The 243793-nt window shown below is 41.4% G+C and overlaps 2 protein-coding genes across 2 annotated transcripts; one reads left to right on the top strand and one right to left on the bottom strand.

Annotated features, from left to right (window-relative positions):
- The first annotated feature begins 3267 nt into the window (after nucleotides 1-3267).
- Nucleotides 3268-174555, top strand: CDYL2 (chromodomain Y like 2). The gene is made up of 7 exons (XM_081031344.1): nucleotides 3268-3595; nucleotides 116708-117296; nucleotides 144308-144525; nucleotides 152046-152218; nucleotides 158642-158852; nucleotides 161657-161800; nucleotides 167864-174555. The coding sequence occupies exons 1-7, from the start codon at nucleotides 3572-3574 to the stop codon at nucleotides 168020-168022; spliced, it is 1518 nt and encodes a 505-aa protein (XP_080887470.1). The 5' UTR covers nucleotides 3268-3571; the 3' UTR covers nucleotides 168023-174555.
- Nucleotides 174556-205146: 30591 nt separating this feature from the next.
- Nucleotides 205147-216312, bottom strand: DYNLRB2 (dynein light chain roadblock-type 2). Its single transcript, XM_081031454.1, has 4 exons — nucleotides 216216-216312; nucleotides 214049-214124; nucleotides 208346-208513; nucleotides 205147-207472 (listed from the first exon to the last, which is right to left on the bottom strand). The coding sequence occupies exons 1-4, from the start codon at nucleotides 216216-216218 to the stop codon at nucleotides 207429-207431; spliced, it is 291 nt and encodes a 96-aa protein (XP_080887580.1). The 5' UTR covers nucleotides 216219-216312; the 3' UTR covers nucleotides 205147-207428.
- Nucleotides 216313-243793: the final 27481 nt, after the last annotated feature.

The following is a 243793-nucleotide window of genomic DNA, read 5'->3' as shown; positions in this document are numbered from 1 at the left end:
TAGTCATCACTGTATCCTTTCTTTCCTTAGTTGCTAACCCCTTCCCCCAATTCTCAACACACACACACACACACACACACACACACACACACACACATCCTGTTAGTCATCAGGTCCTGTTGATTTGGATCATTTGAATCAAATGCTTTATGGAAATAGGTGGAGTAACCATAATGAAAGTTGATGGCCGGCGGGTTCTTCCTTCTGAACATCTTGCAAATCCAGTTTTTCTTCTTCATTTCTACTGCCACTAACGTGGACCACTGCTATTGGTTTCCCTGCCTCTAACCTCACCTTCAGCAATCCATTTCTCATATTTCTAATATAATTATTTTTTTCTAACACAGACTTTTGATTGTCACATGCTTTTGATGGATTCAAAAGTCTTCACCAGTTTTCCACTGCTGACGTGCTAAATTGTAAACTTCATAGCTTGGTGTTTAAGACTTTTCAGTGGCTATCCACTGTCCTGTGACTTCCACAAATCAATCTTCTAGTCTCCTTACAGCCCTCCCACTACAGCACTGCCTACCATCTACCCTCACCTCTTTCCTCAAATTAAAACACTGTCCCTCTTTTTCTATTGGTCTTCAAGATCCATTTCAATCCCACTTCCTCCGTAGAATACTTCCTGACCATGCCAATCCACAGTGAATATCCCCTCCTGTGAACTCTGTAAACAATTGTTGTCTAGACTAGGGTTTTTCAAACTGTGCTTACATTCCCAGGGAGTATTTGGCCAGCACAAGTCAAGCTTTTGGTGTTTTTGTAAAGCTACTGATTATATATTCAAATTTGGCTGAGCATATTATTTCCAAACCCAGTTTCTTTCTTGTCTTCTACTTCCAAATTACATCCTCATGCTATGGTGGTGCATTTATTCTCAAGTACAAATTAAGGCTCATTAAAATTTGTTTTGTGATGTACAGATAGAGATTGCTTGTTATTAATGTTATTATTTAAAACTATGAGTATTGGGAAAATAGTATGAAAAGAGAACTGCTATAACAATTTCCACAGCTTCTAAACCAAATACCCTTTGTTATTTATTTCCCACATCCTCACCCTTTTCCCCCCCATCTCACCATTTTAATATGGGATTTTAAACTACATATTGGTGTAAAATTTGTTGTGTTGGAATAGTCTGACAAACATTCATTATGTACCTACTTTCTGGAAGGAATAGTGATACAAAAATCAACAAGCCCCTGCCAGAGCAATAGATTTCCAGATGGATTCAATGTGTAAGGACATTCTAGGTAGAGGGAAAAGCATGTGCAAACTCATGTGTCCTAGAATGAGCCAGATATGAAAACTTTGTGGTCCAGATTCTGTGGAAATTTTTTAAATTGAAAAAATTTGGTGACTTTTAAAAGTTTGACATCCTCTGGATTAAACCCTTTGTCACACATTCTCTTTTGCCATCCTCTTTTGCTTTCCATAAGGGCAGTTCAGGGTCTAGATTCAGACACAAATAACTGCTGGTTTAGGTCATTTCATATATATGAGGTGTGATTAAAAAAAAAAAAGTGGTGAATGCTACTGCCCAGTGCTATCCAATGGTAAGGAAGAGATCATCAGTACAGGAAGCAGCGCGTCGAACCTTAGGAACAGTATGTGACAAGTTTCAACTTGTTTGGTGCAGTCATTTGGGTGTGAGCTACGGTTGAGAGAAGGGGTGTTTTAAAGTGTGCCGTCAATCATCCTCCATCATGATAACGCTCTGTTTCACACATCGCTTCTGGTACAGCAATTTCTGTCAAATAAAAACATTATGGTGTGTCCTCATCCATCATATTCACTGGATCTGGCACCATGCGACTTCTGGCTCTTCTCCAAAGTCAAAATGACCATGAAAGGTAAACGTTTTGAATCAATTCAAGACATAGAGGCAGCCACGACCGTGCAATTGAAGACACTCAGGAAAGAGGACTTCCAGAACTGCTTCAGAAAGGTCAAGAACAATGGGATAAGTGTGTTTGAAGCGAGGGAGAATATTTTGAGGGGGATTAATGGCAACATGTCTTTCACTGTAATAATTTTTTTATTTAAACAATCACTGTATGTTTTGATCACACCTCGTACATAGGTCCTCACGCCATCTTAGGTGTTTATCACCACCTCCGATTTAGAGATGAGGAAAGCAAGGCTCAGATGGGTAAAATGACTTGTCCAAAGTGTTACAAATAGGAAATGGGGGAATGATGTGTATTACATCCATGTCACATCTGGAGAAAGTAACCAGCTAGGTATTTTTGGGGCTGGGATGAGGAAGACCTTTTTTCTACTTCCGAACAGCTTGCCTTCCTGGGTTCTGAGTGAACTATATCTTTTACAGAGCGAAGCATTTAAAGAGAAGGGTGACCATTTATACATGGTGTTAGTATGAAGAGGTGACTTAAGGAGTTTGGATTTTAGGGCGTTTCTCCAGTCCCTCCAGCTCTGGAGCTGGCACATAGTAGGAATTATTTTTTGTTGAAAGACTGAATCCCCCTCATGTGCCGGTGGGTTGTCTCCTCTTGGATTCAAAGTCCCTTATGGGCAGGGTCCCTGTTGTGTCTCTCCAGGAACACTGTGCAGTTGTTGAATAATGGGTGAGTGAATGAATTTTGGGGTGCGATGGTTGTTGAGGGAAGGCCAAGACTGGCTCTAAAGACTGTCTTTATGGGGTGCTGTCTTGGCTCGCTCAGGCTTCTCTGGATGGGCTATTTCTTTCCTTTTCCTCGTGGCTTCCACATCTTACAAACCAGTCTGGAGGGAGGGTTTATACAACCAGGGAGGAGCCCTGCAGCCCCCAGGGGCCAGGTCTCTAAGGGCGGCGCCCTTCCCAACCTGGCGTGGGGGGAAGAGGTGAAGACCTCAGGTCAGCCTAGCCCAGCTGGCGCTCCTGCCCTGTGACCTGCCACCGCAGCCTTCTACCTGTCTCCCCGGCCGCCCCTTCGCAGCCTGCGGCCGGGTGCGCCGGGCGGGCACCTGGCCCGCCACCCCCGGGGGCCCCGCCGGCCGCCTCCAGAGCCGGCCCCGGAGTGGCAGGGCGGGCCTGAGCGCTCCCCTACTCTGGGACCGGTCCCCCGGGGCGCGGCCGGGCAATCGCCCCCGCCCCCCCGCCCCGGGGGCCGGGCCGGGCTCCCGGGGGGCGGGGACTCGCCCAGTGGCAGCAGCGTCCGGGCCGGCGGCGGGCGCGGGGCGGCTTCCTGCAGGCGGCGCCGGGGCGAGCCGTTGCCCGCTGCAGCCACCGCCGCCGGGTCGCCGGGTCGCGGGGGCCGTGGCGCTCGGGCCGCGTCGGTGCCATCCGGGCGCGCTGCGCGGCCGTCGCTACTGCCCGCGCTCGTGCCGCCGCCGCCGCCGCTGCCGGTTACGCCAGCCCCGCCGCCGCCCGCTCTGATTCTGCGCATAGGCAGCCCCCAAGCCTGTCATTCTGCAAAAACACAGTTTACTCAACACACCACACACACACTCACACACACACGCGCGCACACACACACGCGCACCCTGGCCCCCTCGCGCACACGCACGGAGGGCGCGAGCGAGCAGACGCGCACACCCGGCGAGCCAAGTTCCGCAGCCTGGCATGGCTTCTGGGGACCTTTACGAGGTACGGGGACGCTGGGGCTCGGGCCGGCCCCAGCCCGCGGGCGGCGGGCGGCGGGCGGCGGGGACCGGGCCGGGGCCGGGGCCGGGCGCGAGCCGGAGTTGCCGAGCCCGTGGCGGCGGCGGCAGCGGCGGCGGCCAGAGGGCGGCGGGGGCCGGGCGCGCCTCCCTCCCGCCCGCCCTCCCGCGGCGCCCGCGCCCGCTCCCTCTTTCTCTTTCTCTCGCACACACACTCTCTTACTCCATCTACTTTGCGGCCTTGGAGGGGAAGGAGGAAGCCGGGCGGAGCCGGGGCGGGGGAGGTAGCGGTCCCGGGGAGGTGTTTGTCGCCCGACGAGCCGCCTGAGTGCAGAAAGTACAGGTAAAAGTCGGCGCCGGACGTGCCGGGAATGCGGGGGGCCGCGTGGCGGCCGGCGGGGGTGCGGGGCAGGGGGTGCGCGGCCCGGGTTGGGCCGGGGGCGCGGGAGCGGAGGGGGGCGGGAGATGGGAACGGAGCCCAGTCCGGGCGAGGCGGGGTCCTGGGGGCGCTGCGAAGGGGGCGACAGGGTAGGGGTCCGGGAGACGTCCGTCACACCGCTCCCCGGGGCCGCCAGGCCACCGCCCCCTTCCCCCCACCTGCTGCCCCCGGCACCGGCTCGGAAGCCCTCCAGGCCGGGGCGTGGGGGCGGTCCTTGCTGGTGTAGTGCTCCCTGGGGGCGAGAGGGGGCGCTGCAGAGGGTCCCCGGTGGAAGGAAGAGGACATGGAAGTCGGAGTTGGGTGGTAACACGTTCCTAGAGGACTTGGGATGTGAGCCCTGCTCCTAACACGCTATGTCACCCTCGATGGATACCTATCTCCAGGTCCACACAGGTGTGGTCCGCATCGGATACTTTGAAAGTGTCTCAAAAGTGGTCACGGAAGACATTAATTTGGCATCTTTGAAACAATGGAGAAATAGCTGTGGCCTCTGAGGAGCTAGGTTTTTGCTAGCTCTGGACACAATTGTTTCTGCGTTTGGATTCCCCACAAGTGGACAAAACAAGAAACAACCCCCACTCCCTGGGGAGAATACCTCCACTGAGGTGTTGGCCCCCCAGAGAAGGTTCAGGATAAGGAACCTAAGAGACCAGCTACCTTCAGCTAGAAGGCCTGCTGATCCTCCAAGAAACCAGCGTCATTGATCAGCCTGGACCTGGACTCCCTGAACATAAATCCGTTAACACTAGCCCTGGTTCTCAAGGCTTTGGGCAAAATTAAGATGAGCACCCAAAGGGTGGATTGAATTAACCTTCTGGGTAGGAGACTGCAGTGGTGATTCACCCCCAAGAGACTTTTGTAGGGGTGACTCACCCACGATGAAGTTTTCCTCCGGTCCCTCTGGGAAGCTGAAGCTTTTTCAGATGGTGGATTTGCTGCTTGTTGTGAGAGAAGAATGGAGAACACGCAAGTTAGCATCTCAGCTTCCTGTGCAACCATAGTTTTTTAGATGATTCTGGAATTGGTGAGGCCCAGTCATGGTCCACTAGCCAGTGGGCTCAGGTGGCATGATGTGTGATCTTAGCACTCCTTGAAAGAATGATGCAAGTTGGCTTCGTCTCTACGCTACTGCCTTCCTCTTCCCTATGCTTATCCCTAAGATGAAGTTGGGTAGAAACCCGGTGAAGAACTCTGGTAGATTGTGGCCAATGGGTCACCCAAGAATCAGGTTGGTCTGTTTCAAGATGGCGGAACAACTTCTTTAACCCAAAAGTTGAAGCACAGTAAAATGGAAGGTTTGGTTGAGCTTTCCCGAGTAGAACTAGCGCTATTAGGGCATTGGCCAAAAGTAGATGTTGTTCAGGGTCAAAGCTCATCTCGTTGGGAGCATGGATTATTCTACTCATCGATACTGAGTCAGAGCTGCTGACTTTGCCTGGGTGAAAAGTTGCATCGTGAAGGTGTTAAGAGGACATATTAGAGGCTGTTGGTATTTTTCCATTTAAAGTTTGGAACTTATGAACCTTCAGGGGATAATTTCTTGTTTAATGTTCATCTGAAACTGCCCTTCTTAACATTGGTAATTATAGTTGCCAGATGAGTCTGTTAAGAGGGGAGTTTTCACACCAGCCTTGGAACTATCTTAGCACCTCAAGAGTTCTTATTGAAGTTCAATAAGCAGGACAATAATACTAATTACTTATGTGATAGTAGGTAATTGTACTAGATGTAATATAATTTTCCCATGGCTGATTATTTGCATAGTCATTACTTAAAGGGCTAAATTGCATTATGAGAATATAACCAATGTCAACATTTTTATAGCCTGTGCCTACAGTGTATAACATATACTGAAGAATTTAAATTGTCCAAATTTAGCTTTAAAAACAATTAAGTGCTAATTGTACATTAGCATATATAGGTCTAACTAAAATTATTGTGTGTGTAAAAAAAAATAGGATGTTGATTGAAGGACAATTCTTAGACTATCCAGTACATCGATTGACCTTCAAAGAAAAAAACACTTATCTAATTCTCAATAGTGGTATTACATTAATTAAATATTATATTTGAGTGTATATAAAATGGCTTCTTGTAACCTCTAACCAAGAAATCACATTTTGAGTGGGCGAAGAACATTTGTAATTGATATGTGTTTATTGACATTATTACTTGACCCTTTCTGGTGAAGATGTGATTTGGATTATAGAGATTCTTCCTCTTCTCTTTGGTACTTCAGACAATTAAGTTGTAAAGAGTAAACCTTCCCCAAATAATAGTTTTTAGAAATAGGTGTGATTATAATGATGCCAGAAAATGAAAACTTGTTTGTGTAATGGCACTCTTCAATCATAATGAAGAAATACAGAATCAAGCTCAGTTTCCAAAATTTTGGATCTTGACAGATTGTTCTGCCTTTTTCTCCTATAGCAGAGTTCTTTTCATTTGGTATATTACAGCCATCACCTGTAGGAAAGTGATCTTAAATATTGGTTGGTTTGTCTGGATACAAAATGAAATTCTTTATTCAAATGCTCTTGTCTACATTCTGCTAAACCTTAGGGTCATAAAGTGGCAGTCTGTGAGCCAGATCTAGGCTATCTATGTATTTTGCCTTACCTTCAAGGTAGATAAGAAAAAAGGGTTTGAGTACCTTTAGATGGAGCATTTGACCCCTAGTTTGTCATTGTCCCGGTGCTTCATGTTACTATGTACCCATTCTGCTTCACTCTGACTTTGCTTATCTGGATTCAGTAGGCATTAGTGTTTGCAACCCTAGGATTCTAGTCAATCATTTGCTAAGATGTTTGGGTATCAGGAAGACATAATCAGGGGAATAAGGAGCCCTGTTCTCTTGTCTTAGTCATCTCTGTATCCCTAGCTTCTTGCACATCAAGTACTTGTTGACTGAATCTGTGAACAGAAGATTGAGTTAAGTATATATAAAGCACATTGGGTGACCTTTGTTATCTTTGTATTGTTACCCTAGGTTCTCTTTTCTTCCCTGTCTCATGGTCTTTGGTGGTGCTAACACCATGTGTAGGGGTGGCTCTTAGTTCCCTTCGATGGGAAGTGAATGAGTCCAGAGAACCACACTGTTATTCATCAAAAGGACTGAACACATTTAACCTTCAACCATGTGGCTTTCCCTGAGGCTGTTGGGTGCTTTTTTAATCCTGCTCTCTTTTGGTTAGCAGACATTGTGGAGGTCTCTATTTCATTGGCAAAAATGTTTAACGAGAATGCTATATGGCTATAGAGAAAATCAGCAGTGGCCAAGTTGACATTTATTGAGATGGACTTGACAGTGATAGTTCCTTGTGTGTTTGTCAACGTTCAGTTTATTTATACTTGCTAAAATCTATCCCAAAAGGATGAAATGTGCCATATGTCTTTTTCTGGGACTGATGCATGCATCCATAGCTACTTAATATATACGCGTGTGTGCAATTATGTGTATGTGTGTCTATGTGTAAATATATATATACATATATATATATGTATGAAAATACTGCTTTCATTTTATTCCAAATAAAACAAATAAGAATGATAATAGGATAATTTTAGTTTTTTTGAAAGAAATGTACTTTGGTTAAAAATTGACTCTGTTATTGTGATGAACACAGGCATTTCCATAATAGCACTACACATGTACCTTGTGTTCCGCAAAATCACACACTAAAACCTAAAATGGCTTATGCAGAAAACAGGATTGAGACAGACTGCTGAAAACATATGGAATTTTGTAACCAGAATCGAAAACAAAAACAAATCTAATAAAAATAGTTTGGTTAAATCTCCACCTGGTTAGTGTTTGCCCTTAATAGGTCAGTCCATTTTTTACAGCTTCAAATTGGACTTGTACTTCCTTCTTCTCTCTGTAGATCGCAGATGGTATTTCCTTCTAATAGAGAACCATCATCAAAATTAAATCTGGTCCAAGGCATAGTCCTCTTCATTCGTCCGTATAGGGAGAAATACTTTTGTAGCTTCTTCTTAAAAAAATTTATTTTTCAATTACAGTTGACATACAATATTATATTCATTCCAGGTGTACAACATAGTCATTAGACATTTATATACTTTACAAAGTGATCACCCATAATATTGTTTTCATAGCTTCTTTATCTGTAACTTGCAGCTTTGCCAGGCAGGTTAACATAGTGGAAAGCATAGTGGTTCTTAAAGCCACGATCAGCCACTACTCACGTTACAAGAAGGCACTTGAGTGCATTTCCAGCTTTGTTCTAAGGTCTTCATACATCGTTAAGTCTTTTTCTTTCCTTGTTAGAGCGCTTTCCTATGATTCTTAAAAATGTCGACAAACTGGAAAAAAATCACATAAGAATCAACACAAGTTACTTGTTATGCTGACATCATTCCCCTATTTACCAATCATATCTGGGTAATTCCTGTCAAAAGAAACACGTGTTGTAGCGGAACAGATGGGTCAGTGATGTAACTGCTTGAATCTCTGTATCAGTTTTTGAAGAGGCAAACATCTCCAAAGAAAATATATCGATTGAGTTGAATCGATTCCTTGGCACCTAGTAGGCACCTGATGAAAATTGAATGGATGTATGATTCTCCCATCTTTTGAAAGTTATTTTCAATTATTCACTCTGGGTAGACATCAGCTTATTTCCACGTAGACTTTTATGTCAAGTCATTCCTCATTGCATGAGACCATTCCTTCAGAGGCTTAAACTGTCCTTGAAAGGAGTTTGTATAACTCCTTGCAGCCTGACCAACTGCTAAAGAATGGTTCAGGTGTTGTAATTATCAAAGATCTTAAGTATTGGAGACATACATTTAGATTCCAAACATATGCATTGTTCTGCATCTCTTGGATGGTGAGGAAAGGTGTAGTTGTGGCTGAATTCATTGCACAGTCATTCATTTCACATTAATAGAACACCAAATAGATACCAAGCACTAGAGAAATTGTGACATGGTGCTCTCAGTGACTGTCTGGTCTAGTCAGAGATATAGTTAAGAAAACAGGCAGTTTACGAATACAGTGCAGTGGGAAAAGTGTCAGTATAAGGGATGATGGAGATTTCTGGAATGGGGGGATCCAGTCTTCGGGGAATGAGAGAAGGCTTCTTTGAGGAGGTGCTGGCTATTGAGGAGTTTAAATTAGGAAATGAACATAAGATTTGCAAAACTTACTGAGAATATTTATTATAGTTTATGTTTTTGAAAGCAATGTAGTGTTACATCTCTAAAAAAATAGAAAGCATAAGGAAAAAAATGAAAATTGTAAAACCTGAGATAATTATTGTTATGCATTAAGTACATACTTGATGTCAATAAATACTAATGTGATATCTGAATTAATTAAAATGTTAGCTTTTTTGTTATCATAGAAAGGCAACAGTGAAATTGTTTCCTACAGATATTTATGTAATTTGAAAAACCAATTTGGAATGTAGGGAACATACTGTTGTATAACCCATTTTTCCATAAATAAATAAATAAAATGAACATTTTCTTATATCCTAAAATATTATTCTATATCATGATTTTTGATGCCAGATTAATTTTCACTTGAATAGATGCACTATGTTGTCTATAATTCCCTGTTGTTGGACATCTAGATTGTTTCCATTTGTAAATCATTATGAATATTGCTGTTACTAACTTCCATGAACATAATTATTTGTATGAATATCTTATTATTTTCTTCAAGATAAATTCTGAGAAGTGTAACTACTAGCTTGAATAATGTGAACATTTTTAATACTATATTGATGCACAATCTCAGATTGCCCTTCAAAAATGGACAGTGGATTAGATTGGAGGAAGACTGGAAGCAGGTTGACAAGTTACTATGCTTTTTTCAGTAATTGAACCAAGCAAGGTTGGTGGCTTGAACTAAAGGAGTGATAGTGGAGATGGAGAGACATATGTGAAATTGAAAGATTTAAAAAGAATGAACACAATTTGGTATATCAGTCAGTATTATGTTTGGCTCTATATAATAGAAAATATACTAATTTTCTTAACTGTACCATTTTAAGGTTATTTTCTAACATGAAATGAGCTTGGAGTTAAGCAGTCCAAGGGTAGTATGATGCACTGTGAAGTTCTCAGAGTACCAGGCTCCTTCTGTCTCTTTCATCTTCAGTTGTGGCTTCTGTCCTCAAAGTCACTGCTTGGTCCAAAGTGGCCATGGAGCCCTAGGCATCTTTTTTTTGTAAGACAGAGGAAGAAACAGGAAGGAGGGAAGAGCAAAAGTTGAGTATCCTCTTTAAATAGCTGTTTGGAAGTTACGTACAAGTTTGCTTTTATTTCATTGTCCTGAACATAATTACATGGTCATACCTAGCTGCAAAGGAGGCTGGAAAATGTGATTTTTCAGGTGCCCTCTACCCTTTCCTCTTCAAATAAAACCTGATTGACAGTATGTCGGGATTGAGGGTAAAGCAGGAGTTGAGGGATAACTTCTTGGTTTCTGTTTTAGTCCATTAGGTGTATGGTGGGACCGGTCATGGAGATAGAGAACCCAGGAAGAAGCATTGGTTGATGGTAGTGGGGGCAGTGGGAAGGACAATGAGTTTAGAGTGTTTGTGGGACATCCAGGTATAAATGTCCATAGTGGTAAGTCATGTGATGTCAGAAGCAGTATTTGGCATGGAGATAGAGATTGGGAATCTTATTCATGTGTAGATTATAATTAAAGCCAAAGGACAGTGTGTAAACATGAGGAAGGTTCAATGACAGTACTGGAGAAAATGGACATTTAAGGGATAGAAGAGGAGAAAGATCAGATTTACAAGGACTAGCAAGAGAAGTAGAAGGAAAACGAAGCTTTGCTGTTACGGAAGGCAGTGGGAAATTGCATTTCAAGAAAGAAGGTATGGTCAAATAACCAGTGTCCTTTGGATTTCACAACCAGTAAGGCATTGGTAACCTGGGGGAGCATCTATTCCATAGAGTGTGTTGGTGGATGGGGGAGGGCTTGATTGCAGTGTGATGATGAGTGGGGGATGTGGGAATGTGGATGTAGAGACTTCTTACGCGGGTGACACTTAAGAATCTTGGGTGTGATAGCGAAGAAAGAGTGAATGGGATATCCAGGGGTGGGGTGGGAAAATGGATCAGCCATCTCCATTCCCCTTGTTCTATACATGCTCTGCTACTTTGGATGATTTGGATAATAAAATATTATGGTATAGACTTTGGGTTATTGGACCTACATTCTTAGAAGTGATTTTCCATAAACCCTACAAATTCCTCTCTTGCTGACCCATGACAATGGGGTCCAGTGTCTTCAGTGCTTTTTGCTGGAGAAAAAAGTAGAACATGTATATTGTAGTCATATAGAACCTTTTCTAAATAAAATTCGTTCATGGACAAGATCTTGTTAGGTTGAGGACAAGGAGATAAAGTTCTTCATTAAGGTTTTGCCACACCAGCATTCCTCTGGGAGGAGAAGGAGGATGGACAGAATACTAGTGTTACTGATAAATGAAAATGATGGTCATTTTTATGTGTGAACTTGGCTGGCTACAGTCCCAGGCTATTCAATCAAACACTAAGTTGTTGTTGTAAAGGTATTGTGCCATTTGTGACAACATGGATGGATCTTGAGATTATCATGCTAAGTGAAATAAGTCAGACAGAAAAAGTCGAGAACCACATGACTTCATTCATATGTAGGATATAAAACTGAAAGCAACAAACAAACAGGACAAACAAACAAGCAAAAACTCATAGACACAGACAACAGTTTAGTGGTTACTAGAGGATAAGGAAGGAAGGAGGTTGAGTATATAGTAATGGAAGGAGGCTTGACTTTGGATGGTGAACACATGATGCAATATATAGGTAGTGTATTATAGAATTGTATACTTGAAACCTATATAATTTTATTAACCAATATCATGTTACCAACATTGGGTTAAATTTATTAACCCAATAAATTTAATAAAAGAATAAAGGTATTGTGTAGATGTGATTAAAGTCCATAATCAGTTGACTTTAAGTAAAGGACAGTATCCAAAATAATCTTGGTGGGCCTGATTCAAACAGTGGAAAGGCCTTAAGAATAGAACTGAGGCTTCCCTGAAGAAGAAATTCCATCTGGGGACAGCAACTTCAGCCTGGAAGAGTTCCAGCTTGCCCTTCCTAATGGCTTGCCCTATGAACTTCGGACTTGCCTAGCCAACCGCACAACCATGTAAGCCAATTCCTTGAAATAAATCACTTAATGTATATATTCTAGTAGTTCTGTGTCTGTGGATGAATGCTGATTGAAACAGGGTTCTTGTCCACACCACCATTTGATAACACTGTGTGGCTAGACAATTCTTTTAATCCTTTTGGACCTTCGTGGCCTCTGTTGTAAAATGAGATCTCTTCTGTTTTGGAAAACTCTCTTTGTGATTGAGTCTGTTACTTCTTCAATAAACGCCTTACTTATTAGTAGCTGTCATCATCATGTTTGTATGTATGTGTGAAGAAGGGCCAGCCTAGAACTCCAAGAACCCTACCACAGTTTGGTGTCACACTGGAGTTGTTTCAGTGAAGCCAAGCTGCAGATGGCAAGCACAGGTGGTGCTGGACCTCTAGGGCAGGCCTCTCCTGGGTCCCAAATTCACCCTTGCCTTCTGTCAGTCTTCGGCTCTGGTAGTTGACTGAATGATGAAGAGTAGCTCCTCTTGGTCCTGATCCACTCCTTCTTGTTTCTTCTTTCAGCTCATTTGTCTTTTGACATTTCCCAGGTAGCCTTAGCCAGTGGATAGAAGCTGCTGCTTCCAAAGGTCACATCACTCCAGTGAAAGGCCCACTAGTTGACCAGGCCTTGTAAAGTGATAGGTGCCTGCGAAGCCTTGGAGGACCATTCATTTGTCATTGTATGCCCTGCTATTTCTTATTATTAAGAGCACTGCTCCCAATTATTCTTTCTTGACTCAGGTCACCCATCTCTTCCAGAATCCCCCAGGGTTGATCCATCACATCGCTTTATAAATGACTTAGAGAAGTATCAGCATGGAGACTTTAGAGACACATCTATGGGACTGGGGCTCTGGGCCACACTCTGCCACGCCAGGAATTCCCCTATCAAGGGTCACCACCCTATTCTTAGACTCTTGATGAGGGAATTTTCCTCTTTGATTTTCATTTCTTTGTCTTCTAGTCCAGAATTTTAAAAATTATGTCTCAAGGGGTCTTACTAACAAATCATGGATCTTATACAAATGCTGGATTTGATTTTATTTAAAAACAGTAATTTGTTCAATAATCCATCAATCAAATATTTATTGTAGTCAACTCTGTGCCTTGAACTATGCTTGGTGCCGGGGCTGCAGTTATAAATGTCTTTTAAACTGTCATTCAGAATGTGATAGTTAAAAAACCTCACACCTACCTATGGTTATATATCACATTTTAAACACATTGGAGTGTTAAGTATGTTAAAATGGGCAGTCCACGTCAACCCTTTTTTTATGAGCAGACCCCAGAATGCAGCTTTTCCTGCCATCTCTAGACATATATTTGAACTTCTGGCATATGCATTGTTTTAGCAGTGTTGTAGTTCTTCACTGTTCTTAAAAAAAAATCAGGCCTATTCATATCTCTTCACATAAAAGTGTACAGGCAAACACACTTTATAGCACAGCGCACCCCACTCTAATTAAATACCACTCAAAGTTCAGGTGGTGGTGGTTGGTGAATGTTCTAGACATGGTATAATAAGCAGTATGTGATAACTGAATATCTAACACTTTGTCTCCTCATATGGTATTAAAGGTAGTGTTGGGGTTTATTGAGAGTTCTAGGTCCTTCTGCTCTCTGACTTTTAAATTTGAGAGAAGGAATGTGAGAGTTGTTACAGACATTTCCTTCATCTCTTCTTTCAGACTTCAGGGTCAGTTAGATTGATGGGAGACCCTGACATTGCAAGAAAAGTTGATCAGACCAAACCAAACCTGATAACCATTTCCAACCACTTTTTGTAGCAAATCAAAGATCATCTTACTCTTTGCAAACAAACCAAATGCAGATATAAGTTGCTGAGGCTGGTATAAGAAGATTACTAACATCCTCAGACCTCATTTAAAAATTTTGCTGTTAATCAAAATAGGTTTATGGAGTTCACGAGTTAACTCGGTGATAGGAAAGTGTCTTAAGTGAAATTTTCAAAAGACATCTGCACTAAGAAATGATCACAGACATCTGATTTTATGTGCTATGTTTCCTGGAAACATTTTGATTGGAGAAAGGCTTTCATTGCTGAATTCCAGCATTTTCTGCTAGACTGTAAGGTCTGTGAGGGCAGGGACCATGTCTACATTATTCACAGTGGTATTCCTAAACTGTGGCACTTGGCTGGGCATGTAGTAGCCTTTCAATAAAGATTTGTTGGGTGAATCATTGAAAATGTTCAAACCCATGTTCCAGGCCATTTGGCCTTCTCTTGAGTGAGCTTCCTTTGCCTCTTCCTGTTTGGTGTTACTTTCTTCCTTTTCTAAGAAGATTCCTTCAGATTATCCTTGAAATTCAAGTTTTCATTTTGCCTTCTACCAGATCTTGTGCAAATTTATTAGGTAACAAAAGCCCCTTAAAGCAAATTGAAACATTCAGGCCATTGTCCCTCATTATGGGTGATGACTAGATTGAGAGTAGCCAATCTCTGTGAAGTCCTGCAGGTGACAGAACTCCTCTCACACTGACACACACAAAAACTGCCATGTGACTTACAAATGCCTCTGCCATTGGCAGCTCTGCCTCTTTACTGTAGCCTCAGTGGCTTGGCCCAGTTTGATGTACACCATCCATTTTAGGTTGGGCTGCCTAGATACAGACTCTGAAATGGAGAATTGTATCCAGGGGGTTTACCCAAGGATGCTCTTGGGAGATAACTTGTAAGGAAGTGAGGAAGGCAGGAGTGAACAGATGGTGAAGCTGATCTGCCATGAGGTTACAACTGAGGCCTCAGCTGATCTTATGGGCAGCTCTGAAGCTGGGATGGCCCTTCAGAAATGTCCCAGGTTGAGGAGGGAACTGGGCCCTCCTGTCCCTGCATCAGCCAGTCATTGCTGGTAGGCAGCCCATGGGAGGGAGTGTGTTCTTGGGCAGGGCAGGTCCCTGTGGCAGAAGGCAGTTCACTTTGAGGGACACATCTGTGAGCCTTAAGCAGCAGTGATATTCCTAGAAGCTGAGGGGATGGGCACATCAACCCTGAAAAGGGGACCTGGGTGGAGTATCACATCTGTACCATCAATTTTTGCTGTTCACTGATTGGTGACTCTCTCTGCTCTGGATCCCCCAGAATACACATCTGTCACCTTGGTTATATTTTAGGTTATCGGTCCCTCCCTTGAAAACAACATTTGTCATTTTGGTAGCTTCTTGGGTCAACTTGGATCTTGAGTACTGACAGACTGGCCACGTGTTAGGATCATGCTTATGATTCCTTTGTTTCCTCATATAGCATATAGCACAGGACCACCTGCAGAGAAATATTTCAGAGGCTGTCATTTCTGTTGGTTCCCCATCCCTTATTTTTTTTTTTAATTTATTTTTCAATTACAGTTGGCATTCAATAGTATGTTAGTTTCAAGTAAACAGCATAGTGCCTGTTCCTTAAACTTTGGAGCTTCTTACGGTTTTGACCCAGGGTTCTTCTGTTCTTCCCTTGTGCTACAGTGAATGGACGATTTCCAGGTCTCTGACACTTGTCTGAATTTTTCTCCTGAGCTCCAGAGCTATCCATCTAACTGCACTTGGGCTCTTTAAACTCAAAATGTCCAGAGTTAACCTTGGGATCTTCCTGTGTAAAACTTGCTTTTCCTTCTGGGTTCCTAGCTCAATCATATCTCCATCCACCTGTTCCTTAGCTAGAAATATGGCCTCCTTCATTTTGCCCAAACACCATGTATGTTCTGTTGAACCAGTGTCCTTCATATTTCTTACATCTGTCATTTTCTCTTCATATTCACCTTCACCACTTTAAGAAGACAACCACTTCAGAAGACAACTCCCGTTGTTTGGGTCCTCCGACACCTCACAGCTGATATCTCTGCATCTAGTCCAATTTTTCTCCATACTGTACTCACAAGGATCTTTTCAACCCCCTCTTCCCCCCAGTTTATCATGTCTCTCTCCTGATGAAATACCTTTAAGTGATGTATAAGCTTTTGGTGATTTGACCCCTTCTCACCTTCTACTAGTTCTCCACTTACAGTATATAGTCTGTCCAGAGACACCTGCTCTCTCTTTGGTGTGTTCCATGTGCTCTCGTTTACTCACTCTTCCAAATGACTGGAACACTCTCCCCTACCCACCCCCGCCACAATTTTTTGCTTGCTTAATTTCTACTCATCCTTTGGGTCTCAGCTTTGATGTTGCTCTTGGCAAAACTTCCCTGACTTATCAAGGGTTTTCTCTGGGCTCCTACAGAACCTGTTCTCTCATTATAGCACTCACATATGTTGTAATTCATTATCTTATTTTTTTTTTCATTATCTTATTTTCTTAATCTCCCACTAGATTGCAAGTTTTGTGAGGGCAGTGATTCTGTCTTATTCTATCTTTAGCACCTAGCACAGTGTGTGATTCAAAAAATAACAAAACAAAACAAAAAAACCCAAAACCAGTCTGTTTAATGAAAGAACCAGTACATTCAGGTTGAAATAGTCTCAGATAACTCTGTAAAACTGTTGTGTATGAAGTTTGAAGGCATTTTTCAATCTTTCAGTTTTCCTAAAGGCATATAACTCTTTGGTTCTACTTTCTATGTCTTTATTGACGAATTAATCAGTGGACATTGGTTTCTTAGAAGCAAAACTCACTGAAAGTGTCTAGCTTTGTAGCATCAATAAAGCTAATGCAGTCTTGTATTCACAAAGTTGCTGAAGCTTGGAGTTGGGAGTTTTGAAGTCATTTGGTTCACTAACATCTCCAACTAGTGATCAAAAGTGTGAACATCTTTTTCTCTATTCAAGGATACAAATGCTTGATATGCTACAAGTAGTTATTTGCCTTCACTGCAATCTGAGTGTGTCATACATGAGACAGCGGTAGTATCTTCCTGGACTCTTCTGTAGAGTCGCCTTGAAAATCTGGGTGTCATTATTGCTTTCTTCTGCAAGACTTAGTGAAAGAGGCCAGTGAGGCTCAGCACAGCCTTGAGTCTTGTTTAATTCTCTTGCTGATGTGATGAACCATGAGGTCAGGACCTGCCTCAACCGACTGACATCACAGGCCTTGACATTATTGGGAACACTCGAAATCTAAACTTGTCCTGGAAATCCAAACTCATTTATGAACTGTTGGAAGTCAGAGGAAGTCATGGAATCCAAAGCACGTGTTGCAGTAAAAAATGAAGGTGTAAACATTTTTGTGTCTTGATATTTACATTGCTCCATTTGCTTGTCTGTGTTGCCACCTAAAACCACATTCACTTTGAAGAATACGGTACATGCAGGGAACTGTGAAACAGACTTTGCTAAGAGTCTTCTAGTGAAGAGAAAGAGAAAGGGAACCACGCAATGGCTGCCTTTGGGAGGCAGAAGCGTGCGCACTTTCTTCAAACCGTAGACCTAATTTTCTCTCTGAATTGATGTATGTTTTGGTACTACGTAGAAAGGCATAGATGGCTTTCTTGGTTATCAAACATGGCAAAAATAGCAAAATGTTTGCTATACTGAGGCACTTCTATGTTTTATTATCTCCCACTGCCCAATCTTGTGTGGTCATGTCTATGGTATTGACTTTTTGGGAAGCTGATGCAAATCCCATTAGTTTTTGACTTAATGAATTGGCATATCTTTGGAAGAAATCTAATCTCTGATCCTGGATGATGCATAAAGAGACTATTGAAGTACAACTTCCTATGATTCTTGTATAAAATAAACTTAGTAATAATAGTAAAAACAGTAACGATAACACTTAATGAGTGTTTACTGTGTGCCGGAAACTGTATAAATTCTTCGTGTCTCAATTTAGTCCTTCCTTTGGGATGGGTACTAATATTATCTCCATTGTATTCAAACGGAGGCTCAGAGCCACCAGGTGGAAGAGCCAAGATTTAAACTAGGCCATCTGAGGTACTCCTCCTCATCTCTTGATAAATTATAAAATGCCCACAGTTTTCCTTCTAACTTGCCTCCTTTTGTTACTAGTTGATCCTAGTAACAAAACAAGAAAAGCTTCCTCCTTCTCCATGCTTATAGCATGAAAACACAGTTGTGTACGTCGTATCGTTCTAGAGAGGGATTACATAGGCCATCCTGCGTGTTGGTATGTGAAGGCGTGCCTGTGAAATTAGTTAATTGGGTTGGGAAATCCTCCCTTTGAGCCTGTTTGAGTAGATGTTTGTCAACACTACCTTAAGCCATGCTGTTTCAGAAATAATGATGGCGCCACCCATATAGCAATTGCCATGGAGGAATCAGTTCCAGTGGTGTTGCTGTTGGTTGACCTTTACTCAGTCTTCAGTATTCATGAGAAGACTGGTTTTGAGGGCAGTTGGTAACATTGCTTGGTCAGTTTTATCTCATCCTTTTGGCAGATTTCTGAGCCTCAGTCCATTTTTCCACATGCTTTTTCCCCTTTGTTTGGCATAGTGTTTGCATTTCTTCATGGTTAGAATTGGCAGGATAGTGTTTTTGAAACTCCTTCTTTACTACCATAAACTATACTTACAGTTTGGTGCCTGATGGACAATGGTGCCTTACATGGATTTGGGTTCAAAACAGCGAGGCTTTCCATTGGTGACGCATGTAATTCCAGACTCTATCAAATGGGTCTGCTCACTTGGCTTTCAAAAATATATTGGCAGAGCATACACATTACTAATCTTTACTAAAATTAAGATAATATGTACAAATGAGTAGAAGTATTTGTACCAATACTTAAAGAAATAGAAAGAACCAGAAAGAGACATGTAATACTATTTATTCACCATCTACATGAGAAGTTGTAAAATGCTGATGGTAATTTATCAGTGTACTTTCTGCAAGAAACTCAGCTTGAATAGAGGGGAAAACTGATATATGAGATAATATATACATACACAAACACCCATGATTTATTTCCCTCCTAGGTATGTTTTAAATTGAGTTGTCCACATGGCCTGACATTTACATTGATTTAGCAAAGAGTCTTAAAGGTTGCAATATCTTAGATGTCATCTATTCTCATTCCTCACCCGGTGCATACATCCTTCACATATGATCACCCAAGTTCCTCCTAGGAAACTTTCCAAGGAAATAGGGCGCTCTGTCTTGAAGGGCAGCCTCTTCCATTTGGCATAGGGTGTTAGCTGCTGGAAAATACTTTCTGTAGTGAGCCCAAGTCTGCCTTCTTGGGAAATTTCTACTGTTGGTAAGAGCAATGAATTCAGTCACCAAGAACTGTCAGTTTCATTTCCTAGGTAGTACCATTTCCCTTGCTGCCGCCCGAGTCCATGTTATTCCTTTCTCCCTTCTGGAAGAAACAATAGCCTCTTAACTGGAATCCCAACATTTCCTCTTTGCCACCCTCTGTTCTCATACTGTATCCAAAGTAATTCTGAACATGTCGCTGTCTTCCCAAAGAGTTCACTGGCCTCCGATTGCTCTTGGGCAAATGTCCCAAATACTTCACATGATGCCTGCCTTTTTCAGGCTCAGCTAGGACCACTCTCCCTTTTCTCCTCTATGTACCACACTCATTGCCTCTTTTTAGTTTGTGCTTAGCCCTAGGACCTTTAGTCATGCTGTTTCTTGTGCCCGAATGCCCCTGGCCCTGCCTAGTCTTCTCTTCCCTCACTTTTCAGCTCTAGAGTTGACTCACCAAAGATGCCTTCCCTCACCCTCAGACCAGGGTAAACCTTCAGGGTTACTTATTCCCTGAGCTCCCTATGCGTTTCCTCAAGCATTGGTCCTTGTAATTAGTCAGTTATTTTTGTGCTTATTTAAGGACTGTCTTCTTGAAGGCAGGGTCACATCTTGTTCAGTGGTGTATCTCCAGCACCGAGAGCATTATAGGTGCTTGTGGAAGCCTTTCAAGTGTTTCAGAAAGTTCTGGCCTACTAGAAATTATGACTATTTTCTCCTTTAGAGTATAAGCATCATGATATTTTATTTCTGCTGTTATCAGATATGTTTCCCAATGATTGTTCTCTCATGGATATCTCTGGTCTATATAGCACCATACTTTAAATATTTTACCTAGAATATTGGTTTCATCAGCAAAGGTGTTCTGGCTTCATCGGTAAAGGTCACTTCTTGTAATTTGGATACTGGACATTTTATTAACTTAGTCTCAGGAAAAACCAGAACCTGAATTGCAGAGTAAATATTTTTAAAAATAACATGAATGAAAAAAGTAATCTTAGAACTTTTGGGCAATGGATAAAGTAGTGTGTAGAGGAACATTGTAACCTTAAACACATATTAAAAACAAACAAAAACGTACATTAAGCATTCATCTCAAGTTACAGAAACCCCAATAAAATGAATGAAAGGAAGCATAAAGAAGGAATAAATGTAAGTAAAAGCAAATATATTAATAAAGTAGAAAAGAAAAATAGTAGAATCAATATATTAAAAATTGATTAGCTTTTTTATGTCAAAGTTTTACATATATACACACTAATTTTTATTGTGGTAAAATATATATAATATAAAGTTTTCCATTTTAACCATTTTAAAATATATGGTTTAGTGGCATTTAGTATTTTCACAATATTGTGCAGCCATCACCACCATCTTGTTCCAGAACATTAAGTTTTATTTTATTTTATTTTTTAAAAAGATTTTTATTAAAAATATAGCTAACATACAATATATATGAGTTTCAGGGGTACAACATAGTTGTTCAACATTTATAGACCTAAAGAAGTGATCACCATGATAAGTCTAGCAACAATCTGACACCGTAGTATGCTGTCACAATATGATTGACTATATTCCCCGTGCTGTACATTACATCCCCGTGACTTATTTGTTTTATATCTGGAAATTTGGACTACTTATTGCCCTTTACATTTCCCCCCTTTTTAAATTTTCAATTACAGTTGACATTCAGTATTATTTTATATTAATTTCAGGGGTATAGCATAGTCGTTAGACATTTATATAATTTAAGAAGTGATCCACTAACTAGTCTAGTACCCACCTGGCACTATGCATAGTTATTACCATATTATTGGCTATATTCCCTGTGCATTAATTCATCCCCATGGCTATTTTGTGATTACTGATTTGTAATTTTTAATGCCTTCACCTTGTCCCCCAACTCCCGTCCCATCTGTCACCCCGATAAATCTAGTACCCATCTGACACCACACATGGTTATTAAAATATTATTGACTATATTCCTTATGCTATACCCTACAACCCCATGACTACTTTGTAACAACCAATTTGTACTTTTTAATCCTTTCCTCTTTTATCACCCATACTCCCATCCTCCCCTCCCATCTGGCAACCATCAAAATATTCTCTGGATCTATGAGTATATTTCTGATCTGTTTGTTAATTTTGTTCTTTGGATTCCACATATAAGCAAAACCACACTGCATCTGTTTTTCTGTGTCTGACACAGTGTACTCACCACAATACCCTCCAGGTCCATCCTCGCTGCCACAGATGACAAGAACCCATTCTCTTCCATTGGCTGAGCAATATTCCATTGTATATATGTACCTCCTACTCTTTATCTACTCGTCCATTGGCAGACACCCAGGCTGCCTCCACATCTCGGTCATTGTAAACAAGGCTGCAATGGACATATGAATGCACATGTCCCCTTGAAGTAGCATTCTGGGATTCTTCAGATAAATACCCAGAAGTGGGATTACTGGATCCTTCTTTTTCTCTTGTTATAACTTTTGTTTTAAAGTCTATTTTGGCTGGTATAAGTATGCCTACCCCAGCTTTTTTGTTTTTCGTTTTTATTTTCATGAAATATCTTTTTCCATCTCTTTACTTTCCGTCTGTGTGTGTCTTTCAATTTGAAGTGATTCTCTTGTAGGCAGCGTATGTAAGAGTTTTGTTTTCTTATCCATTCAGCCCTCCTGTGTCTTTTGATTTGAGCATTTAACCATTTACATTGAAAGTAGTTGTTGATAGGTATGTAGCTATTGCCATTTTATTATTCATAATTTGACAGCCCCCCACCCCTCCACCCATCTTAAAGAAGTCTCTCTAACATTCCTTGTAATACTGGTTTGGTGGTGAAGAACTTCTTTATCTTTTTATTGTCTTGGAAGCTCTTTACATCTCCTTCAATTTTAAATGATAGCCTTGCTGGGTAGAGTAGTCTTGGTTGTAGATCTTTGCTTTTCATCACTTTTAATATTTCCAGCCAATCCCTTCTGGCCTGCACAGGTTCTGTTGAAAAATCAGCTGACAATCTTATAGGAGGTCCCTTATAAGTTAGTAGTTGCTTTTTTTTTTTTTTTTAAAGAATTCTCTCTTTGTCTTTAACTTTTGCCATTTTAATTATAATGTGTCTTGATGTGGGCCTGTTTGGGTTCATCTTGTTTGGGACTCTCTGTGCTTCCTGGGCTTGTGTGTCTATTTCCTTTGCCAGGTTAGGAAAGTTTTCAGTCATTATTTCTTCAAATAGGTTCTCAGTCCCTTGCTTTCTCTCTTCTTCTTCTGGTACCCCTATGATGCGCATGTTGTTATGCTTGATGTTTCCCAGAGGTCTCTTAAACTATCGTCTTTTTTTTTGGCGGGGGGGGGGGAGATTCTTTTTTCTTTTTGCTGCTCCAATTGGGTGTTTTTTTCTGTCTTGTCTTCCAAATCGCTCATTCGATCCTCTGCTTCATCTAGACTGCTGGTGATTCCTTCTAGTGCATTCTTCATTTTAGTTATTGTATTCTTCGGACTGGTTCTTGGTTCTTTCTTATGGTTTTTTTGTCCTTTTTAATGCTTGCTGTCTCTTTGTTGAAGTTCTCACTGAGTTCCTTGAGCATCCTTATAACCACTGTTTTGAACTCTGTCTCTGGTAGGTTGCTTGCCTCCATTTCATTTAGTTCTATTTCTGACGTTTTCTTCTGTTCTTTTTTTGGGGGGAACGTATCTCTCTGTTTCCTCATTTTGGCTGCCTCCCTCTGTTTGTTTCTATGCATAAGGTAGGTCTGTTGTCTCCCAGTCTTGGCTGGGTGGACTTATGTAGCAGGTGCCCTGTAGGGCCCTGGCACAATCTTCCTGGTCTCCTGCTTAGTGCTCCAGGAATATCCCTTGTGTGGGTTGTGTGTGCCCTTCTGTTATAGCTGATCCTTGATTGCTGTTGGCACATCATTGGGTGGGATTGACCCTCAGACTGATTGGTTCTGGGGTTTGGCCATGTCCAGAGCTTACAGGCTGCTGTGTAGGGGGCTTACCCCAGTGAGTGGGATCCGCCCCAGTGGGCTCTCATGCTTGTTGAGACTGCCCTTTGTGTAAGCCACTTGTGGGGCTAATTGGGTGGTACTCTGCTGTGGTCTGAAGCCAACCTTCGAATATGTTGGTTCTGGGGCCTCTTGGGAGGGGCTCCTGTGCAGGCCCAGGTCAGCCACTGCCTGTGACCAACTGGGGCCTACATGGTAGGAGCTGCAAAGTGATCCATGGTTTCTCACTATCTGTGCTGAGGAACTTGGGAGAGACCATGCTGTGAACCAAAGATAGCTGCCACCAGTACAAGGCCTGGGGTAGCTCCACAAAAAGCCAGGATACCCCAATGCCTGCTGCCACATGCCAGCTCCCTTAAAGTGCTGACAAAGCCTCATGTGATATGTGAGTTGGGTAAGGTACAGTCTCAGGGAGTCACTAGAGTGGGAAGAGTTGTGTTCACTAGTTTAATGTAGATTCTGGTTTGGTGCCACAGTTGAGCCTGGAGCTACTCAGGAAGTCTCAGAGCACACCGAGGCCAGTTGCTGCCTTCATGGGGCCTGTGGCCTCTGATAGTTTTCCAAGGAAGAGTGCAATGCAGACTGGGCTTGTTGCTCTCTGAAATTTGTATTTTCTTGAATGACTAATGATGTTGATCATCTGTCTTTTCATGTGCTTATTGGTATTTGTACATCTTCCTTGAAGAAATGTCTATTTATATCCTTTGCTCATTTTTTAAAAATTGGATTGTCTTTTTGTTGTTGAGTTGTAGTTCTTTATATATTGTGGATATTAAGCCCTTCTCAGATACATCATTTGAAAATATTTTCTCACCTTCTATGTTAGTCTTTTCACTCTGTTGACAGTGTCCTTTGATTCACAGAAGTCGTAATTTTAATGAAACGTCTATTTTTTCTTTTGTTGCTTGTGTTTTTGGTGTCAAAATTAGGGTACAGCTATCAGTACTATGTTGAATAGAAGTGGAGAAAGTAGGCATTATAGTCTTGTTCCTGATCTTAGGAGAAAAGATTTTACTCTTTCACCATTGAATATGATGTTGGCTGCAGATTTTTCATAAATGCTCTTTATCATGTTGAGAAAGTTTCCTTCTGTACCTGGTTTTCATCATGTTTTTATTATAAAAGGGTGTTGGATTTTGTCAAATGCTTTTGCGTCAGTTAAATGATCATGTGTTTTTTCCATCATTCTATTAATGTAGTATATTACATTTATTGATTTTTATGCATCGAATCACCCTTACATTCCTGGAATAAATCCCACTTGGTCATGGTGTGTAATCCTTTTACTATGCTTCGGGATTTTTTGCCAATACTTTGTTGAGCATTTTTGCATCTGTATTCATAAGAGATATTGGCTTATAGTTTTCTTCTACTTAGGTGGTTTTGGTATCAGGGTAATGTTGGCATCATGGAATGAATTAGGAAGTATTCCCTCCTCTTAAAATTTTTGGAAGAATTTGAGAAGGATTGGTGTTAATTCTTCTTTAAATTTTAGGTAGAATTCACCAATGAACCCATTGGGCCTGGCCTTTTCTTTGAAGTTTTTGATTACTGATTCAATCTCCTTACTTGCTTAGGTCTATTCAGATTTTCTGTTTGTTTTTGAGTCAGTTTTGGTAGTTTATGTGTTTCTAGGAATTTTCCCGTTTTATGCAGGTTATTCAGTTTGTCATGTAGTTATCCAATAAATTGAACCGTGATCTTTGTTCTTTTATAATTGTTTTTATTTCTGTACAGTCAGTAGTAATGTCCTTTCTTTAATCTCTGATTTTAACAATTTGAGTCTTCTCTCTGTTTTTCTTAGTCCAGCTAAAGGATTGGCAATTTTGTTGATCTTTTCATAGAACCAACTTTTGGTTTTGTTGATTTACTCTAATTTTTTATTTTCTACTTTGTTTATCTCAACTCTCATCTTTATTATTATAGTTTCTTCCTTCTGCTAGCTTTGGATTTAGTTTTCTCTTATTTTTCTAGTTCCTTAAGCTACATAGTTAGGTTAAGATTTTCAATCTTTATTGTTTTTTAATGCAGGTGTTTATAGCTATAATCTCTCTCTGAGCACTATTTTTATTGCATCATAAATTTTGATTTTTGTTTTTGTTTTCATTTGTCTTAAAATATTTTCTAATTTTTGCTGTGATTTTTTTTGACCAATTGGTTTAAGAGAGTGCTGTTTACTTTTCGTGTATTTGTAAATTTTCCAGTTTTCCTCCTATTTTAATTTCTAACTTTATTCCGTTGTGATCAGAAAAGGTACTTTGTTTTATTTCAGTCTTTTAACATTTACTAAAACTTGTTTTGTGGCCTAGCATGTGGTCTTTCCTGGATAGTGTACCATGTGCACTTGAGAAGAATGTATATTTTGCTGTTGTTGAACATTCTGTATATGTATGTTTGGTATAATTGGTTTATAATGTTCTTCAAGTCATCTGTTCTTTTATTGATCTGTCTCGTACTATTTATTATTAAATGCCTCCGACTATTATAGAATAGTATATTTCTCCCTTTCATTCTGTCGATTTGCTTCATATATTTTGCGGCTATGTTGTTAGGTGCACATATGCTTACAATCATTATATCTTTTTTGATGGATTGAACAACACTAGCATTTTTAAAAAACTATTTTATTATTTGGTTGGATGATATGAATCTTGAAGTCAATTAAAACCTCCTTTTCACACAAACAGTTCCCAGTAATGGATCTAGAGCCTGTTCTAGCACATTCTTTCTTTTTTTGGTTTTCTAACCTTACTATGTGTATTACAGTTGTTTCTGTTAAGTTTGCACCTTGCTACTTGAAATTCTTTTGAAAATCTTTACCAACAATTGTCACCCCCATAAACTTTAATTAAAAAAAAAAGAAAATGGAAAATCTGATTACATTTTATCTCCAGTTTGTGTGAATTTTTTATTTCTAGGCTTTAACATAGGTGAAATAGAGAAGTGTTTTGTGTGAGTACTAGGCATAAAATAGGGCAAGTTAAAACATCACAGAGCTCGCTGCTCTTACTGAGATTCAGATTTTTTTTTTTGAATAAATGTTTCCCTGATTACTATTGCAAGCCTTTGGTTAATTTCCAGAGTTCCGAAAAAAGTTGGTTCTGATCATTTTTGCCAGTTTTCTTATTGCTTTTATGGAGGAGAGGATTTTTGGAGGTCCTTAGTTCACTATTTTTTTTTAATGACACTATCCTTGTGATACTGACATTTACAGTCTTATTCTAAATGATACAGAAAATATGCCAAATGCTTTGTTGTTTTTAAGATATTATACATCTATATCATTTTCCTTATGTACAACCATGTGAATCCTATTAAAGAAGGATATGAGATTGGTGTGATGGACTTGCTTATTATAGTGTTTCCATATTGTTAATGATGGATCACTCCATTATTTCATAGAGACCCATAAACTGACCTTTAAAAAGTCATGTGAGGAGTTTTACCAAGAATTCACAGAAAGCTCTTTAGTTAGCAGTTTGTAGAACAGGAAAAGCAGGGTATGTGTTTCTGTTCTGCATGCAATTCTTATTTTTCAGGATTAAAAACAATTTCCCATCATAGTTGTATAACTTTCTTTACAATATTGTTTTCAGGTCCTTGAAAGTTTGGGTTTGTAGGTTTTAAATCAGATTCTTCTCAACTATCTCAACTAACTCAGTTTCTTCTCCCCATTATGTGTTTTCTCAATAAATACATTTAAGAATTAGATTATAAAGCAAATATGTATTCCCTGTCAAAATTTTTAAAAACAGAGAAAAAAAACAAAATTTAATTCATAATTTTTTATTTAGCAGTGTCCACTGTTAACACAGATGTATATCCTTCGAGTCTCTTTTTCTACTTACTTAAGGGATATTTAAATGAATATGTAATATTAATAATAGTACAAAATTTTGGCCATACTATACAAAACATTTTGCAACTCTTTTTAATGATATTTTATGTTTTCCTTACTTTATTTATTGCCCTATGATATAATTTGAATATGCTATACCATATAATTTATCACCTTGTAGTATATTAGGTTCTTTACTTAGCTTGTTTTGAAATTTTCAGTATTTTAAATAGTGGTATAAAAGCTTTCTTTAGAAATCTTTGTATATGTTGCTGGTTATTTCCTTATGATACGTTTCTAGGTGTGGAAGGTCAATAGGTGTAGACTTACAAAGACTTTTGCTAATAATGCCAAATTACTCTCCAGAAAGGATTTGCTTGCCATTCAGAAAAGATATTGTCAGCAGTGACTGGCATGTTTATTTCCTTAGGATCTCAGCACTACCGGTATTATTGTTAAAATAACGTTATTTGGGAGATGTTTTCATTTCTTACTGATAAAGATTTAAAAAAAACTATTAATGAGTTTAATCCTCATCTATAGCATACATTAACAAAAATGTTTATTTTTCCTTCTGTTAGTTGTTAATTTTGTCTATTGTGTTTTTTTTTAAATAAGGAGAGTAACTTAAACTTTTATACCAGATTAAATATATACCTATTTATGATTCCTTCTCATCTATCCTTCCTACTTCCCTCCTTCCTCCTTTTCTTCCAACTTTTTTTCCTTGGGGTGGTGAGAAAGCCTTTCTTGTGCCAATGTATATAACCATTGATCTTTAGTCTCTTTTATGACATAATTTTTGCACAATTAAGCGTACATTTAATATAGCTGTAATTTGTTTTGCTACATGGTGTGAAGTAGGGATTATGGTCATTACCATTGTTAATCTGCTGTTTCAACACTGCTTATTGAATAATTCATTATCTTCCCTCTGAAATATCAGATTTATCATTTATGAAATTATTACATATAGTAGTATGAATTTGTTTGTGGATCTTCTACTCTTTTCCACAGTTTTAATTATTGTCCTTTTAGATAACATTTTATTCTTTGGTAATTCAAATCCACTTTCATAATTCTTTTCTCAAAGTGTTTTTGATTTCTGTTGATAAAGTTTCAAAATAAAATCAAGAAGAGATTTTTCTTTTAATTGCACTAGATTTACAGATCACTTTGGGGACAGTTGACATCTTTGGGATTTTGAGCGTTCTCATTTAAGAACATATGCACATTTCTCTCCATTTATCAAAATTTTCTTTTCTGTGTGTTGGGAAAGTTTTCTGGTATTCTTGATACAGATCCTAAGCTTATTACGAGATAGTTTTAAAATTTGTTGCTGTTACGAATAGGATTTTATGTATAATTCATTATTGTTTTTATAGTAGTTCCCCCTTATCTGCAGGGTATGCGAGTACATTCCAAGATCCCCAGTGGATGCCTGAAACCACAGATAGTACCAAATCTTGTGTATACTATGTTGTTTTCCCTAGACATACCTGTGATTAAGTTTAATTTATAAATTAGTCACAGTAAGAGATTAACAACAATAACTAATAATGGAACAATGATAATAATATACTATAATAAAAGATGTGAATATGATACTTATCAAAATATCGTATTGTACTGTACTCATCCTTCTTGTGAGATGTGAGATGATACAGTGCCTACATGATGAGAAGAAGTGAGATGGAATTTTCCATTTAATGTTTTTGGATCTTAATTGACCGTGGGTAACTGAAATGGCAGAAAGCAAAATCTTAGATACGGGGACTGCTGTATATTAGAAGAGTAATTTTTTTTTGATATTTGGTTTTAACTATTCACTTTGTGAATCCTTATCAATCTAATATATTTTGTTTACTTCCTTTTGGAATTTTGGGTGGCCACATCATCCTCATATTCTCTTAACCGTCCTGGTAGCTATACACCTGTATGTTTTCTACTCTTATTTTATTAGCCGTAACTTTCAGAAAACACTAAATAATAGTGTGATAGCCAGCATTTATGTCTTATATCTTATTTCTGATTTAACAAAACTGCCCTTTGTTTCACCATTAATTAAGGCAGCTATTGATAAAAGGTAGATATATTTTCTGTTAAAGTTCCTATACATTGTTTACTGTTTTTCTTTTTAACAAAGAATGGCTGTTACATTTTATTAGGTGCTTCTTCCATACTTACTGAGGTGATCATATAATCTTTCTCCTTATTTGGTATGATTTAGTAACTGATTTCCTAAGGCTAACTTTCCATATTTTAAAATAAGAACACTTGATTACGACACAGTTTTTATTTTAATATCTTGCTAAGTTCAGCCAGCTGCTATGTGAATTTTAGTATCGATATTCATAAATGTGGCTGGTCTTTGGTTTTCTTTTTGTGTATGTGCTAATTTAGTCCATTTTTAAATGTCAGGGTAATGCTAGTTTCATGAAAGTAATTGATTAACCTTTTATTTTTTTTCTGTTTTCAGAAATAGTTTATACAACATGTCAATTAAGCTTTCTTTTGAATGTTTTTTGAGAGAAATAGTTGGTTATGATATTTTCTATGTCTAAATTATTTTTGAGACAATTTTTGATAGCATTTCAATGGCTGTTGATTTTTGCATATTTTCTCTTTTTGAGTAATTTTTGGTAATTTGTATTTAGTAGTAACACCATATCCCTATTTTAACACTTATTGGAAGAGGTTTTCTCTTATATTTTCAAAATATCTTTCACATATTTGGTGATGCTCTTCTCTTCCTAGGGTGGTAGCTTTGTGCTTTCCCTACTTTTTACTATTTTTCAGGTTGTCAGCAGTTTGTCTCTTACATTGAATTTTTTTCAAATATCAACTCTCAGTTTTATTTTCCCATTTCACTGTTTTCTGCGTTATATTAGTCAGTTTCTGATTTATCACTGTGCATTCTTTCATCTATTTACTTTTTCTACTTTTAATCATGATATACAATATGCAAACAAATGTACATAATGGAATTTAATAATAATATTAATGAGTGTACTAACCATGTAATTAAAAAAATAGAACATCTTTTTGCCTTCTTTGTGTTCCTTTCTCAGTGTTTGCCCATTTCGCTTTCCAAGGGATAACTATTCTATTGAATTTCCAGTTCATTGTTTTCTTCACTCTCTCTATAGTTTTATAACATATTTATGCATCCCTAAAATTTATGTTGCTTGATTTTCCCTGGTTTTGAACTCTATAGAATTGGAATCAATTGTATGAATTCTTCTACGTCTTGCTTTTTGCTCAGCATTATGCTTTTGAAATTTATCCATGGTATTGTAGTTCATTTTGATTGGAGTGTAATTTTTTGTTACAAGAACATGTGAATATACATAAATATATAAAAGTGTTCAAAATACAATATATAGTATGTAATATACAAATATAAGATATGCAAATATAGGGAATTTACTCTATTGTGGATGGACATTTGGAATTATTTCAGTTTCTTGTTTTGTGTTCATACTTTGCTATTACAATGTTGCTATGAATATTTTTTGTAGCTATTTCCTGGTACATCCATGCTAAATATTAACCATGATACTTAAATGTGGAATTCCTGGGTCCTAGTATACTCATGTATTTAACTTTACTACATCATACCAAATTCATCAAATTATTTCCAAAATATTTATATTTTCATTATCCTTAATTCTCATTTTTCTAGCTACTTAAGTTGAAATCTTAACTTATTTATTTTCACTTTTGATATTTGAAAATAAAAAATAAAAACATTTCTTAGCTATGATACTGTTTTTTAGAATACTGTTTTAAACTACAGAAGTTTTATTACGTAGTTTTCTAATTGATATTTTATTTCTAAATAGAATGTATTTTCAGTGGCTGTTTGCTATTTTACCCAAGTTATTTAGGGAAGTGTTTTTAAATTTCCATATAATCAAGTTAATGTTATTATTATTTTTAAAATTAAGTTTATTGGGGTAACATGGGTTAATAGCATTATATAAATTTCAGGTATACAACATTACATAATTCAACATCTACGTACTCCAACATCTACATACTCCATTGCATGCTCACCACTGGAAGTCTACTTTCCTTCCATTACCATATATTTGACCCCTTTTACCCAATTCGTTCTCCCTCCTCCCCCTTCTCTGGTACTCACTGTTCTGTTGTCTGTGCCTATGAGTTTGTTTTTATTTGTTTTGTTTTGTTTATTCAGTACTTTTTGTTTCACATTTCACATATGAGCAAATATATTAATTTTTAATTCTTTTTTTGTTTTTAACTTGAAGTTTGTATGCATTATAGTCAGAGATCAAGACATATTAAACTCCTTTTTGCAGTGCTTTTGAAATTTTTGTGACTTCATCTGTGATCAATATTTTATTGATATTTGAAAAATGCAGTTTTTGGAGAGCACATAACTTGATATCTATATTATATGAATAAATATATATTGATAATTAAGATACATTTTATTCAATAAAGCCGATTAATTATATCAAGTAAATTCCTTAGATCCTTATTAGTTTTTTCATGAGATGAGAGGTAGGTTGAAGTCTCAAGGTTTTGTGAATGCTGATATGATTGAAATTGTTTATGACATAGTATTTTATATTTTCTGTTTATCATGTTTTCTTGTTGTTCTTCTTTTGCTTTTCTTGGGATTGGTTATTTTGTGACATTTCTTTTTTCTTTTAGTATTTTGTTAGTTATATATATTCTTATTTTTATAATGGTTGTAGTTAAATTCTTAAACATATTTGAAGCTATTTTTCTTTTCCCTGATGTCTAGAGTTAAACAGTTGTTATAGCGTCTCTTTTGAACAAGGTGAGCAAGTTAGCCATTCGTTTATTTTCTCTCTACTGGCCCCCTCTCTGGTCTTTTAATCACTTGACTTTTATGAACAGATTTTTGGGTGCTATTGTGTTTTAAATTACACCTACTTTCTAAGCCGTTACATTTTTAATATAGTAGTTAAATTATCAATAATTGTTCAGATTTAAATATAAATTGTTATATCCTTACTTGTTACACTTTTATATATTCCATAATTTTCTGTTTTTTTGGACTGTATTTCATGATGCTGGAGTATTTCCTCAGGTGGCTCTTTCATATGGGGACTATGCATGGGAAATATTCTGATTCTTTGAATATGTTATAATTCAGTAATTTGGAAAATACATCTTTCTTTTGAAATAAATTTTTCTCTTTTGATCATGTGGTACAATTTTGCAACAAGTTTCTTAATGCCAACCCTCCATATTTTAGAATAAATCCTACTGTGTAATGATTTTTTTTTGTGTGTGCATTGCCCAAGTATATCAATTAAAATTACAGATTTTACTTAAGCATTGCTTTAGTCATATCCCACAGATTTTATATAATCTTTTCATTACTGAATTCATGACATTTTCAAATTTCCATTTTGACTTAGAGGTGTATTTCTTAATATCCAGACATCAAGATTTTTCTAGTTATCTTTATCTTATTGAATTTTAGATTAATTGTATTGTTAGAGAACATACTGACATTTTAAAATGTATTGAGACTTGCTTTATCACCTATTCTGTGGATACTTTGTTTTTTTGTGTGTGTTCAAATAGTTGTATTCTGCAGTTGTTGAGTACAGCATACTATATATGTCCTTTATGTCATGATTACTAATTATGTATTAAAATATTTAGCCTTTCTGATTTTTGTGCTTGTTCTATCAGTCATTGAGAGGAGTGTATGAAAACCTCTGTTCTATTACGGATATGTCTATTTCTCCTTGTAATTTTCCCATTTTTATATTTTTATTATGTGTTTTGAGTTTATGTATATGTGCATGCAGATTTATCATTGTTATATATTCCTGGGAAATTGATCCTTTTTACCATTTTAAAAGAATCCCCCTTACTAATTCTTATAAAGCTTTTTACTTATATTAGTAGAGACATATATTCTTTCAATGTTTGCATGGTATTTATTTTTCCATCATTTTACTTTCAACTTTTCTCTATTTATATGATTCAGACATGTTTTTGTATATGGCATGTAGTTAGATTTATTAAAAATATTTAATTTGAAAAAAATCCAATCTGGTAGCCATTATGTTTTAATTTCAATATTAGACGATTTATGTTATGCATATTTGGGTTTAGAACTATCATTTATTATATTTTTTCTTTTTGTCCTATGTATTCTACATTCCTCTTTATCTTATTTTTTTGCCATTAAGAAAATTTTGTTAACTCATTTTTCCTCTATTATTTTTCTTCTTCTTTTAGTGGTTACTCTAGAGATTACAACATACATAGTTGACTTAATTCTGTTAATCAGTATTTTACATTCTACCCAGACAATGCAGAGGCATTAGAAATCTTTATGCTCCAGTTTATACTTTTTTTTTGTCTTAGATGCTATTGTTTTTGAGTGTTCTTTTCCTGTATATTTTAAACTCCACAGGACATTTTTATTATTCTTTTGACTCTTTCTTATCTTCTATTTTTGTGGCCTTTATTTCTTCTTCCATTTCCAGCCTTCCATCTGAAATTATTTTCTGAAGAGCGTTCTGTTTTATTAAGGTTTTTATTAAAACATAACTAACATACAGTATTATATTAGTTTCAGGTGTATACAATAGTTATTCAACATTCATATACGTAAAGAAAAGATCACCATGATAAGTGCAGCAAGCATATGACACCATACTATGCTATCACAGTATTATTGACTATATTCCTTGTGTTGCACATTATATCCCCATGACGTATTTGTTTTATACCTAGAAATTTGAACTTCTTATTCCCCTTCACCTTTTTTCACCCTTTTAAAAATTTTCAGTTACAGTTGACATTCATTATTATTTTATATTAATTTCAGCTGTATAGCATAGTGGTTAGACATTTATACAACTTAAGAAGTGACCCACCTGACTAGTCTAGTACCTACCTGGCACTATATATCCATGCCATCTCAGATGGCAATAACTCATTCCCTTCCCTGGCAGAGCAATGCTCCATTGTACATATGTACCACCTACTCTTTATCCACTCACCCCCTGACGGACACCTAGGCTGCCTCCACATCTTCAGTCTGTGTGTCTTTTGATCTGAAGTGAATCTCTTATAGGCAGCATATGTATGGGTCTTGTTTTCTTATCCATTCAGCCACTGTATCTTTTGATTGGAGTGCTTAGTTCATTGTTATTGAAAATAGTTGTTGACAGATATGTAATTAATGCCATTTTATTATTCATATTTTTTATTTTTAATTTGTTTTACTTAAGCCCCTCTAAGATTCCTTGTAATTCTGGTTTGGTGGTGAGAAACTCCTTTAGCTTTTTTTTTGTCTGGGGAGCTCTTTATCTGTACTTTGATTCTAAATGATAGTTTTGCTGGCTATAGTAATCTTGGTTGTAATTCTTGTCTTTTCATCACTTTGAATAATTCCTGCCAATCCCTTCTGGCTTTGAAAATTTCTGTTGAGAAGTCAGCTGACAGTCTTATGGGAGCTCCCTTGTAGGTAACTAATTGCTTTTCTCTTGCTGCTTTTAAGGTTCTTTCTTGGTCTTTAACCTTTGGTATTTTAATTATGACGTATCTTGGTGTGATCCTCCTTGGGTTCATCTTGTTTGGGACTCTCTGCACTTCCTGGGCTTGTATATTTATTTCCTTCATCAGGTTACAGAAATTTTCCATCATTATTTCTTTAAATAGGTTTTGAATTCCTTGCTCTCTCTCTTCTTCTTCTGGTACCCTTATGATGTGAATGTTGGTATGCTTGATGTTGTCCCAGAGGCTCCTTAAACTATCCTCATTTTTTTGGATTCTTTTTTCTGTTCTGATTGGGTGTTTTCTGCTACTTTATCTTCTAAATTGCTGATTCAGTCCTCTGCTTCTTCTAATCTACTGTTGATTCCCTTTAATGTATTCTTTATTTCAGTTATTGTATTCTTGATTTCTGAGTGGTTCTTTTTTATGTTTTCTATCTCCATTTTTATGTTTACTATCTCTTTGTTGAAGTTCTCCCTGAGATTACTAAGCATCCTTATAACCAATATTTTGAACTCTGTGTCTGGTAGATTCCTTAGTTCTCTTGTTTAGTTCTTTTTCTGGAGCTTTGCTCTGTTTTTTTATTTGAGAAATATTTCCTTGTCTCCCCATTTTGGCTACCTCCCTGTGTTTGTTTCTATATATTAGGTAGCACTACTATGTTTCCTGTTCTTAGTAGAGTGGCCTTATGTAGTAGTTGTCTGGTAGGGCCCAGTGGCACAGTCTTCCTGGTCAGCTGAGCTGGGTGTTGTAGGTATGTTTCTTGTGTGGGTTGTGTGTTTCCTTCTGTTGTAGTTGAGCCTTGGTTGCTGTTTGCACATCAGCAGGAGGGATTGATCCTTTGGCTGATTGGTTTTGAGGACTGACTGTGAATACAGTGGAGGAGCTGTTGTTCAGGGGCTAATCCTGTGGAGCAATTTGCTTTAGCAGGGCTCTAGTGCCTGCCCAGTGTGCTCTTTGGGTGTCTTATGCCCAGAGGTTGCCAGCTGGTGCTCCAGTTTAGTCTGAAGCTGGCCACTGGGCATGCCATTACCCGGGCCTCTTGGGAAGGGACCCACTGCAGGCCAAGTTCAGTCACAACCTGCACTGTGCCTGAGGCCACCTGGCATGAACCACAAAGCACTCCAGATGGCTGTTGCTCGTGTTGTGCTTGGAGGTACCTTGAAAAGCCAAGTTGCAAACCGAGGTCGGCAGTTGACACGGCAGTTGCTAGTGTCAGGCTTAGGCCTGCTCAGCCAGAGGTTCGGGACATGCCATAGCCAGAAACTTCTTGTCTGAGTTTTGTGAACCTTGGAGAGATTTTTAGGAAAGTCTGCAGTGTGAGCCAAGGCAGGCCATTTATACGGAAAAGTCTCTGGAAGTGGCTTTGGTGGGGCAGGGTGTCATGTGGGGCATCTGGCGGGGTCTCAGCTCCTGCTCCCCAGGTAAGAACGCAGGATGTGGCTAGGCCAAAAAGGAACACCCACGGAGCCATTGGTAGGGAAGTCATACCACTGTGGTCTCAATGGAGGCTGGGTTCACACGACGTGTGACCTGCTGTCCGCTTTGCTGCCAACCGACCGACTCTCCTTGACTCTCCTTTAGTCTCCTCCTTCACTCTCCTCGGGAGTCCAACTCCTGAGAACAGTGGCCACCGGACACCACACACTGTGTGGGGGCCACACATCCTCCTGCCCAGAGTCACACTCCGTTCCTACCTGGTCGGAATCTTGCTCACCGTGCCAGGTGTCTGAGTGGGTGGAGTCCTCCACGGAAGATGTCCACAATCCTCGGAGCTTAAGGCTGCAGCAGATCACCAAAATGAAGGCAACGCCGTTCATGGCCAAGAGGGAGGTGTGCCAGCCGGAGGCTCGAGTCTCCCAGGCAGACCGTGCCTCCCGTTCCTGGCGTCGCTCCTCATGGGCCTCCCGAAGCTGAACTTTTGTACGCATAAACTGCTCAACCATCCCTCGGAGAGCTTTGACTGGCACCGTATCCTGCCGACTACGCCATGTGTCGCGCAGGAGACCCTGCACGACACAGGGTCTCAGGGAATCAGTGTGAATGAATGGTGTTAGCCATGTAGATGGAGACTCAGATAGGGCAGCTGCCTGTGTCTGCATGCCAGGAGGTAGGAGGACTCAACAAAGAAACAGTGCTTTCTGCCAGCTCCTCCATCCTGGAGAAAGCAGCCCCTTCAGCCCTTGCCCTGAAGCCAGACAACTTGGTTCCTCACTGTATGTCCCTGGAGCCTCTTGAGCTGCTGCCTTAGCACTGGAGCTCAGAGTGAGTGAGTCTGTCAGTGAGTAAGTCTGTGCATACGCCATTTAAGTGGAGCACCTGGAGTTGCAGGTGCCCCTAGTCTCACTCAGCCACAATCTTCTCTGGTTTTCCCAGCTAGAAGTTATGGGGACATCTCTCCCCAGCACTAGAACCCTGGGTTGGGGAGTCTGGTGTGGGGCTAAAAACCCTTGCTCCTCCAGGGGGACCTCTGCTGCTGAGATATCCCTCCTGATTTTTAATGGTCATACATGGGTGTGGGACCATCCCATTCTGCATCTCTGCCACTCCTACCAGTCTTGAGGTGGCGTCTTCTTGTATGTCCTTATTTGTATGTTCTTATTTGTAGGGCTTCAGTTCTATTAGACTTCAGGCGATTCTCAATGATGATTGTTCTGTAGTTTAGTTGTAATTTTGATGTGGTCATGACAGGAGGTAAGCACAGAGTTTACTTACTCCTGAAGGTAAAGAATGTTCTTCAGGAGATCCATCTTAACCAAATCTCCTGAAGAAGATTCTTTATTTTTTATTATTTTCTTTAGTAGGTGGCTGGTTATAGCAAATTCTCCTCGTATTTATTTAAGTATTTGTTATTTCACAGTTAGTTTTGAAGGATAATTTTCACTGAGTAAAGAATTCTCAGGGGCGGCTGGATGGCTCAGTTGGTTAGAGCGCGAGCTCTGAGCAACAGGGTTGCCAGTTAGATTTCCAAATGGGCCAGTGAGCTGCGCCCTCCACAACTAGGTTGAAGGACAACGACTTGGAGATGATGGGCCCTGGAGAAACACACTGTACCCCAATATTCCCCAATAAAAATTAAATTAAAAAAACTTGAAAAGAAAAGAATTATCAGGTTGTAATTATTTCCTTCCATGGATAAAAGATTCCATTCCATTGTCTTTTGGCAAGTCTGGTGTTTATTGGGCTACTTGAATTTATGGAGTTGATATTAATATTTTTTATCAGGTTAGGGGAATGCTCAGCCCTTCTCTTTCCCTCCCGGTTCTTCTCTCTTCTGGCATTCCATTTAAATGCATGTTAAACTCCTTCCCTGTATCCTATTTGTCTTTTACTTCTTGTTAACTTTCTGTTCACCTTCCAATTCACTAATTATTTTATCATCTGTATCTAGTTAGTCTTAAAAGTCTTCCTCTGATGGTTTAGTTTTGGATATTGTATTTTTTAGTTCTAGAAGTCTGTTTAATTTTTCAGTTTCCGTTTTTTTTCCAATGTTGTCGTTAGCTCCTTGAACAGACTAAGCATAGTTATTTTAAAGCTTTGTCAGACATTTCAACATCCGGAGCCCCTGTAGTCCTGTTTGTTCTGTCTGGTATTTCTGCGAGTTCTCATTAACGTCTTCTCTTCTCTTGTGTCTGTTTATCTTTGATTGTGTTCTCAGAATTACACTTGGAAAAAATCTTTGTAGAACTAACTTGAGACCTTGAATGATTTTATTTTCTCGTGATCATATTTTCATCTGCTTTTGTCAGATACTCAGGAAATATAGGATCATCTTGAACCACTTACAGGGATGGAGATTTTCTGGGCCATCCAGATGAATCAGTGCTTGGCAATGTTCTTCATGAGGCTAGTTTACTTACTATTTACCCTTACTCCTAGAGTGCAGCCCTTCACGGTCCCAATATAAATACCCAGCAGCTCCAGCTTTGTCATACTCTCAGTTGACTTCTTCTAGTTCAGGAAATACCCTACCATGGCTCCAATTTTGGATTCATTCCCTGGCTTTCAATTTTCTCCCAGTTTACTGCCTGAGTAATTGGCTAATACCTTCTAAATTCTCCTGTTCCTCTATTTTTCTTTGTTAAGAATGAAACAGAATTTTTAGTGGTTGTCTTATGTATGACCATTTCCCTAATTTTTGTTGGAATAACTGAGGATTTTATATTTGTTTATATAAAATTTAAAAATATATCTTATTTAAAGGAAGACTAAAATTTAGCTTTTATATAGCTACGTTGACAAGAATTAGGCATGAAGTCTAATTTCTACTTTATTTTGTCTATCATGAAGTATTTAATGGCACACCTATTCCGTTTTTTAATTTAGTATTTTGATTCACATTTTGGTCAGTGGTATAATTTTTTCCCCCCTCAGGAAGAATATATGTATGGGTGATGTACTTTCTGGGCTTTTGCAGATCTGAAAATGGAAAATGTAGTTTTTATTTTGTCACCTGGACAGTAATTATCTTGGCTGATTGTGAACATCTAATTTCACATTCGTTTCTCTGAAAACCATGTTGTGGAGGAGAAGTCTGATGCTTACATGATTAAAAAAATTAATAATCTTTCTTTATGGTTCCTGTATGATTTGTTCTTTATCTTTTAAATTAGGAAATTTCAAAAGTACACATTTAGTGTGCCGTTTTCATTAATACAGGTTGGTACCTAGGCTTTTGATTTGTAGTGAAGTCCTTCAAAATTGTCATTTGTTATGACTTTCTTCCTTACATCATGTTACAGCTGTTAAGATATTGTAGTTTTTCTCGATGTACCCTCAATATTTCTGTCATTTTGCTCATTTTTCTTCCTCTTTGATTTTCAGATAATTTTTTAGCTAGTCTTCTAATGAACTAACTCAGTTTTGTGCAGTGGCCATTGCTGACTCCATGTATTTTGCAAAATAGTCTTATTGTTTTTATAAAGCCTGGTACCATATAATATAAACAGTATAGAAACATCCATTTTGTTTAATGCTTTTGCAATTATATTACTCCTAAACCCTTCTTTCCTTTTCATGGGTATGTTATTTTCAATATCGTTGAGTCTCAATATCGTTGAGACTACAATATCGTTGAGACTACAAATTATTGTATAATTTATAAAGTCTGATAAAAATTTTTTAGTGGTGTTTTACTGGTAAATTAGTAATCTGATTCCTAAATTCAGTGTTCTTAATTTCTTCTATGCAAATATGTCTGATTATATATTTTTCACTGTCTTTACATAAAGACATGCTTATTTTTCCAATGTTAGGAATTGAGCTAAGATTCTACCAGTCAAAGTATTGGTACCTGTTCAGAGCTTTCTGGTTGAGGTGAAGGGAGTTAATTCCTACAGTTTTGCTTTGCCATGTTAGCAGAAGGAACTGCTGTCAGAAGTGTTGACATGACTGGAAGCTCCCCATGTTGGCTAAGGATTCCCTTCTATGTTCATGGTGACATGATCTTACAGAACTGATAGGAAGACTAAATGAGTTAATTCATGTAACGTGCTTGGCGCTCACAAAGCCCTGGATATGGACTGGCTGCTCTAGAGAAGGGAGCCATTCTCACTGATATTTACAGTATGAGAAGTTGGAGCAGGGTGGGGAGGGCCAACCAGTGATGCTTCATAGTGGACAAGGTGGCATTTATTCCACTGTAGCTCCTTTTCCTGCCTTTTAGTGAAAGCTTGCAGTCCTTTAGTGCCTGGCACATAGCAGGCACTCAGTAACTATTGTTAGAACAAATTCTTTGGCATCAACTGGCATCTGGTTCTCTAGCCTCCTGTGACTGTATAGACGTGAGCTTTTACAGAGTGTAGGAGAGTAGCCTCAGCCTCTTCCACTGTCTTATCAACTATGCTCATCATTTGAAAAGTTCGTGAGGAATGCCTTGGGCATGGAAGAAATGATTAGAAACCAAATTATCTTCCACTAGGTGTTCATATTTTATAATTACCTGATGGTCTTTTAGTTGAGACCGTTTTCTGTAAAAAATGCAGCTGAATGGTGGAGTCTATATGCAATGAAAGCCCCATCCCAGAATAAATGGCTGCAGGTATTCTCCCTATGGCATTAGACATCTGCTAAAAGTAACAAGTGAAGCTCTCCTTCCTTGAGCAACACAGCTTAATATATTTAGTCTGTCCAAAGTAAAATACACTCAGAATTCTTTGAAAAGTGCTGTGCAAAAAACATCCTTGGGGGTATTCTTTGATATGGTTTGGTAATTGGGGAAGGAAAAGAGAAATCCATCTGTGTATTTGTTGTTTAGCAGAGTAAAAGTTCTACTGTGTTGGCAGCTGATTGTCTTCTATCTCTGCCTTTGGGAAAGTATGAGAGGCAGTAGTGTGTGTGTGGGGGGGTAATGTGCAAGTTCTGGGGCCACACATACAGGTTCACAACCCAGCCCTGCCATGAAATATCTCTGTTACCATTGGCAAGTTTTCTAAACTGTTCTGTGCCTTAATTTACTCATCTGCAAAATGGGCACAATAATAGCACCTGCTTCACAGAGTTGTGAGAATTAAATGTAAAAAACAGTCTATGTAAAAAAAAACAGTGCTGGTGTATAATAAGTACCTACTGAACATTTTTTTGTGTGATTTATACCTGTAGAGATCGTGTGGCTGGTACTTCATCTTTTATTCACTATTCAGATTTTAAATAACTGTTTTGTGATGTTGCTTTTTATACTTTATAGTTCCCTCTGTAGAGGCAGTTTTGCCTCGTGTTCTAGAGCTCAAGATCTGCAGTCAGATATATGATGTATCTGGCGTCCGCTCCATGAGTTACTAATTGTGTTGTCTTGGACAATTTCTGCACCTCTTGGCACCCCAGTTTTCCCCTTTCTAAAGGGGTTAAATAAGAGTAGTACCTACCTCACTGGGTTATGTTGAGATTGGGTTATTTTTAAAAGTTTTTAATACTTATTATTATCCTTTTTTCCCCTAGAAAGTAATTAATAATGTTGACTCTCATTACCAACCTTGGAGAATGCTAATTTCATTAAGCATTGATTATTACTTTTAAGTTTTGTGTGGATGTAGGTTTTCATTTCTCTCCGGTATATACCTTGGAGTGGAATTGTGGGTCACATGGTAACTTTATAGTTAACTTTTTGAGGAACTGCCAGACTGTTTTCCACAGCATGCCTATTATTTTTAAATAGGGATTCTTTTCTTATATAGTCTTGTTTCTTTTTGTGTTAGGGATTTCAGATCTTTGTCAGAGTTGTTGAAAACATTTAATCTGTTTGTTTTTTAATAATTGTTTTACAACTTTTATGTAGTTAAATCTGTTACTTGTGTCTTGTGTCGTTTCTTCCGTTACTTTTAAACTTAGAATCCTGCCACCCGGATGAAATGAACGTTAGTTGCATGCAGAGTGTGACATGGACAGCTTATAGAGACTTCACCCGGCCCACCTTACAGTGAGCTTCTGTACTGAGAGCTCTTGACACCAGATCAATAAAACGGCCAAGAGGCCTATTTATTAGGCTCTATGAAAAGATGTAAAAGGGATGCTATCCACTGCCAATTCCTCTCCTTCCCCCACCCTCCACCTCCAAGGCCAACAGCTCCCAGGCCAGGTGCTCCCTCAGGATGGCAGTAACTGGGGATAGGCCTTGCCCCTGGACCCCTTTTTAAATTGTTTGTATTGTTTTGATGGAAGAAGTCAGTTAAATTGGTCCCCAGAGCATTCATAAAACAAGGTGCGTGCTAACACCACCCTAGTTCCTGGTACGGCCTCAGTTTTCTTAAGAGTCCCCCGAACTTAAGAGTTCCTGCTGTCCCCACCCCCTCATGTCCTCTCCCCCAGAAAGAGTCTGGAATCTGCCCCAGCCTTTTCCCCCTGAGCCCAGGGCTGGCTTGTTGTGGCCTCAGTCTCAACATCTAGTTGAACAGAGGTCTACATGGGATGTTGGTCCCACTACTGTATTTTGTTCAGGAGGATCAAAATAGTTTTCTGACCATGACAAAATGATCTCTGCTTCATTGGACATTTAAATGAAAATGTACCATCAGACCCTAAAGCAGAGGTGTCCAAACTTTTTTCAATGCTTTTTACCAAGGGCCATATGCGGTAAAATACACAAACAGCTGGGCCACTCACTCGAGGCGAAGTAGTATTGCCTCATCTGGTTTATTTAAGTAAACTAAATATATTTTTGGAATTTGCTGCGGGCCAATTAAAAATGGATTGCCGGCCGCAGTTGGCCCGCGGGCCACAGTTTGGACACCCCTGCCCTAAAGATTGATGGCATACCTTTTTTTTTTTTTTAATTCTTCTGTTTCTGAAGGGAACTAACCATAACAGTGGTTTGTGGACGATTCCTTATTACCAGACTGTCACATTGCCCTTTTTCTCATCCTTTGGAGGGAGAGAAAAACCAGGAGAACATAAAGGAATCATGTATGCAATATATTCACTTAGTGTTTCTTGGTGTACAATTGGCATGGGATTAATTCCGCCAAATTGTGTGAGGAGCTAAATTGGTCCTATTCCATGCTATTAACCAGTTGACCCAGCTCCATTTATTTACTAAACTTCTTTCCCACTTATGACTCCTGTATATATCAAAGACCATTTATGCTGGTATCTCACTACAGAACAGAAGTGTATATTAGCAAGCTTTAAATCTCTGTATTTTCCATAGCTCTGTCTGTTTGCACCCCATCAAAATACCCTTTTAGTCATTTCAGTATTGATAATGCTTGTCTCTTTTAATTAATCTCATAGTAAAAGATTTCATTTCCTGTTCTCCCATTGGGATAAGGATTGGAATTGCATCATTGTTAAAATTTAATTTGGGAAGATTTTGATCCTTTTTTCCTCTTGCGTCTTCCTCTCTGGAATAGGAGGCCTAGCTCCATTGTTCCAAAGCTCTTTTTATATCTCTCAGAACAGATTTGCAGTTGTCTTTATATAGGTCATGGATATTTCTTGTTAAGGCTGTTCTTAGGTATGATAAGGCTTTTGAGGCCACAGTGCAAAGAATGTTTTAAAATCATGTTTTATAGTGGCTATTGCTGGAAAATAGGAAAGTAAGTGATTTTTATATACAGCGGGTCCTCGAATAAGATTTTGTTCAACATCGTTTTGCTATAATGTTGATGAGATGCCATGATCAACTTAACTTCTGTTTATATCAATTATGGTGAAATTGGTTTCTTTATACACCGTTTTACTTAAACTTGCAGAACCTATTGACTATGTTAAGTGAGGACTTACTGTATTATATACAATAAATGCTTCTTTTTATTAAATGCTTGTATTTCACACAATTTTTTTTAACATTTTAAATCACACCATAAGTAAAGACTATTTGTTTTTGTCTTGTCACTTTCAATATTTACAATTTGGTTTTTTTTATACCTCTTATGTCTTCATGCTTTTCCTGAGTACTGTATTTCATTTTCAACCCTCCCCTCTCACTTGATAACCCCTTCTCTATTTTGTCTTTTTCCCTAGTTTTTAACACTCTTTGACATACTATGTATTATATTTCATTTTTTTTTTTTAGAAAAAAATTACCCTTATTTTAAACTTAAATAATTTTTTTTTTTAAACAGTGGAATGTAAGCTCTCCGAGGGGAGGGATTTTTGTTAATCTTCACCACTTTATTCCTAGATATGGCACCCGGCTTTATGTTTCACTAAATGTTTATTTAATGAATGAATCTGCATTATTTTGAACTCCAGATTGTAATTAATCTGAGGTCAGAGGTCTGAAACTTTTAAAGTGGCTTGGTGTCCCCTTACTCTTACTTTGTCTCACTCTTTTCTATTAGAAGATCCTAGTGTTTGTTGAATATGCTGGAAGCAAATTAAGTTTTGAGTGGCTATAGTTGATTCTTGTTATTTGCAGTGCTCGGTAGTCACGGGTAGTTAGGTTTTGTTGAAGAAAGAACATGGAATTAGCCAATACTGAACCATTTCCTAGGGGAAACGTAGGGTTTTATTCTTGTGAGCCAATGGTCATATTTTTGTCCACCGCTCAATATATAACCTCATTTTATGTGTGTTTCTCTGTATAAGGACACTGTATTTAATACGTATTGTTGATTCATTGACATTGAACTCATGCCTGAAGAAAGCTCATCTAACACACGTGTTTTCTCCATAAAGCACATCACAGCCTTCTCGCTCTTGGGGACATTAGGTAGCACTTAAGCACTGTGCCTGGAGGCTTTTGCAAACAGTGAAACACCAACAAAAAGCACAAAAATGTGAAAAACATGGCAATAAATAGACCTCAAGAAGGATGTATGTTACAGTATGAAAGCTGAAACAAGAAGGCAGATGTCTCTTTGTTCAATGTCAGCTGGGAACACATGCTTGTTGGATGACTCAAACTTTTTCCTGCTCTTTGCATGTTCTCCATTGATTACAAAATCCCCTGGGTATTGATTTTGGGGGTTAGAAATAAATTTTAGCAAGTAAGCAAATTTGCAAATACAGAATCCGCGAATAGTGAAGATCGAATGTAGTTTCATGTGGCATGATTATAGCCTATTTTCCAAGTGGTGGAGTGGCTTTCCCTGTGGTCAGAAATGACTGGATACTAACAGCTCTGTACTCGTGAGCTTCTTTTGGGTCTTAGCATTGCCCATTGTTTTTGACTGTAGTTTTATTATGCTCCTTCTGCCTTTGGTTCATGTCTCTTTAGAGCCCAGGTGTGGGGACAGAGTCCCAGAGAGCAGTTTCCAGGCTCTCGGCCTCATGTGGAAAGGTGTTGGCTTGGTTATTAGATGGCCATCAGCTGTAATCACATGGCCATCCCCTGTGGCTGGGTGGCCATCAGCTGTAACCAGTTAGCTCTTAGCCATTAATATAACTGCCATCTATGCTAGGGGATGGGTTGGTTGTTTGGTTGGCAGGCAGGCAGAGAAGCGGAAGGCAGATCATGGTTAGCAAGTGTGGTTAGCAAGCGGATGGAGGATTGCGGATCGTGTGGATCCTACTTCCTGTGTCTTGCCCGGCCACCAGCGAGACAGGGATGTAGGAAGACCCCTCGTTGGGGTACTGGTGGACATTTGCTGTTGTGTCTCGGCCAGCTGCCATCGAGAATATAGTGATATGACTCCCCTATCTATGTGTCCATCGGTGTTCCTTTTGGGCCTCACCATATCCTGCCTTCTTGTGCGGGGAGCGGGAGCTGAGACCCCACATGACACCAAGCTCAGCACCTTGCACAATTGCATTCTTCCTCAGGTGTTCTTGTGTTTTTTTCCCCCCTCTCTCTTGGGATTGTCTGCATTTGCATAGTCAGAAATTTGCTCTGCAGTATCTTCTGAAGTTCATTTGAAACATCTTAGCATCCCTGGACAATAGACATAACCTTTGAATCTCAAAATATTTTGAGTCTGCTTTCCTAAAGTCGGGTTCTCAAGCACACATCTAAATCACCTGTGGGGTTTAAAAACTAACGTTGCCCAGTGTTCGCCCAAGACCAACTCTGTCAACAATCACAAAGGGTGTAGTCTATGTACAGACATGTTTTAAAAGTTCCACAAGTGATTCTGATCTGTGGTGGGGCGGCATTTGAGAGCCAGTTGTATTGAGAGCTATGGTAGTGATAACAATAATTAAAAATAATAACCATCAAAACTACCACCATCAACATTTATGATACATTTACTAGGTGTCAGGCTCCTTATTAAGCTATTTGTGTGCTTTATTCTTACAACCCTTGGACATAGATATTTTGATAAGCCCAAATGTACAGGTGAGAAAACAAAGTTCACAGTGGTTAAGTAACTTTTCCAAAGTCACATAATTCCTAGGCAAAGGATGAATTATGATTTCTACGATTTCCTATTCTGTGATTTCGAGAATACACCCTGGATAACTGGTCACCTCCAAATCTTGCTCTCATTTGATTCTTCCTGCATTCTAGATGAAATACCCAGTGTTGTAGTTAGTAACCTATTTAGTTTATAAGATTTTTATCCTCCCACCAGTAACAGAAGCCTAGGTGAGAAGATGCTTGAAAGGAATTCAACTCTTTTGGCACTGTTTCTAACATACCAGAGACAATGCACTTTCTTGAGTATGTAGCAGGATGCCTTTTTAGAGGCAGTTGATATTGATATTAAGTTCTTGACTAGCTCAGGTGTGCCTTGCCTGTACAATAGATGGATGCATTACCAAGTTGGATAATATTGTAATTGCACGAGGGCCGCATGCTGTTTTTAATGGAGTCCTATAATAAACCATCTTTGTAAATTGAATAGTGACACTCAATTTATAACTCTGGATTTTCACCTTTTCCTTAAAATGAAATATGGTTTCAGGTTGGACCATTAATCTCTAAACAGAGTCTTTGTGCCTCTACAGTTAATTTACTCGGAGGCAGTAATTTCTAAGAATTCTAATAACTCTAGTAATTTCAAAATAATCTGAGTCAAATTTTTTTTTTTTTTTTTAGAATTTAGGACAGGACCTCAAAGGAAATGATATAGCGCAAGGTTTTTCCACATGTTTCAGGGAATCTTAGAATTCCCCCATTAGTTTCCTGGTCTTAGGGAATCTTTTGCAAGTGTGGTTAGACTTGAAGGGGTTTGTGCAATCCCTGACTTTGTTATTCTTATAAATTTCTTTGTTTATTTTTTCTCAATGCAGTTCTTCTTATGCAACTGTGTCTTTATATTCTGCATTTGCTTCCAAGTCCCGTCTCACTCTCCTGAGTGTGGTCTGTTTTGCTTCCCTGCAGGGGAGGGTAGGTTGCAACTCCCTCTTATCCACATAAGCAGCAAATACTATCCAAAACCAAAAAAGAATAATTTGATTGCTGTGCTCATAACCACCATCACAAAATTACTCTAGGATTTATAATGATTATAATTCATTATTTTCCTGGTCATTCTTTTAGCATGTTATTTTAAAATGAGATAATATTCAAATGGTACATAGGTTATGGATCTAATCAACAGTTAAAATCATTCAGTTACCTAAGAGTACACATTAGAAGCCAACTCATGTTGAAGGGCTTATCCACCCCCATCCCCGCCAAAAAAAAAAAAAAAATCACACTATTTAGGACTAAACTTTCTATTGAACATATATAATAGTTTTTAAAACCCTCCTTTTATTCTTATACTTCAAAATTTTATTGCCAAGTTATTTTCCATATGAATTTATGGCATCAGTTTTCAAGTAATATAAAATCTGAGTAGCTGGGATTGGAATGATATTTAATTGATTATTAAACTTGGGGAAGAACTGACCTATTTATAATAGACCAGTTGGCTTTTCTCTTTAATTTCCTCAGGTCTCAGTCATATCCTTCAGTGATTTTTTTTGTTTTCTTTTGTTTTGTTTTCTTCATGTGGCCTTTACAAATTTTTATTGCATTTTCCCCCTAGGTGTATTGTTCTTTTCATTGTTTGTTATTGAGAATATGTCTTTCTGTATGATACTTACTAATTTTATAGGGTAAATTATCGGTTATTGAATCCTTATAACCTGCCATGTTGTCGACTCTCTTATTATTATTATAGTCTTCTGCTTATTTAATTCTCTTATGTTTTTTAACTTTAATTTTATCTTAAGCAAATAATGGTCAATTTCTATGTCTTTCCTGATAATGGAAACTCTTCAGTTTTTCACTTGCTTTGTTTACCAGTGTTAAATACTTTTAAATTTCTTTAGCAGTGTTCAGTACTAGCTGTGATAGGTTCCTGACCCATGATTTTAATGGAATTGCCTGTATTCCATCACCTTCAGTTTGATGTTGTCTGGTAGTGTAAGGGTAGGAATGTTCTTCTGGTCCTACTTTGCTATTTTTTTTTAAAAAATGGAATGTTACCAGATGCCTTTTAAAAATTATTGAGGTCATGTGATTTTTCCCCACTAATGGATATGATTATATTAATTTATTAATTTTTTTCTTGGACAAATCCTTGCTGATCGAAGTATATTTTCTTTTATTCTAGTGAATTTCAAAATATTTTAGAGTTTTTTTCATGTATTTTTTTAAGTGATGTTGGGATGTAGTTTGTGTGTGTGTGTGTGTGTGTGTGTGTGTTTGAGAGAGAGAGATTTTCTGTCATGGTCACTAAATGTCATACAACAAGTGGGTAAATATTCCTTTTTTACTGTGTCTGGAACATTTTATAAAGCTTCAGAGAGCATTGTTTATCAACCTTTTCAAATTCATTTATAGCTTTAGCTTAATTTGATGTTCTTAGTCCTTATTAAGTCAATTGTGTTCATTTGTATTTATTCAGGAAATTCTGTATTTTATTGAGAATTTTCAAATTTATGAAGTTTTAAATAATTTCCCCTCATTTTTGATTGCTGCCATATTTTTTGTTAAATACTCTTTTTTTTCCATCCTTTACTGTGTCTGTGTTTTTTCATTATTTTCTTTAATTAGTCTAGATAGAGGTGTGCCTATTGGTGATAGTTTTGTGTATAGCAGTGTGTTTTCAGAGAACCAGCTCTTGTATTCTACTTCTGCTTAGTTTTTAATGAATTCGTTTCTGCTTTTAACCTTATTAATGTCTTGATTATATTTTTCTTATAATTTATTTTATTATCTTTATAATTTCTTGAATTGGATTGTTGCTGCATTTAGTTTTATATTTTCTTATTTAATAATACAATCATTTAATAATTTTCTTATGATTATAGTTTTGGCCATATCTCTATTCTAAATTAACATATGTCATATTATCATTATTGCTATTTTCTAACTAATTTGTAATTTCATTTCTTTACCCATTGACCCAATAATGATTTAAGAGAGTCTTTCCTAAATGGCTGAGGTTTTGTTTATATGTTTGTAATTTCTTTGCAACTCTGTGATGAATATTTTGCATTTTTCTGTATCTAAAATTATTCTCTTAGGCTAGGTTTCTAGGAAGCAGGATTAGCAGGTCAAAGAGTAAGAATATTTTCCAGGCTTTTGATAGCTGTGGTCAGATTCTTTATTGGCCCTTTTGATCATCGAGGACAGCTATGCCTTTTCTTGACTGTAGGTGTTAAAAGGCATTCCTCACAGATGCCAGTGCTCTGTAGACAAACAGTGCAGTGCTGTGTATGGGCTCTGGTTCCCCACTGCTTTCCCCTCTTCTTGAGGATGACTCTGGGATGCGGGGGGCTGGGAAACCCTTCCTTTTCATCCTCGTATAGACCTGAGACTCCTTGCCAGACTCCGTGCCAGACTCCTTGGTAGATTATGTGGAAGAATTCAGTTACGTTTGCTCTGCAAATGCACGCAGTTTTCACACATCCCTACTCACACAAGTGTACTGACACTTGCTGAGCAACCAGGATATCTCAATATCTCAAAATATGTATTTTGCTATTTTAAAATACATCTCTGCATTCCATAGACTGTGGATGAGGAAACTGAGACTCTGAGGAGGAAGTGAGGACTGAAGCCTGAGGTTGGCAAGCCAGTGAGAGCTTGAGCCCCTTACCCACCAGACTCGTGTCTCACTCAGTGAAAGTGCAGGTTGTGTTGGTGGGCCCCTGCCCAAGTTCAGGAGTGAAGTTCTAAGAAGTCACATGGGCTTCTCACCCAACCAGCCGTGTCCACCTTTCCATCTGAGACCCTGCACTTCCCTGCTGGAGGAGGGTCCTGGGTGCCCATCGATTCCCCAGTTCCTTAATAGTTGGGAGGAAAGAGGCCAAACACCACCACACTCCCAAATGAGCTTTAAAACGTCAGCATAGTAATTTATTGAGCTCCTACCCTGTGCCCGGTCTCCATGTGGATTCCCTTGCTGAGTCCTGCCGGATAGAGGGCTGTGATCATCTCCATCATACGGGTAAGGGAAGTAAGGCTGAGAATGATAATTGCCTTCGCCAGAGTTACATCACAGACAAGCCCTGGAGACACCTGGGTTGACACTGACTGCCCTTTACTACATACAGTGTTACTCTTGGCCACATGAGGCCACTCTTTATGGATTATGATGGATGTGGCAGCTCTCAGATTCTGGCATATTTTCCAAATTACACAACATTTCTGTGTTAAAAATACTCTTCTCTAATGGCAGCATCTCCTAACTTCTGATATTGGGGTGTCCTTTGTCTTGAATCCCAGACTCTTGTCCATGTAGCCCTCAGAAAGGCATATAGTCTAAATATTTCACCTTGGGCTCTGCCCTCGTGTTGCAGCCCCTCTTCCCAAGTGGACCTGTGATATAGTCACCTCCTTGCTGGTGCAGCACAGATTGGCAAGGATGACCAAGGATGATGCACTTTGTGTCTAACCAAGCATCTCGGTGGAGATGGCTCTACGTTGCATGTTGGAGACTAGGATTGTGCCAAGCCTGAAAAATAGGGATTAAAAACTGCACTTGCCTCAAAGGATTATTGCGAAGATGAGATGTGAGGAATATTTTCATCATCATTATCCCATGATAATCCACTCTCCCAGTGTCTCCTACATCTGTTATTCTCAGAAATGTGGTTATTTACTGTGGCTTTTGACAAAGTGAATCATATATATTGGAAACAAATCCTTTGTCAGAAATATGTATTCTATGTATCTTCTCATGATCTATGGATTACCTTTTTATTTTCTTAATTGTTGTCTTTTGATAAGCAGAAGTTCTTGATTTTAATGGAGTCCAGTTTATCAGTCTTTTCATTTTATTTTTTTATTTTAACTTTTTTTGTAACAACCTTTTATTTTAATTACATCTATTCATTTTTTATTAGTTTCAGGTGTACAAAACAATGTAATAGTTAGACATTTACACCCCTCACAAAGTGATAATTCCCCTCCCGCAATCTACTACCCCTCTGATAGCGTGTATAGCTGTTGTTACAATTCCATTGACTCTTTCCCTGTGCTGTACTCCACATCCTGTGACTTTATGTATATTATAGTTGACATTCATTGTTATTCAGCTTCAGATGTACAGCACAGTGGTCAGGCACAGTCTTTTCATTTTATATTCTTCCTTTATGTGTTTTGGGTCCTAGTTTAAGAAATTTTTGTACCTAAAGGTCATGAATATATACTACATTATGTTCTAGAAGATTCATTGTTTTACCTATTGCATTTAGATAGATGTTGGGTCTGGAATTTATTATTTTGTATATGGTATATTTTTTTAAAAGTTGGGAATCCACTATTTCTTTTTTCACTTTTAAAAAAATTTATTGGGGTGACAATTGTTAGTAAAATTACATAGATTTCAGGTGTACAATTCTGTATTACATCATCTATAAATCCCATTGTGTGTTCACCACCCAGAGTCAGTTCTCCTTCCATCACCATATATTTGATCCCCCTTACCCTCATCTCCCATCCCCCCCCTTACCCTCTGGTAACCACTAAACTATTGTCTGTGTCTATGAGTTCTTATTTTTTTAATTTTTATTAAATTTAATGGGGTGACACTGGTTAGTAAAATCATATAGGTTTCAAGTGTACAGTTCTATAACACATCATCTACATATTGCATCGTGTGTTCACCACCAAAATCAATTCTCCTTCCATCACCATATATTTGACCCCCTGTAGTCTCTTCTACCACACCCTTCCCCCCTTACTCTCCAGTAACCATTAAACTATTGTCTATGACTTTTTGTTTGTTTGTCTTGTTTGTTTGTTGCTTTGTTTTATATCCCACATATGAGTGAAATCATATTGTTCTCAGCTTTTTCTGTTCTTAAGTCTTTTTCTGATTTATTTCACTTAGCATCATATCTCAAGATCCATCCATGTTGTCACAAAAGGCAATACTTCACCTTTTCTTATGGCTAAGTAATCCTTTGTATATATGTACCACGTCTTCTTTATGCAATTATCCATTGAAAGACACTTTTATTTCCATGTCTTAGCCACCGTGAATAATGCTGCAGTGAACATAGGGGTACGTACATACATATATATTTACCACCCTGAACGTGCCCTATCTCATCTGTTCTCAGAAGCTGAGCAAGGTCAAGTCTGGTTTGTACTTGCATGGGAATCCACTATTTCTTGAAAAGACCATTCTTTCCTTATTGCAGTGTTCCCTTTATAATAAATCGATTAACGATATGTGTGTGGTACTGTTTCTTTGACTTATCAAAGACTAATTTAACTGAGAATTTTACCACTACCCAGAACTTAGAAAACATTGACTCTCTACTCTTCTTCTTGTTTTTTGTTAATGTCATGCTTTTTCATTCTACATTTATTTCAAAGACCACATGCTATTATTGTTGTTTTGTACAATGAATATTAATTTACATTTACTCACAAAGTTATTGTTTCTGTTAATTTCCATTATTTCTTGCATTTCTAAATTCCAGTATGGAAGAAGTTTTCTTCTTCCCAAATAATTTCTTTTCTTTAATTTTGTTGGTAACTATGGTGTGCTCCTGAGGGCTGATTATGCACATCTTTTTCTAACTCTACATTCAATGATGTCACATTGGTAGCTTAAAATCAGCCATAGTGGGAGTATTTATCACAGAAACTGGAAACTACAAATCAGAACTTTTTTTTTAAAGCGAGTTGTTAAACACTACTAGCACGTCACTGGCCAGTGGCAGATTCAGTTGTGCATCTTAAAGTGTCTTTACTTTGTTTTAGAAGGATATTTCTATAAGATAAGGCATTGTAAATGGTATTTATTTTCTCTCAGCTCTTCTATTGTTTTTGTTGAGAACTCAGCTCTTAGTTTTATTACTGCCTTTGTTTTTAAAAAAAGATAATGTAACTTTTCCCCCCATTGGAGAATTTGTCTTTGGTTTTCTGAAATTTTATTATGGTATCTCTAGGTATCACTTTATTTTTCTTTAATCTGCTTGGAATCTTTGTGACTTGATGTTCTTTTTATTTTTAGAAGGTTCTTGGTGATCAGCTCATGTAATGATTCTACTCGATGCTTTCTCATTTCCTCTTCTGGGGCTCTTATCACACGTATTTAGACTTTGCCAACCTATTGCCCAAGCCTACTATGTTCTTTTTGTGTATTACTAGCTGTTTTTTCTCCTTGTTTCTATCTGGATATTTTCTTCTAACTTACCTTTCACTTTCCTAATTCTGTGTTTTATATGCTGTGAAACTCATTGAGTTCTTCATTTCAGTTATTCTGTTTTTCAGTTTTAGGTTAATTCTGCTCCGGTTAAATCTTCCATGGTTATCTATTTTGCAAGTATTTTAAAGGCTGTGTTTGAAAACTCCAGTATTTATATCCCCTGTGGGTCTTACTTCTTGATGTTCCTGGTAATTTTTGATTTAATGCTGGACATTATTCAGGTCATGGATGGTGTTCCCTTCTTGCAGAGAGGATTCACCGTATCTCATGAGAGGATTTACCCTATCCTTCATCAGGCAGTGAAGCGGCAGATCACCTCAATTTGATCAGAAACTGAGGCTGTTTTGCAGCCTTTATGAGGCTTGGCTGCTTCTGGTTATCTATCTCTCCCTGAGAGCTTTGGTGTTTATTTTTGCCTTGGTAGATCCTGAATTCCAAAAATGGTTTCCCCAGCACCACAAGCCTCCTGAAAGTTAAGCTCAGCTTTTCATCCTCTTTTTGTTCAGCACAGTAGTCTCTCATTTTCTTTGTTTAAGAATTATCAAATAAATAGAGGGGAAAGCAGGTACAGGGTATAGGCATGCTTCTTTCTGCCTTACTTCTATCCCAGGTTTGGAACCTCAAGTCTTGATTGGAACCTCAAGCCCATGATAGGTGCTAACCACAATTTTCTTCTTCCCAGCCCTGTAAGACTGTAGAAAGCTCTCCTTAGCTTCATGTGTTGTTCTGCTTTTTGTGTTTCTGCTAAGCTTTTCAGCATCTAACCCCACTCATTAAAGAGCTGGTGAATAACCTAAGGCAGAGACTGGAATGCAGAATGTCAGGCATACCTCCGTGAATTTTTTTCTCTGAGATTTTGGTGCTTCAGATCATGGCTGCCTAGGTAGGTCTTGAATGTCTCAGAACAGGTCATGTTCCTTAGCAGCTTTCCTAATTGTTCTTGGCAGGGACATTGGTTTCCTAAAAGTTGTGCAGTGTTGGCTGGAATAGACGTCTAAATTTTTTGTTTTGGGTTTTGTTTTTCTTGCATTGTCTGTCTTGGTTTTGGAACTGGAGTTGTGTTTGCTACAAAACAGACTGGGAGATTCCCGTATTTTTCTATAATCTAAACTCTATTGACTAGCTTTTATATCATCCTTTTAAAGTTTGAAAGAATTTATTAATAACTTTATTTGGGCCTGGCATATTCTCCCTCCTCGCTAGTTGTTCATTGGCAGCTTTTCCTAATTTCTTTTCTGGTTGTTAGTTTAGTCAGGTCTTTTGAAAATTGATTTTTTTTGTTTGTTTTCATACAATCATTAGTTTCTTCTGTAGTAGTTTATTGGCTGCAGAGGAAATATACTAGTTTAAGGTCTCTTGATTCTTATAGCCTCTTTTTCTTAGACAGTGTTTTAGGTTTTGAGTTCTCTCTCTCGTTTGGTTTGTTAGAGGTTTATCTTTTAATCAGTCTTTTTTTAAAAGAACTGATTGTTAGATTTTTTTGACCCGTTCTACCCTATTTACTTTTTATTTCTTTTATTTTGTGCTTAAAAATTTATCCTTTTCTCTTGCATTGATTAAGAAAATTTTTGTTTGTTTTTTCCTTCAGCTCTTTGTACTGAGTACTTAACATATTTTCATTCTTTCTTACTTTATTTTTAAAAAGTCATGTCAGGCTAATCTTTCCCCTCTGAGTTCAGCTTTGGCTGAGTCCTATAAATTTTGATATGTACTGGAGCTGTTATCATTATTTTATATGTAGCTCATAATTTGGATTACTTTTCTTAGCTAAGACTTAGTTATTGGGGTGTTGTAACATTTTGTTTATTTTTTAGCTATTGATTTTGCATTGTATTGCCTCGTGGACAGAGGTTAATTTCTGGATTTTGGTATTTATTGAGTATTTCTGGTGGACTAGTATTTGTTCAAATTTTTTGTAAATGTTCTATGGATATTTAAAAAGACTGAGTTTTGAATTTATTATTGTGAAAGACCCAAGACTACTATAGGTCAATCACCAATTGCTTTAAATATTTTCAATAATTTATTTATACTTTAAACAATTACTAATTGATAACTGCATTAAATAAGATACTGCTCGGTATTTAATAGTTTTAATTTTTAAATCATAAAATAAAATATGATTACTGGACAAAATTTGGAAAATAAAAGTATAAATAATAAATACAAGTGACCCATAATCATTCTCCATTTTAACATTTTGTTCAAATTTATTTGAATCTATTTTGCTGTATGTATTTTATTTAGACACAATTGGAACCACATTGTACATACAGTTTTATATCTACTTTATAGCTTAAGGCTATATTCGTATATCTTAAATTCTCTTTATGTACAGAGAGAATATACAATTAGCTCTCTTCTGTGACACTCCCCTCTTTGATGGATTTCTTTATGTCAGAGCGGGTTAATTTCGAACCCATGACCACCTTGTGTTTCTTAGAGCTCTCAGTGCAGAGTTAGGAATTAGGAGAATGAGAGACAGGGGACAGTTCAAGTTCAGGGGTCACAAGTGAAGTTGGGGATGGGGAAAGGGAAGGGTTTGTTGTAGGTGCTGGTTGTGGTCTTGGATCTGATGGTGGTTGGGGGTTGCTGATAATAATACATTGTGTTATTTTGCTAATGTTATCTATTCTTCACAAGGATACTTCATGGTACATCTTGTTAACCCCGTCTTCCATTGGTGCAAACCAAGGCTCTGAGGATTAAGTACACTGGCTCTTGCGTTTAAATGGCAGAGCCAGGGTACAGCTCTGGCCTCCACACCTGCATCTTTCCTTTATACTCTGTTGTCTTCCCACAATCACCTGCTGGTGTGAACAGCTCCATGGTTGACCTTGGGTGCCGTGTACACTCTGTGCTGTGCACTGGGCTGGGGCGAGGGTCACAGAGCTAGCTGACTGTGTCCTACTTCCAAAGGGCTCATGGTGTAGTCGGGAAGATGAACAAACATAGAATGTGACTTGGGATTCAGGAATCTTGCCTGAGAATTCAGAAAAGGCTTTTAGGGGCCTGTGTCTGGTCAGTCTTCAAAAGTGAGTACGGGCCCGCCAGGTGGGCAGAGTTGGGAAGGGTGTCCTATTCAGAGGGTGCAGGAGAAGCCAGATAAAAGGTGTGCAAGCAGCAAATAGAGATGAGGGGTGTATAAGGATGCCCGGCAAAGAAACTGGGCACTTGCTCAGTGGTTCTAGAGCAGTCTATCTGGACAGCTTTTGGGTGTGGCCATGACTTTTGAGTGGCACGTGCTTCTCTGGCCTCGGAAGTTGGGAGGGGAACAAAGCCCATTCCTGATGGAAGAAGGAACTCCACAGGGAAGACTTCTGCCTGTTCCCACCAGCTGCCACTGCCACCAATATTGCTGCTTCTGACGACGTTGATAACACTGACTGGTAACACTTATTGAACACTTACATGCTCCCAGACCTGGTACCTAGCACTTCGTGTGCAGTATCTGTTAAAATCCTTTCCCCAACCCCATGAAGCCTACATACTTTGATAATGAGGCATCTGAGGCTTGGAGAGGTTAAGCACATGCCCATGGTCCCACAGCTAAGAAGTTGCCAAGCCAGGATTGGAACCTGACACTAGATGCTGTACTCTTCCCCAGGGGGTCCAGGCTGGTAATGCAAATGAGGAAAATGATGTGTGGTGGAGCTTCTTCCCAATTTTCTTGAAACGTGGACTTTTTGTCTACCTTTTGTTTTACTTTTATATTTACTTTTTGTTCCTTTTGAGTACAGAGAAATATTTCAATGCCATAAAAACAATGGACAGCACACGCGATGTTAAGTGGCAACTGAACATCAGCTTTGGGACACAATAGGCAGTAGGGGGGATTGTGACAAAGCCAGAAGGGCTAGTGGTTGTTAAAATCTAGTTGGTTGTTGGAATGTAGACCCAGGGCTGCCAATTCTTTTTTTTTCTTGATTGATTGATTGATTTTTAAAGAGAAGCTGGGAATCTGGGTTTTAAATGAAGTTTATCAGTTTTTAAAAGCTCAGTTTTGAAATGACCCTGAGTCAACAGTGCTAGAGTTGTGAGGAAAGCATAGTCCCCTAGTGAGTGGTCTCTATGCTCTACCCTCCTGCCAGAGACCCTGGGGAGGGGGCCAGCTGACCTACATGCTATAATTCTTTCCTGGCAGGTCTGGTGGCCGCGTGAAGAGCCTTCCTGGGCTATCTGAGCCAGGAATAGTTCTCAGTCTGTCTTGAGCACTTGACTTCCCTGTGCTCTACATTCTTGGGGTTACTTTTCCTGTCTTCAGTACGGATTCAGAACAGTCAGAAGATTCCAGAACACTTGAGAGGATGCAAGGAAAATTGCTTAGAATCTGCACTTGAAAAATCTGGCTGTAAGAAGAAAACAAGAGGTCACTACTGGAGTCTGTGCCAAATGGAACATTTCAGACACATTTCAAGAAACCCTTTTCTTCCCGTAGCATAATTCACTACTGAATTCATAGCGCTTAGGATTATAAAAGTCAGATTTGCCCTGGTCAGTGGGTAGTGTAATTTTGTGTCAATTTATTACACACTCAGTCCATGTTTGCCCTCAGACAGACGGGGTGGAATTTCTGCCTCCCATCATTTGCAGATCTTCGTGGGGGTGGGGGCTAATTGCCCTTTATTTTCATCCAGGTACAGCCTAACACCCTCATGGTACCCAGTGGAGAGGTGCCTCATCCCGAGAGCCAAGGGTAGAAGGAAGGTCGTGGGAACAGGTCTAGTCTTGTGACTTTCGTTCCCTTTCCACTTCACTCTTCAAATTCCAAGGGATTGGGTGAGGATAACTCGGTGGCTCAGTGGCAGGCATACTGATCAGCAACAGGAAGGGGGGTCCTAACACCCACAGGGCTGTTTAATCAGGTGGAGGCAACTTGCTACTTGTTCTGGGTAAACCAGTGGTGTCATTGGTCCGCCCCGCCTTCCCGCGTCCTCTGAGGCGAGAGGGGCGACATGAATGTAAGGTGAACGCAGAAACCCTTCCAAGCAAATGACACCTCGGTGTTTGGTGTGAAAACCCTGGTCACATGTAGCGTTGATTTCAGATTCCCCACAGGCATCACTAAGTGATGTTACAATTGTGTTTTGTTCTTGAAAGCCAAATCTACAGCAAAACCACTTCCCGTTGCAAGCTGATAACGTATGCACTGTCATCTCTCTGTCATAATAGTAATAAAAATCGTCATCATCATCGCTAACATGTATTGGTTTATTGAAGGCTTACAGTAACAGACATTTGAGTGTTTTATAGGTATTAGCTCACTTAATCTTCATATCAACTCTGATAGGTGGTTGCTGTTATTATCTTCCTTTCATGAGTGAGAAACTCAGAGCACAGAGTGGTGAGGTAACTTGCCCAAGGTCACACAGCTAGTTAGTGGTTGGGCTGGTATTATACACCGCAGGTGTTCTTGATTCCACTCTGCTGATCGCCTTTTGCTCTGGGGCTTTTGAGTATTTGTGGCAGGGTTTCATGTGACTCCTGGTTTTCAGAGTCACAAAGGTCATAGGGAGTGGATATCTGGCTTTCCAGCTGCTCAGTTCACATAAAAGGGGTTCCCTGGTGTCATGCACAGATCAGGGGATTTAGAATCAGAGGGTCTCGGTTAAACACAGACCCCCTCATTGCAGCCATGGGACCCTCAGCTAAGTTGCTCGAACTTCTTACCTTGATTGTTTTGTTGAATGGGCAGGATGCTGGCAACACCTGGCTCTTGGAGGTGCTTGTGCAGGTGAAGGGAAGCAAGTATTGTGAAAGCACTTCGTCAGCCGGAGGGCCTCTTCCAATGGTGCTTTCATTTATTATTCCATGTCTGTCACTCACCCTGTAGGTCAGGGTTTTGCATGTCTGTGACAGCAGAAGGGCCTCAGGGGTACCTGTCTGCTGATAAATGGATGGATGGATGAGATGAGAGGAGACAGGTAGCTCAGTGCCACTGGCTCCTTCTGCTAGGCTTGTGTTACCAGGAGGGTTGGTGGTCCAAGATTGTCACCTTTCTGGTCACAGGTAGTGTGCTGCCAGTGATCAGAGGGATAAAGTCCCTGTCTCGCTATGCTGTCAACTGGGAAGAGAGCTGCCAGAGCTCACTTAACTAGAATGTCCCCTTCCTGTGTTGACATATGCTGTCCAAACCTTAGTTTGGTCGAGACCCCCATGTACCCTTTCCCTGTAGGTCTTGGTGAGCTGGTGTGACACCTATCATTTGGGCAAGTAGCTTAACCCTCCAAAGCCTCAGTTTCTTCACCTGTGAATTGGGGATCATGCCATTTTCTTGGAAAGTTTTTGGGAGGATTAAATAAAATGATGGACACAAAATACCTAGTATAGGGAGCTCCTACATATTAATTTCTTTTTTTCTTTTTGGTCATCAATCACCATGTTGCCCTCTGAGGTCAGAATTACAGAACAGGGCTTCTTGCAGGAAGGAGACCTTCGTGATGTCCAATGTGGAGCGGGTATTAAAGGATTCAACACGGAAAGGAGGAGAAGAACCTCCAGCAACTTTCTGGAGCTCTTCTATGGTTTAGAGTTGCTCAGGAAATGGGGATGTGGGGAAATAAAAGCAGGGAAAGGAAGGCAGAGAGGACAGGGTAACACCTGCTCACATGTGCTGGCCCCTTCCTGTAGTGAGTTTCCCAGGACACCCACCTTTTATGTGTCTCTCTGGACTTAGAAGCACACTGATTTGGTTTGAATCTCTTGCTGCTTTAAATGTGTGGCTTTGATGAGTTGCGTGAACTCTTCTGTGCCTCAGTTTCTTTATTTTTCAACTGGGAATAATAATACCTAATTCCCAGGGGTTCGCAGGTATTAAATGAGAGAATAAATGAGTCAGTGTGTGTGAAAGTTATATGACACACACATATAGAATATTCCCTGCAGACTGGTGCAGCCGCTACGGAAGGCAGTGTGGAGGTTCCTCAAGAAATTACGAATAGAATTACCGTATGACCCAGCAATCGCTCTCCTGGGTATCTACCCAAAAATATAAAAGCATTTCTCTATAGAGACACGTGTTCTCCAATGTTCATTGCAGCTTTGTTTACGGTGGCCAAGACATGGAAACAACCAAAATGTCCTTCGATAGATGAATGGATAAAGAAGTTGTAGTATATATACACAATGGAATACTATTCGGCGTTAAGGAAAGATGATATAGGAGCATTTGTGACAACATGGATGGATCTCGAGAGAATAATGCTAAGTGAAATAAGTCAGACAGAAAAAGCAGAGAACCCTATGATTTCACTGATATGTGGTATATAAACCAAAAAGAACAAGACAAACAAATGAGAAACAAAAACTCATAGACACAGACAATAATTTAGTGGTTACCAGAGGGTAAGGGGGTGGGGGGAGGGAGATGAGGGTAAAGGGGATCAAATATATGGTGATGGAAGGAGAACTGACTCTGGGTGGTGAACACACAATGGGATTTATAGACGATGTAATACAGAATTGTACACCTGAAATCTATGTAAATTTACTAACAATTGTCACCCCAATAAAATTAATTAAAAAAAAAAAAAAGAATATTCCCTTTTCACTTAGGGGTGTCAGCAAAGCCAGTAGGAATCGTATAATCCCACCACCACTCCCACCCCTAACCCTGATTTCTTGAGCACTTAGTAGGTGCCACTCCTGTGTGGAGGCATTTTCTTTCTTTTGGTTTCTTCCAGACACCAGGATGTTGTCTTCGGTTGTCCATTGCCTTTATACTTAATTGTATTTGAAGGGGTTAAGTGTTTAACAAGTTTTCAAACTAATATAATATTTATTATAGGAAATAATCTTCCCTGGATTAGGATAACAACAGGTAACAAACATAGAGCTCACAATGTCATTTGGTTTTGGGGGTTAATGCCGGTCTCTTCTCACCAGGACGTAGGTGAGACCCGGATGAGACCAGAATGTAGGGTACATCTCTCCTGGCTTGTTCTGAATCTTCTTATCTTGTCCTCACCTTTACACCCTCCTCAGTAATCGTCTGTATCCCGTACACTCCACTCCACCGGGGCTGCTGCCTCCTATCAGAGTTACTCTATCGATGCAGACAATTGTTGGGATTTTTATCTGATTTTTTGTGACCCAGACTTTAAATAAAGACTTTCATACTTTGTGACTTATTTTGAACTATCTCTATTTCATGAAATAAAGAGGTTTTAAGAACTTTGGGAAGAGAACACCTTCTGGTTGGAGGTTTACCTCACAATGTCTGTGCTCACCGTTTATTCCTGGGAGCAGAAACCTTGGGTTTTGCTGTTTAATTGTTCTTGCCTGTGTTGACTGGGACTAAATTGGTACCTGAAAATTTGCCTGCCATGAAATTAATGTTCAGTACACGTGAGTGGAAACAAAAATGAGGACAGATTCCCAAACAAATGTTTTGATTTGAGCCACCCATCCACCCATCTAGCTATCCATCCATCCATCCATCCATCCATCCATCCATCCATCCATTTATCATCCGTCCATCGATCCATCCATCCATCCATCCATCCATTTATCATCCATCCATCCATCCATCCATCCATCCATCCATCCATCCATCCATTTATCATCCATCCATCCATCCATTTATCATCCATCCATCCATCCATCCATTTATCATCCATCCATCCATCCATCCATCCATCCATCCATCCATCCATCCATCCATCCATTCATTAATTCTACTATGTGCACATGCCAGAAAGTACTTAATCAATTCCTTGTTGTTGTCATTGGACATTAGGCAGTTTACAGTTTTGCTATTGGTATTGTTGCTTCCCTAGTGGCATCTTAGTGTTTAAGAGTCGGCCTAGGCAGTCACACTGCCTGGGTTTGAATCCCGGCTCCACCACATATTAGTTGTATGACCTTGGAAGATTTTATTGAACTCTCTATGCTTCAGTTTTCTCATCTGTAAAAATGGAGATCGTATCAGGTTCAGTGTTATTTTTTTAAGGATTAAATTACACAATCCATTTAAAGCATAGAACTGTGCCTAATAAGTAAGTGCACATGGTGCCTATGACATGTGATGATGGTGTTGAAACTTTGCACATAGTTCTGTTACTTCCTTGGGCTATTTTCTAAAAGTGGAATTACTGATCAAAAGATGTGACTATTTCAAAGGTTTTTCAGGGGCATTGCCAAATTGCCCTTCAGGAGTGCTGTAAATTAGTTTCCTCAGCAGTTTGTAAGAGTGTCCATTTACTTAAATATCAGCCAATGCCGGTCAGTTATTTTAACTTCTGCCAATTTTGCAAAAAATGCCAATTCATTGTTTTATTTTTCAAACATTTTTTACTGGTGGGTTTAAATATCTTTATTGTTTCTTGGTTATTTCACATTTCTTTTTCCTCCCACGCTTTTTTTTCCTGGCCTTTTCGATTGATGTGTTCATCTCTTTCTTACTGAAGCATAAGATTTGTTTCAATATGAAAAATAAATGTTTATAATTTATGTTACGAGTCTCTCCATGATTTTTAAAAATTTAAAAAGATTTTGACACTTTGATATACAGAAATTTAAATTATTTATGTAATAAAAGCTTTTAAATTTTCCTGTAAGTTTAGGAAAACCTTTCTCTTCCATATGTATATGTGAATTTATTAATTTTTACATTTAATTCTTGAATTAAACTGAATTTATGTTGGTTGATGATATGAGCTAGGCGTTTCACAATTTCTTTTAAATATTTAACCAATTATCCAAACCCACTTTCTTTACTGAATCTAGAATCTAAAATGCCATTTTTGTCATACTTAAAATTCTGATATATATAATGTATACACCAGTTTGTTTCTAGGCTTTTTATGTAATTTCATTTTTTGTCTGTGCTTACACCTATTACTATTTTATTGTAGGTTTGTATTTTAATAAATAGTAGTGCAAGTTCTGAATTCATTTTTTTATTTCAAAAATTTCTGATCTATTCCTGCTTCTTATTTACTTAAAATAAATCTGTCAGGTTAAAAAAGTCCAGATGGGATTCTGATTGAAATTGCTTTAATTTTAAAGTTAATTTTGAGAAAATTCGTCATGAAACTTACCATCCACAAATATAGAAGTGTCTCCATTTGGTAAAGTGATTTCTTTATGTGTTTTGTGGATTTCTTCATTTAATCTTGTACATTTTTTGCTAAATTTATTTCTTGGTATTTTATGTTTTTGTTGCCTCTATAAATAGGATTTTTTGCCTACTATATTTGCTAACCAGTTATTGCTGAATGTTGATTAGATCTTTATTTTGCAGATAGACATCTTTCTGAATTTTCTGATGCATTTAAAATTCTTTCAATTCATCTTTCAATAGGATAAATCTAAATTCATCCTATTTAGATTTATGATGATGTATGCAGATAATATTTTTTAGATTATTTTCTATGAATTGCCTCTGTATTTTTGTTTCCTGCCTTATTGCATTGGCTAGAATTCTAAAACAATATTTAAAATAAGGGCTTTGTTTTTAATGGTGGAATTTTACACGTTATAGAACATGAAAGGGCGGTATCACAGTTGTTCCTATGGATGTTGCCTTCTAAGTACTTCCCAGGGACCTATGTCCATGCTCACGCCTAGCTGTTTGTTTATTCCCTTCTCTCCTCCCTCAACCTCTACCACTTTAGAAGCGAAAGGTAAAGAATAAGAACGTATCTGTAGGATGTTGGGTCTCTAAATGATTGGGGTTTCAGTAGGGAACACAGGTGGCAAATTTCAGGCATCCTGGTTTTTTCTGCATCTTCCTGGACATGCTTATTCCACATGGGCTGCACCCAGGTTGACGAGGGACACTGAAGGGACAAAGTTGTCCTGTGGATGCCAGCCCTGTCTAATTTAGTCTTTTATTTTCTGAGTTAGGGACCTATAAGCAGCTCTCCTGTCTTTTGTAATTTCTCCTCAGCACCCCTTTTTGTCTCCTGTACCCACCACCTGCACAGCCATATGGGGGGAAACCTAACAAAGGAAAAACGTGAGATCACTCCAAAGTCTTATATTCCTGCACATTAGTGTCTCAACTTCACTCTCAGCAGACTTGAGGTATTCTGTTGGGATAATTCTGATCAACATTTCTGGGTTATTGGACTGTAGGGAGATCTCAGGAGCTTCTGTTTCTGGGGAGTTTCCTTGACTGGAAGGGAGGAGACTGTCAGTCTGAAAGCAGATCTCCCATGACTCATTCCTGCTCTCAGGCCCCCAAGCTCCGAGCTGGCACTTTGTGCTCCATGCTCTGTGACCCGGTGCTGGGTGGCAGAGTGATTAGCAGAGTGGGAGGAAGCCAGAGCCCTCCAGCACCGGGGTCTGTCTGGTGTGCTGGCTTCTGTCCTGGCACTGCTGGCACTGATGTACTCCATCAGTCTGCTCTGCTTTTTTGTCCTAGGGTGCTTTCTCCAACTTTCTCCCTCCTTCCCGCAGTGTTCCTTTCTCTAGATCTTATATCACCCCACTTTTAAAGTGTTGTTGTTGTTGTTATTGTGGTAAAATACACATAATATGAAATTTACCATCTTACCCATTTTTAAGTGTACAGTTCCGTGGCAGTAAGTACACTTGCATGGTTGCGTGACTATCACCACCATTCATCTCCAGAACTCTTTTCATCTTGCAAAATTAAATTGCTCTCGTTAAATACTAACTTCCCATTTTCCCTCCCCCAGCCTTTGGTAACCACCTTCTATTTTCTCTCTGTGAATTTGATTACTTGAGGCACCTCCTATAAGTGGAATCATACAATATTTGTCCTTTTGTGACCAGCTTGTTTCACTGAGCATAATGTCCTCAAGGGTCTTCCCTGCTGTATGTAGCATATAATAGGATTTTCTCCCTTTTTAAGACTGAATAACATTTGATTGTCTGTATATACCTTGCTTTGTTTATCCATTCATCCCAGGATGGACACTTGGGTTGCTTGCACCTTTTGCCTATTATAAATGATCCCCTGATCTTTTATAGCTGATAATAATAGTGGTCAAAGCTGCAAGTGCTTTTTACAGAATTATCCTTCTGAATGTTCACAATAATTTAAAATTTGCCGCTACATTGTCTCCACTTTTTTTTCTTTTTGATGAAGAAACTGAAGTAGGAAAAGTTAATAATTTGCCCAAAGTTACTTTATTTTAAAAAGATCTTTATTGAGATATAATCCACTTACCATATAATTCATCCATTTAAAGTATGCAAGTCAGTTGTTTTTAGGACATTCACAGATATGCACAATCATCATCACAGTTGATTTTAGAACATTTTGGTCACCTCAAAAAGCAACCCATAGGAGACGAGGGTAAGGGGGATCAAATATATGGTGATGGAAAGAGAACTGACTCTGGGTGGTGAACACACAGTGGGATTTATAGATGATGTAATACAGAATTGTACACCTGAAATCTATGTACATTTACTAACAATTGTCACCCCAATACATTTAATAAAAAAACAAAAACAAAAAAAAGCAACCCATACTCATTAGCAATCACTCCCCCTTTCCCTCTTAATCCTAGCCCCTGACAACAACTGCAAGTCTACTTTCTGTCTTTAGGAATTTGCCTATTCTGGACTTTCCCTAGAGATGGAATCCTATCTGTGACCTTGTGTGACTGTCTTCTTTCACTTGGTGTAATGTTTTTAAGGTTCATCCAGTTGTAGCATGTGTTAGTACTTCATTCCTTTTTAGGCCCAAAGTGACTTCTTGAACCCATGAAGTCTGAATCCAGAGTCCCAGTGTTCAACTACATTGCTGTGCTGCCCCCCTCAACACGTGGACGGGCTCACATGGACTAGCTGTGTCTTCCCAGCTCCTCATCACAGCGTGAGAGGGGGAGTCAGCCTTGTACATCTGTTGCCCACTGATGTGGCACACAGTAAGGGCTTATAGTAAATTAAAAAATAAGCACCAAGTTTGTTGAAGATTGTGTTTTGGACAGTTTGCAAACTAAACTCACACAAGGGATTATTCATAGTAGTAGTTTTCTGTGCATGACGGTTCTGTATCACGTTTTGCCATTAGAAATGAGAAGACACAAATGAGGAAATGTTCATCAAAGGACTCTGAAGTCATGCGAATTATAAGTGTATTGACGGTGGGGATGTATCACCGTTTGCAGTGAGATTTAGGAGCTGATGAACAGCCCTCAAGATGGAGGTTTGCACACATTGCCCGTGGCCCTGCGGCCAGCTGTCACAGCTGGGTGTTCCACAGTCTCAAGGTCACTGGCCGACACCATGAAGGGCTGGTTACTGAGGGCAAGTTGGGAAGGTGACCTTTAGTCCAGAGGCCGGAGCTGGCTGAGGTTGCGAGTGGTTATTGATCTGCTCAAAGCCCCTGAGCTAGTAAGTGCAGACCTCGGCTTGGTGATTCCTAAGTCCCTGCTTTTTCATTAATCTCCCTTGCCTTTGTTAAGGACAGGGAAGTGTTGGAGGCTGGTGAGAGACAAATATCTGGTCCACGGGTAGGAGCTGATGCTCTCTGACTGGCTTAGATTTCTTTTGGAGATGTAAATGGAAGGTGTGGTCTGAAAACAGTGCTGTGGCTTGCAGAGCACTTCGTAGACAGTCCAGTGATTACTTCTGTGAGGTCCCTGCGAAAAATGATTTCTATGAGGTCTGTGAGCAGAAATTCTGGTGCTCTTCTAGACCAAATTCCCAGAGCTCTAGTTGGAATCTGGGGCAATCCTCTGGGGGTCTGTGCTGCCTCTGAAAATTCCCTCCCCACCCCCAGCTGGCCCACTGGAACCTTATCATATTGGGCATGGTGATAATGGTAACACTCCCATTCAGTGAGTTCATATGCTGTGCTGGGCACGGAGCTAAGCGCTTACATGAATTAGGCCATTTAGTTCTGCCAATAAGGTGGTTGTTATGAACCCCATTATACAGGTGAGGAAACTGATGCATAGTGGGGGAAACTTGCTAACGTCTGTAGGGTTGTGATCGGACTATGCTTTGCTTACTGTCGTGTTGCTCTACGTGGCGCTGTTTCATCTCAAATTTATTTTATGATCTATGTACAGACCCACTATGGTACAGAAGAATGCAATGAATATAAAATTTCTTTGCAGCTTATTGGTAAGTTCAGTAGCTTGGGCACCATTTGTCTTCTTGGCTGCTGGGTTCTAGCACGTCCCTCACTTTTGAGGTACATCTCAGCCTGTTTACTCCATGAGGGCCTGTATTTGTGCTATTTCATATTCTTTTGAAGAGTTCCTGCTCTTGATGGCAGAGAGAAAGTGAGCAAGTGGCATGGCTAGAAGAACCAACCAAGTACCGAGAAAGGATCGAGCTGGGTGACAAATGCCAGTTTTGTGGTGGTCTGAGGCAGGGGCACCTTCGCGGGATGGGCGAAGGAGACAGGATGAGCTCAGCAGTCGGGGATTGCTGGAAAGCTTTTGAATGGAGTGACATCAACAGTATCAGGATAGCTTTGGAGGTCCAATGATTGTCAGTAGTTGGAACACATTGTGGTGGGAGATCCATCATGACTTCCTGAGCCTTAAAATTGAAGAAATCGTTGCACTGGGTTACAAAATTGGAGACCAGCTCTCGAGGAAATGTGGCAGTGAGTCATTCAGTATCTCAATTTCCTGGAATACATCCTTAAACGTAAGGGGGTGTGTCTATACCACCAAGGCCCAGCACTTTCACATAGTGAATGCTAATGCAATAAACCTCATTGAATGAATGAGTTCAAACCCCACCCCTCTAATTGTCAAATAGATTGACTTCGTGTGAAAAGAACTTCCTCTTATCCCCATTCCCAAGCCTACTTCCCTTTCACAGTTTCTGTCTAGTTCCTTTCTATTTCATTGTCCCATCTGCTCGGCTATGGCTAGGTCTATAGTAAGTCTGGTTTCCAGCTGTGCCTTCACCCCCAGTGCACTTCTAGCCATTCTCTTGTTTTCATGGCCCATATTCCAACCACCTTAACCTTATGCCTAGGGAAAATGCCCTTCAAAATCTCGATGGTACAAACACGTAAGTGGTCACAACTACAAAGTTCTACTCTGTGTAGCCTGGCTACAGTGGTTCTAACTTGAAAGCTCCTCTCACCTCCCAATAGTAGATTTAGCAAGATTTACACATTGGTCACATAAAGTCTCAAAGTAACAATTTTGAAATACCAACCTTTGAAGCTTTGGATGATGGCATTTCCTAACAGTCTATGAGAAGATAACTGTTGTGAAATGTCCACTCAGGTATCTAAATGAGTTATGGTGGTTTGGTATTAAGTTAATTGAATATAACTTTTTAATATACAAAGGGTGCCAAAAATTGTATACACATTTTAAGAAAGGAAAACTGTATTAAAATTGCAATACTCCGTATATACCGATAACAAAAGATGAATACAAGTCACGTTTGACTTCTGCAATTATAAGACATGCTCAAAGTGGTTACCATCAGCGTCCAGACACTTCTGATTACAGCAAACTACTGCTTGAGCAACGTGGACTAATGTATCCACTTCTTTACATTTGTTTGACACCCTGGTATATACTAATTTATCTGATACCTTTATTCGTGGCCATAATTATTTGGCAAAGCCAGTCTCCCATTCAGAATAATTCTGGGAGACCTTGTATGTCTTGCCATTGGAAATGGATTGAATCCTGTTGGGGACCCATTACAGAGTTGTAAGAGGGAGATAAGAGAGTACAATTCATATATAAATATAAAGCCGAGCCTGGTATCTAAGTGGGGATGAGATTAGAGGAAGGAGACTGAAGGTCGATTAGTTAGGAGCCATTGCAATAGTTCTGATCAAAGATAATCATTGTGTTTGTGGTCTGTTACGAGAGTGTCTAAAATCCTTGACAATATCACTGCTGCATTACTTTATCCGCAGGATAATTGTGTGTGTGTGTGTGTGTGTGTGTGTGTGTGTGTGTGTGATGATAACTGCTTTCCTTGATGTATTGACAAAGCACTTGGGAAGAGGCACGTCCAACACACTCCATTGCCTCTTGCTCAGACAGGCATTTCTTCATCTTAGCAAAGCAGTGATGTCCCCAGAGAGATGGGAGTTTAGAAACTGCCATGTCCTACTGTTTATGAAGAGAGGTCACAAATGCCTTCCAGGAAGCTGCCATAAACCTGTCCAGGGAGCCTTGGAGATTGTTCAGAATTTTCATCATTTTCACAATGTTGGAATAGGGCAGGGCCATTGCTTAGCCAAACTGGCATTATGAAACTTCAGAGTGCTTCCAGCACATATAGAAATTGGCCTCCTACTCATTCCATCCCTGACCCCTCTCCAACCAGGCTGCTACCATGGCCCCTGTGAGGTTCTCAGGATAACTTAAACTCCTATATGCAGCACACATTCTGGAATAATAATTAAGAACTTTTTTTTTGACAACTAAGTTTATGAATCCAGCCTCCTCAGTTTCCTCCTAACTCTATACTCCTCCCAATAAACTGTCTTAACTGCTCCCACAAGAGACGCCAGTGCTGTGGGGGTGAGCTGGAAATGGCTGTGGGCAGAACATTATTCAGAGAGGAGGGGCATTGGCGTGTTGCTATTGGCGTTTACCCTTTTCCACGGATGTCTCCCAGTCTGTTTTGGTCAGTGGACTTTTCATATCTTTTGAGAGGCTGGATAGGTCATGACACTTTGAGACAGGCAATAGAAGTAAAATATGTGTGTGTTTACCCCTTCCTCAGTGTTCCCACCTTGACTCTTCTGTAGGGAGGGCTATGACTAATCCAAAGAAAGCGAGTGGAGCTTCGGAGAGGTTGATTCAGGTTTTTGAGAACAAATGGAACAAAAGGAAGTCCTTATGCCACTGTCTGGCAATTCAGAGTCGTCTTTATCACAGCTAATACCCAGTTTCTTAGACTTCCTTCTAAGTATTTTTATACCTTCACTTACTCAGTTATTTTACATTTTTATTCTTTTTTTTTTAATGGATAAAGCGTGCTCATGGTACAAAATTCGAAAGGAGCAAAAAGGTAAATAGGAAGTTTTCCTCAAACATCTCCCAGACATGACTACGATGAGTTACCAGCTTCGTGTAAAACTTCTGTGCATATTCAAGCTTGTATGTTTATAGAGGACACTGTTTCTTGTATGGGGAAATTGGTGTTTTCCGCAGTATTGCAGCCTATGGAAAGCAGAAGGTTTTTGCCAAGATTTTGACTAGAAGGGGTCTCAGACTAAAGTGTCGCCACTCTTATAGGGAACATACCATCTTTCATTGAATCTAAAATGCTTTCAATGAGAAGATACACCACTGACAGAAAACATGCAGCTAATTAAACTATGATACTCCCTCCACTGTGCAATATATCTTGATTTCAGAAATGTTAAAATGTGAAAAAAGTGGTCTCAGCATCAGTGAAATATAGTACGTTATCTTCTCCTCATTCAGTCCCATTGATACATTGTCATCGTCATGGAGTTCCTCAATAAAAGTGATCACTCTAGTGACTTACTTGCTTTATGCCCGTGTATTCTGGAGACAAAGTTGCTCTGAATACAGAGCCTTGCACTATCATCGGCCAAAAATAATGTCACACCTGCTCCAGTCTGGACTGATTTCCCTCAAGCTGTCACCCTAGAGTCCCTTGGCTATTTGTCAGCTTAGGGAATCCCTAACTATTATTTTTTTTAAACTGTGCTGCCTTTCGTATGTATTCTCTTTGTTGATTCACACCCTAGTTATGATGGAGCATATTCTCAAGTAGATTCTTGAAAAAGGTGGATGGGAAGTTAATTTTTTGAGATTGTCTGCTTATAAATAAATATCTTTATTCTCCCACTTGATTGCTGATTTGGCTCAGTATAGAATTTTAGGTTTGAAATCATTTTCCTTAAGATTTTAAAGGAATTTTAGGACTGTTCGATTGCTTCTGGTATTCATGGTTGCTTTTGAGAAATCTGAAGCCATTCTGGTTTCTGTCCTTTGAATGGAAAACTTTATTTGTAAAATCTTTGAAAGATTTCAGAATCTTGTCTGTGAAATCTAGTTCTGAATTTCCATGGGATGTGCCTTTGGTTAGTCTGTTTTTGGTCATTTATGGGATACCTAGTGGGCTTTGTGAGGCTGGAAACTTATTTGTTGTGGGAATTTTCCAGGATGATCTTACTGATTTTCTCCCTTTTAATTTCTGTTTTTACCTTCTTTAATTCCTGTTATTCAAATGGTGGATTTTTTGGTTCTCTAAGTTTCTTGTATTACCTCTCTTATATTTCTTCTGATTATATGGTTGTATATTTCTTATTTCCTCAACTTTGTCTTCTAACCCTTCTATTTCTGCTCTAGTGGTTTTAGTTTTCAAGAACTTTCTCTTTTGAATATTCCTTTTTATAGCATCCTATTCATATTTTTCATGTGAATTATTTTATCTTATTTCTTGGAGAATATTTAATGGCCTTGTTGAGAAATAATTGACAGTAAATTATACATATTTAAAATATAAAATTTGATAAGTTTTGACATATGTATACCTGTGAAACCATCACCTGGGTCAATCTAATGAACATATCTAGTACTTCCAGATGTTTCCTCTTGCCTCCCTGTAATCCACCAACCCCTTCCATTGCCTCCCAGCCCAATTAATCACTGATCTATTTCCTGTCACTACAGAGTACTTTGCATTCCACAGTTTTATGTAAATGGATTCATACAGTATGTACTCTGTTCTGTCCAGCTGTTTTCACTCAGGGTAATTATTTTGAGATTCATCCATGTTATTGCATGTGTCAATAGTTTATTTCTTTTATTCCTAAGCAATATGACAATGAATAGATACATTACAATTTGTGTATCCATTCACTTGTTGCGGGACATGTGTGTTGCTTTCAGGTTTTGGCAATTACAGATAAAGCTTCTGTGGACATTTATGCACAAGACTTTGTCAGGATGTATGCTTTTATTTCTTTTGATTAGATGCATAGGAGTGGAATGGAGGGAATATGCACAATAGATGTATGTTTAAGTTGTTAGGAAACTATTTTCCAAAGCGGTTGTACCATTTTACATTTCTACCATCAATGTATGAGAGTTCTGGTTTCTCCACATCTAATATTTGGTATGGTCACTATACATTTTAGCCATTTTTATAGGTATATGTAGCATCTCATTGTGGTTTTAATTTGCATTTCCTTAATGACTAATGATGTTGAGAATCTTCTCATGTGCTTCTTTGCCCTCTGCAGTACCTTCTTTGGTGAAGTATCTGTGCAAATCTTTTGCCCATTTAAAAAACTTATTATTATTATTAGTAGTAGTATTGAGTTTTTGAGTTCATTATTCTGGATACAAATCTTTTATCAGATACATTTTTGAAAATATTTTCTCTCAGTTCATGGCTTATCTTTTCAATCTCTTAATGGTCTCTTTCGAAGAGCAGAAGTTTTAACTTTGATAAAGTCAAATTTTTCATCTTGTTCATTTATGGGCTATGCTTTTAGTGTCCTAACTAAGAAACCTTTGTCTAATCTAAAGTTACAAAAATTTTTCTTCTATATTTTCTTTGTGAAGTTTTATAATTTTAGGTTTTACAAATCCATGTTCTAGTTTGAGTTAATTTTTGTCTATAGTGTGAGGTATGGATTGAAGTTTTATTTTGCATATGGATGTCTAATTGTTTCAGCATCATTTGTTGACAAGACTATTTATTCAATTGCTTTAACTCCTTTGTCAAAAATCAATTGTTGATATATGTGTGTGGGTCTATTTCTGGACTCTTTATGCTACTTGTCCATTTATCTTTATATCAGTATTGTTTCAAATATTGCACCTTTATAATAAATTTTAAAATCAGTGTTAGCAGTCCAACTTTGATTTAGATTCTTTTCATTTCCATGTGCATTTTGGAATCAGCTTGTCATTTTTATTTAAAAAAAGCCTGTTTTGATTTTAATTGGAATTGTATTAATTCTATAGACCACTTTGGAGAATTGACATCATAACACTATTGAGTTTATGATCTGTGAACATGATCTTTGTATTTATCGAGGTCTTCTCAAATTTTTCTGCACAGCGTTTTGTAGTTTCCAGTCTATAAGTTTTGCACATCTGTTATCAGACTTACCCTGAATATTTCATGTATTTTGATGTTACTGTAAATGACATATAAAAAATTTTTCAATCTCTGATTGTTCATTGCTAGCATGTAGAAATAGATATGATTGATGTTTTTATATTCATCTTGTATCATGCAGCCTTGCTAAACATACTTATTAATTCTAGTAGCTTTTTTTAAAAGACTTAATTTGATTATTATGTTTTCTGGGAATGAAACCAGTTTTGCTTTGTTTCCAACATGGATGTCATTTATTTCTTTTTCTTGCCTGATTGCTCTAGATAGAACCTCCAATAAATATTGACCAGAAGTGGTGAGAGACATCATTGTTTTGTTCAGGGGGAAGTATTCAATCTTTCGCCATTAGTTGTGATGGTAACTAGATGTAGGTTTTTTTGTAGATGTACTTCATTAAGTTGAGAAAAATCTCATTCTGTCCCTAATTTGCTGAAATTTTAAAGTCAAGAATGGATTTTGGATTTTGTCAATTTTTTTCCTGTATCTGAGTTGTTTGTATGGTTTTTATTGTGTTGTTTATCAATATGATGAATTAACATTGATTTTTTTGAATGTTAAATCAACCTTACGTTCTGGGGAAAAAATTCCACTTGGTTGTGACTTATAGTCCTTTTTATGTATTGTTGGATTGTATTTGCTAAAATTGTCTGTAGAACTGCATTATGTGCGTGGTAGGTATTGATTTGTAGTTTGTTTTCTTGTAATATCTATGTGCTTTTGGTGACAGGATATGTTGCTTTGATTGAATGAGTTGGGTAGTATTCTCTTCAATTTTCTAGAAGGGTTTGTGTTTAATTGGATTTATTGTTTTTATTATTATTATTAGTAGTAGTAGTAGTGGTAGTAGTAGTAGTATAATAGTAGTGGTAGTCATAGTCGAGTAGTAATAAATGTTTGTTAAAAGTGGAGTTTCTATGTGAAAATATTTTAAACTACAAAATGAATGTATTTAGTATATATAGGGCTATTCAAGTTATCTCTCTCCTTTTGAGTTTAAGAGTGTTGTCTTTGTGTCTTTCCAGGAATTTTTTCATTTCATATCAGTTGTCAGATTTATTGGAAAAAAGTTAAAAGGATAACATTCCCTGTTTATCCTTTTAATATTTGTAGAATCTGTAGTGAAGTAACTGCCCTCATTACTGATATTATTAATTTATATTTTCTCTTTTGTTCTGATCAGTATGGGTAGAGGTTTATCAATTTTATTGATTTTTCTCATTGAACCAGTTTTAGGTTTCATTGATTTTTCTCTATAATTTTTCTGTTTTTCATCTCATTATGTTTTTCCTCTTATCTTCGTTAATTCCTTTATTTTGCTTCTTTGGGTTCCAGTTCTTTTTTTTTTCGAGTTTCTAAAGGTAGAATCTGAGGTAATTGACTTGAGACCTTATTTCTTTACTAGTACAGGCTTTAGCAGTATACCACAAACATGATGGGCTCTATTTTTATTTTTATTTAGTTTAAAATACTTTCTAATTTTATTTTCATTTTTTTCTTTGATCTATGGATTATTTAGAAGTGTATTGCTTAATTTCAAAATATTTAGGGATTTTTCAGCTATCCTTGTTATTAATTTCTAATTGAATTCTACTTTGGTTCCAGAACAAAGTGTGTATGACTTCAGTTCTCTTAACTTTTTTGAGACTTGTTTTATAACTCCGTCTGTGAGCTATATTGACAAATATGCTATATTCATTTGGAAGGAATGTTTATTCTACTGTTATTGGGTAATGTGTGCAAGTCAACCTGGAGTGACTAGTAATAATGCAGTGCCAACTAGGTCAAGTTGGGTTGGTAGTAGTTCAGTTTTTTTCTATATTCTGATTTTCTGTATGTACTGACTTTCTGTGTACTTGTTCTATTCATTTTTGAGAGGTATATTTAAGCTTCTGGCAATAATTGTCTCCTTCCACTTCTATCAGTTTTTGTTTTTCGTATTTTGAAGCTCTCTTGTTAGATACATAAATACTAAGTTTATTTCCTCATGATGAATTGACCATTTTATCATTATTCAATGACTTTCCTTTTGTTTCGTCATATGCTTTACTGTGAAATCTACCTCGATGTTAATATGAACACTCTGGCTTTCTTTTGAGTGTTAGCATGATATATCTTTTCCCATCTTTTTACATTTGACCAATTTATGTATATGTATTTAAAATGTTCCATGTAGCCAGCATATAGTTGGTTCTTGCTTTTTTATCCAATTTGAAAATCTCTTTTAATTGGGGCGTTTAGACCATTTACATTTAAAGTTGTTGTTGATATGGTTAGGCTTACTTCTATGATCCTAATGTTTGTTTTCTGTTTGTTCTATATGTACATTATTCCTTTCACTCCCTTTTCTACCTTCTTTTGTATTAATTGAATAATTTAAAAACATTTAGCTATCTATTGTTGGAGTATCTTTGTTTTGTTATTTTATTTAGCTTTACAACAAATACTTTGGTTTTGTTTATCTTGTAATATCTTTATTCTGCCTTAATTTTTGAAAGTTATCTGTGCTGCATATTGGACTCTCGGTTGACAATTTTTTTCTTTTGGCACTTTCAATATGTTGCCCCACTGCCCTCTGGTCTCCAGTGTTCCTGATGAGAAGTTAGCTGTTAATCTTCTTGTAGTTCCCCTGTATGTGACAAGTCATTTTTCTCTTACTGCTTTAAAGACTTTTCCTTATCTTTGCCTTTCAACATTTGACTTTAATGTGTCTAGGTGTGATATCTTTATGTTTATTCTACTCAAGTTCATTGAGCTTCTTGAATATGTAGATTAGCTTTTCTCATCAAATTTAAGATGTATTTAGCCATTATTTCTTTTAATATTTTCTCTTCCTTTCCTAGTGGTACTTCTATTATGTATATGTTCGTGTGTTTAATGGTGTCTCTCATTTCTCTAAGGCTCTGTTCATTTTTCTTTATTCTTTTTTTTCCTGTTCTTCAGATTGTATAATCTCTACTGATTTATCTTCAAGTTCACTGATTCTGTACCAACCCAACTCTCTTGTTGAGTCTTGCTAATGATATCTTCATTTTGGTTATTGTACTTTTCAACTTCAGGATTTCTATTTTTTTTTAAGTAATTTCCATCTTTTTTATTGATATTTTCTATTTGCTGATTCATAATCATCATACTTTCCTTTAATTCTTTAAACATGGTTTCCTTTAGTTCTTTGAACATCTTTATAACAGCTATTTCAAAGTGTTTGTCTCCTATGTCAACCATCTGGGCCCCCTCAAAGGCATTTCTATTGTCTGCCTTTTATCACCTATGTATTCATCACACCTTCATGTTTCTTCACGTCTCACAATTTTTTTGTTAAAAACTGGGCATTTTAGATAATATATTATAGCAAATATGGATACTGATTCTCTCCACCCCCATCCAGGGCTGTTGTTTATGTTTGGTCATTTATTTATGTGTTTAATGACTAGGCTGAACTAATTCTATAAAGTCTATTTTCTTTGCAGTGTACAGGTTCTTATGTTCCTGCTCAGCTTTTCCCTCTTGTTTTTATCCTTTAGCCTGGCTTCTAGGCATTCCCCCTTGACCAACATAAGCCACTTATTGTCAAAAGTTGTGCTTATGACCCTTCAACCCGTTGGATTTTCATTTTTTACTGTTGGATCTGTGTGTGGCCTGGAAACTATTTTTACAGCTCAGAGGGCTTATAATTTTGCCCTGTGCTTAGGACTGGCACCTAGGATGTTCCCTCTCTGCACCCTCTCTGAGACGGTGCAGCCTTGAGCATGTGTACAGTCTTCCAGACAAGTAGGGATGAGTATGATGTTAGGCCTTGCATCCCAAGGTCATTGTAGTTTATTGTTAATGTTTGGACTGAGGTTATGCTTAAACCCCTAGAACCAATAAGGCTCTTTGCTGATGGGTCCATGTCGGGGAATCCAGCTCTGATTGCTCCCTGTGGGTGTTAACGTAATGCATGTGCCAGGCTTTTGGATTCCCAGGGATGAATGTGATTCCATGAGGGCTGTTCTTGATTGTCCCTTTCCCTGATTTTCTCTATTGAACTTATGACTGGTTGGCCATTTTGTATGTTGTTGCTACCAGTTTCATGAAACTACTAGTCCCCCCTTACTGCTTGCCACCAAAGTCTTCATTCTTTTCAACAATGTCGTTAGGAGTGGTCTTCTCCATATCCTATTCCAGATAACATCAGCTCCCTGAGGCATAGCTTTCAGCTTGTCAGTTTTCTCTCTTGGCAAAACCTCTCCATCACTGCACCAAAGCTGGAAGTGGGGACAGAAGTTCACATCTCCCAGAGTGCCCCTGCCACTCTATGCATGGGTACTGGGGAATGGATGATAGGCCCTGGTCTTCTCAGCTCGTCGCTCCATGCATGCAGCCCCCATCATATAAGTAATCTGGGTTGGGGGGAGGTGACTGAAGCCCCAGTATTTTTGGTCCCTACCTTGTGGAGAGCCCTCATCTTATAAATGAGGCCTGTGTTTGGGAAGGAGTTCCTAGTCCCTCACCTGTATCTGAGCTTCTCAACATGGAGCTGGTGGAGGAGTGGGGTGGGAATGGCGGATGAAAATACTGGGGCTTGCCATCTTAGAGTAGAATTGCAGCTTTAGACTAGGAGCTGGGGCGGGGGGAGCTTCCTTTTTCTTATCTGTGCCACCTGGTGTACAGCTTCTGTAACTTAGAGCTTGGCAGGGGGATGGGGACAGGTCATGGATGAAATGCCACAAACTCTCACTATTATTATTGAGATTTAGTAGATACTGTTTTATAAATGTTTCTCTATTTTCTGTGTGTACTTAGGACAATCCAGATATGTTAAATGTTATTTTTCTTTTACTATTTTCACCAGTTAAGTGATGGTTTTGTTGGGTGAGAGGATTTTCTGAGCTGCCCACACAGCTATCTCAGAAGTCCTGCCTCTCCTTCTTTATTAATCATTCTTTAGATTGAAATCAACTTTTCATTTGAGAGTGTTTCAGATTCATGGAAAATCTGCAAAGATACTACAGAGGGTGTCTGCATACTCCTCACCCAGTTTTCTCTATTGCTAACATCTTTGGTTACCATGGTACATTGGTCACAACTAAGGCTCCACTATTGGTAAATTACTGTTAAATTCTAAGCTTCATTCAGACTTCATTGGATTTTCCCTAGCGATTCTCTTTGTAGGAAGCTTGAGGGATTTTGGGGGCTGGTCAAGGAAAAAGACATGACAGTGAGGTGACAGTAGCACAGAAGCCTGCTTTGACAGGTTAGCGTGTGGGTGAGGCACCTCACAGCATGAGACCATCCAGAAGCTATAGTACAAGGTCACTACTCAGAAATGAAGGGGAGGGCAAAGGGAATTCCAGGGGAAACGAGGACCTTCGTGTCTAGGTAATGAAAGTCTCCGAGGCAGAGAGCTCTGAAGGGCAGCTGGGGTTTGTGGTCTTTATAGTTACAGAGTTTATCTAATCTATGACTAGCAGATGTTGGGAGCAGTTTTGTGGGGTATGCAAAGCAAGTAGGCTCTAAATGGCTAAAAATCTGCTCATTTGGGCTGTGTTTAAACTAATCGGATGTGTAAAATTTTGAATTTTGTGCTGGCGAGCTTCACAACCCGTTACAAAGAAGTAAACAACCTGGAGGCCAATCTACGGAGGGCATCTGTGGTTCATTTCTAGAACACAGGATCCCATCCAGGATAACCTATTACATTGAGTCGTCATGTCTTCTTGGCTTCTTCTGATCTGTGACAGTTTCTCAGACTCTCAAGCCACTACCCTTAACGAGTACCAGGAAGATACTTTGAAGAGTGTCCCTCAGTTTGGGTTTGTTTGATGTTTTTCCCTTGATGAGTTTAGGGTATAGGTTTTCACAAGGAAGACCCCAGAGGTAAAGTGCCATTCTCAGCACATAAAAGGGTACACGCTATCACTATGACTTGTCACTGCTGATATCCCCCTTGATTACCTAGCTAAGGTCATGTCTGTCCAGTTTCTCCACTGTAAAGGTTCTCCCCCTCCTTTTTTTATACTCTGTTCTTTGGAAGCAAGTCACTAAGCTCAGCCCATACTCTTCTTGGCGGGGGACATATCTACATTATTTGGAATTATTATTTGGAAATTATGTCCCTTTAACATACCTGCATTTACGAAAAATTATTTGAATGTCACTTTCGTACTTTCTCGTACTACAGGATGTTCCAGCTCATTTTGTATATTCTCTGCCCCAGCCTTAGAATTAGCCATTTCTCCAAGGAGCCCTTATTCCTTTTATTGGAGAATGATATCAGAACCAAGATATGAACCTCAAGCATTATTAATCTTTTTTTTTTCTTTTTGCTTAGGCTAAAAATAGTTGCAGTTTAATTGGGAGAGATGCCTCAGCTGGTCTTTCATTCAATAAATACTTATTGAGTGCCAAGCTCTGTACTTGGGGTCATGTTTTTAGTTATTTAAAACTTGCTCTAAATAGCATTTTACTTTTTTATATGCATAGTAATTAGAAATTCGTTCACTATTTAATGTTATTTCAGTAATGGGTTATAATTAAATTGGAGATAGGGTTGTTTGCTGTGCTAAAATCAGTCTCTTTATTTTACATGCCCTTTTATTTTATTGCTGATTTTACTAACAAATGCTTATTCTTGGGAGGAAACATATGGATGAAGATTGATTTGAGTCACTAAATGCTCATCAAATAATTTTTCAGTGTTCATGTGGAACATTTCAAACATCCACAAAAACAGAGAGAATATTATATGAAACATCCAAGGACCTGTTAGCCACCTTCAGCAGTTTGAAGTCATGACCCATCTTAATTCATCGGAACCTGACATTATTTTCTGGATTGGCAAATCATTTTTGAACTTGAAGTAGGTACCACTCATTTTTTCGTGACTCACACACACACAATGGAAGAAGCTTAAATCAATGCAAAAAAAACCAACATTTCACAGTTGGCCCTTTTAAGAGCCAATGAGTGACTAATTGTCATCCTATTAAAGAAGATGACAAATTCATGCTCCAGCATATTAGGAGCTTGTGGGTAGAATGCCACCAAGAATGCTGGTGACAAGTGAGGATTTGCAATGAGGGATTCTCTCATCCGGGCTATGGAACGCAGATCCCACTCTTCTTGAAGAGCAGGGTGCATACTCCCCACAAAGCACGTCACTCACACTGGGGTTGGGCAGGCTTTCAGGAGCCAAATATGCCAAGGATTTTCCCACTCAGTCTGGGTTCAGGTTTCTCAGGTCAGTCAAACACATTCACTGCCAGAATGTCTTGTGGACTGCTGGAACTTGCACACCTGGTTTAGGCTACAGTGACGGAGTGCCGTTCTGAGATGTGAAAAGGGGAATTTGAAATGTGTGGACTGAGATTTGCAGACTGTTGGATGAGATTTGTAGACTCATCCTGTGAATGTTTCTTGAGCACCTCCTGTGGGCCCGGGGTTTGCTGGGGACACTGTGGTGAGCAGGATACACGGGGAGAGTCACCGTGAATCACACAATCACTAATTACAGTTGCGCTAAGTGCTGTAAGGGATAGAAAAGGTTGCTAAAAATGATAGGGGTCCCTGATGTGTCTAGGGTGTCAGGGAAGATACTCTGAAGACATGACATTAAAGGAGATCTTAAAGGATGACTTGGAGTTGATGAGGCAAGGTGTGCATGTGTGTGTGCGTGTGTGTGCGTGTGTGTGCGCGTGTGGGTGTGTGGTGTGTTGGGGGATGGTGTGTGGCATGTATGGGAATTGGGAATATACAAGCCCAATGTATCATCAGCATATTAACTTAATATGTTTAACTTAATATAACATATTCACTTAATATAATAACTTAAGCCCAATTCAACCCCAGTATTGAAATGGGTGATATCCACAAATGCTCTGTAATGGGAAAGAACTGAAAATATCTGAGGCAGTGAACTGGAATGTGGTCCAGGAGTGGGGCAGGTAGGCAGACTCCAGACCATGGTCAAGTCTATAGGCTGTACTAAGAAGCCTGGGTTGTATTCCTAAAATGGGAGGAGCCACCAAATGCTTTCAGGATAGGGCTTTTCCGAGTTGGCCACCATGTGCAAATGCATTGGTAGGGGGTCTAGGTGGAAGCAGGAAGACCAGGTAGGGGACCCTAGCAAAGGTCCTGGTGAGAGGTTTTGTGACTGCGTGATGCAGATAAGTGGGTAGAGTTGAGATCGAAATCAGTGGCCGTCAGGCTTTTTTGCCTGTGACCCACCCAAAGAAATAACGTTTTGCATTATGGCTCAGTACACAAATATATGTGTATGTATACGTGTGTGAAACAAACACTTCACAAAATGAGGCAAGGCACACTGACCTATTTCATGCCATGTTATATTATGCCACGTGTGCTTGTCATGTGTTTGAGGTAGGCAGAGGGTGTTGTGGGATTTTATGAACCATGCTAAGCAATTGGGGTTTTTGTCCTGCGTGAAGGGGGGGGGGGGGGTCTCTCCAAAGTTTTAAAGCAGATTTGTTCTTTGAGAGGAATAACCCCAATAGCATAGAAAAAAAAAGAGGTGTGTGACAGGGATACTAAGACATAAATAATTTTTCTAGGTCTTTTTTTTCTCCTTTTCTCTGTTTTTGGCAGGGATTGGCAAACTTTTTAATGGAACTCTGTATTTAATCTTTATTTTTCCTTGCATATAGTAAAACAGATACTTATTAAGCTAAATGTCTTAGAAATATGAAACAAAGGATGTGAAAGTGCCCAATATTTCAACTCTCACTACAGTCGGTTAACAACTGGAACAGTGCTAAATTTATTAACGTGCTGAAAACTTTAATGATGCTTACCTGTTCTCAGCACATATGTGTTTAGTAAGATGGGCAATAAAAGTACTCATAAAATTCTCTTGTAAATTCTTTAGAGGAGATTAAAATAAGTTATCTAATTCGAATCTCAGATTTTTTTTGTTTATTCAAAAGGTTATGTACCTATTTATTATTACTTTCCTGGTAAAACAGATTGACTGTCAATTACATTAAATATTCAAAAGAGACATTTATGTTATCCTGGTTCAACTTGTTTTTATGTTTATAAATCTGAGTATGTCTTCCCTTGCCTTTTAACCTATGTCTACACCTCACTTTTATTACTATCCCAGGAGTGTAACAGTTATTATGGGCTCATTTATGCTGTGGTTCACAACTTCAACTCCCAGTGGGTTTAACTAAACAAAGGTCAATTTCTCATTCACTCTGTATGTCCAGCACCAGGTTCGTTCAGGGGCATTGTTTCTTGTGGCCACACTCAGGGACCTACGCTAATATGATACACCATATCAACCTAGGCTTTAAGGTGTTGGGCAAACTTATGTAAAAGGCCAGAGAGTAAATATTTTCGGGTTTCTGGGCCATTCAGCCTGTTTCCACTACTTAATTCTGCCATGTAACAGGAAAGTAGCCTCATATAGACAATAGGTACACAAATGGGCGTGGATGTGTTATCAATAAAACTTTATTTACAAAAACAGTCAGATTTGCAGGCTGTGGTTTGCCAACCCCTGTCCTGAGGAACGGAGGGGAATAACCCGCGGGATTGATAAGAAAGGAGGAGGACTTGTTGAGATAAAGTCAGTGTGCTGGGAGGATGGTGTTTGTCCCATCCCTGCCCCCTCCCAGTGGGATCACTGCACTGGAGTGTTGTGGCGCTTCCCAAGGAAGATCCAGTGAGACCAAGGTGCATTCTGACACTTAGAGGGTTTGCGTTTGGGGAGTCTGGAGTACAGAAACAGTTGGAGTTAAGGTCCTCACTTAGAGACGGCCCATCTCCCAGTCTCACATTCAGCCACAGACAGAATGCAAACTGTAAGTTGGATGCACGGCTCAGTTCCTCAGGGCTGTGAGGCTGGAGCTGCACTTGATACCAGGCCAGGGATTAATTAATACAACCCTCTGGGCAAAGCTCCCTGCTGTTGGGGCCACACATCAGGGAATGCAGCTTTTGTGCCTGGAGAAACAGCTCCTAAGAGGAGAAGGTGTGAGATGGCTCCCTGGGGCTGCTTTTCCTCTCTTCAGGAATTCCTAGACCTACACCACACACCTAAATGCACTTAGAGGCAAACGCTAGGTGCCTGAAATGAGTACTGTGATACGCGGGGGCCGTAGAGGATGGACATGCAGCACTGCTGCTGCCTTGGGCAGGTGCGAGGCCTGTGCCCTGCAGCGGGATGGGTCATGGCATTGGGCCCTCTGTGCCTTTGCCCTCTCCTTGGCTCTGCTAAGAAATCCTCCCGACCCTACAAGGGTCAAGTGGAGACTGACTCCTCCAGTCAAGAATATTTTGCACTACCTCAGCCCTTTGTACCTTGCAGAGTTCAGTGTCTTGTGTGACAATGACTAGGGTACAAGTCTGCCTCCTGGAGTTCTTAGAACGCATAACCTGTGCTATATCTATCCTTAGATTCTAGCTCTTAGTGCTGTCCAGAGAGGGAACACAATATACTGGAGAGCCAGCATGGTGTTTTACAAGGGGTGTAAGTTTTGGAGGTCTGCCAATGACTTCCTCTGTAACCTCTGGCAAGTTTCTGCACTTATTTGAGCCTCAGTTCCATCACCTGTAAAATGGGCCTAATAAAACCAGTGCTGCTGAGAATTGCAGATAAAATAGACCTGAAGCTTGTATACCCACGCTAGTTTTGACGGCTTTGCCGTTGTTGACTTGATAAAGTATTTCATCGAAAGGAGCTGGGAAGTGTTTTGGACATCTGGTTGAGTTCACAGGACGTATTCTGAAGGTTCGGCACTGCATTGGCTTTCATTGAAGACCTGAGACACCACTGATTATAAGGTTCTCTGTTATTTTGCGTACCTCTTAGCATTGGATTCTCATGGGGAACTTTCACATCTCTCCATGGCCAGGACGTACCCCAGACCAATTACATCAGTAATTTGGGATTCAAGAATGAGTTTTACTCTTTCATTCATATCCTTCCTTCCTTCCTTCTCTCCTTCCCTCCCTTCCTCCCTCTTTCCCTCCCTCCCTCCGTCCCTCCCTCCCTCCCTTTCTTCCTTCTATATTTTAAAAAAACTCCCCAGGTGATGCCCATGTGCAGCTAAGATTGAGAACCACTGCACTAAAAGTAATACTGCTGTCCATTATATGACGGCTCAATGCTTCCTTATCACTTGGAATTTTTGTTTTCTTTTGTTTACAGAGCCCCTTTAGGAGTTCCCCAAGCACCTTTTCATCAAGAAGGGTTTCTACAGGAACACTGGTGCAGTCGGCAGGTACCAGACCTGGGCAGTGGCCAGGATTTCTCCCTTGCCCTGCCTGGTGCACAGTCCCCGAGTGGGCAGTCCCAGGGCCCCTGGACTCTGGTTCAATGTCGGGAAGGGGCATCACAGCTGAGTGTTCTCTGGGGGTGCTGCTCAGCTCAGTCCTGGAGAAGCAGAAGGGCTGCCTTGATTTCAGTCCTGATTATACTGATGATCAAATGAAAAATTGTGTGCTTTTTAGAATCACTGAAATATGGCAAATTACATGCTAGATGATAAATCTGCTTAGAAGGAAGTGGTCACCAGTGTCTTAGCTCCTCGTTGGCTGCCCGGCCTGTGTATTTGACCCCAGCTGACAAGGAAGAACTGGGCGGCTCTAGGAGCAGTTTGGACATTCATCGTCACACTCTCCCCAGTAGTTTCTCCCACTGGAAACACTTCCCGGGGGGCAGTGTTTCTCTGCTCAGACTTGCTTGCCCCTTGAGAAACAGCTCCGGCTTCAGAGTCAGTTATGACTTTGAATCCAGGCTCCAGCGTGTGTTAGCTATATGTCTTTAGGAAGGCTCCTTAATTTTTCGGAGCCTCAGTGTGCTCACCTGTCAAATGGGAATGATAGCATTAGGTACCCCTGAGGGATTGCTGTGAGGAATCAGTAAGTTACTGCATAGGAAGTGTTTCGCAGGAGCCGGGCATGTGAGAACAGCCAGCCAATAGCAGCGACTGCTTTCCTCAGCGCTCTTGTCCTGCGGGGGTTGTACTCATTGTGATGTATGGTACTCCTTGTTTGGGCCAGGCATTGGGGACACTGAGGAGGAAGCCCCTAACTGCCTGGGAGGAGGTGACATTTTCTTGGGGTCTTAGTGGGAATGTGTTCACTGTGTTTGAGTCTCTTCAGGATGAGCACATCATCTTTCTATAGCCACTTCCTTATAGTGATATGATGTGGGTTCTCTCTGGTTATTTTAGTCTGTTCTCTTACTTAAGAAAAGTTCTCCACTGATGACTCTAAAGAAAGCCTTTCGGCAACCACACATGCTCCATCTCTGAAGCGGTTAGGCTCTCAGGGTTTAATTTTAAACCAGAAACAATATTTCAAGTTGGATTCCCAGGCCAGCCCACAGAAGCCTTCCTTTGCTAATGCTGTGGAAGAAAGAATAGTGCTAATCAGAGTGGCGTCTTGGCTGTAGCCTGCCCTCATGTGTTTGTTGGTCCAAGAGGAAAAGGCACCCTGAGTGCCATGTAGAAATGCAGCGACCTGCGTCCAGAGCAGCCACTCCTTCAGAGGCCACGTGGAAGGGATCGGTAGCTAGTATCCAGCTAGTGCCCTCAACATTCGAAGACGCCAGCCAGAGCACCATGTTTCTTGCTCTGGAAGAAGAGCGCACACTCATTGCAGGAGTGTTTCCTATTGGGTCAAATGACAGTGACAACAGGGTTGGTTCATCGGAGGCATTTATAAATGTACTTGGGTTGTGTTGGCACTGCCTGGTCCGGAGACACTAAATGGTGACTGTTCACAAATGCGGCAGGAATTAGCATCACATCTGCATGGGCGAATTTGGTCCCTGGCTTTTGTCTCTGTGCTTCATTGGTTTTCTGGCATTTAGAGGTCAGGTGACCATCACTGGTTTCCAGGTGCCAGCATTGGAATCCGGTATGTCCACAGGGTGGGGAGCAGTTAAGTGGAGGGGCGTTCCCTGAACTAGCCAAGTAGGTTCACGCCCTTAGTTTGTGACGACCTTACACAGTTTCAGGGCTGTGGAGAAGCCTGGATTTTCTCCCACCCTCATTCGTGATCTGCCCCTTTCTGCCTAAATGTCGTTTTGCTCTATAATGAAAGGCCAGTAGCTGTACAGTGTTGAGGTGTGGGAGACAGGGCCATTGTTGGGAAATGATCCAGCACCGGTAATAGGGATGATGCTTTCGAAATGCCTCCTGAATTAAAGGGGCTGAGATGCAGCGATGCCAGGAGAGGGCTGGGGTGGGGGAAGGAGACGAAGACACCTTGGCTTTAGCCCCCTCTTGATTTCTCTTTGGGAGGACTCTGTTGTCAGAATCTCCGCACAGACAGCCACGAGCTGTGAGCAAGGTGCTTCCTGTCTTCCATGACTGCACAGCGTGAAACTCATCTGGGACGGCCTCCTCGTTTCCTGTCGCTATATCTAGGCTCGTCGGAGACACTGGCAGCATGCAAGAGTTCTGAACTGGGGTCCCAGGTGACCTTGTTTTCTTCTAGGCAGCCTGGGGTACGGATGATTGTTTGTCTCAATTTTGAGTTGTTGGCTGGTCCCCATGTTGGAAAAGCAGGAAGTGCCTGCAGAGCTAAAAAACAATGTAGTGATTCTCAAAATTTAGTGCATAGCAATCACTAACGGTCTTGTTCTCCTAGACTCTATGCCTAGGTGAGAGTGATGCAGACAATGAAAATGAAGGTCGTGATGATCTTGGCTTGACTCAAATCCCCACTATGTGCTGAGTATAGTCATTTAATACAGCAACCCATGAGCCAGTCCTGTTCCTAGTCCTGTTTACTAATGGGTAAACTGAGGCTCTGAGAAGTCCAATGACTTGCCCCAGGCTACACAGGCTCCCATTCTTAACTTCCTTCAGCGGGTCTAGGACAGGGCTCAGGAATTTTTATCAATACCCCCGGAGGTCCTCCAACTCTGGCTTGAGAAGCATTCTTCTGGACTTCAAGCTCGTGGGGGCAGGCACGTGTCTTCTTGTTCAAGACCCTATCTCTGAGGTCTAGCCTGGGCCAGGGACATAACAGGTGCCCAATTAATATTTGCTGGAGGAAAAAGAGTATTGTTCTCTTCAAAATAGCCCCTTAGGAGTCCCAGGGACTCCCGGCCCGTTCCCTGAGAGCATTAAGGCATCAAGCATAGAACTTGTGCCCTGACAACTTTGGTCTCATTGCCAGGAACAATTCCCCCTGGCTTCCTGGTTCTGCTTCTGAAACCCTGCATTGTTCCCTAGACTCCTGTGTACCCTCCCTGTTTCTCTAGATCCCAGGGCCTCGCTTGAGCTGGTTAGTACTTTTCTTAGGGATCATGCTTCCATCTCCAACAAAGTTGAGGCTGCTAGGACCCTCTTGCCTAGGCAGGCTTCCCTGATGCCGCCTGAAGGCCCACTGCTCTGGGTTTGCCATCCTGCGACCCAACACCTACCATCTGTTGCTGGGGCTTCGGGTATCAGGTTACACTCGTGAGGCTGGATGTCCAGCTGCATCTTTCCCTTGTGGTGGCCAGTTCTACTCCTGAGCCTGGCCACCATCCCAGCCTGCCTTGCCTTGAAGCAGTAAGTCGGCACTGTTCAAATGATCAGGTGATACAGATCTCAGGTCCCGGAGTGTGTAGGCTTGGGTTCAACTCCTGGCCCTGAAGGAAGCACTTTAACTCTCAGAGCCTCCGTCTCCACATCTGTCAACCTGTTATGATGGTGAGGTGATGTGAGGATTAAATGGAATTGTGCATATAAGGTGCTCAGTGTCAGGGTGGCTGTGAGGTTATCACCGTTTTATCTGCTATGTGACAGTTTGCCATCCATCTGCAGACAAGTCGTGAGTTTCACTTGCAGATTATCTTGACAATGAGTATTGTGCACTAACGTTATTATTATTATTTTATTTTTTAATTTTTTTAAGGAGGGCGCAGCTCACAATAGCCCATGTGGGGATCGAACCAGTAACGTTGGTGTTATTAGCACCCCTCTCTAACCAACTGAGCTAACCGGCCTTCACATATTATTATTTTAAATGAGGTCCCTCAATTTTGTGCAAAGGCAAAACAAAACCCGCTTCTCACTCCCCTTGGGGCAGTAAGAGCAGGGTCTTAGGAGGTAGTGTTGGCTTTCACACCTGGCTCAGCCGTGTGATCGACTCATTTAACTCCTCCAAGCCTCAGTTGCTACATCTTTAAAGTGACCATAATTGTCTTTCCTGAGTTTGTCAGACTGACTTAGTACCCGTGCTTCGGGAAGCCGCCAACATGAGCCTGACAGCAGAGGCACGTTGCATGTGCAGGGGTGGCTGGGCACCTTTTACACCTCTCTTCCAGCACCTCACAGCACCGCTTGGTCTTTCAAGTGAGAAACTTATTAGCAACAGACCTGCTCAATGCATCCTTGGTTTGCCTCCACAAAACCACGCAGGAAAATTGTTTTAAGAGCAGTGTCAAATTTTACATGCCAGAGAGTTTCTAGTATATAATGGAGATCTCCCCTCCTGCCCCCCATATTTACTTGCATGCTCTGTACTTTGCACAATTGCAATTAATTAATCATTTATATTTTAATTATTTATTTCCTATCTGTCTTCTCCATATCCCAGCTAACCCTCAAGGTCAGAGGCCTCATCTGTCCACTTCACTCATCCCCAGCGGGTCTCATGAATACTTGTGTCCCTCACGGTGGAGGAGACCTGGGAAGGGATCTGGTTCCGTCTCCAGTTGGCCACAAGGCTTTTCTCTTCATGGCTCCCAAGGAGATCAGTCAGCCTCCTTAGATGCCAGCCGGGTAGAATCTTGGAAAGAGGGCTGGGGGCTTGTGAACACCCCATCTCAGGTTACCTTTGTCTTTAGCTGACCGTCCTTTGCAGCAGTGGTGTGCTCAGTGCATTGTCATTGGGCTGTCTTGCTTTAGTGCTCTAGGAAATCCAGCCCTCTCCAGTCCCATCGCTGTTTTGTTTTTTTTTTGTAAGATGGAACCCACCGAAAATACTGAGATGAGAAAGAGAACTGGTGAGGCTCAAGATATCATAGAAGACACACAGGCCGTCCAGGACTAGGGATAGCTCCTGAAGGCAAAACCGCTGAGAATAGCCTTGAGTAGTGAGAGTGGCTAGCCTCTGCACTCTGCGTCATCTGGGCTGTCTTCAGCCATCATCACTGCATCCATCTATCCCTGTAGCCATCCACCCATCCATCCATCCACTCATCCACCCATCCATCCATCCATCCATCCATCCATCCATCCATCCATCCATCCATCCATCCACCCATCCACCCATCCATCCATCCACCCATCCATCCGTCCATCCACCCATCCACCCATCCATCCATCCACCCATCCACCCATCCATCCACTCATCCACCCATCCATCCACCCACCCATCCATCCACCCATCCACCCATCCATCCATCCATCCATCCACCCATCCATCCATCCATCCATCCATCCATCCATCCATCCATCCATCCATTTATCTACCCTTTTATCCATCCATCTGTTCATGCAAACATCTGTCTACTCATCCACCCATTCATGGGGTTTTAGTTTGAGTGTCTCCTTTGTGCCAGGAGCCATGCTAAGTACTGGCATGTAATGTGAGCAAAACCAGACACATACCCTGCTCTTGTGACCAGTAGGTGGGACATACACTGATCAAACAGTCCCATTAAAAGACGTATAATTACAAGGCAATAAATGCGTTGAAGAAAAGCATTTAATGAAGAAATCTTAATGTGGGGAGCCACAGCGAGGCTTCTCTCTGTGGAAGTCATATTTCAGCTGGAATCACAATAAGGAGCTAAGTACTTTTGATGTTACTAAGTACTTTTGGTGTGCTAGGCCAGTTACAATCATTTTAACCTAATTTATCTATGTTAATTCTTTAGCCTCACAGTGACCCCATGAAGCAGGAATAATTATTCATCCTCATGAGGAACTGAGACGCATAGAGTTTTAGCCCTCTGTCCAAGGGCATAACAGATCAGTGGCAGGGCTGGAATTTGAACCCAGAAAGTCTGACTCAGAACCCACTGCTTGTAGCTAAGGAGTTAATTAGGGGAAGAAGGGTGGGAAATGAAAGCTCCCTCCAGGGCACCAGGGCAGGCCCTGAGATGAGAGTGGTGGGCATAGATGGTTCCAAAAAGTCGCTGAAGTGTAGAGAGTGAGGAGGTGGGAGGGTGACAGAGCCAGAGGTATAGGTAGATGTCAGATTGTGCAGTGCCTTATAGACCTTTTCAAGGATTTTACACTTTCTCCTTGGAGCAGCAAGATGCCATGGAAGAGTTTTAAGAAGGGATAGGGGGTGCGTGACATGATTATATTTTCATTATGAAAAAAATCTTGCTGGAGGCAAATGTGGAGAATGGAGGGAGGGGGGCCAGGTGGCTCAGTCTTTCATTTGGTGGCTTCTGTGACTGGAACCCTGTGGCGGTGCCAGTGGAGAGCTGTGAGTGTCTTGGGTGGAAATTTAGGAGCTAAAATAGCTGGTCTGGGATATGGAAGATAAGGATGAAAACCCTCTGGTGGTCACAATAACTGCTCCTCTGGGATGACTGGCTTAGTCGGGGTGCTGGGGGTGCTTATGTTCTTCCAAAGCCATCGGTCACCGTTGATTATGGAGGGTCATGACTTGGGGTCCCACAAGGTTTCCGGTATCCTCAGGCCATTGCAAAGATACAGGAGTGTAGTGTGTGTTCTCCAGTCCCCCCTCCTTTGGTGCCTGAGCCACACACAACATTTCTTTCCGTCGTTGCTGCTTTGGTTCTTGTAGCCGCAGTTGGTTCATAGCTCAGAGAAAGGTCCCAGGTATGTTTGTGCATCACGCTTCAGTTACACTCTCTTGGATCTCATCTCATTTGCTCCTCCGGGTGCGTAAGACGTATCCACTCATTTGCATAAATTAATCAGCCCTTCTGTGTCTACTGATGCTCCCATCTGGGGATTCTGTCTGATCTTGAGGGGCTCTGAGTAGGCTTTGAGGCTCTGGCTACCTCCCACTTGGTGGGAAGGACTGAAACACCATATGGATGCAGCTCTGTGGAATCTGCCTGCCCACCAAAGGAGCTCTATAAATGCTTACCTTTCGTTAGCTCTCTAAAAATGGAGCTTTTGATCAAATGCAGACGGTAACCTATTTTTGCACTAATTTACCTTTCCCTGCCAGCCTCAGGTGAGCCTTAAAGTTCGTTGGATTGAGTGTGGAATGCAGAGATGGTATTTCTTCTCAGGGTTCCCAGGTTGGCATCTGTGTGAAATATGCTGGGGTTTTATGGACCAGAACAGTTGGAGAAGCAGAGAGAGCTGCGGTCAGGGCTAAGGTAACTGACTTGATTGAAGTGGCCAGAACTTGTAGCAAATCTGAGGAAGTCTGGTCTAATGCATGCGACACAGGGACAGATGTAGAAATGATGGGCAGCAAACCAGGTGACCAGCAGCCTCTTGATTTATTTACTTTATTGGCATTAGGTAGTAAGATCTTCCAAAGTGACTAAGGTCGTAGGAGGAAAGGGCCACCTCTGCAATTTTAGGGCCAACAGGATGGAGGCTCAGTGTCAAGGATCAAACTAAGTGGTGTGGATTTTGGGACAGTGTTTCAGTGTTTCAATTAACATGGCTGAGAAACAAAACATCTCATAGATTAATGGTGTAAAACATTTTTTTTTTAATGCTTGTGGATTCTGTGGGTGAGGGATTCAGACAGGGAATGTGGGAATGACTTGTCTCTGCTCCACGGTGTCTGGGGCCTCCACTGGGAAGACCTGAGGCTGAGGGCTGGAATCATCTTTATTTGCATGTCTGGTGGTTGACGCTGGCTGTTGGCTGCGACCTGGGCTGCGCTGTCAGCTGGAACTCCTACCTGTGGTCTCCCCACGTGGTTTCAGTTGGGCTTCTTCACAGCATTGCCGTTGGGTTCCAAGAATGAGTGTCCCAAGAGATCATGGTGAAAATAAATGGGACTTTAGGATCTAGCTACAGAAGTCACACAGTTTCACTTCCATAAAAACGTGTTGATAGAGGCAAGATGGTGGAGCAGATGTCAAGGTCTTGGTCATCCCTCCATGACTGTTCGATCTCTGATTGAAGCTAATCAAAAGTTCAAAGGGATATTTAGAACTCTGGGTTAAACATCAATATTTAAGTGGAACCTCTTGAATAGTAACCGATGGCTTTTGCTACAGTGCATCTGAATGGCCATTTGATTTAATTAAACATGCTGCCAATCTTCTGAAGGTTTGTCTACAAATAGCAAATGGCAATCTGATTGTCACCTGATTGAGTTCAGAATTTCCCCTTCAATGCACTGTCGTCACAGCCCCTCTTAGCTTGTCTCAAAACTCTGTCCAGCTCCCCACACATCCATGTACATCCACACTTCTGCCTAGCAATTAAGTGCCTACAGTGTGCCAGGCGTTGCACGGGGCAGTATGAGAAGTAGGAAGAGGAGTAGAAGACAGACCTCAGTAGATCATGAGCCATACCCTCAAAGAACTCACTGTCTTGAAGAGATCTTTTGCACAAGTAAGTAAGGTTGCTAGGGGCCACAGAGAGGCTCGTGTCTGCAATAAATGCTTTATTAATGAAGCCATACCCACTGAACCAGGGTGACATTGGCTTCCAAAATGCATGTTGCCTCCTCTTCTTGACCTTCTTTGTTAGATATAGGCAGAGAGCCCGCATTTGCTACCAAGGAGGCCAGTGCCCCTTTGGGCTGGGTGTTACTGACCTTGTGACACCTAGTGGGTACCAAACAGACGGAGCCAGCTGTACTTCCTACATAAATCAAATGAAGGGAAACAGATGTGTCTGGTGGCAATTGCATTTTCTTTTAGCCACCCATTTCCTTTTCATCCCAGAGCTTTGTGCTGCAGCTCAGGGCTGTGTTACCAGATGCGCAGTCGGGGGTGGGGGGTATTATGATTTTCCTTTCCAAGCACCCTGCTCAGGCCTACCGAGTCCTCCTTCTGGCATCCCGCCTTTTCCCACGCAGTGGAGCGGGGGTGCTGCCCGGGATGGGATCCTGTCTGCAAGTATTCAGTTTCTTGCCGCTGCGGTGAGGCAACAGGGAGACAGACATGAGGCGCTAGCTGCCCTGTAGAGGAGCCGGCAACCGCATCGTGGTGATGCAGTCGAATGAATCAGAGAGAATTTCAGAAGCAGACGAAGGGTACCAGGCAGTGATCATTTTTACCGGCGGTCTCATGCACAGACTCCGGGTGATCAAGTGGTTACTTTTGAGCGATTTTTTTGGACATTAGTGTAAAACAGACACCAAATTAATTGCATTCGGTTGAATCACAATGAGCAGTGGTTTGGATTTTTTCTGTTTTTAAGTGTGGAGAACAATTCTGAGGGCTCGGTTTCCCCTTGCCACCCCACCTCATCGTCCCCGCACTTATGGCTTAGCGATCAGCGTGGGTGAAGCTTTCGGCCGAGTCCAGTGTTGCTTGGAGTCCTGTTGGAGTCTCTGTGCCTCGGTGCCACATTGAGTGTGGTCAGCCAGGGCATTATTCTTTCTGGGGACATGAGGCATGGATGGGGGTCAAGCGTGGGAGTAGAGGCAATAGCATGTCTCCGAATATTAGACTTGAAATTGAATGAGTAATTAATTATGAAGCCCCTCTTAGTGCCAGGATTATTGCTTTTTAAAACAATCTTCAGAACAACTATTTGAGAGATACTGTTAGCCCTGCATTTCTGAAGAGACAAGGGAGGTTCAGAGAGGTAAAGTAATTGGCTGAGGGTCACACAGCAAGGAGCTTGAATTAAATTCCAGGGCTATTAAGATCTAAAGCTTGAGCAATCTCGGCCACTTTGCATCCCAGGTGTTCAGAGAGAGCTTTTTGGTATGGGAAAGCCAACGCATGAAATGTTAACAAAAACAGGGCCTCTATACCCTCCTAGGTGTGCACGCAGGTGGGTCTGCCCTCCGCCAGTCCGCACACGCACTGCCGACATCTGGTTCCCTGCTGCTTGAGAGTTTGCGCTGATTCAGAGACTCTGACAATAATGGTTCAAGATACGGACTTTACATTTTTCACAGAACCCATTGGGTGGTTCCTTCTGTGCTAAACATGAAAATGCCCCACTTTCTGTTGACCATCTGGTTTATCCGGAAAGTTGTCTTCCTGGTAATAGCCCTGCTTGCATCAGACCCTCCCACCTCCTTTTCTCCCATTAACATATTCCATGTGCAATTTGCCTGTTGTTCAACAAAACCTTTCCTTTCTGTTGGTATGTTTTGCCCTGTGTGTTTGCATGTTGCAAAAGGACTATTGTTTCCCTATTTACAGCAAGCAGCAGGGCTGCAAATTAGTTTTAGTGACAAACTGAAGATAACCAGCTGTAGTTCAGGATCCTGATTTGTACTGTTACAAAAATATGTGTTTATGAAACTAAAATTTCAAATCATTTCCTTCACATCTTGAAATAAGTAGTGTGCTGGGTATGTGATCTGCAGTGAAGAACTATTTCTGATTTTAAAAAAACCCTGAAAATTAGCATATTCAAAACCCGTCTTGGCGACTTAGCTTTTTAAAAATTTAAAAACTACAACTGTGTGCCTATGTCCGTGTGTATATAAAAACAAATATTGTTTTCTTCTCAGTCTTTGTTTTCATACTGTTAATCAATTTATGTACTTTGTTTTTCCTTTTCACCTAACAAACAATATAGCCATTTACTATTTGGTTCCATAGTCTTTGTAATTATGATGTTTGATGGCTTTTCTACAGACACACATACACACACACACACACACACACACACACGTCAGTGTCACAATGAACATCTTAATGCACACATCTTGTTTCCTTTTTCCTGTTGAATCGGGATTACGTTTATAATCCCTGTTGTATATTGGCTTTTGTTTCCTAGAATGGGATTACTTGGTCAAAAGATAGGGATATAACTTGGTAAATATTATCATCTGACTGCTAGAAGGGTTGTACCCATTTATAATGCTGTGTATCTCCTGTAAAATTTAATCAACTGTGGAAGAACATTTTTTTTCACATACAGTAAATTCTGCTACGATGTGACTTAAGTATTCCTAAAAATCACCGTGCTATCTAGAATCAGGCAATTAAAAAACCCACAAGGCATATGGGAGAAGTGGGGTTAGGGCACAAAACTCAAAAACTTGGTCAGTGACATAGTGAGAGGAAAAGAAAAAGAAGAAGAAAGTAGCACTGTTTTGCACATGTTAAGTGGTTAAGAAACACATACTCATACCTGCTACAATAAATGTGACCGGAAGTTGGCCTGTGGAAGTGAGTGTAAGAAGGACTACAACTTCTAAGTGACTGTCTAGTGGTGGGAGAAGGGTTATCTGAGTCGAGGCAAGTTGTGGGTAGATGTGGCAGCTGGCAGACATGTGAGTTGTATGTGTGCACATTTTGTGTATCCTGCGTGACTCTGTATCGCTGGGTGCAGGTTTCTGCATTCACCTAGTGTTACTAGTGAATGAAAATCATGCACAAGCAAACACAAAATCTGTGTTATGCTCAAATTGTTCCCTCCTATCAAGTGCATTGGAACAAACTGGTGTTTTCAAAACAAGTTATAGCAGAACTCACTGTGCTTTCTATTTGTATTTCCCTCTTGTTGGGTGTCTTACAATTCTATTCAGTTTGCAAACAAACAGGAGCTATATTGTGAGAAGAACATTTTTATCTTCTTGTTTAAAACTCAGAATGTAGATAGGTAATGGTGCTTTATTATAAAGCCTCATGGTGCTTTATAATAAATAAGGATTGCATCGGTTTTCCTTTATAATAAAGATTCCATCATTACCAGATTCCTGTGTGCTCTGTCTTCATACTTGGGAACTGAGAACAATTTGAACTACAAAATGGGCTTCTAGTACTTTCCGTTTATAAGTTTAAAAAACCCATTCATTCATTCATTCATTCATTCAAAACCAGAAGTCTGACTACCAGCTAATATTCATTGATTGCTTCTTGTATAAAGTGATGCCCTTTGCAGTCTCATGAGACAAGTTGAATTTTCTCCTTGATGGAAATCCTCTCTGAACCTCATCCCTAAAACAGGATGGTGTTGGCATCCTTGTAAGGGATACTGAGGAAGTGCTGAGATAATGGATATGACTTCTTTAATTCTGTTGAGTAAATGAGAGTTTCCTTCTATTCTTCCATCCCACTCTGGTTTTTCTGTTGATCTAACATGCTCCACAGCCTTCCCATGGGACAAGGAGGGAAGGGTACCATCTTTGCTTCAGCATGAGAGGTTTGGTCCTCTGAGCCCTTTCTACTGATAGAAGAATGATTCTGCTTTGAGCTCTGCTTTGATTTCTGATGATTTCTGGATCATCATTCAGATCATCTAGCCTTTCTCAGTATCCCAACACCCTACTGGGGAGAAAGCATTTGTGGTCTGAGACATCAGTGGTCTCTTACTGGAATCTTCCCAGTGAATGATGATGAAACAATTGTGCCTGGTATCACAGCCCCTTGAAGTGCCAACCCCTGACCTGTGCCAGGCTTCAGATAAGCTACATTCCCCTGACTTTAGGGGGCTGCCTCTCTGGAGAGCTGGATTTGGCTATGCTTTTACAAACCAGGATTTTTTTTTTTTGTACAAACATGAATTCTGTTAAAAACTAGGAAAGGATTATGACTTCATTGTTGGGTATGGACATCAGAATGATGCCTCTGGAGTGTCTGGAGTTTGGGGGAAGCCAACCAGAAGAATCTTTGTGTGTCCTGGCCTCTTTGAGGTGGTTTCCCCTAACAGGGCATTTAAAATTATAGAACTGGAAGGAAATTTCTGGAAGCCTCCTTGAACAATGATCATTTTGTTCAAGGGTTGTCACATTTTTTAATTGTCTAAAAATGTTCTTTTTAGCACACAATGCAACACGAGACAGATTCCTGCTATCTAGACCCAAGCAGATTGGCTGACTCTGGGTGAATGGAGCTGAAAAAGGAAAATTCAGTGGCTCTCGCTGTTCTGAGGTGACTTCCCGTGACACCTCCATCCATTTGTAGGACTTTTCAGAACACACGTGGAAAAGCTCTGACTGCTGCAGGTCAGACCTTCACTTCATCAAATAAGAGACGAGTCTGAAGGTGTGATTCATCTGAGTCCCTCGGCCAGGTAGTCGAAGAACCAGTTCTTCCAACCCACCTCGGCTCCCATAAATCAGAGCTCGGATTCAGGCTCAGGTCCATCTTGTTCTGAGCTGGAGCCCTTCACCAGCAGCCTTGAGCGGATGTGTCCGGCTGCGCTGTCTTATTTATGAGCTCATGCTCTTGTAACACGGTGGAGGGGAACTCATTTTCCACAAACCTTTTGCAAGTTCTTGGGAGGTTACTAGGTCTGTGACTCAGGGGCAACTCGTAGGAGCAACTGAGTTACGTTTCTTAAAATGTCGTGCTGAGTTTCTATTAGCTTTTGATATGGGCATTTGATCACATGGTAGCTGAGGGTTGTGTGTTATCCTGGGGGATAGATACAGAGTAGAGAAGAATGAGCACTTTTCCGTGAAGCTGGCAAGAAAGCACCTAACTAGAGTACAAGCATGTCAGGCCTGGGCTGGGCGAAATGTCACCTCACCTTCCTCAGCTCCTTTATCTGCTACACCCTTGAGTGGCTTCTCTAACTCTTAGGATAACAATGAAGTGGGAGTTCTTAACATGCCCTCAAGGACCTGGCAGGGTCTGTCTCCTGCCTACCTCTCAGTCTCATCTCGCAACCTGCTGCCCTCCCTCTCCTCACTCAGCCACACTGCCTGTCTCTCTAGTCCTCAGGTAGGCCATACTCCTTTCTGGCTCAGAGCCTTTGCACATTCTGTTCCCTCTGACTAGACTGCTCTCCCCTTGTGCTCCCCACCTCCCTCTTTCAGCGAATGATAACTCTTCCTCCCATTCTCAGCGACAGTGTCACTTCTTTAGGGGAGTCTTTCCTGACTGCCAACACCAGGTCCGCGGCCAGTGAGCATCATGCCTTTTGTTTAGTGCACTTGTCTCAGTTGGTCATTATTGATCGATTGGTGACATTATTGGTTGGTATCTGCCTCACCCCACAGACTTGATGCTCCATGAGAGTAAGGACCACACATGTTGTTACTCACCGTTGCGCCTCGGGTGTCTACCACAGTGTTTAGCATGTGGTAAGCCCTCAATAAGTATTTGTTGAATGAATTACTGAGTTCCATCTTTCATATCAGCTCTGAGCGAGTAGCTGTGGCTGTGTAGAGTGTTATGTTGAAAAAAATAATTTACCAAGTTCTTCTGTGTATTCAGTCCGACGCTGAGCATCTTGGGTCAGTGTGGACTGATTAGGGCAGGTGCTGTGATTGACAAGTGATGTCTCGTTTGGATGAGAGAAGGGTAAGAAAGGAAAGAAGGAAGTTGGTGAATATTCAGAGAATGCCCCCTGATGCATTTCATTGATCCCTAGGACAAACATTTTGTTCAACTCAGGTATTTGAGTTTTCACTGCCCAGTCCCCTGACCACGTGCACATATCTGCCATCTTTAGTAGTTCAAAGCATCACCCAGTGTGAGCTTTGGAATTGAGTATGAGGCATGACAGTGAGCACGCAGTGTGAGCTGGGAAAAAGGTGGGAGTGGGCCTCTCTGCTTACCTGAACACAAGGTTTGATTCCAACATGTTGGTTCCACAGGTGAGTCTTATTATGCAAGGTAGGCAAGGCCAGGGGGATTCCGGAAACAGAGGTCTGAGAGGGGAATGGGGGAGTCCCCATCAGGGAGGCAGGACTCAGGGAAGCCCAAGCCAGGAACCAGGAATGGAGGAGACTGGCTGCAAGGTTCTAGTTCTGGGAGAAGGGCTGGTCACTCCTCCCTCTTCTTGAGCCAGGGGATGATGCAGGGTGATTACTCATAGAACAGTTCCTAGAGGGCCTGACAGGAAGGCCCTATGGCCTGAACCAGCACAGGGTGACCAGGAGAACTGCCATAGCACAAATTGGATGAGTGGCCATTGACCCATGAGCACTCAGTCTGGTCCAGGGGCCATTAGGGGCAATCCACGGAGCAATGAGGAGAATGGGAGCTGCCGCCCAGTCCTGAATCTGGGGAGGTAACAAGGCTAAAGCTCTCCAGGCTCTTTCATTTATCAAATATTTATTGTGTACTTACTGTGTGACAAACCTTGGGGTTCACAGGTGAAAGACACAATCTCTACTATTAAGGAGTTCACAGTATATTTGGGGAGATAAATTAATTTTTAAAACATAATATTACATACATATATTTTTCTATGAATAAAAGGAAACTTTGTAACTACTACTATAAGAGTATAAAGAAGATATTTAACTCTAATCCTACTCCCTGGAAATAGTATTCCTATTATCATTTCTTCCTCTCTTTGCCCAGGGGTGTGTGTGTGTGTGTGTGTGTGTGTGTGTGTGTGTGTGTGTGTGTGTATTCTACATGATTGAGCTAATTCTATAATAAAATTTTATAGTGTATCAATTATAGACTTATGGTCGAAAATGACAACAGTTTATTATTTCTCATGATTCAATATGTGGTCTGGGTGCTACTCTGTTGGTCTCACTTGGGCTCACTTATGTAGCTGGAATGGAAGATCCAAGAGGGCCTCACCTTTCCGGCATGCTAGGTGGCTGGATACTTCATGTTCTCTCATCTTCTGGTAGCCTAGACCAGCTTCTTTATATGGTGGTCTCAGGACAGTGAACCACAACGGCGAGAGTCACTTAGGGCTTATTTAGCATTTGGAGTTGAATGAAGTGACTTTTACCACATTCTGTTGGTTAAAACAAGTCACAAGGGTAGTCCAGATTCAAGAATTGGAAAATACCCTCCACCCCTTGATGGGAAGAGAGGCAAAGTTGCATTGCAAAAGGACATGGGTGCAAAAAGATGTGCTTTATTGAGAGCTACTACTGGAACAATCCCTTGAAACTATGAAAATCATTCTTTCATTTTATATTTCATCACTTTCCACACCATTAAAACCTATTTGTAGATACAATTTTTAGAGCATGCATTTTTGCTTTTAACCTGTTTGTTAGAGATTTGGGATTTAGCCTTTTCCCATGCAATGCTGCAGTAAACATGCATGATGATGCCTGGCCAAGTTTTTGGAGCCCTTGAGGAGACGTTACTAGGTCAAAGTGAAGTGTATGGACAGTTTAAGGCTCTTAATACGTGTGGTAAAAGTCCCTTCTGAAAATTGTGCCACTTCACAAAGGTTCATCAACAGCGTCCATCTCACCATCCCCTTGTCAGCAGGGAGCATTATTGATTTTTAAAAATACCTCTGTCAACTTAGTGGATAAAAGCCAGAACCTCATTCTTGTTTACATTTTTTACTCACGCATGAGATAGAGTGTTTTTACATATTTAATGGCCATTTGTATATTCCATCTGTGAGTAGTTTCTTCATGTCCTTTGCTCATTTATGTATTTTTCTTAATGCTGTTCCTGAGATTTTCATGTTAATTATTTAAGCTTTTGTCTGACATGCGTCTTGAGTTTTTCCATTTTACTATGTGCCATTTGATTTTGTTTCTATTTTTATATGCATTTTTTCTTAGTGAAAAAGTATTCTGTTTTGCTTTTTTCATCTGACTTTTTTTGCTTTTTTTAATCTGACTTTTTTTTCTTAACATGATATGAACTCACTCATATATGGGATATAAAATAGAAAGCAACAAATGAACAAAGAAGACAAAAACTCATAGACACAGACAATAGTATGGTGGTTACCAGAGGGAAAGCGGGGAGTAGGGGAGGTAGAAAACGGGAAAGAGCGTCAAATATATGGTGACAGAAGGAGACTTTACTTTGGGTAGTGAACACACAATGTATTATACAGATGATGTACACTTGAAACCTATATAATCTTATTAACCAGTGTCACCACAATAAATTTAATAAAATTTAAAAAGTATTCTTTTTAAGTATAGGATATCTTTCAACTAAAAATCAGATGGCTACTTTCCTCTGTTCTCTTGTTTTCTTCTGGGTTTTCCTAGTTTTGTGGTGTGTGTGTGTGTGTGTGAGTGTGTGTGTGTGTGTGTGTGTGTGTATTTCAGCTTTCTGACTTTTGGAACCACCTGGAATTAATTTTTAAAACAAACCCAAAACTCTGGTTCCTCTATTGTGAAGTGAGGATCTCTTTCCCACCCCATTCCTATTTCATTGTCCCAGTGCAGTGCCACTTATCTAAGAATTCTTCCATTTGGCACTGATTTTTCATGCTATTTGATTTTTCTTTTTTCTTTTTTTTTTTTTTTTTTTACAAATTTTGTTTCTTAATATACAAGGGGATATTTCTAAGCTTTCCCTATTTTCCAGTTGATTTTTTTTTCCTGCCCCAATACTGCACTCACAGTGATTGTGGCTTTATATTGTTTTATTATGTAATTGTGGAAGTGCCTCCTCATTCTTCTTCTTTCTAAAAATCCTTGGATTATTTTTAATTCTCCCAGAGGTATATGAGAATCATTTCGTGAAGTTCTAAAAATTGATCCATTGGGATTTTGATTGTAACTGCATTATTTTTATTGATCAGTTTGTTGCAATCTGGCATCTTTAATATATTAAGACATCCCATCCAGAAACATTGCACATATAGCTCCATTTATTTGAGCCCTTTAAAATACCTCAGTAGAATTTTGTGGTTTTTCTTCTTATAGTTTTTCAATATTTCTTTTTCAAGTTAACCTTTGCTATTTAATCTTTTTGGTTGCTTTTTGGAATGTGCTCAGTTTTCCCATTATATCTCCTAAGTGGTCGTTTAAGTTGAATTGGAAATGCATTAATTTAAAAAATATTTTTATTGATTTGAAAATGGCACAGACACTATATAAATAGCTGCATTGAGAAAAGGTCAACAATACAGAAGAATATTGAATAAAAATGAAAGACCTAAGTGCCTCTTCCTCATCCCACTGCCTGCCTGACAGCCAACCATTGTTAAAAATTAGTTATAGACAATGAATAGTGAATTATTCTAGACCTTTATTCATTTGCATGTGCATATTTTAATATAAATAGGCTCATATTATATAAAGGCATGTAGCTCTATTTTAATTTTTTTAACCATTTTTGATTACCTGCAATATACCTTTATTTATTTTTTCCACAAGGAACAGTTGTGCAGACAGGATGGATACCCAGAAACCAAATTGCTAGGTCAAGAGTTTGTACAGTTTTATTCCAAGTTGTTTAATATAACAAAGGTATATTTCTCACTTATGCTACATGGGTAGGTGGGGGATTCGGTTCCACCCAGTCCCTCGGGCCCTGGTTGATGATGGAGGCTTAACTGTTCTGTTGCTGAATCAAAAGTAACTCATGGCTTCCCTGGTTATTAGCATGGAAGAGAGAGAGCAGGAAATTAAATGTTTTTGTTCAGAGGGGACATACATTTCTTCTGCTCATTGTCTCTTGGCCTGCCCTAGTATGATGTGACTCTAAATACTGTGTGTATGTCTGTGTGTGTGTGTGTGTGTGTGTGTGTGTGTGTGTGTGTGTACATTGAAATTTTTAAAAGATATCTGTTATCTGTTCATTTAAAATTTTTATAGGTATCTGTTAAATTACACTCCCTTATGGGTATACTGGTTTACACTCTGACCAAGGGCATGTGTGGCCATTCATTTCCTTACATACTGGCCAACATATAATATCAACCTTATGTTTGCCTGCCTTTCTCTGGTTTTTTCACTTTTCGTAATTAGTGATGAGCTTGAGCCCACCTTTTATGTTATGTCTCTTTTTACTTCTTTGAATTTTTAATTCTGGTTCTTTGGCCATTTTGTCATTTTTTTTCTTTTTTATTGATGTCAAAATTTTTTATATAGTCTGTATATTAACGTTTTGTTATAAATGTCACTGTTTCATCAGTCTGTCATTTGTCTAATTATTATTATTATTATTATTTTATTTTTATTATTATTATTATTGATGAACCTACATGGACACATCATTATCACCCAAAGTCCATAGTTTACATTAGGGTTCATTCTTGGTGTTGTACATTCTATGGGTTTGAACACATGTACAATGATATGTATCCATCAATATAATGTACAAAGCAGTTTTACTACCCTAAAAATCCTGTGTGCTACCTATTTGTCTCCCCCCCACCCCCAATTTATGGCAACCTAAGTCATAGACCTAAATGTATATCTGTGGGACTCTGGGGTAGCCACTCTTTCATTCCTATTATAGGTAATTTGTGTTATCTCTTTTTTATGCTTAGCCTGGCTAGAGGTTTATCAATTTTATAATTCTTTCAATGAACCAGCTTTTGACTTTATTGATAATTTATATAATTTTACTGTTTTTAATTTCATTTATATCTGTTCCTGTCTTTATTATTATTTTCTTCCTTCTGCCAGCTCTGAGTTTAATTTGCTCTTCTTTCTAGTTTCTTAAGGTGTTAGCTTAGATTATTTGTTTTACACCTTTCTTCTTATATAAGCATATAATGCTATACATTTCCTTGTGAGCAGTTTTACCTCCCTTCCACAAATTTTGATATGTTGTATTCATTTCATTTTCATTTAGTTTAAGACAAATTGCCAGTTATCAAATCAGTTATGGGGATGTAAAGTACAGCACAGGGAATATAGTCAATAGTATTTTAATAACTATGTATGGTGTCAGGTGGGTCCTAGACTTACTAGGGTGATCACTTCATAAGTTAAATAAATGTCTGATCATTATGTTGTATTCCTGAAACTAATATTATATGTCAGCTGTAATTTAAAAAGTGTCTTTTTTGGGTGATAGGTAAATGATTGGATAAAGAAAATGTGGTACGTATACACAATGGTATACTACTCTGCCATAAGAAAAGATGAAATACTGCCAGTTTTGACCACATGGATGGATCTTGAGATTATTATGGTAGGCGAAATAAGTCAGACAGGAAAAGTCGACAAAAAGTCAAAAAGATATGACTTCATTCATATGTGGGATATAAAACTGAGAGCAGCAAAGGAATAAGACATACAAATAAAGAAACAAAAACTCATTGACACAGACAACAGTTTAGTGGTTACCAGAGGGTAAGGGGGGAGGAAAGGTGATAGAAGAAGGCAAAGGGGGGCAAGTATATGGTGATGGAAGGAGAACTGACTCTGGGTAGTGAGCACACATGTGATATATAGCTTATGCATTACAGAATTACACACTTGAAACCTATGTAATTTTACTAGCCATTGTCACCCCAATAAATTTAATTTTTTAAAACATTTAAAAAAGAAAGATATTTTTAAATTCCCCTTGAGACTTTTTTGTTTGATCCATGGGTTAATTTAGAAGTATGTGGTTTACTGTCCAAATATTAGGGGTGAGATTTCCAGATATATTTTTGTTCATTTTTGGTTTAATTTTTTTATGGTCAGAAAATATAGTTTGTATGATTGAATTTTTGAGGTTTGTTTTATGGCCCAGAGTATGATAAGCGTACCATGTGCCCTTGAAAGGAATGTATGTTCGGCTGTTTTTATGTGAAGTCAATTTGATTCATAGTATTTTTAAGGTTTTTTTATATCCTTATTGATTTTATATTTTCTTGTTTTATTACTGAGAGTAATGTTGACATCTTCAACTATAACTGTGTATATGTCTAATTCTTTTTTCTTCAGTTCACTCAGTTTTTGCTTCATATATTTGTTGTTCATATATCTGTTGTTAAGTGCATACACATTTTTGTATTGTTATATATTCTTAGAGAACTGACTCTTTTATTGTTATGTGATGTTCCTGTTTGTCTTTAGTAATAGTCTTTGTTTTAAGCCCCACTTTGATACTAATACAACCACTTAAGATTTCTTTTTATTATTATTTCACAGTTTATTTTCCCATTATTTTGCTTGTAACCTATGTCTTTAGATATTAAAAGTAGATTACTTAGAAACAACACATAGTGGAGTATTTCTTTTTTATCCAGTTTGACAGTGTTAGTCTCTTAGTTTGATGTTTGTCATTTACATTAATGTAATTATTTATATAATTGTATTAAACTATTTCATCTTGCTAGCTGTTTTCTATTTGCTCCATCGGTGTTTTTTTTTGTTGTTTCATTTTCCTACCTTCCTTTTAGTTAAAATTTTCAAAAAAGTTCAGCATTTCTCGTGATTCTTTTTTTATCTCTGCCATTATTTATCTCTTGTTTATTTTTAAAAGTAATTGTCCTTAAGTTTACATTACATATCCTTACTCAGTTTACCTTCATATAACTTCTACTGTTTTTACTAATTTAGCAACCTTACAACAGTGTAGTCTCATTTCCCTTCTGCCTTTGTCCTATTGTTGTCATGCATAATACTTTGACATATGTTAAAAACACACAGTACATTCCTGCTCTTTTTACTTAAGATAGTCATTTAACTTTAGAGCAATTAAAGGTAAGTAAAAAGAGTTATTTAACTTTAGGGCAATTAAAGGTAAGAAAAAAAGAGTTTACTTTTACCTTCATTTATCCCAACTTCGGTGCTGTTTATTTCTTTGTGTAGATCCAAGTTTCTGTCTGGAATCATGTTCCTTCTGTCTGAAGAACTTCCTTTAACATTGTGTGTAAAGTAGGTCTGCTGGAGATTAATTTCCTTAGTGTTTGTCTGAGGAATTCTTCCTTTTTCAGTTTTAAAATATATTTTTGCGAGATATCAAGTTGTTTATTGAGAATTTTTTCTTTCATCACTTTTAATTGATTTCTGATGCAGATACGTGCAATATTTACCAGATTAATCATCATATTTATATATTTCAGATTCTTTATATCCGTATTTTCTATCTGCTTGATCTGTCTCAGTCTGAAAGTACTGAGTTTAAATCTTCAGTTCAAATTGCTTCTCTCAATGTTCTGCTGAATTTTTTAAAGTTATTTTTTGATCTGTTATTTGTTGCTGAAAAGTTCATGACTATTATGTATTTAGTGAGTACTTTTAATTAATAAAATCTTTCTTTCTGATTTAATGCATTTTGCTCCTCAATTTTACTTTGATATTCTTCACAAAATTTGATCCTGTCTGGATATTTGTTTGCTCATTCTTTTAACTCTTATTACTAAGCGAATAAGTATATATTTAGTACTTACATTTGTTAGTTTTATGATTGTTGTTACTATTATTCAGATGCTTTAAAAAAAAGTTTTAGTACAATCCACAATTGTACTTTTTAAAACACTTTTGAAATGATTATGGATTTTCAGAAAAGTTATATAGTACACAAAGTTCCCATATATCCCTTAACCAGTTTTCACGATTGTTTCCATCTTATACCATTTATTACAATGAAGAAATTAACATTGGTGCTGCATTGTGAACTAAACTACAGACTTTATTAGGATATCACCAGTATTTCCATGAATATCCTTTTCTGTTTCAGGATCCAGTCCAGCATACCACATTGCATTTAATTATTATTTTTCTTTAGTCACCTCCAGTCTAAAGCAGTATCTTGTTTCCTTACATTTCATGACGTTGAAACTTTTCAAGAGTACTGGTCATGTGAACTCATATGGTTCTTGACTTTTTCTGCTTGACTTATTTTGCTTAGCACGATAATCTCAAAATCCATCCATGTTGTCACAAATGGCAGTATTTCATCTTTTCTTATGGCTGAGTGATATTCCGTTGTATATGAGTATATGTACCACATCTTGTTTATCCAGTCATCTTTAGAAGGACACGTAGGTTGTTTCCATGTCTTAGCCATCGTGAATAATGCTGCAATGAACATAGGGGTACATATATCTTTACAGATAAGTGTTTTCAGATTTTTGGAGTAGATACCCAGAAACAGAATTGCTGGGTCATATGGTAATTCTATTCTTAATTTTTTAAGGAACCTCCATGCTGTTTTCCACAGTGACTGTGTCAATTTACATTCCCATCAGCAATGTATGAGGTTTTCTTTTTCTCCACAGCCTCTTCAAACTTGTTATTACTTGTCTTGTTGATAATAGCCACTCTAACAGGTGAGTGGTGGTATCTCACTGTGGTTTTGATTTGCATTTCCCTAATAGCAAGTGCAGTTGAACATTTTTTCATATATCTGTTGGCTGTTTGTTTGTCTTCTTGGGAGAAATATCTGTTCAGGTCCCATGCCCATTTTTTAATTGGATTGTTTGTTTGTTTATTGTTGTTGAGTTGTACAAGTTCTTTATATATTTTGCATATTAGACCCTTATCAGAGGTGTTGTTTGCAAATACCTTTTCCCATTCGGTTGGTTGCCTCTTTGTTTTGTTGATGGTTTTTTTTTGCGGTGCAAAAGCTTTTTAGTTTGATATAATCCCATTCATTTATTTTTGCTTTTACTTCCCTTGGCTTTGAGGGCAAATTCATAAAATCCTCTAAACCCAATGTCCATAAGTTTAGTATCTATGCTTTCTTCTGTGCTGTTTATTGTGGCATATAAAACTGAAATAAATAAATGAAAAAGACAAACAAAACTCATAGACACAGACAATAGTTTAGTGGTTACCAGAGGGTAAGGGGGGAGAAGGGATGGTAGAAAAGGATAAAGGGGGTCAAATATATGGTGATGGAAGGAGAATTGACTGTAGTGAACATACAGTGCAATATATAGATGATGTGTTACAGAATTGTACACTTGAAACCTATATAATTGTACGAACCAATGTCACCCTAATAAATTCAGTAAAGGTAAAGAAAGAGTACTGGTCAAATGTTTTGTAGACTGTCCCTCAATTTGGGTTTGTCTAATGTTTTCTCATGAGGTTATGGATTTGGGTGATTATATCATTGAGGTGAAGTGCCCTTCTCAGTGAATCATAACAGTATACATGACACCAACATGATTTATCACAGGTGATGTAACCTTGATCACTGGTGTTTGCCAGGTTTCTCCACTGTACAGTTACTATTTTCCCTTTTGCATACTGTTTTTTTTTATTAAATTTATTGGGGTGACAATTGTTAGTAAATTTACATAGATTTCCGGTGTACAATTCTGTATTACATCGTCTATAAATCCCATTGTGTGTTCACCACCCAGAGTCAGTTCTCCTTCCATCACCATATATTTGATCCCCCTTACCCTCATCACCCACCCCCTTACCCTCTGGTAACCACTAAATTATTGCATACTGTTTTTGTTAGAAAGGAGTCATTAAGTCACTCGGGGAGAGAAGTTAAGTTCTACCTCTTAAAGGGAGGGGAACCACTTGGCGGGGTTTGTGAAAACTATCATGGTGGTTAACAAATATGTCACGGGAGATACTGTGAGGCTATGCAAATATCCTGTTTCTCTTTAAACTTTTACCCACTGATTTTAGCATTCTCCTGTGGCCCTTACCTGTAGCCATTATTACTGTGGCGTTCTAATGGTGATTTTTCTATTTCCCTTATTTTTTTTACATTTATTATTTGGAGTTCTTCCATAAAGACGATTTGCCATTCTCCCCATTTGTTTATTTATTCCAAAGTTAGCAAACTTTTTCTATAATGGGCCAGAGAGCAAATTTTGGGCTTTCTGGGTCATACAGTCTCTGTCACATGATTGACTCTCCTCTTGTAGTGTGAAACTGCCACAGATAATAAAACATACATGGATGGGCATGGGTGTGTCCCAATAAATCCTTATTTTTAAAAAAAGACATCAGGCCAGATTTGGCCTGCAAGCCAACTTCTGATAATTCATTCATTTATTTACATCAGATGAACTCATGGGTATTTATCTTATTCTTTGGGCTATTAATGTAGTACTATCACTATTTATTTTGTTATTCAAATGGTTCCAGCTTTGGCCATTGGGAGCTCTTTCGTTCAGCTCCTCTCATTCGAGGTTTATTTATTTACTTTTTTAGAACGCTTTCTTATTTTCTGGCATGACAAGATCCTCCAGGCTCATTTTTTAAATGGGTGATTTATATTTTTGTCCCCTAACACAGGAAATGTCTTCCTCCTTCCTTCTCATCTGAAAGTCCACTTGACTGGTTTTTTGAATTAAATTTACTATATTTATTTTTCAACTTGTGATCTGGCATTTAATGTTCTCCGAAGTCTGCCTGATATTTTCCCTATCATTTTGGATGGGGGAGGATTCCAGTGTGAGGGTGGGGAGTTAAATTTTTTGAAATTAAGAAGTTTTGCAAGAACAAAAATAAAGTTTATTTATGTTCAACCTCTGTTTCCCTCATCACTGAGATCTTTTTTTTTTTTCACCTTCAGACTCAAGATATAGAGATCTTCTCTAATGTATTATTAGTGTTCTTGTCCCATTTTGATTTTTCCCCTCTGCCAGACTTAAATTGGTTGGGTCTCTGTCAACTCTCTTGGATATCTATTCTCATTTTCTTTTGTGTTTTCTTTAAAAACCTCTGTGTCCTTTTCTTCTGCATTCTTGAGGGCTTTTCAAGTACATTGTCTACATCACTGATTTGATTTTCTTCAGGTTGAGTCTGTCCTTTCCTGGATCCAATGGGAATTTTATTTCTTTGCTTGCATTGTTACTTTGGTTTCCTTACATCTTTTTTTTATGTAAATGAGTCTTCTTTCATTTCAGAGTCCTTCTCAACCTGTTGGTTTCATTTCATTACTTATCTGTTTTTCCTCTCTCTTAAAAATGGGTCATATTTTCTGCAGTCTGTGCAAAAAACTACACAAGTGCTATCAATAAATGTGCAGAGGTACTTTTCGTAGGTGTTATTGAGAATTTTTGTTAGGACCATGCTCTGATACGCTTCAGAAGTTTTTATAAATATGCCCTGTGATGGTGTTACTGTTACCAGTTTTTGTCTGTGTGTTCTTGGTCAAAGAGAGAGGTCTTTCTGGTTTTGTGTTTTTGAGTCGAGTGGGCTTGGGAATTAATTCCTCTGTCCCCTCATCGCTTGGATGCTACTGAGCTCCCCCTTCAGACACTCCTCGGACGGCTAGATGGAATTACATGGCTCTGAGCTGAATTTCTTGGTCTGTTTCCCTAGTGAAGTTTTGCTGGACTGAGCAGGACACAACACCTGTTCGTACTGCCTTCTCTGACTAGATGATCCGAAGTAGTCAGTCTTCTAGACCTGAAACAGCCCACACCTAGTTGCTCCTAGAAATCATCCTCATACCCCAGTTGTAACATGGGGTCGCTGTGCCTTTCCACCCCCAAGGGAGTTGTCCCAGGATGTTGGAAGGGTGCAGAAATAGAGATCCTTATGGATTTGTGTCTTGAGGTCTGGAATAAGACAGTATCTAGGATGGCTGCTGTGGTGTATGTATGGGCAGGCAACAGGAATGGACGTCTTTATTATTTCTTGGCCTTGATCTTTGCTTTCAGAGGTTAAGACATGTAACCCAGAGTTTCTCAACCCAACACCATGCGGTATGGGGGCATTCCTTCAAGCGTCTGGAAAATCTTTGATGGGTAATCCTGGGTCCCTGAGTTATTATAATTCTATATGCTATTTTCTACTTGGTGGAAAGCTGGGGTAGGGAATATGATTGATGATTTGTCTGTTTCTATTTGAGCCAGTGGAGAATTGGAGCAGAAGGGGAGGGAGGCCTCATGGCATGTGAGGGGACCCCAGGAGAGTCACGCTTAGGAGGCTACTCCTAAGCCATGGGAAGGGGCTGTAGATTTTCTGTGACCTTGGCAGGAATTGAGGGCAAGCGCCTGAAGTGGCAGATTCACTGTCAGCCTCAGTCAGGTGGGGCCCACTTGATAAAAGTGGGAGGTAGATATAGTGTAGTTAGTGACAGCATGGGGTCTGGAGCCAAGACACGTTGGACCAAGTCTTAGCTCTCTGCTGCTTGTCACAGGCGGAACCTTGGTTAAGGCCCTTAGCTTCTGGGTGCCACCATTTTATCCTATAGAAACAAAGAAAATTACCCACCTCGTTGGGGTATTTTGAAGATTACACGAGTTAGTATATGTAATATATAGTTCACATATAGGGATCACACATAACTGTGGTGACAATCATTGCTGAATAAATGTCAGGTGGTGGTGTGATTTGGTTAGCCTGCCACTGAAAAGCTGAGGAGGAAGGTGGGGGCTGACCTCTCTCTGCTTGGTAAGGCCTCTCACGGGTCCACATGTTGTCCACCTCTGAAGGCCCAGTGTGGTCTCAGCTTCAATTGCTCTTTCTTGGAGGAACCTTCCTGCCCATCCCATCTGAAGAAGCCCGGTCCCCAATACCATTCTTTCCCACAGCACCTTTCTCGTCCCCATCAGCGCACTTTCCATCCTTTGTTACTACATGTTACTTTGTACTCCCTCATTTAAGGAGTGTGTTCCCCACTCGCCTGGTGGTTTCCCACTGGTGAGATGTGGCTGGGTGGCTGAGAACTCAGGCTGAGGAGTCAGATGAACTAGGGTTCCAATCTTGGCCAACCACCTACTGACTGTATGATCCAGGGAAAGTTACCTACCTTCTCCAAGCCTCAATTTCCTCACCTGTCAAATGGGGTTAGAATAATAACTCCCGATAAAAGCCTGGGTGCGAAGGTGAAATTTAGCACCTTGTAAGTGCTCAGCACAGTTGCTGGAACTTCTCGTGTACCAATAATGGTGATTGTCATCATTATTATCCCTCATGAGACAGCCATCCAATTGTCATCGTGGCACTGCGAATAATTACATCAGAATTTTCCTGCCCCCACCTGCAGTTAGGATGGCATCTCCTATTAGCTGGGATCACAGAGAGTAAATGTTAATTAACGATTTGGTTGAATTCGAAAGAATAGTTCAGGGTCTCAGATTGCTTATCTTTGAAAAAAGAAGCTGGTAGGTATATGTGAGCACATGACGTTTAAATATCATCCATGTGGTAGTACGTCCATGGACCAGGGAAGGGAATTGATGATTGTCTCCATTCGGAAGGAATGAGCTTCAGGCGTTGTAGGGGCCTGCTCAGGTAGGGAGCAGAGCTGCCGGCAGTTGGAGGCCTGCGTCTCTGTGTTCAGCATTGTGTGAGGAGTTAGGAGGTAGTGGAGGAGGTTTGGGGAGCTGAAGGGAAAGAAAGGATTTCACAGACAGAGAATGTTGCGATCTTACTCAAGATCAAGCCCTGAATAGCGTGGGCTTTTTGTTATCAACAAAACAAATTAGAATTCTGGTTCTGTTTGAGATGCTTCTGAGAAGAAGAGGGTCAGAAAACGTAGACAGGGATGTGAAGGAGGAGATTAGGTCCCAGGAGATGGCACATTCAAAGTACGATGGGTCTTTGGGAGTCAGCTTTCCTCTGAGCTCCTGTGGGTATTTTGGTCTTTCAGAAAAAGCAACTGTTTATCTAACCCAGAGAAAACCCATTTTTCTTCTAAATGTTTAACCTGTGGAGGAAATAATGTATGTAAAAGCACTTTTGTCAACTGAAGTTTCCTACGTATTAGAGCAATTCCACTCATCTCCATATAGTGCTTTGTGATGTTAAAGACACTTTACTTTCCCTGGGTCTTATTTCTTTCAGTTCTTTCAACAGCCTTGCAGGTAGCTGCTGCTATTATTATGATTATTATGATTACTATTTTTATTGCTACTACTACTACTATTACTATTTCTAATTTACAGATGGGGACACTGAGAGCCAGAGAGATTGGGCGACATGCCCAGGGTCATGTGGATAGAAAGTGGCAGAGCCAACAGTTTTTCCCCTGCACATCAGGCTATGACAGAGAATCCTGTCAATGGATTAACTGTTCATTATTAGTATTGGGTTAATTTAAATAGAAATGGCTGTCAAGCTACCCAGTAGATTTGTGGATGGGACCAGAGGTAGAAGCAGTGGCCTTTCTGTCCCCCATAAAGCCATTTGTGGCCCTGTGATTCAGTCCTCTAGGAATTAGGAGGGTAAAACCAAGACCCCACACTGGGTGGCTCCAAACAGGGGCGTAGACATTGTGTAGCCTTTCTGACCTCCCCAGGCTTCTCAAGCAGCCCTGCCCTGCGTAGCCATATCCCACACTTGGAAGGACTTATCGAAGTAGTGGACTCTTCCGTCTTCCCAGGGAGGAATTGATTATTCTCCTTGGGGGTGATATTCTGCAAGGTAGGGAAACATTCTGTCTTTAGATACCACTAAGGTTTGTATTCAATGGAGGATTTGCAAGATTAAGTGACCTTTTACTATGGAATGCAGAACTGTTTATTTGTGTATTCTCCACAACCACCCTATGAGGTACATGCTGTTATTTCCTTCTTGTTAGATGAGTCATCTGAGGCCCAAAGAGGTTTAGTAACTTGCTCGAAAACACATGATAAAAGGCTTAGCAGGAGATTTAAACCAGATAGTCTTGCTCCATAGCCTGTTTTCTTAAACACTATGCTAAGCTCATTTTGATGAGTGAGTGCCATCCATCCATCCATTCATCCATTCCAGAACTTACCTCTCTACCCATCACCTATCCATCTAGTCATCTGTCCCTTTATCCATCCTTCCATACATCTGCTGATCCCACTATCCTCCCATCTGTTCATCTATCCACCAACTATCCATTCATCCATCCATCCATCATCCATCCATCATCCATCCATCCATCCATCCATCCATCATCCATCCATCCATCATCCATCCATCCATCCATCCATCCATCCATCATCCATCCATCCATCATCCATCCATCCATCCATCCATCCATCCATCATCCATCCATCCATCCATCCATCCATCCATCCATCCATCATCCATCCATCCATCCATCCATCCATCCACCATCCATCCATCCATCATCCATGCATCCATCCATGCATCCATCCATCCATCCATCCATCCATCCATCCATCCATCCATCCATCCAGCCATCCAGCCATCCATCCCTCTATCTAGTCATCTGTTCATCCATCCACTCAAACAACTATTTTCTCTCCATCCACCCACCCACACACGCACCTATCCATTCTGTTTGCTGTTTGTCCAGCCTGGTTTTCTGCTTCATCCTGGGGAAAAAGTTTCTTCATCCTCGGAGCCAAGCATATGCTTTCTGAAGCTGGAGACCTCCATGCCAACACAGATTCCTTAGTTCCCCCCCCAAAATATCTGGATTTGCTTCTGACTCTCCTAGGTTAGTATTCTTGGGAATTCTGCTGTTGCAGGCAGGACCAGGTTGCTTGTTCACTTTCCCTCCTCTGTAAACCCATGGAGAGTTCCCTCCTTCAGGATCTTTCAAATGTGCAAAGCCACACGCTCTTCCAGAAATACTCTTGAATTTCTGAAGCATTATCACAAATGAATACTCAGCTAGTCCCATTCCTTGACCCAGACACTGGAAGCTGGATTAGTTTGGTATGATTTTACCTTTTGAAACTGTTAACAGAGTTTGTATGATACATCTAAAAATTATGTGATAAATCTAAAACAGATGTTCACAGAACATTTTATAAGGAAAGAAATTTTAACAGAAATAGGCCAATTTGATTTGAGATAAATCAATTAAGGAAACAAATTGTCTATAAAGAATCATTATATTATAAAGAGGCAGTATGGCTTGGCTATTTACATAGTTATTAAATGCAAAGCAGTGAATGTCATTTAATTATTTTGTATAGCCTCTGTCGTGGGAGACAATTGTAATTTTCAAAATTTCCTTACTTTTTATTATGGGAAATTTTAAACATATAAAAATTCAAACATGTAAACATAAAAAGTCATATAATGAATCTCCATACACCCATTACCCATTTTCAACAATTATCAGCTATAACTGTACCCACTTCTCCTTTCTCATATTATTTTTTTCCTTTTATATGTTTTAAGGGTATATTCCTCAGTTATAACTTAATTTCATTAGGTAAAAATTCCATTCTAGAAAAGTATGTTGTTTTGACATTGAAATGTAATAAACTTTTGAATATAATTATTTACTTTTTCATTGAAATGTTGCTGTTTTTGGTAGAACATTGGAATTTTCTGTCATTTTCTTTTTTTAATAAGAAAAAGATTGAAATCTATAGCAAAGTGAAAGAAGAATAAATGAGCCCTCCCATACCTTTCACCTAAATATACTGTTCTTAGCATTAGGACTGGCATTTTCCTAAGTGTGTTTTTCCATGGGATTACTTGAAGACGGGGGAGATTTTCCTACATTTGAAGGTATGGAGACAGTAGTACATGGCTTTAGAACCACACAGATTCGGGGTCAGATCTCTCCCCCCACCTCTTTGTCCTGCGTGGTAGGCAAATAGCCCCACCTTCAGTCTTTTTGTCTATCAAATGGGAGTAAGAATGGTGTGCGCCCAGGGGGTTATGCAAGGCACATAATAGGCTCTCAATAAATGTGAGTGATCATCTTGACTGGCAGTTGTATCCCCCGTGTTGCAGCTTGGGGGTGCTTTGTCGATTCAAACCATTTTTGGTCAATATGGAAGATTTTGTAGTTGAGAGTTGGTGTAGCCTAGTAATTAAGAAAATCTAGGGCGAGAGTGGTTCAAATCCCAGCTCTGCCCTTACCAGCTTAGAACTTGGTGGAGTGACTTAATCTCTCTGATCCCAAGTGTCCTTATTGTAAAATGGGGATAGAAAGAATACCTACCACACTGGGTTATTGTCAGGAGGAAATGAAATGGGGGCATCCATGGCCAGCATTCAGTATAATGTCCACCTCATATGTGCCCGATCAGTGTTACTAATCATTAGTATTATTACAAGGCAGGATATATCAGCACAGTGCCTACCATATAAATACTCAATAAATGTTGTTATTATTATAAGTAGGGGTGAGAAACCAACACCGAGTGGGTCTTTAAAAGTCTGATTCTACTTTGGTGCAGTGAAAAGAATAAAGATCTTGAATGAAAACTTGCAATGTGACTTCAAGCAAGTGTCAGCCTGGGTTGGACAGGTGGATGCCACCAGCCAGTCGTGGCATCCCTGAGTCCTCAAGGAAAATGACCATGCACCGTTGGTTCCATTCAGTGATGTCCTGACGTGATGTCCGGACATAAAGCAGCCATCTTGAACACTCCTGGAAGTGTCAACTTTCGGCATTGAAGGCTAGGGCAGAAGCCTCTATCCTGAGGGCTTTGTGGTGTTCTTTTTGTCTGGGACTGATCTTTTTTTCCCTTTCTCTCTTTTCTGACTCTCATCTTGTGTCCCAGGTCGAAAGGATTGTAGACAAGAGGAAGAACAAGAAAGGAAAATGGGAATATCTTATCCGATGGAAAGGCTACGGGAGCACGGAGGACACGTGGGAGCCAGAGCACCATCTGCTGCACTGTGAGGAGTTCATCGACGAGTTCAACGGGCTGCACGTGGCCAAGGACAAGAGGATCAAGGCAGGGAAGCAGGCCAGCGCCTCCAAGCTCCTGCGTGACGGCCGAGGCACGTCGGTGGAGAAACTCTCCCACAGACCTTCAGAGTCTGGAAAGAGCAAAGGGACTTCCCATAAACGGAAGCGAATCAACCCCTCCCTGTCCAAGCCGAAGAAAGGGTATCCAGCCAAGCCCCCTGCGGGAGGTGACAGGGCTGCCAAGACGGTGTCTTACAGGACTACCCCCAGTGGTTTGCAAATAATGCCTCTGAAAAAGGCTCAAAATGGGATGGAAAATGGGGACACCGGCTCCGAGAAGGATGAGAGACACTTTGGAAACGGGTCCCACCAGCCTGGCTTAGATTTGAATGACGTCGGAGAGCAAGACATGGGCGAGTGTGACGTCAACCATGCGGCAGTGGCAGAGAATGGGCTAGGTATGTGGCTTGTCTTTCTCTTGCGTTTGGCTCTGGCCATGGTGGACGGGGGCTGCATGCAGCCTAGGGAGATAAAGAAGACCCCCATCCCATCCTTGATGCTTAGCTAGGCAGTAATTCTCCCTTGGTCTCTCTCACCTAGGGCCATGTGGACTTGGTCGTGTGCCCACACTGGTTACAGACACCTATGCATGTGTGTGTGGGGGGGGGGGACGGGGGGTGGGGGGGGTGAAGCAGTGATGCTCCAGCCAGGTCCTGAAATGGGGTGAAAATTCCCCACTGCACTTGAAGATGCCCAAGGCCATGGTAACCACTCTAGAACTTCTCCTGTTAGGGCAGCTCAAAGTCCTCACCCTCCAGAACCCAAGACTCATGTCCCCAGAGGACCAGTGCTTTTCTGGGGCAGCATGTACCTTGCAGAGCCCTTGCTTTCAATCGCTTTAGGCCTTCAGCAGTATAGCCCGGAGAAGTGGGGTCTGCTCCTCCTCAGACCCAGTCTGGACTTGAATTCTCCAAACCCATCTGTAAGCTGGAGGCCCTTGCCCCTCATCTATCGCTAACACGCGTGATCTGGTTCCATTTCTGTATTAGATCCTAAATGCTGCCCTGTCCCCAACCTGTGTTAATTCTTTTGGTTTGCACCTACCTTCTTATTCCATCCTGGAAGTAACACAGCAAAGATGATAGAATTCCTCCCCCTTATTAAGTCCCAAAGACAAAATCAAGGCTAGAGGAGGCAGTGACCCAGGTAGGTAATTCAAGCTCCCAAACCTGACATTTCTCCAATAGTCAGATTGCTCCCTGACTGAATCCTTCATGGCCGAGTCGGGTCTTCCAGGTGAAATGTCCATACACATAGGTGCACTTCCTCATTTCTCGGAAACCTGTGTGTCTACGCGGTGACATTTTCTCTTTAGCTGCTAGAACACCAAGCCTTGGGATGTCAGGAAATCCTGCATGGGTGGAAAACCTGTGCCCAACAAAGTAGGGTCATCCGATGCCCTGGATGGAACCAGAGTGTGTGTGGGAATAGGGGTGCTGGGACGGGCTGGAAGAGACCCAGAGGGATGAGGTGACATAGGCAACTGCACATTAGAGCGATGGTGCTGTCTGAGATCCGCGTGCTCCGAGCATGCCCCGCTGGGGAGAGCGTCATGTCTTTAGGGACGCTTCCCGGAGAATCTGAGCAATCTGCTTTGAGGTTCCTCTTTCTCCAGAGAGGAATTTCACCCAGACAGGATTTATTTAGCAGTCTTTGCCCCAGATTGATTCACGTTTCTGTCTGGGGATCCCTGATGCTGACACAACTCTGCCTGCTACCATGTAAACACTTTGTTTTAAAAATTCATCTCTCCAGGAGGAGTGGGCTTGTATAAATGAGGCTTGGCACAAACATTCATGTTTGACTTTCCTGTGACAGCTGCTGGTAGTAGAGGAATTCCCTGTCTTGGGAAGGGTGGCTGGTGAGGGGAGCTCCTGAGGCTCCTCTCAGGAGGGCCGGAGGAGGGAACCTGGGCATGATTCCTGGCTGGTAGCGGCCCCCTGCCCTGCTTAAATTGTGGCCACCTCAAGAGGGAGAGGAAAAGCATAAGGGAGATGGTTTGCTGACTTGAGCTGCACCGTGAAGGAGAGAAGCCAGACTTGTGGAGAAGTCTAGATGAGGGTACATCCCTCATTCCATGCAACTTTCCAAAGTGGGGCGTAGCTGCTAGCCTGTTGCTCTCCATTCTTGAGCCTTGTCGATGCCCTGTGGTTCATGGTCTGATGATGGGCGTGCTACCCCACATCAGGGAAAATAGTCAAGACAGAGCCTGCTGGGATCAGTGGTGACCTTGCCAACTTCCAGCTTAGCTCCAGAGTGCTTCTCCAGACCGTTCTCATCTCTGATCTCTTGTTGGCCTCGTTTTCTCCCGTGTTGATGTCCTGTACTCCACTTGGGCCCCTGCCTGGATAGAGAGGAGGAAGCTACCCACCTCTCTGGTGTTCTGTTTTGGGTGTGCCCAAAGGGCCCTTTGCTTAATCATACCCCATAGTATTGGTGTGCTTGAGATTCCCCTGTAAGGTTAAGTCAGTGGTTCTCGGATTGTACATGTGTAAGATTACCTGGCGCCTTGTTAAAAATGCAGGTCCCATAGAGTCCGATTTACTACGTCTGGGGTGGAGTCCAGAAGACGAGTTTTTAACAAGCACCCCGGGTGACCCTAATGCATTTGGAGACATGCATGGTGGCAATATGGGGTGGCAATTAAGGTTCACATCAGGTGTTTTAAATTAATTCAATACTTACATATTTTTGGGGCATTTTCTAAGGTTAGTCGCCATGCTAGCTGCTGGGAGTAGAGTAATAAAAAGATAGGTAAGGACTTATCATTCTGAAACTTATAATCTATGTTCCAGTAAGTTCAGAGTGGAGGTCTATAGGTCGGCGTTGAGAAAATGAGGCCAGCTCATTGGAAGAAGTAACACATATGTGATGTACATGGTATGCCTTTGCCATACCTGCATTGACCTCTTCTGGGGGTCAGTGATCAATGGGGTGACCAATGCCCCACCCATTGCCAGCCTTTAACACTCTAGTTAGAACTAGCTTACTATTCAGGTCTTGGGGCAGCTGCGGAGAGGAAAAGACTGGGAATCCTTGCCAAAGAGAGAGAGAGAGAGAGAGAGAGAGAGAAGAAAGAAAGTGGTTTGGAGTTTTTTGACAAGACCCAAGACAGAGGGCATTTTGTGGTTCCAGAACTTTCCAGCAAGGGGTCAGAGGTGTAGTCAAGCAAAACATGGCTCCACTTATGTTTTCAACCAGAGGGAAGTCTTGACGAGGCCAGTGTCCATGCCCATGTGGAACCCTGAATGTTCCCCTCTTCTCCCTCTCCTTAAGCCCCCTTCCCTGATCACATCCACCAAAGGATCCAGTTTCCAGTGGCACAAGAGTGAGCGGGCAAGGGTTTCAGCACGGAAGAAGGATCATTTTTTGCCTGGCAGAAGGTGGATGGGGAGATCCTGGCTATGCTTCCTCAGCATTTGTTTTGGGGGTGGGCTGTTGCTTTTTATATGATTTTAGCTTCTCTTTGGTGGATTAAATTTCTGCATACAGAAAAGCAACTTATGTAACATGTTACTCATTTACTGCTGATTTCCCTGATGTGTGCTGTGGGAACTAGTGCTAAATCAGGGCTCCGGCGGGTGGTGTTTTGGTTTCAGGACTCTATCTCCACCAGCAATGTTTGTGAAGTGTATGCGGCGACTCAGTACGTGCTCTTGATTCCGACTATTCTTCCTTCCGTAATGACAAATGGCTCTGTGCTCCGGGACCATCTGCCTCAGTATCCCTTAGGGAGCTTGTTAAAAATGGGCTCCACCCCAGTCAAATGAGTGAGGATCTCAGGGGATAGGGTGTAGGTTATGCGTTTTAAATGCTGAATTTTAATGGCCATGGGTGTGTATGTCCAGTATTTCCCATGGAAGTGTTTGGTTGTACGCATTGGTTCATATATCCATTTGTGACAGATCCAAAGTTACTCCTTGGATTTTAAGGGGTTGTGTGATTTGGTCCTTCAAAGGTTTAAAATCTGACAACATCTCCTCCTTGCTGATACGCTTTCTTCCGTACCAGGTCTCTCTCTCTCTCTCTCTCTCTCTCTCTCTCTCTCTCTCTCTCTCTCTCTCTCTCTCTCTCTCTCTCTTTCTCTCTCTCTCTGTCTCTCAAACAGACTGCTCTCTCTCAAACAGACTGGTTTCATCTGTGCAGAAAAGCTGTTGCCTCTCATGGTCTGGCCCAGGAGAACTGGTTAGTGGTCTCGTCTAAATAGGCCAAAGCATCAACACATTACAGACTCAGATGAGCCCTGACCCTGTGGAAACGTGCCAGCGTATCACGCTGAGCCCCAGCACAACATATAGATGCCCAGCAGTCTCCGAATTTCCATGAAGCCAGCGAGTTTCCACTGTTGATGCTGACCTTGTGGCCCCGTGTTCACATTTCTTTGCATTTTGAGATCATTTTCCTTGCGTCCTGATGACTTGGCTGTGTGTCGCCCAGGCTCTGCAGCTCAGATACTGCTTGATTCAGTGTTTTCGGAATTGTTCCTATCATCGCATGAGTCATTTTCACACAAACATGCAACATTTGCTGTTTGCTCTCCATTGATCTTTTAAAATCCTCTCAGCTTTCACTTCTATAATGTTTGTTTATCTCTTTCTACTCACTGTTTCAACATGATTATCGTTTTTCCCCCCTTATTGGACAGAATGGAGTAACCATGTTTTAAAACCACTTTAGAACTGAGCACAGGCACGGGAAATGCCTGTGACTTTCAAGAACCGAGGTCTCTCACACATGAAGCCAGTATCAGAATCCCCTGGAGGGCGGGTTCAAAACATAGATTGCTAAAATTGAAAACAAATAAACACATAAACAACAACAACAACAAACAACCCCACACAGATTGCTGCGCCAACCCCCAGAGTTGCTGATTCAGTAAGTGTGGAGGAGAGTCCGAGAATCTGCATTTCTAGCAAGTTCCCAGATGCTGCGACTGGTCCAGAGACCTAACTTTCAGAACCACTGCTCTAGACAAATAAGTACCAAGACGGCTGAGACAAAAATGACAGATGGTGATTGAGAATTCCAGTTGATGGTATTAGGGGAGATTTGAAGCACCTTCAGTCTGGACCTTGAGTTTGCCTTCACGAGAATTTATAAGTTGAAAGTTTGTGAAATGAAAATTTGTAAGTTGAAAGTTTGAGATGATCGGAACTTCCCAGCGATGAGGCCTTAGAGTTTCCGCAGTACTTTTTGGGATCCTCATAGCAGTCCTGAATGGTAGCTGGGTGAGATGCTCCTTTTATAGAGGAAAAGACGGAGGCTATAAGTGCCCAGCGTGGGACCAGGAGAGACATCCAGGCAATTGGACTCCAGAGCCGGCCCCTAGATCACTGCCCAGCTGGTTCCAGACAGTACAGGGCAGTGCTTAACCCCTGATCCCTGACACACATATGCCCTGAGTGGGGGCTGAGAAGAGCTGGTGGGGCAGGAGCCACTTCTTGGACCCTTTTTCTTATTCATGGAAGGATATACTCCTTCCAAGCCCGAGATACAATAACTAATTCTGTGCCATTCAGTTTGAAAACCTGGATAAAATGGTCAATCTCCTAGAAAAATATCACTTAACAGACTCAAGGATGACTAGAAAACCTGAATAGAATAATAATCATTAACAAAAATCATTAAATCAGCTGTTACAAACCTCTCAGAGACAGCAGGGGAAGAAGGCACACAAGGCCTGGATGCTTTTATCGTCAAATCTACCATATATTCTAGAACAGATAATCCCTCTCTTATCCAAATGGTTGCAGAGAACAGAAAAAGAGAAAACACTCCCAGCTCCTTTGGTGAGGCCAGTATAACCTGGATTTCCAAACCAAACAGGAGAGGAGAAGCAAGGAAAATTACAGGTCAGTTTCACTTAAGGATAGAGTCATTAAAGGCCTGACTAACCCTCCTGGGCTTGTTACAGTTCCCTCAATACTCCCTGAGAATTGTGATTGTGCCAGCAACTTCTCACTCTGTGCCCCGAATGTGACGCCAGTTCATGACCTTTAGAATCACTACTGCTTCTGGAGATGCCCAGCTTGTCCCCAGAAGAGGCCTAGGGGAAATGGGCTCAGGACAGCCCACGTGTCTTTGGTGTCATGGGCAGCTGCCCCAAGCCACCTAGTAAAACACCGAAAGTCCATGGAGGGTATCCACTCTGCGGCCTCTTGTTATGCAGGTATCCGGTTCCCTAGTTAGAGCTGTTCTTTTCACACATTTCACGCACCCACTCCCAAGCCAACAGACTTTGACCAACCATTTTGTCTTTCAAAAGGGGTTCATTTTCCAAACCAATAACAACAACAAAAACCTCAGTAAGGGCTTCTTATGTTTTGTCTTTAAAACGAGGCAAGTAAGTGACTTGTGCTAATGAATGAACTTAAAACCCTTTTATGTGGTAAGGTGAAGACTGGTCCAACTTGGCCACTACCTCTGAGTGGAAAGTGACAGTAAACTTGATGGAAAAACTGTGATGGAAAATCTGACTGTAAACTTGACCCATGGCAAATCCAAGGGGGAAATTGACTCTCCTTGTTGGGTCCCCGATCCGGGATTTGATTTTGGCACCCGGAAGAGGCTGATGGAATCTCCACCGCGGTCAAGATTCGGAAGTGTACTAATGACTTTCCCTGTCTGCTCAGAAATTGTTTTCCTCTCTCTCTACCTCAAAAAAGGCCTTAGAAACTGTTTCAAACTTGCTATTTATCAGTGGTGAACTAAAAGTGGGGAGGGGAGTGGAAGGCCTCCCTCCCCACAAACAGTAAGGAGGTGCATTGTCTGCAGAGGTCTCCAAACAATAAAATCAGTTTGCTCACGTTGGTGAACCCCTCACTGGGGAAAACCCCCAGGCCCACAGCGTGGCCCGCATGAATTAAGGCCAGTCTTAATTCATGATGATGATCATGGTGGTGCTGAGCCCCTTCTGGAGGCAACGCCTCGCTCTTTGTGCCTGACTTCCTGGATATCACTTAATCCCCTCAGTAGTTCTCAGACTTAGCAACTTAACAACATAGCAACACAACAAGGTTAGCTATAAATGGCCTTGCTTCCAGGTGGGGAAACTGAGACTCAGAGAGGCAGACACGGAGTGCCTCTGGGAGGAGTTGGGGCATGGTGCCAGGTCAGGTGATGCTTAAGTTGTCAGAGGTCTTGTTTCCTTTTCCTAAAGGAAAAAAAGGCACTTCCAGGATTTAGGCAAACCAGCAAACCTTTCCCTGGGTCCTGAGAAAGTTCTGGCCAGCACCCCTGGGCTTTTCTTTCAAACATCTTCAGTGGTTTCAAAGATTCTGACTTGGTATTCCAGGAAGGTGGACCCGCTGGTCCTGAGTGATTTTCCTCTGGTCCTTGGATGAAACACACACGCAAGCGCGCGCGCGCACACACACGAATCCCAGGCCTCAACTGAGAAGGTGGCATCTGAATAGACACTGGAGGTTGTGAGAACATCTTGTTTTAAACTTAAAAATCTGTCTATGTCAGTCGTGTGGATCTGCTTCCCCCTTTCAGCGGCCCAGGTTTTGTGTGTGCGCAGATAAACGGTCATCTCTCTGATAGACATTTAGGCTGCTTCCAAAGATACACACTCTTGCAAGCACTGGCTATGGCCAGTCGTCGTCATGCGTTCCCAACCTCTGTTGTTTCGATTTTAGTTTACAGCCGGGGGTGAGCATTATCTTATGTTCCTTCCACTTGCGTGTCTTTCCCTGGGAGTGGCCCAAGCACAGTCATGCCAACTGTAGCAGGAGTTGACACTCAGTATGGTGGGTGGACAAGGGCACTCGGCCACATCGCTTCAGGCAAATTGCTTAGCCTCTCTGAGCCAAATTCTTCATTCATAATATGCAGCTATAATCATACCTCATGGGGTTAGGGAAAAGAATAAGTGAATTCATTCATAGGAAGCCCTTAGAATATTACCTGGCATGCGGTAAACATTTGATAAATACTAGCTGTTGTTATTTCAGTCCTTTACCCATTTTTCTAATGGGGTCTTTGTATGTTCCTATTTGTTTTTTAGAGCAGTTGACATATTGTACACATTAACTTTTTGTTATATACGTGAACTCAACCAGTACTCATCGAGTGACTGAATGGTTAGGCAAATCATTGTGATACCTTATACCAGGATGGAGATACACAGGAGGTCCTGAGGGAGCTATAGGCAGAGGCCCCTAAGCCAGCTTGGGAAGGGAGTTCGGAGAGGGCTTCCTGGAGGAGGTGATATGCAAGCAGAGTCAGATAGCATGAGCCAGGATGAATGGGGTGGTGGGAAGCGACGACAGCATGCACCGGGGCAGAGAGCCACGGTCAGCGTGTGGGTGCATGATACCACATCACAAAGAATATGGGAGCCCAACCCATGCAGCTCCAACTGCAGGGGAAGCCAAAGCTCTAGGGAATTCCCTGTGCCCTCAGCACTAGCTTAAGAACCAGATAGATGGAGCCTGAAGTAGGAGGGTGTTTTGGGATTCTTTCTGGAAGGGGTGAGGAAGTCCTTATGCAGTCCACACTTTCCAGGCCTGCAAAACCTCCCTGCTCTGGCCTGCCTCACACTCTTCCCCACACCATCTCTCGGTGTTCTGCATGTGTTTTCGCCTTCAAGTGAGTAGTTACTCTCTCCTCATCCTTCATGGCTCGCTTCAGCAGCAAGTGCCCCATGGAAACCTTCCCCTTATAGGTCAGCTGCCAGTCTGGTTTGCACATGAAGCACCGTGTTTCTTCACTGACAGAACTCACCTCAGTTTGTAGTGATCACAACCTGATTACTTGAATAATGTCTGCCTTCTTCACTAGATTGCAAACTCCACGAGGGAAGAGATGGTCTCTGTCTGCTCACAGTTGTATCTCCAACATCTAATAATGCCGGGCATCTAGTAGGTGCTTAAGAAGTAGCTGCCGAAGGAGGGAGTGAATGAATGAGTGGGCAGAAGAGAGGGCAAGGAGCTTTTCCTGCCTGAAGATGTGGGCCCTGAGGCCCCACTGGGAATCCTCCTCACGTTTGTCCAATCCTCCCATCGCTCTCGTCTCAGCATCACCCTCCCACCTCGGGTTGTCTTGTATTCTCACGTTGCGCTCCCTGCTCTGGGTAGCATGTCATGGAGAGCTAATGTTTTGTCAGGGCTCTTAATAGCAGCTGAAGGATTCCCTTTCTCTTGTCTTGTCTGACAGTTGTTTTCACCATCTGCCATGATTGCCCGACTTGCTAGGCTTCTCCTCCCTTAATATTCACACAGTTTCCCCGGCTCTTAATTAAATGCCTGGGCTCATCCTTCCACCCCGCCCTCCATCAAGGGTATTGTGGATCCTTTTCAGCCGAAGGCGGTTCATTTTGAGTGGCATTTTCTGTAGTCCTTCGCTATGGAAGAGGAAATGCATTGGACTCCTGAATAGTCCCAGTTACAGGGAGGATTTTGAGATTTCTCCTTTAAACTTGCTGTAAACTTTGGAGGCAGCATGGTGAGGAAGAAACTGGCAAGAGCAAGTGTGGGTTTTGGAGACATAGCCTGAGTTCAGGTGCACACTCCGCCTCTTGCTGAGTTGGTGACTCTAGGAGTCTCACCCCCTTTGGAGCCCTGGTTTTCACCTGTGTCCCAAGGGAATAACAGTACTTACCACACAGGATTAAATGATGGCTCCCGACTCAGAGCCAGTGCTGAGTGAATGTTCATTTCTCTTCTTCCCCTTTCTTAGACCCTCTTGCTTTACTAAAAGGCATGATTTCTTACCCTGCCACCATACTCCCTGTTGCTTTCTCATCGACTGACTCTAGGATATTAATTTTCATTCTGCTTGTGTAAGCCAGCAAGGTGAATTCAGGAGGCCTCCTTTCCAGGCAGCAGATTGGCTGACCCTGTCACTTCCATCCTCAATAGAAGTCAGTCTTGAGTCTTCTGCTCACCATCTTGATGACAGTGACATTGAGTAGCAGGTTCCCATCTCCAAGCTTGTTCTTTCTTTCTGCCTGGTGGCTTTTCTCACCTTTGCCCCCTCCCGCCCCCCGTTCTCGGTTCTCTCCCACTTCTCCACATTGGGAATAGTGGCTCTGTGCTGAGTTCCTGGGGTTTAGATAAGACGTCCCCTTGCTGGCCTGGCTTGCCACCACTGACCCCTCATATCACTTGGTGGTGAAAGAGAAACAAATTGCCACAGGTTTACTGAGCACCGGTGTGTGCCAGGCATGGTGTTTGGTGCTGAGGCTACCATGTGGAAGTGATGGTTGCTGTCCTCGCCCAGCTCACACTCTTGTGGGAAAACCAGGAAGGAGCCAAATGTCACAGCCCACCATGATGTGGGAGTGCCCTACAGAAGAGTGGAACCCACTGGAATTAGGAGGTTAGAGAGAGGACTCCCAGGTGGAAGTGGCATCTCGTCTGAGACCTGAAGGATACACAGAGTTTCCTCAGGCAAAGAAGAAAAGGAACAATGTTCTAGACAGTAGGAAGTGTACTTTATTAAGAAGATTCATAGAAAATATATAACATCTACCTCAAACATCTTCAATAAACTACGCTTATGATTTCTTCATCAAACATTTAGTGACTGCTATAAGCCAGCTATGTACCTAGGAGTGGGTCACTATGTGCTTTATCCTGGAAATATATTGATGAATAAGACAAGATGCTTACAATTTAGGGAAAAAAGAAAAAAAATAGGGAGAAGACAAATCAGCAATTTCCATATCATGTCAAAATAGCTGACATTTATTGTTTTAGCTCATGCTATGAGCATACCCTGTTCTAAGCATGGTAACTCAGTTAATCCTAGGAGGTAGGGTCTCTTTCTCTCCCCATTTTACAGACAAGGAAGCTAAGGTATACGGAGGCAAATGACCTGCCTATGCAGTGGGTGATTATTCGAGGATTCAGATCTAGTGGTTCTAGCTCCAGGCCCATATTCTTAACAAGGGCTGTCAACTGGGTATGCAGAAGAGAGCTTCCTCCTAGTTAGAACCTGCTTTTTTCCCTTAGCTTTTTGAGATCATTATTTTCCTACAATTTAGTGACAGATTTTCCTTTGTACCCACTGTGTGCTGGGAACCGAGAATATAGAGATGACTAGTTTCCTCTTTCAAAGAACTTGAAGCTAATTAAACTAATTAGGGGATCAGGTGGTCCCAAGTGACCAGCTGCAAAGCTGAGTGTGCTGAGAACTCAGGGAGGGCTGGGACAGGCCGCCTCGGGCGCCCCAGCGGTGGGCTGTTCCTGGGTGCTTGGGGAGAAAGAGACAGCTCCCTGCAAGAGAAGCATTTCAGGTGGCCTTGAGGATTTGATTTGTGAAGGTAAACAGAAATGGTATTTTGGGGACAAAGGGACAGCTGAAGCAACGGTCCAGAAGCAAGAAAGTGCAGAGAGTTTTAGAGAACCTCAAACAGTCCTGGAAATTAGGGTGTTTAAGGTGCAGGAATGAGGCTTCAGGTTGGAAAATAGGATGAGGCCAAAAGATAGCATTTGTGAGCAGAGGAAGATGAGAAAGTGACTTTTCAGTGGGGTGGCTTTATACACTGAAGACCCTAAGGGATCTTTCTCCATGGGTCAGAATTCTGGTCTAATAATGCTTTGAGGGTCGGCATGGCCTTGGAGGGTTTTAATACAGAAGACATAATTTGACCTGTGGAAAAAGGTCTCTTTAATCATGTTCTTTTGCATTTTTAATACATGCTTTGCTTTGCTGTTTAGACATCTGACGATAAGCATTGTAAAATGTATGATCATCACCCTTAGCAATTCTCAGTCATCTATTGGAACCTAAACTTTCCTGAAATTCACACTGTGTGGATTTTCTTAGGAGGCCTAATTATATAACATGCCAGATGACGGCTAACATGGCTAAGTAAGATATTTAAAGATCTACCTGTACATTTTAGCTTTGCTGTTGACTCCAGCTCCAATATAAGGGATTCTATATGTGGTGATAGTTAAGGTCTGTGACGATGAGCAGTCCTGAAGTAGTGGTACCAGTACTGGGTTCAGGTGCAGGTTAGGCACTGTGAATTCTCTTGACGTGAGTGGGTGGCATGATTGGGGTTTTTTTCAACGTCAGCACACCCTATCTCCTCACCTCTGAAGATCCTGGCCACTCAGCTGTGCTACTGTTGAAATAAGCTGCTGCTCCCATCTGCTGAATCTGATGGCAGTACTCATTCCTTATGATGTGCAAAGGGTCTTGACACATGAACTTCGTATCCTTGTACTTCCCCTCTTATACTCTCCGAACGGCCCACCACGCTTTAGTTATCATTGGTGAGTCAACCACAGACCAGGAAATGGTTCACAGGCACAAGAACTATCACTTTCTCTTCTAAGAACTGCAGCTGGAAAACTCTAAACCCGCAGTCAACAAAGTGATGGTTTTGCTCAACTGAGGAACCAATGCGTCTCCTCTTTTGCTTTTTTAAAGCCTACCCAACCCTTCACCACAGTTTGCAACTGACCGGATTCCAGTGTGAATCACCCTCAGGGTGGTCCCAGCCCTCCCCTCTGTCTGTGGATGTATCTGCTTCCCAAGACAGTGATCATGCCTGGAATGCCGGGGAGAACGGATGGGAAGGGAAACGTCTGGCACTTGGTCTTTTTATGGGGCTAGCGGCAGATCCATCTCACTTTCCTTATCTTGCTTTCTGGCTTCACACCCTCACGCTCCCTCTTTTGGACAGGCGCTCCCTCTTTTGGACAGGTGGTAAGTCCTCCATTATGCATCTGGCACTTGTTTGTTTCTCGGCTCATTCACTTATTCAGCAATGATTAAGCCCCTTCTGTGTGCTGGGCTGCACTGTTTCGGAAGACGTAGGAATGACTAACGTAGCCCTTGCCTTTAAGAATCTGTCTGAGGGTGAGGAGGGAGTCAGACATATAAGAACAGGTATATGAGGCTTTGCAAGGTATGCAAGATAATGTTCCTATAGAATGATTACCTGCACTGTCAGGTATGGGAGTGACCAGCCACAGGTGGTGAAAGCTAGATTTAAATTAATTGAAATTAAACTTTAAAAATTTCAACAGTCATACGTGGTTACTGTGTTGGGCAGTGCAGATATTGAACACGTCCATTGTTGCAGGGTGTCCTGTTGGGCAGCACTGAATCAGACTGTAAGCTTTTGAGGGCAGGATCCATACCTGTTTCCGCCCATCAGCGTAACCCAGGGGTCAGGCATGTTGTAGACGCTCATTAATTACATGGTGGATGGGTGGAGGAAGGTGCAGTAAAGGCTGTGAAAAAAAGGAGGATGTACAGCCACGAGAAGAGGGATGAGCTTCTCTGGAAGTATTCCTAAGCAGGTAACGGGAACCGCAGTACAAAAGATGAATGGGCTTTTACCAGATGGGCAAGAGAAGAAGGGTGTCCTAGGAGAGAGAAAGACTCGGGTATTGCAGCTTCCTTCTGTGTTCTGATGCCTACAGTAACACCAAAGGTGTTACTATTTTCTTCGCAAGGGAAGAAAACTTCATAGCACTCACATGGTGTTCTCTCCCCGGGCGTCTAGGAGAAGTGAGATCTCGCTCGGCTGTTGTGAGGCAGAAGGGCCAGGTGTTATATGAGGATAAGTCATCTAGGTATGAGATCAAACTGATTTCAGAAAACCAGTGTTTTCATGCACAGGGTTAATACAAAGGTTTGGAAGTCTGACTGACACATTGAGAAATAAATATGGAATGCACCCCAACATGAGGAGTGTTAATTACAGGGTTGGCACGTGGTATGATGAGGTTGCTCCATTAGTTTCCTCTATTTGTTATTCACTCATTTATTCACTTCATGAACACTCTGTTGAGCAGTTTCTGTCTTCCAGGCACTGTGCTCAGTCCCGCAGACACAAAGGTGAATAACTCTCAGGTTTGTCCCCAAAGAACCCACAGTCTGGTGGGGGCATCAAGCAGGTGTAGAGACAATAATAATGCAGAATAATGGTCATCATGTGACACTGGGACCAGGTGTAGTGCCCGAATTTTTTTTCTGCTTTTTCAGCAAAACCTGGGCTCTTAGGAAGAAAAGCAGAACATCCCCCAGATTGTTCTGGGCAGGTGAGTCTCGCTGCTAGTCCAGCTGCCCATGATAATCAGAGAAAGACTGTACAAGTGTGGAACCAGCAGGATAACGCAACCCCCAACTGGGGATGGTATCCTTTGGTGATGTCTAAGCATTTCCTTCCTTCCCCCCTGTCCAGAGGAAGACTGGCACTCTTCGGTGCCTGGGGTTTGACATGTTCTTAGCGGAGTACATGGGCACGGACCCCGGGGAACTATGTTGAGCGGCTGTGTTTCCTGAAAACTGAAGCTGCGTGGCAGAAGTGTTCTGTGGTCTACCCCTCTCATCTATCCAGCCTGCTGGGGTGTCCTTCAGCCCTTTACCTTCCATCCTCCTAGAAAGCTGACACCTAGTCCCCTGGCAGCTTCCCCTTCTCTTTCAGATAACAGGTTTTGTTTCTGTTTCTCTCGTGTCTTTTACAAACTCCAGTGCATTTTCTGATACACCTTTTCTTGCTACATATTGAAAACTATGCACCATTTCTTGACACTTTTGGAGTCATCCTGCCATTTCTTGGTGAGTTGGGCAGGTTTCCTTCTCCCACTGGCTGAATTGAGATGCCTTTTTCTGTCTTTAAGAGTCTCTCCTTAAGGGAATCTTTAATACACCTGGATCCTTTATTTTTTTGTCTAATCTGATTATCTCTGTCTCAATATATGAGTTTAATCTGTTCAGATTGATGTGATTATTAATATATTTGGATTTTTTCTCCTATTTTTATATTTTCTTTTTATAATTCTGTTTCTCTGCTCCTCTCCCATCCCCATCCCCTGACCTTTTCATGCTTTTTAAATTTAATTAATTTAAATTGAATTGATGCATTTTCTATATTCCCTCTCCCTGGGCTGGTTTGGAATCTGGCTATAGATTACATTTGTATTCTTAAATTTTAGCATACATACTTAACTATAATTTTTTTCTCTCTAACAAATATGATGTCCTCCTATTTAAGCAAGGAGGGCCCTCCTACAGCAAGGAGAATCCTACTTGGCTTTAATTTCTCACTGAACATCTTATTTTTATTTTGTCTACCCAATGTTGTTAAACACCAAACATTATTTTCATTATTTTTGCAGCCAGTAATTATATTTACCAAATTTGTAAAAATCAACTTTGATTCTTTTATCTTGTCGTCCTATGAATTAACCTTTTGATTTGTGAAATTTCCCTTTATAATTCTTTTAGAGTCTGTGTTTGATAAACTCTCATAGTGTTGGGGTGTTTGGAAATGTCCCTTTACGTTGGCCTTTAAATGCTGTGTTAGCTGGGTATAAAATTCTTTGTTGACAGTTACTTTCTCTCAGCCTTTTGGTGGTAGTCATTTTTTTTAGGCGTCTGTTACTGTTTTTGCTATCAGCCTGTCATTTGTTTTCGATAATGTGATTTTCCTCTCTGTGCTGTATTTTAAGATCTTTTCTTTTACATGACATTATACAGCTTTATTATCATTTGTCTTTTATCCTGCTTCATACTCAGAGTACTCTTTCAAACTAAAAACTTGTCTTTTTTTAAGTTCTGGAAAACATTAACCTATTATCTCTTCAAATATTCCTTTCCTAGAATTATGGAAGTTTGATTTGATTCTTATTTGCAGAATATTTGTATTTTTTGAAGATACATTTAACTTTTTGTTTTGAAGTAATTTCAAGCTTATAGATACTGTAAAGAACCCCTTTGCAGATTTACTAGTTTTTAACATTTTTGCCATATTTACTTTCTCTTTGTCTGTGTGCGTGTGTGTGTACATGAGTATGTAAATATTGATTCACACATACATATGCACTCATAACATATACAAATGATTATACAAGTTATTCTCTTTTCTGAACCATTTATGTGTAGGTTGCATGCATCATGCCTTTAGCCTTAACCCTTAGTATTCAGTGTGGGTATTTTCTAAGAAAAAGGATGTTCTCTTAAGTCAACACAGTACAGTTATGCACGTCAAGAAATTTAGCATTGATGAATACTTCTATTTATTCTGTGGTCTGTATTCCAGTTTTTCCGTATTCTCAATAGTGACCTTTAGATATTTTTTTCCTCCAATATAGAATTCAGCCCAGAATCCCAAGATGACTTTAGTTGTTATGTCTCCTTAGTCTCCTTCAATCTGGAACAATTTCTCAATCTTCCATTGTCTATAATGACACTGACATTTTTGAAGACTACAAGTCAGTTATTTTACAGAGTGTTCCTCACTTTGGGTTTGTCTGATGTTTCCTCAAGATTAGATTTAAGTTATTTATCTCCACTGTCTTTCTGTCATCTCTATCTTTTGTCAGTGTAGACTTAAAGATTCTTATTTTATGCAACAGTTTATAATCCATTTACTGCCCTTACTTATTTTGATTTTCAAATCGTTCCAGATTTCGCCATTGGGCGCCTCTTTGAGCTGGCTTATATGTCCTTTTGACATGCCTGGTTATTCTTTTGACCACTTCCTCACCCCCAGGTCCAGTAAGATTTTCCAGTTCAACATGTACCTTGCCTGTCCCGGACCTGGCAGTAGCCATTTCTCTGAGGAGCCCTGGTTTATTTTGGTGGGGAATTGGTATTTAGACACCAATGTCTGGGATGTAAGTGTGCTCATTGCTATTAGAGTTTTATTTCTTATAAGCCCTTTCAGCTGACAGAGCTTGGAAATAATATGTATACATATTTTTTATAGTTATATATATTTTATATATACGTATGCAATTTTATATATATAAAATTTTTGAACCATGAGTTCATACTGATATCACCAATTCCATTCTAATTCCACTGCATTCTTCCTTGCCTTCCCCGTTCCACATTTATAGGTCTCTTCCATAGAGAGAACCCTGTCTCTCCATAACATCACACATTTACTAATTTGTTTAACCCTCTACTGCTCATAAAATAATATTAGAATTGCTCCACCCATACTATTATGAAAAGCAAATGCAATAAGAAAAGTTCAAGATTTGTTTGAGGGTATATAATCATAATATTGCATCCAAAAGTTATTTGTATTGATTCTCCCACCCTTCAGTGTGCTTATGTTATTCATTTGAAATACGATTAGATTAATTTCTTTATATTTGTGTTCAGTTATTTTCCGCCATTCTTGTCAATTTTATTTTCCTAACATGCTTTAACATACTTCAAAATTAAACAAAAAGGTATACTCAGAGAAGTGTCACTTCTTCTCCAACCCTTCTCCTTGCCAGCCACCCGTGAATAACCAAGTTCATTGTTTTCTTCCTGGTTTATTCTTCCTGTATTTTGTTTTTGCAAAAATTAAGCAGATTTATCTATTTTCCTCTATTTCTTACACTAAAGTTAAAATACTTTTGCATCTTGCCTCTCTTCATGTGAAGATATGTTTTGGAAATCACTCCATATTAGTTCATAGAGATAGGTCTCATTCTTTTTCACAGCTGCGTAGTATTCCATTCTGTGGATGCATTTCCCCAAACCATGTTTGTATACTTAGGTAGTTTCCAATATTTTGCAGTTGTAAATAGTATTATAAAATAATTTTATGCACATATATTTTTGTTTAGAGGCATTGTTTCACATTAAATTTCTAGAAGTCAGATTGCTGGGTTGAGAGTAGTGCACGGTTTTGTCAGATATTGCCGAATTCCCTTACATAGCAATTGTACCACTTTGCACATAACCAACAATTTAGAGAATGCCCAACTCCCCACATCCTCTCTAGCAGAGTATACTTTGAAGATTTTGAATTTCTGCCAAGTTGATGGGTAAAAAATGGTATCTCAGTATAGTTTAATTTTTATTTTATTATGAGTTTTAATTTGCACTGAGCGAAGTTGAAATCTTTTCTTATGTTTAAGTGCTATTTCTGTGTAATATTTGAGATGTCTGGTCTTGGCTTCTTTCCATTGTTTTGGAGGACATTTTGGTCTTCTTGTCTTCAGTGTTTACATTTTTTGAAATTATTTTTTAATTCTTTAATTCTTTTTTTATAGTTCGGGGTCTTTGTCTTTTATCTGTGATACGTGATTTTCCCCCCCTAATTGTCATTTGCTGTGTCATTAGTGCTTACTTTACCCCCATTCTTGTTTCCTGTCTGCTTTTATTTGAGAATCTCTTGCTTATTTTTAATGAATGTTTTCCTTGTACCTCTCACTTTGAGCATTCTAGACATTCCATTTTAAAGTCCTTGTCAGATTGTTTCATGATACTCATTTTATTTGGAGTAATTCATGTCACAAGTGTTGATTTTATTGGCTAGATTTCTAAGCATTAGATATCTTCACATTTTGGAATTTCGGTGTACAGGCTCATTCCAAGAAGGAAGTTTTTGTTTTGTTTTTCTTTGCTTTCTCTTCCTCCCTCTCTCTCTAGTAGTTTGTGTTTGCCTCCACCTGGCCCAGAGCTCCCAATAAAGCCTTAGCATTGGGCAGCACTTGGGTTTGTTACTGTTCTGCCTTCATGGAGGAGCCTCATGCCATCCCCTGGTGTCAGGCTGTGGGCCTGGGTCCCGTCTCCCATCTTGCGTGGGAGATTTGGTCTCTGCTGCCCTTGAGTCTACTTCCTGCCCACCACTCTGGCTCGCAGCCCTACTGACTGCTTTGTGTTGATGCTCTGCCTCTCACACACATAGATGAGGATCTTGTTTGTGAGCCCAGCATTTACCTGCATGTTTGGAGCAGAGGAGCTGTGTCAGAGTGTGATTTTATGGAACCTTCTTAATGGCAAGTGCTCCTTTGTATTCCAAAGGAAGGAAGGCGAGAAAGTTTGAAGGAAGGAAACCAGCATGATGGGGAGTTTCGTGTGTTCCGGAAATGTAGCACAAATCATTTCCTTTTCTTCACAACAATCCTCTGAAGCAGGAATATGGTTTCTCCCATTCCACATGCGGGAAGTAGGGACACAGAGTGAGTAGTGAGCTGCCCATGAGAGGGAGTGTGGAGGTCTGAATGCTGTGCTGTCATTGGGTTTCACCCTGACTGCTGGGCTCAGCTGGGTGGTCAGGCCCGTCTGCCTGGAATGCTCCATCTTGGCCTCGGGCTTAGTGGGCGGGTGTGAGTTTGGGAGCAGGCCAGTCATCGTGATGTGGGCTCATCAGTTAAATTCCTCTGTTTTGAAGTGACTTGCTATCCTTCAGCTAACATTTATGAAGTGTCTAGGATGAGCCGGGCACTTGCTAATCCAAGATCAGGTCTTTAATTATAATAGCTCAAAACAACCCTGAAAAGCAGGTCCTGGTGAGTCCAGCTAATAATCAAGGAGACTGACGCTCAAGAGCTCATGTGACTCCCTAGCTTCTCCCCATTAACAAACGCAGGGCTGGGATTTTTATAACTGGCTGTAAAGTCCTCGAGTTCCATTCTTCTGGCGTGTTCTGTTTCCCATGGTGTCTTCCCTGTAAGCTTGTCGCAGTCTTTTTGGGGGTATGATGCCCCAGAAGGAGAGACCTTGAGGGAAGCTCAGTGTGAGTTTAGTCTGATGGGCTTGGGAGTGGGGGTGGGGAGACTTTGCTCTGTGTCTTCTAAAACACAGGACCTATTTTAGCCATTTACAATCAAAAACAGGATGTAATGCAAATGGAAGTGATATGAATTCAGTCCCTAAGGAGTCTCTTTTCCCTTCCTTGGTCAGGAGATGGTGCACCTTCCAAGTGACCATTGGAGACCCTAGCCCAGCATCCTGATAGAGAGAAAGGCTTTGAATTCACAGAGATCCCCTCCCCCTGTTATTCTTTATCATGTCAGCCTGTGCTTTTCCCTCTGCAATTCTGTTAGGTATTAGTTACCTTGCTTCCTTTCCATCTCCCCCACCCCAAGCAAGCTCCATGAGGGCAAGGACCTTATTTCTCTTTTAGTTGGATTTCTATCATCTAGTATGATAGCTAGCCCATAGGAGGTGATAAACAGATTTTGAATGAATGTATGAATCTAATAAGAGACAGCTGGCTTCGGTTCTGGCTCTACCATTCAAAACCTTTGTGGCTTCCAGCAAGTTATTCACTTTTCCTTATCTGCCAAATGGACTCACAATGGCGGTTTCACAGGACTGTTGAGAAATTTAGAGACAACATATAGAGCTGCTCAAAACTGGTAACCCTCACGTCCTCCTCCTCGGTATAATTGTTAATGAGCACCTTGATGCTGTTGGGTGTTGGGCAGGGGGATTTCATTCAGATCTTTCCCAGCCCTGAAAGCACTGATGTACCAGAGCCTTGAGCTTCTGACTTCTCCCCGGGCGAGAGCCAGTGTCCGCTGAGAGCAGCTTCCGTAATGCACTAACCTCTGCCGGCAGGACCGCGGCACGGATTTACGTGGGCTGCTGCAGAAACCGTGGCCAGTTCCAATTAGGAAGCCCTTCCGAGGAGGTTTTGAGGTCAACCCTGAAGAAACAGTTCCCTTTACACGAGGCTTTTAATTAAATGCTCCTGCTTACTTTCCGGAGTTCAGTGAATCACTTTATCCGCATTGTGGTGTTTGACAAAGCCCCGTTGCTTTGAGGAATGGAAAAAGACGAGATGAGGAGGTTTTGTGGAAGCAGTTGGATGGCATGGGCATAGTGCCTCTGTGCCCCTTCGTGGCTGAGTGCTCACCTGCATGGGCCCCCAGCTGGCGGGATGAGGGGTCCAGTGAAGCAGTTCCTGGTCTCTGCCTTGGGCTTGGTTCTTGAGATTCCAAGACCCCCATTGCTACTTAAGGACCTGAGTCCACCCAGAGGTGGACCCAAGGCTCCAGAGGCCGAGGAACAGTTCTCGGTGTGTGGTATTCTGCTGAGCTGCATTGTGTGGGACAGTTGACCTTGCCCTCAGAACACTTAACAGTGTTGTTGGAGAGACAGGATTCATACAGAAAGTATTACAGGAATACCTTTGTGCTGAGCTAGGCTGTAATGATTGCAAAGCGAGTAAGAGCCACCGGGTACTCTTTAGTTACTATATCACGGGTCCTTTAAACATGTTATGCCATCTGATCCTCACAACCTGCGCTCTGACGATTCACAACCAAGGCAGATCCACTCTGTCCACATAGTAATTTTCCCAAGGGGGAGGGGGCGTGCCAGGATTGGCCTTGGACCAGCTTCAGGTTGGGATGCAGCATTTCAGTCTCCATAGTGATTTATTTCCCTTCCCTACCAAAAACAAAAGGCAAGATTCTGACAACGCTTAGCCAATAGTCAGTCCTTCTCTGTGTTTCCCTGTACCCTCCCACATCAGTGCAGCTTAGGGTGGGCCTCTTGGAGATGCAGCTCCATCCCGCACGGGGTGGGGGGGCAGTCACATCCCCCTTCCCCCCCCCCCAGCAGAAATGCTGAACTCAGCAAGGTTTTCAGACCTTCATCAGCCTTCTAGCACAGGCATTGGGGAAGCCTGTTCACACCTAGGCGAATCGCTGGATAGTCGGGCCCTACTTCTCAAACCCTGGTCTCTGCAGCAGTGGCCGCGGCCTGGGGCGGGCCCAATAGGCTGATTTTTCACAGTTCTCCAGGGGACCCTGATGCATGCTCCAGCATAGGAACCACTGGGCCAGGTTCTCAGACCTGCCTGCCTGTCAGAATCGCCGGGGAAGTGTGCTGTGTTTTTAAAGAATTATTATTCACTTGATTTTCAAATGTAGTCTTTACAGTCAACTTCACTGTTTGAACTGGTTTCAATTTACAGAGCAAAGGGGAAGATGATAGCCACACTCAGCTACCTTCCCCTATCGTTGGTATCTTACGTTGGTATGGTACATTTGTTACAACGAGGAGCCAGAATCGACGTGTTATTATGACCTGAAGTCCAGACGATACTCAGGTTTCCTTGGTTTTTATCTAATGCCCGTTCCGGGATCCCATCCAGGACCCCACATTACACTTAGTCCCCATGTCTCCTTTGGTCCCTCTGCGACATTTCTCAGACTTTCCTGATTTTTGATGACCTTCACAGTTTTGAAGTGTACTCATTAGGCATCTTGTTGAATGTCTTATCAATTTGGATTTGTTTTATGTTGGCGCTCATAATGAGGGCTTTTGAGAGGACGACCCCAAAGGTGAAGTGCCCTTCTTACATCTTAATCAAGGGCGTATGCCATCACCATGACTTGTCACTGTTGATGTTGACCTTGATCACCTGGCTGAGGGGGCTTTGGCTTCTCCATTTGCCCTAGTGCCACTACAAGCTTATCTGATATGTGTCCTACCCCAGTCCCAGAATCAGCCATTTCTCCAGGGAGTCCTGGTTCCTTTTATTGAGAATGGTATCAGAAACCAAAATCTGGGCCCTAGGTGTGCTCCCTTCTATTTGGGATGTCATTGATTCTGGACTCTTTCAGCTGACACAGCAAGGAAACACACACATCTATACTAACCTGTATATATACAGTCATCTACAAATATCTCTGGATGTGACCTTCTGTATCTGTATTAAACTAAACATGAGTTCAAAGTGATGTCTCGAACTCTAATCCGTTACCACATGGATCAGTCTAGCCTCCTCCCCTTGCTTATCTGTAAATGCTCACTCCAACAGTGAGAAACCGTGTTGCTACCATCTGCCGTGCACTTAATTGTGCAATTCCAGCATACGTGTATTTTGGTATTGTAATTGTTAACTTGTACCTGCCTCTATGGAAATCAACTTTATCAACTGGAAATAAAAGTTTCTTACGTCAGCACCTTCCCCCTAGCCCCTTCAGTGAGCTTGTTCATACATTTGTAATAATACAGTTAGATGCTTTTATCACATGCTGCATTCCATCCTTGGATTCCCCCTGTTTCTTCAATTTTTTTTAAGTTCACGTACTTTTAAGGTACACTATCTGTGCTGTAAAGTTCTTTGGGATTCAACAAATGCTTAATTTCTCATATTCACCTTTATAGTATCATATACAATAGTTTCATTGTCCTAAAAAATTTCCCTGTGCTTCCCCTCTTCCACCTTCCTCTTACTTCACCTGAACCCCATGACAACCACTGATCTTTTTACTGTTTCTATACTTTTGCGTTTTCTGGAATGTTATATAACTGGGATCATGCAATGGGTATCCTTTTCAGACTAGCTTTTTTCACTTAGCAGTATGCATTTAAGATTCATTCATGTATTATCCTGACTTGAAAACTAACTTTTTAAAAAAATTTATTGAGGTGACAATTGTTAGTAAATTAAATAGATTTCAGGTGTACAATTCTGTATTACATCATCTATAAATCCCATTGTGTGTTCACCACCCAGAGTCAGTTCTCCTTCCATCACCATATATTTGATCTCCCTTGCCCTCATCTCCCTCCCCCCGACCCCACTTAGCCTCTCCTAACCACTAAACTATTGTCTGTGTCTATGAGTTTTTGTTTCTCATTTGTTTGTCTTGTTCTTTTGTTGTTTTGGTTTATATACCACATATCAGTGAAATCATAGGGTTCTCTGCTTTTTCTGTCTGTCTTATTTCGCTTAGCATTATACTCTCAAGATCCATCCATGTTGTCACAAATGTTCCTATATCATTTCTTACCGCCGAATAGTATTCCATTGTATATATATACCACAACTTCTTTATCCATTCATCTATCACAGGACATTTTGGTTGTTTCCATGTCTTGGCCACCGTAAACAAAGCTGCAGTGAACATTGGAGCACACGTGTCTTTATGGATAAATGTTTTAGATTTTTTGGGTAGATACCTAGGAGAGGGATTGCTGGGTCATATGGTAATTCTATTCGTAATTTTTTGAGGAACCTCCACACTGCCTTCCATAATGGCTGCACCAGTCTGCATTCCCACCAACAGTGTATGAGGGTTCATTTTTTTCCACAGCCTCTCCAACACTTGTTACTGTTTGTCTTGTTGATGATAGCCATTCTGACTGCGGTGAGGTGATATCTCATTGTGGTTTTTATTTGCATTTCTCTGATGATAAGTGATGTTGAGCATTTTTTCATATGTCTGTTTGCCATTTGTATGTCCTCTTTGGAGAAATGTCTCTTCAGGTCCTCTGCCCATTTTTCAATTGGGTTGTTTGTTTTTTTGTTGTTGAGTTTCATGAATTCCTTGTATATTTTGGATAGTAGTACCTTATGGGAGGCACTGTTTGCAAAAATCTTCTCCCATTCAGTTGGGTGTCCCTTTATTTTATTGATGGTTTCTTTTGCTGTGCAGAAGCTTTTAAGTTTCATATAGTCCCATTCGTTTATTTTAGCTTTTACTTCCATTGCCTTTGGAGTCAAATTCATAAAATGCTCTTTGAACCCAAGGTCCATAAGTTTAATACCTATGTTTTCTTCTATGCAGTTTATTGTGTCAGGTCTTATGCTTAAGTCTTTGATCCATTTTGAATTAATTTCGGTACATGGTGACAGATAGCAGTCCAGTTTCATTCTTTTGTGCATGGCTATCCAACAACACCATTTATTGAAGAGGCTGTCTTTCCTCCATTGTATGTTTTTACCTTCTTTGTCAAAAATTATCTGTCCATATTTATGTGGTTTTATTTCTGGGTTCTCAATTCTATTCCATTGGTCTATGTGTCTGTTTTTCTGCCAATACCATGCTGTTTTGATTATTGTAGCCCTGTAGTACAACCAATAGTCAGGGAATGTGATGCCTCCAGTATTGTTCTTTTTTCTTAAGATTGCTTTGGCTATTCAGGGTCTTTTGTGGTTCCAAACAAATCTGATGATTTTTTGTTCTATTTCTTTAAAAAATGCCATTGGGATTTTGATGGGGATTACATTAAATCTGTGTATTGCTTTGGGTAATATGGCCATTGTAACTATGTTGATTCTTTCAATCCATGAGCACGGAATGTCTTTCTATTTCTTTGTGTCTTCTTCAATTTTTTTCAAAACTGTCTTATAATTTTCAGCATATAGGTCCTTCACATCCTTGGTTAAGTTTATTCCTAGGTATTTTATTCTTTTTGCTGCAATTGCAAAAGGATTTTTTTTTTTTGTATTTCTTTTTCTGAGATTTCATTGTTAGTATATAGGAATGCAATGGACGTTTGTATGTTGATTTGGTAGCCAGCAACTTTACTGTATTCGTTGATTGTTTCTAATAGCTTTTTGGTGGAGTCTTTAGGGTTTTCTATATATAGCATCATGTCATCTGCAAAGAGTGATAATTTAACTTCTTCATTCCCAATTTGGATGCCTTTTATTTCTTTTTCTTGCCTGATTGCTCTAGCAAGGACTTCCAAGACTATGTTGAAAAGCAGAGATGATAGGGGACAGTCCTGTCATGTTCCTGAACATAGAGCAAAGGGCTTCAGTTTTTCACCATTAATTATGAGATTAGCTGAGGGCTTGTCACATATGGCCTTTATTATGTTAAGGTATTTTCCTTCTATACCTATTTTATTAAGTGTTTTAATCATAGATGGATGTTGTATCTTGTCAAATGCTTTTTTTGCATCAATTGATATAATCATATGATTTTGTCCTTTATTTTGTTTATGTGATGTATCACATTGATGGATTTGAAATGTTGAACCATCCTTGTGCCCTGGGGATGAACCCCTCTTGGTTGTGATGAATAATCTTTTTAATGCATTGTTGTATTCGATTTGCTAGAATTTTGTTTAGGATTTTTTGCATCAGTATTCATCAGAGATATTGGTCTGTAGTTTTCTTTTTTTGTGTTGTCCTTACCAGGTTTTGGTATCAGGGTGATGTTGGCCTCATAAAATGAATTAGGGAGTACTGTCTCTTCTTCAATTTTTTGGAGGAGTTTGAGCAGGATTGGTCAAGATCCTCTTTGAAGGTTTGGTAGAATTCATTAGTGAAGCCATCTGGTCCCGGACTTTTGCATTTGGGAAGGTTTTGGATGATTGATTCAATTTCGTTACTGGTGATCGGTCTGTTTAGATTTTCCTGTTCTTCATGGTTCAGCCTTGGAAGGCTATATGTTTCTAAGAACTTGTCCATTTCTTCTAGGTTATTGAATTTGGTGGCATATAGACCTTCATAGCATTCTTGGATGATCCTTTGTGTTTCTGTGGTGTCCGTGATAACTTCCCCTTTTTCATTTCTGATTTTGTTAATTAGCGTCTTCTTTTTATCTTAGTGAGTCTAGCCAAGGGTTTGTCAATTTTGTTAATCTTTTCAAAGAACCAGCTCTTTGTCACATTAATTTTTTCTATTGTCTTTTTGTTTTCTATTTCATTTAGTTCTGCTCTGATTTTTGTTATTTCCTTTCTTCTGCTGACCTTGGGTTTCACTTGTTCTTCTTTTTCTAGTTCTTTAAGGTGTAACATGAGGTTATTTATTTGGGATTTTCTTGTTTCTTGAGATAGGCCTGTAATGATATAAATTTCCCTCTTAAAACTGCTTTCGCTGTATCCCAAAAATTTTGGTAGGATGTATTTTCATTGTCATTTTTTTCTATGTATCTTTTTATCTCTCTTCTGATTTATTCTTTGACCCAGTTGTTCTTTAAAAGTATGTTGTTTAATCTCCATTTATTTGTGTTTTTTCCTGCTTTCTTTTTGCAGTTGATATCCAATTTCAAAGCATTGTGATCAGAGAATATGCTTGGTATGATTTCAATATTCTTAAATTTGCTGAGGCTGATTTTATGTCCCAATATATGGTGTATCCTTGAGAATGTTACATGTACACTCGAAAAGAATGTATAGTCTGATGTTTTAGGATGAAGTGCTCTATATATGTCTATTATGTCCATTTCATCTAATGTGTCATTTAGGGCTGCTATTTTGTTATTTATTTTCTGTTTGGATGATCTATCCATAGCTGTCAATGATGTATTTAAATCCCCTAGTATAATTGTGTTTTGGTCAATTTCTCCCTTTAGTTAGTAGTTGCTTGGTATACTTCGGTGCTCCCTGATTGGGGGCATGAATATTGATGACTGTCATGTCTTCTTGTTGTATAGTCCCCTTTACCATTATGAAATTTACATCTTTGTCTCTTGTTATCTTTTTCACCCTGAAGTTAGAAAAAGTAACTTCTTTTTATTGTTGACTAATATTCCATTGTATGACTGGACCACAGTTTGTTTATCTATTCACCTACCAAAGGATACATCGGTTGCTTACAATTATTGGTGGTTATGAATAAAGCTGCAGGGTTTTTTTTGTTTGTTTTTTGTTTTGTGTGTGTGTGTGTGTGTGTGTGTGTGTGTGCGCGCGCGCACACGCGTGCATGGCCATACATTTTAAAAGCAGCATTTCCTTTTTCCTGAAGGTGTTCCAGCAGAAGCTGGGTGCTTCCAGGCAGACCCGTGGGAGAGAGAATCAAGGATCACATGGGGCCTTTCCCAGAGAGTCCTCTCTGTCCTCTTCTGAATTTGGAGATACTAGAAACTAAGGCCCAGACCTTTTACCACCCAGATTGGAGAGTTGCACGGGGGTCCCAGCATATCTGATCTTCCAGTGAAAATCTGAACATTCGCTGCAAAGTGTTTCTGTCTTGGTTTGGTTTCTCACTTGGTTTATCTGATTTTGGAAGGCTCTACTCTGACCAATGGAGGATTAAACATGCACAGCGCAGTGAAGAGGAAGCTAGAAGCCGAGAAGGACTATGTCTTTGACAAGAGGCTCAGGTACAGCGTCCGCCAGAACGAAAGCAACTGTCGGTTTCGGGACATTGTCGTGCGGAAGGAAGAGGGGTTCACACACATCCTGCTGTCCAGTCAGACCTCAGACAACAACGCGCTGACCCCCGAGGTAAGGGGGCAAAGACTGGAGGGGAGAGTCAGTCTGGGGAGGGCCTCTCATTCATCAGCCTGGGGCACTGGCTTTCTCCTTGTTTCATCGGGGAGCTGATGAAAGTAGTCAATACACACACATACAAACACACACACCTACAGGACACAATTCGCTAATCACTTTACATACTTTATCCATTTGATCGTTATGTCCAGGTGACGATATTGTCTCATTTTACAGATGAAGACCCTGGTAAACAGATTCAGTCAACTGGTTAGGGTCATAGACTTAGTCAGGGGTTGGCCCCAGAATCCAGTCACGTCTTGGGATTTTCCAGTGAGGCTGCATTATAATAAACATGTCCACTTTCTTTGTTTTTGATGGCATTATATTTACTCCACTCACACTTTTTATTGAGATGTAATTCACGTACCATAAATTTCACCTTTTTAAAATATACAATTCAGTGATTTTTAGTATATTCACAAAGTTGTGCAACTATCACCACTAATTCCAGAACATTTTCATCGCCCCAAAGTAAACTCTAGACCCATTAGCAGTCACTCCTGTTCTCCCCCCCTCCCCCCCCCCCAGCTCCTGGCAACCACTAGCCTACTTTCTGTCTCTCTGGATTTGCCTATTCTGGACACTTCATATAAATGGAATCATACATTATGTGGTCTTCTGTGACTGGCTTCTTTCACTTAGTATGATGATTTCAAGGTTTATCCATGTTGTAGCATGTGGCAGTCAGTGCTTCATTCCTTTTCATTTTGAGGATATGTCGTATTTTGTCAATTAGTTCTTCAGTTGGTAGAGATTTAGGTTGGTTCCACTTTGGCTGTTATGGATAATATTGCTACAGACATTTGTGTATAAGTTTTTGTGTGAACATATATTCTTAGTTTCCTTGGATATACTTGTATTCCTAATTGTGGAATTACTGGGTCATAAGGTAACTCTATATTTAACTGTTTGAGGAACTGCCAGACTATGTTCCACAGGGGCTGTACCATGTTGCATTCCCACCAGCAGTATATGAGGGTTCTGTTTTCTCCACATCCTCGCCAATACTTGTTATTATATCTTTTTTATTATAGTCATTTTAGTGGGTGTGAGGTGGTATCTCATTATGATCTTGATTTGCCCTTTCCTGATTATTAATGATATTGACCATCTTTTCATGTGCTTATTGGCCATTTGTTTATCGTCTTTGGAGAAATGTCTATTTCAGTACTTTGCTTGTCTTTAAAATTGGGGTGTGTTTTTTATTGTTGAGTTTTTCGTGTTCTTTATATATTCTGGATACTATACCCTTATGAGATATATGATTAGAAACACTTCCTTTCATTCTATGCATTGTCTTTTTGCTTTCTAGATAATGTCCTTTGGTGTCCAATTTTTAAAATTGTAATGAAGTCCAGTTTATCTTTTTTCTACATTTCTGCTTTTTAAATGCTAATCATACTGATGTCTTAGGTGAATAGAATAGGGAAACAGTGAATACTAAACACAATTAGCTAGATAACATCATTCAAAATATGGAGTCCTTGGGAGGTCAGTGAAGTCATTTCTTTTTTAAAGAGTTTCGTGATGGTGGTAATGTAGGAAACACTCATCCAAGCCGTCCTCTCCAACTCAGCCGACCTAGGGCAGGGTGGCATTTGTCCCATTTCATCCCACCAGTACCCTTCTGATGTAGGATTATTATGATCCACATCTTCACAGATGGGAAAACAAGCTTAGAGAACTTAACAGGCCTGGGGTCACATAGCTTAGCCGAATGTAAGCTTCAGGAGGTGAGGGCTGTTCCATCGTTGCCTGCCATTTTGTTTCTCACATTCAGCCCAGTGTCTGGCCCACTGAAGACAGTTCACTCTAAACCCTCCTTTTCCTGTCCCTGCAGTAACCTGCACTCTGATATCCATCATGGCAATGAAGACCACAGAGCTGTTTGGAGGGCAGGAGTGGCTGCCCACCAGATTGGGCTTGGTAGGATGGCCTGGCATTGCCCAATGTATGCAGTACACTTGGGGAGGCCCAGGAAGTTGGGTGGGGTGGGAGATGCTGTGTCCTTTAGCTTGTAATCACATGTCTTATCATGATGATTTACATAGACTATAGCTTTTTTATGGGATTGTGGGTGTGGCAGTCAGGAATGCTGCCAACCTGCAAGGGTAGAGGTGTGGCTAAAGCCTGTGCAGTTCGTAGGGCTGGTGGTTGTTTGTTGCCCCTCTTCAAAGTATGGTGTTCGGGCGTCTCTCCCTCCTCCACCTGCAGGAACCACCGTGGGAGTCTCTGCTGTGCAGACCTCTGTGTAGGATTCAGAGACATCAGAGCCTGTGGTTTACCCCAAAGGCTGCTCTTCACATGTTTATACACGTGGAAACCTTGTTATTTTGAGCTCATCGCGAAACAAATACACGAGGCCAATTCTTGGGGTTTTTTTCTATGTCACTACTTTTTAAAAGCCTGCTTTAAAAAGACACAGCATTTTCCTTCGATGAAGTGAATAAATATGAAGGCTTCTAGTTCATTCTGTCTCCCTGGAGCAGCTTTGTATGCTAACTGTTGCCCACTCATCATGGAAAATGTGTTGCATCCGACTGATTTAAGGTGTATAAGTTCTTACCTCCTGAGATGTGGTCTTGGTTAATTAGAAGTCCACTTCTAATTGGCGTCTGTTTGTAACAGAACAGGAGAAAAGTGGAAAAACAATACTGATCTGGTGGTTTCAGCTGTCTCAATAACCAAAGTGGATTGACTATATGGATAAGCCAGCTAACTCGGTAAAATAGCCCCAAAAGAACGATCTGACTGAAATGAAGAGGGGGTGTTAGTGGAGGAATACAGATTTTGGAATCCAGCACACCTGGGTTTTAATCCTGCCTCCACCAGCTGACCACTTCTGTTACCTTAGGAAGTTACTTTGCCTTTCTGAGTTTTCTCATTTATAGAAATTATACGTCATCTTGCTTGTGGGATTAGAGATACTGTCTGCAAAGAGGCTCATAGCATACCTGGCACAAAGGAGGTGTTCGATACATGTTCCTGTCACTGTTAAGATGAAACAGAAGCGATTGAATGGTCACCAGCAGACTCAGTCTTGCTCGTACATGGAGGAACTGGAAAGGGGCCACCTTCACGGTCAGAAGTGAATTTCTTTTTCTAGTTGGATAGGTGACATTGGCCTTATAAGCAGAAACTCCTACATTACTGGGTTTGCTAACTAGATTCTGAGGCTAGCGGGTACGTTGTATTATTTCTCCTGTCTGGGATATAGCAAAGAACCAGGAGAATAACAAAAATGCCCCTTAAGGAAAGAGCCAGCAAAATAGATGGCCAAAGCTCATTCGCATCTCCATAAGGAGAGGACTCCAAGCGCTCACTCAGCACCCAGTTGTCTGCAGTGCTCCCAGCTTCTGCACATCACCATCCATGGGTGCACACTACACGTGCAGAGGTCATACCTCCCACATTCTTGGTCATACCCCCCCATGTCTGCGCCATCCCCAAGGCCTGTTAGTTGTAGTTCTTGAATAGCTCTCCACTATGTTTCCTTATGTCTATTTCCATCATAATCCTTATAGTCCAAACTACTAGGCTGTTTTTTTGTGGACTATTGTAATAATCTGCTAACAAGTCTGCCCCCTTTCATGTTTCCTACCCTGTAATCCAGAACCAAGTCTCCAAAAGCCAGGCAGAGAGATCTGCTGGAACTGCAAATCTGATAAGTTACCCGTTTTCTCTCTCTCTCTCTCTCTCTCTCTCTCTCTCTCTCTCTCTCTCTCTGTCTCTCTCTCTGTCTCTCTCTCTCTCTCTCTCTCTCTCTGTCTCTCTCTCTCATTCTCTCTCTCTTCAAATATGTCAGTGGGTCCTGATCACTGTAGTTTTATCACATACCACTCTTCTTCTGCACTCCAGTCACCTTCACTTTCTTTCATGCTCGCAGCTGCCCCAGGGCCTTTGTACGTGCCTGTCTTTCTGACCAAAGCAACCTTCCTTTTCTCCTTGCTTAGCTGACCCTCGCTCTTCATTCGGATCTCAGCTCAACCATCACTCCCACAGGAGGAGAGTCTTCCCTCACCTCCCTGATCAGGTCATGTATCTCATATGCTTTCCTAGCTCTATGCACTTCTCCCCACTGGAACTTATCACAATTGTCAGTGTACTTACATGGATTTGTGTGGTAGTTTATTAAAAGTCTGATTCCCCCCATTAGACTATAAACTTATGGAGGAGGTGAATACTGTGCCATTCGCTCAATTTAATAAACATTTATTAAATTCTATAATGTACACATTTCTAGACTAGGTGTTACAAGGGTTATTCAGATGAGTAGAATACTATTTTAGCTCTTTAGGGATTGTATTAGTTATCTGTTACTGTATAACTAATTGCCCTAAACTTAACTTCTTAAAACAACAAACATTTATTATCTCAGTTTCTGTGGATCAGGAATTCAGTCAGAGCTCAGTGGGATGCTTCTGGCTCAGGGTCTCTCATAAGCCTGCAGTCAAGGTGTCGGCTGGGTCTGCAGCCTCCACTGAAGGCTCAGTGGAGGAGGATCCACTTCCAACCTTGCCCAGTGTCTGCTCACAGGTCTCAGGTCCTCACTGGCCAGAGACATCAGTTCCTTGTCATGTGGCTACTCCCCAAGGGCTAGGGAGTAGCCTCTCCAGAGGGCTACCCATGACATGGCCGCCCGCTTCCCCCAGATGGAGAGCTCTAAGAAAGCGAGATAGCTAAAGAAGATAGTCAAGACAAGCTATCGTCTTTTTGTATTCTACTCTGCTCTTCAGAGGGACTTCCCATCACTTGCTGTCTTCTCGCGGTTAGCAGTGAGTCACTAAGTCCAGTCTGCGCTCAAGGGGAGGGGATTTCACAGGGCATGCATTCCAGAGGAAGGAATCGTTGAGGGTCATCTTAGAGGCTGCCTGTCACAGGTTTAAATCAGGTAGGAGGCAGGATAAGGGAGTTTGTCAGGAGTGTCAGAGTAGGGACTTAAGATAGTCGGGGTATCGGGAGAAGGAAGAGTTTGCATTTAGTCAGGGATCTTTGGGAAGGCCTTTTTGAAGGTGGGCACAATTGAGATGGACTCTGGGTGACTGAGTTCAGCAAGTAAAGATGAAGTGGACAGAGGGAGCCTGGTCTCCTCCCCCTTTGCAGCAATTTTTAATGGATTTGGTTATCTGGTTCCAGCCCATGGCAGATCAGAAGCTAGAAGGAGCAGGGGCGTACTGTTCTTTCTCTACTAGACACTAACAGCAGGAGCAAGTAGCAGCTAGCACGTGTATCACAAGGGGAATAAATCTCACAAACAGATTGAGGCCTTCAAAATGCAGAGCGGTCTGGGAGCATACCTGGGAGCCTCTGAGGCGACGGGTCTGTTACAGGCTAGCCAGTGACCACTGAGAGGGGTGCACGTGTGCAGTATGTTCTGTTCATAAAGTGAAAGAGTGTAATAATTTTAAACTTTAAACTTTAAACAAACCAGTTTCATTATACAATTTTGGATCCTTCAAGAAGGTGAAACCTCAGCCGTCAGTTCAAATTGGATTATCAACACAAGAAAGGCAAAGGAACCGTACACTGACTAGATGTAATTTTTTTCTAATTAAAAAATGTAGTTTGTGCTTTTGTTGCATCAGTAAGACACAAATTTGCTTTCCATTCAATTCACAAAGGAGGTGGCTCTTTTGTTTGGTTTTGTTTTTACTAATCAACAAGTAAGTGTGACCTCAGACAGAGAGGCCACTCTCTGAGTCATGTGTAGAATCATGTCTTTACAGCAGGGTTTTCTTTTATTTGCCTCTCAGAAAAATAGAGATCATATGTAGGTGAGAGTGTGTCTATTTCTGGAGGCAGATAGATTAAAGGACCCACAAGATAGTGACCTGTTAGCTTTTTTTGGTGTTCAAAATGAGTATCTGTGGCTTATACCCTGTTCGAATGGAAAAGGCTACTTCAGTCCTCACAGAGCACAGGCCAGGAGATTCTTGATTCAAATGAGTATCTAGCCCTCTGTTTTCCACTGAAATTAATCCATTTGTTTAAGTCATCTTACAGTATGGAGCAGCAGAAAGAGAGGTGATGTCGGGGTGAGATTTGCATCATGCTTCTGCCTGTTGCTAGTGACCTTGGGCTACTTCCTTTGCTTCTCCAAGTCTGCCTTGCTTCAACTGCAGAATTGGGATATGATTCCTTATCTTCCAGGATTTTCATTTGGAATAAAGTATTATGTGGAAATTATCTGATGCAATCCCTGGAACCTCTAAGTGCTTAATCAATGAGGGGTTCTCTTAAAAGTATATATTAAAAACTAATACTCTAACAATATTTCCACAGTATATCCTATGATTATGCCTATTGAATAATTAGTAATGATCCTTTGCAAGCCTATTCACTTATTGTCTCCCCCAGCGGACTCTCAGTTCCACCCAGGAAAGTGCATGCTTTGTTCTCTCTTACAATATAATTTCTGTGCTGATTTTTGCTTTTTCCCTGACTTCTGTTGGACTGAGTGATTGAGCTTTCTTTATTTCACCCTCTCCATTCATTGTAATTCATGATATACTTTTAAGAAGCTATCCTTAAGTTATGTACACATAGCAAAGCCTAAGTGTAATCATTACCTCTCTACCACTCCCAGACATGTAATCTAGGCATGCTCTTACTCTAGCCATCCTTCCTCTCATCTGACACAATATTACTGCCTAAGACCGTAGTTCTACTATGTGCAACACCCACCCTCAATTAGTCACTATCAGTATGATGATTTTTATAGTCAGTTCTTATATTGATTTATCAGTACATTGACCAGTTTCTTTGCTGGCTGTCATTCCTTGCATGCCAGTTTTTCTTTCTGAATATGGTTTGTTTTTTTCTCTTTGAAGTGAATCCTATTTTAGTTCTTTCAGTGAGGGTCTAAGAGTGGTAAACATTCTTTTACAAAAATGCCCAATTTTTACCCTTGCTTTTGAATGATAGTTTAGCTGGATACAGAATTTGTGTTTGACAGTTGTTTTCTTCAGCACCTTGAACATTTTATGGGGCTGATGCCAAAGCCCACTTCCCATGTGCCACCTATAAACCATGCAAGGCTCTTAGTTGAAGTAAGGATGAGCAAGAATTTAATCAAACATTCCAGAGATGGCTAACATACCTCACCTGGGCTGTGCACAGGACTTTCCCACCACACATTGAAATGGGCTAAACAAGAAAATGCTAGAACAAGATGTGCTGACATTTACCTGGGATTAAAGGGTGTCGAGCTAGGCTTCCAAGTCTGCAGCCTGTGACCCCACTGCCACCTTCTTAACCCTCTGTGCCTTCTTTGGGGAAGACATAGGTGAGCGCTGGCGTTGGTGTTTTTTTGCTAGGTCTGGATGTGGCTTGTGTTCAGGGGAGGTTCCCCGCATAGGAAGAACAGATTTACCTCTATGCTCAGGGGCAAGACCTCTGGCAGGCTTGAGTCTGGAAGCCCCCGGCTTCCAGATAGCTACTTAACATCCCCGCACATCCATCTCTGCCCACAGATCATGAAGGAGGTCCGGAGAGCACTCTGCAACGCATCCACAGATGACAGCAAACTGCTGCTCCTCAGTGCCGTAGGCAGTGTGTTTTGCAGCGGCCTGGATTACTCCTACCTAATTGGCCGGTTGTCCAGTGACCGGCGAAAGGAGAGTACCCGCATTGCAGAAGCCATCAGGTGAGCTCTGCTCGTGTTCGGACACTTGGGGACCTGCCTGGGGTTGCCCAATTGAGTGCATAAAAATATATCCCGCTCAGTTAAACTCTTCAAACAACAAAGAATTTTTGTTTTTTAGCATAAGTATATCCCATGCAATATTTGGGATACTTATACTAAGAAATGATTTGTTGTTTATCTGAAATTTCGATTTTAATTGGGCATCCTATATTTCTCTGCCTCAATTAGGGATGTCTGTGCTCTCTAGGTTAGATCTCACTTTATTCTTTTGATGAAAAGGAGATTTTATTTCCTTATATTAAGCCCAGTGTTTAGTAATGCCCATGTGTTAGCCACATGACTCCCGCCCTCCGCCTCATGGTGAAATCTTTGATTTTTCGGGGCGTTCCTGCGTCCTGGAACTGACATGGCTCAGAACTAGGAAGGAGGATGGAGGGGTTCCCAGGTCAGCTATGCATTTGCAGACCCCATGGGGTTGAGCGTGTTTCCTCTTCTTGTGTTTTTGGGGCAAAAGTTGGGATCCTGGGCATGACATCCGATCCTAACAATCAATATGTCTTTTGGGACATATTGGGTAGCTTTTTCCCCATTCTTTATAGATTTATCCAAAGCAAGTGAGCGTGATTCCCAGCAAGGGCTGTCACTTGTCCTCCACCCATGCTCACTGCTGCACTTTGCCCCAGGCTTAGACTAGAGTCTCAGTTCAGTGATGCTGCCTGGTCTCTTGAGAAGGAACTATTATTCCACAGGGTGTCCCGAGCCTCAGGCCACAGGTTAGGGATTTTCTGGGGCCTCCAGTCTTACTGTGCTGTGACATTGTCACCCAGAGCCTGATTCCCATGTGGCTGGGACGCTTCTGGGAGAGTAGAGTTTCTAAGAGATGACACAGGGACACCCTCACATGGGGTTCCAAGTCCTAATTCAGGGTGAAGCATCCACAGGAGTCTCGGCTCCAAAATACCTATGTGCTTCCCGTGGCAGAACTCTTGCCGGAAGAGATATCAAAAGCCTGAACGCTGTTGTGAGAAAAGGTGTCATGGTTTCATGCTGCTCTCAGGCTCCCTGGGTGCAGACAGGCCTGGCCATGTCCACGGCAGTTTGTTCTCTGCTCAGACTCAGCTGTGTCTTTTTGCAGCTGCCTTGTCACATGGGGTCCTCAGTAAGGATTCCTCCTTGTTTATGGGACATTAGAGATAGGGCAGCCATCTCTGTGGCTTGAGGAACACCTTGGCCGTAGCCTTCATCCGGTTTATGAATTTTCTTGGAGGCATTAGCTGGATTTACAAAAGTCCCAAATTTGAGGAGATGCAGAATGCATTAGCTCACCTCTGGAGAAATGCTGTCAGTGGAATTCAGACATTTGCCATCTCATTAGGAAGGTGAGTTTCTCTTAGGTAAAGTGGAGGGAGCGATGGCCAAGGGAATTTTTCCTGATGCTTCAAAGGGAGCAGAAGTTCCTAATACATGAGCTCCCAGGAACATGGGGAGAGGAAATAGAGATGTCCCCTAGATCACTGGTTCTCAGCCCAGACAGCCCAGACTCCCCAAAGAGCTTTCTGAAACCCAGCTGCTTGGCAGTACCCCCAGGAGTCTCTGAATTCATGAATGTGGGGTGGGGCTGGCACATCTGTGGTTTTAAAGTTTCCTTGGTGGTTCTAATGTGCCATCTGAACTGAGAACCCCTGCCCCGTCCTAACCAAGAAGTTTCTGCACCATCGAAAGCACTAAATGCTGTAGAAACAAAAAGATCCTTTTTTTTTTTATTAGTTTCAGGTGCACAAGACAAGGTAATACTTAGACGTTCATCATTTATATCCCTCACACTGTGGACCCCCCTCCCCCATCCCCCCTTCCATTATCCGTCCGACAAAAGATTCTTATTTTTATGGAAGAGAAGAAAGGTGGTTATAAGAGAAGAGGATGAAGAGGAAGGTGATAGAAGGAATAGGGAGAGTGAGGAACTTTCAGAAAGGATGGATGGGGTGTAGACAGTACGGACTTGTCTGCGGAAGAGTGCCCGTGCTCAGAACATGACCGTGGCTTACTTATCACCACCAAACTCTTATGGGAAGGCACCAGCTCTACTAACTTTCTCCCTTCAGCAGCCACAGAGTTTAGGACACAATGTGGCTGGGAAGCATTTCCAGAGAACATTCTGTAGATTTCCAGAGAAGCATCGTGAGCGAAGGACATTGTCGATAAATGAGTTTGGGCCATGCTACACGTTCTGTCCTTGCTGGTGCAGGTTTTCCAGGCATGTCCATACATTTACAGTTTCAAAAGTCTCCTGTGGAAGAACTTTGTTCAAAATCATGCATGGCTGGAACACATTTTGGCCATAGGACCTCATAACCTGCTGACCTCCCTTGCAATTCTGTTGGGACATGCATACTCTTAGCTGGGCCAACCTCCAGGACATGGCCATGCTGCAGGGCCACGGCAGCCCCCCAACAGTACTCCCACCTCACTCTCATCATTTCCGGAAGAAAACATGCACACACGTGACCCAGGATGCCGTGTTCCCTCGGCAGATGTTTGTTGAATGAACTAGCAGATGTGGGAAGAGCTCGGATGATTCATTCTGCAGAAGCCTCTCTCCAGGACTTAAACAAAGCTGTCTGCCCCATCCTGAAAGAGAGGCTGCCCTCACCTGAACTCCTCTCGGGTGATGTGATGGCCTGCTGGCGGGTTGCTAGGACGAAGGGGAATCAGATAACCCACATGAAATACTTGGCCTGTTCCTGGCACATAATAAGTACTTAGAGTAGGTGTAAAGAATTATTTGCATGACAGTGCTGTTAAGCCCAGCCACAAGTTCTAGCTAAGCCTGGGTCTGAGTATGGAGTGGGCTCCTGGATCACCCCTCGGGGGCCCCAGGATCACTGTCTCCATGTGTACCTGGTGCTCACAGGCCGTGTACCAGCTCACTTGGCTCTGAACTTTGGCAGTGGGAGTGCTGTACCCCATGGCTCTGGTTAAAAGGAATGAATAGCTAGGTCTCAAAAGAAATGCCAGTTGTTCCAGGTGGTATCCAAACATCCTTGTTTGCAGAGTTTTGCTTCCGAGTCTCCTTTAGGCCAGGAGAGTGGATCGCAGACCAGTGAAAGTAGAATGAAAGCGGTGTCCATCCTCCCCAGCAGATGTGCTGCCTGTAATAATAGCAGCAGCGACCCGGGCTCCCCGTGTGTCAGGCACTGTGCTTGTGCCCTGGGTGGACAGTCTCATGTCATTCTCATACAGCCTGGCAGGATACACAGTTGGCTTTCCCATTTTCCAAGGACAAAAATGAGCCTGCAGAAACTGTAACTTGTCCACGACCTCTCCCCTAGTTAGACTTCACCCCAAGTCTTTCAGACCCCAAAGTTCCTGCGCCTTCTGCTGCAGCAGAACAGCCCAACAGCTTGGGCAGGCAGAAGCCACTGGGCTCAGGTTGAGCAGAGGAAGCCGCGAGGGCCAGGGTCAGTGTGACGGACTTGGCTGCTGGGGAAGATGACGAGCTACTCCCCAGCGCAGCCCCGCCACTGAGTCAGGATCAGATATCTGAGCAGCAGTGTCTGTAATGCAATATCCTGTTTGCTATCTGGCTTCTGCGTCCCTCGCGATTTACATCTACTGCTTGAGGTGAGAGGAAAAGGATGGCTAGATGGTCTGTACCTCACATTTTTACATCAAGGAAATGAACTGCTTGGACTGACAGGGGAGGTTGGGGGAGGAGGGTCAGAGATGTGCACACCTGGTCCCCTTAACCCTCCTCTGGGGTCCTTGTTGCCCCTGCACAAAGCTCAGCTTGGAAACCAAAGAGTGAAAGGCTCTGGGGTCTGCAAGGGTTGTGAGGGGTAAGGTGAATTCCTGAAGGATTGTCATATGGAGGATGGAACAGAATGAATGGGAGTATCAGAGAAGCCCATATGAGGTCACAACAGGAAGGCGTCTTGAAAGGTCCAGACCCTCCCTATTGAAAATGTTCAACAGAGGACAGATGGTGCCTCCTTAGAATGCTATGGGAGGAATTGTGCTCCAAGAGGAAGGTTTGGCTCAATGACTCCTGAAGTCCTTCTCAACTCTGAGTTCCAAGATCCTGGAATTGTATGAGGGTCTTTAGGAATGGAATGTCTGTTGAAAATTACCCAAACCCTGTGGTTCCAAAAACCCCGCAAAGAAGCCCCATGTTCCCTGAAGACTCCAAATTATGTTTGGTTAAAAGCACTCATTAAAACCAGTGACTGAGGCCGTGAGGTTAGGAAGTCAAGCCAGGATATGGGCCCCTGGAAAACCAGGATTCAGAGGGTCATGGTGCCAGCACTTGCTCTTTGTAGCAGTGTCCTTTTGGGGTCTGCTGCAGTGGGGCCAGCAGTGGCTGGGGTCACTCCACCATCTACTCAGAAAGAGTCACATGGGAGTCAGGAAATATGATACCTCAAGCCTGGGTCAAGTGCACATATTTTCATGAGGACATATGGGTCATGATAGCCCCAACCTCAGCTGGCATATGAAGCAGGCTCACCATTGAATCTGATCCCAACATATCACCATGATACCCACATCTTTTGATAAGACTTGGGGAGGAATGGTAACCATTGAGAAGGGGTGAATCTGCTCAAAATTTGTGTTAAGTATGAGCTGCTGTAACAAATAAACCATATATATATATATATGTATATATAATATACGTGTGTGTGTGTGTGTGTGTGTACACACACATATATATAATGGCTCAGTTGTGATAGAAATTTACTTCTCAAATATGTGAACCTAAAACAGATGTTATGGATCTGTCCATGGCTGTCCTCCAAGTGGTAACCCAGGAACCCAGACTCCTTTCATCTTGTGGCTCAACAAGTGTCTTCCAAGATTACTATTTTATCAAAATGAAAGGGCTCAGAGAACTGCATGGTGGGAGTTTTCCATGCATCAGGCATGGAAGTGTGTATATTTGTATGGTTTCCACTCACATTTCATTGGCCAGCACTTGGTTACTTGGCCACGGCCAAGGGAGGCCGTGCAAGGGAGGCTGGGAAATGTGTTCTAGCACCAAGGAAGAAGAGGGGAGGACGTCAGGTGTAGTGAATAGCTAGTGCATCGCTGCTACACATCTGCAGCCTTTGCTCTTGTCTGGGGGAATCCTTTATCTATCCAACAGCTATTTGCTGAGCGCTAATTTCAACATGGATGGAGACCAGGCAGTGCACAGCACAGACCTATGTGTTTTTTCAAGGAGCTGAACTAAGTAAGCAAGCAAGTAATTAGGATAATTGCAGATTGTGATAATGGTGTTTTCCCAGAATTCTCAGAAGGCCCGCACCGCACCATGAGCAGGGGTGTGAGTGACATGAGCTAATGCCTAGAGACGTAAGCAGAGGCAGACCAAGGTCATGGTTGGGAGTTTGGATTTTATTCTTGTGAGTTCTTGGTAGTTTCCAATCTACCACCTGAGAATAATGAAGGATGCAGACTTTACTAGGCATTTTGGATCTTTTCTCGATGTCCAGAAGAGTACTAAAATTTTATAGATCTTATATAGCAAACAGGGAAGGTGAAAAGCATTCTAAGGCAAAGGAAGTACAGGTTATTGCAGGTGGCTCTGCTTAATAGATAAAGATGAAGGCTGTGACCTTGCTCAGTACAGAAGGTTAGAGATATAAAATATTGCCTTATCCCATAGCCATGATTCCAGATGCCTCGTACCTCCAGGGGATCCCAGCGTCTTTGCCCAGTTTTGGTCAAAGCCACCCTAACACATAGGCCCTCGATGAATCTGGCTTGCTTTAGGTAATTCAGTATCATACAATCCTGGTATTGAAAAGAATCCAAATGTCATCAGTCTTCACTCATGCCCGTCATCTATAGCTTGAATTCCCTCTACACCATCACCCAAAGTGATCATCCGGCCCAAATTGGAATAGTTCCAATAATGAGGAATTCGTATCTCCGGAAGCCGCTCATTCCACCTTCAGCCAGTGCCCTTGGAACATGCTTTCTCTCCTGGAGCTCAAATATGCCCCTTTGTAACATCCTCCTGTTGGCTCTGGTCTGGTTCTGAACCTTAACATTCAGGTTGTCTTTATTAGGATATTTACAGCTTGTCAGCATCTAGAGAGTGGAAGGACAGGGTAACTCGGGAAGTGATGGCGCATCAGACATGACCTGGGGCCATCTGAGCAGACCCGGACATGTGGGCACCCCATCAGGTCCCCTCTGAAAATCTGGCACCAACCCCTGAGGGTGCGAGGCTTGTGAGTGCAGCTCAGTGGCTTGGCGTCTGGGAGAATGAGACCCTTGCCCAGCACCCACACTCCCTCTGACAACCCGCAGCTGCTTCACAGCACCTGGGGAAGCTTATTTCAGCCTGGGAAGAACTAGGAGTGTCAAGTGGTTTCGGTAAGCCTGGTCACCTGTTAAAGAGGGTCTTCTCTTTTCCCCCAGGGACTTTGTGAAGGCCTTTATCCAGTTTAAGAAGCCCATCGTGGTGGCGATCAACGGGCCTGCCCTGGGCCTGGGTGCCTCCATCCTGCCCCTCTGCGACATCGTGTGGGCCAGCGAGAAGGCCTGGTTTCAGACCCCCTATGCTACCATCCGCCTCACACCCGCCGGCTGCTCCTCCTACACCTTCCCCCAGATCCTGGGCGTTGCGCTGGTAAGCCTCCCCCCAAACAGGCAGAGCGGTGTTTGAGCAAGGTCATAGAGGCCATTGTAGGCTGTGGTCAGATTCTGCACCAGCAGCCAGAAGCAAGTCTGTGCAGGGGTGAGTCAAAATAACAGCTACCACTTTGAAAGCATGCCACTTACTTCCCCCAGCTTCACCACAACCCTGTAAGGTGGAAAGAATAGCTGTTATCCCCACTTGACAGATGTGGACACTGAGAATCAGAGAGATTGACTGAGTTGTCCAAGGTCGTCCAGTGTAATGGCAGTTGGATATGAACACAGAGTCTGTGCTCTTAAGCAGTGTACTATGAAGCAGAACCTGCCTCTGAGGAGGAAGTCTGAGATTAGCACCGCCAGGGCGTGGGCGGGGGTCAGTGAGTGTGGTCGGTCTAGGAGGTTTGTGAGGGGGCGTTTCGAAGTGGCTTCGGTGCGGTGCAGGCGTCACCAAGGTTTGCACAGGGCTGTTGGCTGGTGCCTCCCTAGCACTGCTTGGGAGCATTCTGCCTCAGGATGCTGGCGGTCCTGAGAGACCCCAGAAAACTGCCAAAGAATCGTGACCCAGATGACAGGGCCAAACCCCACAGGGGGCGGTTAGAGGAGGCTCCCAGCAGGGGCACTGCCCGAGTAGGATGGGGGCCCCCATCTCACCTCCTCTGTGTGGTCTGTCTCTTTTTGATGATAGCATGAAATAGGAATAGCACCTAAGAGATGAATGGCGATTATCTTCCGCCTCCAAACCCACCAGTACCACCTGGTCTATGCAGCAGGGCCTACATATGGGACAGATAAGGCCACTCAGAGTCAGCAACTCACTTGGAGCTGTTTTCAGCTGCTCATTGTCTCACCTGTGGCAGAGAAATGAGGCAGGCCCGGGAGCCCAGGAAGCAAACCCTTTCGCTTTTGATCTCAGCTACTGTGTTCTGCCTGAACTCAGTGCCCCTCGGATTCCTCTCCATCCTTTGTGGTCACAAAAATGTTAACATTGTACAGTCTTATGTCTTTCTTTATCTTTTTCTTTCTTTCTTTCTTTCTTTCTTTCTTTCTTTCTTTCTTTCTTTCTTTCTTTCTTTCTTTCTTTCTTTCTCTCTTTCTCTCTCTCTCTCTCTCTCTCTCTCTCTCTCTCTCTCTTTCTTTCTTCCTTTCTCTCTCTCTCTCTCTCTCTCTCTCTCTGTCTCTCTCTCTCTTTCTCTCTCTCTCTCATCTTTCCTTCCTCTTTCTTTCCTTCCTTCCTTCCTTCCTTCCTTCCTTCCTTCCTTCCTTCCTTCCTTCTTTCCTTCCTTCCTCCCTCCCTCCCTCCCTCCCTCCCTCCCTCCCTCCTTCCTTCCTTCCTTCCTTCCTTTCTTCCTTCCTTCCTTCCTTCCTTCCTTCCTGTCTAATTATTTCTGAAACTCCAGGAATGTTGCTGATTGAGACATGTTCTTATTGCTGACTGAGTCTTGTTTGGCTCCTTCCCCTGAGTCCCTTTCACTTCTCCTTCCTGAGACAGAGGTGTTTCTAAATAAGTATAATGACATATGTTTGTCTTCCAACCTCTCACCAAGGGCATACTATGATCAGTTTTTCCACTCGGGTATGAAAGATTGTGTGTCCTTTCGGTCATCATGACCCATCAGTGTTCACCAGAACAAAATGGAAAACACTGCATGAATGCAGAGGATGAGAGAGAAAGCTTGGCATTTCAACATTGATCCAAGAGTGGCTAAGCATATGGGGTAGGATAGAAGAGGAGGGGAGGCAGGTGGATGGCAGGTTAGGGAAGGGGTTGTCTGCCCTGTGAAGGAGGCGGGGTTCATCTTGAAGGAGATAAGGACCCTGTCTCATGGTTGTGGCCATTACGCCCTAATTATCAGTATGAGAGTCACCTGTTGGTTAAGTTTCAGCATTGACACACTGTGCTATCTGTGCCCAGGACCTTCTCCATGCAGCTCCGCCCTAACATGTGTGACAGCTGTGAACTTCAAAGCAAAAGGAAATTTTGGGGGGAGTAGGGTGCAGAGGAGCCCTCAGAAGGCCCAGGGGAGCTTTCCACCCTTCCAGACGGGGCAGTGTCTGTGCATAGCCCTGGGCCATCAGGAGAGATATTTCCCTGTGTTGGCATTATGGTATTACTCACGATCTTTTTGGCTGCCAGTGATGGAAACATTTTCATTGGCTTAAGAGGGGTAGGGGGGGAGAAGAAATAATGATTGCCATAGCTGGCAAGTCCAGAAGGGGAAAGTTTCTTAGGGGCTAACAGGTCCAGGAATTCAAATACCATCAGTACTCTTGTTCTCCATTTCTCCTTTCATTGTGGACCTGCCTCTCCACAGAGCGGGGACACAGTAGTGGGTGGCCCTGGGCTCATTAACATTAGCCTGCGACCAGAGAGGGAGAAAGAGTTTCCCCATCATCTCTGTTTTGGAAACCTCATAGAGAGCTTTGTGATGTAGGGTAGACATCTGTTCATCCCCAGGCCAGTCGTCATGGCCAGGGATTCAGTGCAGAGATATACCAGTCCGAGGTGCGTGCCCGCCCTGTGCGTCTGCTGCTGGACATGGGGAGGGGTATTGGGCCGACGAAGCTACAGTAGGTACATGGCTTCTTTGGGGAATTTAATGAAAGCTGTGGACTCTCTGCTCAGAAAGATGCACATAGACACAAATATTTGCTTGCAGTTCCCAAAGCTCATTGGACCCCCTGTTAAGAATCCTGCCTTCAAGATCTGAGACACTTGCACACTGCAAGCCCAGGCCTCACTGACAGACACAGGAGGCGCTCCGGGCTCTCAGCCGACCCCTGCCTTTGCTTTTTCAGGCCAATGAGATGCTCTTCTGTGGGCGGAAGCTCACTGCCCAGGAGGCATGCAGCAGAGGACTTGTGTCCCAGGTCTTCTGGCCAACCACGTTCAGCCAGGAGGTCATGTTGCGGGTTAAGGAGATGGCGTCCTGCAGTGCAGTGGTGAGTTCCTGTGTCTTTGTGTGCTTCTTGTTGCAATAGACCCACGAGGGCAATCGGGCTGAAAGGGACGAATTGACTTGCCAAAGGAGTACATGCAAGGCCCTGTGTAATTTAACAGATGCCTCATCTCGGTGTTGAGAACTTCAATCCAGAGGGAGATGGTCAGCATTATTAGATATTCCAGTTTGAAAACCCTCACAGAAGAGATTTATACTCTGGGGTAGAGTGTACTGCTTTAAAAGAAAGTCCTATCTCCCACCCCCACCCCGCGACACACAACATCTATAGTTTTCAAAGAAACGAGAAGCAAAAGCAATAGAACAAAGTGTATTAAACCAGTCAAGAGACAAGAAAAAGCCATCCACACTATCATTATATTTCGTTCCTCCTGCCCACCGAGCACTTGGCACATTTAAACATCACCGTTTGACTCTGAAGACACATTGAAAAATAGATAAGTAAATATCACCTCCATAGAGCCGCCGATATTTAATTAAGTGTCGATTTTATCGCATAAAAGTCACTGTGAGGACCGTATGGAAATATCCTGTGGAGAGGTGGAGAAAAGGCCGCTCCCGGAACCCCAAGGCCCACTCAGGAAATGAGAAAGGTGCTTTGGGAGAATAAGGCTGGGACTTTTTCTGTGCTGGATTTATGGGGCCAGACTCATGACCCTCCCTCCCTCCTCCCCATCTACCCTGAACACCCAGCTGTCATGCCTCTCCTGATTTGCCTCATTAGCCTTTGTTGGGCACCTACTGTATGTGAGCTCTGCTCCCTGGAAGCCCAACAGTACCCGTGACGATGACGGGGTGGTAAGGGTCTTACATTGTTGATAAACACTTATTATGGGCCAAGCACTTTGCGCGTCTCTTTATTTGGATTCTCCTTTAATCTTCCTGATGACTGGCGAACAACTCATCCCACTTTGCCTGGGACTCTCCTGGTTTTAGCACTGAGAATCCCTCGTCCCAGGAAACCCCATGGTCCTGGGCAAACAGGGATGACTAACTTGGCTAGGATCAGCTGCACAGAGAGGCAGGGTGAAATTTTTTAAATATTTAAAGTATAGTTGACGTACACTATTATATTAGTTTCGGGTGTACAACATAGTGGCTCCACATTTATATACCTTACGATGCAGTCACCACAATGTCTAATAATTATATGTCACCGTGCAAAGTTATGATGATGTTATTGACTATATTCCTGTGCTATACATCACATCTCCATGACTTACTTATTTTATAACTGGAAGTTTGTATCTTTTATTTCCCCTTACCTTTTCACCCGTTCCCTACCCCTCACCCCTCTGGCAACTGTCAGTTTTTTCTCTGTATTCATGGGTCTGTTTCTGTTTTTTTTTAATTAATTTATCTTTTTAAATTTATTGGGGTGACATTTGTTAGTAAAATTACATAGATTTCAGGTGTACAATTCTGTATTACATCATCTATAAATCCCATTGTGTGTTCACCACCCAGAGTCAGTTCTCCCTCCATCACCATATATTTGATCCCCCTTACCCTCAACTCCTAACCCCACCCTCCTTACCCTCTGGTAACCACTAAACTATTGTCTGTGTCTATGAGTTTTTCTTTCTCATTTGTTTGTCTTGTTCTTTTGTTGTTTTTGGTTTATATACCACATATCAGTGAAATCATAGGGTTCTCTGCTTTTTCTGTCTGACTTATTTCACTTAGCATTATGCTCTCAAGATCCATCCATGTTGTCACAAACGTTCTTATGTCTTATTTCCTTAACGCCGAATAGTATTCCATTGTGTATATATACCACAACTTCTTTATCCATTCATCTATCACAGGACATTTTGGTTGTTTCCATGTCTTGGCCACCGTAAACAAAGCTGCAATGAACATTGGAGCACACGTGTCTTTATGTATAAATAATTTCAAATTCTTTGGGTAGATACCCAGGAGAGGGATTGCTGGGTCATATGGTAATTCTGTTCGTAATGTTTTGAGGAACCTCCACACTGCCTTCCATAATGGCTGCACCAGTCTGCATTCCCACCAACAGTGTATGAGGGTTCCTTTTTCTCCACAGCCTCTCCAACACTTGTTGCTATTTGTCTTGTTGATGACAGCCATTCTAACTGGGGTGAGGTGATATCTCATTGTGGTTTTTATTTGCATTTCTCTGATGATTAGTGATGTTGAGCATTTTTTCATATGTCTATTTGCCACTTGTATGTCCTCTTTGGAGAAATGTCTCTTCAGGTCCTCTGCCCATTTTTCAATTGGGTTGTTTGTTTTTTTGTTGTTGAGTTTCATGAGTTCCTTGTATATTTTGGATATTAGCCCCTTATCGGAGTCGCTGTTTCCCATCCAAGTACTAAACAGGCCCGACCCTGCTTAGCTTCCGAGATCAGACGAGATCGGGCGCATTCAGGGTGGTATGGCGGTAGACCGGAGGCGCTGTTTGCAAAAATCTTCTCCCATTCAGTTGGTTGCCTCTTTATTTTGCCGATGGTTTCTTTTGCTGTGCAGAAGCTTTTAAGTTTCATGTAGTCCCATTTGTTTATTTTAGCTTTTACTTCCATTGCCTTTGGAGTCAAATTCATAAAATGCTCTTGAAACCAAGGTCCATAAGTTTAGTACCTATGTTTTCAGTTTTTTTTTAAGATGTTATATATAAGTGAAATCATACAGTATTTGTCTTTCTCTGTCTGACTTATTTCAGTTAGCATAATACCCTGTGGGTCCATTCATGTAGTCACAAATGGCAAGATTTCATTTTATTGTATGACCGAGTAATATTCCACTGTATGTATGTACTACCTGCTTTATCTATTCATTTATCAGTGGACTCCTAGGTTGCTTTCATGTCTTGGCTATTGTAAATAATGCTGCAGTGAGCACAGGATTGCATGTATCTTTTTGAAATAGTGTTTTCTTTTTCTTCAGATAAATGCCCAGAAGTGGAATTGCTGGGTCGTATGATAGTTCTATATTTAATTTTTTGAGGAACTTCCATACTGTTTTCCATAGTGGCTGTATCATCATTCCCACCAACAGTGTATGAGGGTTCCCATTTCTCCACATGCTCTCCAACACTTCTTATTTGTTGACTTTTTGGTTATAGCCATTTTGACAGGTGTGAAGTGATATCTCATTGTGATTTTGATTAGTGACGTTGAGCATCTTTTCATATGTCTGTTGGCCATCTGTAAGTCTTTGGAGAAATGTCTGTTCAGGTTCTCTGCCTATTTTTTAATTGCTTTTTTTTTATGTTAAGCTGTGTGAGTTCCTTGTGTATTTTAGACATGAACCCCTTATCAGACATATTATTGGCAAATACCTCCTCCCAAACAGTAGGTTGTCTTTTTACTTTGTTGATGGTTGCCTTTGCTGTACAAACATTGTTTTAGTTTGATGTAGTCCCATTTGTTTATTTTTGCTTTTGTTGCCCTTACTTGGGGAGACATATCCCCAAAAAATATCTCTAAGACTGATGTCAAAGAGTTTACTACCTATGTTTTCTTCTAGGAGTTTTATGGTTTCAGGTCTTGTCTTTAAGTCTTTAATCAATTTTTGAGTTTATTTTTGTATATGGTATAAGAAAATGGTCCAGATTCATTTTTTCGTATGTATCGAGTTTTCCCAACACCTTTTATTGAAGAGACTGTCATTTCCCCATTGTATATTCTGGCCTTTCTTGTTGTAGATCTATCATACAGGCATGAGTTTATTTCTGAGCTGTCTATTCTGTTCTGTTGATCTATGTGTCTGTTTTTGTGCCAGTACCTTACTGTTTTCATTACAAAAGCTTTGTAATATAGTTTGAAAGCAGAGAGCATGATCCCTCCAACTTTGTTCTTCTTTCTCAAGATTGCTTTGGCAATTCGGGGTCTTTTGTGGTGCCATATAAATTATAGGATTATTTGTTCTAGTTCTGTGAAAAATGTTATTGGTATTTTGATAGGGATTGCATTAAATCTGTAGATTGCTTTGTGTAACATGGTCATTTTAATGATATTAATCTTTCCAGTCCAAGAGCATGGCATGTTCTTCCATTTATTTGTGTCATCTTCAATTCATTTCATCAGTGTCTTACAGTTTTCAGAGTATAGGTCTTTCACCTCCTTGGAAAATTTATTTCAAGGTATTTTATTTTTTTGGTGCAATTATAAATGTTTTTTTTCGTACTTTTTCTTTCTGTTAGCTTGTTTTAATGTATAGAAATGCATCACATTTATGAATATTAAAATTGTATACTGCAACTTTGCTGAATTCATTTATTACTTCTAATTGTGCGTGTGTGTGTGTGTGAGTGTGAGAGAGCCTTTAGGGATATCTATCTATCTCGGGGGTGTCAAAAATGTATACACATGACTTGTATTCATCTTTTGTTATCAGTATATATTGAATATTACAATTTTAATACAGTTTTTTCCTTTTTCAAAATGTTTATACATTTTTTTGGCACCGTGTGTGTGTGTGTGTGTGTGTGTGTGTGTTATAAAATATCATGTAATCTGCTAATAGTGACAGTTTTACTTCTGTTTCAATTTGGAGGGGCAGGTAGAAATTCTAAGAAGAGGAGACATCATGAGTGAGGGCACATGAGTCTGAAAACCCATGTGGACCTTAGGCAGCAACTCATGGTGGTGTGAGCAGGTGCACAGGCTATTCAAGGGACAATGAGACTGAAAAGGAAGGTAGGAGAAAGGCCTCAACGCTCCACTGAGGAGTCCAGTCTTTGGGCCCTGGAAATACTCAGGTGAGACCAGCTGTTGAAGAAATACTGCGAGGAAATCTCTCCTGCCCACAGTTACGAATTCAGGAGCTTTGGGTTGATTTGCCCGAGAACGTAGTCTACCACACAACCTCTCGGAGATGGTGTTCTTTGGAGGAGTTCTCGGTCTGCCAGCCTGTTCTCACCACCTGTTAGGCTCCAGCCCAAGCTGAAGAAGGCGATCACAGCCCCTCTCCTGTCCGCTTGAGCAAGGGAGCTGTTGTCTTGTTTTTGTTTTCCTGTTTGAAGGTGCTTTGGGAGAGTGTGAACTGAAGTCTTGATGCCAGCAGAGGATGGTGGCGGCCCGTAGAAGGGTGCTTGGATGCCGCCCTTCCCGGCAGAGCCTCTGCCAGCGGAAGGCAGAGTGCGGCCAGTCAGAATCATCGAGACGTTGGCAGGCCACATCCGTCAGGCAACTCTGGGCAGTTTTACTTATTGAGCATGGGCACTTTCGCTGTCCTGTGGAGATTACCTCTTTGTGGAGGTCTCGTGAACAAGAAATGAAAGAATGCAGGAAAAGTACTTCTCGTAGACCCTATTAATTACCCATGATTGTAGTGCCATTGTTAGTACTATGATCACTCTGATGGTTATTATTCATTCCTATGATTAGTACTATTATTACCATGGCATTCCGAATACTACGGCTACAATCACTGCTACACTATAGTCTTATTACTATCATTACCATTACCACTACTGTATTCCTAACATTATTACTGTTGTTACCGCTACAAAGCTATAGCAGTAGTATTATTCTCACTATTATTACTCATTACTACAAGTATTGTGTTTATGGTTACTCATTATTACAATGATTGCCGCTAGTAGTACTGCTTCTCTTACTACTAAGCCTGAGCGAGGGGCATTGCTGTGGGGGTGGGTTATGCGGATACTTAGACAACCATTAGTTCATTTCATTTCATTACTTTGTGATCCCAACCATGCTTGAGTTAGGTATCATTTTTCCTGTTTCACAGATAATGAAAAGGAAGCTCAGGGAGCTGCAAACAGTGTTTCCCAAACTTTTTCATGACGCTCATAGAAAATGATACTGAGTTTATGTCACCCTTGGGTAAAAGACAAAGGTCTTGCAGTTGGGGGTGACTGGGGCTCCACTCAGTCATCCAGGGACTTTGGGCTCAACGCCTGGAATCCATCCCCAGCATTGCTGGGAACATGGGCCTGGGAGACAGCCTCCTCTGGCTTTGGACATGGAAGGTTAACTGGTGCCTCACAGGCCAAGTACGTTCTGGAGCAGAGTCCCCGGTGCCCGGCTAACAAGGCTTGTGCATTTCCCTTCAGGTGTTGGAGGAGTCGAAATGCCTCGTTCGGAGCTTCCTGAAATCGGTGCTTGAAGATGTGAATGAGAAAGAATGCCTCATGCTCAAGCAACTGTGGAGTTCCTCCAAAGGCCTGGATTCCCTGTTCAGCTACCTGCAGGACAAAATTTACGAAGTCTGAAGTTGCCCTGGCTCATTTGCCTCAATGAATCAAGGGCACCTGACTTCCAGTTTTGCCCTGTGTTTCAGAAATTGGAGTCCAGTGTATGCCCTGCCAAGGGGTTTGTCAAGGTGTCTCTATACCTAGGGTTGTGTCCATTTCCTCATGTCCTTTGGTTGCTCCTCATTGGTTTGATTTTGTGTAACAGATGGGAAACGCAGCATACTTGGCCTTTCCCATGCCCCAACCCTAACCAGCTAGAGAGCTATTGAGGGCTATATCTTCCCAGGACTCCATCAGGGCTGTCCTGTCCCCACTTGCTGAAATGCACCATCTTGGTCCAGGATGGGGAAGATCAGTGTCCCCCATTCTTCCGACTCAGACTGTGTCTACACAGTGCCTCTGATTTAGAGATTTGGCTCACGTTCTCTTTGGTGAAGTGTAGATCTGGTGACGGGGACAATCCATCTTCGGGAATTTACAGACCAATGAGCAAAAACCATTGTGTAGAGCCAGCCTCAGTCTCCTCTCTGATGCATACCTGTGTGACTTTTAGGGCTCACCCAGCTGAGTGATTTACAAACCTAGATATTGTACATTTAGGAATGTTTTGTTAAATATATATTTTTAAAACAATGTAAGTGGAAATTCTGATAATTTATGTGTATTATATGTAAAGCTAGTTTTGCAAAAACATGAACTAGGAAAATGGTTTTTTCTTTAATCAGACTTATTTAATTTATTTATGTTTGTTTTTATATTATGATATCTGTCATTCACACAGACATTATTTTCTTACTGCCCTGGACCAAATTCCGTACAAGGTTCATGCTGTTTGGTGCATTCTAGCAATGAACCATGTAGAAATAAAATTCAGAGATTAAAAATGGAAGGATTTCTGTGGATAAAAAGAATAGCTCTGTACCAGATCTTCTGTGAATAAAATAGTTCTCAGCTGTAATCATTGAATACTTGTTCTTAGGAGAAATCGCAGAGGAGCTTTCTCTGTACTCTGCTGCCTTTAAGGAGATAAAGGGGCCTTCAGCCTGAATGGTACTGAGACACCCAGTCCCTAGTTCTGTGACATCAGAAAGAGGTGGGGACTAGGCCCCACCTGAGGATCGCACACTGTCTAGAGTAAGACTTTTTCTTTGGGGCAACTGAACTTGGATTTCAGAGTTCATCCATTCCATGTAGGCAGCGACGTCTGGTTTGGCTTTCCAAGGAGGTGGGAAGCATTCCCACTCTGTTGAGCTGTCAGTGAGTAGAAGATCTGAATCTTTCTGCATTCAGAAGCTCAGACGACCCATCTTTTTTCGAGTTATTTGCTCACATCAAGGAGCAATAACCAGAGATGAAGTCTCCTGCCCAAGGGCGCTTGGGCTGCACGAGGGCCCCACCATCTGTATTCAGACCGTCAGCCCAAAGTCTGTGGATCGGCCAGGGGGAAGGAGCGATTTCGGTTTTGGTTGGCGAGGAGAAAGGTTAACATCAAGGTGAGAGCAGGAATGACAAGACCATGCTCCGTGTGAGGCTTAAACCTGTTACTGGTCAAGCACCCATAGAAGTTAGATTCTTAGAGTGCAGGATTTTTCCATTTCCGTCACAACCCTGAGTGTCCTCAGAGGCCTTTTGCTCACCCGTCTTCTCTTTCCTTACGTTAGTCGCCATCCTCTCTTGTCCCTTCCTTGTAGAGAGCAGTGAGAGTTGGGCACAGCTGGGGGAGGGGAGGTGGGCTGAGAAAAGGAGAGTCATTGCTGTGGTTATCTGTCTCTCTCTGGTCCCTTTTCTCTCTTAAAGGTGACCAGATGCCATGGGCTGGACAGAGCGAGAGAATTTATGGCTCTCAGCATTGTGTTTCAGAGAACACGTTGAATTCTATGATTAGAGACATGGTCCTTCAGGGAATCGGAAATTACCTGGACTTTTGGTCCTTAGACCACCTTGCTTCCTCCTCTGTAGAAAGCCTCTGTACTTTTGAATTTCTCCACGACTTCATATGAGAGTCCAGGAGGAGGGAGCTTCTTGTCTCCTCCCTTCGTCCACTTGTGCCATCTTGGCTATGGTGAGCCTTGGTGGAATCTAGCCAGAGGAAGATGGAACTGAAGTCCAGTGTACCCTCTCCTTCGTCCACGTGGGATCTTGCAGGAACTGCAGACCTAGACTCTAGGGAATTACTCTAGGGAAACACCTGCTTTTGCCCAGGTGCCTATTTGTCACATTTCCACTTGGGTTTTGTCTCTTCCTTTGAGAAAGCAAAGAATGCTTTTCCAAGGCCCCTAGACAAACCTCATTCTTGTGTGTCGTGGTAGATAATCTCCAGCATTGCTAAATCCTCTAAAGAAAGAGACCCTGGCTTTCTGTTTACCTTCTGGGGCAGATACATTTACCATAGAAGCAGTATCAGGATTCTTGTTGGAGATTGAAGAGAATGTTTGGAAATTCCTTTCAATCAGTGTTCGTCTTGGTTCCCTGCTGAAAGCATCAGAAATATTTCTTTAGACGTATCACAAATCCAAACTTCTAAACATTTCAAGGATCTCTGCTGATAAGGTAGGAATGTGAAACCATTACGAAGGTGGAATTACTGTTGTTAATTTGTAAATTCTGGTTATAATAGGAGGTATTTTAAAAGATGGTCTATGTTTTGGTTGTTCCTATATAGTCAATTCAAGAAGAATGTTCCACAAATTGGGCAAAAGTTGGTTAAATCTGTTTACTACAGTGTAGACTGAGTCTCTGGATTTTTCACTTTCTGAGTGGTTGTTTTGATAATGTGTAGGTGAAATCCACATAATTTACATAGCAAATTGCCCTGGGATGGAAAATGCCAGACCTGTGGGTGTGTCAGGGTTTGTCCTAATAGCTTTCTTAAGATAGGGCTCAGGCTTTCACTTGTTATCTTCTATCCCAGCACCCTCTCTCTACGCATAGGATCCTTCCTTCACTGCCTACCCTGCTTTGCCCCCACCCCACCCCACCCCACCCCACCCCACCCTGTGTCTGTCACTTCCCAGAGCCTGGGCAGGTCTTTGAGGAATCGTGCCCCATCCCAGAATTACCTGTGGGGTTGGATAATAGCTATGGGTGGGAAGTTGAGGGTACCTCTTTAGTCAAGGAACCTTCTAGTCAGTCCACTCCTTGGCATCCTGTTAGCCGTGGATTAGAACTCTCCTTCCCTGTCTGCTCCAACCCCGGGTGACTAGCACGCAGCGTCTTGTAGTGCAGCCATCTGTGCTAACTGCCCCAGGACTTTTTGTACAACTTTGCTGAGGTGATCAGAGCTCCTCACCATTTGGAAGCTCATGTACCCACGTGTCCCTTCTGGCTTTGGAATAATCTCTGTGGGTAAAAACCATCACAAATTACCCTCTAAGAATGAAATTGGATAACTATGAAAAGGTAGTAGAGAATTGATTTAAAATGTTGTTCTTATTCGGTGTAGATTAAACTAGAAAATGTTCTCTCTGAAGCATGAAAATGTTTTTTCCATATGACGTGTAGTATGAGGATGGAGAAATAATCACAGTAGACTCTGATCAATGCGACTGTATCTCTGAATATACACATTTAAAAATAATCGTGACTGAATGCTGAATTGCATTTTCCATTATTAACTGTTGGTTAAAAAAATTTTGTAAACTTTTTTTAATTTGAGATTGTCACGTTCATGCAATTTTACAATCTAGTTTCTGTGGAAAAAAAATTTTTTAACAAAGAGAAACAAATATAAACATCTTCAAATCTTCCTAAGTGAATATTTAAAATGCAGAATTGCTTCTCTTCGGTGTTTCTGAATTCAGATACTTAGGTCTGTTGTATATATTAGTTTAGACACTCTCACTAATATACACAGTATTTAAGACTCTAAATGAGATTTCTTAAGTATTTTATTTTATTCTCTGTAAATGGTTTTGTATAATCTTTACAAATCTACACTTTGCCTTTGTAGATATTTAAGGGAAACCATTTGGGGGTTGTCTTGCATGTATATTTTTGTTGTAGATAAGTGTTGCTTAGTTATTTCTGCAAATTTTGGTTGAAATGCTTACAGACTTTAATACAGTATATATTTTCAGAATATAAACTTTTATATTTCTGTGCTAAGTTAGGATATGCGTTTTAGGCAATCTTTTCCATTAATATCACTTGTTCTTTCAAAATATAGCATACTGGTTTGGTGCCAATGTTTTTTGTTTTTTGTTTTTCATTAGACTCTAATGTTCTTATATTGCTAGAGAGCAGGTTAATTTTTTTTTCTTGAAGTATAATTTGAAAATGTATTGAATTTGTGAATAAGCCTTACCATTAGGATCAGTAAATTTTCCAACCTTTGCAACTACATATGTAGTTTAAGATCTCCCCATAAATTTTCACTGTGTGGCAGTTGATGGAGTTTGTGAACAGAGCCTTAAGCTTGTTGCAAAAAACAAAAAGGGTAATACGGGTTGTTTCTTACAAGGGTTGTTTCTTACAAGCAACATAAGCCATGTTAATGGACTCAGTGCAGTCTGTAAGTCATGGCGAATCTGAAGAGTTTGGTTGAGTTGATGGCGGCAGGGGCCAAATAGGCAACTTAGTGATTCTCTTTGGCCATACAAAGGGACCAAGGACAGGTTTTCCGGAGCCACCTTTGTACTATTCACATGGTTTAGACACGGTCCCAGGGAGGGCTGCTGGTCCATCATTTGTTCTGAGCAAATGACATTTCCTGCTCCTGACCTTGGCAGTTGACCCCAGGTTCCTTGTGGATGACTTGGAAACATCCAGCCTGGCTGAGATCAGCATTCCTTGAGAGATGTTAATAAAGTTTACATGTGAGTTTTACTGTGTAGACAATCTGAAGTCACTTTCAGTTATATAATCAGCATTTCCATGTGTCCCGAGTGTCTTATCAATGAACGGTGTGTGTTAAGCCATACTCAGCCCGTGTTTAGCAGGGCAAAGGTGAACTAGATGCAGAGCGTACACTTCAGCTGAGGCAGTCCCCCCAGGGCTGTTTTCATGGAGCATAAGTCGTGGAGCTCATTGGTGGTGCATACCACCTTCTGGGATCTAATAAAATCAACTAAAATTTGGACTTAATTTTTTTTTTTAACTTTGATTCCTTTTAGTTGGTCACACTTCCATAGGTACCAACCAATTCTCCTTACGAAGAAAGCTTTAAAAATGATCTTGAGACCAGGGCTGTCGTGTGGCTACAGTCAAGTTATTTAGTTTCTCTCGAATAAATGTTCATAAAGTCAACTTACCTACCATGGATGGAGATTTGCTTCAAACGTTTGCAGTATGTGTGGCAATCAGAAAAACTGACATCTAGTTTTGAGCTTCACCTCTGGCATCTCCATGGGTTGACCGTGCCTCATTGGCCCAACACCTGGGCTGATGCTGGAGTGCACTAGGGTGGGAAGTTGGGAGGGTGTAGAGTTTTCCATCTCGTATTTAATTTGTCCCTGTGCCATTAGTCCCAGCTTGAAGTCATTTGCTGTCCATGTAGATGGGATGGTGAAAATATTGCCTTTCATAAAACCAAGGACCAAAGAATTGCATTATTTCAACAAAGCACGACTTTCATAGATTGTAGGCACATCTAGGCAGAGGTGTGCATGCCTCATGGCACAGAGAAACTGCCCACTTCCACCAACCTCATGCTGCCCCTGGCTGGCCACCCAGAGGGATGCGTTGTCACCTTGAGAAGGCTCTGAAAGATGAGTTTCTCAGATGGAAACTCGTGACTTCAGGTGGGTGTTTTTGCTGTGCAGTCCTAGCCTTTGTCCATATCATAAAAAGTGGAGATCTGTCATTCTTCCAGGTTCTCTCACCAGTGTAGACTGCTCCATCTGAATAGGAAACTCCAGTGGGAGTTTTTCAGGTGTATCTACGCTGAGCAACAGGCCTGCAGTTGCTAAATTTCCACTTCCTTTTGTTCTGCATTGATCCGGTCATTCCAGTTCCTGTTCAGTGTGAGAATTGTCTTCAATTCTCACACTGGGTGACGCTCCATTCTCATTCATGATGAAATCATCGATCCATTCACTGGTTGAGAAATGACAGATGCTGAAGAAGTGGTATTCTAGTGGTAAGGCTTATTACCAAACTTCTGATAATGAAGCAGGCTACCAAAAACTTACCCAGCCTACCCTCGGAGTGTTTGGGTTTGATCATGGGTGTAGCACACACGCCAAAATCCAAGGAGACCTTTGCAAGTTAGGCTACTCGTTTTCTTTTGCCAGGTTATCATGGGAGAGTCTTTAACTAGTTCTGAATATTTGTAAGTATGAGTACTTCATAGAATTATAAAACAGGTACAGCTGACCCTTTCTCGACCACGTTGTAAATATTTCCTGAGACTGGGCGCAGTACTGAGGGATAATAATCTTCTGATTTATCAAATGCTGACTGTCTAGAACAAATTGTACACTCTCTTTGTGAATGGTCCTGTAACGTGTATGAACACATTTCTGGGTGCCTTAGAAGTTGTATTTTCATGTGTGCTAATACGCAGTATTTATACATTGTGAAAAGCTGCTTTGAATAAAAAGGTTGAAACTTCGTCTGCATTTGCCTGTGTTCCCCCACTTTGCAGCCTGTACCTGAAATTGACAAACAGGTACTGTGGTTTCTGAACAGAGACGTTTCTGGGGCCACCCGGGGCTTGAGGCATCAGCTGTTTCTAGGTTGTGTCTGGGTTCCTGGGGAGCATAGGAACTCCCACCCACGCCAGGCTTGAGGCTTCAGCTACTCAGGCAGGTCGTCAACGGTGTTGATTCCAGAGGACCTTCTAATGGGGACCACAGGATTATTTTTCAGGGAGTTGAAATGAGCATTCACCCCTTCCCTGGTATGCCCAGGTTTTCTTGCACAGGATTCCCTCCTCACTAGGGATAAACCTTCACAGAGTTCAGTCTTGTCCATTCTCAGCTGCTACCCGTGGCTAACAATGATATTTGTCACTATGGAATGATGTAGTCCGCTCACCTGCTGAATCTCTTTGCTGAATCATCACAACATGGTTCTTGTGAGAGGCACACTGACAAAAGCCCCTGGCTTCCAGAGACTTGTGGGGGCTGCAGGCAAGAGGCAGGAGTCTTTCAGGGGTTTGTAGCAATGGGGAATCCTGGGAAAGGGATTTGCACAAGGTCGTTGTCTGCCCATCCCTCCATCCAGCAGCTGTCTGGAGCCCCTTGCTCTGTCTCGGGCACTGAGGAAAGGTACAGATTACTCAGTCCCTGTCGTGAAGGAGCTTGGGGGGTCTAGGCATGTGAGAAAGGTTTCTTGAACTGTCCACAATGCAGTACCGGAAAGAACACCTTACACAACCACAAATACCTTCAGAGTCTAGAAGATGTTATTAATTGTTCCGTTTCCTTCGTGTGCACCCGCTGGCCTTGGCTGGAGCCCAGGTTCTTCCCCTGCTGACCTCCCTTTCCTTTTTCTTCCTGTCGTTCTTGGTGTCGTCATTGTCATTGTTGTTCTTTTGCATGCTTTTTTGTCCTTTCTCCAGGGTCCATCCTAAGTAGTCAAGGGCACACCTGGAAAGTCCTTTGCTCCTAACCGCGTCTGGGTCTTCCAGTAGATTGGACGAAGCCTTTCAGATGTTTCAAAGTGTAACATCTGTAAGGCAAACCCGTGTTCCTTTGTCTGTCAAGGCTAACTGTGATGTGACAATTATACCGCAAGGGCTCCTTCCCTGACGCTGAGAAATAGTGACGTGGGCTGAAATGCTCATCTGGTCGGATATATCAACAATTAAACGATTCACCAGTATATTGAATAAGCATTAATGGCGTCTAATCCCAAAAGCAACTTTATTTTTCCTCTCACCATCCCTTTAAGTCTGTTTAATGGAATAGTCACCCTAGATAAAAACACAGATAGGCCGCAGGACAGTTTTGGTAAGTAACAGTTCCTTAAAGTCACAAACAATTCAATAGTAGTAAAAAATGGCCATGTTGCTTTTAAGTATGAATACTCCCAATTGCATTCAAGGTGAAGGCCTCACTCATTCTTGCTGCCTTTTGTGGTTGGGTTGGGGGCAGCAGGAAAGATTTTACAAAGACCAGATGGTTCTGTTATCAGATGAGGGTTTTCATTCTCTTGGCCTCATAGATCTCTCCCTCCCTCCCTCCCTCCCTCCTCCCTCTTTTCCCCTCCCTCTCTTGTTCTCCCTCCCTCCCTCTCCCTCCCTCCCTCCGTCTGTCCTCTCTCTTCTCTCTCTCTCCCTCTCTCTCTCTCTCTCTCTTATGTGGGTTTATTGGTCACCTCCCTAAGCCTAAGTTGATGGTGGCCAGTCTCATAATTGCCAAGTGAACTCTGTCATCAGTGCATTATTTCCTGTTCAGCCCCTACAAGTGTAGTGGTCCACTGCCACCTTCTCCAGTTGAGGTCTGTTGGCCCCTTTAGGGCAAGACAATCACCAAGCCAGCTCTTTGCCATGCCTGGCCCACATGTGGCTCATGGGAAACATTCATGCACCCTCTGCCCGCACAGATAAGGGGTGCACGCTAACGGCTGAACAGCAGCGCCCCCCTCACTAGAGCAGTACAGAGAGTCAGCCTCTGTCTCTTGTCTGTTGAATTTCTCAGACATGAGTCAGATGCCAGTTCACTGTGTCCCCTAAGTTTTTTGGGGGCACATGCAAATCTCTCACTGAAGCTCCCTTCTCCTTTGACTTGAAATAGGAGAGGCCACCTCACTTACTTTCCAGGTGTGTGTGTGTCATGGTGGGTAGCACAGTTCTCTCCAAAGAAATTCTTTCTAACCTTTAATAAACAAATTTTAGATACACAAATTACATCTAGACACTATTTAGGCTCTTGCAGGTGGCGATTTCAATATATTGGCGTGTCTTCATATCGTAGACATATGCTGTAGGGCCTTGTGGGTCTTGATAAGGACTCAAGCTCTCACTCCAAGTGAGATGGGAGCCCCTGGAGGATGTGGAAAAGAGTGGCCTACTGACTTGTGCTTTAAGAAATTCACTCTGTGACAGTGGGTAAAAGCAGAGCAAAGGCAAGGAGACCAATAGGAGACTTGCAATTGTCCCTCTGTCCTCCCTGAAGGCTTGACTCAAGGATGGGGTGTTTGAGGTGGACAGGTGTGAAGTCCTGAGTGGATTTTGACGACAGACCAAGATTTGCTGGTGGATTGGTTGTGGAGTCAGAGGGAGAAGAGTAAGGGTGATCCTGGAATTCAGGGCCTGAGCAGCTAGAAAACTGGAATTACTCGTAATTGAGGCAAGGACAACTCTGGACTTTTTGGGAACAGGTCTGAGTGGGCTGCCAGGAGCTCAGCTGAGACCTGGTATCACATGCATGTGGTGTTTGACCTTGCTCAGTCTTTGGGGATTACAACTGTGCTGCCTTGTAGGGATTTTTTTAATGATTAAGTGAGATTTACGCACTCATACACACACACACATACACACACACATAAGTATATATGTGATTGTGTATGTATATATGAGATAAATGACATGAAAATATAAAATTAGATTATAATGTAATATTTCAAATAGTTGTTGGTATATAGCCTTTAATGATTAAATGAGAATTGCAGTGACATTTACATATGTATATATAAATGAAATTATATAAATATATAGTATTTAGAATAGTTGCTACATAGTCACTATTTAATGATTCAATGAGATCTGCATATCTATATGCACAATATTATTTACATAAGATTTATATAAAAGATTATAAATACCATTGTTACATGTAATTTTTAGAATAGTTGGCGTATAGTCTTTAATGATTTAATGTGATTTGTGTATGTGTATGTGAGGTTTTATATATAGATGTATACAAATATGGGAAAAATCTATACACGAGAGATATTGATATCAATGAGTTGATCTATATATAAAATGTTTAGAACAGAGTGGCACATCATCACTCTCGTGATGAGATGAGCTTTATCTGTATGCCTGAAATTACATGTATATTAGATTTATTTAACATATGAGATTCGATGGATACCTACGACACACACACACACACACACACACACACACACACACAATCTTTGGGACCATTGTTGGCACAGCATTGCTCACAGCAATGGTTGCCGTATTAGTATTTACCCTGGCAAAAGCCACGGGCAGAGGCTGGGGCACGCCAGTCAGGGGACTGAGTGCGCGTGTGTTTTGGTGTGAGCACATGCAGGCCTGGGCCCAGGAGAAAGTTGGGCAGGATGTGATCAAGTCCCTCTGGTCTCTCAGAGGAGAACCTGGCTGTGTTGGTAGCCACATGGAGGGTTGTTCCCAGAGAAGCTCCCTGGCTGTGACAGACACCCTGGCACATTCGGCTCCTTGCTGGCCTCCGTGTTCTGTCTGCCGGTGGGGATCACGCTGCCTGTCTCCGAGTTACTGGGAGGATTAAGTGTGAGCATGTGTGAAACCTGGTGCACTTTCTCACGGGGATTCCATAAAGCAGCCCCATCAGAAGCTCTTGGATTCTGAGATTTCTAGTCAGCTCTGTACTTCTCCATCCTCCAAACCCTTTCCTGAAGGTGCAGATGCCATGGCATTGGACCAGGGAGGGACCGGGAGCCTTCCTGAGCTGGGGCAAGAAGGAGAGCTCTTTGGGCACTCAGCCAAGTCGAGAAGTCAGCACCCAGGAGCAGACAAGTCTGATCAGGACACCAATCTGGAGCGGCTGGCCAAGAGACAGTACCCAGTGACAGAATGGACAACAGGGACAAGAGCCGCCATGGGAACTTCAGGATGGAGGTGGGACGGGGAATCTGTGCACTTTTATAGGGCAGCTGCCACCTTGCCCAAAGATGGAGAGGGGACTGTCCAGGGCACCAGGCTGGTGGGACATGCCAGTGTGTGCATGGGCCAATGATAATTCTTCCTCCAGGACTGTCAGTTTGTAAGAAACGTGGGGATGTTTTGCTGAGAGAAGCAACCGGAGAGATCAAAGGCCAGAATGTTAGAGATTCTTAGGTGTCAGTGGAAAAAGCATGACGTGAAAAGTCAGACAACCTTGCATTTAAATCTCTGATTTGGCTTCAATAAATAACTTGATCTTGACTTCCTAATCTGTACAATGGGCACACTAACTCCTACTACTATGAGGCAAATGTGAGCTAAACTCAGAAAATGCCCAGAAGAGGAGCTGGCATGTGGTAGGTGTCCCATAAATGTTGATTTTCGATATCCACCGCCTCCCCTTTCCCTTAAAAACAGTTGAAACCTGGCTCGGGTGTGGGGGAGGCGGGTAGGGAGTGAACTGGGAGGTAGAGAGGGTCTCTGCCAGCAGATCATCAGAGACTGACATCCAGGTTGGTGTAATCTGAGAATTGCCAGGAGACCCCACCTACGTGAGCACCCCGCCCTTTCCCTCCAGCCAGATGGTGATTTGTGGGGTGTAACTTAATAACCTCATGGATTAAGGGCCTTAAAAATGATTTGTGGCTGTAGGATGGTTGGGGTCCACGGGTTTAGCCACTGTGTGCAGAGGAACACGCTCTCACGTACACACTAATAGGACACTTGGGGACAGGCCTGTTGGATGAGGGTGGGGAAGGCTGGTCCTTGTGATTTTCCAGCTATTGTTGAACATAGAGCCTTGGGCTCGGCCAGGCCAGATGGCAAATGAGCTGTCTCGAGGTGACAGGGGACCTGATGGGGTCTAGCTTCATGGCACATTCAGTGTCCCAGGGTGCCACCTGTACAGCCACACTTGTTTACACTTTCACTTTCAAAGAGAGGCATGTGAGCTGCTCACAGCCATTTGGATGGTAACAAGCAGTTCCTAACAAAGAGAAAATTTAGACATTGCCGGCCAATTCCTGGTGGAATAGATCTGTGGTTGACAATTTTTTTTAGAAGTCTTGCGGTTGTGTCTTTAAGATTGCATCTGCTCTTGGCCGCATTTCCTGTTTGACTGAGAGAGAGCCTTTCTGTCCTCGTCCCAGAGTCTTGCATTGTTCATCATGTTTTCAACATAGCAACAGCCCTGCAGTCGGTGGAAGAGCATGGCATTTTGAATCAAATAGAGCTGAGTTCAAATTCTGCGTCTGTCACCATGTGACGTATTGCGATGACACAGCTCCTCTTGGCTTCCCATAGCCCGTCTAGGTTTCTGATATAGTATACACATTTTTTCAGGTTTCTTACTTATAAGTTATGGTTGTGCCCAATCTCTTCTAATGCCTCCATTTGATAGGAGAGAAAACTGGGGCTCAGAGAGGTGAAGTGACTTGTCCAAAGACACACAGGGGTAAGCAGTGAGCAGGGATTCCAACTTACTTATTTGTCTGTTTGTCTTTTTGTCCTGAAATAATTACAGACTTACAAAAAAGTTGCAAAAATAGTACCCCCCAAATCCTACATACCCTTTACACAACTCCCCCAAATGATAACATCTTGTAAGCATGGTACAATTATAAAAGTCAGGAAATTAACATTAATAACAATATTATGATCTGATTGTTTAGATTTTACTGATTGTCCCATGAATACCCTTTTCCTGGCCCAGAATCCAATCAAGAATATGTAACCCATTTAGTTCTCCTTATTCTCTTTTAATTTGGAACAATTCCTTCCCCTTCCTCAGATTTTCTTGATCTTGACAATTTGAAGAGACTATAACAGGCGAGTTATATTTTGTAGAATCCCCCTCGATTTGGGTTGGTCTCATTTTTCCCCATTATTAAATTCAGGCTATACATTTTTGGCCGGAAAATCACAGAAGCAATGTTATGTTTTTCCCAGTACATTGTATCTGGAAACACATCATGTTCATTTGTCCCCTTACTGGTGACATTCACTTAATCATTTGAGTTTAGATTCCAGGCTTCTGTTCTTTCAGTGGCACCATGCTACCCACATTCTGATTTCTGGATACTGTACTCAAACTGTCAGAATTGATATTGTTAGAGCAGTTGAAAATTATATTAAATGATATTGCAACTCAAATGTTGCTTTTACACTGTGAGTTTATTTGAGGGCAAAAACCAATTTTGAATCTCCAGAGATTTTGTTCCTCACACAGAGAAAAGGCTAAGATGATGTTCATTGAGTGAATAAACAAATAAAATGATGAACACATGAGTGAACGAACACATCAGTTTGCTCCTTGAGGGCAGGAAAATATACCTTATTTGTCCCTTTATTTTTTATAGTGCCTGCAAACAGTAGGTATACTCAACTAATTTGAAGTCAATAAAACTAACTCTTCTTTGTAGGAGGAAGGAAGTAATGGCTGTTTTATCAGGAAAAAGGTGGGTTTTTTTTGTTTGTTATTTTGTTTTCAGCTATTTCTCTTTTCTAAACAAATATTAGATCTGCTTTGATCCTGGGTGTGGAAAAATCAGCAGTGTGTGTGTGTGTGTGTGTGTGTGTGTGTGTGTGTGTAATATTAGGAATTGTTCGTAATTTTTTGGTTGGATAATGATACTGTGGTTATGCTTTAAAATGTCCTTATATTTTAGAAATATGTAATTGTTTCATTGATTTCTAAGTGCTTTACTCTTTATATTATTTCCCCCATTTTTTAAAGATGACGTAAGAGAAACCCGGAGAGGTGACTTGCCAAGTTCACACCTGGTGAATGACAGAGCTGGGTCTGAAGGCGGGAGGCTGAGGGAGACTGTTCAGCCTAATTCCAGCTTAGCATCATACCTTCATGGTCTCTGGTGGGTGTTTCTTGGTGTGGATACACATCAAACCATCAGACATATGTGCAAGTCGTGGAATTTCAAGCTGTGTCTTTAGCAGGATTCAGTTTAGGGGCTTTTCCATGGAATTCCCTATGTACAACAAGTTTGAAAAAATACCCAGAAACAGTTCCATGCCAGGAAGGGAAATGCCAAAAGCAGCCTTATTAAGATTGAAACTCCAGATGTCACCAAATTTCCAAACACGTGCAATTTCATGGTGAGTAACAAGCAGTAGCCAGGGCTGCTGACTCGCAGGCTTGGTGCCAAGAGGCCTGGGTTGTTTCCTGCAAGAACATTTCATCAGCCAGTTGCCATCTTGGCACTGCTGTGCCGGCCCATCTCAGAGGCCAGGCTGTTTTCACAGTCTGCGATGGTCGGTCCACACCGAGGAACACTTCATTCCTAATATGTGCAGAGCTCCAGCACATCTTGCTTTGACATTCCTGGTGGATGACTCACAACCTCATCTTTTTTCTAATTAGTCCATGGGGTTGGGACATGGAGTTGAAGAGGTGAAATCATGAGCCTGACCTCATATGAATCCTTTACCTGTCTGATGAGTGCGTGACGTGGGAAGGAGATTTAGTCTAAGTCACCGAGCACTTATCTGACAATCATCCTGAGCAGAGAGGCCCACTGCTAATGCTAACCAGTCACCGCAGCAATGCACACGGTTTCTCAGTCACAGAGGGAGGCTGTGGGTGAGTCATTACAAAAGCCACCTAGTGCTAAGAAGAAAACCCAAAGATTGGAGTCTCTGCCTGGTTGGTCTGCAGCTCGATCTTCTAAGTAGACATCCCAGCTGGGCAGTGCAAACTGTTGGGTTCACCTCGGAGTCAGAAATGTCCAGGCAAGTCTAGAGGATGATGGGCTGGCCTCATGGGTTGTTTGCTTGGGGCCTGTGGGCAAGAAACATTCTGAGGGAAGATTCAATCCAGCCCAAGAAGCTTGGTCCAGGAACGAGGGTCAGTGTGTGAGGAACACACATGCCTGCTCAACTCCTCAGGGCGAGGCCGCTGCAATAAAGCCTCCACACAAAATCAGAGGGCTGTTACACATCAGAACTTGGTGAGGCATTGCGAGCCCATGGCTGCAGTGGTTTGTAACCAGGGAAACAGGATGTAGCACAAAGGGGAAAGGTACTTTCCCAGTTGGGGTGGTTATTGGAGCACAGAATGATGTCACGCTAGAGGGCATAGTGCAGGGCGATGGGCCTTTCGGCATAAAAGTGACCCTCCCATAGAGAGATGAAGCTAGGGCTGGCCAAGGGGAAATACACAGGGTGCCCAAAAATGGATACACATCATAAGAAAGGAAAACTGTATTAAAATTGTAATATTCAATATATACCGATAACAAAAGATGAATACAATCACGTTTGACTTCTGCAATTGCAACAGGTGTTCAAAGTGGTTACCACCAGTGTCCAGACACTTCTGATTACGGCGAACTAACTACTGCTTGAGCAACATGGATCAACGTGTCCACTTGTACACATTTTTTTGGGCACCCCTGGTGTGTGGCAGGCTCCACGGAGTATCCAAGGGGGCATGTTCTCAAGTTCACGCACAATGCCCCCTGTGGCCTCGACTAGGCAGGTGAGTGATGGGAGGATTAAATTAGAGATAAGCACACTGGTATTGGTATTATTGTTTTATATTTTTTATTGTGTCAAATGAAACTTGGTATATATATATATATATATACATATGTATATATATATATATATATGTATATATAATTGATTTAAATTATATAGATCATGTAAAGGCTTTAACCCAATGCCTGTACATAGTAAGTGATCAGTGGCTATTGTTATTGTTTTTTAATTTATTTTTTTGGCTGTTGTTATTATTATTATTATTATTATTACAATTATTAATGGAGGTAGCAGGATGTGTTTAAAGATGGGCTAGATTCTACTCTATGGTAGATGGAGTCAAGGATAGAGAAACACCTTTTGATTACAATGACCCTCTTTTTATCCCTAGACTAAAAATAGATCCTAGAACACACAAGTAATATTTAAATAAATGGGTTGAACTTAGTAAAAAGAAAAAGAAGGAGAGACTCAGAAAAGGAACCAGCAGGTTCCACTTCCCATCTTGGTTAAACCACATGGGTTGGAGGCCTGCCATGTGCCACTGTGTCTGGTAACTTGGCCATTGGACTGATCCTCTCAGAATTTTTCTGAGATGCGATTTCCCCCTGTGAAAGGTAGGGAAACTGAGGCTCATAGATTGGGAGATCCCTGGCAAGTCTTGTTCTGCCCTTGAAAAGAGATAATGAAATGAAGTCTCACCCCCACAAAGTTGCTTGTTGAAGGTTCTGCTCACACTAAATATGACGTCACTGAGCTGTAGGAAGCTCAGAACTCTTGCCTAAAATCTTAGGCTGGTTAGCGTCAGCAGCCGGTGCCAATATTTGGACTCTCACCTCTGATTTCCAATTCCTTCCTACCACATGGTGCCATCTCAGGTGTGAGAAAGCCCTGGAGGTCCTCCTGGCATTCAGAGCGATGGGAACAAAAACAGAGAGAAAGTGTGTTGGGATCTGGGCTCCCATCTGTGTCCCTGGCTCTCAGCAAAATGTCCTGGTCCAGCCAAGGGGAGAGATGTGAGGTGAGCTGGAGAACGGGTTTGGCTGAATGTTCTAAATTTAGAAGGGGACTTCTGACGGCTGCCCAGGCTTGGAGTGTGTTGGTGTTTTTCCTCTTTGGCTTCCCTGTGGGGTGGGGAAACTGTCCCCTCTCAGGTTCCTGAGGGCTCAGACACTGGCGCCAGGTTTATAAATACCCTCTCCCTTCCCTAGCAGTTCTGACCCCAGCTGATTGTCAATGATTTCACTTTCTCGGGGAACCTCTGTACCCCCATCCCCAGGGAGGGTCTGCGGCAGGCATGTGGCATGACCCTGCAGAGCACAGCTTCGGAGATGTTGCCCTCCTCACTGTGGCATTGCCAGGCAGTCAAAAGTCATATGGGAAAAATAACGCTTTCCTTCGTCCCACTCAGATAAAGGAGTTTGGAGGTTAGCACTGTGTGTCATTTGGAGGGGGCATGGAGAAAAGGTCACGGGGAGCATTTTTAGAGTATTCTCTGCGTGCCAGGCGTGTGCTAAATGATTTAATGCTAGCTGATAATGTGAGCTTATACTGAGTGTTCCATGTATCCTGTGCCAGCTCCATGTGGCATGGAGCTGCCTGATTTACTCACCCATGGGATTCCACATAGTCTGTACAATGATCCTGGGACTGACATTGTCCTGTTTCATGTGTGAAGCTCCTGAGGATCTGAGAAATGAAGTGACTTACACAGCTGGCGCGTGGTAAACCAAAATGTCCTCTTCTCACAGTGCCACGTTGGGAGGCCCTGTCATCTCTAATTTATAGCAATTAAACAATTAAAAATGTTTTGAAGTCATATAGACTGGGGTTTAAATCACAGCCCTGCCATTTGCCTAAGAACCTGGGCAAATCCTCTAAACTTATCTGAACCTGTCTTCTTATCTGTCAAATGGGAATGAGAGTAGCGTCTGGGTGAAGACTAGCCGAGATGGCGTAAGGCATTCACTTGGGAAATAGTGTGCCCTGAATAAATGGTAGTGAATAATAATAAGAGCTAACATTGATGTGGTCCTTCCTGTGTCCGGCTATGCTTTACACACTACACAACTTTGTGCAATGCTACAAATGTTCTATATAATGCTATCCAATATGGTAGTCATTAGCCACAGGGGATGGTGCATTTGAAATGTGGCTAGTAGAACTGTGAAATTGAATTTTCCAGTTTCTTTAATTTTAAGTATTTGAATTTTAAAATTTAAATAGTCACAAGTGGCTAGTGGCTTCCATATTGGACAGTGCAGAGACAATGTAGGACTCTTAGTCTCTGGGCTTTTTGTCAACCTTGTGCTTCTCAAAGCTGAGTTCATAGAGGATTGTCCCATTCAGGTTTCCAGTCAGTCATAGGTCATTCAGCCAATCCACAGACAAGTGTGAGGCCCAAACTGGGTGCGGGCACCGTCCCTGCAGTGGAGGAGCTCCAGGGCTAATGGGAGCCGCCAAAGAACAACGGCCTCTTTAATCCTCAGATCTACCTTTGAAAAATAAGGTTCATAAAAGCATGTCTCTCTGAGGTGACCGAGTACGTGAAATGTGTAGTGTGTGAAGCAACGCCAGGAGGCCTTGTCAGCTCTCCCACCGTCAGCTCAGCCTACATCTCGGACCAGGTTAGAACTGTTTGGAACCTTATTTTTATAGGTTTGGGATTTGGTGAGACAGAGAATCATACCTTTGCCAGTAAACAAATTACACTTTTCCCAAAGGAAGGAGTGCAGAGGGGAGTTAGAGGTCCTCCTCGGCAAGAACTCACTTCATCCCCTCAGCTCCCCTTTCCCTTCTCAACCTCCACCCTCAGTTCCCCGACTCACTCCACTTGGCCTCATGGCCTCACTTCCCTAAAGAAAATCAGCATCTCTGTGGCTCTGAGTTTCAGTTGTAGTAATCACAATCATAGCTATTGTTTGTTGAGGTCCTTGAGGCACTAGGCATTCTTTGGAGGTATTTATATACAATATTGTAGCAACCCTCCAGTGGGTCACATTATCAGCTCATTTTACAGATGAAGAAACTGAGGCCTATAGAGTTTCACTAACATGCCAAGGTTGTGTGGCAGGTGAAAACGGCAGAGCAGGGAATGAATTTAGGTCTACAGGAAGCCCACGGCTCTGTTTCTCTCACCGTTCCACACTTCCCATGAGTCCAGACGATGATGGTGTGAGAGGAACTGGCACAGGGTCGGGGCTTTCTAACTGTGAGTGACGGCCCTGCTTGGCGATGGAAGCTCAGGCTTTGTGGCATCAGTTCAGCTTTGAAATCCGGCTCTGTGTTGACTAGCAGGGAGATCTTGGGAAAGTTGCTTAAAAACTTTTAAAAACCACTGCAAATTTCAGTTTCCCTATCTGCAAAAAGAGGATGGTAATTCAACCTCATAATGACGTTTTGAGGACTCAATGATGGAAGTCTGTTTGACAAAGTGTTTGGCCCCTTGCGGGTATTTTGATCCCATTAGAAACTTCTGCCCTTGTAGATGTCTCCTTGCCCTAGAGCAGAGCTTCTCAGCCTCAGCGCGGTTCACACCTGAGCTGGCAATTCTCTGTGGTGGCCACTGGCTCTACAGCATGTCTGGCAGCATCCTCGGCCTCTACCCACTAAATGCCAGTTGGAACAACCACCGATGTCCCCAGACTTTAATTGTCCCCAGGGAGGTAAAATTTCCCCTTTCTACCGTCTAGATGAGAACTCCTGCTCTAGCCACCCTCATTCCCCGATGCACTGGAAATGGCACAGGGGCTGTTCACACCTGAACGCTGTCTGTATCTTTTCACCGTGCAGCAGAGCAAGGCGGGGATGCCTGCTGGCGCGCCATCTCCCAGTGCCTGGCTGGCGCTGGCGCCTTTTGAGGATTGGCACCCAGCTCACCCTTTCAGCCCACAATGATCTGAACAGAAGTGCTCTAATTGCTTAGGATCAGGTTTCCTCTGGGGGTCATGTCTTTCAGGGCTCCTGTTGCTGTTTATTTATACTCATCCCAATAAAAAGCATGTACTCAGCTGCATGGGGTATTATTGATGGGAGGGTTGCTGCAGATGGCACCCAGGGAGGGACCTGCAAATCCACCCTCCAGGGATTCCTCATTTGCTGGATCTGCCTTTCAGGGTGGGGTAGAAGTGGGGTGTGTGTGTGTGTGTGTGTGTGTGTGTGTGTGTATTCGTGTACTGAGAGTGAACATTTGTTGCCTCTCTGAGTTAGCACTTATAATAACACAAGTACCTCCCCCAAGGTAGTTTCTGCCCTCACATCTGGCCACCAGACTGGGTCTCTGCCAGCCCAGCTTCCTGCACCCCATCACAGGCCCCTGTGGCTCCCAACTTGACTCTTGGGGTTTGCTGAGACCCAAAGCCATCCCAGCTGGCTATCCCCCTAGAAGGGAACTAATGAAGTTAACGAAGATCATTACAACAAAAATATTAAATAAACAGCCTTTGTTGACCACTGACTCTGTGCCAACCACTGCACTGTCCATTCGTCCAGCCATTCACTCATTCATTTATTCACTCACTCGTTTATTCATTCACACATTAAAACAGACACATATTGAGACTGCCATACCTCGTTATCGTTATAGTGCCAGAGCAGTGAGAAACAATTAGATAAGCAATTAGGCAGCTCCCACAGAGCTGACAATTTTGGGGATGTAGAAGGGAAACAAAAAAACAACCCCTCTCCCACAACCACACAATTATAAGCAAAATAAATAAATGAGCAAGAGCATTTCAGTTACTGATAAACACTAGCATAAATAAAATGGGGGAATATGGCAGAGATTTGCTAAAACGAGAAGGGCTTCTTCAACCTGATGTGTCATCAGAGAAGCCCTCAGGCCAAGCCCTAGTGACAAATGATGGAAGTCTTTTTCGAAGAAAAACAGCAGAGCACATACTTTGAGGTGGCAATGAGCTTGAATTACTCAAGGAACGGAAAGGTATCTAGGGCTACCAGAGCCCAGAGAAGAAAGGGGTGCCAGGGGTCCCAGGAAGGAGGAGGTGGTCAGAGAGACGGGCAGGGACCATAATAAAGACGTGAAATTCTATTCTAAGTACAGTGGAAGCCATTAAGGAGTATTATGTGCAATGATGTGATCTGATAGATGACTTTTAAAAGCCTATGTTGTCTGCTGTGCAGAGTGGATTGAAGGGAACAGAGGGAACCTACACGGACCAGTAAGGCGAAGGCGGTGACGAGGCAGATTAGGTTCCTCTTGCTGCCGTAACAACTTACCACAAACTTTGTGGCGTAAATCAACACAGACGTGTTATCCCATAGTCTGGAGGTCAGAAGTCTGAAATGAGTTTCCCTGGGCTAAAATCAAGGTGTGGGCAGGGCTGGTTCCTCTGGAGGTTTTAGGAGAGAATCTGGTCTTTGCCTTTCTTTCTTGGTTTCTAGAGGCCACCTGCATTTGTTGGCTTCTGGGCCCTTCTGCATCTTCAGATCTCCCTCTCTCTTTCTGACTTCTGCTTCCATCATCACCTCTCCTTCTCTTACTCTGACTCTTGTGCCCTCCTCTCATAAGGACTCTTCTATTGACATTGGACTCATCCGAATAACCCAGGATGATCTCCCTACCCCATGATCTTAACGAAAACACATCTGCAAAGTGCCTTTTGCCATGACAGGTAACAGATCCACAGGTTCTGGAGATTAGGACGTGGACACTTTTGGAGGCCATTATTCCGCTAACCACAGGAAGTGAGCCATGATGGTGGCTTGGATGATGCCAGTGGCAGTAAGAGAAGTGAGTGGGTTGGGGATTTATTTTAGAGCTGGAATCAATAGCACTTGCTGATGGATGGTAGTGGGCTGTGAGGGAAAGCGAGGAATCAAGGAACGCCCTTTACTGAGATGGGAAGAGAGCAGGCTTGGAGGTAGGGGTGACCAATCAAGAGGTTTTCCTGGCCATGTTCATTTTGCGATTCCTCCTAGACAGATAGTCAAGTGGAAATATCAAGTAGGCAGTTGGATGGTTGAGTCTAGAAATAGAGCATTGGCCAGGGATGGTGATATAAATGTGGGACTCGTCATGGAATTTTAAGCATGGGACAGGATGAGACCACCTAGAAAAGTGTCAGGAGGAGCAGAAGGCGATGGACTTAAAGATGGACAGGAGGAGAAGGACTCAGCAAAAGAATAATGGTCCTAAAACACAGAGCTGACCATGTCGCCCCTACACCTCCTGTTCTTAGTTTTGACATCTGCATTTGGGAACTCTGATGGGGTGCTCCCTCCAGGCAAGGCAGGGTGCTAATGGCTTTAGACACATTACCCCATGTCAGCCCCACAAACAGCCTGTTGAGGATGTATTATTATCTCCATTTTACAGTTAGGAGAACTGAGACTGAGAAGGGGAAGCCACTTGTCCAAGGTTTCACAGCTGGATGGTGTGTCCCAGACCCAGGTCTGAGTAGCTCTATAGTCTGTACTCCTTATTCTTCCTTTGGCAGCATTTTGCACAGCTAGAATGTTTTCATCCATTGGCTAGCATAAATTAATTGACTTATTTCTGTGCTGCCATATTGCAAGGCTCAGAAGGATAGGGACTATGGTTTTGTTGAGTGCTCTATTCCCAGCACCACTTGCTGAGGGGCTGGCTCTGTCCTTAACTGGTGGTTCTCCTGCCCTGCCAGCCTTGGGGCACACCTTCATACAGACTGGAAGGAGTTTGGACAAGAGTTAGTGCCGTGACACCCCCATTGTGTGAGGTCAGAAGAGGATGTTGGCGAAATCCTGATCTCTCCTACAGCTGTTAGAACTATGTCCCATCCCACCTGCTCCTCTCACACCAGCTGTGGGGACACCTTCTCTGCTTTGGGAGAGGTTACAAGGCCAGCCTATGGTCTGCAGTAAACTGCGGCCCCTAGTGTGCTCGATTCCTCAACAGGCCCTTAGAATATTCCATGAGCTGGTACTGAGTAAAGCAAAAGCACCGCTTCTTTGTGTTGGAACTTGTGTCCTCTCTAAGGAAACTGCTTGTCCTTTCTTCCCCCTTCGTTTCCCTCTCCCTCCCTTACTTCCTTCCCCTCCTCTTTCCTTCCTCTCTTCCTTCTCCCCTCCCTTCCTTCCCTCCACAAGCACAGCTAGACCCTGGAGCATACAGTGGGGTGGAAAGCTGACCTTGTTCTTGCCATCACGAAGCTGAATCGATCCCAGTGGTTTTCGTTCCTGGTGGAAAGGACAGATGTCCAAGCTATGCCCCAGAGCAAGCGAATTGGAATTGGGGGGGGGTGGTGATGGTGGTAGGGTGGGGGAGTCAGTCTTATGCACGTTTTGAAATATCTCTAGTTTATTCTGATGCCCAGTGAGACTGAGAAATCCTCGTCTAGGAGGCTAGTGGGTTAACCCAATCATTCAAAATAATGTAAAACTGCAACCCTGACAAGTGCTATGGTGTTGGGGAGTGGAGTCCAGAGGGGATATTTGGGGGTTTGACTTGGTTTGGGAAGTCAGGGAAGGCTGCTCAGAGGAAGTGACTGAGTTGATATCTGAAGGGCAGGTGGGTAGGAGCGAACCCAGTGAAGAGGTGAGGAAAGAGCATGTGCAACAGTTCTGTGGCAAGAGGGAGCATGGTGAGGACACAGACAAAGCACTCAGGAGGAATGTGTGTGGCTGGAGCATGAGAACAGGCTGGAGAGGGAGGTGGGGAGGGGAGCGGTGGGAGAGGTGGGGGGTGGGAGAGGGAGAGGTGGAACAGGTGGGCAGGAGCCAAACCATTCAGGCTTTGTTGGCTTGTCAGCCACGGTAGGAACTTTGTCTTTATCCAGAGATCAAAGGGAAAGCGTGAAGACATTGAGCAAGGACTGGCCTGCCCACACTTACAATTACGCCGCTGGCTACACGTGGAATGTGCAAGGAGGGGGTTCCTTGGTGCATTTTAGGGAAGCTAGTGAGGGAGGCTACACCATGGTCCCGAACGGAGGTCAGGACCTGGGATCGTGGTGTTAGTTAAGGAAAATGGCTGGCTGCCAGAGGCTAAGTCACTTGGCTGGGTTCACACACCAGCATGCTCAAACCCAGTTCAATTGTCTTGTAAGCCCATGCACTAAGTCACCAAAATTCGAACTGCAGCTTTCCCTCTCATGGATTCTTGACATCATTTCTGTGGGTCACAACCACCATTTGCCCCCCTACCCATCAAAAAAAGGGAGGGGAAAGGAAAAACAGGATGGGAAAAGGAATGTAGCACTCGGTGTTGTGTGTAGCAAAGGTAAGGATTGCTTTGTGCAGATTTGTTTCCATTTCATATGCATATCTGTAGATGTGATGTAAAACCTATTTCTTGTGGCTGGTCCTGGCCAAGGCAAGGTTGGAAAATGCTGCTCTGAGAGGCTGTTGCGTTCACCATCCACCCCCTCTCTCCTGCTGACTCTGGGTCCTGGTAATGAGTCACAGGAGAGGCCGTCCCCCACCTCCCGAGCACCTTATGGCTTTTCATACTGCAGCATTGTGTGAAAAGAGAGGCCAGGTCTACAACTTGAACTGCCATGGCAAGGGGTATCACGGGGAAGGGCAAGGCCATGTGAGTCCTCCACAATTCAGGGTCCAGCCCCGTCCAGACCCCTGCTCCCTGACAGCTCGGGGCTACTGTATTCAGTACTGCCAGCCCCCAGCGATGAGTCAGAGTCCCATTGGCTCAGCATCTTCCCTCCATCTCTGGCTGCCAGGCAGGAGTGGGGCTGCAGAGCTGAGAGGCCTTTAATTTGTTTGATGTGAGATTGCCGCCAGACGGTGTGCATTGCCAGAGAGGCCTGACTTGGCCTCTGAAAAAGCACACACACCACTCTCACAGGACCAAGCCTGAAGAAGAAGAGGGCAAGGGGCTGCTCACGTCTCCCTCCCATACTACTCTCTCCCTGGACCCTATGCAGTCCACGGGCCTGGCCCAGGAAGGGAATGAAAGACATTGAGCTTCTAAGTCCCCTAGAGTCGGTTCTGAGCCCCAACTGTGTAACTCCAGGCAATTGGATCTCTCCAAACCTCACTTTCCTCATTTGCAGGCCCCTCTTATTCTCTTTCATAGCGATGATCACTCTTGGAATGACATGAACAATGCTTGAATTCCAAATAGATCCCCAGTTCAGTTGAAAAGAATGACAAGGGAGACCCTTCCTCCCTCAGATACTGTATCTGGTTCTAATCATCTATTTAGTTAACTCTCTTCTCCTCTCCTTAAATTCCCAGCACCTCTTGTAGCCAGTTCTGGCGAGTGAAATGTAGACAGAGGCTCCTGGGAAACGAAGGCTTCCTGTCTCAGCTAACCCGTGTCTCAGAGAAAGCCATTGGTCTCCTCCCTCTTCTTCCTCTGGACGTGGGCACGATGTCTGGAGGTATAGCAGCTATCTTGAGACCATGAAGATGTATGAGAAAGATGAAAGAACAGAACATAGAAGCACCTTTGTGACATTGTGACCTAACAGACTTTAACTGCTCACCTTCAGACTTCTTATCCATTTTAACACTGAAATCAGGTTTTTCTATTTCACTTGTAGGCAAATACAATTTCTGACTTATGTAGTGATCTTTTCACATGAGTCCTTATCCCTGAATTTATTTATTCAATAAACATTTGTTGAGTTCCTATCATGTGCTAGGCAGTACCACTACAAAGGTGAATTAGATTTCAACTCTGCGCTGAATGGGCTCAGAGTCTAACGTGGGAGGCAAGAAATGTGAAATCCGCAGAATGAAGGGGCTCTCCCTGCCCCTTAAGATCTAGTTATCATCAGCTGCAACACCTGTGAATTCCAAAGCATTTTACAACCTTAAGTTCAAATTTAGATCAGACTTCTGGCTTCTGTTAGGAAGTTCCTATCTCTACATCTTGTCTCTGCTGCTTTATTTCTGCCAGCCTGGATCCAAATGGGAAACATCATTTGTATCCACCAATCCATCAGCCTTTGCCAAAACTTTGCCCCCCAAAAACCCTCACTTACCCAAGACCTTTGTTTGTACAGCGGACTTGGCTAAATGTTTGGGGAAGCACACCCCAAAAGTTAAAAATTGAAAATTAAACACTCCTTAAAAGTCATTTGTTATCTCCTGCAGCTAGTCCTTTGACCCTTTCTCCTCTTGCTTCCCTGCCCCCCACCCCCAGCCCCAACTTCAATTACTCTGCTGGAATGTCTAAATATACTCAAAGAAGCTGAAGTGCTGAAAGGAGCAGGGTTTTTAAGTTACACAACCTAGAATGACAGTCACATAGTTTCTCTGTGGCTCACTTTCCTTACCTGCAAAAGGGGACATAATAACCCTCCCCCTCACAGAATTGGGGAAAAGATTCAGTGGTGGTGCCTGACACAGGATTTAGGGCATTTGTAGTATAATCCATGTTTTCGTTTTATATTACCTGCCCCCCACCCGAAGGTCCCCAAATGAGTTCATTAAAAAAAGTTTCCATTTCCATCTCGAGTAAAAAACCATGACCACCAGGCTTTGGTTTCTGATTCTAAGCAGAAACAGCCAGAATGTGTATCTTCATTGTGACCCAATGAATAGAGGGTGGAGTATTTTCCAAAAAGAAAATGGGCTGTTTGGAACCACTGACATATTTGGCCGACTTGGCTCCATTTCCCCAGACCAACACATGTCTATCAAATTGTGTTACCATCATGTGAAAATTGAGGGACCACCTCTCCCCTCCATTCCAAGGCCCCCATATACACATGCCCTGATGCCCATCCCATTACTTTTGTATGACCTGGAGTCCTCTTTCTCCTGCAGATTTGAGGCGTCTCAATCCCTCTCTGAGACTTCTTTTTTTTAATTAAGATATAATTCACATAACATAAAATTCACTCCCTTAAAGTGTACAATTTGGCTGTGCAAATATCACCACTATCTAGTTCCAGAATATTTTCCTCACCTCACAAAGAAATCCTGTATTTACTAGCAGCCACTCCCATTCTCACATCTGCAACCTGTACAATCCCTAATCTACTTTCTGTTTCCATGGCCTGTCAGAAACTTCTGGCACTGTTATCTCAAGTCTTGAGCCATGATATTCATTTTTAACAGCTGTGGCCCTGATATCCCCATCTTACCTTTGCTGCTAGATAAGCAGGCTTAATCTCCCCTAAGAGCCGTTTTCCATTGTCCAACATTTACACCTCCTTCCTGTATTTGTGGAATTCCTTAGTGTATAGCTCGTTATAGGAGGCAGAGGCCATCTTTCTATTAAAGCTAAAACAGTTAGATATGAACTTTCCCAGACTCCCTTGCAGCTAGACCTCAGATGTGTGAAGTTGGCTCAAATAATAGCTTTAAATCTGCAGCTAGTGGTCCAAAAAATCAGGGACGATGGATGGGAAATCTTTGCTGCTAGTTGTGGTGGCCTCAGCAGTAATGTCCAAGGCTTCTGGGCAGCCACAGCAATGGGTTCATTCTCGTGGCACCATTGTCTTCACTGAGCTCGTTCTGATTGTGGTCCTGATTAGCTAGTTCTTAGACGCCCTTGTTCCTGGCCACTGTTTCAGCCAGTCCCTCAGCCTGCCCAGCTATTGTGTGAGCTAGACCCTATCTTTAAAATAGATTCCCTTTTAGTTAAAACTATGCAGAGTTGGTTTCCATGCGTGCAGCTGAGAGCCCCTGTCTCAGTTTAATAGGAAGTGATTTATAAGAGTAGTCTTAACCCTAATAGGTTCATAGAGGTTTTGCCCCAGAACACTGTAATATGGAGGGTGCCACATTTTAAACATTGATTCCCCTCCCCTCATGTTCTTTCTTATTTCTGCTGCAGTGCAGTGGTGAGCTGGCCTCTTCCACCAGGGCCATCTGCTTAGCAGCAGGTAGACAAAGACGGTGATGGAGACTCACGATCAAAAGCATTGAGGGTCCATCCTGGGGTCCCTCTGTGGAGGAGAAGCTCAAGCCCCTCCTCACTCTCTCTGAATCTCCTGAGTTTTCTGGATGCTTGTCCTCTGTTTTGGGTTGAACTGCACCCCCCAAAAGATACATTTAAGTACTAACCCTCAGTACCTAAGAATGTGACCTTATTTGGAAATAGGGCCATTGCAGAGATACTTAGTTAGGATGTGGTCATACTAGTAGGGTGGGCCCTTCGTGGAGTATGACTGGTGTTTTTATAAGAAACCAAGAAGACCGACAGAGACAGACACACAGAGGGAAGAAGTCCACTTGATGACAGAGGCAGAGATTGGAGTGATATAGCTTTAATCCAAGGAACACCAAAGATTGCCAGCCACCACCAGGAGCTTGGAAGAGGTAAGGAAGGATTTGAGCCTCCCGAACTGGAGAGAATAATTTCATCATAAGCCACCCAGTTTGTGGTTCTTTGTCACCACAGCCCTGGGAAACTAACACAGCCTCTGTGTCCAAGTCCCTGGCGAGAACTCTGCTTAAGAATGCAGCCTTGTAGGCAGGCAGAACTGATTCTCAGCCCCATTACCACCAGCTGCATGGGTGGGAGAACCCATGTACCTTCTTGGAGTCTCCATTTCTTCCTCTGTAAATCAAAGGTGAACATGCCTCCTTCAAAGACCTTTAGACATTTAAAGGAGTGCCTGGCACACAAATAGCCGCTCTCAACATTCAACAACTGCGTCTTGACAGTATCTGGTCTCCATGATCCTTCCCTATTGAGGGGAATCAGTCTAGCACCACTCTTAGAGAACAGATCAATGCCATAGTTTATTAGAAAAAACAATGAATTTTCTTTTCAAAAGAAAGGATAATCCCATGCATGCTACATACATTTCCCCCCTCCTCTCTTTTTCATGTCTTTTTGTACTTCTTAACTTATGGTGCAGGAAGACCTCTTCCCAGGAAGAGTGGGTGCTAACACACAGGGCTGCCCACCACTCACTGCCCAAGGGCAGAGCTCCCTCCCCACCAGCCGGGGCAGGGTCGAGGGGGTGGGTGAAAGTGGTGTGTGAAGCAGCGGGTGGTAAAATCTGGCCTCCTATCTGGGAAGCTCAGTGCAGCCGGTGGCTTTAATATCCGCTTTCCACAGCTTCGTCTCCACTTGAGATGGCTGTACTGATTGCAGCACGATAAAGCTGGAGGGATGGTGAGCGTGGCTGTGCTGTCCCCGGTTATTTCATTTAGAAGCTATTGTAATACTCTTCAGGGAAAGATGGGAGTCATTCAAGGTAATTCAGGACTTTAGGAGTCCAGGACATTTATGGTTCCTCCGAACTCTGGGGATTTTATAATTCGAGGCGTGTGGCCACACAGCAAGGCCAGCCTGCTGCTGACAAAGGAAGAGATTTAACAGGTGTGAGTACCAACCAGGTGCCGGGTGGTTTGTGTATAATTATCCACGTATCTCTCACAACAACCCTGAGGGCGTCTTGGGGCAGGTTCCCTAGAAGTGGGCCCTGTTTGAAGATTCCAGTGCGTGTGATTAATTCAGGAAGAGCACTGGCGGGATATTTGTGGGGAAACAACAGGAGAGAGGGGGCCGTGAAGGAGCCCCACAGAGGTGCCATTTCAAGCCAAGACCTGTGCAGGGAAGCTGCTGTTGGCTCCTGCAGGGGCCTCTAGTGAGTAAATGGCCCTGGGTGCAAGGGAGCTGGACTTCCACATCCCTGCACCCAGCACGCGTGGCTGAGAGCCTCCAGGCTCAGCGTGAGCAAAAGCTCAGGCACCTGTGGCTCTCCCTGCATGCTTCTGAAGTAGCTCCCATAACCCAACGTCAGGTGGAAGCAAAACCCATGAAGCCAGCAGAAGAGCACACAGAAATGACAAAAAGGATCCAAGGGGATCTGGGTGGAAGTCAACAGTGTGTGCTACAGGGAACAAACAAGATCCCCATTTTACAGATGAAGAAACTGAGGTACAAAGAGTGAAACAACACTTCCTGGAGAGGTGAGTGGCCAAGCCAGGATTTGTACCTAAGCTTTCAAAGTGTTTGTTTCTTCCATTGCACAGTGATGGTGGGTGGATTTGGCATCTGGGAACCAATAGCTGAAAACTTTGACCTTTTTCCTTTGTTCTTACCATCTGTCTGAGATATGCCAACGCTGATTTCAGGGACCTAGTTCGTGCAAGGGGAGAGAACTGGCTCCGCACTTTTGTTCTACATAGACTTTCTCCTGCCACCGAAGAAAAACACTATTTCAGTAACATTTTCTGTGTTTAAAAAAGCAGTAAATGGTAATGAGAATGAGTGATCTACCCACCCTCCCCCCACAATACGGATGAATCTTACCGTGTACTAATAGGGGCTGAACACAAGAGTGAGATGGCACAGCTTACAGTCCATGAAGAGAAAAACCTAACCTCTGGTGACAAAAGCCAGGCTCTTAGTGACCCTTGGGTTAGGTGTTAGAGACCAGAAGGAAGCCCATGGGGCCCGTTTTGGGGGTAGTTGTATTTAGTTTCTTGATTTGAGTGCTGATCATATGGGTGTGTTCAGTTTGTGAAAACTCATTGGGCTATGTACTCATGAGACGTGTGCTTTTAATATGCATGTCACACATCAATAAAAATTTAAATTGCAGGAGAAAGTAAAAGACACGGACAATAAAGAAGGGCAAAAGGGAAAAAATAAAATCAGGCATAGTCCCACTTACTCAGAAATCACTGTTGTTCATGTCTTGGTGTGGATTTTTCAGCATCTTTCCACGGGTGTGTGTGTGTGTACACATGCACACACATGCAGACACACATGACAGAATTCCTGGCTGTGTTGGAGCCAATTCTCCTAATTTTGAGAGTAGAACAGCCTGTGCTCCAGTGATAAATTTGCCCTTATTTATTTAAAGTGTGTGTCCTGACTTCCCCCTCAAACTGGTGACGTGAGTTATACCTCACATAATTCATTTATTCATCCAAGTTTTCTATGCTGAGTGTAGACTAAATACAGACTCTGAACAATGCATGGGCGGGGGCGGGGGCGGGGGGGGGCATGCAATGATAAAGAAGAATTGGTTTCTGACCTTGAGGGACTTTGAGTGGAACGAGTAGTGTGATTCTGGGCAAGATAACCTCATGTAAACCTTCTCAGAAAAATGGGGATAAGAAAGTCTACCAGGTGAGGTTATTTTGAGGTCAGTGAGGTATCATCATAAAGAACCTGGAACAGAGCATGGGCTCCATGACTGCATGTAGCATTGAACACATGTGTCGGAGCCTGGTTTGAGCCCATGCGGGCGTCCAGGCCTGTCCCTGTGTAGCCGTCTGGTAGGCTGGCGCTGTCAGAAACCTGTTTGCATGGGTGTTTCGCAGCTTTCTGAGAACTTACTCTGAGTAAAGAGGAAGGCAAGCAAAAAGCCAAGGTTAACCCAGTGAGCCCCGACTTCTCTGAGTGGAAGAATCACCTGGTGATAGAAGGGATTTTGTACAAAGGGGAGGACCCTGTATGTAAAAACTGAAAGGAGCCCTAGCTGAAGGACTCATGGAGAGGAAGGCATTTCCTCCCATTACTTCTGAGCTGACCTCACAGGGGGCAGTTGTGCCTGGCATGGGAGATGGTGGTGGCAGGTGAGGGGGGTGGTGTCTGTTAGCACAATGGTTCCCAGAGGTGTCCGTGATGTTCAGAACCCAGCATTTCTGGTAGGCGCAGCACAGTCCCGTGGACATGGCAATGCCAAGGGAAAAGAGCTGGAACAGGGGAAGGTGAAGGTCAGGGAGAGGTCACATGGAAACTGGCTGGACTAGCTCATTGGCAGCTTGAGGCACCCCTGGGGACCCCCAAATGCTTGGAGTGTAAAACCTGGCTAGGGGATCAGCTTTGGCTGGATTTTGCAATGTGTCTCTCTTTCTTTTAGTCAGCATTGGGGCATAAGTTGACTTCCGTACAACACTCTTTTACGTGTCTCTCTAACTGTTATTAACTGTGGCTTTGGGTGTCCTTGGCTTGGCAATGGAAGAAGATTTCAAGAAGAGAAAAATGGTAAGAGCTGCAGTGTTCCTAACCTCGCCTGATCATAACCCCTCTCCCCGGGGCACTTCTTGGGGGAAAATAGATTTTTCGCCTCCTGGCAGTAGCACTTCTCAAATTTTAATGGGAACAAGAATCCCCTGGGACTCTACCTAAATGCAGATTCTGATTCTGCAGGTCTGGGGCGGGGCCCTTCAGGACCACTGTGTGTAAATGTGGGTGGGGAAGGACAGGAGAAGAGGGCAGAATAGGAGAGGAGCCCATCCTGCTTCCTGGAGACTGAGCAGCTCCGTGTGCCTCTCCTTAATGTTTAGTGGAAACAAAGGCTGCTATTCCTAAAGCAAGGTTTGAAAACCACTGCCTAGCCTATTGCTCACTTTGTAGGTCCTTCTGCCCAGGTCACTGTTTCTCTCTTCTTAACATTACAAACTGTATTCTGCCTTTAACATCCAGCTCAGGTACATCTGCATGAATTCAGCCTTCCTGAAACACCAAGCCTTTATCAGTCCTTTATCTGCATTGCAGTTGTACCTACCCTCACACATATTTATTCGGTTGCTATTATCTCACTGTATTGAAATTGTATTCTTTGTACACATATCTCTATTATACACCAGGAGCTCTTCGGGGGCTAGGATGACATCACCCAAGTCTGCTCCTGAGCACAGAGTGTGCCTTGCCTAAAGTTATTGTTGGATAAATGCTTGCAGAATGGGACACCACCTGGTTAATAGTTCCCGGTTCAGAAGCGTATCTTCTTTCCTTTAAATTCTCAGATGAAGCCAGTATTTTTATTAATTTGAGATTTCATAAATGGTTATTAATTTCTGCTTGCATCTCCCGGAAATTGCTGGGCTTGACAAGAGCAGGTAAACATGTTCAGATAATATCCTCTTTCCCGTTTTCCTGACATCACGATGGTGTTGTGGTTTTCTTTTTTCTCCTGGAGACATTAGACATTCACTTTCCCCCCAACTTTCCTGAGATATGATCAAATACGAAACCGAAAGGTTCAGTGTTTGTGAACAACTTAAAGTTCATGTTGGATAAAGAATCTGGCTGACAGCACCATTTGGGGCATTGTAATCTGATGATGCTGGCGCCAGCCCATTCCCCAGAGGTCTGGGACTTGCCGATACAGGCTTCCCATCCATGCTCCACAAAGGGTGCAGCTGTGAGTGCTGGAACCTATTCTGAGAAGCTGGGCCTTTTGCTCTCCTGGCATTGATGGGGAGGCCCCAGATATTTCCTTGGGGCTATGCAGGAAGCAGAAAGTTGTGCAGGAACAGATGTGGAAGGAAGCCCCTGGGAGCCAATGACCTGCCTTAATTCATTTTGCAATCTGAATTGAGAACTTCATTTTGCAATCTGAATTGAGAAGTTTCAAAGCTTCTAATTGGTCAGAACCCTGTCTTGAGTGTTCTCGGGGGAATGTAGCTAATTATGTCTACTTCAAAGGTACTCATTAACTCAGTGGACCCCTTTGCAACCAATCTCATGATCCAGGGAACAGAGTTTCTAAACTTCCTGGGTGGGAATAGAGATGTTGACTATTTACTCCATACACCCTGAGTATCCACCCTGTGCCAGATTTTCTGCCAGGAACTGGGGGAGAGGGGTAAGAATAAGATAGACTTTGTGTCCTTAAGCCTAACAGACTGTCAAATGCACCATTTCTCTTGATTGGATTGTTGAGTCAATGCAGCCAGTTAATACAGACCAGAAAATAAGTCTGACGGATTGGCTTGACCCATCAAAATAGAAAAGCTAGTTATATGTGTGGGCAAAGTGGGGAGCTGGAAGGAAGGAATGGTTTGAACTGGATACAAGTGTGGACAGAATGGGAGGGGAATAAAGCATAGTACAAATAGTTTTATGTGTAGACACAATGGGAGGGGGATAAAATATAGGTTTGGTGACACATGAAACAGTAGATGCTTTCTTGATGGGGAAATTAGTCCTGTAAGCAATTCCTGATATGATGACATTCCATGAGTGGAATGGTGGTCTGACATCCTATAGACCCAGATAGATAGTTGATTGTTGGGGGTTTAAGTGGTTTGATGAAAGGATTAGGGAAAACTACTTTATCTGAGGAGCTCCATGGAATTTTGCCAAACATCAACATTGTGACATTGATTATATTTGTAATGAAAACATAAAGGCAATGTTAGTCTTCTCCCAGCTGTTATTGGTTCTCTAGGTAATATTGATCATAGTGATGGTGATAATAGCAGCTACCCTTTGTTAAACATCTACTAAGTGTTAGGTGCTTTATATAATTTCTTCTCGTCTCCCAACAACCTACAATGTAGGAGTTATGGTCTGTATTTTACAGGTAAGGATTCTAATACTCAGAGATGTTAATTTCCTTGTCACATGTCTGACGAGTCAGCAATGTAAGAGAATGGTTAAGAATATGTGCCTGAGTCAGATATCGGGGTTTCAGTGCCTCCTCTGACACCTAAAAGCTTGATTGACCTTGGGCAAGCTGTGAAACTTCTCTAAGCCTTGGTGTTCTTATCTGTAAAATGGGACTATTGTGAAAATCTATATTGTATAGTTCAGAATGCAGGGTCACTGTGGGTTGGTATTCTTCACATTTGTAAGCAAGTAAACTGAGATTCAGAGAAGCTGTGGACTCTGCTAATGAATAAGTGGTGGAGTCAGACTCTGGGTATCATGGTCTTTCAACTGCACTGCATTGCATTGTTGTAAAGTTGACCAAAGAAGGACAATGTTAAAATCATTTCTGCATGCAGCAGGAATGTTCAAGGTCAATGACACCTAGAGAAGGCATCCTAAGGTCATGTATGGTGAAATGCTGTTCACTCCAGCAGGCTCTGGTGCCTGTTGAGACCACCCTTTTTGTATGTCACTTGTGGGGCCAATTGAGTGGTGCTCTGCTGTAGTATAAAGCCAACCTCCAGGTATGTTGGTTCCGGGGCTTCCTGAGAGGGGTTCTGGTGCAGGTCCAAGTCACCCACTGACTGTGACCAGCCGGGAACTACCTGGTAGGAGCTACAAAGTGATCCTTGGTTTTTCACTGCCTGTGCAAAACCTGGAGGCATGTGGGAGAGGCCACGCTGTGAACCGAGGATGGCTGCCACCAGTACCAGGCCTGGGGTAGCTCTGACAAAATCCAGAATAACCCCAGTCCTGCTGCTACCTGCTGGCTTTCTTAAAGTTCAGTCACTGATAAAGTCTTATGTGGTTCGCGAGTTGGATGAGGCAAAGTCTCAGGGAATCACTGCAGTGGGAAGTGTTGTGGTCAGCAGGTTAATGTCAACTCTGGTTTGCTGCCAGTGCTGAGCCTGGAGCTACTCACCAAAAGTCTCAGAGCACACCGAAGCAGTCACTGCCTGCCTGGGGCCCAGGGACTCTGATAGTTTTCCAAGAAAGGGTGAAATGCGGGTGGGGCTGGCTGCTTGAGGAGAAGTGCCTCTGGCTTTGGGGTAGTTGGGTGGGGTGGGGTCCCAGTGAGTCAGGAGGGTGGAGCCCTGCACCTCAACAGACCAATCAGATTTGCCAGTAAATGTCGGGGGAGGGCTCAAAACATTAAAGATGGCGGCTCCTGCCATCTGCGTGGAAGAAGGATGTTTCGCAGGGAAAATGGGACTGTCCTCCAGCACTGGCCTCAAAGCCACAGACCTCAGTCTGCTCCCCATATGCCTCTGATGCCCCCTGAATCATCATCCCTCCACCAGAGCTCAAGGTGAGTGCCTGCGAGCAAGTCTGTGCGTGAGCCCTTTAAGAGGGTTTCTCACAGCCTTCCATCCCACCTAGATGGTTGAAATCCCCACTGTTTTCCACAGTCAAATTTTGTAAGGGCTCCTCTTACTCTGCACCAGTACTCCAGGCTGGGCAGCCTGAAGTGGGTCTCGGGTCTTTCCCTCCTATGGGGGAACCTCCATGGCCCACGTATCCCTCTTCCTCCTAATTTTCATTCACCACATGGCGGTTTGGGACCAGACTGGTTTGCATCTCTGCCTCTCCTACCAGTCATGGCATGGCTTCTTCTTTGTATCCTTAGTTGTAAAACTTCTGCTCAGCCCGACTTCAGATGGTTTTCAGGTTAATTGTTCTATAATTTAGCTGTAATTTTAATGTGTTCAGGGAAGGAAGCAGGCGCAATGTTTATCTACTCCGCCATCTTAGGTCTCCTCTACTGTTTTTGTTTGTTTGTTTGTTTGTTTTTTTAAACAGGGAATATAAGACCAAATATTGGTTGGCTGAATGAATATCTATGGCCAATTCCTCTATACATACTATAGTTTCCTATTCAAGGGCATTACATTATATTTTAACGTCGGAAGAGTAAGGATATTTTGTTCCATGTCAAAGATATTTTGGTGATAATTGTAATTTGTCAAAGACCAAGAAGTGGGGAAATCCAAGCCTTATTCTATGGTAAATTTTGCTTTTGAAGAGGATAGGTGATGTCATTCAAAGGCTGAAATGCACCTAGAAAAAGGGGCCATGAGAGGCAGGCACCTGCTGGAGCTTTGGGCAGGCTCCTCCCATCCTCTACTGGGTGCTTCCGTTCAGTGATGAAGATTTAGTCACTCATAATGATAATAACGTGTAAATGCCTTTTCAGCTATTTCATTAAGCTGGCCTTTCCAGGTTCATTATCATTAATATTTATGGTTGGGATACGAGAATGTTCCTCCAGAGATTCTGCAAATAGCTCTCCTATTGTTTAGGTAAAATTTCTAGCAAGTTGGTCTAAGGGAAAGCACCAGTGAGCCCAGGCTTGGACTTCTAGGAAATGAGAGCTTTACCAGTGGTTTTGTATGGGTGTGAATCTTTTGGTACAGGTACCTTTTAAATAGAGCTAATTAACTATGTTGTTGTGGGTCTGAGGGGGGAACACGAATGTCTCTGTCTGGAAGGCAGAGAGGGGTGGTACAAATTCTCCCAGGTTATATATATCTTCCTCCGACAGAACTGGCTTTGATAACTTCTACTTTTTGCTGCCACCATCTCTGTCTCCAACAAAGCATTACAACTTCCTCTGGATGCAAAAGTGCAGGCAGGACCGCAGCAGGATTCCTTGCCCAGTGGGATGGAAGGGTCGTCTTCTCCGGAAAAGCCCACACAGAGCCCTGCCTGGCACTTGCAGCGGTGTCATCTGCACTTGCCAGCGAGTTCCGACTGCTACATCGCAAATGGGGCTTGACATATCTGGCTGGGTCAGGAGGAAGTGGCTTTACCACTCAGTCATGCATCTGCCGATGAGCTCTGGGTGGGTTGGGGGATTATGGAGAGATGACAGATTTAGGTATTGGGATCAAATGTTACCTCTGTCACATTTTATAATAGTGAGCTAATCTGTACCTCTGAAAAACGATGTTTTTTTTTTTTTTTTTGGAGGGAATGGAAGGGGTCTCCTAAAAGCATGAGCCCCTTGATCAGATCATAAGCACCAATTCATAGGCATGACCAGTTCAATACAAGCCCACATACCTGATTCTTGAAAGACACCTGACCTCTGGCTCAGGTGAAATTCTCACCTGTAAAACCAAGGGGTCTGATAGTGATCTCTGTGGTCCTCTCCTTCAATAATGCATTACCTAGCTGTTTGGATTCTAACAAGACATTGTTAATGTTGGCAACTGTCAGCTGATTCTAAAGCGGTCCCTGGGTGAGTGGGTATTATGGTGGATATCACTGGGCTGAAGGATGAGGTTGGGTCCATGATGATGTGTCTAGTCTGTGAGTCATGGCGCAGAAAGAAGGGAAACACTTGTGACTAAGACCTGCTCTTTGGCTGAATTTCGTCTACTTACAGGCTGCATCTGGTCCAATCAGGAGGGCCTCAAGGGAGATGGGGAGCAGGTGGCACTGGGGACTCTTGGGAGAGCAAATACAAATTCGATACCACCTAGAGGTGGAGAAGAGAGAACAAGGGTTTCTAAACACAGCGGGGAAAAAACTAGAGACACAACAACCAAATGCAACGTGTGACCCTCTTGGCTTTAAAAACAACGACAAAAAAAGTTGTAACTATTGAGAAAATTTGAATATGACTGTATATTAGATGATATTGTATCAATATAAAATTTATTAAGTATGAAATTGGGGTTGAAGCAAGTGTAAAAAATTAAAAGTTCATGAATGTGGGTGAAGCTTATGTGCTTGGTCATTGTACTACATGCATTTTCTGTACTCTTCTGCAAGTTTGAAGTTTTTTAAAATAAAAAGTGTAGGAAAATTGCTCACAAGTTGGATATGTGCTATAGTATAGGTTTGCCATTCCTATAATCTCTTTCTTCTGTGTTTATTCATCACACATGTTAAGAACTCAGTCCTGTTGTAATTTAAGCTCATTTCCTCATTTGTTCTGTTCTCTCTGGAGACACAGCACCCTTTGCGTAAATCTCGGGCTCAGCTGGCTTGATGATGTGGGGAATGTCGGGGCTGTTCCCAGAACTCATATTTATATGTGTTATGGACACTCTCCTTACCACCCCAGTAAGTGCCATAGTTGAGTGACAGTGGTGGCGTAGCAGATGCCAACACTTGTTGAGCACTCGCTCCGTCAGGCTGTTTCACTGCACTAGCTCAGCTGATTCTCACCAACAAATCTTGCTTACAAATGGCAGACCCAGAATAGGAAGAACCCAGGACACGTGACTACAAAACCTTGGTTCTTGGCTACCATTGAATGGCTCTCAGCCTGGAGCTCATTGCAATTACCTGGAGTACATATTTAGAATATACAGGAGTGGGCCCCACCCCCAGGTGTACTGGGTCTGCTGTGGGACTCAGACATCTGTTGCATGGATAGGCTTGGCTGTTTGGCTTCAGCCTCCCTTGTCTCTCCAGGCCTTGGGTGAGTGCCATCTGTGATCCATCTCCTCTCCCATTACCACTTGCAGAGCAAACCCCTTCAACCTGAGGGATTTTCTTCAGCCCTTCCTTCCCGCTCGGACCCCATCTGCTTGGGTTGGCCATTGTCGCCTCACAGGATGCAAGCTGGGGCCATGGGTGTTGTTGAACTAGGAAACTCACTGTGCCCATTCCTCATGCTTGGCTTGTTGCGAATGCATTGTGGGATCTCAGGTGTGGGCTCCTGTGGACTCCTGTGCAGGGTGATGTGTGCCTTCTGACCAGAATCCTCTGGGGAAGGAGAGGACAGAGGCACACAGAGGAGGAGCAGGCTGTAGCTGTATCTGTAATGTTTTATTTCTTATCATTTGAATGAAATCTCATGGGAATTGTGATGAGCGAAAAAAAGTCAATTCCAAAAGGCTATATACTGTATTATTATATTTATATAATCTTCTTGATATAATAAAATCATAGAAATGGGGGACAGATGAGTGGTTGCCATGGGTCAGCCGTTGGAGGGTTGGTGCTGAAGGTCACCACGAGGGACCTTGGTGGTGATGGAAACGTTTTGTATCTAGACTGAGTCAGTGCCAATTTTCTGCTTGTGATATCGTACTACAGTTTTGAAAGATGTTGCCGTAATAGGAAGCTGGGTAAAGGGTACACAGGATCTCTATGTTCTTTCTTACAAATTTCATGTGACTCTTCAGTTACCTAAAAACAAAAAGCTTAATTTAAAAAAAGAGGGTATAAAGTAAATATGGCAAAATATTTCCAAATATCTTGGAAACCTGTTACATTTGTTGTATGCTTTTCACTATTTTCTCAATGTTTGAAATATCTAGTGAAAATGAAGCCCTTTGGAGTTTTATCTAGTCAGCCTTTGAAGTACACGTCCTTGCCCAACACCCGCTGCTGGGCCTCTCAGGCTGGAGTGATGGAAGCACCGTTCCCTGGGAGCTTTGCCAGTGATGGGAGGTGGTGCTCAGCTGTGGTGCTGACCCAGCCGAGAAACACCTTTCTGGCCTCTTACTGCCCTTATTTAACCTGGGAAAGCACCTAACACTCCTGGAGGGCTGGGACTTCCCTGGGAGTTCCCACACTGCTCTGCTCACTGTCATTGGCACGTTAACAAAATGGGCAAAATTATACTTCCATACTGATTCTTGGTGACAGTTACTTCTGGACTCAAAGAGCTATAGCAAGGAAGGCTGTCTGCTCAATAGAATCCTTCACTTTGTATATTATAAGAAAAAGAGACACACATACCAGAATTTATTATATAGCTTAAATCACAACTTTACATTCAAAAGGGACTCAATGAGACATGTAGAATAGAGTAAATGTAAAAATAGAAAAGAATGTCCAAAAAATCAATTAGATAGGAAGAGAATCTTGGTAATCATTAAAGAATCAAAGTGTTTGCAACCTAGTGTCACGGGAGGGACTTGGCTGTAGCAGGGCTATTCACATGGATTCTGAATGACAATCAGGAGATATTCCTTATCTGTGGAAAGATATAGATAAAATTAATCCACTCTAAAAATTAAATGTAATAAATGAATACTGCAGCTAATCTGTGTTTCTCTTTGAAACATTGGGCCTTGTGTCGACCAGTGGTTTCCCATCCTTGTTGCACATCAGAATCACCTGTCAAGCTTTCAAAAAATACCATTACCTGCGGCCCAGCCCCAGAGATCATGATGTCATTGGCCTGGGGTGGAGTCCAGGTATCAACCATTATTTCTGTAAAGCTCTCCAAGCGATTGTGGTGTGCAGCCAACGTGAGCACACAGGCATGGAAAAGGCTTTATTTTATAGATAATTCTGATTTTACAGACGCACTACGATAGAGAAGATTGTTCTAGACTAGATTTAGGAGCATGAGTCCTGTTTTACACTAATGTATACCAACACTGTAAATGCAATTTCTTCAAGGAAAGAAGTATTTTGGTGGTTGCCATCTTTTGGTAGGACAGGTGAATGTGAGCTCCCCACAGGGAGAGTTTAAAATCTTACAGGCCTTTGGGCCATCATCCTCTCTCTACTTTATCCCCTGGACAGGAGACATTTCTCCCACTCTCCAGAAAGTCTGTGCTAAGTTCACTTAACATGAGACCTACATCTCCTACATTTTATTTGGATTACTAATAAACACAAGCAGGCTAAATTCAACTTCTTCAGAGGTCACCTTCAACATGAATGTCACAAAAGTTTCAAGTTGGAATTTTCAGATTCAAAAATCTGCCTTCATTTTCTAATTGATAAACGTTAGGCACCGTATTGCATATTAAAATCTGTACTGCTCGTTCTTTGAAACAAAGATTTTATACACTAACGTCGAAAGATGCTTTAAATGTGAAATGAAATGCCAAATTACCTGGAGCTACCATGATTTCATGTTTCTTTGATCGGATCCTAAGAAAAGTTAAGTCGTTCTGAGGATCAATGTCACGGACTGTGCTCTTGGCTTTCATTGTCAGTTGATGAAGAAGACCTGCATATTGAACGGTGGTCGAGTTGTCCAAGGTTGTTCTGATTGGAATGCCTGGTAGGAGATTTAATTTGGGGTTAATTTTTTTTCTGATTATAAAAGTAATATGCACATTGTAGAAATATTGGAAAATACTGATAATTGTGAAGAGGCAGAAAAAGTGACGGCTGAGATTACCCACGGGCAACAATTTTATTTCCTTCTAATCTTTTTATCTTCACATGGATTTTAAAATACAGTTGGGTCAAACTTTAATTACAGATTTCACTATTGCTTTTTCCTTCATTTAAATGACAGTATACAACTAGTCTGTGTTGGTGACAATGTCATGAGCATTATTTCGAATGGTTGTACACTGTACTCTTTTATGGATGTATCATAATATAATCAATCCCCTATTGTTGGAGTGTTAGGCATTGTTTTTTTGTTTTTGTAGCTAATGGTTTGATGAACATTTTTGTGCACAGAACTTTTGGCAGTTGTAAACAATTATTTCAGTACTAAGTGAATATATTACTATACAAAATACAATTCCCCAAGTGTCCTGTCTATAGCGAGTCTGCTTTGAAATGCTTGGTTTATGACGTAGTGCTAGTTTTCTCCCCTGAGGCCAGAATTAGAAAAGGGAATCACTGTACATGCTAGAGAGTATATCAAAAGGGATTTTCAAAATTTCTTCGTAACATACAGTATTTAGCAAGCCTTACATTTTATATTAGAAAATACAGTAACAAAAACATTGTGGATTTCCTGGGCCTTTCCTGGTTTGCACTCATTCTTGGTTTAAGCATTATTAAATTTGGCTACTTGTGTGCTCGATTATTCCATTATACAAGTTTAAAACAGAACCTATTAATTTAACTGGAAAAATCTAGCCAGACAAATATACAAGTATAATTCAATTCAGTTCAAATCAATCTAGCTCAATTTGGGTCACTTAGTGCTCAGTGCTTAAGTAACAGGTGCTGTGCTATGTATTTTATATATATTGTATCTAATCAGAGGTGGCCTTCACACTATTTCGAGAACTACCATAGATAGCCAGGAAATTCAACGATTTTATTTGCAAATGTGTCTTTAATTTAGGGGACATAGGAAGGTGAATTTGGGATCGCTGTCAAATTCATCAGGTACCTGAATTAAGGCCAATCAATAAAAGAAGCTAATGTGGCTCTTGGTTTCCCCTCAGAGACTATCATTCCAGAAAGTGTTAAACAAGACGAGCACATCAAGAATGGAACAGCATTACAAACCTAGTATTTTACCAGTTTTTCATGAAACTCTTTGAGAGCCTCAATTCTGACTTTGAAACAGGCTCATTTCTTTCTCTGTAAAGAAAGTTGTTAACTGCATAATAGGTCTTTCTAAACAATACAAGAATAATATTTACAGGAAAACCCATTCAATAAGTAAGGCTTTAGCTAAAACTTGTTAATTTCTGTATTATTATTTGTTGGCCCAGTTCTGTCTTTCACACCTGATGGAACATCACAAGGCATGTGTCTTGAACAAGCAGGAAAGTGAAACGTAGCAGGCACTCAACCTGCACAGAGCACTTTTCGATGAATAGTTTTATTTTGCAGCCTGAGTTGTGACTACCTGAGTGGAATCTGCATTGCTCAGTGTCAAAACAAGAAATACAACCAGAATAAATTATTTAAAATGTAGATGACAAGATTATGAATCAGGTGCTCAGGCCTATTTAGTTAGTCTATTCATGATCCAAGTCAATACATTAAACGGCTAGCCTTTCTGAATAGTTAGTGCACACTGTGGAAACTCTGGTAGTTTCTCGTGTCCTTTATAGACCTTTGAATGAAAGAAATCAACAAATATTTTTGGAGCTCTTGCTTGGTACCATGCAAGGTAATTAAAAAATAATTTATGAAGGAGTAATTTTAGCACATGGTATAATATTCACCCACTTCCCTTCTGAGAAGTAACCACTGCTCCTGGTTTCTTCGGTATCTTTCCAGAAATATCCTAAGTCTGTTCAAGTATGTTTGTGTTTTTTATTTTAATTGTATCATTCTCTATTCTGTATCTAATTTTTTTTATTTAATATACTTGGGAAATGGTTCCCCTCAGTACACAAGGCTAGGTCATTCACGTTAATGACGACATAATAGGACTGTCGAATGGATGCTTTGTAATATGCATAACTAATATGTTCCCCTGACGGGCATTTAGACTGTTTCCAATCTTTGACTCTAGTAAACAAGGCTACAGAATATGTCTTTGTACATGCCATTTCACATTTGCATATATGTGTAGGACAAATTCATAAAAGGGAACTTCTAGAACAAGACTATGAATTTGATATTGCTGAATTTACCGCACTTCTTTAAAATATGACTCTTTATGATTCCAGTAAGCTGGTACTCTTCCATTGCATATTTGTACTTCGGTTGATAGATTGTATTTCAAAAACAAAAGGAGTTGGCTGGGTGGCTGATAAAATCTAATGAAATTCAAATGATAGATTGTTAGAAATGTCAAGAATATTTAAAATTGAGAGCCTACAGAAATCAGGCTTATACACATAAGAATACATGACAGAGGTGACTGCCTGGGAAATATATATGTGTGTGTGTGTGTGTGTGTGTGTGTGTGTGTGTGTGTGTATATGTGTGTGTGTGTATATATATATATATATATATATATATATATATATACACACACCAGTATCTAATTCAGTGATCAGTGCTGTAATATTATGAACAATGAATGGTTTTATAAATGGGAAACCAATGTTAACAATCTACTCTAATCAAAACTTATACTACTCAGCATTGGGCTAAATTGATAAATTTACTTTATTATCATGAATAGGAAGTCTATGTTTCAATAATGGCAAAACCAAGAAACTCTATTTAAAATAGCGTATGATGAAATCTAAATGTATAAACATGGTAGCAGACCTGCCTAACCACAAATAAAACCTGAAAATATATTAAAGTGATTTGCCTAGAATTAGTGGACTAAAACCACTAGTAGAGAACAAGAACACATAAACATCATCTTAAGTAAATATTTTCGGTATCAAATTTCATGGGACTTCTGAAAGCTACAAAGCTGAACTGCAATAAATGGCACTTTTATCTAAAATTGAGTAGGTTGTTGAAATGAAGTGTTTTATTATATTCTGGTCACACAACTTATACCACATGCTATTAATAAACAACCTTGTCATACATTCTGGTTAATAATCTGACCATAAAAATAAGCCCCTTATTTATATTTTTGGGAAAAAAGGTTAATTTGGATTTCAGAAAAGTGCCCTGAATCCGAATACAACCTTATTATCCTACTAGAGGTTAATTAGAAGTTAATGGGTATTAAAAATATTTTGTTGCCTTTGGATAAGAAAAGTGTTGAGAAACCTCAGGAAAATAAAGTAAAACTCACTTTTAATTCCACCACTCAGTGATAATCACCATAAAATATCCCAGCCTTCCTCACACCCATAGTTAAGTGTATATGTGTCTGGATATATTTATGATTAGGAAATGCTGATTACTGCTTTCTTCCCTGCTTTTTTCATCTAATATTGTGAGTAGTTTCCCATGCCTCTAAATATTCTTCAACATTTTAAATAAATAGTTCCTCAAGTAAATATTACATAATAAATTTAAAAATTTCCCTCCTTTTGGGATAGAGTTACTTGCCTATTTATTTATTGCTATTCTATATGACGTGTCAGTGAAGATCCTTTATACCTAAATCTTTTCTTCATTACTTCTTAGGACAACTCCCTAGGAATGGAATTACAGGTCAAAGAGTATGGATATGTTTCAGACATTTGATGCATATTGCCAGGATTCCGTACTTGAGACTAAGATCTTCCAAAGGAACTCATTAGGTGAGTTGTCCTGGATGTCACAGGTGCATATACCTGTACTGGGTTGAATAATGTTCCCCTCAAATTCAGGTCTACCCTAAACCCCAGAATGTGGCCCTATTTGGAAATAGGGTCTTTGCAGATATAATTAGTTAAGACGAGGTCATCCCGGATTAGGGAGGACCCTAACCCAACGACTGGTGTCCTTATAAGAAAACAGCGACACGGAGAGGAGAATTCCACATGACGATGGGGGCACAGTTTGGAGAGATGTGTCTACAAGCCAAGGAATGCCAAGGATTGCTGGAAACTACGAAAGGCTGTGAGACAGGCAAGGATGGATCTTCTTGTAGTGCCTCCAAAGATACCTTTGGAGTATCTGACTCCTTAATTTCAACTTCGCAGTTCCAGAAATGAGAGAGAATAACTATCTAATCTTTTAAGCCAGTAAGTGTGTGGTACTTGTTACCACACACCAGAGGAAATGATGTCACACAGATAACCCATCTTAGGGGGTGTGGCAGAGTTTATGCAAATACCGTGAACTAAAATCAGTTCAACCAGAATCAAGCGCTGAGGTTGGATTGCTTCCTGGAAATATTAAGCATAGCTCGTGACTTACCTGTAAGGCTGATCTTAAATCCCTTCCCTCCTGATCACTCTAGCTGGGTGAATTAATTATATTCATTTGATGTTGAGTTAATTTTAATTTAATTTTATTATTTTGTAAAACACATCAAATGTTTTATCTATACAAATCAGTGAAAAATTCCCATATTCTCAGAATGATTTATTTATAATACTCTTGAGTGTTGGATATTGTGCCGGGTACTTGACAATTATTATTGCACTTAATTATCACAACCATCAGTAAAGTAGGTTATTTTCCATTTTTAATGATAAGGGAATTGAAGTTCAGAGTTTAAACAGATTTTCAGTTGGTAGTTGCTCAATAAATATTCACTGATGGATTTGCTCCAAAATAGTGATTAGTGAATAGTGAGACTGTTGCCAATCCCATGGTTGCACCATGATTTATGTGAAGTAACTACTCTTATTTCAACTAATATTCTGGGATTTGTGGCACCTCTTGCCCTTCAAATGAAACCAGCAAGAGTCTCTGAGAGGCTGCCATAGCTGAGCATGGAGCAGCGTGCCAGAGAAGTGCTTTGTGGATTAATAGGGACTGTTGCTCTCACTGGAGTGAGAGCAAGTTTCAGGTGTAAGTATACAGATGTCATAGGTGGAAATGTATTGGCCCTTCTTACACTATAACCGCAAAGACTATACTGTAAATTATGTTACAATTCTCAAGGATTTTATTAAATATGGTACAAGCACACTTTCGTTTAACATGAAGACTGAAACTCTGTACCCTTTATGATGTTAAAACAAAACCAAACTACCAATGATGATAGTCCCCCTAGCTTCAATGTAAGTTTTACTGGTACTCCTGAAATGTTAGAGTCACCTAAGCTTTAAAAATTAGACAGTGTATAATAATGTTTCTTAGAAATATACAGACATTTTTAGACACGTCTTATTCATATTTCTATCCCTACATCTCAGCAGAATGCTTGCCATGCAATACGTACTCAATAGATGTTTGATAAGTAAATGTCATAGCTAAAATATACAAAATATGCTTTTTATTTCGAAACCTGAGATGCCTATCGTAAGGATTGGCACAGCAAACAGGTTCTTGGTTGGCTTCTGCACGTCAAGAAGGCAGCCTGTGATGTATTTACCTTCTGCATTTACAACCATCGTTCCAATAACGCCTTTATGGCTCTGTATCCTCTTTAGGGTTTCCTCTACCTCTGCCTGGAAGAGATCAGGATGGCAATTAAGCAAAGGGGGTCTTTGTGGTGACCCCAGTCCTAAAGAGAATGATGTTTGGTAAGACCCCTCCTCACTTATCTCCTTAACCTAAGGTACTGGATGCTATGATCTCAAACTTTGAGAAGAGAGCTTTGAAACTGCCATAGAGGAGCCTATATAAGACGCCCAATATACAACCCTGACAAATCCCTTGGCCTGAACTCATCTAGAGACAGAAAGCTTACTGCCTCATGAAAGCACACTCCATTTTTATCTGTCTCTACTGGAAAAGTATTCTTGACATTGAGCAGAAATCTGCTCTTTATCATCTTTCTCTCATTGATCTTTCTGTATTCCTATGAAAAATTCCTTTTCTGTATTATAGCACTTCAAATATTTATAGAGCTATATCATCGCCCTCCTCTATCTAAAAGTATCCCTTAATGAGAAATCTTACTTTCAGTCCTAAATGTTTCCTAATCGGGAGTTCAGATGATTAAATTCAGGATATTCTGTAAAAATGTATTCCAGGATTCTCCTGGCAACTCTAGCCTGGGTCTCAGTGCAAATTGAATGTTCAACCATGAATGATTATCTTGGAACCCCCTTATTGGGTTTTAAACACAGTTTTCTGAATGAATCTTATGCATAAACTATAGTGTATCAGTTTTCTTTCCTTCTACAAATGCTACAATCAAGAATAATCTTTTTCAAACCTGCCTGTTGTTCAGAACTGAGTGATCAGTGGATATTCTGAATTCAAAGAATATTCTGCAGAATCTGATGAGGGTTTGTGATATTTTTCTTCCCAACATTGTACAGGCGAACATTATATCACTTTAGTCAAAAGAGTTTTTGTTTGCACCTAATGTAGACAGGAAAACTTATTTTCTCTTTTCTTACCACTAGAGCGAGTGTTTTCTGAATTTCAGGCATTTATGTAATTGATTCACGATTTTTGCCATTATGAATACCGTCTATGTTATTTATCTAGTACGTTCTTTAAATGATCTCATTGCTTAATGCTTAAATAAAAGCATTTACAAAGGAAACTATACGTCACTACCACAAATGGAAATCTGGTAGCATTTGTTGTACACAGAAATAACCATGAAAAAAGGGAGGGTGGGGGAGAACATATTATTCAATTCTACCCTAATGAAACTGCTGAGCCTGATGCCTGTACTTTAGTGAAAAAAATCGAAATTACTAAATGATAGCAGTATTAATGACCTAATAGTGCCAGAAACTTTCTCCTCGATATAGTCTAAAGGCTGGGGAAGAAAATCAAATGAAAGAGGAATAACTTTCTCAGATGTGATTCACCCTGTTATTTGGCATTTCTGAGCCATCTTACGTAGCAACTAATGTTTGTATCTCACTTTGGGAAACATTGCACTAAAGCATACTAGCTGTACAGGGGATTAATAATTTATCACATTGTTTGCCACCTTCAAGTGACCACAGCGCCTTACAACCACTGCCCTCATTTCTCTTTTTCTCTTTTACTTCTCTCCCAAATGCCTCTCTCTGCTCTTCCCAGCTGTTTTCTCCTTTTGTGATTTCTGAGCCCTCCTGCTACAATCTCTTGACCCACATCCTTTTCATCCCTGTCTTAAAACTCGTCGCTTTCACCTTGCTTTTCCTCAAACCTTCCCGTCTTCACTTTCCTATTGATGGATGGATTCATTTATTTACTCACTCTCTCCCCTCCCTCTCCTCTTTGGTTTCCTGTCCTCTCGCTCAGTATCTCCTTTCCCCCTCTCTCCGTTCCCGGAGGCCGCTGTTCCCATCTCTCCCTTCCCTTTCAGGGTGATTTTTCTCTTTATCTCGCCCCTCCCCTTTTCACACTTCCCTTGTTGTGAAATCTCTCATCCCCCACAAGATCTTTCATCTCTTCAATCTGTCTTCTCTTTCTCGGCATCTCCCTTTCCTCCCCAAGTACCACCCCTTAGATATCTTTCCCCCAAGACAGCTTCCCCATCTAGACATCGTCCCCGCTTCCATGGTCACCCTCTCGTCCTTCCAGGGTCTCCCTGTCGCCCCTTCAAAAACATTCTAGAGTGTTTTTGAACACAGACACCCCAGATTTACCATCACGCGGGCGGCAAGGCTCTGGGCTCAGTCCGCCGCCACAGCTGCCCGGGATGTCAACAACGCTTCCAGCCGTTGCTAGGAGACGGGGGAGGAAGTGACCTCCCGGAAGCGCCTGTGCCCGCGCCTGCGTGCGCACGGGTCTGGCCGCCGCCAGGACGGCTCTTCCGCCCCGACCTGGCCTGGCTCCTCCCGGCCGCTGTAGGAGGGGGTTGGGCCCGCGGCGCCCCGCGCACACCTGGGCTTCACGCAGGCCCGCGGTGCCACGGGGCCGAGGAGCCCAGAGCTGCCTGGGCCGTGCTCCAGGTCATTCGTTCGCTCATTCATGCATTCCTGGAGGTACGCATTAACGTCACAGTCCCTTCCTCATTCGAGACCGCCTACCACGTGCCGGGCTCTCCCCCGGGCCCAGGGTACATTCCACGTGTAAATGCAACAAAAGAAGCCATGCTCTCCAAGTGTGATACCTGCCCTGGCGCAGATACGCAGGCAGGGGGCGGAGCCCTCGGACTCGGGGGTTGCCTGCGCCACTCTGCGTACCTCCTTCAGCACGCCCGTGCTCACGGCGCGGACAGGTGTGTGCCCCCGCCCACTCCGTAGTTTTTTAAGTTTCTTTGAATTAAAGAAGAAATATCTCTTAGCGTTGACTAGTGCAATCATATGCATGTTTGTTACCGCCCCATCCCCAGAACAGTCGGGTAAGCACCATCTTACAGCTTCGGTGCTCCGCTAGTTCTAACACCTCCTTAGTGTGCTTCCCTGAGTTGAAGTGTTGCTACTTATCGGTAGTTTGGTTGCATCCATTTCTTTTGTGGTCATTACTTGTCAGCAGTTCTGAGTTCCTAAAAAATGGCAGGTGGGGAGTGCTGGAGGTTCTGCCAAATGCCATAGAAGGGCGCTTTCCACTGGATGTGTAAGGAACTGTTGGAGGAAACGGAAGTGACAGACCAGTTAGGGATGTTTGGAAGTGACTGGACCTTTTGAAGGGCGTTGATGACATCTTTGTAGCCGGAGAGGCAGAGACCAACTATTGTGTGAAGCATCGTAGGGCAATTTCATGGCTGGAGTCACAAAGTCCTGGGGTCTGAAGAGGGCAAACATGAATTACTAGATACAAGCTGTAGGTTGGGAATGCTTCCCCACAGGGACCATGCTGTGACTCCCTATAATGCTGGTTCAGTTTGCGCTCCCATTTCCTGAAAGCTGCCTCATCAAACAAGGCGTGCTTATGGCTAGGAATGTCACCTATGATCCGAAGGGGCCCTTGTCAGAGATGCTCTGAAACAGGTTGGAACTTGGTGGTGATTTTGGACTAGATGACCCATTTTAACACAGAGTCGTTCATTTAATGACATTAAGTTATATACAGAAACACTGAGAAGCTCTAGTTCTGCTTCAGTTTCCTGCCCCCCAGAGGAGGAGATTCCGGTCACTGTCATACTCCTTTTTCGTCCAAGAAACTTATGCTTCTTAAAAACCCAGGTCACAATAGCTAACTAGTCCCCCTTGTCACTCAACACCTGGAAGTCCAACCAACGTAATTTGGAGTGGACAGCTAAGATTGTGGGAGGAGAGTCCGGGGTGTGTGTGTGTGTGTGTGTGTGTGTGTGTGTGTGTACACAGATCTGGTTCTTGACTGATTGTGTATACTAACCATTGTAAGTACTAAAAGTACAGGTATTTACACTAATACTGGCTGAACTGTGTAATGACTGATTTTGGGGGCTTTTTGGGTGTTTCTGATCAAGGAGATTCCTACTTGATTCTATAGCCATTTGTTTTGCTGATAAAAATCAGTGGCACAGCGCCATATCTGTTATGTCAATCAGCTTTAATGAAGGCACTGACTGCATATGCATGGAGTGTTTCTGGAGTCAGGGTGTCAAACTCATTCAATAGCTGACAGCTGTGATTAGAGTAAAGAAAGACTCCAGCACGAAAGGCACTGACAGGAGTACCCAACTGCTGAAAAAGTAATAAGAAGTAGCCAAACTGACTTCCAACCAACAGTCAGGTTTGACTCACTGTGCACAGGAAATCAATGAAGAGAATATGTGCCATTTTCTCCTTATCGATTTTCACTTCTAATTATTCCTCGGAGGTAGCTTGGTTTAATTTTTATGCCTTATTGGGACTATAAGGACTGTCCAAAGCTGTACTATATAAAGTATCCTGGCAGAGTCTGACATGTTCCCTGCCCCATCCTCGATACAGGTGAATTATCCCTTTCTTTTCCCATTCCCTGACCTCATCTTTTGACCCACAGTAAGTTCTAAAACTTTGAATTTAAGTGAAAGAATTAATGAATAATAGTTTTTGCAAGTACAGTGGTACCTTGGTTTTCAAATGTAATCTGTTCCAGAAGTCCGTTCAAGTTCTGAAATGTTCAAAAACCAAGGCATGGTTTCCTCATAGAAAGTAATGCAAAATGGATTACTCCGTTCCAGACCTTTAAAGTCAACCCCGAAAACTGCAAATTTAGCATGAATTTTACTACATAATGATACCATAGATCCATAAAATTTACGGCATTCGTAAACCGAAATGTTCGTCAACGGAGACGTTTGAAAACCGAGGTACTACTACTGTACTCTGAAATGACCCCAACATTTATGGTACGTGCAGAGACAAAATCCACCATTCTTCACATAATTTTGTCAAAATGAGATGATTTTCTTCTGAGGTCCTTTTGGATAATTTGCTACTGCTCTCTGCTTAGCCTGAAGAAATTCAGGCTATATATCTCTGGCCTTCCTGCCTAGTTAGCAAATACTATAAACTGGGCCATGAAATGTATTTTGTGCCTATTTTCTTATAAGATAAGGCATTGTTTGTCAACTTAAACGAAACATCTCCTAGTACTCTACTGGTTTTGCTCTAGAAAGTACTAGATTCTTTGAAATTGTCCCTTAATATTAAGGCAGAATTAGAAGATGTCAGTGATGTCAATAAGTATTCCACATAACTGACCTGATGCCATAGGATTACAGAATTACAGATTTAGGGTTTCAGAAGATCAACCATTTTCTACTTCTTATCACGACAAAGGTACCCTCTAAGGTAATTCTTTCCAGGACTCAAGTGTAACATAAAAGTTTACTTCCCATATGGGAATCCTCCCTATTGGAATTATTATTTTTTATGAGTTTCAGCTGTACAGAACAATGTAATAGACATTTATCATTTATATCATTTATATCCCTCACACAGTGATAACCCCCCCCCCTTCTACTACCACTCTGACATCTAGAGCACATAATTTGGCATTATATATATCTAGAGTTGATGTTTCTATGTGTTTCCTTGAGTAAAAGAAAATCTGAGGGCTTTTGCTTCCTCATTTATAAAATAGGAAAGATAATATCTATCTTAGAGGGTTTATGCGAGATTTAAATGGTATTATATGGGTAAATGCCTGGCTTATACCCGGTGCGCAATATGGATCATTTAACCTATTTCTTTCTTGCATCTTCCTTTATTCTTTTTATTCCATTCTTCCTTCTCCCTTCCATTCCTTTTCACCCCTGTCTCCTCATATTTCTATTTCTCTAGGCTTTTCTTCCTTCCCTCCCCTGTTTCTTTCCTCTTTCCTTTCTAACTACCTCTCTTCAACCTCCTTTTCCTTCTGCCCTCCTTAAGAAAAATATCCAGAGTTTGTATTGTTGACTTTCTCACTAAAGAATGTCTTTCTCTTTGTTCTCTTATTCTCTTTGTCCTGTTACTTAGAATATTTATCTAATGTAATTCATCTACCTCTAATCTCATTTTTTTCATAATTCCCATTTTTAAACTTCTAGCTCCAACAAGCAGTTCCCATCTCAGTGCATTGTACTCAGTAGATATTCTCAGTATCAGAGGTTTGATGGCAAACTGTAAATATTTTCTCATCTATTAGTTTTGTTCCAAGAAGGAAGGGCTGATGGGAGCAATCAATTCCATGTACTTATAGTACTTCTTTTTTTCCTGATCAGTCCCAAGGTCTCTGATCTATTTTTTTTAAGCTCTTTGACCTATTTAGTTTTAAAATCACTTTGACTTATAATACATACACAGAAAGGTATAATACACACAAAAATTTAGGTGCACAAAACAAAAGTTAAGTTGGTAAGTTACTAACAAAAATTAAGTGTGTATAAAACAAAATGTGCAGTCAATGAGTTACCACAAAGTGAACTCCTGTGTAACCCCTCAACTAGGTCAAGAAATAGATCACTGCCTGCATTCCAGAAACTTCCACATGGCAATTGCTAATCATTACTCCCACACTGTATGGCCTGAAAAGCCTAAGATATTTGTTATCTGGCCCTTTACTGAAAAAATTTGTTGACACCTGTAATAGACTATTCCTCTTTAGTCTTCAAAATATGTTTGATGATTGAAAACAAACAAACAAAAATATTACATTGTTCTGGGTTTTCAAAGTACGCAAATGTAGTATGTAAAAATACTACATAAAGGGGGGAGGGTAAGTGGACCTATATGAAGGTAAGGATCTTACGTTCCACCTGAAGTGTTCAAGTGTTGATTCTAAGTAGACTGTGAAAAATGAGGTATATTACATATACTTAGAGCAACCAATAAAAAAATACGCAGAGATAGTAAAACAGCACAAGAGATAAATTAAAATTGTCTCTACTGGTTTTGCTCCAGAAAGTACTACATTCTTTGGAATTGTCCCTTAATATTAAGGCAGAATTAGAAGGTGTCAATAAGTATTCCACATAATTGACCTGATGTTATAGAATTACAGAACTATAGATTTAGGGTTTCAGAAGATAAACCATTTTCTATTTCTTATTGGGACAAAGGTACCCTCTTGGGTAATTGTTCAAATAATATCAAAGGGAAAAGGGCAAATGATGGAATGGAAAACAAATAGAACAATCTGAAAACCAATAATATAACTGTAGAATTAAATCCTGATACATTAAATGTAAATAGTCTAAGCATACCAATTAAAAGACAGAGATTGTCAGAATTAAATTTAAAAAATTACAGCGATTTCTGTTTCTGGAAAGATGGAGTAGATGCACTTTTCCTTATTCCTCCCACTCAGTATAACTAAAACTCTGGTAATTATACAAATACAACAAGACTCTGAAAGATGGAGAGAATCAGTCAGATTGCCTAGGGACCTTGGGCCCTGAGGAATGACATAATTGTAAGGTACTTGGATTTTCTTTTTGTCTGATATATTCCAGTCTTGGAGCTGAAGAAGCTGGTAACCCAGAAATGTTGACAGGCACAGAAATTTTTAAAAACCCCAACAAAAGCCTATCCTCTAGCCAAAAGACCAGGAAAAGGACAGCCAACAGGCTAGAAACTTAGAAAATAACCACTCTTCTCCAGCCAGATCCCACAGAAAAAGACTAGCAAAGGCCAAGTGGGGAGTGTAGACTTCCACTCTCACCTTGCTGTAACTCCTCCCACTCCCTCACCAGGGAAGGCTGAGAAAGGAGTTTGTACTGTCATCTCAGTGGGTGTTAAATAGTTACTTCCCCACTCCCTTCAGCAGTTTTAGGGGAACCTGGATTGCTACCCTTAAGTCTAGTACATGAATAGTTACATTACATATAAACAGCCCAAATACATCAATAAAAAGACAGGTCATCACAGAGGGTAGAAAAACTATATGACCTAACTATAGGAAGTCTATAAGTAACTGACTTCATATACAATAATATATGCATGTAGGAAATAAAAGGTTGGAAAATGGTACATCATTAAACAATCCAAAGAAAGAAAGAGTAGTTATAGTAATATCAGATAAATAGACTTCAGACCAAAAAATACTACTAGATACAGAGAAGAATATTATATAATGATACAATGGTCACTCCACCAAGAGGACATAGCAATCTAAAAATGTATGCATCAAACAACAAAGCTGAAAACTAGGTAAAGCAAAAAGTGATAGAACTGAAAACACATTATCAATGATAGTTGAAGACTTCAATTTCCTTCCTCAACAATTGATAGAAGAATCAGACAGAAAATCAGCAGGGACAGAAAACCCCAATCAACATAATCAACCAAATAAGATCTATTAATAGTTGACATAGAACACTCCAACCAACACTAGCAGAACCTGTATTCTTTTCAAGAGCCCACAGAGCATATATCAAGATAGACCCCATCCTGGGCCATAAGACAAACCTCAACAAATTTGAAAGACTTGAAATCATACGGAATATATTCTCCAACTATAGTGGAGTCAGGCTAGAAATCAATAACAGAAAGATAATAGGAAAATCTCCAAACACTTGGATAATTAACAACACAGTTCTAAATAATCCGTCAGTCACAGAAGAGATCTTAAGGAAAATAAAAAAGACTACACTGAACTGAATGAAAATAAAAATACAACATAGTAACATTGTGGGATACAGCTAAAGCAGTGATGACAGAAATTTATAGCACTAAGAGCTTACATTAGAAAAGATGAAACATCTTAATGTGAGCTCTCACATCCAGAACTTAGAAAAACAAGAGCAAAATAAACCCAAAGTAAGTAGAAGAGTGTAAATTATAAAGAGCATAAACCAAAATTTAAAACAGAAAAAGCAATAGAGAAAAATCAGTGCAACAAAGAGTTGGTTCTTTGAAAAGATCAATAAAATTGACAAGCCTCTAGCAAGAAGGACAAACACAAAAATGAGAGAAAACAAATTGACAGTATCAGCAATGAAATATGGAATGCCGTACATACTGCAGATAAGAAAAAGACAGGGAACCCTATGATCAATTTCACATACATACAGTTGACATCTTAGATGAAATGGATCAATTCCTTAAAAACTACCCACCACAAAAATTTACCCAATATGAAACAGATAATTTCAATTGCCCTACACTATTAAAGACATTGAATTAATAATTTGAAAATTCTCCCAAATAAATCTTTACTGGATATTCATTAGAAAATCCTATGAAACGTTTGAAGAATAAGAAAATAGAAGGTAGGAAACTTCCTGATTCATTTTATGGAGTTAACATTATCCTGATACCAAAACCAAAGACAATACCAAAAAAAGAAAAGAAAAAAAAAGGACAAAAAGAAAACTATGGATCGATAGCCTTTATGAATATACATGCAAAATCCTTAACAAAATATTTGATAATATAATTAGCAATGTACAAGTATAAAAAGAATTATAACTATCACCAACTGCATTTATCTCATGGATGCAAGACTGTTTCACCATTCAAAACTCAAGTCAGTATAATCCACTATATTTACAGGCGAAAGAAGAAAAACTAATCACATGATTATATCAGTGCAGAAAAAGAATTCGACAAAATTTAATGCTCATTTGTGATTTGGAAAAAAAACACTTGGCAAACTAGGAATCAAAGGAAACATCTATAACTTTATCAAGAGCGTCTATGAAAAAGCTACAGATAATATACTTAATGTTGAAAGACTAAATGTATTCCTCCTGAAATCGGGAACAAGGAAAGGATGTCCTCTCTCACTATTATTGTTCTTCATAGTGCTGGAACTTTTAGCTAATACAATAAGGCAAGAAAAGGAAATAAAAGGCTAACAGATGGAAATGAAGAAATAAAACTGTCTCTATTTGGAGAGGACATGATTTAATACATAGAGAATGCCAAGAAACTTACAAAAACAACAACTAGAAATGAAATTCTCAGATATAAATCTAACAAAACATGTATAGGACTTATGCTAAAAACTACAAACTGCTGATTAAAGAAAATGAAGAAGATCAAAATAAATGAGGGATGTCACTTCTCTCCAAATTCATGTACACAATTCCAGCCAAAATCCCATCAAGATTTTTTATAGATATAGAGAAGATTATTGTAACATTTATATTGAAAAGCAAAAGAAATATAATAGCTAAAGTAATTTTGAAAAAGAAGAATAAAGTTTGAGAAATCACTGTATGCAATTTCAAGACCCATTACATAGCCATAGTAATCAGCACTATGTGGTATTGGTATAAATGCATAGATCAATGCAACAGAATAGAGGACCCTGAGATAGTCCCACACAAATATACCCAACTGTTTTTTGACAAAGGTGCAAAAGCATTCAGTGCCTTTTCAATAAATGGTGTTGGAGAAATTTAACATCCATAAACAAAACAAACAAACAAAAAAAACAAAAATTCTTGAAACTCACACCTTATATACAGATTAACTCAAAATTGATCACAGAATTAAATGTAAAATGTAAAACTATAAAATTAAGAAAAACATATGAGAAAATCTTTATGCTTTAGGGTTAGGCAACGAGTTCTTAGACTTAGCACCAAAGCACATCACATAAAAGGAAAAAGTGATAAATTAGACTTCATCTAAGTTTAAAACTTTGCTCTGTGAAGACCCTGTTAGGAGAATGAAAGACAAGCTACAGACCAGGGGTAAATATTTGCACACCACCTATCTGATAAAGGACATTTAGATACATTATTTAAATATGTGTCTAAATAATAAAATAAAAGAATGCTCAAAACAGTAAAAAGATAAGTGATCCAGTTAGAAAATGAGCAAAAGACATTTCACTGAAGAGGATATACACGTGGCAACTAAAAACATTTTAAAAAATCAACATCATTAGCCATTAGGGAAATGCAAATTAAAACCACAATGAACTAGCACTACACACCTATTGGAATGGCTAAAATAAAAAATAGTGACACCACCAAATGCGGGTGAGGATGTGGAGAAAGTAAATCACTCATACATTGCAGTTTTATTTTGTGTGGTTTGCTTTGTATTTATCCTGCTAGGAACTCATTGTGCCTCTTGAAACTGTGTGTTAGTATCTTTTGTCAGTTTTGGAACTTTCTCATCCTGTGTTTTACCAGTTTCCAATAATTTACAAACATTTTTATGTATGAATAAGACTTTATATAAAGGAATTGGCTGAAAAATGTTTACTTGTTATCCTCTGTATGTATATTCCCATTTACACAATTATAAGTATGAAAATAAACAAAACAATACAACTGTATATGCTGTTTCCCCGTTATTGCACCTTAATGATCTCTACCTGGTTCATAGTCTCAGAATCTACTGATTATTAACGTATGTTAGGCTAATTTTCTTTTAAGTGTTATTTCCTAATTAAACATCCTATGTCAGGATGTAAGCAGTGAAATATTCTCTCTAGACCTTTAAAAACTAAAGAGAATGGCTATTGGATGAGGGACAGTCGAGCCGTTCTATTAACACTTAATAATCTCTCATTTTTTGTTAGCAGGGCAGAGTTTTCAAGCGCTAAGATGTGCCCTGTCTCATTTGCTTTCACAACGACCCCTTGAGTTTGGTAGGCTTCGTTCCATTTTGCAGATGGAGTCTCTGAGGCAAAGAAGTCTAATGAAAGAATAAAGATCTGGAAGGGTAAATCTCATTTCATACTAATTTGGAACTTCCCAGGATGGCTTTGACTCCATGTTTGTGTGCCTATTGTACACTTTTCAAGTGACCTAGATGTCCCAATGCTCTTTTATTCCAAAATGTTATAGTCCTTCCATGGTCACAGTAAGTAGCCCAGCCAGAAACAAAGTTGAATTCCCTTGTTTTCCTTCTGTGCTATTATGCCACCTGCGTACAAGAGAGAAGAGGACTTTGTGACCTGCTTAGAAAGAGGGAGGGATCTCATCTCCCTCCCTCCCTACAGCTTCATAAATAGCATACCAGATACCCCAGAAAGATCCCTTCTGTAAATATTTTGGTTGACCACTTCTCTTGCAGCTGACTCAGGAATTGAGATGGGATGTCTGCAGATCCGAGGATGAGTCTGGAGATAACGAAGAGATTGCCAAGCAGAATTGCCATAAACCTTGACTAGGAGGAAGCAACTTTCCTTTTGGAATCTTGGGCCTTTTTTCTGACCACGTTAGGGATTAAGAGAACAAGGTAAGTGAGCAAGCTAAGTGGGGGTGTTGAGGCACACGTTTGGAAGGCAAAGAAATGGAGACTATGTATGGAACTTCAGAGTCCTTCCCAAGGTACATCATACTTACAGAGGGCAATTATTCCTTTAATAATATTGATGGAGTATTTGAGCCAAAACTGTGAGGATGCAGGAACTACAACTGTGAATAAGATTGAAATATCCTCTGCTTTCATGGTGCCTACAGCCTAGTGGGGGATATGGTTTAAACAAGTAATTACAAAACTGTGCATCTGGTTCCCTTATGGGAGAAGCATCGGTTGCAATTGGGGCACAAAGGAGGTCCTCTTGACCCAGTGTCAGGGGGTCCTGGAAGGGTTTCTGGAGTTAGTGATATCTAAGCTGAGTTATAGAAGAGAATCTGACATTCATTATGTGAATAGATGTGGAGGTAGAATAGAGGGAAAGCATGCACACAAAAAATGAAGACATTTCAAAGAACTAAAATTACTATGGTTTGGCATGAATTTAGTTATGACTTTAGCATACAGAATGGGGAAAAGATTTCTCTAGGCAAAACCTACTATTTCTTTGGTAAATTGGACCCAAGTGCATTACCTGCAATTCAGAAAATTGCCATGAATAAGCTACTGCTTCGTATCCCCCTTTATTAGTATGCTCAGGTAGGAACCCTGACTTCCAGGGGCAGGTTAACTCAGATTTCTATATTTAACGCCTTGGCGGGCAACATGCCAGTCCGTCCCCTCACTGAGGCAGACAGCGCCCTCTCGTGGAAATGGAGAGGAGCGCTCCCCCTGCGCCTCCCTGGCCCTAACCATATTGCAAGTGCCTTTTTGCCATTCTCCTGTGAGGTTGCAGTCGGCCACCAAATAACACAAGGAGAACGCTAGTTTTTCGAAAGAGCTTATTTATTTTATTATCTATATTTTCATCCTTTTAACATGCATCCAAAGCAGTCCTGGTTGAGAAAAGTTACAAAAAACAAGGGAAGAGAGAATGAGAACTGTAGAAAATGGGAAATGTTTCGTTGTGGCTCTTTCAACCCCATCCCCAGAACATTGATTACACTTTGGTCAGCGGAAGGAAATTAGTAAGTGATCTGCTGGTGTAAACAATTTTGACAATAGAAAGTTCATTTCTTCTCAACTCCTCTAAACAGACGTTGGACAATAGCTCACTTTGAAGTTTTGTTACCAGATGTCCAGTTTGCTTAGGCACTCATGTGCCTGGGATCAAGACAGACTAAGGAGATGTGTGTGTGTGTGTGTGTGTGAGGAGTGGGAGACAGTCATGACGCATGTCATAATGTCCCCGGGCCTGGAATGTGCCAGCACACATGCCCATACAACCTTCCCCTCTGGGAGGGAAATGGGGATCCTCTGCCCAATTGCATTATGGTTTGTGAGAATATTCCATTTCATTTAGTTATCCCATAACAATTTCAAGCTTTAAAAAGATGCAAAATTATGTGGGTAGGAATAAGATGCTTTAAATGACGAAACTTGCTGGAACGCAGTAGCTACCTTTCTTCTAAATTGGAAGAAATGGCAAATTTGGGCAAATGACCCTGTCTGTGTTACTTTTTAGAATCCTCTAGGTGGTGCTGCTGTAATAATTATGAGCTGGAAATTGTTTTAGCACTTAACTATTAACCCAGATATTTAACTTACTAAGTGGCTTATACTTACATGGTTAATGGCTAATATGATACTATTGATAATTTATACCATTGCATTTACATTATATTCTCCTAAGAGAATCACCCGTAAATTACACAACAGCAATTTCAAGAGTTGGAATACATGCACTTCTCTCGTTATCATTTAATACAATTAAAGTTTTCATGTGTCGCCGATTTCTTCCACACACATTAAAAACAGCTATAGGATTAGGTCTTCCTAACCTCTACTTGTGTTGGTCAATGTATGACAGTGCCTTGTACATAGTAGACACTAAATTAATGTTTATCAAAAGAACTGATTCTATTTTGTTTTTCCCCTTTCACTATGAATTGGAGATGAGATGAACTTAACTGGATTAAGCTTTTTAAAACCCTAGTCAGACATTGCTGCTTATCTTTGCTAATAAAAGGATTGGGAGGCCATTTTTACTGAAAATGCCTGAGGTGTATATATATATATATATATATCATTTTAGAAGCAAACTGGTTTTCAGGTTGGTTCCAGTTGAAATGCAGGAATGGTATGAAAAACTGTGTTTGATAATTGCTCGACTCTTAATCAAGATTTTATTAAAAATCAATATTTGATATGCTGCTCAATTTAATTTAATTAAACTATAGAGAAATGAGTAATGAATGAGTTTGAAAATTAATTGTGGGATAAAGTATGTTTCTTTTAATTAGTTTAGCATATGAAATTTTGGATTAAACAATTACCACAAAAGAAACAACACCAACAAAAGTCCCCACTTACAGTATGAACCACTGATATCAATAATACCTTCTCTGTGCCGGGCACTGTGCTAAACATTGTCTCTTAAGTTTCTTCATTTATTTTGAAACAAAATCCTACGCGGTGTCTCCTCAGTGGATGATATAGGTCCAGATGATACAGGATGAGTGTCCCAGGTCATTCAGCCAGTAAATGATTGAGGTAGGTTTTTTTTTTTTTTTTTTAATTAATTTTATTGGGGTGACAATTGTTAGCGGTAGGTTTTTAACACAAACTTTTCCCCACTACCTTAAATTGCTCACCAACAGGAAGAAAAAGCATAATTTGATTGTGATTCATTTTAGATAAGGGCATTATTGGTAATTTTCTTCCTAAAAGAAGTGTTGCTTTTGCAGGCCAGAGGAAAAAAACCCAAATCCAAAGGCGTGAGTGTTGATGTAGCAGCTCTGAGTCCCACGGACTGAAAAAAACAACAAAAAAAGTTTTTTTATTTTTCTGGACAGACACAGAATGCAGTTATTTACTATATAATTTATGCTGTTGAGAGTGGCAGAGATTTATGGTCTTAGTAAAAAAAAGTGTCCTAATTGGGATTAGCTAATGAAAAAGTGGTGGAACTGGAGACGAGAGAGTAGGAAACTGTGATTTCAGCTGAGGTGTTTCTTCTCTCATGGGATGCTAACAAAAGGGCCAGTGTCGCACGCTGGGGCAAGAATCATACTTCTAATTAGGCCTTCAGACTTTGTGCCCGTGGTTTTAGTTCGAAGTGTTCTTAGTCATCCAAAGAATCGGCTCTGGGAAACCAGTGGTATTCTTGTTCAATACGGCGAGCAATGACAATGAAACGGCAGCTTCCTAAAAAAAACCTCTCTCATTTTTATTCAGTGCTTGTTTGGTGGGAGGGAAATACAAAATCAACAATAATCACAACCACACAACTGGGCAACTTCTCTACTCGAGGCTGAGAATAATTTTTCTTTCAAATCACTGCTTCCTACACCACCGTCATTCATGTATCACTTGCACAGTTTTTGACATCTCCCTGTACCTCTTGTGTTACTTAATACTTTCACTGAAAATGCTCATTTAAAAAAAATTAAAATTAAATACATTTATTTTAGAAGCTTTGTTTCATGATCATGAATGGCAAAACAGAGTCACTTGCTCTAAGAAGGACATGAGTTAAAATAAATACAATTAAATCAAAACACTGTTAGCAAATTTTAATTCCAGGAAAGTGTCCAGAGGTTGTGAAGACATACTTGTACCCAACTGAGACTTCCTCTTTTATTATATCTGAGGGGAAAAAAAAAAAGATTTGAAAAGGGAATTTTTTTTTTAACCATGTGAATCAATTTTATTCAACAAAATGTCTACATATCATCTAAAATCATGTTTCCCACCAGAGCTGCATCCTTCAGCTTTTGTGACCAATAGCCCATGTATCTCTGTGTGCTGTTCATATGGCCCCCTTTACCTTCCCCACGATGGTATTTGAACCTTGCTCTTCACCCATCTAATTCTGCTTACCTTATTCCTAAACATTTAGAGAATTCTGTTAAGCAAACATACTTGGAATGGAGGGCAGATTGCAAAGTGAACAGTTTCTATTGTTGGTTAACACTACTTTTCTCCATATTTGTTGTTGGAACAGTTTTCTTCTAACCAGATGTGGCAAATTTCCAATAATAGTAAAGTAAATGTAATGAACAATATGTCTCTTTACAACTCCTGACCTTCATACATCCAGTTCCCTCCTCCAAAGGCAACCACTGTCGACATGTTCTATGTATTCTTCCAGAGATATTCTGGATGTGTAAGTGTACTTGTACCTGTATACCTCTCCTTAACTTTTATACAAATGGAAGCACACTCTACATGTCATTCTACATTTCCGTATTTTTTAACTCAACAGTATTTTTGATGTAGTTTCATGTTAGTATCTATTGCACGAGTCCATTCTTTTGACTACTGAATAGAAGTACCTCATGCATGTAACTAATCCCCTTTTGGATTAGTACTTTTTCTTCTACAAACAATGCTGTAATAGCCTTGTATAATTCTCTTTGGCCCATGATGACCATTAAGAAATAAATCTAATGCTAGACATTACTTATTTAAATGGATGGAGGTCTGATTGTAATAATTAGAGAGGGTAAACATGGTTGTATTTCTTTCACGAGGAAAGAAATATAACCCCATGAAAGGCTTTCTCTCCTTTGTCCTTACCCATAATATAAACTCATATTTGCTGTTGTATCTTGCAAAACATGAAGCATCCTGTTTTGCACATGAAGTTGCAGGTTCTAAGTTGTTTGTTGCATTTGTCTAATACTATTTAATTCTTCCTTGTCATGGTCACATTTGAATTTAGTCGTGTAGTTTTGTGCTCAAGGCCTGTCTCTCTTAGTGGATGATAAGCTCCATGAGGCTGGGGAGGGACCTGAGATTGTTGAATAATCCTAAACTTCTCTGACTTTAGGAAAAATAACTGCCATGTTATTTTAATAGCAAATAGATACACATTCCTAGTGTAGCTTGAATGGGGAATATGGAGGGGGGCAGAAAGAAAAGGAAAACTACCCATGAGAGTTGGGGTTGCTATTTCTGACCAAGTTGGGATTGGGAAATACCAGGAGTCTCATAGGAAATCTTCTCTCGCCGGAAGACGATTCTGTTCTTTTGGCCCAAGAATGGGTATGCATTTCTGTGTATATAAACTTGCAGACCCAGACAGCGGGTGGTCTACCTCTGGCTCAGCCTGCCATTTATTATCATTCACAAGGTGGTGTTAGATGCTCAGCTTTTAAAAGAACTGGCTTTTCAGCAGTATTTTTACCCTTGAGAGTATATATAGAGAGCTCTGTGTTGTATATTAATCAGAGCTTTCACGACTCGCTCTGAATGGTATTCGAAATGTGTCTGGGAGTGTGGTGAATGAACTACGCCCAAAGTGTGCTCTATTATTTATTACTCAGGAGTCTTTCTATCTGAGACAGAGACTGAAATTAAAGGAACCAAATACCTACCTTTAATAACTCAGCATTCTTCCCAGGTTCTGCTCCCTATGCACTCCCCACCCCTAAAAGGGTTCTGGGATTTGATACCTCGTAAGAGTCAGTTTGTATCTAAAATTGTACTAAAATTTGTATTTTTTAATTTCCCACTCTTTTCTGTGGATGTGTAGATCTCAAAGCACACCATACTTCACAAACATTTAGCAAACATGCCTGGAAGCTGTTCCTTCCAGAACCATTTCCCTCCCTTTTCCCAAATGGCACGTCTTACTCATCCTGCAAAACCTGGTTCAAATGTCACTTCCTCCTCTGCTCTCCCTGACTGTCCCAGGCAATGAGTCCTCCCTTTCTCTGTACTCCTTCCTTCTTTCCTATGTACCTCAATCACATGCATTCTCGATGTGGCCAATATTGTCCCCAAGGGGGCAAAAATTCATTCTTGGGGGGCAAAAATATCATTCTTTTTGTGTATAAAGCACAGATATATAATACATGCAGCACATAAACAGACCTACAATATACAAGCTTACACAGTGCAGGGAGGAATTAGAAAAAAGATGCCTTAAAAATGCTTGATTTTAGGATGGCGATAATGAAAAAAAGGTTGAGAAACACTGCTGTATCATCACACTTGCCTCTTGTATGAAGTCATTAGTTTAGACTGTGTATGTCGTACGAGCTGAAAAACTGTGGTTTTGAAACCCCAGCCTCTAGCACAGTACTTGGCACATACTAGCAGCAACAATTTATTTACTTGAAGGAATAGATGATTAAGATGCTTGCTTCTACGCATGGCTGTTTCACGCTAGAAACCGTTGCGCAACTTTAATACCAATTCCTAGGATCTGCCTCCAGAAAGGCTACCTTGGTGGGTCTGCAAAAGTGTCTGGGAATCTGGATCTTAAACTGCTGTTCAAGTGTTTGGATTTGAGAACTCTTGCTCCAGCCCAAGAATCACTTTCCATTTCTTTTGACAATGTCTCCATCGATAAAAACAAGACCCCAAAACAAAGTAGGTGTTATGTTCACCTGTTGACGTTTCCTGTGGGATCAGACCACAGAGCACTGGTTTCCATTCAGGGTGCTATTTTCTAAGAGGAACATCGGCGGGCACCGGTATTTCCAGAAAAGGTCAATGATGTGTGCTTCTCTCCTTGGTGAGGATTTTAGACTGAAGGATGATGTGAATGGGGCAGGCGTGTGGGCTGGCTGGACACCAGGACGCCTCTGGGCAGGGCTTCTTTTGCTGGTCTCTGAAAACGACGGACAGATATGAAAGGTTAGGTGGCCTTGGGACTGAATGAATGTCCAGGGTGCTGGCTAATGGAAGTGTTGGAGGGTGATTTTTAGTGGCATGACCTGAACTCTTTCTTTAGTCCTGTTCTGGAAGAAATCGTTTGAATAATTTGAAAGGCACAATGATTTGAATGGCATCAATCTATGGATAACACCCACTAAAGAGGAATAACATCTTGCTCCTGAATGCCATTCTACAAATGCATAGAAAAGCAATTCTTTAACAACCGTCCAGTAAGTTAGAACACAGCTTCCCAACCCTCGCAGGCCCAGTGCCTTCTTTATATAAAACATTTCATAATCCCACTTTCGTTATTATAAAATGAAGGTCATAGATAATATAAGCTACCTATGTATATAATTTCTAAACATCAGTGTAATGCCCTACGTGTAATATAAGGGAGAAATAAAAGGAAAGTAATGTTAGAATAAACCTACACTAGGAAATATAATGAAGTACAGTCCGTTCCGTTATCATACTTGATTTTGAAAATGTGAATTTGTTCCACTGTGACTGATATATAAGGGAGCAATTTGAGCATTCGTGTTTGCTTATGAGTGATTTCATCCCTGAGAAGCACAAGGTGAACACAGAAAACTGCACCCTGGTGAGCTCAGCCTGTAGAATACACAAAACTTGAGAATGCACGCGACTCAAATATCAAGCCAGACACCTCTCTGTGGAAGCAGCACCCACCCAAATCTGCTGTTACAACTTTCCTTCCCATTCAGACAGCCCTCCTGCCTCCATTTCACAATAATTCACAAGCTGCGGCCCTTCCATTGCCCATGCTCACACAAGCAAACCTCAGGTCTCTTTCAAGGTAACGTGCCACTTTTATTGCAGTACGTATGTATTTCTTAACCATTTAACATGTATAAAACTGTGCAATCACTTTTATTAGGTTCTTTCTTTTAATAATGTCTCTATCAATGTTTTTGAGTGTTGTGTCCCTCATTCCACTTTCCCCGTAGGCCCTGTAGATTTTAGTGTGTGATTCTGTGTAATGAGGTGACTGTTTAGGAATGCATATATTATTGTGTTATCTAAGAACTGACTTTACTCAGTTGCTTGCCTCTGTTATAAGGAGTTAGTTTGGATTTAAGAGAAGTAAGACAATCTTCAGCTGAAAAGTATTGACACTTTTTCTTTATATCGGACATTTTGAAATAAGAGTGAGATATGTATATTAGTACGTACATGTAGCATTACCTTATAGTTACAGCTCAAATGTAGACTGGAGCAATTGAGCTGAGCAGGCGATTCAAATACCAGTAGTGACATTGTGGTAAATGATGGGATTTTCTCAAATGGTGAATAACTTCTCAAGTTCTGAACAAAACAAAGCATACCTCTCCCTTGATTTGTATAATAGTTGCTTTCCTGGAAAATTCATTTACATTAACCTCAGGCAAAAAATTCCCTGTATTTATAACAAAAATGGAATTCGATTCTGGCTAGTTATGTGTAAACATAGTTTTTCATCTATAGGAATGGTGTTGTGGGAAGTGAGACAGTTCTCTTATCCACTATTAGACGTGCAAGCCCCTGACCACTAAATAACAGTGCCCCCCCCATCACGTGACAACCCAAACTGCCCCCACAGATTTCCATCATGCCCTCTGGAACCCCTGGGCTACTGCACTGGATTTAGGATAAGCTATGATTAGGGTCAATGTAAGTTCTTTACTTAGGCTGAGAAAATAACTGTACAAAAGAAAGAATGGTGAAAAATGATTTTGCACAAGAAAGGATAACAAAAGTTCAGAGATGTTTATTGACAGTAAGTGAAATATGACTGAATGGTTTTGTGTGACCGAATATTGTTAGGCTGATTGGAAGGACTCAGTAACTAGATCAGTGCTATTTGATAGAAATGCAATACAAGTACATAATGTAATTTCAAATTTTGTAGTGGCCACATTAAGAAAAAAAAGGTAAAAAGATACAGATGAAATTAACTTAATATCTTTTATTTAACCCAGCATTATTTAACTCCCAAATAATAATTTCAAGATGTAATCAATATAAACAGTATATTAATGAGATACTTTGTACATTTTTATTCTGTTTTTCTAATTCTGTGAATATTTTGCATTTAGAGCACGTCTCACATTTCAAGTGTTCAAGGGCTCTGTATCACTCCCAGCCAAGTCTTACATGGTTATCGCAGTGCTTAAAAATTAAAACTTGAATTCTGTGTTTTCTAGGATGCTGCTGAGGGCAAGTCGAGAAGCTCTAACTCAAACTGCCTTAAATAGTGAGAACATTTATTTTCTTACGTAAGTCAAGAGTTAGGGTGTGCTCTAGGACGGGCTGGTTCAGCAATCCATGACTCCATCAAGGATGAAACTTCCTCCTGTCCTTTCATCCTGACTTTCTTGACTTGGGTCTCACTCCTCCCACAGCTGTAGGATGGCATTCAGGAGCAAAATGACAGCCCATGCTTCCTTGTTTGTGTCCAAAAGGAGAGATGAAGACACCTCTCCCCAAACTTGAAATATCCATTCTTTCCTTCGGTCTTATTGGGCCCATATGCTATGTCCCAATTGGCTTACACAAATTGTCTGGGTCAGACCATTGGATATTCTTGTGATGGATGCAAGAATTTTTCATTTACTCACTATAAGAGAAACCATTTCTTATTAGCTTACACTTGATTTCTTCACTCACTTACTATATTTCACTATCTTGGGAAGTGTTTTGAGTTTGTGACCTCTTCATGAAGCCTGGACTCTAATAATTTTTGGCCGAGCACACATGCAACATTGCATTTAATTTTGATTTAAGGAAGATAGGAAAAAAGATGGAGCGGGTTTAAAGGAGAGAGCTAAGGTAACAAAGGGAATCAAAATCATATTATATGAGGAATGTTGAAGGGAATGGTGGTGTGAACCCAGGAGAAATGGAGGGCTGGTGGGTGGGGGTAGAACATCTTATGGGAGATGGTACGTCTACTTGTAGCAGTTCTCTGCTCCCATCAGTTTAGCTGCCTCTAATTTGTTCTGGAATTGAAAGCCAGATAATTAAGCCTGTTAGAATAACATGCACTGTAAGAACAAATAGTCTGTGAATGAGAGGCTGAGGTACTTGCCTAAGAATCAAACATTGAAGCATCAATCCGTGAACTTGGCTACACTACATCCACCTCTCTCATCTCGTTCCTTTTTGATATGTTTGAAGCCTTGAGCTTAGTTCTGTGTTGGTAATATCATTTTTTAAATCATTTTTTAGATATTCTAACACATCTATGAGTGATCGCTAGTAACTGATCATATTATTATTTTTTATATTTTATATACACACACACCACATTTGTATACGATTATATATATACACCATATATATGGTATATATTCATATGCACACACACACATTTACATATATACACACGCCACATAGGTTGCTGATGCTCTGAGCTAACTCCAGAACAGTTAGAACAGCTAACATTGGCAATGCACTTACTATGGGCTATACATTGTGTAGGGCATGTCATATAAATTATTTTACTTAATTCCTACCACAAACAGCTGAGGGAATATTCTTATTCCCATTCTACAGATGAGTACATTGAAGCCCCGCGGGGTCAAGTGTTATTCTCAAGGTCATTTGATAATAAATGGTAGAGTGTAATTCAAACTCAAGCTGTCTGACTCCAGAGCTAACATTTTACACCCTAATGACTCTGGAGTCCTTGATGTTTAATTCAAGAAACCTGAGATTCTCTCCCTTCCGCAAAACAACTGATGCCAGATATGGAACACGCAGCAAGGTTGAGACCCTACAGAGCCTAACTGTCCTGTACCATAGACCAAGTGTCACACCACCCTGATCACACACACCACAGACATCATGTACATATGTCATCTCGATATTCCATTGGGCAGCACACAATCAATTGTCAAGCAAATGGCTCTAGCCATTGAGTGCTACGCCATCTCTACAAAGTACAAATAAATAATAATGTGGAAAGAAAGAAGTTTGGTACATGCAAGATGCCAGCTGTAATTTCAAGAAAATGTTGATTGCAAGCTTTAGGAACTATTTCACAAAGCCTTACTCCAGTGCAGCTTTTCCTTGGAAGGTAGCATGAAAAAAAGATTTTTATTTTTACTTGGTGTTTATTGTTTCTTCATCAGCAGCTGTGCCGACATGATGCTGATTATGCAGAGAAGAATTATTTTGATTATTGACAGTTGGCATTCTTCTCATAATTTGGAGTTCTTCATCTCAGAATTGTTTCCTCACCTCCTCTCCTGTCTGCACATGAATAAAAATCTAAAAGCACTTGCCAGGATCCTTACCCAAGGCAGCTGTTAGGAGGAACGTAGCTGAAAGTTTACTTGCAATTTGATGTTAAACTCCCTGCTGTGTGTTCCTTTCTCTGAGCATCAATTCAGAGCAGTGGAGCCTGTGGGTTTCATCATGAGTGTCCGAAAGGCCTCTCTGCAAGGAAGCCACACTTTTCTTTTGTGGGTTGTCTTTCCTCTGCATCTTTGTCTGCTGGCTGGGTGTTCCATCTCTCCTAGCATGACCATTCAAAACTGTATGCCAACAGGTTAGCCGTCAGGGTTGGCTGAAATGAATAGTCTGTGCCACTTTTCCATATTTTTTTCCTTAGGAAAAAGACTGCTTAAAAATAAAAATGATCTCAAGATCCCCTTTTCACAAAACTTCCACATGGTGCATATAATGGATTCCTTTATATTCCTGTGTCACACCCCCTTGCCCACCTCTATTTCAGCTGCAGGTAAGACACACCTGAACTGACACCCTCCTACCACAGCTTTCTCTCCTGGAGGGAATCAGCATCCGGGGGGGAACCCTCCATTCAGGGGGCAGACGCCAGTGGAAGATGACCCAACTTCTCCTCCCGCAGGTGGGCAGTTCTGAGAGGCACTTGCCCGCGTCTCTGAGACCCTGGCGGGACCCCACCCTGTTGTTCGCAGCAGTGACCCCGGCGCACTGCCCTATCATGGCTTTTCCTGTTTCTCTGGGGCACCTCCCAAGCAGATGACATGTATCCAAGTTCTGCTCTCAGGCTCTGCTTCTGGGCAAACACAAAATAAAACAGTTAAAAAAAAAAAAAAAAAGATTTGCCCCCCCCCCCACTGAATGTTTCTTTTTCCTCCTTTTCTAGACCGTATCCATTTCTATTGCTTTTGAGTTTTCAAATCTCTTCTTAAAAAAAGTAGGAGTAACAGAGGTGCATTGAAAAGCAATTCTCTTTCTTTCTACATATACACCTATATATGTATATGTGCATTTTTATTTTATGTATGCATATATATTTACATGTACATAGATACATACATTTTTATTTTAGACATGTATCTGTACATATATGCATATATATACATACATATTTTTTATGTGAAAGTCATGTCTTTGGGGAGAAAGTACATCATGGGAAGAACTCCATCTTGGGTCAGACAGACGGGGGCTGAATTGTGGTTCTGCACCATTCAAGTCTTGTGAACTTGGGACAGTGGTGTACCCTCCCTAGGACTTCGTTCCAGCTCCTATAAAATAGAATGAGTATTTTTACAGGGTTGTTATGCATATCAATTGACATTGTGTATGTAGAATGCTAGCATGGTTTCGAGCATTCAGCAAGCACTTAGTGTATTTTGGTGATTATTATAAAAAACAAAACAAATATCTCTACTACACTGCACACACTCCCCTTACCCTCCAGGGAGGGTCGAGGAGGGGGCAGAAATCATTGTGTCTCTTTCTGGAACTTTTTCTATATTTCTACAAACTTTCTAAAAAAGTACATATATACTGGGGGTGCCAAAAAAACGTATACCAGTGGACACTTTGTTCCACAATGTCTCTGCAGTAGTTCACTGTAATCAGAAGTGTCTGGACATTGATGGTAACCACTCTGAGTATATCTAGTACTATTGCGGAAGTCAAACATGACCTGTATTCATCTTCTGTTGTCAGTATATATTGAGTATTACAATTTTAATACAGTTTTCTTTTCTTAAAATGTGTACACATTTTTTTGGCACCATCTGTATATGCGGTTGTATAGCTTACTTTCTGGACATCCTCCTGTGCCAGAATGTCTACATCTATTGCATTAAAAAATGGGTGCGTGGCATTCCTTTGCATGGACGAACCCATTTGTGACAGTTAATTTTATGTATCAACTTGATTGGGCCACAAGATACCCAGATAGTTGGTCAAATATTATTTTGGATGTTTCTGTGTGGGTGTTTCTAATATTTAAATAGACTGAGTTAAGCAAATTGCCCTCTCCTATGTGGGTGGGCCTCGTCCAATCAGTTGAAAACCTGAATAGAACAAGGTCCCTCGAGTAAAGGGGAATTTCCTCTTGCCTGACTGCCTTCAAGCTGGGACATCGATATTTTTTCCTGCCTTCAGACTCACACTGGAACAATGGTTTTTCCTGGGCCTCGAGCCTGCCAGCTTTCAGACTTTAAGTATACCGTTGGCTCTCCTGGGTCTCCAGCTTGCTGACTGTGATCTCGGGACTTGTCGGACTCCATGATTGCATGAAACAATTTCTTAAAAATTCCCCTCCTTCCCACCCATCTTTCTCCCCCCATCTCTATTAGAGCTATAGATATATGAGTTAATAGGGGGAACATTAATACATCAGACATTGACAAGGGAAAGGGCAAAGCAATGGTGTATTAGTCAGGCTTGTTGAGAGGAATAAAACCAATATGGACATATCTGTACGAGGGACGGTGGTGAGATGTCCTGTCGTGCAGACTCTTTGACCCTCTTAATTCACCAGAGACTTCACCATTCCCACCAGCACCTTTAAATAGATCAACATCAGCCTTCTTGAATTCAGCCTTCCTTCTTGATTTCCAGATTCACAGCATACCATTTAAGGCCATAGTCCCCAAGGATGTCATGGCGATGCCAGATAAAGTCTCTCTTGGGAGAATAACCGTTCTGGCTCTCAGCTGACCCATGGGAGTTGTTAGAATAGTGCTCTTTGCAAGTGCCTGTGCCGTCTCTGAAGATGTTAGACAATTAAGAGTTAGACAAATTTGCATGACCGTTTAGCAATATCCAAGTCCTTCGACATAATGTTTCTGAAGTTTGTAGACAGACTATCCAAAGCCAAAACTCTTTCTATGTAATATTACTTCAGAATCTCTTTGTCCTGGATATGCCTCATGCCCAGCGTCCACAAGAGCGCTGAGCGTGGGAGCTATCCAGCTCCAAGGAAGGCAGAGCTGAAAAGGGAACCATATGAATTTAGGATTTTGCAGCTCCTCTCCTACCTGGAAATAAAAGAAGATTCTTGATGTTGGATGCTCTGGATTGAGGCTCTTCAGGATGGAGGGGACTCCCCCTTTGTTGAGTGGTCCTATTTTGATCCACAAAGCCCAGCATGAGTTTTGATGGTTGTCAGGGACCAGCTCTTTACACAAGCCCTTCCTTTTAAATTTCGCAAGTATAAAGAAATGCTAATAGACTGAAACAAATCAGATGTTAGGCATCAGCTCTATTCCATTCTCCTCCAGTCCATTCTATGCTATTACATTTAATTGCTAGACATTCATTCCATTTGAACATATGACTTTTTATTCTTTATTATTGTGGCCCATTCCATTCCATTCCATTCCATTCCATTCCATTCCATTCCATTCCATTCCATTCCACAGCCATGTATTGAGTTCTTGATCAATGCAAGGGATTTTACTAAATGTTACAAAAAAAAAGCTTGTGTGTGTATGTGTGTGTGAGGTATGCATGCGCATGTGTGTTTTAAGGAGTAGTTTTTCAAGGTGTAGTTTTCAAGCAGTAGTTTTCAAGGTGTCATTATAATTGACAGAAATTCCATATTTCTTATGTCCCTCTCTAGGACTTCTCAGATATTGGTACTAGCAGGGAATTAAGGAGCATTCAAGGTGTTAAGCCCTTTGTGTTTGTTTTCTAGTGGTCTATAAGAGACCATATTTACAAACAGTGCAAATCCTGTAGTAAATTAACTTGAAGTCTATATTTGAAAGTTGGAAGCCACCAAATAACAACAAAAGAGTATAAGGGGAAGAAAGATATCTGTTTTCAGATTGATTTCTCAACCATCCTTCTTCAGTGTTGGCTGGGATGTGTACCTTGGCATTTTTTTGTTTGTTTTTCCTCTGAGAGTCCGTTATTCTGGGAATAAAATGTGTTCTTAAGAGCCAATTTAGTGTCATGGTTAAGGTCATGGGTTTTATAAAGAGCTGAGTTAGAATGTCAGGTCTGCCACATCCAGCTGTATTAACTTCAGCATGTTCCTTAAGCCCTTGGATAATAGTAGAATCTCCTTCATGAGGTCCTTGAAGGAATTAAATGAGACAATGCAGGTAGAGAGTTTAGAATCGTACATACCACTGTTAAGTGATCAATAAATGTTAGCTGTCAGTTGGGAAATAGGGACAGTATGTTGCTCCTAGGAATATTTTCAGGATTAACTGAAACGCTTTAGGTCACTACCTGACACATCCTCGTAGTAAGCACTCAATAAAGTTCATCGTTGACATCATTGTTTTGTTGTTAGGTGTTATTTGTAAAATGTGGATAATGTAATTAACTCAGTACAGTGAATAGTGTAATTCACTGGTAAAGACTAATTGAGATGTGAGTGAAGTGTTGAGCACTGTGCCTGGCACAGAGTGAGAACCAAATGAATGTTCAAATCCTGGAGAACAGGAACTGTGTTATTTACACCACTTTATCCTCAGCACCCTGACCCCATGCTTGGCACATACAAAGTATCCGATAACTATTCATTTATTTTGTAAACAAATGAATGAATCACCGCATTGTTAATTAGGTTCTATTCTACTCCAAATGTAAAAGGAGATCGTGGAAAAAAGTTCTGGCCTCCTTTAGAATCTGATGACCCCTGAAAAATGGAGCATAAAACAAACTCGAGGAGACAGGATGTTCCCAAACTCTGAGATCATCGTCATAATCCCCTACATTAGAAAGGTCTTTATGGTTCACAGAGAACTTTCACATCCATTATGTCATTCAACATAAAAAAAAAAAACAAACCCAAAAAAACAAAACACCACAGGCAAGAAATGTCCTTAGGGTCAGTCCGAACAAGGAGCTCACTCTCTTACAAATGATTTAAAACCCATTCTGCCTTGCTACGGATATTGCTTATAGAAAACTTCAGGCACAGCGATGCCGCCCAGCTTGATTTAGCTTAAAGAAACCTTTTGTGACCTTATAAACAAACACAGCCCAGTGGGAACCCGAGTGAAATTTCAGAATTTTGAAGATGAGCTGAGAGAATTTGCTCAGAAATGGGACATATTAAAACAATCTCTACCATAAGAGTAAAACAATAAAGAGATTGACTCAGAAGAGAACAAAAAGGCCAGTGCCACTTATTGGTGAGCAGTGAGCTCCTGACTCATTATAACTGTTGACTGCATAGCAATAATGTTTGGGAACATTGCAATCTCGACAGCGGGCTTATAATGGTGCTCTTCTGCTCATCTGGATGGACGGCCTTACATAAACTCTGATTGCTCATGGAAAAAGCTTCTTATCCTTAAAGCACACTGTCAGAATGGGACTGAATGAGGCTGATTAAAAGACATTTTTATGAATATAAATGGCAGCTTTTAAATGCCTGTCCTCTGATAAAATGCTGTGTGTTCATGCATGTGTTGGGTGAATGTGTTTTGACCTTATGTCCTGAGTGAGTGGGTTAGGCCAGTTGATTTACTGAGTTATTGAAAGACAGGCAAGGGTTATATTTGGTCAAGGTCCTAGCAAGAAACAGATGGTTCAAATGGAGTTTCAAATGGTTCGTATGGAAGGACTTTATTGGACCGAGACATGGGCAGGGTTGCTCCTAGATGATTCAAATGGACGGAAAAAGAACTGAAATATGGGTGGGTTTACTGAAGGAGACAAGGGATGGTGAGTGAGTTCCCTAGAGACTAGCCATAATAGGAAGCTGTTTCAACCCTTAGGGTGTACCTAGCATTGTGGAAACCCAGTGAGAATTGGCAATGTGGAGGAGGAGCTATCTGGAAGGAGCGGTGATCATGGAAAGACACAAATACCACCACAGATGTAATGAAACAGGGAAGAAATACTCTGGCCTCTCTCACCTCCCACCCTCTGACTTCCTACAAGTACTTCCCATTGATCAAACCCAACTGGATGCTAGCAGGCAAGGGAGCCTGGGAGATGCAGTCTTCCAGGGCTCCCCGGCAAGAGCAGGGAAGCAAAAGGACAGATCTGGGTGTGGACCATACCATTTTTGTTGCAACTACTCAGTTCTGCCATTGTAGGGTAAAAGCCGCCATAGATAATAAGTAAGTGAATGGGTATGGCTGTGTGCCAATAAAACTTTATTTACAAAATGAGCAGTGGGCCAAAAACACAATCATAGTGTGCTGACCCTTGGCCTAAGAAAATCGTTTATATGGTGAGACCAGCACAAACACACTCATTCATTTTCTTGGTAAGGGTCTGCCTCCACTGGGTTTCTGTCCTGGGTGTCACAGAAGTTAAAGCAAATGCCCTGATATAGGCTTAACACACACCAGGGGAAAGTTGGGTGGGAGCCTTTAACACACTCGAAATGAAGCTGTAAATAATCCAACTGAATATGTAAATGATTCGAGCCAATGCCAGTAGTGTGTACACATGCACAAGTGTGTATAGTGTTATGTGTCATGAGCGAAAGGGCAACATGAGAATTATGTGTGGGTCAGATGAGCATAGCCCAAAGGCATATAACATATCTCCTGGTTAAGCCAGTGGAATTTGAGTGGGATGCAGGCGCCAGTCAATATTTGAAGCCATTTCAGATGGGAGTGGAAATGTAACAATGACCACCTGAGTGGAAGCAAACAAGTCCAGACTGGCATTTGGCAGAGACTCAAAGGCAGGCAGGGAGGAGGGAAAGTTTGATAGTGAAAAAAGCCTTCAGGTGTGCCCTGATTGGAGGC

This window comes from Rhinolophus hipposideros (assembly GCF_964194185.1).
Source record: "Rhinolophus hipposideros genome assembly, chromosome: 21".
Lineage (NCBI taxonomy): Eukaryota > Metazoa > Chordata > Mammalia > Chiroptera > Rhinolophidae > Rhinolophus > Rhinolophus hipposideros.
The sequence above is the reverse complement of the archived record's forward strand: the minus strand, read 5'-3'. Positions and strand labels throughout refer to the sequence as shown.

What these genes read in the sequence shown, in the direction of transcription:
- CDYL2 (XM_081031344.1), top strand. Translation starts at nt 3,572, where the DNA reads ATGGCTTCTGGGGACCTTTACGAG. An exon ending in CGCATTGCAGAAGCCATCAG is followed by an intron (nt 152,219 to 158,641) that starts GTGAGCTCTGCT and finishes CTTTTCCCCCAG; the next exon opens with GGACTTTGTGAAGGCCTTTA. An exon ending in TGGCGTCCTGCAGTGCAGTG is followed by an intron (nt 161,801 to 167,863) that starts GTGAGTTCCTGT and finishes ATTTCCCTTCAG; the next exon opens with GTGTTGGAGGAGTCGAAATG.
- DYNLRB2 (XM_081031454.1), bottom strand. An exon ending in GATGGTTGTAAATGCAGAAG is followed by an intron (nt 208,514 to 214,048) that starts GTAAATACATCA and finishes ATCTCCTACCAG; the next exon opens with GCATTCCAATCAGAACAACC. An exon ending in TGAAATCATGGTAGCTCCAG is followed by an intron (nt 207,473 to 208,345) that starts GTAATTTGGCAT and finishes ATCTTTCCACAG; the next exon opens with ATAAGGAATATCTCCTGATT.